This window comes from Mesoplodon bidens (assembly GCF_964165515.1).
Source record: "Mesoplodon bidens genome assembly, chromosome: 8".
NCBI classification, from domain to species: domain Eukaryota; kingdom Metazoa; phylum Chordata; class Mammalia; order Artiodactyla; family Ziphiidae; genus Mesoplodon; species Mesoplodon bidens.
Window position 1 is genome coordinate 79,834,931 of NC_138165.1, and position 288,358 is coordinate 80,123,288.

The 288,358-nt window shown below is 42.8% G+C and overlaps 4 protein-coding genes across 6 annotated transcripts; 3 read left to right on the forward strand and 1 right to left on the reverse strand.

The window, feature by feature from the left end:
• The first annotated feature begins 35,338 nt into the window (after positions 1-35,338).
• On the forward strand, positions 35,339-41,061 carry FZD7 (frizzled class receptor 7). The gene has a single exon (XM_081243027.1). The coding sequence runs from the start codon at positions 37,218-37,220 to the stop codon at positions 38,940-38,942; it is 1,725 nt and encodes a 574-aa protein (XP_081099153.1). The 5' UTR covers positions 35,339-37,217; the 3' UTR covers positions 38,943-41,061.
• A 31,822-nt stretch (positions 41,062-72,883) lies between these two features.
• On the forward strand, positions 72,884-197,439 carry KIAA2012 (the record flags this gene model as incomplete). The annotated part of the gene is given in 25 exon segments (XM_081241611.1): positions 72,884-73,046; positions 73,050-73,103; positions 74,290-74,574; positions 87,296-87,455; positions 90,221-90,376; positions 94,127-94,269; positions 95,468-95,651; positions 96,255-96,397; positions 99,171-99,339; positions 102,853-103,002; positions 106,404-106,574; positions 109,375-109,475; positions 109,479-109,485; positions 121,124-121,192; positions 134,979-135,055; positions 149,409-149,546; positions 158,378-158,450; positions 177,131-177,221; positions 179,871-180,036; positions 189,541-189,655; positions 191,160-191,497; positions 193,374-193,555; positions 194,190-194,359; positions 195,182-195,401; positions 197,301-197,439. Coding segments are annotated over 25 exon segments (3,528 nt in total). The 5' UTR covers positions 72,884-73,019.
• A 2,695-nt stretch (positions 197,440-200,134) lies between these two features.
• On the reverse strand, positions 200,135-227,983 carry SUMO1 (small ubiquitin like modifier 1). Its single transcript, XM_081242112.1, has 5 exons — positions 227,827-227,983; positions 213,522-213,596; positions 208,892-208,969; positions 206,330-206,401; positions 200,135-200,969 (listed from the first exon to the last, which is right to left on the reverse strand). The coding sequence occupies exons 1-5, from the start codon at positions 227,836-227,838 to the stop codon at positions 200,901-200,903; spliced, it is 306 nt and encodes a 101-aa protein (XP_081098238.1). The 5' UTR covers positions 227,839-227,983; the 3' UTR covers positions 200,135-200,900.
• Positions 227,984-257,317: 29,334 nt separating this feature from the next.
• On the forward strand, positions 257,318-284,870 carry NOP58 (NOP58 ribonucleoprotein). Of its 3 annotated transcripts, none has more exons than XM_081242109.1 (15): positions 257,318-257,575; positions 263,037-263,113; positions 264,908-264,960; positions 268,354-268,475; positions 270,565-270,701; positions 272,374-272,438; positions 273,407-273,541; positions 274,696-274,841; positions 275,457-275,583; positions 277,239-277,402; positions 278,273-278,407; positions 278,660-278,721; positions 280,861-280,994; positions 284,016-284,176; positions 284,566-284,870. In XM_081242109.1, exons 1-15 carry the CDS (start codon positions 257,531-257,533, stop codon positions 284,614-284,616), a joined length of 1,614 nt encoding a protein of 537 aa, XP_081098235.1. In that variant the 5' UTR covers positions 257,318-257,530; the 3' UTR covers positions 284,617-284,870. The 3 variants fall into 3 exon arrangements, with proteins under 3 accessions (XP_081098235.1, XP_081098236.1, XP_081098237.1); XM_081242110.1 differs by lacking the exon at positions 257,318-257,575 and adding an exon at positions 258,338-258,436; XM_081242111.1 differs by lacking the exons at positions 257,318-257,575; positions 263,037-263,113; positions 264,908-264,960 and adding an exon at positions 265,015-265,282.
• Positions 284,871-288,358: the final 3,488 nt, after the last annotated feature.

A 288,358-nucleotide genomic window follows, 5' to 3' on the forward strand; every position in this document is an offset into this window, starting at 1 on the left:
CCACTCCCGGGTATAAATCCCAAATACATTTTCTAGTGTATAATGCTGATTGCAGCACTATTCATGGCGATGGGAAATTGGAAGCAATCTGAGTGTCCATTCTGGGAGAGTAGATACATAAGACTGGTAAACACACACCATAGCATAATATGCAGCACTTGAAAACCTGATGCTAAGTAAAAAATAAAATAAAAGTCAAAATGAGATGTGTAGTAATATTACTTATATAAACCAAAAATAGATGCTCAGAAAATTTAACACTGCCATTTGCCCAACCCCGCTAGTCACCAGTCCTGATACCCCTCTTCTGGATTATTTTTTTCCATAGCACTTACCGCCTTCTAACATACTGATAATTTTTTTATTTTTATGCTTATAGATTATTATCTTTCATTCCCTGTTAGCATGTATATTCCATAAGGGCAGGGATCCCTGATGGGTTTCTTCACTAATGCATCCCCAAATGCCTGGTAGGTACTCTACAAATACCTGTTTGAGTGAATCAATGAATAAGACGACGATATTTATTTTGCAAGGATGCATAGAAACCAAAAGATCCACTTGAAACAAATGAGAATAGTGTGTAAATAAGAGCTTGGCCAAGTGGGGTATGAAGGGTGAGACGGAGGCTGAAGGGGCCATGCTACACAGAATGTCCTGCCCTAAGAAGCATGTCCCTGGTTTCCTAGCTCCACTCTCTCCTACCTCCCAACGGCTGGCCTGGACCTGCGATCAGCCATGCCTGACTTTTCCAAGATACCAGGTCTTGAAAACATAAGTCTGAGATGCTACAAGTCCTCATCCAGGGAGACCAGAAGTCTGAGGGAGGCCAGGTGAGTGGCTCTCTCCAAACCCATTTTAGGGACACATTTTTAGCTGGGGGAGTCTGCCCTGGCCCCTTAGAAGTCTGGCCAGTTTTTGGATTTGGAATCCCCAACTGGTTCATATGCATTAGGAGGTTTAAAACAAAACAAAGACTGTATTCATGCTAGAAGGTACCTTACAAGTCATAAGTTTCCTCACCAGTAGCATGAGAAATATCTGGGGAGCTTTGGAAACACAAATTCTCAAGCCTAATCCCGATGGAGATTTGGATTCAAAAGATCTTAGGGGGGCCAAGAATGTGTTTTGTTTTGTTTTCACTCCTCAGGGGATTGTGGCCCATCCAGGACCAGAGCCTGAGCACCGGGCAGTCAGAATCCCAGTCTGTCCCCCACAGCCAACCTGGCCCTCCCCAGGGAGGCAAGAATTCTGTGCTTATCCTCCATCCCCACCCCCCGGAATGCTCCAAGGGGTTTCAAGAGGGAAGCAGTAGGAACTCTGGGTGGAGGTGGGTGGACAATGGCCCAAAACACCCCCAGCCCAGCTCTAGTATCAGCATTCCAGGCCCACCCACCTGGGCCCTTGGTCACCAGGAGACCTCACGCGTACACACAGGCCCTAACCTGCCCTGATTCCAGATCCGGCGCTTTGCAAGCAGCTCTGTCAGCCTGATTTGAACAAAGGAGATTGTTCTCCCAGGACCGTTCTGCCGGAGATGTCTGTCCATCCTTTTCCTCTCTCCCCATCCCTCCCGTCTCTGCTCCTGCCTTTAATCCTTAAGAGGGAAGGTATTCTAAATGTGATCGCTCTCGGCTACTTTTTCCTCTCCAACTTGAACATCACATGCTCTAGTGTGTGGTTATTTGTGCAGGAAGCCCTCCCCGCAAGCGAACACCCTCCAGCAGCTGGAGGTACGTTTTCCACACCGGAGGCTGAGATGTGGGCAGATGAGGGATTTTTTTCAATACACATTCGGAGTTGCAGACCTTCCTGTGGGAATCATCCTCTTTTAGTTAAAGGATAGATTGTACCTGTCCCTGCCCCCATCTGATGCAGCAGTAAATTGTAACAAGAGAATCTGGCTAAACGAGTTTCCGATTCAAACGTTATCTTGTGGACAAAGAACTCTTTGAATACGGTTTCTGCGTTTGGCTTCTTGGGTTGGAGAGGAAAGTTATGTTTTCACCGTTGCTGGAATTCTTTCTCCCTTCAGCAGTGACGGTGGCCACTCGCAGAGAAGGCAGCCTTGGGCCTTCGGGGCAGCAGGAGGCCACGTGGCTGGGAGAGCTGTGACCAGGCCATATCCTGCTGATGAACACGTGGACCTTGATAACATTTCTCTCTAGGAAGCTGCCGCTGATAAGGTGGCCCATCCCCTTTGGTCATCATGCAGCATCGATAGGCAGAGAGCCCCTTTCTTAAAGAGCCCATAATCCAAACACGCTTGGGGCGGGTGATTGATAGAAAGCTCCCATTTTAAAAGGATTCCAAATCTAAACAGAATGCGTCTGGTTACTGACAAAATTAAATTACCCTCTGCTGGAGGAACTTCCCCTTCCAGTGAAAACAGAGTTATAGTTACAGATTAAAATAGAAACTTGGGCATACATTCTTAGCGGCTTCTGAGAGCAAGCGTGATTTTGAAATTTATGGGCTTAATTTTATTTTATGTTTGTCCCACTTTGTTATACTCCATAAATGAGAAGGGAAGGCACGAAAAACCTTATATTTTTTTTTTGGTAGTATTTGGAAGGTCAAAAGTCCAATAGACTCTGTGGCTCTGTGGTTGAAAGCACCTGGAGGCCTGGATTTTACTGAACTTTCTTCTTTTGGCTGCTCTGGGAAGCATCTCCCTAGAAACACAATAACCAGTCTGCCCAGGAGAGAAGGAAAAGGCAGAAACTTCTCCTGTTCTGCTGCTTCTCTTTCTTGGGGAAAGATTACATTCAACACCCTGCCTTCGCAGACATTTCTTGTCAGACTTTCTCCTCACCTTTCCTTGCTTCCAGAAATGAGGCCAGTATAACAAAACAGGAAGCAGCCTGTAGGGATTTCAGTTTTCAAACTGGCCAACAAGAGAGCCGTTCCAGTCAATTATTTCATTTATTGGATGGGTCTTTGTTGAGTTTCTGCTTCAGGCCGCCACAGTTCTGGGCTCTGAGAGGGATAAAGGAGTCTTCAAGGGAACTAATGTTTGCAAAGTACATTCCCATTTACGAGATGCTTTCACCTGCCTGCAGTGACTCAGACAGATGCCAAGTGAGAGGGAAAATGGCCTCTGGATTTAAAATGCTTAGAGCCTGGCGAGGAAGGTCAGATTGCAGAAGAAAGAAACCTCAAGAGAATGGAACAAGGCCTCGCTTAATACAGGCCTAAACTGTGAGAGACGTATCAGAAGTGTCGCAGCCCAGAGAGGAGAGATCAGTAAGACCCGGGCCCCCAGGTGCTCTCAACCAAAGAGTCTAGAATTTCCAATTCTGTGGGTTTGGTTTGTTAAGTGTTTCAGCTGGAAAGACGTCTTCCTCTGAGACCCAAACTTCAACAATAACGCCCCTCTCTTTCCTTTGAAGTCGGTTTCCAATCTCTTCCCTGACAGAGAAACTTTATCTCCTATATCCTCTGCATCCTTCTGGGTTACATCCATGGATGTGGGGCTGGCGAGTCCACGTCCAGCTGGACCCAGACACAGCCCTGTTCTGAAGAGAGATATGTCATCCACAAGGGCTTACGGTTGGGGGGAGGTTTGCTTTTATTTTGCTTTTGATTAATGTGCTAAGATGTTACATTAGGAAAGGCGTCCTCAATTCCCTTCCATCCGTGAGCCCCACCGGGCCGAGTGGGCTCTCAGGCGAGCAGCTGAGGCAGATGAGTGTTCCCGGAGCTTGGCAGGGCTGCGCGGCTGTGAGGCGACGGCTCTTCCATCGCACCGTCATCGCGCTGCAGAAAACAGCCCGAGTGGCCCAGCTGCAGCGCTGCCAGCGGCGCAGAGCTGACCAAGGGGGCAGGGCACCCGGTCGACCCCTCCTGTCCTTAGCAGCTTCCCTCCGATGCCTGTGGTAGGTGGTAGGTGCTTCGCTGGCCATGAGACCACTGACCCATCCCTGGGCCGGGCAGGGTATTCAGCCGCTATGCTGAACAGTCTTGTGAGGACTTTGCTGCACCCAGAGTTCCCATCATTACCATTTACTACCACTGTTACCAAAGCCACCCATCCCTAAATATGCTCCAAGACAGTCACCTAGTGCCCCTGTCAACCAGACTGCTGTTCCTCAGCCCCCTCCTGGGGAGAAACTGTGGAGCCCTGACTGTGGCAGTGGCAGTGGCTTTAACATTCAATTCAGAACAAATTTAATGAGCACCTATTATCTCCATTTCACATGGATTCATCTCCCAGGTGCCTGCCAACCAGAATACAACAGTGAATGAACCTGGCCTTCAAAGTTTATTGGAGGAACATTAGGGATAGTGCTGGTCATCTGTTCTCCAATCTTCCTGAGAAATTCCCAGATGCCCTCTCCCCATGTATTTGGCTCTCCCTTCACCCCCACCATGAGAAATAGCCATCGCAGTTGGCTAGAGTATTAGAAACAAGAGTACGAGGGCTTCCCTGATGACGCAGTGGTTATGAATCCGCCTGCCAATACAGGAGACACGGGTTTGAGCCCTGGCCTGGGAAGATCCCACATGCTGCGGAGCAATGAAGCCCGTGTGCCACAACTACTGAGCCTGAGCTCTAGAGCCCACAAGCCACAGTTACTGAGCCCACGTGCCACAACTACTGAAGCCCGCACACCTAGAGCCCACGCTCCGTAACAAGAGAAGCCACTGCAATGGGACGCCCGTGCACCGCAATGAAGAGTAGCCCCGGCTCACCGCAACTAGAGAAAGCCCGTGCACAGCAACGAAGACCCAACGCAGCCAAAAGTAAATAAATAAAATAAATAAATAAATTTATTTTTTAAAAAAAGAAAACAAGAGTACGAAAGAGTGTGTTTAAAGTCAGACATGGGTTTAAATTGCTGCTCTGCTACTTCCTTATTATGAGACGTTAAGCTACTTAACATCTCTGAGCTCAGTTTCCTTGTTTGTAAAAATGGTGATAATAAACCCAATCTGCTAACTGCTAACAAGTACAGATGTTAATTTTGGTGCCAGGCACTTGGTAGTAGACCCTGTCACATGGCGGCTGCTATTGTTGTGGTGGTTACATGTTACTATTATCAGTATTGCTATGACTGTGTCATTAACAGGTTTGTGCTTAGTGAGGGAGAGGAGGCTTTTAGCGACAAGTAATATGGGGAAAACTTGGGAGAACACCCCTTCGAGGAAGCGACATATCTAAGACTCCAGTGGGGACATGTCACATTGTATCAATTTGGGTTTTTCATTGGAGGTGGCATTTTTCAGTGACAAAAGCAAATGTCCTATCTTTCTGGAGGAAACACCTCACTGAGTTGATTTTCTTTTACTTATATATGATTTCCATTGATTCTTCCACACCTGGGGCTCCATTGTCTTCAAAAAAATTAAGGTCCTCTCCGCCAAATCTGTCAAGAAGGGTGAATGAAAGATGCTGGGTCGGAGTTCTACGCTGAGGTTCCAGAGGGACGAAGGGAGGCGCCACAAACACCTACATTACCTTAGTTTTCTTTTAAAGGGTTGGCACATCATGATTTTAAAAATTATCATCATTTAAAATGCTTTACATGCGAACAAGTATTTTTTGTTTGTTTGCTTGTTTTTGTCTTTCCTCTTTTTAGCTTGAGACAGACAGTGCTACAAGAGAGAATTACAATTTGAGGTCTCCTTTCTTTATCACCTTAGACAAGGAGAAAAACTAAAGAACTTTCTTAATTCACCCAGGAATCAGTCCATTCAGACCAGATCAATAGTTTATAGCTGAGCTTACAGTGGTCAGCAAGCAAAAATATAGAAAAACTTACATGTTGATTTTGGCTTTTATTGTACAGAAAGAACTTTCATTCGTAAAGATAATCTCTAGTTTTGGTTTATAAGGCCCAAGAAGATAAACTAGACATATACCTCCCCACCCAAGCATAAAATAAATGTCTTTCATAAAGTGGTTTTCATGACATTCGTTTTCAGGTTTTCATTTTGAGCCCCATTCACAATTTGAGTACAGTTTTCCTCTTTTTATTGCCAATACATTGAACATATATATTTCTCACTGTTTAAATCAGAGGAAGAAGTTTCATCCAGGATTATTTATTTTCACTCTTTAATTTTAATTCATGTGCCTCTGGAGAATGTATCTTTTGTTTGATTTCATTTCTAAAAACCAAAGGAGAACAGAAGATGAGATACTATTGGTTAGTTCCTTTAAAATGTTGTTTGGAGGGGTCTCTCCTGAACTTTTTTTTTTGGTAAGTCATATTTCAAGTCTTTGATCTTGACAGCCCTGAAATACTACCTTACAATTACATAACTATGAAATGATTTTTGTTGGCTAGTGGAATGACTTTTCCAAAAGTTTCCACCAAATACACAAATATTATAGTGAAAGGATGTCAGAGTATTCCAAATGATTAGTGATGGTGTTAAAATTGCCCGTATTGCTATATATTGTACCCCTAAGAACTTTAGAATATGTGATGGCATATTTATGGCAAGGCCTTCATCTAAGTAGTCTGACTGGGGTTTTTTTTTTTTTTTTTTTTTTTTTTCCTTTTTAAAGAGATTGGTGGGGCTTCCCTGGTGGCGCAGTGGTTGGGCGTCTGCCCGCCAATGCAGGGCACACGGGTTCGTGCCCCGGACCAGGAGGATCCCACATGCCGCAGAGCGGCTGGGCCCGTGAGCCATGGTCGCTGAGCCTGCGCGTCCGGAGCCTGTGCTCCGCAACGGGAGGGGCCGCAAGAGTGAGAAGCCCGCGTACCACAAAAAAAAAAAAAAAAAAGATTGGTAATTTCTTCTTTTAGTCTTTTGCACACGCTTTGCTCTTTCTAAAAGACATTTAAACCGTTAATTTTTTTCAGTGGGGAAAAATAATCTATAGTCAAACAAGAGTTAGAGCAACTGAACCAAATAACTACTACCGTCTCAAATATTTGTTAATTCAATGAGTATTTACTCTACGGTCATAACATATCATATAATACAAATTCAACTATGCGCACTGGCCTGTCTCTCCCCCACCAAAAAGAAAGAGAAAGAAAAATAATACTTCCAACAGTGTGGATGTTCCAACCACTCACTCACTCAAGGACAGACCCCAGATTCAGTGAGATGAGGGGACGGGCCTGCTGTTGGCTGGGCTGGTTTTACTTCCCTTGTACCTCTTAGAGGCAAGGCTGAGTGTAAGGCTAGGGTTTGAAAGTTAAGTGTTTTGGGGGTACATCAGGACCTCTAAATAAGAGCCAGCTGATTCATCTGGTTTCCAAGCAAAAACAGACAAACAAAACAAAACAGCAGGGCTTCCCTGGTGGCACAGTGGTTGAGAGTCCGCCTGCCGATGCAGGGGACACGGCTTCATGCCCCGGTCCGGGAAGATCCCACATGCTGCGGAGCAGCTGGGCCCATGAGCCATGGCCGCTGAGCCTGCGCGTCCGGAGCCTGTGCTCCGCAACGGGAGAGGCCACAACAGTGAGAGGCCCGCGTACCGTAAAACAAAACAAAACAAAACAGCAATCTGATCCATTGTTGGAAAAAAACACAGTGAGCACTGTCCCTGTACTCTATTTCATAAGCCAATGAAGAGCTTTTTAGAGGATAATATTAACTCCAAGGCTCATTTGCCCAACCCCTTATGGTAGATGCTCAGTACAATGCAGTTAAGTAAGATTCACCTGCTGTATACAAGGCTCTGTTCTGAAATTACAGGGAAAATTAAGGGGAAAATTCCTGGATTACTTAGTGAACTTGAGAATGAGTCACATTTTTTTGTGTAGAGTGGGCAATCTTTTTTTTAAATAATAATGGCCAATTTTTAAAAATCAATTAATTTATTTTTGGCTGTGTTGGGACTTCGTTGCTGCACGCCGGCTTTCTTTAGTTGAGGTGAGCGGGGGCTACTCTTCATTGCTGTGCGCGAGCTTCTCATTGCAGTGGTTTCTCTTGTTGCGGAGCACGGGCTCTAGGCATGCAGGCTTCAATAGTTGTGGCACGCGGGCTCAGTAGTTGTGGCTCACAGGCTCTAGAGCGCAGGCTCAGTAGTTGTGGCGCACAGGCTTAGTTGCTCCGTGGCATGTGGGATCTTCCCGGACCAGGGCTCGAACTTGTGTCCCCTGTATTGGCAGGTGGATTCTTAACCATCGCGCCACCAGGGAAGTCCCGAGTGGGCCAATCTTGACATGTCCTTTTCTAACCTAATAAATTAATCTTTACTTTCCTTATTAGGAACTGTGAGCATGTCAATGATATACATTTAAAAGGTGAGATAATAAGACAGATTGTTTTGTTTTGTTTTTTGCGGTACGTGGGCCTCTCACTGTTGTGGCCTCTCCCGTTGTGGAGCACAGGCTCCGGACGCACAGGCTCAGCGGCCATGGCTCACGGGCCCAGCCGCTCCGTGGCATGTGGGATCTTCCTGGACCGGGGCACGAACCCGTGTCCCCTGCATCAGCAGGCGGACTCTCAACCACTGCGCCACCAGGGAAGCCCCAGATATTTGTTTTTAAACTTCTGTTTTTAGAAATAATTATTGATAGAGTCGGAGATTTTATTATCAGTGGTGGTGGTGGTAGTGCTTTAGAACAAGCTAGTAATTTAGAAACAGAAGTGTAAACACAGAGAGTTTATTTATTTGCAGATCACTGAGACACAGTAGCCAGTGGATGGCTTTATTGGTAACATGTACAGTATGTCCGCGTTGTATACACATGGGCCATAACATCAAAGTTAACTGATACGTACACAGGTTCAGTGAATTACCTCCCTGTTTCCAGTCTCACTTGCACCAAATCTGAAATGCATCATGCCAAGCCTTTCCCCCTAATTGTTTTAATGAAGGATATTTTCAAGAAAGCCCAATCCACCTGTTTTTAATTCTGTTACAGATTATTCTCTTAAGATGTTGCCTTGCCTGAGCTATCTCTATCCAAAAAACACACACAAAAATCTTTTTACTCTTTAAGGTTTCTTTGCAAACAGGTGGTTCTTCAAACAGCTGAGGGCATCTCCAGCCCTCAACTCATGTTTGATTCAAGCTCAGAATAAGCCTTGTTTAATCAGTTGGTCTCCCCAAGGGGTTGGAAGATATAACACCCCATGATCAGGAGGAGAGAGCCGAGAAGAAAGCATTGAATTTTCTCACAACTCAAACCTAATCCACCCCCCCACCTCCCTCCTTATAGGATCAAATGGAAATTGCAAATGTTTCATGCAATATCTCATTCAAGCTGACCTTTTCCATTCAAAAGGAACAGGGGTGATAAGGATGGGGAATGTGACTTTCAGACAGAGGGCCATCCTGTCTGGGGGCAGCACCATAATTTGGGATTACGTCAACAGGTCTTGGTAGCTTTACTTTATAACTAGAAAGAATGGCAGGAAGAGCAAAGAACATCCTCATTAAAGCTGATTTACTGGAGAGGCTCAAAATCCTCCTTTCCTTTTTGGTATCACCCAAGTTACTCATGTCAATTTGTGAAGCTGCACATCATTATTTTAATTGTCTGCAGTGCTTGGGTGAGTTTTAATAATCTCACTGGTCTGGCTACAAGCAGGGCTCTGGACACTACAGTTAAGAGTTTTCACACAGATTACAGCATAGAGAATATGGTCAATAACATTGTAATAATTTTGTACGGGGACATATGGTTACTAGACTTATCAGAGTGGTCATTTCATGATGTATGCAAATACCAAATCACTATGTTATACACTTGAAACTAACATGATATTGTAAGTCAACTGTATTTCGGTTTTTAAAAGATTTTTAAGAGTTTTCACAGAGATATTTGGTGGCCATCAATTCGGTGGAACTGAAGGAACATAGTCATTGACAAACTTTGGAACAAGATTTGTTTTGTTTTGTTTTGTTTTTCCTTCTCTTATAACATAGAAGCTGATTATCTTCTGATGTAACAAAGATAAATTGGAATCAGGCTCTGGCAAGGTTTTTATTTGATCAACAAAACACAGCATAAAGAATAGTCCTGCTCACAGACATAGAAAACAAACTCATAGTTACCAAAGGGGAAACGGGGGAAGGGATAAATTAGGAGTTTGGGATTAGCAGACACAAACTACTATATATAAAACAGATAAACAACAAGATCCTACTGTATAGCCCAGGGAACTATATTCAATATCTTGTAATAACCTATAATGGAAAAGAATCTGACATATATAGATATCAGATATATATATCTGAATCATTTTGCTATAAACCAGAAACTAACACAACCTTGTAAATCAACTATAATTTCATTAAAAAAAAAAAAAGTGTTGCATGTCTCTGCTTTCCATAACTCTCTATTCTGTAGGTTCATCCCTGCTGAAAATTTTCCCTTTTCTCCAACCCTCCTCACAACTTTCCTAGAGGAAAAAACCCTAAACAAAATCTCCCATTAAACAGAATCTTGGGCTTCCCTGGTGGCACAGTGGTTGAGAGTCCGCCTGCCGATGCAGGGGACACGGGTTTGTGCCCCGGTCCGGGAAGATCCCACATGCCGCGGAGCGGCTGGGCCCGTGAGCCATGGCCGCTGAGCCTGCGTGTCCGGAGCCTGTGCTCCGCAACGGGAGAGGCCACAGCAGTGAGAGGCCCACGTACCGCAAAAAAACAAAACAAAACAGAATGTTAGTTATCAGACAATGGAGTGTCAGTGGGCTCAACTTCAGAGAAAGAAATATCCAGCCTAGAGAAAGGGAAATCAGTCTGTCCTGTGCTGGAATCAGCTACATATATGCCCTTTCTATCGTTATTCCTTTCTCCTTCATTTACCTTTCGCCCTGGAGAACCCTCAGGCCCGTATTTCAAACCCCACTCCGAAGCGCTCAGCTAGAGAGTTAATGAACCCCCAGCTCTGGCTGCAGATTCCACCCACAGTCTTGGGTGTGTCCTGCCTGAACTTCTGCTCTTTACTCAAAGCCACTTGATGAATGGAAACTTTAAACATTCCTTGGATGTTCCTGGTGTTTGAATCACTGTCTAAAATGGGTTTGACATTTAAAAATTTGGAAACTTACTGGAGAGAGAAAGGGGAAAAGGTGAGGGAAAATGTGGGAACTATCTGTCTAAAAAATAGGTGATCCTGTGTTATCTCAGAACAGATCCACACCTTAAAGCAAACAGCGGTCTCCGGAGGGCAAGTGTGAGTGGCATCTGGACAGCCCATCAGGGACCATGAAGACTGTTGACATTGCTGCCACCCTTCTGTCTGGACCTTTCTTGTCACACCCTTCAGCCTCATTCTCGATTTGTGTGATTCTAAGTCTCTGTGGCTACAAGAAGAAAACTGAAGTCCAACGGAAGTAGAAGTAAAATTATTTTTCTTGTAGTTTGTTTTTGAGTGAGTATTAGAAAACCAAGAAGTTGAGGAGGTAAGCTGGGACCTCTGGAGGATCTTTTGGATTTTTTCTTTTTTTTTTTTTTTGCGGTACTCGGGCCTCTCACTGCTGTGGCCTTTCCCGTTGCGGAGCACAGGCTCCGGACGTGCAGGCCCAGCGGCCATGGCTCATGGGCGCAGCTGCTCTGCGGCATGTGGGATCTTCCCGGACCGGGGCACGAACCCACATCCCCTGTGTCGGCAGGCGGACTCTCAACCACTGCGCCACCAGGGAAGCCCTAGGATCTCTTGGATTTTAAGGGAGGTGTAGCTAAGGGTGGCCCATCCGAAGGTTCTCTGAAGTAACCCACTGGAGGTGCCAGGGAAACTGGCATGGAGGAAGTCAGCCCAAATAGGCCTTATTAATAAATACCTCAGATTCACTGTCACACACAAGGCGGGGGGATGGATGGGACACGACAATGGAAATGGAAAATGGGGTGAAGGCAAAGCGGGGGTGAAATAACCAGGGTTACATGGATACAGTGAGACAAGGAGAGTGGAGCAAGTGTAAAGGGCTGGTTGATGCTGAGATTCAGAAAAAAAATCTTTCTTTAAACAAATCAACACCATACTTGTGCCTCTTACAGAGGTAAGAAAAGTGGGGGTGAAGCAGCCCCAAATAATCTCCAAGAGCACCAGCCTTTTTGGAGATATGACAATCTATAAAGCCTCTGATCTCCCAACACTCTCCCTTCTGCAGGGCAGAGTGACGTCGATTTATGAAGCATAAGTGTACGAGGTTAATTTAGCTTTGAGGATTTCTCAACAGGCTTCTGCTAATTGGAGACAGTCTAGGTTGTTGTGAAGCTGAAGCTGGAAGTTCCTGCCATCCCACAAATCTGGGCCTAGAGAAACAGACTCACTGCCTCAGGGAGAAAAGAAAGAAAAAGGAGTAACCAAAACCCCCCTTTTCAGGTAACTAACCAGAAAAAGAAGAGGCAATTGTATTTAATATATGATTTTGTGGCCTCAGAGATCCGCCCTTCTGAGATCCAGCCGTGGGGTTGGTACTGCTGAGCTCTGGTCCTGGAGAAGGGACCTGCCGAGGCCGAGGGCAATGTGGAACTCAAGACAGCTGGGTAGAGGCCTAGACAGGAGCCTCTGAAGGTGAATCATGCTGGTTAGTGAGTTTCCTCAAACAAAGAGCACACACGCGCCCATGTACTAGATGGAGGACAACTTTCTAAAAACATTTCCTTCTGAGCTAAGCTCGAGGCACAGGCCAGCTTTTTCCCATAGAAAAGGAGAGAGCTGAATGGAGATCCCTACACTCACAGGTTTTCTTGATGAGGTCCTAATTTTTCATTATTTGCCGCAAGTAATTTATACACGTTGAGATGGATGAGCCACCTAACGCGGACACGGCCGAGCTTACGGCTCAGCCTCCTGTTGGAAAAAGTCTCTGAAATCCTTTAGCTCTAAAATAAGTCCTCCTTCCTACACTCCCAACCAAGCTTTTGTTAACAGCAGCCAGAGCTGTTTTCAATACTCTTCAGCTCAAGGCTGCATCTAAAGCGGAGACAGGCTCAGCAACCTCTATGGAGGCTGTAAGGCAGATGCTTACTGAATATCTGCCTTCTGCGTGTCCGGTGTCACGAGAGGCCCCAGGGGGTCACAGAGGAACAGGACCCAGTAGTTCCTGCCCTTGAGAAGTTCAGGGTTTAGCGGGGGAGCCAGGCTCCAAGGCTCCTCACATGGTAGCAGCTCCTGAATGGGGGCCATGGTTGCTAGGCAGAGGGTTCAGAACAGTTACTCAAGTTGGGAAGTCAAGTCCTGCTTTTAGCTCTTCCCCTTGACATGTGAGGTAAGTCACTTGTCTGGGGATCCTGTGCCTACCGTGTAATACATACAATTAGAGAATTACTTAACATCTCTCCTATAATGAGCTGCAGTTGCATATGCCTGGATATATTTTAATGATTAAAATTAAAAGGGAATATAATTTTGTTCCCAGATCATCGTGAGTAAAATCCAAGCACCTTTTCTCACCAGTCCCGCAGATTATTACTATATTTCTTTGGTGTCCTCCAAAACGCCATTCACAAATTCAATAAGTATTTGCTAAGAGAATGAGCAAAGGACTCATGCTACCATTTTGATTTCTTTGAATCATTTGTTGGCTCCTCATGCTACAATGTTTAGCATTTAGACACCTCTGCCCTTCACTCTATCATGGACCTCTGCCCTGTATCCATTTCCTCTTTTTCTAGTATATAATACCCCCTCGTTTGGCTTTAGGGACAATCCCTCCTTAGAGGAGACAATCATGATGGTTCTTTTATACAAACCTAAGCTAGGCTAGAAACATAACATCAGAATTTCAGTCTGGAATGTTCTTGAGAATGATCAGAGTTCAACTGTGACTACAGTATTCTGAAGAGATTATTCCTTAGTTCCTGCTGCCAGGACCCCAGCATCTGGCTCCTGTCCTCTTCGAACCTGTGTTTTCTGCTTTCCCTTTAGTTCTGTGACCTACCTTCATATCCTCAATAAATATCTTTTGTGCTTAAATGAATTGCAGTTGGTTTCTTTTGCTTGCAGTTGAAGTAGTCTACCTGCTACACACACCTTCAGGTTATTACACTAGGATTCCAAAGTAGAAAAAGAGAACTTTCAGAGTTAAAGAAGTCTTCAAAATCTAGTCCAACCCTTTTGTTTTGCAGATGATCAGATCCAGAGGAGTTAAGTGACTTGACCAAAATCCTAACATTGGTTGGTGAGAGTCAAGCCTAGAACCCAAGAGACCTGGCTTCCTGTCTAGGTGCCTTTCCAATTTTTCACTGTTTCCTGTCCTTAGGTCTCCTAAAGTTATTGCATATGGCTGCTTTCACACTACAATGTCAGAGTTGAATAGTTACGATAGAGGACATATCATTCCCAAAGTCTCAAATATTTACTTGCTGGCCCTTTACAGAAAAAGTTTGCCAATACCTGCTGCACACAATTCATAAATGAATGAGTGTGTCTGTGTTCCAATATAACTTTATTCATAGACATTGAAAAGCGAATTTCATATAATTTTCAAGTTTCTCCTAATATTCTTCTTTTGTTTTGTTCCCAAACATTTAAAAATGTAAAAGCCATTCTTAGCTCACGGACTGTACAAAAACAGACAGAAGTCTAGGTCTGACCTAGTCCACCAATCCCAGGCTTAAGCCAGTTTGAATTAGGGTTTTTGCTACTTTCAGTGAAATACAACCTAACTGATACAATAAAATTATCATACATTTATTGATCAACTACCATGTGTTAGGCGTGCAGTGAGAAATGACATACAGTCTCTTCGGAACCCACAGACCTCACAATGTAGTTAGGGACTCAAAGCCTTCCACAATCATAGCCACCATTTACTGAGCATTTATGACAATGTGCTAACCCCCTTGCCTTTAGATGAATTATCTCAATCTTCATTAACAATGCTACAAGACCGTTTATATTATTATTCCTACTTTACAGGTGAGGAAAGTGAGGCTCAGAGAGATCAAGCGCCTTGCCTAAGGTCACCTAGCTAGGAGGTAGCAGAGTGAAGACCTCTAACCAGGTTGTATGACTCTGAAGCCTGAGGACCCAACCACTGTGCTAGGTGAACCCTCCATAGTGTGGCTCACGCCCACACTTTGATTCCCACTGTCCATCATCTGCGCCCTCCTGCCCCACCCTCACAGACTGGAGGGCTCACTGTGCACCACGCCTGTCCCTCATAGCGTTCCCTGCAATGCTGCTCAGCCCTCTATCCCAGTTCTTTGAACATCCTAACCACCAACTCAGTAACTACTCCTTCTGAATACCCACAGCATCCGATGTCTTGATGACTCATCTTGAGCTTATAGAGGGTTTTGATTGCCATTTAACTTTTTCTGTTTGTTCTCTTTATACTACTGGTGTCAGGGTGGGAACTGCTTCTTGGGTAAACTTTAGGGACAGGCGTACAGTGAGCTTAAATTTGGGAAAAAACTCGGCTAAAGAATGAGATAAAAGGAGAGGTTGAGCAGCTAAAGGAACAATTAAGAACTAAAACAACAGCACCTTCTATAAATAAGAAAAAGAAAAGCACAAAAGAGACCACCCCCTCCCCCCAAATGAAACAAATACACCTGGGAAATACTTGAGGTAGTAAAAGTTAAAACAGGGAGACAAGATAAAGGTTAAAGCAACAATAAAGAAAGGAATAGAAATGGAGGATAAATTGGTGTCTATATCTGAAACAGAAGCCTCCTCCCCACCCCAAAAAAGATAACTGGAAAAATATTTGAGGACATGACACAGAAAAATTTCTCCAAACTCAAGGAACATTTGAATCTGCAGATTTAAAAGTGTTGGGCTTCCCTGGTGGCGCAGTGGTTGAGAGTCCGCCTGCTGATGCAGGGTACACGGGTTCGTGCCCCGGTCCGGGAAGATCCCACATACCGCGGAGCAGCTGGGCCCGTGAGCCATGGCCGCTGGGCCTGCGCGTCCGGAGCCTGTGCTCCGCAACGGGAGAGGCCACAACAGTGAGAGGCCCACGTACCATAAAAAAATAATAATAATAAAAAAATAAATAAAAGTGTTCACTCTAAACTAGGAAAATTTGATATAGAACCATCAATAAGACTCCAAAAATAAAGAATTCTTCAAGCATCCTACAAGGGGAAAATGATGAACTTGGCTTCATCCTTCTAAATAGCAACACTTGATGCCAGAAAGTAATGGAAGAATGCCCACAAGTTCTAAAGGAAAGCAAAGGTGACCCAAGGATATTACTCTCAGCAATCAGTCCTTTGCATACAGAGAGGGTAAGAGTCAGACATTCTCAACTATGGAGCAACTGGGCCCATGCGCCACAACTGCTGAGCCCACATGCCTCAACTACTGAAGCCCGCGCTCCTAGAGCCCCTGTTGGGCAACAGGAGAAGCCACCACAGTGAGAAGCCTGTGCACCACAGCAAAGAGTAGCCCCCGCTCGCCGCAACTAGAGAAAGTCTGTGCTCAGCAACAAAGACCCAACACAGCCAAAAATTTAAAAAACAAATTAAATAAATAAAAAAACAAAACAAAACAAAACTGCTTGACAATGAAATACAGCCATCGAGAAACTGATCAAATTAGAGGATTAGTAATGTGAAAGTTTGAAAAGAGGACTAGCAATAAACATTGAATCCAGAGAACTAAACCTCTGGAGAAATAAGTGAATGCGGAATCATTCAGAATGTAGGTGCTGATACATAATCAGAATGTAGGTGCTATAAACCCAAACAAATTAAAAATAATAGAGGGCTTCCCTGGTGGCGCAGTGATTGAGAGTCTGCCTGCCGATGCAGGGGACACGGGTTCGTGCCCTGGTCCGGGAGGATCCCACATGCCGCGGAGCGGCTGGGCCCGTGAGCCATGGCCACTGAGTCTGTGCATCCGGAGCCTGTGCTCCGCAACGGGAGAGGCCACAACAGTAAGAGGCCCGCGTACCGCAAAAATAAATAAATAAATAAATAATAGAAGCATCAAAAATTGGGAGACAGGAAGAAGCATGAGAGCACTAAAACATCTAATCACCTGGTGGGAAGTCAATCAAAACTACCCACCCAGGGCTTCCCTGGTGGCGCAGTGGTTGGGAGTCCGCCTGCCAATGCAGGGGACACGGGTTCGTGCCCTGGTCCGGGAAGATCCCACATGCCGTGGAGCGGCTGGGCCCGTGAGGCATGGCCACTGAGCCTGCGCGTCCGGAGCCTGTGATCCACAACGGGAAAGGCCACAACAGTGAGAGGCCCGCGTACCACAAAAAAAAAAAACACTACACACCCAAACTTTCAGTTGATTTTCATCATCTAATTTTTTTTCTTAACCTTGGACTGATCTTTTAGGAACGAATATATCTTGTCATTCAGGAACTAATAATATTTGAAGTTCAAGTTCACCTGAGTAGTCTGGAATATACTTACTACGTGTTATGCATTATTTTTGGATGGTAATAGTAGCAATAGGTAATTCTTGTTATGTGTTATCTTTACTACACTATGTGTCATGCACTATCTTAAGTGATTTAATACATCTGCATATTTAATACTCATAAGATTCCTAAAGTGTAGATACTATCATCACCCCCATTTTACAGATGAGGAAACAAGCATAGGGATGCTTCCTATGGTGGCACAGGTAGTAACTGGGAAAGCTAAGAGTCAAACCCAGGGCTTCAGGCTCCAAAGTCTGTGCTCTTAACTCTCACCCTATATTGCTTGTCCACAAGTAGGTAGGTAGGTCATTTTTGGCTGTCCTTGTACTTTGAATTTTTAATTGATGATTATGTATCATTTTTTAAGTCATTACTGAACTGTGAAAGAGCTTATACTTGGAAAACAGGATGAATACTCCCAGGTATTACACAGGCCAACTGAGCAGAGCCTAAAATAGCCCCTCACACACATCCTGCTCTCCTGACTACTAATCTAGGCAAGTTCTCCTCAGAGGGAGAGGCGGGTGTTCAGAGGATTAACTCCTTAACAAACTAGTACTGGGCTTTGGACCAATAGGTGGTCTGAGACTTTAATGATAATCATTGCAAAAGGGTCGAATCGAAATTCAAAACAGCATACCTGTGTGTTATTGGCTTTGGACAGATTAGCTGGAGGAAATAAGCATCCTTAAGGGATCACCTCAGTGAGAGAAGAAAATGTGTAATAAACCAAAGGTCGAAGAAGTCCCTGGTGTATGCGGTCACGCGTCCAGGTTACTGTATCTCTGAACAATTTGCTGGACAGCTTCCTTTCAAATGACATAACAACCAGCATGATGCATTCTGCCATCCAAGCGCTATGTAATAAGGGTGGTAATGGGCGGCAGTCCCGGGAGGGCGGAGGAACAGCTGTTCGTGTCACCTGGGAGTGGCGTCCACATACAAACCTCATCTCTCGGACAACAGTTCTAAAGTCCTCCATCACTGCCACTCACCCGCAAAACTAATGACTAAAGGGGAGAAGGAGAGGAAATGCCTTAGCCCCTGAAACAGAGAGAAAGACTGGGAGAGGGACAGAGCCAGTTAATAAATAAAACAAGAGCCTGAAGGGAAGAGCTGCTTTGTCAGAATATAAATATTTCCCTACCCCTTTTATCTTTAATGTAGTGTGAGAAGCTTATTAAAGGGAAATGCATCTCTGTCCCCGGAGCCCTCGCACAAGCCTTGCAGGGAGATGCCTGCAGAACGGGCTCGCCTAGCCCCATGCTTATACACTCTTCCCCGCGTAACGTGCAGAGCAATAAAGAAGGGCCGAGGGAAGAAAGGGAAGCCATTGTGGCCATTAGGATCCTTATCTTGATGGTCTGGTGGCATGTTATGTTAATCATTGGGAGATGCTGAGAGACTGAGGGTGAGAAATGCCTATCTGCTTAAAGGCTTGGCTTGAGATTCCAAGGGAAGCTAGCATTGCTACACTTTTACTCCACTCCATTAGAGAGAACAATATCCAAATTTAGACAAAGGGGAATTTGTCTTCAAGAGTAAGACAGACATAGGGCTTCCCTGGCGGCGCAGTGGTTGAGAGTCCGCCTGCCGATGCAGGGGACACGGGTTCGTGCCCCGGTCCGGGAAGATCCCACATGCCACGGAGCGGCTGGGCCCGTGAGCCATGGCCACTGAGCCTGCCCGTCCGGAGCCTGTGCTCCGCAACGGGAGAGGCCACAACACTGAGAGGCCCGCGTACCACAAAAAAAAAAAAAAAAGAGCAAGACAGACATAAAAGCTGATGAGCATCCTGTGAGTATTCCTCCTCCAAGGAGCTCTCCATGGCTGCAGACCTCACATCTCCGAGAAGACAGCCAGGCTGGGCAGTCCCTGTGTCCAGACTTCTTGCTCCCAGAAACATCATTATTCCAACAGTGCAGAAGATTTTCACCATCCATGTCTTCTTCCCGAAAGCCCTAAAAGGAGGATTGGACTTTCACAGCCTGCAAAGCAACTCAGGCTAGCACAGAGCCTTGTACTCATTGGATACCCAGGAAGCTTGAATGGTATGACCATAGCAGGGACTGTGCTGGCCCCGTTTATCACTGTATGTGTAGAGCCAAGCACGGCACCTAGTACACATGCTTTTGGATGGAAGAATTGAGCACATGCATTTGGACACAATGAAGGTGTCTTTTTAGTTGGCTATCTTTTCGGCCTCTTCAAAGGATCTCAGTTCGGATCAGGATTGGGGTTCTGCCAAGCCCTGGTACTATCACACCTTTGCTGACCATTTAGAGATATTCAGCCATGTGATTACACAAGAAAAAGCCATCCGTTCATCAGGTACCATAGTCTAGCCTAAGGCCGGACGGGGGTGTGGTTTGGAGACAGCTAAAATAGGCTGCCAAAAAGTGCTTCTCCTTCCTCTGGACCGAGCTTGCCCAGGGGAGCTGGCCCCAGTTGCTTTATACTATATACTATACCTACCCCATAGCATACACATGCATTTGTATTTCTACAGTGTAATTAATGGAGGGGACAGAAATTTTTTTCATCAGCATTTCTGGCTCTCTTGCCAGGGTATTCATATATCCCTTGCACTTAGCGAGGGTTTACTGCCATTTCAAACCCAACAGGCATCACGCAATCATTCCTGCTGCAGAACCTACTTTGCATCCCCATTCAGGCCCCTCCCCATTATGATGTCTTTTTTTGGTCTCATCCTCCCTAATTTTGTGCGTCTGGTTCCCTTTCCCACTGAACCTCATCTAGGCTGGAATAAAGACTCAGCTACAAATCAGAGGGCTCGAGTCATTGCTATTCCACTGCGCTCACCACTTTCAGGACCAATTACATCTTATGGCAATGTCTGTGTTACAGGGAAGTATATAATTCAGGGATGATGAGCCATCCTTAGCCGGTTCCTAGGGAATTCCCTGCCCACTATTCTAAACACTGACTAAGAACTATTTACAGTACCTGATTTAACATTCCGCCTCCTACATAAGCCCTGTCCAGCCTCCCCTCAGCCTCAGCCGCTTTGGGGGCCTGGAATCTTGAGAGGGCCTATTTCCAGTGTTCCCACAAACAGTCCAGAGGAGGAGGAGGTGTGGGGGAAGGGTGGCACACACATATCTGAGGGGCAGTTGTGTGGAAGAGGGATTATATTTATACTGTGAAGATCAATGGAAGCCTTGGAGAGGCAGATTTCAGTTCAATAGAATGAAGGACTTTTTAACAATTAAAGCTGTCGGAAAAATGGAACAGGAACCCTTTAAAGAGACCCCTCTCTCCCTGGAGTTCAGGCAGGGGTGAGATCTCTCCAGCCAGAGCTGCCCGATTGTCAGCAACACACACACTTCATAGTTGTGTACTCAAGCAGTGCCTCCAGTTCCTGAGCCAGACTACCTGGGTTCACATCCTGCCCTAAAACTTACTAGGTCTATGATCTTGGGCAAGCTATTTAGCCTTTCTAAAAAACGCAGATAAAAACACATTAGACTTTCAGGGAAATTGTGAGGGTTTCTTTTCTTTCTTTCTCTCTTTTAAATGTTTATCAAAAGAATCTTTACACAGTAAGATAGTGTTCTAAGCCTTTGGGTTCTCAAAGTTCTTGCTGGTTTAATAGAAGTCATAAAAGAGAGGCCACCATTTTTCACTAGCTACAACATAAAACAGCATTTTGTAATTAATTGTTATTTTACATACCTACATATGTAACACAAACCTTACTGTTTAAGCTTTCGGAAATTGTGATGAGGAAAACTCTTTTAAACCAACAAATTGAATTGCGGAGGGTAAAGAAAGGTAGAAAACAACAACTCATTTATTCAACCAATATTTATTAAGCATCCACATTGTGCAAAGCTTCTTGGGAAATACACATATGGCCGAGATGCAGATGTGCCTGCCTGGGGCTTGCCTTGTAGCAAGTAACTGTTTCTGACCCTTCCATTTGCAAAAATGGGCAGTGTTCCACAGGTTCTGTAAATTTTAAAATGCTCGGTAGGGCGTTTTCAATTGGTTTGTATTCTAAAAGAAATGGACAAGACAATAATATAAAGCATGGTAAAAAAACATACCACTTAAATTTTCTCCCCGTTTTCCATTAAAAGGTTAGCTTCTCTAAAGATTGTGATCATGTTAATAAACTATGTACATATTGCCTAGGAATGAAAAATAACTTTTTTTCTTTCATTTGTACTTAGCACAGTTCTTGGTTCTGAAAGCCCTCTGCCTAAAAAGGACATGGGTTGAAATAAACATGCAGTGCCCAAAATATCTTTTTTCTATGGGTTGTAGGCATCCAGATTTGGAAGAGAAAGCTTTCTCTTCGGTAGCTCCTGTGCTCTGCAGGAACTTTCAAATATCCAGCTCTTCAGCTTATTAATTCATTGGAAACACTCAATTGGAAACAAGACTTTCCCTTGGCCCTGCCATTTCTACAGTATTTTCATTCTCAACTGAGCATAGAGGATGCTGGTGGCCTTCTGAGAAACCAGGAACTTTAGCCCCCATCTGCCTCAGCTCTTTAAAAACATTAAAGAACAATAATAATTACCCTTTATTGAGCATTTACAACATGCCAAATACTAAGTTCATTGTATTATCGCATTTGATCTTCATAATCCTGTGTGGCAGGTGTTAGTACTATCACCATTTTACAGATGAGGAAACTGAGGCCCAGGGCAGTTAAGCAGATTGTCCAAAGCCACATAACCAACAAGCTGCTGAACAAGGATTTAAATCTACAAAACCTCTGCTCTCAACATTACTCTCAAACTGCATCTCCAAAGAAAGAGGATAGGAGTCCCAACTATACCAAAAATGAAAACATTCAAAATAGATAATGGAAAGGACTCCCCCGGGGGTCCAGTGGTTAAGACTCCACCTTCCAATGCCGGGGCACGTGTTCGATCCCTAGTCAGGGAACTAAGATCCCACATGCCGCAAAGAGAAAAAAAAAAAAAGTTAATGGGAAAACTACTTTATCACTCCCCCTAGCAGAGTGAAAAATGTAATATGGCTCCTGGGGGATGCCCGGCATCCTATACACCTCACAGTGAACCAGCATCCCATGAATGTCCTGGTCTTGTGATGTCCTCTTGGACAGCTGGCTACAAAAGAGGAAGATAGAAACACGTCCTCAAGGAGGCTTCCACAGAATACACATGTTCACCCTGTCTGTTTGCTCTCTAGGGCTTTCTCCAGGCCAGACATACTTAGGTGTTTAGGTGGCTCACACTCCTAGGAGCAGACTCAGCTTCTTCCCTATACTTCTTTCCTTCCCACCAGTTTTTTGTTTCAAAGCAAGAACTGGGTTCAAAGTCCTGTTCTTTTACCCACTATCTGTGTGATTTTAGACCTCTCTTTACTTTGGTTTCCCCATCTATAAAATGGGTCCAATAAATAGTCGCCACCTCAAAGGGCTGCTGTGAGGATAAAGATTCAAGGAGAGAGTGATGGTTAAGGGTTTAGCGCAGTACCTAACCATGGTAAGCCCTCAATAAGCATTAACTGTTAATAAAAATAGTAATGATAAGACTAATAGCAGACACCAGAGTCTGTCAGCTGGCTTTCTCTTAACCGTTCAACTGGAATTTAAGTCAGGGTATCATCAACCCTGGGTGCTAAGACACAGCAGGACCAGTATGGTCCTCAGAACTAAGGCTTTAAAAATAACGAGTCATCTCTGGGAGCGGTGGACTAGCTTTATAAATTTTAGGCCAGGGGAAGAGGAGGAGTGAAGTTTCACAGGTAAACCAAAGCCCCTTTTGCTAGAGTGAGGAGTCTGTCGCCTCTTTTGTTTATTTCTTCTCTAAATGTTTCCTCTCCCGCCTCCTGGGCTGTTTTCAAAACTCCTCCGTTTTGGTAGCAGCTCTTCACAAGTCTGCTGGAGGCCACAGGAACAGGCCAACAACCCCTCCCCAGCTCAAACAGCCAGCAGGAACTGCCCCAAGGCCCTCCCCTGGCTCGGGTCTGGCTGCCCCACAGTGGTTTCTGCAGCCCCCCTTCCGGCGCCTTCCCGACAAAGCACAGCTGAAGGGGCTCAGCTCAGAGCAGCCACGCCACCAGGGCTCTGTGCATCTCCCTGCACAAGCCAACCTGGGGCCCCTTACTTAACCTCTGATCTTTCACTCTGGAGCTCACGCAAGTCATTTCCAGTGTGAGGAGAATAGGAAGCAGAGATAGATAGGTAGATAGATAGATAGATAGATAGATGATAGATAGATAGATAGATAGATAAAGTCAGGCTATTACATGCAAAGCTCTTGGATTAAAGTACAGGCCCAGGAACCCAAAAATGTGAATACTAGTTCCATCATTCTGTGATCCCTTGGACAGTTCAGTCCACCATCTTGGGCTTCAGTTTTCTCATCTATAATATGAAAGGGAAGAATTACTGAACTCTGATGTCCTTTCTGAAAAATAAATCCCCAAACCATTCTCCAACTCGGCCCGTCCTTTTTTTTTTTTTTTTTTTTTTTGCGGTACGCGGGCCTCTCACTGTTGTGGCCTCTCCCGTTGTGGAGCACAGGCTCCGGATGCGCAGGTTCAGCGGCCATGGCTCACGGGCTTAGCCGCTCTGCGGCATGTGGGATCTTCCCGGACCGGGGCACGAACCCGTGTCCCCTGCATCGGCAGGCGGACTCTCAACCACTGCGTCACCAGGGAAGCCCTGGCCCCTCCTTTTTAATCACAGGATGTGCTGGCTCCTAGCCCAGTGCCAAACTCCCCTTATAATTTTGATACAAACTCAATGTCATCACCAGATTCATTTGTTCATCAGGATTATTAATTCCAAAGAACTAAATAGACATTTCTCCAAAGAAGACATACAGATGGCCAAGAGGCACATGAAATGATGCTCAACATCTCTAATTATTAAAGAAATGCAAATCAGAACTACAAATGAGGTACCACCTCACACTGGTCAGAATGGCCATCATTAAAAAGTTTACAAGGTGTGGAGAAAAAGGGACAAACCCTCCTACACTGTTGGTGGGAATGTAAGATGGTGTAGCCACTATGGAAAACAGTATGGAGGTTCCTCAAAAAGCTAAAAATAGAGTTGCCATATGATCCAGCAATCCCACCCCTGGACGTATATCCAGACAAAACTATAATTCAAAAAGATACATGCACAGCAGCACTATTCACAATAGCCAAGACATGAAAACAACCTAAATGTCCATCGACAGATGAATGGATAAAGAAGATGTGGTAATATATACAATGGAATACTACTCAGCCATAAAAGAAAAGAAATAATGCCATTTGCAGCAACATGGATGCAACTAGAGATTATCATACTAAGTGAAGTAAGTCAGAAATAGAAAGACAAATACCATATGATATCACTTATATATGGAATCTAAAATATGACACAAATGAACTTATCTACGAAACAAAAACGGACTCACAGACATAGAGAACAGACTTGGTTCTGTGGGGGAGGGATGGATTGGGGGTTTGGGGTTAGTAGGTGCAAACTATTATATAGGGAATGGATAACAACAAGGTCTTACTGTATAGCACAGGGAACTATACTCAATATCCTGTAATAAACTATAATGGAAAAGAATATTTTAAAAAAGAATGTAGGGCTTCCCTGGTGGCGCAGTGGTTGAGAGTCCGGCTTCCGATGCAGGGGACACGGGTCCGTGCCCCAGTCCGGGAAGATCCCACATGCCACGGAGCGGCTGGGCCCGTGAGCCATGGCTGCTGAGCCTGCGCATCCGGAGCCTGTGCTCCGCAATGGGAGAGGCCACAACAGTGAGAGGCCCACATACCGCAAAAAAAAAAAAGAATGTATATATATGTATAACTAAGTCACCTTGCTGTAAGCAGAAATTAACACATTGTAAATCAACTATACTTCAATTTTTAAAAAATTATTAATTCCTTGATGGCAGGGATACATTATATTCCCAGCAGTGCCTAGCACACTGTAATCTGTAAACATACATTTTTTAAAATAAATGAAGGCCATGGGATTTTATTTCATCCTTTTCAACTTAAGATGTGCCTTACTCATTCATTCAATCAATCCCTTATTGAGCACCGCTATGTGCCTAGTGAGGTATCCCACTGCAATGTAACTACCCAAGACTTGAATAAACTTCTGTGACTACTTAAAATCAAAGTAACTGGGGACTGAGGAGGGGAATTACAAGCACGGAGGGATTCCTCAACAGATGAATAAGAGAGTTAGCTAAGAAATAAAGAGTTTCTCTGTTCCCCTCCCAGAGACTTCTGATAGCCAGCATTCTGATAAAAGTTGCTTTTACCAGCTTCACAGTTTCAAAGCCAAAATTAACACCATACAACGGAAGGCCCCACATAAATTCAGAAGGTAAGACCCGAGCCAGGGAGGGAGTCTGATTTGCAAATGAAAAAGAAACCTCAAAGCCCTCTCTAGTCTCAACCAAGCTCCCTCCGCCCTCTCTTAACCACCTCTCTCCAACCTGCCACCTTCCTTTAGGGTCCCTGCCAGGTTGCTCGGACCCAGCCACGCCTCGGCTTTTCCCGCAGGTGAAGGTATTCTCAAATTAAATCACAAAGAGGGGCAGCCAGTCTGCAAGGATCTGTGTTTATTTAGTAAATAGGTTGATGGCCCTCATTTGTGGAGATTAAGAGTTAATTTCTCAACGCAAAGTGAGCCATCTCTCGAAGGGCAGCCCCAGATAATTAACAGGAAAAAACAAAATTCAAATGCCTTCCCCCACCCTCCTGGCCCCTTGCCAACCAGGTTCGGCCTTTTGGTGGCCTCTCCTGCAAGGTAGCCATAGGCCCCGGCTTCAGAGAGGTTCTGACAGAGAAGAGAGGGGATTTGGTAAACAAAGGCTTAGGAATTCTTCAGGCCCCTTTAAACTGACATCTGGCAAATTCGAGATCCCCTAACAGTTCCTCTCTCTCCCCCCCGCCCCAGCTTTGAAAGGCAAATGTTTTGAGGTTTGTGTTCTATCCCATTCACAGCGTTTTTAATCAAGCGGAGTCAAACCACTTTGTCTACACCTTAGTTGAAGAGCCTGGCTCTAGAGCTTAAAGTACTATTTTACAATAGGAGGGGGGAGCCAGGGAGGGGGAGAAGGAACTAAGTGGAAATGTGTACGAGAAGAAAAGCGATGGGTAAGTGGCCCTCGAGGACGCTCTCAGGGGGCTGTGTGCTTGCCTTCTGGGCACACGTCGGGCACAGACGGCCAGCAAAGGGGCTGCTCTGTGCCAGTCATCAGGAGCTGGGAAGAGACTGGCTCAGCTTTGTGGGTAACTCCCACAGAACATTCGACAAAGCCCCTACTGTGGGAAGTCCTGGCCCAGGGGAGGAACCCCCAAATAAGCCAAAGGCTCTCCTTGGGCCAGATCACAAAGCCCAGCTTCCTGGCCTTACTGATGAAGAAACAGGCCCACAGAGGTTAACCGATTCACCCAAGGCCAAGGGGTTAGTGGCTGGATCAAGACCCCAAGAATTCTTCTCATTTCCTTAGCTGTAACTGAAGCCTTTCCTCTGTTTGATCCTCTGGAGAAAGAAATGCACCACATCCACCTTAAAACAAATTTCCCTTACTCGGGAAGACAGTTAAATGACTTCCTATATTTTTCCAAGTGAAACAACCAAATATTTTCACCTTGTCTTTTCATCAGCTGTTTGGGATCCTGGCTGCACATTCGATGCACATGGTGAGATTTTAAGCAGATTTTCTTGGGTAGGACCCAGGAACTAGTTTTGTTTGTTTGTTTTTTTGTTTTTTTCTTAAGTAGATTTTTTAAAATAAATTTATTTATTTTTTGCTGCGTTGGGTCTTCACTGCTGCGTGCGCGGGCTTTCTCTAGTTGCAGTGAGCGGGGGCTACTCTTCGTTGTGGCGAGCGGACTTCTCATTGCGGTGGCTTCTCTTGTTGTGGAGCACAGGCTCTAGGCATGTGGGCTCAGTAGTTGTGGCTCGTGGGCTCTAGAGCACAGGCTCAGTAGTTGTGGTGCACGGGCTTAGTTGCTCTGCGGCATGTGGGATCTTCCTGGACCAGGGCTCGAACCCATGTCCCCTGCAATGGCAGGCGGATTCTAAACAACTGCGCCATCAGGGAAGTCCTTAAGTAGATTTTTTTATTATTAAATTTCTCCACCATTACCCCCACCTCCCCTTTGAGGATCACCTTTTTTTAAAATTAATTTTTAGCGGAGTATAGTTGCTGTACAATGTTGTGTTAAGTTTCTGCTGCACAGCAAAGTGAATCAGCCGTACATATACACAATCCACTCTTTTTCAGATTTCCTTCCCATTTAGGTCACCACACATCATTGAGTAGGGTTCCCTGTGCTAAAAAGCAGGTCCTCATTACTTATCCACTTCATACACAGTAGTGTATCTATGTCAATCCTAATCTCCCAATTCGTCCCACCCCCTCTCCCCACCCTGGAAACCATAAGCTTGTTCTCTACATCCGTGACTATACCTCTGCTTTGCCAATAAGTTTGTACCATCCTTCCAGATTCCACATAGAAGCGATACCATACAACACCTGTTTTTCTCCTTCTGACCTTCTTCACTCCACATGACACTCTCTAGGTCCATCCACATCTCTGCAAGTGGCACCATTTCATTCCCTTTCATGGCTGAGTAATATTCCATTGTATATATGTACAACAGAGGATCACTTTTTAATTTATTTGGGTTAGTCACTCTTCCTACTGGTACCTTCATGCCACTTAATTTGGTTCATGTATCCCAAAGCATGTTCAATTGAAAACATTTCACAGTCAACCCACATTTAGCTTGTGGTCTATCCTGATTCCCAGATCTCGTCCTTAGCTAGTCTTTCACCATTCTGTATTTCTGTAATTTTTAGGTTTTTAAATTTTTTTCCCTGAACTTCATCTGAATTGTTCAATTTGATTCAACAAATGGAAACTTGTGAAAGGCAAAGGAGAAAAATAAGACACCGTTCCTATTCTCAAGGACCTTTGAGATGAATAGGTGTGATAAGGTAGGCACTAAAATAGAAGAGAGAATAGAAGTCATATCATAAGAGCTATAGCACCTTCAAAGAAAGATGGTGAAGAAAACTGACATTTGATGAGTACCTACTATGTGCCAGGCCCCATGAGACAAATTAGGATTAGGCTTGGCTGAGAGGCATAAGAAAACCTAAAATAACGTTGGCTTAAACAAGGCATAAGTTTACTTTTATCTCATATTGGAGAAATCCAGAGGGAGTCCATCACAGGCTGGTATGGTGCACCACAGTGCTAGGGACCCAGGCTCCTCCTATCTCTTTCTCTTTTCCAAGGTTACCTCATGGTTCACAGCAGCCTCCAGACTTCCAGCCATCGGGGGGGAGGGAGGCGGGGAGCACATCTACGCCCTTTGTGTTGAACACAACAACATAGCTGATGCTCCACTGGCCAGAACTTAACGATGAACACATGGAAGGCTTTTATATGGAGTCTTTATTCCAAGTGGTCATATGTCTGGCTAAAAACTGGGGGCTCCACTACCATGAAAGAAGGGGAAAACATATATTGAGGGGCAATTTGCAGCCTCTGCACCTTGCTAAGGACTTTATATATGCTTTAGAGCATTTATTTCTCTTTCTTATAACAGCTCAGAAGAAAGAGTTCTCCTGGGTCTCTACAGATAATTCCTATCTTGCAACACGTTTGCAATCATTCAATTGAGTCAACTCAGTGTCAACTGCAGTCCTAGGAAGTATCTTCTCAAATGCTTTATCCAGGCCATTGAGCAAGATGAAGGTGACTGCAAGACAGCCTTGTTAGTCAACCCTGAATGGATGCCTCTCCTGGGCTGGCGCTGATCCTCGGAGGTCAGCCTTCCACAGCTGTGGGCCCATGCCCCAGGAGAAAGCCAGAAGACACCTGTGTTTTCACCCTTTTGCAGACCCCAGCACTATGGTTAGTGAGGTTCTCTCTAGTTGCTAGAGCAGACAGGCAGGCAGGTGACTTCATTAATGGGGATAGTGGGATTCCAAGGGAAGGAGCTAGGAAACAGCTCTTGTGACGTGGTCTTCTCGTCTTCTCCTTTTAAAACAGGTGTTCCTTCTCCTCTTCCATCCATCCTTTATTCCTTCCTTCCCTCCTTTCTTTTTCCCTTTCTCCTTTCCTTCCTTCCATCCATCCTCTCTTCCTTCCTCCCCTTCTCCCATAGTATTCCACTGTGAAAGGTCTTTACTCTCCTGTCTTTCCATCCGCGCTCCTGTTACCACCATCTAATTGTTCTCCCTACTCACCTCACTACATCATGGCTCTTGCTTCCCCCAGGCTTCTACTCCTCCCTGGTTTCTGCTTGCTCCTTTCTCATTGAATGTTTCTCAGCTTTTCTTGTCAATGTATTTTACACTCAGACTCCCCACATGAAAGGATCTGATTGGGTGGCCACTGTATATCCAGTGGGCACACATGTTGGACACAGGTCTGATGCCAGACAACCTCATGGTTGGGTCAGATGCTTGCCTATTCCTGGCTCGATCATCTGGGGTCAGGGTTCATAGAGTACAGGGGGCAAGGATGGCAACATCAGTCTGAGGAAATGCTGTGAATGAACTGTAGGAGTAGCAGCTGTTACCTTTTAGAATAGCCACTGTGAACTCACTGAGCTTCATAAATAAAAGTCTCAGACCTAACATCACACCCTGCAACCAGACATTCATCCAACCACCCCCCTTTCCCTCTCTTATCCTCTCTCTTTTTTTTTTTTTTTTTGTGGTACGTGGGCCTCTCACTGTTGTGGCCTCTCCCATTGCGGAGCACAGGCTCCGGACACGCAGGCTCAGCGGCCATGGCTCACGGGCCCAGCCGCTCCGCGGCATGTGGGATCTTCCCAGACCGGGGCACGAACCCGTGTCCCCTGCATCGGCAGGCGGACTCTCAACCACTGCGCCACCAGGGAAGCCCTCTTATCCTCTCTTACACATACACACAGCACGCACATACACACATGCACACACACACACACACGCACACACCCCTCACACACCTCATCCTCCTTTATGGTTCTCATTATTCCATCCTTCAGTTCAAAACCTAATCAAGTAGAGTGAGGACTTTATGCAAGACCAGAGACCTTTTATGAGGCATCAGCGACACAATACAGTTTTTTAATACGAGTCTGGGTCAGCAGTTCTCAAACCTGACTAATTCAAAAGAATCACCCGGTGAGCTTTTAAAAATTAAATCCCCAAGTCCAACGCCAGAGATTCTGACTCAACATGTCTGACGTGGGGCCCAAACTTCTGAAAAAACTCCTTAGGTGATGCTGATGACCAATCAGGTTTGAGATCCACTGCTCTAGCTCCCATGTTCACTCTTCTAGAAGGTTCTGGGGGATTTTATTACTACTTTGAGTCTTCTTCCTGCAGCTTTTCCTAGCTCTCTGCTGACTGTCCTGGCCTGCCAAGGTGGGGAGGGCCTGGTACCCTGCCAAATTTCCCATCTGCCCTAGTGGGCTGTAGCAGAGCGCCCACATTTCCTAATTTAGAACTCACTGGTGCAGTTTCAGTAATGGGAATTAACTTGTTCCTTGGAAAATTAGAAAAAAAATAGTGGTCATTACCGAGTGGGTTTGAAACCTATATAATATTCAGGACAATATTCAGAAGGTCATCGCCAATCTAGGCTTGATAGCCCAAGCCTAGAAAGTCTGGGACTTCTCTAAATTTTAGAATGGCTTTTGATCTGACATATAAAAGGACCAAAATTAGTGATATTTACCATGAAGACATCAAGTAGCAGTGCAGTGTGAAGTGAAAAATATTATATAGATCAGGTTTTAGTCCAGGCTTTGCTACTATAAAAAGGAGCTTATACCTGGAACCTTGAAGGATTGTTATAAAATTAGAGTTAGTGTACCTACAGCACCTGGTACCTTATAAATGGTAGTCATTCTATTAAAAATATAACTGTTTTTGATGCTCTTAGTCATCTGAAAAGAGTAAGTCCTTATAAATCCAGTGGTGTGCTAGAATCAGCCCTTAGGGGCTTGTGAGAGCTGATTATGTGCATCTTTTCCAAACCCCAAGTTCAGTAACATCATGTGGCTGGAAATCAGCCATGGTATCAATATTCACACCATGGAAATTGGCAAATGTATAGATCAGGGCTTATTTCCTGGAGAGTTAGTTATTAAACATTTACCAGCATACCACTGTAAAAAATCATAACCTCAGCAAAGAGCCAACACCATAAAACACGTACCTAACTTGGTCTTTTATTTATCACTATGATTTGCATCAATATAACCAAACCAGGATTCTGCCCTCATGATATTTTGCCCGCAGATCGCGAAGCATTTTGTAAATATTATCTCATTAATTCCCACAACACCCTGGAGAGCTAGAGATGTTAAGTGACTTGCCTGAGGCAGGACAGGAAATCAATGGTGAAAAGCAGAACTAAACCAGTCTGTACTAACACCTCTGCCACACTTCCTACACATCATTACTGTCCAGACTGGCCTAAAGCCACGGGTAGTGATTACCAATGATGCTTCTACTTCATAACCCAAGTAGCCAATAGTCAAAGACTTGGTCCAAATGCTTGGTCCTTTGAGTACAAATCTGACTCCCAAGAACGGCTTCCTTCTGCACTTGGAGGTTTTTCCCCTGGGTTGCTGATGGTCTTGTGTTAATCAACTTTCCCACATTCTTTCTCCCTCTAGTCCAATGACATGTGTTTGAAAAAGACAGTGGCCAGAGAGGGTTAGGGTTTTGTTCTGACTCCAGTAGATGCAAGTGGCATTATAACCAACCAACATGGGTTGTTATTTGTGACCCTTTCTCTGGACACTGCAAGGGCAGAGACCCAAGAGTTGTGTCTCTCTGAGGCCTTATCTCCATAATACTTTGGGAAGGAATAAGTAACTCTTGTGGTGAACCACCTCTACAGGGGCTCACCCTCCAATGGGTTTTCACACTCTAGAGTAACCCTGCTGCCCCTTGATTCTGGGTAGACTTAGTTTCTTGCTTCTAATGAATAAAGTAAGGCATGTCACTTCCAAGATTACAAAAAGACCATGACTTCTATCTCTCGGGAGCAAGGTGCCATGCTATAAGTGGCCTCATAAGAGGTGCACATAGCAAGGAACAGATGTCTCTGGCCAACAGCTAGCAAGAAACTTTGGCCTGCCAAAAGCTACGTTATGAGCTTGGAAATGGATCCTCCTCCAATCGAGCCTTGAGGTAACTGCAGCCCTGACCAACACCCTGATTGCTGTCTTGTGGGAGACCCCAAGCTAGAAGAACAAGCTAAGCACACGCAGATTCCTAACACACAGAAACTATGAGATATTAAATATTTGTTGTTTTAACCTGCTGTGTTTGGGGGTAATCTGTTACACAGCCATAGATAACTAATATAATCCTCAGCCAACAAGGAAAATGGTCAAATAGACTCAGTCACCGGATCTACCACACAAGCCACCTCTACATGGGAGGGCCTAGCATACCCGACAGGACTTCAGCATGGCCCTCCTCTAACTCCTCTCAATCTAGACATCTCTAACTTTCATAACACTTAGGGATAAAAATGTTCCCATTTTTTGAATGATCCAACACCCCAAACTAAAATGAAAAGAAGTCAATGGCAACCTGCAACTGGAAATTCCAAGTCCTCAATGTTATAAAGTCACAAACTGTCTGGTAAAAGAGAGGCCAGAAAGGAAAGTATATGCTAAAAGCTGCCCTTTTGGGGCTTGCATTAGTAATTCTTGCAGCTGGAGTTTCACTACAACCACAGGATTGTGGCACCACGAAGGTGGCCATTTTCAAATCTGGCCTGACATCAGAATGTAATTCAACTAGATAAACCTGGGACTTGGCCAAGATAAGTAACATTTAAATAATTGGAGCCAATGAATAGCACCACTTTTCTATGGAACCATATGACTATGATGTGAAGAAATAAAGGCCTTTGTTGTTTTAAAGGGCAGGGACAATTGGAAGTTTTGCAGCAGACGGTTACAAAATTTTCCACCCTTAGCTCTCCAAAGAAGATACCAGTTAATGGCTTTGGGAGTTGGGTGTGGAAGTTGTTACTTGGAAAAGACAATTAAATTGATTCTGAACAGATGTGAACCAATGTTACTACATTTATCATAGAGCCTAAAACAGACTATTTAGGCCCCTACACTGTGAGCTTACTTTTCTGAACTGCTCCCTTTTATTACTTAGCTCCTTGAAATCAGCATTCTATATCAGGCAAGGCATAGAAAGCTACCACACCCCTCTCACAAACAGCAAATTCTTATTTTTCAGAATAATTTTGGAGTGGTTTTTTAAAAATCATCCTAAAAAACACTACACTCTCCACAAAATTGGCTTTGCTTCTCTGTTTTTTGCACTTGTCTGCCTGGGTCAGAGAAAGAGGACTCCCATCTGTGATACATTTCATCTAGATAAATGGGGCTGTGTTTTCTTCACTTTACATGTAGATTGTTTTAAAAATATCTTATTTGTCCCTCGTATTTTTTAAATAGATTTATTTTATTTATTTATTTATTTTTGGCTGAGTTGGGTCTTCGTTGCTGCGCGTGGGCTTTCTCTAGTTGCGGCGAGCAGGGGCTACTCTTCGTTGCCGAGCCAGGGCTTCTCATTGCGGTGGCTTCTCTTGCTGCGGAGCACGGGCTCTAGGCGCGTGGGCTTCAGTGGTTGTGGCTCACGGGCTCTAGAGCGCAGGCTCAGAAGTTGTGGCGCACGGGCTTAGTTGCTCCGCGGCATGTGGGATCTTCCCGGACCAGGGCTCGAACCCGTGTCCCCTGCACTGGCAGGCGGATTCTTAACCACTGCGCCACCAGGGAAGCCCCTGTCCCTCGAATTTTTTAAGGGCTCTCTTTTTCCCCCCCTCTTTTTAAAAAATGGTTCCTATTACCTCATCAGGGAGTTGTCTGGGGCTATAATATGAGGAGAAGAAGCTCATAACTAAACTGGTTTTAGTGGTATTTAAGACAGTATTTTATCCTGTCAGTTTTCATTTTATTAGATGACAGTGCTTGTAATTTCTCCCTCAATAAGCAAAGATGACTTAGATCAGTGGCCTGATGAATAAGCACGAACATTTGATTTAGAAAAGGAGACCATCCTGGAGCTCACAGAGAGAAAAAAAGATTTCCAACCCCCCACCACACACACTTTAAATGACAAAGCAAAGAAGCAGCACCGTCTTTAAACAACATCTTTCAAGGCAATCAATATCAAGGCTCCCCAGGGTTAGGTGATAAGAATAATAATTTAGAAAGAAAATGAGGAGCCCTTAAAATATATAAGGAGGCAATGAAACATTTTTAAAGAAAATATTATTAATCCTTCCTATTACCTTGAGGCAGACACTCCAAAAGAAAGAAAGAAAAAAAAAAGTCCTGGGTGTGAAGGGAAAATTGATGCTTTGGAAGAAAAAGATGAGGACTCCCGTTGAGGGCCGGACGGAGAATGGGAGCAGTCTGACACCCTACCTTGGCCTAAATGATTCAGCCCTCCAGACCCATTAACAAGAGTGGAGAAGGACAAAGAACTGTGAAGTGGAAGGACAGATTCCCCTTAAACCAGTAATAGAAAAGAAAGAAAAGAAAAACAGAGGAAGCCAAAGTCTCCCATAGAAGGGAACCCAATTAATTGTCTTCGATTTCAGGATCAGTTTTTTTTTTTGCTGGAGAAGAGGCTCACCGGGGGCAGCAGAGGCAGCAACTTCTGCAAACATGCATCCTGATCAGAAATCCCCCAGGGCTCTAACGCCTGGAACTGAGCTCTCAGGAGTGAGGGCTCAGCCAGGAGTTAACACTTTTTAAGGCATAGGATTGCTGTGCGTGTGCGTGTGTGTGTGACAGAGAAGCAGATTTTTCCTTTCTCAACATGTCACTTTCCTGCATAGGAATTCATGATATTCCTCGCAGTCCAGCCAGAGAGGAGAAACACCCCCCCACCCCCCCGCCCCCGTAACTTCTGATCTCGCCGGGAGTAACCAGAGAGAGCGCGCCCGCGCCCAGTGCCTTCAGCCGGGCGAAGATTTGACCAGGAACAAAAGGACGCTTGCCAATCAGAAAACGCTACCCGAGAACAAGGATAACCACTCTTTGTGTTTGGAAAACTCTTTAATTAGCAAATGCCCTTGGTTTCTAGTACGCATGAAAACTTTTCTACGGAAATTCTAAGGATCAAAACCATTGCTTCTGCGACGAAGGTGGGACCCCGAAGGGCCACGCGTCGCAGAACTAAGGAAAACAAGGCAATCAAATACTCGCTTTAAACCGTACAGTGTTCCTGGACACTCGGCCGCAGGTTTTTTTTACAGTAATTTCCCCCAACACTGTCTTAGTTTTCTAATGACTTCACTAAAGCTATACCAGATCCCTAGACTCTGGGCCGTGCGCGCGGTCAAGGTGGGCTGGGGCCTGGGTCCCCCGCGCCCGCCGCTCCCCGGCTCTCTCCCCTCAGAGGGGTCTGCACTTCCTCCTGCCTTAAGCCGGCCCCCTCCGCCCGACTCCGATTTCTCCTCGGACGCGGCCCCTCCTCCTTTTTACCGCGGGGAGAGGGGGTGAGAGGGGATTGTGGCCTCACGTGGTCTGAGTCCCGGGAGAGAAAAGCAATCTGCGAGGCGCACCCCTTTCTTGCCCCATACCGAACCCCACATTTAGGATCCCGCTACCTAAAAGCGCCCAGCCAAACCCAGCATTTTCACCCCGGGGAGAGCTAAAGTGACTCCGGATCACGTCTCTCTCCGCTGAGGCGCTGCTCTATTCTCAGCTTCTCCTTGCAAAAGCCTTGCCCGGTGTGCGCCCTTCTGTTTAGGAATGTGTATTTTAGTGTATCCGGAAGAGGAACAAATCTTTCAAGCAAATTCCCTTTCTGGTGCTCTCCCCCCCCCCTCCCCCGGCGAGCGAATTCAGGGTAAAAGTTTTTCTTAACTTTTCCCTCCCAGCCCCCTGCCCCTCCCCTCAGGAATCCGCCCAGAGCGCTGCGGACAGTGCCTCTCCGGTTCCCTAGCCCGCCCCTTCCGACTTCCACCCAATCCAAAGGCGGCCACACAGAAAACAAAGGCTGCCATTGGGCCGCACTGGAGCTCGAGAGCCCGCCCCCGGAGTGGTTTGTGAATGGGGGGAGGGGAGGGGGAGGGGAGGGGGCGGGGCGGCCCGGAACCCTGCGAGCCCGACGCTTCTTCTGGCGAGTTGAGCGGCTCCGAGGCGTTACTCTGCGCTCCCTCCCGGTGGGCGGCGGCGGCTGCGGGCGCCGGGACTCACCGGCCAGGGTTGCGCGGGGCTGGAGAGGCCAGGCCCAGGCCGCGGGCACCGGGATCTCGCAGCTTCGGACGCAGTGTGACTGGATTTCTTGAAAGAACTGGCTGAGCTCTTGGCTCCAAGACGCCGATCGGACTCAGCGAGAATCCGCCGTTTGGTTGAAACTTGGGGCCAAGCTTTTGGGGCTGAAGAAGGAGCGGGGAGTGGAGAAGGAGGCGAAGGAGGAGGAGGCGGCGGCGAGCGGAGCCTCGAGGCGAGGAGGCGGAGCAGCACCGTAGAGGCGGCGGCTTTGGCTAGCAAGCGGCGGCGCCCGGCTCTCGCCTGCTCGGGGGCCGGACTTGTTGTGGGGGGCGCGCGCGTTACTGTGCGCTGTGAGTCAAGAGACTTGGGCAAACTTTGAAGGGTAACCGGAGACGCTTGTTGCTCCTCGCCGCAGAAAAAGCCTCACCGTTACGTCGCGGCGAGCGGAGAAGGCGGCCCCCGCCGGCGCCCCCGGCCCAGGCAGACGAGTTTGGGACCCCGGCTGCTGCGCGAGTGCCGGGCGGAGGTGGCGGCGGCGCCCCCGCGGCGCGAGCACCCCTGCTGCAGCGCCCTCGGCTGCGCACCGCCCACGGCCCAGCCCCGGCGCCGCGAGGACTCTCATGCGCCCGGCGCGGCGGCGCCTCCCCGGATCCCAGCCTCTCCCGGCTGCCTTGTCAAGATTCTCGGGCTGAGAACGCCGCTGCACCCGCGGCCGGCGATGCTGGGCCCCCGCGCGGCACCGTCGCGCTCGCCTCTGGGCCTGTGTACTCTGGTGATTGCGCTGCTGGGCGCACTGCCCGCGGGCGCCGGGGCGCAGCAGTATCACGGCGAGAAGGGCATCTCAGTGCCGGACCACGGCTTCTGCCAGCCCATCTCCATCCCGCTGTGCACGGACATCGCCTACAACCAGACCATTCTGCCCAACCTGCTGGGTCACACGAACCAAGAGGATGCGGGCCTCGAGGTGCACCAGTTCTACCCGCTGGTGAAGGTGCAGTGTTCTCCCGAGCTGCGCTTCTTCCTGTGCTCCATGTACGCACCCGTGTGTACCGTGCTCGATAAGGCCATCCCGCCGTGCCGCTCCCTGTGCGAGCGTGCCCGCCAGGGCTGTGAGGCGCTCATGAACAAGTTCGGCTTCCAGTGGCCTGAGCGGCTGCGTTGCGAGAACTTCCCCGTGCACGGCGCCGGAGAGATCTGCGTGGGCCAGAACACTTCGGACGGCTCCGGCAGCGCGGGCGGCGGCCCCACCGCCTATCCCACCGCGCCCTACATGCCCGACCTGCCCTTCACCGCGCTACCTCCGGGGGCCGCTGACGGCAGGGCCCGCTCCGCCTTCCCCTTCTCGTGCCCACGCCAGCTCAAGGTACCCCCCTACCTCGGCTACCGTTTCCTGGGCGAGCGCGACTGCGGCGCCCCTTGCGAGCCGGGCCGCGCCAACGGCCTCATGTACTTTAAGGAGGAGGAGAGGCGCTTCGCCCGCCTCTGGGTGGGCGTGTGGTCAGTGCTGTGCTGCGCCTCGACGCTCTTCACCGTGCTTACCTACCTAGTGGACATGCGGCGCTTCAGCTACCCGGAGCGGCCTATCATCTTCCTATCGGGCTGCTATTTCATGGTGGCCGTGGCGCACGTGGCCGGCTTCCTGTTGGAGGACCGCGCGGTGTGCGTGGAGCGCTTCTCAGACGACGGCTACCGCACGGTGGCGCAGGGCACCAAGAAGGAGGGCTGCACCATCCTCTTCATGGTGCTGTACTTCTTCGGCATGGCCAGTTCCATCTGGTGGGTCATCCTGTCGCTCACCTGGTTCCTGGCGGCCGGCATGAAGTGGGGCCACGAGGCCATCGAGGCCAACTCGCAGTACTTCCACCTGGCCGCGTGGGCGGTGCCCGCTGTCAAGACCATCACCATTCTGGCCATGGGCCAGGTGGACGGGGACCTGCTCAGCGGGGTGTGCTACGTGGGCCTGTCCAGCGTGGACGCGCTGCGGGGCTTCGTGCTGGCGCCCCTGTTCGTCTACCTCTTCATCGGCACGTCCTTCCTGCTGGCCGGCTTCGTGTCGCTGTTCCGCATCCGCACCATCATGAAGCACGACGGCACCAAGACCGAGAAGCTGGAGAAACTCATGGTGCGCATCGGCGTCTTCAGCGTGCTCTACACCGTGCCGGCCACCATCGTTCTGGCCTGCTACTTCTACGAGCAGGCCTTCCGCGAACACTGGGAGCGCACCTGGCTCCTGCAGACGTGCAAGAGCTACGCGGTGCCCTGTCCGCCCGGCCACTTCCCGCCCATGAGCCCCGACTTCACCGTCTTCATGATCAAGTACCTGATGACCATGATCGTAGGCATCACCACTGGCTTCTGGATCTGGTCCGGCAAGACGCTGCAGTCGTGGCGCCGCTTCTACCACAGACTCAGCCACAGCAGCAAGGGGGAGACTGCGGTATGAGCCCCGGCCCCTCCCCCACCCTTCCTTCTCCCACCCCCCAGCAGGGGGAAAGGCGCGGTAGGGGGAGAACGGCGGGGTAGGGGGGGGGCTTGTTTCTGTCACCTCCTTACGCTCCAGTGAGAAGTGACCTGGAAGTGAGAAGATACATGTAGAGATATACGTGGGTTTGGAAAAGAGGCCTGAGTGGAAAGACGGTTTGGATGAAAAGACTTCTGGCAAAGACTTGCAGGATGATGATGACAGTGATCGTGTTAATCCTGTACGGTACGGACCGACCGGGGCCAATCGAAAAGACTGAGATCAGAAGGTTGCTGTGAGTTCTTCCCGGCTCTGGGGCCGAACTGGGACTGTGAGCCATTCCCCTGCTGCAAGACAAGTGGCCTGTCCTCACTCCTGTGAGGCCCGGGAGAAAGGCACAGCTCTGTCTGCGGCGGCCGCTTTGTTGGGAAAAGGGAGGACTCCCTGCAGAGTCCTTGTTAAGCGGTGGTCAAACCGTAATCTCTTTTCACTGGGGCCATACTGGAGCCCAGATGGGTTAATTTCCAGGGTCAGACATTACAGTCTCTCCTCCCCTGCCTCCTCCCGCCTGCCTTTCCTCCTTTACTCCTTTCAAGTCCTGTAAAGTAAGCATTTTGAAGTCTTGGGAGGCCTGCCTCCTAGAATCCTGATGTGAGGATGCAAAAGAAATGAAGCGAACATTTTGCAACAAGGGAAAGACAGCGAGTAGTAGGTATTTCTACTACTTTTTTCCTTTTCTGGGGAAGGCAGGAGGAAGAAAGAAGGGTGTTTTATTCGGTTTAATACCCTGAAAAGAAGTGATGACTTGTTGCTTTTCAAAACAGGAATGCATTTTTCCCCCTGTCTTTGTTGTAAGAGACAAAAGAGGAAACAAGTGTCTCCCTGTGGAAAGGAACAACTGTGAAGACAGCAACTTTTATAGGCAAAGCAGCGCAAATCTGAAGTTTCCCTTTGAATGTTAATTTGGTTGCGATAAACATTCCTTTTTAAGGAAAAGTGAAAGGCAGTGTGCTTCCATACCCCTTTCCGTCGGAGGTTCTGACTTGGCTAAAGGAAATGCAAGGGGTCTTGTTGTGTTTGTTTTAAGTAAATTTAATTCAGAACACAGGATCTAACAGGCTCTGTTAAAACGTTCAGGGAAATCTCCCCCTTCATTTTTTGTCTTCCCATAAACCTGCATTTAGGGTTTTTTTTTTCTATTTTTTCACTCCAATTTGAATCCTTCAAGATTAAAGGAGAAGCCTAATGCCTTTAGCCTCATAATAAAGGAACGTTAAATTTTTTAAAAAGTAAAAAAGCATTTTGTCCTGTTTCCTTTGTTCCATAAATCCGTTTATAAAATATCATGTGTATGCTGACCCTGTCTTTGTGTGGCCGGGTGGGAAGGTGACCTCCAGAAATGACAGTGAGTGAAGCGGACAGTTCAAACCATGGGCCCCATTTTTAAGGAAAGTCATTAAAAGAAGGTAAACTTCAAAGTAATTCTGGAGTTCTTTGAAATGTGCTGGATGACTTAAATTTATTAATCTTAAATCATGTACTTTTTTTTCTATACTAGAACTCCAATTCTTTTGCGTAATGGGCTAAAGCTGAGCAGAGAATCATGGGAGCTAACCTTTACTCCACCTTTGACACCACCCTCCAATCTGGCAACACTATCCTATTTATCAAAACAGTCTTTAAATGCTGTTTTAAATAGTTTTTAAATCATAGAGGGTACTGTCAGGAATACAAGTTGCTTTATATATGTAATGTTAGGTTGAGTGGAGCTGCTTTTTATATTAAAGTTAACATTGACCTTGTGTTCCTTAAACCTCCAAAACTGTCTGATTTGTCAGATTTTTAAAAGTCCCACTACGCAGTTTTTGGCATCTTTTGTGTTGTATCTCTTGCATGTGAAATTTGTAAAATAGAGACAAGTGCAGTATGTATATTTTGTAAATCTCCCATTTTTGTAAGAAAATATATATTGTATTTATACATTTTTACTTTGGATTTTTGTTTTGTTTTGCCTTTAAAAATCTACAAGGAAGCCCCACTTTATCACTTGTACAGATCACAAATAAATTTTTTTTAAATACAAAGTGAACGTATATTTAGTTTATGGTTCCTATGTAAGCCAAAGAACAGAATGTTGTATTATGGAAAGATGGTATGGAGGGATGCCACTGTATGTGTCCCTCACAGAGGAAGATGTTACATATATTAAGGTCTTTTTTTCTTGCATTTTAAAACACAGAGTGTGATGAATGCCTTAACTGTCCTTTATTTTTTTTCTGTTGTTGTTGCTTCCGGCCTCTCTCCACACCTCCCTACCACACACACCACTAAGCTTTTTCACATCCTGCTCTGGATAAATTACTGAAGGTACAGAATAAGCATCTCTTTTAGAGGGGTGTTATGTGATCCATGTTTTTACTACCCTTCAGGCATAGAGTCCATATTTGAAAGAGGACTAGATATTTTTGGTCCACTTTTCTGGTGATGTTTTCCTTGGGAAGAATTCTGTGATTTTTTTTTTTTTTAATCACTGATTGGTGTTTTTGTATTCTAAGGCCCCTTATCTAAAGTGTTGGGACTTAAATCCTTTGGGTTCAGGTGGCTGGCAAAGTCTGTAGTTGATTCCAGAGATCATAACAGGGACATTGCATGTGGAGCCTTGCCAGCTGTAGGCTTCACTCTACCTTGTAGGTCAATTGAGCCAGAGGTCAAGTGATTCCCCAAGATGGCAGTGACTCAGCAGCTCCGGCAGGAATAGACTCCACGCCTGACCCCAGGATGGCCTCAGAAGCCACTGAAGCTATTCTCTCCTCTTGTCAGAGAGGCTAACTTTGGAATCAGATTAGACCGAGAAGCCTTCGCTAGCCAGGCACTTCGATATTAAACAGTCCCTCAGGGAAATAATAAAGGCATTCTAAATACTTCCAATACAAGCCTCCCTAGCTTTTTTTTTTCTTTTTTTTTTTTTTCCTTTCCACTTTAATTCAGGTGTCTATTTGCTGGCTTTTCATAATAGAGTCCCCTCATTCTCTGGCAGCCATCACAGCAGCAGACAGGACGCTGCTGTTTGTCCTTCCCTGCTTTGGCTCTAAGTTTCTGTACTTCTAAAGCTCAACAGAAACAGTTCTGTTTTTGTTTTAATTAATAGGCTCACACACATGGCTGGTGTGTTTTACAAACACATGGAATGAAAACCAGTGACAGTCCTCACCAAGAGGCGGAAGGCTTGCGGCTGCACTGTGTGCAAAGCGGCTTTAAGATCCTCCTGGGTTTTGAACATCACAATGGGCGGGAGGTCATCTTAAGCTGTGAAGATTTTGGCATCGAGGACGGAGCGACTTCAAGTCTCTTAAGGTTTATCCCGTTTTTGCTCATAAAATGACACCTTTTAGGTTAAAGCATGCCTCTTTTAACACCACAGTAATACTGCCTGTTAAGAATGTTTGCTTTTGGAGTAGGTGGAAGGCTCCCAATGGGGTTTTTTGCTCGCAAATTAACTGCTGAAGGCACTTAGACCCTTCTGTGGGAGAGCTCTGTGACTGCTCCTGTAAACGTGTCCCCTTCCTCTTATCAGTGCTGGGCGCTCACAGATTGCAGAGTGCTTGTCTTTAGCGAGGGAACAAAGACTGTATGAATAAATTACTAGCTGCTTTTTTGCGAGCAGAGATAAAACTGTTCAGTTTAATTCCTTTCACAATGTGGTACGTCCTAACGTCGTGGATTCTTACCTAAGAATTTTAGAGGCTCGGGGATCCTTAAGGAGGTGCATCGTTGCAGAAAACAGGTGAGAGAGAGGGTGCTTGTGAAAGGGCATGTGTGGAGTTTAGGAAAAACATTGGCAGGAGTTTGGTGTTAATCCCTAGTTAAGGAGCAGAAACACTTGGGAACATTTTCTTCAGTTTATAAAACAAAATTAGTCTATACAATAACCCTATGCAACACCTAATCTTTTAAAGTAGGTTTGTGAGAAATCTTGGTGAGAAACAAATAAATGTCCTCTTGACAACATCTCACCATTAAAGAAAAAGTAGATTTTTTTAATGTGCTTGATAGAAAATAGTGATATCAGAAATTTATCTGGGTAGAACTATAGAAGTATAACAGCTGTAGGTTTGAGCTCTGTAATTATACTGGGAAATTCTCTTCTAACTCTCCCATCTTTAATTTCACTGAAAAGGCAGGTGGCTATTTATAGATGGTATATTTTTATATATGCATATGTGGATGGTGAATAACAGTCTACAGGGCTCCAGGAAATTCTAGTAGAGACCGAAGCACGCCAATGTGGACTTAAATATTTCATAGATCTGTTCTATTTTTCTCTTATTTCACTGTCAGTGATATTAAAGTGATTTCATAAAACTTGGTTTTTCAACTCTTACTTTCCCATTTGTGATATTTCTTACCTCTGAATCTGTATTCCTCACATTTCATAGAAAAGTGAACTAGTTAAAAAGGTACCATTAAAACATCAGGTCTTTGGTAAATACACATTGTGCCTCTTACTCTCTGGTTGGAAAAAAAAAAAAAAAGTTCTAATTGGAATTTTCTCAGTTAGTACCACAGCGGTGGAAAAAGGGAAGTTTAGTCAAGACAATAGTTTATTATGAGTGATCTAGTCCAAGAAGCACTGATCAAGCAACCACTACAGAAAAGGTAGTATGACAGGTACTAAAGGGATTACAGGATTACAGATAAAAGCAAGAAAGACACATTCCACCTAAAGTAACTTGCAGCATAGTTCAGGGTGAAGGAGGACAGCATCCCCCATGGAGGAATAAGCAACTAATTATCTTTCTAGGAAGAACTTGACAAGCATCATCACAGAGGCCCAAATGCTATTTAGAATAATATTACTTGACATCTGGTGGCATTTACTGTTTTAAAGGCTGTTTTCACATTCACTATTTGACTTTATCCTCAAAATTATTGTAACAATCATGTAACATGGAATAATTCCTATTTTAAAAATGAAGAAGCTGAGAGGCTTAGTGAGTTGAAGTGACACAGGAAGAGGAAAAGAATCATCTCCCGTCCTCAGATTCTGAGCTCAGTGCACTCCCTGTAACATGCCACACAGCCTCCCTCTAAAAGTACTAGGAAGTTCAGTCGTGGGAATAACCCATCGAATTGCAGAGGGTGGGTATCCAGCAAGAATACATTTCCTAAGAACTCAGATTATGTGATTCACCATAACTTTCATGCTCTTAGATCAATTCCTTCATCTCCGTGGGCCTTGCTTTCCTCAACTGGTGAAGTTGACGTCTGAGACCAAGGCCCTCCTCCAGCATCCTGCGATTCCAAGCGGCTGGTATGAAGTACAAATATGGCTCATCCATTTGTGGACCATCCGCGGCTATTCTGAAATCCCTGACTGGTTGTTTTTTCCTCCTGTAGGCCAGTGTGTCCCACCTCTCAGCAAACCAAGCCAGTGTGTGCTCAGTGAAGGAAAATGAACTTTCCGTCGGCCTTTATAAGCGTAATTCAAAAAGTAAAATCATGAGTGTATTACTGTACACTGAAGCCAAAATATGAGTGTGGGAGGCTGTCTACCTGTCTACTAGCTACCATCTTCTCCTCACTCCTCTTCATAAGCAATTGCTTTCTGCCACTGGGAGTCTGCCTTCCTCAATACCAAGGGGGGTTATTGCATCAGATCTTCTTGGTTTCTCTCAAAGACCACGTCCATATCACAACCAGGTTGGCTGCAGTCTCCTTATCCTGGAATTCTCATTGCTGGGTACTTCAAAGCCAAATCAACGTCTTATGTGGCTGAAATAATAGGACAAAGGTTTTTGGTTCTGAACAGTTATACCAGCCAAAATTTTAAATGCTTCTCTAGGTCATTGTCCTTAAAGCCTCTTTCAGAAGACTTCAAACTAACAAAAGAATATTGAAACTACTATGAGTGATTCCAGTGTGCTTTGGCTGGGGCTCTACTTCACTTTGGGAGGACCTTTTGGGGAGCTCAAGGCCACTTCTTTTGCTGTTGAGCTTCCTTTAAAATGCTTCACACCTGCAAATCTGTTTATGTGGCATAGCCTTAACATCAGTTCAGCTTCGAGTTCAAGAAGTGGTCTCCGAGAGATGGGCATATCAGAATAGAAGCAAGAAAGGGCATTTAGGAGGCAAAAACAAAGGGAGGAAAAGTGAAGAGATAAAGTGCCATATAGTCCATAAATGAAAACAAGCTGCTCAATTGATTTAGGTAAGACAACCACCTAATACCACCTAATTCCACCTACCCTTAGAAAATGTGATCCCCAAACTTCAGCGTGGCCTTGCAGATTCTGGAGGACAATTCATTCAAAAGGAAAAGCATCTTGGGGAGAGTTTGGTGAGACAGTGGATAGGAAATGTAGTAACCAACAATGAAACTTGTGTGGCATAACCTAGCACCAGTTATAGTTTTTAATTTCCAAAGGAAAACAAATGGCATGTAGCATTTAGTTCCAGTTTCCAAATCTGGGTTAGCTGGAAGGAGGGATGCATGGCAGCTGGTCCCTGAGTTGCTTTTTGTAGCAGATGATGTACAGAATAAGCCCTTGAGCTAAAAATCATGAATTATCTTCAGTGCCAACAAATTGTTTCTTGAGGACCTAGGACATGCCAGGTGCTGTGCCAGGCACTGGGTTTAGCAGACTGACTTCTGGAAATTGTTATCCTGAGTCTTAGCCAGAGCTAAGCACACACTTCTCACCTCACTTATTTCCCACACCAGCCTCTCAAGTGGGGAGTGGGCCAGAAATACCTTCACTGGTGTTTACAAACTATCTTTCTCACCACTGTCCTAAAGTACAATAAGTGGTTAACGGTATCTTGATCACATTCTGAAGATGGGGAAACTAGTGAGGCTAAAAGCAGCTTGTTCAGTGTCTCGAGTAATCATGGGCCAGGCCATAATGAAGGATACACTCAGGATTCCCAAAGACCCTGAATCTGAGCTTCAAGATGGGGTGTGGCCAGAAGGAGAGGGACATAAGGTGGACAGGGGAGTGACGGGTGATTTGGACCAGCGTTGGGAAAGGGAGCATGATTGCACAAACACTTTGCCAAGGGCAGTGAAGACTGGCTCTTTGTACTTTGCTGATATTTTCATTATCTTTTTTTTTTTTTTTTTGCAGTACGCGGGCCTCTCACTGCTGTGGCCTCTCCCGTTGCGGAGCACAGGCTCCGGACGCGCAGGCCCAGCAACCATGGCTCAAGGGCCCAGCCGCTCCGCGGCATGTGGGATCCTCCCGGACCGGGGCACGAACCCGCGTCCCCTGCATCGGCAGGCGGACTCTCAACCACTACGCCACCAGGGAAGCCCTGTCATTATGTTTATAATTGCTAACATGTATTGAATATTGGCCATATGCTAAGCCCTAGGTACAACCTGGTATAGCAGTTAAGATAATCCACACAAAGCCCGAACCATAGTACTTGACATCTAATAAGTGATCGATAAATGTCAGCATTATTATTATTAATATATAATTATCTCATTTATTCTTCACAACAACTCTATGAGGTAGGTATCATCATTCCCCCTCCTCGGTTTACATGTGAGGAAACTCAGGCTCTGAAAGGTGAGCTACAGAGCAGCAAAACTGACTATCGCCTGTGTCCCTAATCACCCAGCTACAAATATTGATTGAGGTCTCACTGTCTTCTGTCCTCTATTATTCTTTTTACTTTAATCCAGGATTGAAGAGAGGGTAAGTGAGGAAAATAAGTTACATCAGGACAGAATGGAATCGAGGAGGACATTTGCAGTGCTAGTCCCAGGAAGTTTTTGTTTGTTTGCTTTGTTTTATTTTTTTGTGAGAAGCAGACTCATAAGTGCTGTTTAAATTCTAAGGGCTGAGGACTTCCCTGGTGGTCCAGTGGTTAAAACTCCACGCTCCCTATGCAGGGCGCCCAGTTTGATCCCTGGTCACGGAACTAGATCCCACATGCCGCAACTAAGAGTTCTCATGCTGCAACTAAATATCCAGCATGCCGCAACTAAGACCTGACACAGCCATATAAATAAATAAATATTTTTTTAAAAATTCTAAGGGCTGGATGCTCCCTGTTCTTGCATGTTTCTACACTGGGGTCGAAGGGCCTGTTAGCAAGAATGAGCTTGTGGAAGTGCTTCCCAGAACCACCCAGATGGAGCCCCTCGGAGGGTTGCTTTGAGTGCCTCCAGAGGTTTCCTCCATTGCTATGGCCTCCTTCCCTGCCCATTCCAGCCTCAGAGTTGGGACAGGGGCTTAAAAGGAAAACTCATGCTCCTTGCTAACCAGGAGTCGGTGACTGGGAGCATGAGGAAGACAGCCCTAGCATGGCAGAGACCCCCTTCCTAAAACCCTGTTGAGAGAATCACAGGAACCATCACAGTACCAGTATCACATATATGATATCAGTGTTATCGTAATGAAATGCTAATATGATAGCTTACTCTGTGCAGGTTCTGTGTTAAGCACCTAACATTAACTCATTTCATCTATACAACAACATTACGAGTTGGAAATTATTCTTGTTCTCATTTTATATGCTCTCAATATGGAATTCTGGAATCTTACTGAGCGCTAGAGAGAGCTTAGGTAAGCATCCTACCCTAAAAGCCCTTTTTTTGTCCCCAGTTTACAGAAGGGACAATTGAAGCACAGAGAATTGATCTGGGCCTTAAGGATATCGAAGGAGGAATATTTTAGGTCAATTCCCCCCGGAGTGCTCTTTAACAAAAAGGAAATGATTTGCTGGAAAGAGTAAAAACAATTCCAGAGAATGGAGTTAAATCCTCTTCCTCCCACCCCTGGCTCCAGAAAGTGTGACGAAGTGGGAGAGAAGCTCTCTCCCGATGCTGAACGCTCTGGTGGAACCCTGAGCCCACTACACCTCCCCTGCCACATTTCTGCAGGCTTGCGGCATTGCCGGCAAGATAACTGGATTTCCAACCGGGGAAGGGTCCAGTCATAGAGGACTTCATAGCAGAAACGGGTAAATGAGAAACTCAAAAGGTTTTGCCCAGTACAACTGTCTGCTAATCTGCTAATCAAAGCCTGCTAGTTAGATGGAAGGGGAATCTAGAGCCCATTCATTAGTTTATGGGTCTAGGTAAGCTTTAGGTTGCTTAGAAATTATAGAGAGTCTGTTGCTTAGAAATTATAGAGAGCCTCACAGAAAATCAAGTCATGCATAGAAGAAATGACAGATTGTTGGTGGGATGTGTGTGTGTGCAGACTATCATAAATAAAGGAAGCTTGCACGTGAGAGTGAGTTCAAAATGAACTTTGAGGCTCTAACGGGAGGCAGATTTGAGGGAAAAATCTAAATCTTAAGGTTAGATCTTTTTAATTTAACTTGTTATCAAAAGACTGTTATACATATCCCACCGCGCCCCCCGCCCCCCGCCTTTCTGTCTCTTTCTCGATCCTTTGTGATTAACACTGAAATACTGTAGTTATAGCTGCATTTCTCCACGTCAACTTCTGGGTCTCATTCCACGAGGGTTGACGTGGATGTCAAATGGATGTCATTTGACACCCTTGCACAAAGACACATACCAGCCTAGAAGGAAACAATTTAACTTTTAGCAGAAAAGAATCCATCCTAAGGATGATTTGTTGCCATTTTCATCACCAGTTGTACTTAGCATTTCCATGGAATTAAATTACTAAATAGCATACTTTCTTTAGGAAAAAGTCAATGCCATATTAACTTGCCACCAGTACTTAGGGCTTCCAGCAGAGCACACATTTGCCAGTGCTTCTTACAGCTTTCTTTTTTTTTTTTCTTACAGCTTTCTTAAAAAAAAAGCCAAAAGGCTTGATAAAGTCAGAAGAGCCCCAGAAAATGAGAACAAGTGTTCAAACCAAATCATTCTCTCAAGCCCTAAAGATGTTTTATTTTACTGCTAGCACAAGTAGCTGACAAAAAGGAAGGCTAAAAATTAAGCTTTCAAGTTCTCCGTTCAGGGTTCACTTAGGGGAACTCCCTCTACAAAAGTGAATTCATATTTCTTTTAAGGTGGGAATCTATTTCACTGTAAGAGTTAAGTGAAACAGCAAGGAAATTCAGTTAGTTCATCTCTGATGAGAGGAAGGTGACATACAATTCTTCCATTCACCAAGTCGTTTTTGGTCTACAGGTTATACAAAATGTTTACTCCAGATAACTAAGTCCCCTTTCAGCACACACACCACTATTATGCATTTATAACTGCACTGTGCTCGTCTCTCAGCATTGCCCAAATCTGTCTGATCAGTTGAAGTGGAGGCTGAAAAAATCTAAATTCGATCTCTACTATCCAATCAGAATCTACCTAAATTGCCTTTTCTTATTTTTAAGTCATAAAACAATTTTCTGCTAGTCAGAACACCAGGTTTGGACTCTGCTTACAAACAGAAATACTCAATGGGTTCCACCTCCAAGACAGGTACTGCATGTGTAGGGTAAGCATTATGGTATCTTTTAATCGTGGCTATTCGATTTAAAAAATGAAAGAACTTAACCCAAGTTTAGCCTTCTGCATAGGATCAGCCTTCAAGAAAAAGCAGAATGGAGTTAGCCTCATTTTCCTCAGGGACACTTCTTTTACCCTAGAGATCTTTCTTACCTGTTACTGTGAACCAAGAAAAAGGAAACACAAAGATGGAATAAGTTAAAAAAAAAAAATCAAAAGGAAAACCCAGGAAGGAGAGAGAGCAAGACAGCAAGAGAAAATTCTGAACACAGCCCTGTTTCTGAGCCACTGACACCTCGATTCAATCATTCCTTTGACAACTATTAGTTGAAATAGTTGAGAGATCATTACTGTCATTCCCTGTGCCCCAGAGTTATGATGAATGGTAACATTAATTGAGGGTTTTGATGCACCAGGCGCATATGCAGAGTATACTAAGCACATCTTATCTCACTTGATTCTCTCAACAACTCTCTGAGATAGATACTATTATCCCAATTTAAAGATAGGGAAAGCTGAGTCACCAAGAGGTTAAGTTACTTGCCCAAGACCCCTTGATTCCTATGCTGTACTGCATTCCTCTTTCTGCTTTTTTTCCTACCCTGACTACTGAATTGTTGGTAGCCATAGAATAGGCTCTGTTTCTCTGAAATAACTCTAAAACTGTGATTAGCTTTTCTTCGGATTGTGAAATATATCTATTCCGAGTCATGTGTTACTTGTTAGCAGGGTATTAGACACTGTTTTTCTGTTATCTATGCTTAATGACTTTACCCCACATGGCAGGGTATCACAGGAGGATCATGGCCACCAGTGGGGGAGCTGGTGACTGGTGGAGCCAAAGTGGATTTGGATTGAGCTCATCTCATTGTGTTGTTACATAAAAGGGGTTGCAGGGGAGCTCAATAAGAGCCCCCCTTGGGCAAAGTGACTCCAGAAGATCAACATCCAAATCTACATGACGACTGCGTGTGGTCCCCAAGTGTTCACTCTGAGTCCAGTCTCCAAACTCCCCATGAAGATGAGGATTTGAGAAATAATGACAGGTTCCCTAAGGAGTTTGGGAGTTGTTTGGGAAAATGAGTTAATGGCTCCCTCTAAGCATTAAAAAAAATCCACTGCTGTTATTCAGTTTGGGGAAATAACTTCAGCTCATTTGTTGAGTGCATGGTGCTAAGATGGTCAAAGGACAAAAGAATGTCTCAAAGCCAACCTAGGCTCTGCCACTCCGCAGCCTGAGATGTCCCCTTTCTCTACCAGAGGCATCCTGGGTAAGAGAGCACTGTTGGCAGAATAAAGGCAAGCAGGTATCTCTCTACCGGAGAACTAGTTATTGTAACTCCTCTATGGGACTTGCCTCAGGGGAGAGAAGGTGGTTACAAGGAAAATCACGCTCCCCCTATGGTTGTCGGAGGCTGGCTTTCTCCACTGTCTTCCCCTGCAGACCTGCAGGCTCTTGGTGTGTAAGAGGCATTGTGGCCCGCCATGACAAAGTCAATAGTTTACTCTGCCAGCAACTGCAATTTATCCTTGGCTCTGACCTCTCCCTTAACCCCTACAATCAGCCAACCAACTTGGATTCCAGTTTCCCCACGACCACCATCTCTTGCTTAGATCACTGTAATGTCCCCCTAACTGGGCTCCCTGCCCTCATTGTGGCCCCTCTTCCAAGTCATCCCCACTCCATGCCAGAGGGAAACATGGTAAATGCAGCTATAACTATGTCTCTTCCTTGTTGAAAACTAAGCACAGCATACAAGGCCTTCCATGGTCTCTGCCTAACTCTCCAGCCTCATCTCCCACCATTCATGCTCTGCAGAGAGTACTCTGGTAATGCTGATCTGTTTAGAGTTGCCCTACATACTCATGGTTCACTCAAATTCCTTTTTATTTTCATTACTGAAGTATGGTGATTCACAATATTGTGTTAGTTTCAGGTGTACAGCAAAGTGATTCGGTTATATTTTTTCAGGTTATATTCTATTATGGATTATTACAAGATATTGAATATAATTCCCTGTGCTATGCAGTAAATCCTTGTTGCTTATCTATTACAAATTCATGTTTTGATGAAAGGGAGAATTTGTAGCTATTTTGACTGCTGAAAGTGAATCATGCCCCTCATTGGATGCACTCCAGCTCTCTTGCTCCCTACAAAAATGGACAGGAATGTAGATACAGAAGAAAATCAAAGTGGAGACCTAAATACCTCCATCATCACCCTGGGACACTCCTACATCACGCCAGGACAACTAAAAGAATTCCAAGAAGAAAGGGCACTGCTGGTCAAAAAAAAAAAAAAAAAAGTTAAACAAGGTCATTAAGTAGTATTAGTACCTAGGCAGAGATTTGTCTTATATTTAGTTTCTGGTGCCCAGTGTGATATCCAATACATAGAGATGCTCAGTGTACTCGGTTGGATAGTGTCCCTCCAAAATTCATGTCCTTTCTGGAACATCAGAATGTGACCTTATTTGGAAATAGGGTCATTGCAGATGTAGTTAACTGAGTTAAGATGAGGTCATACTGCAGTAGGGTGGACCCTTAATCCAATAAGACTATTGTCCTTCAAAGAAGAGGAAGAGAGACACACACGGAGAGAACGTCATGTGATAACAAAAGCAGAGATTGGAGTGATGTGTCTACAAGGCAAGGAATGCCAAGAATTGCTGGCAACCACCAGAAGCTAGAAGAAGCAAGGAAGATTCCTCCCCTGGAGGCTTCAGAGAGAGTGTGGTCTTGTTGACATCTTATTTCAGACTTCTAACCTCCAGAACTGTGAGAGAATAAATGTCTGTTGTTTTAAGCCACCTAGTCTGTGGTAATTTGTTACAGCAGCCCAGGAAATTAGTACACTCAGTGAATGTCTGTTGGATAACTAAATAAAAGAATGAATGATTGAATCATATGTGGAAAATTATTTGGAGCCAAATAAAGTATTAGCACCCTTAGAAATATGATTTAGAGGTTATCAGGCAAAATCATTCTCTCCTGCCCCATGACCCCATAACTAGATTAGAGCTGAACGTATAGTTGGAACTCTAAGTACTAGTTTTGCTATAGACTGGCTACAATACCTCACTACAGCTAGAGAACAAAACTAAGAACTCAGAGGTTCTTTTCAAGGAATCATAGATCATTTTGAAAATCTGATGGAAACTACTGGCTCAGTCCTCAGAAAAATGCATATATGGTCATAGGCATATATGACCAAGACTGCAGACAATTTCCTCCTACCTCCCAAAACCCACTGAACCAAGATTAAGGACCCCTGAATCAGAAAATACAGGTAGAATATTTAGGATTTTTCACCGATTCTTTGGACACACCGAAAACAGAGAATGGTAGCAGAGTTTTTTCTCCTTTTTAAAAGGCCTTGCCAAAGCACAATGCCCCCATCATTTGAATGGGCTTCAGTGGCTCATCGAAGAGTGAAGACAGGCTACAGGAGAGCAACCCAGTCTGGAAATGTAGAGACCTGAATTCTAAATCCAGCTTTGCCATTTAATTATTTTGTTCTTCCTCTCTTCTGTTCACACCAAGCCCCAGTAAAATGTGAATGCTTTTGGGGTCAGAGGACAGGTTAATGAGATAATGCTGGTAAAGCACTTTGCCCCAGGGAAAAGTTCCTATGTAAACATGAGATATTATTAGACATTATCAAACTTCAGCCTTGCCAGCATTGACCCAGCCAGTGGTGAGTCCACTTTCTTATCTACTGTTTGGTCAAACTGGGTTCTTTCTCTAAGGCAGAGAGTGTAGGAGGTCTCCTATGGCTGGTGTTGGGAACTCTGATAAGTGGACCCTATCACCTCCCCTTGAGCAATGCAAACAGCTCATTTGACCACGTTCAATTAAAGGCTCCATCTTTTACTAACAGTTAGCCCTAAATCTCTTTGTGCATACATATTAAAGCAATAATCTTTAGGGAATTCTTCCTTTCCTGTGTGTGTTAACTTCAATGCAAATTATTCAAATATATCAACAGGAAAATAAATGTTATTTCATATTTGGTGATTGCGATTTTTTTTTATCACCTGTGAGGAATGATTACATAGAATTTCCCCTTTATTTCTGCTGTTCTTGGACAATTTGAAAAAAGGAGAAAAACACGATGACCACTGGTTTAGGGAACATTAGTTTTAGACCTTATGAAACATAACAAAAAGAAAAGAGTAATTTCTACAATTAGTAAATTGTGGTTAAACTCAAATGTTTCACACTAACACTTTTTTACACTCCAAAAAACTAACACTTTTTTATACTCCAAAGAAAAGGAAAAAAAATAAGCAATCACTGAGTTCTATGGGAATTTGTTTTAAAAAAAATCTCAAGGGAGCTTTTTTCCTCATCAGAATTGACAAGGACATAGTGAACTAAGAGAAACCTAAAACGACAGCAGTAATTTTCATCAACATGAAGATAACATGGAATCTTCATTCAGACCCTTAAGAAATCCCACTACAAAGGGAAAAGTGTTCCCCGACAATTACCCACTCCTCATGCCACATACTAAGGGTACCTGACACATGACATTAGCCAGTACTCTGCATTTGGTCAAAATACATTTCACCAAATTTCACCAGTCATGCATTTCAATCAGAAGAATGATCTTTCAAAGAGATTACTGAATCCTAACAATGTAGAATATGAGCATCTTTCCTCCATCCTTCCTTCCTTCTTCCCTCCCTCCCTCCCTCCCTCCATCTATCCCTACTTCCTATTATGTACCAGGCACTGTGCTAAACAAAGGTGAATGACATACATTCTACTCCTATAAGATCAGTATTTAAACCACTGGGATGGCAGGTCTCACAAACTTGGATAGACAGAGATGCACTTTGGGATGAGGAAACTGTCTTATATGTGTGTGGGGGGAAGGGCAGGGAGTTGCAGGAGCAGAAGAGGGATAATGGATAAGAATGATTGCCCTTGGGAAGCCTATTTCAGACAAGTTTGAAAGGCATAGTTATGATCTACTGCTAATATTCCTGCCATTTTACTTCCTCTCCTTCCCCTCCAGTGTATCAAATATTTAACTCAAAAATTAAATGACCCCCCCAAAAAAACCTATGTATATGTGTTTGTACCTAGGACACATGTATTTATATCCCAGGCTCAATTATGAAGACATGGTGTTCTCCTCATTTCCTCCCTGCCTAGGAAACATTCATGCCTAGGAACATTCATGCCTCATCAAAAAGGAAAGAGGATGAATGAAAAGGAACCCGAGAAGGTTTTAGAAGAGGTATACATTGAAGTTGTTCAAATACATATTTAACATTTACTACAAATAGCTCTGATTGCAGGAGAAAATTAATTAAAGCAGACAAAAAGCTACTAATCAGATTTATGCTATCTGATCGTGCAATTAGACCTGGCTTTTAGGCCATCCTAACAAGTTGATCTGAAAAGGAAGAGAGATCATTGTTTACTGGAATGGCAATAATTTTTAAAATTTTATTTAATTTACTTATTTACCTGTTTTATAAATTTATTTATTTATTTATTTATTTTTGGCTGCCTTGGGTCTTCATTGCTGCGTGTGGGCTTTCTCTAGTTGCAGTGAGCTGGGCCTTCTCTTCATTGCGGTGTGAGTGCTTCTCACTGCAGTGGCTTCTCTTGTTGCAGAGCACAGGCTCTAGGCACACGGGCTTCAGTAGTTGTGGCACGTAGTCTCAGTAGTTGTGTCTCGTGGGCTCTAGAGCGCAGGCTCAGTAGTTGTGGCACATGGGCTTAGTTGCTCCGTGGCATGTGGGATCTTCCCAAGACCAGGGCTCGAACCCATGTCCCCTGCATTGGCAGGCAGATTCCTAACCACGGCGCCACCAGGGAAGTCCCCAGGAATGGCAATAATTTGGGTTTCTTTAATTGACTCCTGGTGTGAATACCTTGATATCTGCTGTTCTCTAAGAGGCAGCATGGAAAGTTTCCAGGAAAAGTTCATATTCCAGGACAGCTTTGGAATCTACTTACCACTGCAACCCAAGTCTGCCACTGGGGCTTGAGTTCTTCCCAAGGAAACACCAGTTTTCACGGGTAGCCTCACCAGGTGGCAGTCACTGCAGCTGTGCCAGGGGCTGGACAAGGAGCTCAGCATTGAGCAGGGACATCAAGGTAATGGAGGGCATTTCTGAAATCTCACCTTCCCCATGTCCAAAGCACTAAGGGCGCCAGAGGCTGTGATTTCAGGAGACAACAGTGAGGATTTGGAGACAGCATTAACATCCTAACATTAAGTCAGCCCAATGGAGCTGCAATGAAGTGCGGGAGGAGCGCACCAGATCTTTCTCCTCCCACTGCTCCCAAATGCCCAAAAACAGTGTGGCCAGGTGCCTGCTAAACATGAGTACATTCCATAGGAATTTAATAAAGTGCAAAATAAAAATAATCCATAACCTACTTGAAGGCAGAGGCATGTTTTGAAGTCCCTCACTGCCCGAAGCTCTAGTAAACTGACGTTTTCTTTTTTTTTTTTTACATCTTTATTAGAGTATAATTGCTTTACAATGGTGTGTTAGTTTCTGCTTTATAACAAAGTGAATCAGTTATACATATACATATGTCCGCATATCTCTTCCCTCTTGCGTCTCCCTCCCTCCCACCCTCCCTATCCCACCCCTCCAGGTGGTCACAAAGCACCGAACTGATCTCCCTGTGCTATGCGGCTGCTTCCCGCTATCTATCTACCTTACGTTTGGTAGTGTATATATGTCCATGCCTCTCTTTCGCTTTGTCACAGCTTACCCTTCCCCCTCCCCATATCCTCAAGTCCATTCTCAAGTAGGTCTGTGTCTTTATTCCTGTTTTACCCCTAGATTCCTCATGACATTGTTTTTTCTTAAATTCCATATATATGTGTTAGCATACGGTATTTGTCTTTCTCTTTCTGACTTACTTCACTCTGTATGACAGACTCTAGGTCTATCCACCTCATTACAAATAGCTCAATTTTGTTTCTTTTTATGGCTGAGTAATATTCCATTGTATATATTTGCCACATCTTCTTTATCCATTCATCCGACGATGGACACTTAGGTTGTTTCCATCTCCAGGCTATTGTGAATAGAGCTGCAATGAACATTTTGGTACATGTCTCTTTTTGAATTATGGTTTTCTCAGGGTATATGCCTAGTAGTGGGATTGCTGGGTCATATGGTAGTTCTATTTTTAGTTTTTTAAGGAACCTCCATACTGTTCTCCATAGTGGCTGTATCAATTCACATTCCCACCAGCAGTGCAAGTGTTCCCTTTTCTCCACACCCTCTCCAGCATTTATTGTTTGTAGATTTTTTGATGATGGCCATTCTGACTGGTGTGAGATGATATCTCATTGTAGTTTTGATTTGCATTTCTCTAATGATTAATGATGTTGAGGATTCTTTCATGTGTTTGTTGGCAGTCTGTATATCTTCTTTGGAGAAATGTCTATTTAGGTCTTCTGCCCATTTTTGGATTGGGTTGTTTATTTTTTTGTTATTGAGCTGCATGAGCTGCTTGTAAATTTTGGAGATTAATCCTTTGTCAGTTGCTTCATTTGCAAATATTTTCTCCCATTCTGAGGGGTGTCTTTTGGTCTTGTTTATGGTTTCCTTTGCTGTGCAAAAGCTTTGAAGTTTCATTAGGTCCCATTTGTTTATTTTTGTTTTTATTTCCATTTCTCTAGAAGGTGGGTCAAAAAGGATCTTGCTGTGATTTATGTCATTGAGTGTTCTGCCTATGTTTTCCTCTAAGAGTTTGATAGTGTCTGGCCTTACATTTAGGTGTTTAATCCATTTTGAGTTTATTTTTGTGTATGGTGTTAGGGAGTGTTCTAATTTCATACTTTTACATGTAGCTGTCCAGTTTTCCCAGCACCACTTATTGAAGAGGTTGTCTTTTCTCCACTGTATATTCTTGCCTCCTTTATCAAAGATAAGGTGACCATATGTGAGTGGGTTTATCTCTGGGCTCTCTATCCTGTTCCATTGATCTCTATTTCTGTTTTTGTGCCAGTACCATACTGTCTTGATAACTGTAGCTTTGTAGTATAGTGTGAAGTCAGGGAGCCTGATTCCTCCAGCTCCATTTTTCGTTCTCAAGATTGCTTTGGTTATTCAGGGTCTTTTGTGCTTCCATACAAATTGTGGAATTTTTTGTTCTAGTTCTGTGAAAAATGCCAGTGGTAGTTTCATAGGGATTGCATCGAATCTGTAGATTGCTTTGGGTAGTAGAGTCATTTTCACAATGTTGATTCTTCCAATCCAAGAACATGGCATATCTCTCCATCTATTTGTGTCATCTTTAATTTCTTTCATCAGTGTCTTATAATTTTCTGCATACAGGTCTTTTGTCTTCTTAGGTAGGTTTATTCCTAGATATTTTATTCTTTTTGTTGCAGTGGTAAATGGGAGTATTTTCTTAATTTCACTTTCAGATTTTTCATCATTAGTGTATAGGAATGCCAGAGATTTCTGTGCATTAATTTTGTATCCTGCTACTTTACCAAATTCATTGATTAGCTCTAGTAGTTTTCTGGTAGCACCAGAACCACCTTTTAAAGCACAAATTGCAAGCCACTCTGAGGCTTCAAACCTTCAATGGCTTCCCATCCCAAACACTTTAATGTGGGCTCACAAGGCCCTGCTTGATCTGGCCTCTACCTCCCTTACTCTGGTCCTTTACTACCCTCCCCCTTGCCCACTGCTCCCCCCCGACCCCCACCATACTCCTTTCCATTGGTCGGACCCAAGAAACAGTCTTACCGTGAGGCTCTTGGTGTGGGAATGCTGTGTCACCCTTAGCCCAGCAGGCTCCTTTCCTCTCTAAGGGCCTCAGCTGAAATGTCCTTCGAGAGGATTTCACCAACTCCACTACCTAATTAGGTACCTCCCCACCCCATCATTCTCCATCCACATTCCCTGTTTAATTCTTTTTTTGGAACTTATTACAACAACTTGTAATTGTATATTTTTTGTTTCTTTGTATACTTATTGTCTGTCACCTCATCTGGGCTCCTAGCACCTGGCACATATTAGATGTCCAAAAAAATATTTGTTAAATGAACAAATGTGCTAGCTCCAAAAACTGTTTTATTATTCTTGACAGAATGGCTATAAAACACAAAACATTATATCCAATATATTTTTTCAAGTAGAACTGGAAGACGCCATTTCCTGCAGAAATGCCAATATGTGATTACAGAAAAGAAAAAACTCGTGATACGGGCAAGAAAGAAGAACTTAGCTATAGAAATATCCTCATTCATGATCAAGCATTATCATGTAATTTTTTTTTTTTTTTTTTGCGGTATGCGGACCTCTCACTGTTGTGGCCTCTCCCATTGCGGAGCACAGGCTCCGGACGCGCAGGCTCAGCGGCCATGGCTCACGGGTCCAGCGGCTCCGCGGCATGTGGGATCTTCCCGCACCAGGGCACGAACCCGTATCCCCTGCATGGGCAGGCGGACTCTCAACCACTGAGCCACCAGGGAAGCCCTATCATGTAATATTTTAATTATCTGTGTATGTGTCTGCTACCCCAGTAGACACCAAGTTCTCCAAGAGCTGGGACTGGGTTTTGTTTTTATGTCCAAATCATAGTGCCTGGTATATACCAATTGTTCAATAAATGTGTTAGGAGGGAAACAAGGAAGGAAGGGAGGGAGGAAGCCAGTTAGTCAGTTAGTTATTTTCAAGTGAGAGGGTAGTGCTAAGCATAAGAAGTGCCCAACAGATTTTTAACAGATTGAAAATGTATTGAATCATAGGATCTTTGAGTTGGGAGTCACCTTCACTTGTCTGAATCCCCAACTGAAGAAGTTTCAGTGCAGAGACTAAGTGGCACATAGCTGGTTAAAGGCATAATCAAGATAAGGCCTCCTGACTCTAAACCTAAGGCTCTTTAGCTCTGTTATAAAGATTCCTTCTGGTCAGAGAAATAAGAGGCACTTGAAAGGAGAGCTCTGCAAATCTGATGATTTGGGGAGGCTAGGAGAGGGTTTCTAGTAACTTTGAGGTTGCAGTCCCTAGTGGAGCTGATAACGTCCAAGAGCTGTGTGCCCTGACACGGGTTCATTCCCTGCTCAGGTCTCCTCCTGAGAGGTTGTCAAGCTCTCCGCAGAAGAGTGAGGTCTCAGTGCTTATGCATGGCTGAGCAGCGGTAAAGAAACATACATTGCCAACATATTCTGTGTAGTGGGACTGTGATTTTGTCTTCTCAGCAACCTTCCTTCCTTCTTCTGAGAACATCCAACATGCACATAGTAACCATGAACCCCACATTGTTGGTATAACATGGACCAGTCACGGCCTCTTCCCTGACCCAGTCTCCATGAGCACAGTTGATCGTGGTGAGGGTACGCATCTGACAAGCTAGGCCAAGTTGAGCTTTCCCCTGGGAATCAGAACTGGCATTGAAAAGGGGAAATCAGTCTCTCTTTGGGTCCCTGGGTTGTAGGATATAAAGTCCAAAAGCCATTAGTGGCCATCTCACGGGCCTCAGAAATGAGAGGTAGCAATAGCATCCTAATGCCATTCCGGTCTCAGATTCTGCTTGTTCTTGCGATGAAGGAACTCAGCATCATCATCATCATAATAGTTCACCATTTTGCTTAGTCTAGTTTGCATTGAGTTCCTGTCATTTGTAACCAAAAGAGTCCCGACTAACAAAACAAACCTTTCTTTAAGAAACAAACTATAGGGCTTCCCTGGTGGCGCAGTGGTTGAGAGTCCGCCTGCCGATGCAGGGGACACAGGTTCGTGCCCCGGTCCGGGAAGATCCCACATGCCATGGAGCGGCTGGGCCCGTGAGCCACGGCCGCTGGGCCTGCGTGTCCGGAGCCTATGCTCTGCAGCAGGAGAGGCCACAGCAGTGAGAGGCCCGTGTACCGCAAAAAAAAAACCCAACAACAACAACAACAACAAAAAACTATATTTAAAGAAATAATTAGCATAATAAGAAAAAATTAGGATGTCTTTCTCATCATCCTTTTCTCCGGGAGACTTTGCTATATGCACTTCTTACTACCTAAAATACATCTCACCCTGGAGAGTAACCAATGATGCCAACTTCTAAAACACAGTGGTAACTGGGGAAAAAAAGGTGAGAATAATAAAGCAAATGCAACAGCAGATTTGGAATGCATTGAAGACACCCACCTGGCACCTCCACAAAGACTGGGTGTCTGTCCAGGTCCTCCAAGAAGCAGACACCAAGACAGGATTAGGTGTGCAAGGGATTTATTATGAAAAACACCTGTAAGGGAAAATGGGAAGGGAGCCAGGAGAACTACCAGGGACAGGTCTGACCACATGAAGAAGAGAGAAGAAAGTTTGGATTGGAAGCATCTTAGACTCTGTGCAGTTCTAAAGAAGCAAGTCTACCAGGGGTCCTTGAGCCAAAGTCACTCCTGAGGAGCCCCCATTGGCAGTGCCTCCTGAGAGCATACCTGCCTGTGGTAGCACCTCTCTCATTCTCAGTCCTCTGCTGGGAGCAGCCTGCGGGAAGCTTGGCCTCAGCGCAAACGCAGTGATGGATTTCAGAGAGCACAAGTGGGCCCTCGGCCAGTTATGCTTCTCAAAGTTGGAGATCTGAGAAGCGTTGGTTTTTTTTTTGACCTCGCCACCTGCATGTGGGATCTCAGTTCCCCGACCAGGGGTGGAACCCATGCCCCCTGCAGTGGAAGCACAGAGTCAATCACTGGACAGCCAGGGAGGTCCCGAGAGGTGCTTCTTCATGGCCACCACAAGCTGCCTCTTCTCTCCACATAACCCCATCCAGTACATATTTCTTCAATGTCCACTTGAATATCACCTCCTCCTCTGCCCTGATTTATACAAGCAGAGGTACTCTATCCCCCTGAATTCCCATAGCATTTTCTCCATTCCTCTCTTACACAACTTAAAAGTTTCTATCTTGTTTTACTTTCTTGTGATACTTTCTATTTTGTATTGTGTGTGTTATATGCAGCACACCCGGATACAACTAACCCCTGAAAGACACGATTCTGTAAGGGGACTGCGGAGTGGGAGGAAGCTGCTTATCTTAGTTGCTAACTCTGGGCACTGGAATCTTGAGCTAAATGCTGAGAGTTTACCTCATTTAGATATCCTCTGTATTCCCTTCATTCTCAGACTCTTATTTGTTCACATCTTATCAATTCCAAAATTGGGATGCTGCTTATATCATGTCCAAAGAAATTTGCCACCTGCTGGCAGGAGAGTGAGTGGAGACAGAGTTATTTTCTACCCATGGGAGAGCTTAGCAAAGCATATTTACAATAAGTGAAGCAAATATTTATTGCTGAAGGCATGACTACACTTTCATGTTTTCTTGCAAAACAACAGTCAAGCACTTCAGAGGACACAGGAAGGGGATTGCCAGTCTACACAATGGGCACTGTAATTACATACAATAAAAATCGACAGATCTCTCAGGAGAAATAGAATTTTTTAAGTTAAAGGAGGTGGGAATGATCAACTCATTCATTTCAAAGTCACCTGCAAGTGCCAAAGAGTTTTCTGAACCTTCTGGATGACTTTCAAGACAAGCTGTTTACCTTCCAGAAAGGAATAATTTAATTAAGGGTAGGACAAAACTATGAGTTTAGCCAAATAGGAAATACAGATGAAGCCCTGGTAGTCTTCAGTATGACTAACAGACTGCCTAGCCTACATTTGCTAAGGAGGTCAAGATCTCTAGGCCAGGTGATAAAAAGCAGAGAATCCCCATAATGCTATGTCCAGCTGCCAATGGTCAAAAATGATTCAGGAAAAATCATTAGGCTGAATTTGAAAGAGATTTATTCTCATCAGTTGAGTGAAGTACTGAAAAAAAAATGTCGGGATAAACGTTACCTTTAGTGTTCATATTTATGGTAGGTTTTTATCCTTAAAACCTGTTATTAAATTAGCAATATATCTTAAAATATATGACGTCTTGGAATTGAGGAAATGGGTTTAACATACTAATAAGTAGAATTGTTCTTTAACTTTTTATTTTACATTAACACCAAGAGGATTTGTTAAGAATAATTAAATCCACACCCTGTAATGACAGTTTACAACAACAGTTGTAACATTGAATTGGCAAAGCTCAGTATATGTATCACAATTCACTCTTCCTCCCTTGCCTATGGAAGACATAACAATCAACTATGGAACTCTGTTTTGCTAGGCTAGGATCCTGCAGAATTATTCTCAATCAAGTGTTCTAGGGAGCCACCACCAACTGATTCTACTTGGTACATAACAGTAAACCTATATGCCATCCCTGTGCTATGTTCTTTTATGGAATTAACTCCAAAGAATATACAAGGGGTTCTAACCCCAGTCTCTTCTTTCCCCATCCTAAAGAATTAGTGATGGGAACTCCCTGGCGATTCAGTGGTTAGGACTCCATGCTTCCATTGCAGGGGGCACAGGTTTGATCCCTGGTTGGGGAACTAAGACCCCACAAGGCTCGTGGCATAGCCAAAAAAAAAAAAAAAAAAAAATTAGTGAAAACTCACAATAGTGTGGCTAAAAGAACCATTTGCGGATCAGCTTGGAATCTTCTTGCAGGTTCTGGAATCTCTAGACCTTGTGCCCCACGTTGCTGTGGCTGCCCCCGCCTTGTTAGTAACCACAAAAAGTTGTCTTTGTTTACATATTTACTCTTATAGAGCCTTTAACACCAAGCATCTTTCAACTGATGCATATGAAAGATTTTCTTCCTTAAACTATGCCCTACAAATGCTTGCTTGCTGTCTATTCTGCTAACTAATGAAAATGGCAGTGTAGTATTTCATAAAGTCAAGCGCTCTAACCAAGGTTTCTGTTTCTTTATTCTCTTGGTCTTTAATCAGAGTGTGCTATCCTTTGTTAGGAAGTATAAGAATCACCTCCTGCTTAGAATGCAAGCTGAAAATGTGTTCCCCACTTCAGAATGTCTTGAAACTTCCTGTGTCACACCATCAAGCTTCCCCCAAGGAAAAACAGCTCAGAGTCTTGTTACTTAATCATGCCCAGCCCAGTAACATACAGGCTCACTGTAGCACGTCTTCTTTTCCATTGCTAGGCTGTGAGCTCCCTGAACCCAGGGACTATATATTTATCTATTTATCCCTATTACACTATCTTTTATCGAAACCTTCATGTAGATGCTCAAAAATTTTTTTCCTTTTTTTTTAATGTAAAAACTATTTGACTAAGACCTATCCGGAAAGGGCTCAAAGACAGAGAATGAAAATGCTTCCACTGCCCCAGGCTACACCTCCGTTCCAATCTGTTGTAACTCCTGGATCTGAAGAAAGAGTTTAGGAATTTTGCTTCCATTATTACCTCCTCTTCATCTCCATCCCCAAGAATCCCTGATGTTCAAGGAATTCCTCAGCCTAAAAAATAAATAACCAAAGAGAGCCTTCCGTCTGCTGCATCTGTGGTTCTCAACACTGGCTCAATATTAGAATCACCTGGGGAGCACCTAAAAATGATTAGCGTCAGGGCCCTACTTCAGAATAATTTAATCAGAATCTATGGGGGTGGCACATTGTTTCTCCTAGTCCTTGCCATAGCCCCACATGATAAATGCTATCATCCCCATTTTCCAGATGAGGAAACTGAGGCTCAGAGAGGTGAAGAATTTTTCCATCACACATCTAATAAGAGATGGAACAAGCCTAGTCCCCAAATAACTCTCAAATGTGTGTTGTTTCTGTTAAGTGCCCTCAATAACATATTTTAACAGCTTGTGAGGTAGCACTACCCAGAGCCCTTACCCTGCTAAGCTGCAGACAGGCTGGCATCAGACACAGAGAGCCTTTCATCCACACACACAGCTGCAGGAGAGGACCTTCGCTTGCCAAGCAGAGCAGCCACAAACCCTGCCTCTGAACTGTCAACTGTCCCATTACATTTTGGCACCACGACCAGGATGGCTGTTTTCTCTTGAGGAACCAGAGGTTAGGGCAGCACAAATACTAGGATGGATGGCCAGGCCAAAAGTCAACACCTTTTGTAGATACTACTGTGAAGCTTGAACACTTTAATTCCTGAGTGATGCTATGTGTTTAGATTTCAGTGAGTATAATAAGTACATGGGATGAAATTTGACTTTAGAAAAAGATAAAATGAATTGAATGGATCGGTATGGGTGAACCAAAAGTGAGAACAGCTTGTCTTTGTCCTCATCTCTACTTTATTGCTTTCATTTTATCCATTCCCTAGACAAAACAAGAAAACTCAAAGCGATTCTCCATAAGGTTAAAGAATTCCCCTAAAAATGCCCATCTTTATTAGAGAATCTCATCAACTTTTTTTCCCCCCAAATGCTGCACGAAGAGCTACTTTTTCCTGCTATTCTTAGCAAATCTGGAGCTGCTGAGACTTCTTGGGGCGGGTGGAGCAGCCGCCAGACTCCCCGGGTTCTATTGGAGGCAGACTTCTTCCCCCAGCTTGTGGCTGACTGGGGACAAGCCTTCCACAATATGGATTTCGTTGTCTGAACTCCCTCAGCTCAGCAACGCCCCTTGTCAGAGCACAGAGCCCGCAGTTATAACACAGATCAGCCCAGGAAACAGCTAGTCATGAATCACAGAGGCTCATGGGTTTCTGCAGAACAAAGAAAGCCAGCTCTGGGAAACTTTCTGGCCCAGGCTTTCTCTCTGTCCCAGCGGAAAAGCAGGTAATTTCCAACTGGTCCTATAGAAAAGCAGTACAAGGATCACGCAAGGCAGGTGTATCCAACCCAGTCCATTGCTTTATCTTCTCACATCCACAAATAACTATTTTTCATACCAGCTGCATCCTAAGCCCTGAGTTAAGATGGTGATTAGTGGTGGTGGTGGGCGTCTCAGTAGGAGCTTTCTTAAGAAGAAAGGGCTTTGATTGAGCCAATGAAAGCTGTTGCCAGGGAACCAGATGCCATGAACAGGCCACTCCAGCAGCGTAAGAATACAAGCCGGGAGTGCTGGACTGAGCATTAAGTGTACTTGGCAGGCGAGTCCTACGAGACCTGTTAACCCTTTGTGCACCTAACTACGTCTAGACAGCGAATCAAGAGGAGGATTATGGTAAAATCTGAAAAGCTGACCCTGCTATCAGCCTATCTCATTGGAATGTACCCTTTCAAAGATGTTCTCCCTGCTTGACTAATAACTGGCCCGGACACCTGCTGTAGAGCAGGTTGGCATCCGAGGTGGGCATGAACAAGGGCTGGCTAGGAGCACGAGGTTCTGCAAAGGGTGCTGCCCATATCTGATCACACTTGTTTTAACACTAGTGAGTAGAGTTATATCTGGTCTTTGGCCTCTGAGAAGGGACTCTCCTGCCCCAGGTGGGTCTGCTCTGCGAGATAAGAAGGAAATGCTCCCCTCCTTCCTTAAACATATACTTAGAGAACTTCCTGGGGCAAGCCCGAGGTTAGCAACCCCTGCCCCGTTTTAAGATTGTTGCCTGGAGGAGCATGGGCACAGGCTGGCTCTCTGGGAAAATGGGGAAACGGGCAAAGCCTCTGTGGACGGGCCTTCTGACCTACATCCCAAGGGAAACCATCCTCCATCTTGCCCCACCTCTTCCTCTCCCTCATTTCTCCCCCATCAATCCCAAACCCAGGGATGCACTCTGCGTCCCATTCCTGCACAGCATGGTTAATTCAATCTCTGCACTGGGACTTGCCTCTTAACTCAGTTCTCGGGAAGATGTGAATGCTTTCCCAGAGGAAACTATAAAGGTTGAGTGACAGGCAATCAGTTTACCTGTGGACTCGGGGCTCCGGGGTTCACAAAGTGAACTCCAGCAATGTGGGCCTTGAGGGGAAAGTTCTCCCAGAACCCAGGCTCCCTGATGCCCCTTCCTCTTCCTCCGATTGTCAGCTCCAGCTCCCTGGCTGCTCCCCTCCTAGGCTGAGAGTGAGGACTTTGATTTGTACATCAAAACCTCACTAATGTGGGCAAATAGTGGGGAGGTATTTGTGTACCTTGCGTTATGCAATACAATGTCCCTGAAAAGATACATGTTATCAAATTAACATTTCTCTAAAATGATTAGCAGACAGCTCACAATTTTTACTCTGTAGTAGTTAGAAAGTGTACAAACCATTCTCATCATAGAGTTTAGAGTGAACTAGAAGCCAGATGGCAAAGAAGTATCTAGTTGTACAACCCAGCGACTTACTGTCTACTACAGATGAGATTCCCTAGTGTGAGAAAATGGCTTTCAGAGCATCATTTTGCACAACAAAACTTCACTACTGTGTGCTAATAGCAGGGAGAGAATTCATGTGTATTCTCAATTTTGTGATGCAAGTACGTCTGTCATACAGAGTTACGTAAGTCAGAAAGAAAAAAATATTATATATTAATGCACATACGTGGAATCTAGAAAAATGGTACAGATGAACCTATTTGCAGGGCAGGAATAGAGACGCAGACGTAGAGAACGGACATGTGGACACAGCGGGGAAGGGGAGGGTGGAACGAACTGGGAGATTAGGATTGACATATATACACTATCATGTGTAAAATACATAGCTAGTGAGAACCTGCTGTATAGCACAGGGAGCTCAGCTCGGTGCTCTGTGATGACCTAGAGGGGTGGAATGGGTTGGGGGGGGGTCCAAGAGGGAGGGGACATATGTATACATAGAGCTGATTCACTTCACGGTACAGCAGAAACTAGCACTACATTGTAAAGCAGTTATACTCCAATAAAAAAATATATATATATATTTTTCTATTTATTGAGTACATACTATGGGCCAGGCATTACACTCAGTGCCTTACATAAATCATCTTATTTGTTAATTAAATAAGCATCACTGTACCAATATTTAACAAAAATCAAAAGAAAAAATTTATCCACCACCATACAAACCTCATAAGTAAAGCATTTTACCTTCTTACGCTAATAGTCAATGGTTCTAAGTTATCACAAGTTGGCTCCTATGAAGGTCTGTTACATTTGCCCCTAGTGACTGAGCCGCTAGCCAAAATAATGATTGATTTCCCCCATGTTACGAAAGAACGAAGAATGTGTGATTTTTATTTCTTCTCTAAACTTACTATCTCTCCACCATAAATTTAAAAGCTTGAAATTACTGTGAGCACTCCTACTAATAAAATGAAGCCCTGAGCAAAAGCATAACTAAATACTTTAGACTCCCAAAGCAAACTCTTCAGAAAGATCTAAAGTAAATAGATCCCCAGCCCTCTCACTACTCAACTAGGCGGACCACGTGGTCCTAATTTTTCCATAAGGAGAGGAAGGGAGCAGTCATCGCTGACACTTTCTCCCCTGCTATGATTCTAGAGTATTCTTGATTGCCTTTTGCATTTTCTTCTTTCAAACCTGAGCTGGGCTACATGAGAAATTAACCCTAGCCTCTGAACAAGCCAAGGAACTTATCCTCAGCAAGTCTGTGCTCCTTCCAACAAGCTGAGAGCTCTGTGTCTTCCACACTGATTCTCCTGGTGCCCTTCAGCCTCTAAATACCAAGTTTTTGTTGGTCAGTGACTCTGACCTAGGACTCTGAGCTTTGTACTACAGGCAAACTACTAATCACTGAAACAGGCTTTGACCTAATTCTCTTCTTTGCATATACCGCTCATACTGGCTCAAGATCATTACACATCTCACATGTTAAAAGCAAGCAACAAATACTTATTCAGTTGTTCCTATATGTAAGGGGTGCTATGGGAAGTATTAAGGATTATAAGATGTGGTCCCTTCCTTCTAAAGACTTACAGTCTAGTTGGGAGTATAAAACACAAGCAAATGGAAAGAGCTTTAATAATGCAAGGCCATGCGGACTGTCATATACACAGCCCATGTTTTAAAAAATCCTTTGTTTGGACTTTTTCATACAACTCGTCTTTGGTGCTTATGGCAGATAACCGCAGACGGCTCTACCAACCTTCATTCCACCTTTCCTCCAGTGTAGGAGGCTGGAAAGCTTAAACTGTGATTTCCTAGATTCCCCTGCAACTAGATTTGCAAACTAAAGTGAGGAGAAACAAGGTTGGGGAGATATGAGTGTTCTGAGGTGGTCACAGTGGCTGGACACAGATCCAGGGTCCAGTCACCAGCTTCATGGCAGAAGAGGGCACTGTGATGGCCTCAGTCAGCAGCTTCCTGACGGGTGGATGTTAGCCATGATGTAATGTAGCTACTTATGAATAGCTGCTGCTCTGTTGCAGAAGTGGGATGAACAGTAGGCTTGGATTAGGACCACATATGGACAAGGTCTCGTTTCACCTCTGTTTCATCCGTGGATGATGAATCATTTGCACTTGTGCAAATCGTTTCATTTCTCTGTGCCCTGATCCTTCCTCTTGGAGTAACAAAGACAACAGCAACGGCTCCTCTTGCAGGCTGCCCATGCAGGTGACTCCAGTTCCTACACCACACTCTCACACTGCCCTTTAAAGGGAGATGAGGACCCTGGCACCATCCCACAGGCTACTTCCCCAACGTGGCATCCATTTACCCCAAAGCACTTTGGAGCAAGGGACAAATTCCTGGATGCTCTGGGGACATGGCCATTGAATAACATCTCTTTCCTTTGTTTCATGTGGTTTCTATTTATTTACAGAGTACCATGGTTATTCGTGATGCTTTACAAACCATAAAAACAAGGTCTCCACCCTAGAGAATTTACAGAGTAGTTTAAACAGACATGCTGCATGGGCTGACAGGTCAGGCATGCCAGGAGATGGTGTTGGTGTTATATAACATGGGTGTAGAGGGTTTCTTCTTGAGTTATAAATACTTTCCAGTTACAAGGGCCTTTCATCTGGGATCCCCTACCACTTTAGAATAGCAATAACTTCGATTGCTTTCTAAATGCACTTTCCATAAACTGCTGTGGGGATGGAGTAAATGCTTTTAAATGTCTATTAATTGATCTGTACATCTGTTCATTGTCCATATTAAACAGCATGGATGTAAACACGACAGTTTAGGAGAGGCCCACTTGGGGCTCTGGTCTGGCTGCTCCCAGACTACAACCCCAGAGGGGCCTAGCAGCCTTGCTATGCAGCATTGAGAGGGCCAGATGGGCACCTGGCTATTTTCCCAGGTGAGATGCTCATTCAACCTAGACTCAGAAAGATCACTTCGTGGGGACTTACTTCACCATTTATAGATGAGTTAACATTTCCAAGTCAGGTGAGCTCAGAGGAAGAATTTCCGATGGAAAAATTTGGAGTTATTCCTTGGATGACAACAATGGCTCTCATTCCTGTCCCAGTCACTCCATCACTTTTCTCTTATGCTACCTTACTTCTCTTCCCTGAGCAATGGCATTTTCAAAATGGCAACATTTATATTTCATTGCAGTTGGTATGGAGTTTCCCCTTCTATGTCTCTCTCAAAGGCCATTTAGCAAGTGACTATTCCTGGGCTATTTGACAAATTCATTCACACCCAAGGGAAGGTTGGCCGGGGATGCAAGGTCCTAAAAGTTCACTTTTATGAAATAAGCTAACATCCCTCATTCTATCCATCCTTTATACTGTTCTCAGAGTTATCTTTCTAAAATCCAGGTGGAATCACATCACCCCCCATTTTAAAAACTCTACCTGAAGAATAAAGTCCAAGGTGCCTTCGCAGGGACATGTGGTCTTCATGGCCTTGGCCAGCTGGCCTGTCTCTCCAGCTTCATCTCTGTCCACGGTACCCGAGGCTGTGGCTACACCAAAGTAGTTGTCCCTTCCCCAGAGATCTTAGACTTTCCTTTCCATGCCTCCTGCAATATGCTCTCATCTTCCCTCCTCACCATCCACTACTGTCCATTAAAGCCCACCTCTAATATCCCTCATCTTCGTGACCTTCTACAAGGCCCACCACCATGCATCATCCCACCACCACTCCCTCTTCTTTCCTAGGGCACCTACTCATTTCCACCTCCATATCACCTTGTCACATCATCTTTCAGATACTGGCTCACATGCACCTGTCTTCTCACCCTGCTGGGAGCTTCTTGAGGGCAGAGACCACATCTCACATATAGTAATCTCCCAGTAGAGCTTTGTTGAAGGGTCCTTTTGGCACTTTGAAGGGATGGAGAAGGGGATGGGAGAGAGCAGCTGTAGCTTAAGACCCGGGAAACTATTTGGAACCCTCATTTTGTTGAATTTTGTCTCATCTGTTGTGAGGAATTCACCCTACAATTATGCTGACCAATTGGCTTTCACATTATAAAGTGCTAAATTCAGTTTTTCGTTTTCTTTGCTCTACATTATTTTTAGATTTTAACTCAAAATCTAAAATATGCATAACATAAAATTTATCATTTTAATAATTTTAAAATGTACCATTCATTGGCATTAAGTACTTTTACATTGTTGTACAATTATCACCATCGCCTATCTCCAGAAATTTTTCATCTTCCAAAACTGAAACTCTGTACCCATTCAACACTAACTTTCCATTCCCTTTTACCACATCCCCTGGGAAACACCACTCTACTTTGTCTCTATGAATTCGACTACTCAAAGTATCTCATATAATTGGAATCATACAATATCAATATTTGTCCCTTTGTGACTGGCTTATTTCATTCAGCATAATGTCTTCAAGGTTCATCCATATTGTAGCATGTATCCAAATTCTTTCCATTTCAAGGCTGAATAATATTCCTTTGTATATGTTTGTTACATTTTGCTTTGCCATTCATCTATCATCTGTCAAGTGGACACCTGGGCACTTCCCTGAAGGTCCAGTGGTTAAGACTCCATGCTTCCACTGTGGGGGGGCTCGGGTTGGATCCCTGGTCGGGGATCTAAGAGCCCACATGCCATGCAGCATGGAAAAAAAAAAAAAAGTGGACACCTGAATTTTTTCCACATTTTGGCTATTGTGAATAACGGTGCTATAAACATGGGTGCTCAAATATCTGCTTGAGTCCTTGCTTTCACCTCTTTGGGGTCATATACCCAAAAGTGGAATCGCTGGACCGTATGGTAATTCTATGTTTAATTTTTTGTGGATCTGCCATACTGGTTTTTGTTGTTCTTGTTGTTGTTGTTCTAGGCTGGGCCACGCAGCTTATGGGATGTTAGTTCCCCTACCAGGGATTGAACCAGGGCCCTTGGCAATGAAAGCTCAGAGTCCTAACCACTGGACTGCCAGGGAATTCCTGCCATACTATTTTCCATAGCTGTTGCACCACTTGATATTCCCACTAACAGTGCACAAGGATCCCAATTTCTCCACGTCTTCAGCAACAATTGTTATTTTCTGGGCTTTTTGTGCTTGTTTTTATTTTTTTTAGTAGTCAATTCTAATGGGTGTTGAAGTGGTATCCACTGTGGTTTTGACTAAATTCTGTTTTGAGCCTCTGCATTCACTGACTTGATTCCCCCATGACAAGCCCAATCTAATTATATACACGATGACCTCTATTTCTTCCTCATGAGACTTGAGCCTGCCTCCGAGAAAAGTGACAGCCACAGGGGGAGATCTAAAGGTAAGTGGGCCTGGGGCCAGCTGCACTTCTTCAGGTCAGCAGGGGGCGCTCCCATGGGACTGCCCTGAAGGCTCTGATGACAGATGACAAGGCAGGTCGCTTTTCCATACCAAAGCAGAGTCCTAGATAAGCAAAAATGTCTCTTTGTTCCCTGACCCTCTCCCCCCAGTTCTGTCCTCCTCACAGTGTCAGTACCAAGGAGAACCAAGCAGCCTAGGCCACAGCAGTGGTCCTCAAAGAGGATGCCATTGACATTCGGAGTGAGACTATTCTTCATTATGCAGGACAGCGGACAGTCACTGTGACAACAAAAATGTCCCCACCCGCATCTCCCAAGTACCCCCTCCCTCTAGAGATGGGAGGTGCCCAAGTGAGATCCAGGTATGCAAAGGAATCTGGAGATTCCCAGTGTCCTGCACTCACTCCTGCAAAGCAGTGACCACCAGAAAGAGGACTCCTGTCCAGCTGAGGAGACCCTGGAACTCAGCCAAGGAAAACATCACAGGTCGCTTTAGGTGACCTAGACGATTCCTCTGAGTCTGTTAATGATCACTTGACAGTGAAAGGCTCGCCTATCAGGAGAAGGGGGAAACGCTACCTAAAAGCAAGACCAATACTATAACAGAAAAAATATCCCAACATACCCACCCTCCCAATCCCGAAATCAGGACTTGAAATCTGAGCCTGGTCTCTTCGATGTCCATTTGACCCTCCCTCCCCGCAGGGTGTGAACCCTGTGCTCCGCAGTCCCTTGCCTTGCCTAGTCCGGCTTAAGGGACTTCACTTCCCTGTGCTGCCATAGCAACCAGGAAACAACCTCCGCTCACAATGAGAAGGATGGTGCTGGGGCCCAGATCGGCCGAGGCGCACGGCCGGTAACAGAGCAACAGGACCAGGGGACAACAAGGGCACAGGCGAAGGGGAGAGAGAGGTTGCCCAGAGAATAGACAATCCAGGGCTTGAGGAGTCTGGGTTTGCGGTTTATTTTTTCTCCCGACAAAGACACACACTGTCTAAACTGTGTGACTGGTTGTTATTAAGAAGCTGCTGTATGAGGGGAAAATGTATTTAATAAAAGGCCCAGTGTTTGTGGTCTTCTTGGGCTCCCTGCTGAGCTCAGGAAATCTTGAGGTGTGACCAGTTTTCAGCCTTCAAAACCAAGATGAACTGCCCTTGAGAAGGGTGGTCAGAGAGAAAATATGTTCACCGTCTCTCTCCTGAGCCGGTGACACGGGAAGTTGGTCCAGAACAAACAGAAGTTAGAAGTCTATTTTGAACCAGAGGTGAGTCTTACAGCTGAATAAAAGCATATTTGGGGGGTGGAGGAGGAATGTTTTATTTTTTCGTTTGGGGCTGAGCCCTGTGTGTTTTGGTTTGTTTTGTTGGTCCAGCGGTGGGGGTCACTGGAAGATTGTCCCTCCTCCTTTTCTTAAATTCGAGAAAATAAGATAGATTGCTTGACACACAGAGATTGCCACTGGGGCCCTCGTCCTCCCCCTCACACACTGACTTACAGCCTCATTTGCTTTAGACTGGAGGAGATTCCAGATTGTCTAGAATTTGGGCGGTTTGGTACAAGACCAGAATTTCCACCTGTGTTCTAGGCAAGCTGATGGCTGTTTGGTTTTTAGACGTCATGCTCTGTGGTTGAAATGCTGAAATATTCCTGCCAATTCAATGGCTTCCTTGAACCTTCTGGAATTCAACCCCCAGGACTCACATTTAATATAGGCAAAAAATTTTTCAGTTTAGAAGATTTTAAAGAGGTAGCAAAATTCCCTTGTTGTACTGGAATTTTATTTCATTGAATCCTGCCAGGAATAAGAAATCCACTGGGGGTACTTTGAAAAATTTTGGATCACACAGAGATTTCCTTTGTTGTTGTAGTTTGTCATGATATTTGACTTTCACTGTATTAAAAGACATATAAATTTTCAAAGGACCTCTGTGGCCAATGGCATTTACTTACTTACAAGATATGTAACTACTTTATAGGCTCTTAAACAGCCAAATTAGGTAATGTTACATAGCATCCAGAATGTATGGAAATTCTCCCTGTGTACAGCTGAAGTGATGGGCTGGAATGGTTTTCTCCTATTTAAACTGCCAGCTGGTCCAGGTCTAATTTCAAAGTTATCTGCTGCCCTTGGTAATTCTGACTACTTACTTGCATACCAGGAAATTTTAACTGTCCTGGAAGCTACACTCTACCCTATTTAAGCCTCCAGGCATAAATGGCTCTCCTGAAAGTTATATAGGGTAAAATAGAATCGTGCCCTAGGTTCTACTAACTCTGAGAGGCAGAGAACAAAAACAGTTGCTAAGAAGCGTGAATGTATTCTGTGACACCATGTGAGCAATTCAGAGAAAACCAGTCACTAGAAACACGTCAAACACCTGCCCAAGCAGTATTTCCTATAAAAGGGCCTTCCACTGTGGACCAGTCAAGGAGGTTTCTTTCCACTGCAGGATTACTTGAACTGGAAGTCCCCAGAAGATTATATCCTGGTCAGCAGACTGCAGGATGAGGGCAATGCCGACCAGCACATGTGGAGCCTCTTTCTTCCTAAAACATTCAGCACTAGAAAGGGAGCCCTGATCCTCTACTCGGAAGGCTTAGCCATATCAGCATGGACCCCCAAAGAGAGGAGTAAAGACCCCTACTGCCCCAAAGGCCACAGAAAGAGGCTGGATCTTGAACTGCGCACACTTCAGGACCTCAAAGAAGCCATCCTGGCGTACGGAAGGAGACAGGTAGGCAGGGCACTGTCCAGGGTTCAGGGAAGGCCCTGGTCTGTGTCTCTAGAAATCCAGTTGCAGCTTTGGATATAACTTCTTTGCAGACCCTAGGAAGGTATGCAACCCTCAGACTTCCATTTCTTCATCTCTAAACTGGGACTGTACTCACAGTACACAATTGTCATGAGGCTTAAATGAAATAATCTATGTGAAAGGGCTCTGAAAAGCATAAAGGGCTCTATTATTATCATTTTGTGTTTTCCTTTCCATTAGAATGACACAAAGTCCTTTTCAGCATTCAGACAGATCTGGGCTAGCACACATTTCATCAGAATCCTTGAAGTTCTGTCTCATAGCCACGAGCATCATCATCACACCTCTGATGTTCTTGGCTTTGTGGAAATGAGGAGAACATTTAAAATATTTACCTTGAGCCCTTCAGCATCTGCAGGATAAGTTAATGACTTTTTCCACTCTGAATTTAATATTAAGGGGAAACCCCTGTGCTCATTTCTCTGATTCATAGTCTCTAATGTCTTATGAGATGTGTACATGGCCCCTGCTTTATATAATGACATGCATCATCCCTATGGTTGAGGCCATGAGAGAGCTGGGACAATGTGTTACTTCATGAAATTCTAGCTTATAGATGGTGGGTGACTCCCTAGTTTAAAAGTCTCTGCTGGCTTCTCATTCCCCACAGGATAGAGTCGTTAACTTCTTGTACCAAGCGCTTCAAGCACTGGCTTTCTCTTCCATTTCTAGCTGTATCTGCAACTTGTTCTAACCACCGCCATGACTATGGACCCCTCAAGGCCCCACTCATGTGAAGAGCTTACCGTGCCACTAACACCCCATGCCCTTTTGTGACTCTACACTTTTGTACATGCTTCTACATCTGGAAAACTCCTATTCATCCTTCAAAACACAACTCCAATGTCATCGCCCACTGAAGCTTCTCCCACTTCCCTAGACAGAGCTATCCCATCACTCCCTCCTCTGTGAGCATTCCCATACCATCATGCATTGCAATTCATCTCTTTGTACAATGGTTACCATCTCCTTGAGGGCAGGAACCACATCTAAATCTTAGTTTCCAGAAAAAAGTGAGTACCCATAAATGTTTGTGAAATGAATGAATCGATCATGCACGATACCGTCAATGTTTTTTAGATCATCCCCCAGTATCATTATTGAGCAATTTATCACCTACCCCACCAAGGCAGAGTTTCCAAAAGGAAGGTTCCTCTGGTCCTTTTCCTTCTTTCAAAATACAAAGAAGCTTAATGACCTTGACCAAATGCCCAATTGCCCTTTGTATTAAAAATCATAAATTCTTGGATGAAAGGAAACCAATTGTTGTTGAATGCTTAGTATTATATTACAGCTATTATTTCATTAAATCTTCACAATGACCTATGAGATATGGTTTTTCTTGCCCCCTTTTGTAGATGAGGAAAATGAGGCTCAGAGGAGTTAAGTGACTTGCCCAAGGTCTCAGAGCTAGTTAATGACAGAGCCAGTATTCAAACCCAAGACTGCCTACTCTCCAGGGCCAGCATGCTTTGCACTCCACCCTATTGTCCGTGGGCTTGGAAGGCCTCCAGGAGTCTCTGTGCCAGGCCTTGGCGTGTTTGCCCTCGCATCCACCCCTCACCCTTACCTCACTCTACTCTGCATCACAGTGGGGTTGACCACAGGCTGCATATAAGTCCACAAACATCTGTGTCAACTGGCTTCTAATTGAATTTGCCACTGGAAGACATTGGAAGGAGATTGGAGAGGGAGAAGAAAAAGCCCGGGTATTTCTCCCCTCCCATTCCACCTGTAGTGGTGAGAAGCACCTGCATCACCTCTGTGGCCCAGCTCCCAACAGACAAGCAGGGCCGTTGTAGCTCTAGGTTCCTCCAGGTGACCCTGCCAGCTCCTCCTTCTGCCCTTTCACCTAGGGGTCGACTGGCTTCCTGATGTTACTAATCTCAGTGTTGCCTCAACATCTTTTTGGCTTCTGAGCTCTCTATTCACTTGTGTAACTGATTACCTGAATTAAATTCCTTCTATGCTTAAATATTTAGAGTGGTTTCTGTTTTCCTGGCTGGACACTGATATGTAGGCTGACTTACTGCCCAGAGCAAGAATACCCTCCACAGCTTTCAGATGCTTGTCTATAGGGCTTAAATATTCCAGACAACAGTGATCTTATTACTTTATAAAGTAGATGAGTCTGTTTGGGGATGGCTTCAATTTTAGTTAGACTTGGGCTCCGTGAAAAAAAAGTTCCTGTCTTCCTGAGGTATCCATCTACCAGATTTACAACATGTAACTGTACAAACAGAACACTGTAGTCTCACTCCAAATGAATAGAAGGGAAATGGTGTGAGGAAATCAGAAAGGAAGGAAAAAGTTTGGAATAGTAATAAGGCAGGAATTTAAGATTAGAGGACATGGTATATTAAAATAGGAGGGAAAAAACTCAAGAGGGATTTGGAATTAAGTACAATGAACACGGGCTTCCCTGGTGGCACAGTGGTTAAGAATCTGCCTGCCAATGCAGGGGACATGGGTTCGAGCCCTGGTCTGGGAAGATCCCACATGCCGCGGAGCAGCTAAGCCTGTGCACCACAACTACTGAGCCTGCGCTCTAGAGCCCGTGAGCCACAACTACTGAGCCTGCGTGCCACAACTACTGAAGCCCATGCGCCTAGGGCCCGTGCTCCACAACAAGAGAAGCCACTACAATGAGAAGCCCGCACACCACAACAGAGTAGCCCCCGCTCACCGCAACTAGAAAAAGCCCGCACACAGCAATGAAGACCCAACACAGCCAAAAATAATAAATAAATAAATTTATAAAAAAGAGATAATGAACACCTCAGAAGGGGAGAGCTTTGGAAACTACAGAGCACCATCTGATTATGAAAACTATAGCCTGGCAAGAAACTTTAAAAATCATAATATCCAGTGCTGGGACAGCTATGGGGAAATGAGATGTCTCATACATTAGGAGTACAAATTCACGTGACATTTCTGGAGGGCATTTTGGCAAAAACCTAAAAAGGGCTAATACTCTTTGATTTAGCATTCTACTTTTAGGAAGTTGCCTTAGGAAATAATCAGAGATGTGGCCAAAGATTTACACAAAAGAATGTGTACTACAGGGTTATTTATTACCATACAAAACATTGAAAATAATAAAAGTCCGACAATGGGACAGTGATTAAATAAAGTACAGTCATACAATGGATTTGGGGTCAGGCAATAAAATCATGTATTACTCATGAATAACATGAGAAAATACAATGTATTTTTTAAAAGAAGGTTATAAAATAGTATTCATATTAAAAATAGCGAAGTTCATTAACATTTTTTGAGTATTTACTATGTTCCTGCCACTGTTCTAAGTGCTTTCCATTACACAACTCAATATTCTTTCTATCAATTGTAGGGGTAGGTACTATTATTATTCCATTTTAAAGGTCAGGAAATTAAAGCACGGAGAGTTCAAGTAATTCACTCAAGATTTATACAGCCACATAGATAATTACACCAGCATTCGAAACTAGACAGTGTACAAAACATCGCCTCTCGAATATAATCCCAATTTTTAAAAATTAGTTATACAAGAAGGAAGATACACATCAAAATTTAACCATGGGTGGTGGGACTATAAGTCATATTTTTATTCATACATATCCTTTCACCAAACATTATTTTTTTTAAGTCATGGAATTTTTAAAATAAAAAAATTGTCTAAGTGACATACCCACCAGCACCATGACAGTTCTGAGGCTGACCATCAAAGATCAAAAAGTGGGTGGTGGCCCCATTCCTAGAAATCTCCGCCCCTTCCCCAAAATATTGATAGTTGAAGTAATCCTTCCCCTCATTAGCCTATGAAATTACCCAGCCCATAAAAACTAACCATGCCATATTTCCGTGCCTCTCGCCTTCTGAGATGGCCCGTACTCTGTCTATGGAGTGTTTCTCTCTAAGTAAATCCACTTCTTACCTATCAAAAAAAACCCAAAAAACAAAACAAAACTATGATTTTGAAGGAGGTAGACAATGAAAGGGAAGGCCAGGTTAACCCTAGAGAGCCAGGTGGGAAACAGAATAGAAACAGTGCTGTAAACTGAGCCCCGCAATAACCACACCATCTGTTCCTCGGGATCAGTATTTCTTCGTCCAAATAGTATAGTCCAAGAGTTAAAAACACCACACTCAAAGTAAAAGAGCCAAAGTGGGGAGGGGAATAAAAGGGAGGTTGGGTAACGAATAGAGTAGCGCTGCTCACAGAAGGATCTCTCCTGCCTAAACTGTGAATCAGGAAACCTACACAACGCAGGCTCCACTCAGACCTGTGACAATCAAGGCTGTCACAGGAAGGTGAATTAAATTTTTAAAACATCTCACACCATCTCCAGTTCTACATATGGATCTAATGACATGCATGTGGCAATCCATCTGGGTTTCATTTTATAGCTCAATACACACCTACTCTTTAACTTTCTTGATGGCCCAACTTCCTAATGAGCAAAGATAAATGCGCTAAATCAAGAGATTAGATGTCAGAGTTCTTACACTTCTAGATACACGCAGATGTGTTGCTTGTTTGGGTTTTTTTTAAAACAGAAGGAAATACGGTACAAACATTCCCAAAATTAAAACCATTCTTCTTGAGGCCTCCAATTCGTCCAGCTTCCCATCACATATTTAAAAATCAAATAGCTATGAAATCGAAATAAACATAATTTGGGGTAGTATCTAAATGATACTCATAATGATGCTTTTGAAGCATAGCAGAAACCTCAAGTACCTCTCAAATCATTGGAAATTTTAAACAATTCTCACATTGTTTTCGTATTTCTTATTCTTATATTTTTAAAATTTTGCAAATCTGGCAATATTTTTTACATGTCCAACATGGTACATTGATTAAATAATGTATTAGAAATAATATGTTTTAAAAATTCAGTTCACAGACCATCCCATTTCTTTATCCCATTGAAGCATGCACAGGATTCAGTTTACTATAGCTGGTTTCAACCAAGATTGTATTGCGTCTGCCATCTCCCTTATAAGTGTGATTACATTTAAGAGTATTGTCAACCTTGTTCCACTGATTCCATACTGCCTAATCTCCCCCACATCTCAGTACTCAAGGTGCTTAACTCTTTAGTTGGTGTTTTCAGTCAATATACAACCCATGAAGGCACTTTCAGACTACTATTTTATCAAGTAATATTGTGATAAGTTATGTTTTTGGAATGAAGTTCATTTTTCCACTCTAATCATAACATCAGCTCATTATACAAAATAGAAAGATGTAGAAAAATAGGAAGAATAATAAATTATCCTTTCAGCCAAAGATCAGGAAGACAAAGTTCCCTTTGCAAGTCCTAATCAATTACCTGCTGCTGGTTTGATGGTGTCCCTAAGAAGTGCTCTGATGGCTGTCAGCAAGGTTCTAGGAGGTACCAACGCAGCAAGGGGAGAAAGAGTGGCTTGACTGCACTCATTCTGCCAAGTGTGCTCCATTTGAGCAGCTCCTGAGCAGTTGTACTTAGAGCCTTTAATAAACCTGGAAGTAGGAAAGATCAGGAGAGAATCATGGGTCATCCGTAATGATGAGGTCAAAGGTATTGTCAGTAATAGCTAACACTTGTTGAGTGCTTGGTGTAGGCCAGGCATTTAATCTCTATAACCACACCCAATCTGCACAAGCTAATGAGCTGTGTGCCACCATTACTTCCATTTTGTAGTAGGAAAAATGGGGGTTTGAAATTAACTTCCCCCAAATTATACATCTAAGTGGTGGAGCTAGAATTAGAGCCTGGACAATTGAGTCCAAAGCCCCACTTTTAGTCCCTAGAGGGCCTAATTTTGAAGATCCCACATGCTCCAGGGAAAAGAAACATCCCTCCTGCTTTAACAGTATTTTTTTAAAGGGATCTTGGTCTTCCAACACATCCCTTAACATCCTTTCTTACACAAATCAGAACACAAATCAGACTTTCATTAAAACCAATCTGGGTCATTAGGTAACATGTTCAAGTAAGCCATATATATGATCCAGTAGGCTTGGCTTTATGTATTTCATCCATTGGTTCCCTTGTATAACCACTAGATAGAGAATATTTATAATAACGGCTAACACTTAAGTAATAGGCTAACACTTAAGTAATACTATTGTACCCATCACCATTCTAAGCACTTTATACTTATTATCTCATTTAATCCTCAAAACAACTTTATGTGTACTTTTTATTGTTGTAAAATATACATAAAATTTACCATTTTAATCAATTTTAAGTATACAGTTGAGTGGCAGTAAGTACATTCACATTGTTATACAACCATTACCACCATCCATCCCCAAAACTTTTTTATCTAGCAAAACTGAAACTCTCTACACATTAAACAGTAATTCCCTATTTTCCATCATTCTACTTTTTGTGTCTATGAATTTGACCACTGTAAGTACCTCATATGAGTGAAATAATACATAGTTATCCTTTTAGTATTTTGTGATTGGTTTATTTCATTTAGCATAATGTCTTCAAGGTTCGTTCATACTGTAGCATGTATCAGAATTTCCTTTCTTTTTAAAGTTGAATAATGATTCACTACGTGTATATACCACATTTTGTTTATTCATTCATCAGTTGATGGACACAAATTGCTCCCACATTTTGGCTATTGTGAATAATGCTGCTATAAACCTGGATGTACAAATACCTGTCAATGTCCCTGCTTTTAATTCTTTTGAGTATATACCCAAAGTAGAATTGCTGGATCATATGTAATTCTATTTTTTGTTTTTTGAGGAAGCGCCATACTGTTTTCCATAGTCGTTGAATCATTTGACATTCCCATTAGCAATGCCCAAGGGTTTCAATTTCTACAAATCTTCAACAACACTTGTTATTCTATGTGGTTTTTTTTTTTTTTTTTTTTTTTTTTTTGCGGTACGTGGGCCTCTCACTGTTGTGGCCTCTCCCGTTGCGGAGCACAGGCTCCGGACACGCAGGCTCAGCGGCCATGGCTCACGGGCCCAGCCGCTCCGCGGCATGTGGGATCCTCCCGGCCCGGGGCACGAACCCGTGTCCCCTGCATCGGCAGGCGGACTCTAAACCACTGCGCCACCAGGGAAGCCCCTATGTGTTTTTTTTAAATAATAGCTATCTTAATGGGTGTGAAGCGGTATCTCATTGTGGTTTTGATTTGCGTACCTTAGTAACAAGTAATATTTAGCATCTTTTCATGTGCTTATTGGCCATTTGTGTCTCTTCTTTGGAAAATTGTCTGAGTCCTTTGCCCATTTTAAAATCAGGTTGTTTGCTTTTTTGTTTTTGAGTTGTAAGGGTTCTTTATACATTCTGCATATTAATCCCTTATCAGATATATATGATTTGCAAATAATTTCTCCCATTCTGTGGGTTGCCTTTTCACTCCTGCTAGTGTCCTTTGATGCACAAAAGTTTTACATTTTCTTTTCTTTTTTTTTTTTTTTGGCCACGTGGCATGCAGGATCTTACTTCCCCCACCAGAGACTGAATCCGTGCCCGCTGCAGTGGAAGCATGGAGTCTTAACCGCTGACTGCCAGGGAAGTCCCAAGCTTTACATTTTCATGAAGTCCAACTTATCTATTTTCTCTCCTGTTGCCTATTCTTTTGGTGTCATATCCAAGAAGTCATCACCAAATCCAATGTTTTGAAGCTTTTCCCCTACGTTTTCTTTTAAGAGTTTTATAGTTTTAGCTCTTAAGTCTATCCTACTTTGAGTTAACTTTTGTCTATGATGCAAGGTAAGGATCCAACTTCATTTATTTTTGCATGCAGGGTATGTACTTTTATCATCCTTATTTGACAGATAAAGAAACTGAGGCACAGATGGGTCAAGTAATTTCCCCAAAGCCACACAGCTAGTAAGCAATGGAGCCAGGATTCAGACTGAAGCAGACTGAGCTCTTAAAGAAACTGAAGCTTAATTTTTTCTGTTTTCATTTCTAGTTGTTGTATCTTCTTTGCTTTTGTGACATGGCTGGTCAAATCCTTGATGCTAAACAGTTTGGTTGAGAATCAAACCCTGTTACAACATTGCAACTATGGGAAAATTTAGACCACTTTGATTCTCTTCTTAATGGCTTGATACTCAGGAACATATGGCCACCAAAGATATGTGGGAGAGATAGTATCATTTGTACAGACTCTCAGAAATTAAACCTGCAGAGAAAAGAGCTAGCTGAAAGTGGCAGTGTTTACACGAGGCTAATTAAAGTCAGGCTGGGGCTGAGAAGACTTTTCAGGCACAGCTGCAAGTGGACACACATCTCTCCCCTCCCACCTCACCCTCACCTCAACTCTGGTTGTACTCACCTGGCAGCCCCAAGTCTGGCTCCAGGCACACCTGCACAGGTGCAACAACAATGGTGGTTACCCTCTGTTCTAATAAGGCTTGGCCTTTGCCAGGGCACACTAACTCCGGCAAGTCTGACCAAGGGGCAGGAGACACCAGCTATGCTCCTCTAGAGAGAAGGACTTCTGACTGGAGTGGGCAGCTCGAGGTACAGGTGGTCAGCAGGAAAGTACAGACATTTGGGGGATTTCTATTCCATTGAGCTAACATGTTGAATAGTTATTAAATAGTCAGTGCCTTGAACATTGCCTGACACATGGCAAATTCTCAACAGATAGCTGTTAGATGAACATATTAGTTGCCAGGGTGTGGCGGTGGGAGGTCATAACCTCTACCCAGCAGGGCTGGGTGTACAATATGGTCAGGTAGGCAGATTTGTGCTCCTGTGATACCTGATACAAGGCAGCCCATGAGAGGAACTAGACTATAATTTATTAATATGCTGTCAAAGTATAAAGATGGTAGAGACTGAGATTGCTTCCTACTAGGAAAATCTAGAGTGGTGTTGTGGAGGAGGTAGAATCCGAGCTGAGTCTTGTGGTAAAAAATAAACGGAGAGCGACCCTCTAGGCATAGGTCAGTGAAAGCTCAGAGGGGAGAGTAGGCAAAGTCAGAGTAATTAGACAGGTGTGGCTCTTACCTGGAGAAGTGGGTGGGGCCAAACTACGGAGGGCTTTGCCTGCCAGCCCTGGGAGAGCTGGATTTCTCTCTTTACCTCTCTGTTGACTCCTACACACAAAGGGCGCCCACCCTCTGTGGTACGATGACAGCTGGCGATCTGGGCATTTCTTGTCTTCCTGGGGACACTGGCACCCTGCCACCGCATATCTGCTGGGCGGGAGCACTGCACACATGGGCTCCTTCCATCTTCTGAAAACCCTTGCCTGCCAGGACCCAGGTGGGGTGGCCATGACAGCCAGTGTGGGGCTGCGGACAGATGCACGGGCGCCCCTTTGCCCCTCTGCACATGGAGGCCGGGGGAGCACCAGGAAGTTGGCGGGCCAGAGCAAGTCCCTCGTTAGAGGAAGCACTCCCAGTGGAGTGTGGATAAGAGACCCCTCTGTGCACACTAATTACTCATTTCAGAAGAACCAAAAGCTGGGGTTGATTAGCAAAGTCAAGGCAGGCCTGAGAAGCCTGGAACCATCGGCAGCCAACCTCCTGCTATCGTTTATTTCCCTGTTCCAGAAACTCCCTTCCTGGCTCCCTTCTGCCTCCTTTTATGTTTTAGAGTAATTTTGGTGGTTAGAGGTTCAGGATAATGTTGGAGAAGGAATAGAAAAATATGGAGAATGTATGCAAGGGCGGTGGGTACAATAAAATACATTAATTTTTAATGTGTTTTCCATTTATAATATAATCTATTTTACTGAAATTTTGATTCCATAAAAAAAGAGAAGAAAAAACTATCTGTAATCTTATGCCCAACACCCTAATACTGTTGTTATTAGAATTTTAATGTATTTTCTTCCAGTCTTTCCACCATGATTATACATTTATAAAATAAACTTTAATGGGATTGGAGTTGTACTATACTTTCTCTCTAATACCTTGCTTTTGTCCACTTAACTTATTATTCTCCATGTTGGAAATGAGTGAATAGATTTAACCCTGAGTGAGCTTTTTGGTAACCTAAGCAGGCCTGTGGCCTCCCGCAGTCCTTCAGTTAATCCAATGAGATGTGAAATTTATGAACCAACTTCACAGGCATAAGTTGAGAAATTACAAACAGGAACCAGAAAACTAGAAAAAAAAACTTAAAGAAGCTGTGGTAGGCAGAATAATGGCCCCCCAAAGATGTCTACAACCTAATTGCTAGAACTTATGAATATACTAGGTTATATGGCAAAGGGAAATTAAGGTTGCAGATGGAATTAAGATTACTAACCAGATGGCCTTAAAACAAGGCGGTTATCCTGGATTATCAGGGCAGGCCCAGTATAATCGCAGGGATCCTTAAAAGGGGAAGAAGAAATCAAAAGGGAGAACCAGAGAGATGGCAGCATGAGAAGGACTCAGCCCAATGTTGCTGGCTTTGAAGATGGAGGAAGGGGTCACAGGCCAAGGAATGCAGGCAGCCTCTAGAAACCGGAAAAAGCAAAGGAACAGATTCTTCCCTAGAGCCTCCAGAATGTCCTGTAACACCTTGATTTTAGCCCCGTGAGACCCATTTCAAACTTCTGACCTCCAGCACTGTAAAATAACAAATTTGTATCATTTAAAGCCACTAAGGGCACTTCCCTGGTGGCGCAGTGGTTAAGAATCCACCTGCCAATGCAGGGGGCATGGGTTCAAGCCCCAGTCTGGGAAGATCCCACATGCCACGGAGCAACAAACCCCGTGCCACAATTACTGAGCCTGCACTCTAGAGCCCACAAGCCACAACTACTGAAGCCCGCATGCCTGAAGCCTGTGCTCCACAAAAAGAGAAGCCACCACAATGAGAAGCCCGCACACCGCAACAAAGAGTAGCCCCCCCCTTTGCTGCAACTAGAGAAAGCCCGTGCACGGCAACAAAGACCCAACGCAGCCAAAAATTAATTAATTAATTAATTAATTTTTTTAAAAAATCCACTAAGGGGGGAATTCTCTGGTGGTCCAGTGGTTAGGACTCAGTGCTTTCACTCCAGGGGCCCAGGTTCAATCCCTGGTCGGGGAACTAATATCCCGCAAGCCACGCAGCGTGGCCAAAAAATAATAATAATAATAAAAAGCCACTAAGTGTATGGTAATCTGTTAAACAGCAATAAGAAACTAATACAGAGGCCAAGATCAGCTTTCAAACTCAAGGCAAAAATGTATCTAGATGTGCCAAATTCCAGGAGAAGGGATTCCCTAATCCTTCTCGGCAACTCCCTGCCACGTTGAGCAAGTGGCCGAGTAAAGCTACAGAACCAAGCAGGTGCTTCAGAAATGCCCCCTACTGAAAAACAAGGGGCTCTTATCCAGATCAGACAGGGCATCATGCCATCTGCACCAGGGCCACAGCATCTCAGAGGAGGCTTGGTTTTATCACATTTAGAGGGAAGTCATTGGAAGCAAAGATTTACAGGAGGAAATGAAGTTCCAGTTCATCCAGAAAAAGCCTTGGATCTAGTGGCTCCATAGACCAGGGCTTAACACAGTGCCTGGCACGTAGAAGGTGCTCAACAAATTTTTATTGCATGACCAAATGAAAAAATGGAGTGAGTGAAAGAACTGAAGTCATTTTGTGTCCACTGCCCTCCCTACAACTCCCTCTCCATGTCCTCTGGAAAAAGCCTCAAGATTTATGTGGGGCTGAGTTTTTCAGGCTCTTTTGGTACTTGAAGTACTTGCCACATAAACTGTCCAGACATCAAGGACCAGGTGATGCTCTGTGCTTGGATTCCAAGCATTCACTGAATTAACAGATTCTGAGAGAGTAGAGCCAATTGAATAATAAGCCATGCTTTCTTTTTTTTACCTTTAGTCAATTTATATAGTAGTTATCAATCTGCCTTATTTGTCGCTTTTTCTCCAGAGAAAAAGCAAAGACTCAGATCACAATCAGTTCTTCAGTCAAGAGTGCTGTGATTGATTGGTGATGTCTGACATGGACAACAGGGATGAGGAGAGATGTCAAGACAAGGACCACGTGTTTGCTATTCTTGTGCTTAACTGATTATCCTTAGAGAATTTCTGCCTCATTTAAAGTGGTTATGATATTAACTCGTCCACCTTAAAGGATTATAATGAGTATAATTATTTGTATAAGATAAAGCCCTAGCCAAGTGTAAGATGTTATTATTCACATTTATTTCCCATGATGTCTTGCATAGTGACTTTGGCAGGTAGATTCCCAGAAACTTCTCCCTGGCTGAAACGAAATGCAGGAGAGCCAGATGTTTTCAAAAGGCCATGCTCCTCGTGAACACGGACAGAGTTTGTCTGTCCCATTATTCATATTGCAAACACTGAATGCTGATGCTGATTTGTCGACCTGGCTTTCTCATACAGGGCCACTTTTTAAGATACTAAAATGATTTCCACAGGCTGAACTAAATGATGTGTTTTCTTTTGAGGCTCTTTATCCTTTTCTGGTTTTCTATCTCAAGATGGGATCTGGTATTTCTCATTTCTCCTTCTCCTTCCAACTGCAAATCCACAGGGGCCTTTCAGAGCTTTGCTTGGTGGGCTCTTGTTTTATGTCTGTTGGCCGAGGCATCTGTTTCTGGTGCCTTCCAGCACCTTCCGGGAGTCTCACAGATTACTGATGAGGATTGTGCTAGCCAGCCTGTATCACTGGGAGGCTCCCAGCTCAGCAGCCATGCTGTTTCCTGACTGGTGTCCCCACAGAGAGAGCAGGACAGAGCCTGGCAGCCGTACCTCCACTTCCGAAGCCAGCCAGAGAGCCAGGGCCTACGGCGGATCCAGCCTGGGTATTCAGCCAAGAGATACCTCCGCGGCCTCCTGTGGATGTGGCCCCCTGACACCATGTACAGGCTCCAATGTGCAGGTCAGTGGGGACATGGGAGGAGGTGCACCTTGAGCAGCCCCACCTCGCATTCTGGTGTGAGAGTGTGTTTTCCATCAAGGTTTGAAACAGCAGAATTTCAGGCCCAATTCTGTGTTAATTGTGCCGTCGCACCTTTCGCCCGTCAGCTTCCCCCACGTGTGCGGAGGGAGTGCAGCCTGAAGTCTTGCCTTCCCTCTACTGCCTCTCAACAGTCTCACGCTCTGCATCCCAAGCAGAACGTGCTTCCCAAGCTTCTCCATGCAGAGACTCCAGATCCTCCAGTGCAATCCCAATCTTTTCCAAGAGAAGGAAAAAGAGGCCCAGAGGGGCAAAGTAATTTGTCCAAGGTCATTCAGCCAAAAGCAAAGCTGAGACCAGAAGCCAGATCCTCCCCACACCCCAGGTGCCACCCTCTTCCCAACATCCCCTACTTCCCCTTCAGAGGGACCTCAGATCCCCCAGGACGTAGAAATGTTAGGCCTTCTCTTCAAAGAAGGTGGCTCTTCAGCACAGCCCACCCAGGAGTGAGATGGACACTCTGCTGCTGAATAGAGACCCCAAACACACTCGGTAATGGCTTAAAAATAAAAACAGGCAATGGCTGGGAATTAGAGTTGCCAGATTTAGCGCCTACACACGTGCACATGCACACAGAGGCACGCACAAAAAACTTACACTTGTAATATTTGGTACATATTCCTACTAAAAAAGTATTCACTGTTTATCTGAAATTCAATTTTAACTGGACATCCCGCATTTTATTTGGCAAACCTACTGGGGAAGAGAGGGGAGAGCAGTAGGATTTGCCAGTGCCTACTCAGCTAGCTGCCACCTCTTCAGCACCAACGAACAGACGGGACCAGAGGAAAACTGGCTTTCTTCTTGCTTTACAGGTTTACTTCGGGAAAGGAGAGAAAACAACTCTCTCCCCAATAAGTGATGACTTGAAGGAAAATGAGAGATGTGGGTTTGTCCAGTAATTGGTTTACCCTTCACGGCGGACCCACGGTCCCAGGCAGTTCCATTTATCTAACACTTGTGAGAAAGAGCCTCTTAACCAGAGATATGTTTATCGTTGGGTGGGGCGGAGGGCAGAGCAGGCCACTGCCCCATGGCCCAAGCCCAACGTCTTCAAGGAGGAGAGCCCCTCTTAACATCAAAAAATGTCTCAGAGGGCCTCCCTGGTGGCGCAGTGGTTGAGAGTCCGCCTGCCGATGCAGGGGATACGGGTTCGTGCCCCGGTCCGGGAGGATCCCATATGCCACGGAGCGGCTGGGCCCGTGAGCCATGGCCGCTGAGCCTGCGCGTCCGGAGCCTGTGCTCCGCAACGGGAGAGGCCACAACAGTGAGAGGCCCGCATACCGCAAAAAAAAAAAAAAAAAAAAAAAAAAATGTCTCAGACACTTCTGTGAAAGTCATGTAGCTATAATGCGTGGTTTAAGGAAAGGTCTATGTGTACGTGCATTCTTGGGCCTCTTGCCATAATTCCTCACCAAGGGCCTTCTTGAGGGTGAGACTCTCAAGCTGGAGGAGCAAAGACAATACTGGGATATGAGGTCATTGGCCCAGTGGACTCTGCCACCCCCTTCCTGCACATCTCAGAGCTCACCACCTTTGTGATGCTGGTATGTTCCCATCTTCCCACTCCTATGATAAATCCTCACCACCCTCCAGGCACACATCTTCTACAAAGTCTTCTCCGACAAATCCAGCCAATGTTGAGGTCCTCATTTTCTGGCCTTATATAACACTGACCCTTGGGACCACACACGTAGAACAGAGGAGAGCTTTGTCTCTCCAACAGACTATTCGTGCCTTTAAAAAGGACCCATGTCTGGTTTTGCTGTATCCACCCTACTGCCCAGTAGAGAGGTGGGACCATTGATAAGCCCTCAATAAATACTTATAGAATGGATTGAAAATCATGGGGGTTGCAGAAGCAAGCAGGATATATCCAGGAGAAACCTTTAGATTTCCTCCCGAGGCAGGAGGTGCCTTTTACCCAACCCCAAAGAAGCAGCCATGTTTCTTCCACGAGGGGGACCCAATTCCTGGGAATGGTGGAGAGGAAGAAGTATATATGTGGCACAGGACCAGAGGCACCCAAGACGCTAGACAGAGAACCCTCTACGGCTTCTATCTGATTTTATAAATCTTTTTAAAATTTATTTATTTATGGCTGTGTTGGGTCTTCGTTTCTGTGCAAGGGCTTTCTCTAGTTGTGGCAAGCGGGGGCCACTTTTCATCGCACATGCAGGCTCAGTAATTGTGGCTCACGGGCCCAGTTGCTCCACAGCATGTGGGATCTTCCCAGACCAGGGCTCGAACCGTGTCCCCTGCATTGGCAGGCAGATTCTCAACCACTGCGCCACCAGGGAAGCCCTCTATCTGATTTTTTTTTTTTTTTTTCTTTTTGTGGTATGCGGGCCTCTCACTGTTGTGGCCTCTCCCGTTGCGGAGCACAGGCTCCGGACGCGCAGGCCCAGCGGCCACGGCTCACGGGCCCAGCCGCTACGCGGCATATGGGATCCTCCCAGACCAGGGCACGAACCCGTATCCCCTGCATCGGCAGGCGGACTCTCAACCACTGCGCCACCAGGGAGGCCCCTATCTGATTTTTTAATCTCTTGCATCTTCTAATTGTCTTCCTTAATGGGCAATGTCCAAAACTAAGACTAATGCAAGTGGGGAACCTTGTAGTTATCACCAAGACCTCTAGACTGGCAACCATTATTTCTACCGATAACTCCTGACTTACTCTTCAGGATACATCAAGGATTCTGTGCTGCTCCAGGAAAGTCAACCTAATGTACCAAAGAATCTCAGGCCACAACAGGATCTTTCAGGTGTACCCCCCAAATACCATCTCCTGCCTGTCTTCCCTCCATTTTGGATTCAACCAGGAAAATCTTTTGAACAAGGTACGTGTTGATTTTATCAAACCAGACTTCAAACACTTGGATTTTTAACAGCTTAAAATGAAGTTTTCCAAAATAAGATCTAGGGATTCTGGGTTTCATTGTCCTCATCTGTACAATGAGGGAGTTAGTCTAGACCAGCACCATCCAATAGTACTTTCTGCAATGATGGAATGCTTTATACATATATATATATATTTTTATACATATATATGTGTATATATATACATGTATGTATATGTATATATACATGTATATATGTGTATATATATATGTATATGCTGTCCAATTCCAATATAGTAGCCATCAGCCACATGTGGCTATTGAGCACTTGAAATGTAGGTAGTGTGACTGTGAAAATGAGTTTTAAAATTCTATTTACTTTTAATTAATTGACATCTAAATAGCCACATGTGGCTAGTGGCTACTGTATTGGACAGTGCATATCTAGAGTCTAGATTTTAGATGATTTCTTATATCTTTTTCACTCTAACACTCTTTAACCTGTGGTTTTGTGGCAATATCATAAGAAAAAATACAGGCTTTGGAGCCAGAAATCTGGCTGTTCTGCAATGGCTGTTCTTTCTCTTACTAGAGGTAAGATCTTGAGCAAATCACTCAACCTCTTTGAGCTTGTTTGCTTATCTCTGTAATGGACATAATAAGGCCTACCTCGTTACTGCACAGAAAATTATTGTGAGCTGTCTGTAAGCTGTTCAGTACTATGGAGGTTCTACCTGTCAATATTATTCTTGGGAACTTGAAGCATTAAAAGAGCCAGATTTGCTTTGCTAAGGGAGATGGGGAAAGATGACTGGATAAAGATGACTGGGCAAAGAATAGGGTCTTGACTAGTACCAGGGTTTTTGAGAAACAAGAAGGAAAGGACAAGAGCCTAACATAATAAAAAGTTAATTTTTCTGAAATGACAAAGGAATTTTCCAGAAACAATAGTCGTGCCTAACCAAGCCCTGTACTTGCAAAAGGATCTAGTCAGGATAAGTAGAGAATCTGATCTATCAAATGGAGTGGAGAAGAACATGGCAGATTCTCAGAGCCTGGTGCCATAAACATGCCTACCATATACCTCCCTTGAGTCTAGACTCCATTATCAAGGAATTTTGGTCATAACCTTTTCCAATAGTTAATCTATGGGAAACATGCTGGTCAGGCAATTGTATTTCTCTTTGTAATTATACCCCGGTCTATACATCAGTCTCTATGCACTTTGCTAATGTGGGTCAACATCCCTGAGACCAGTTGATTCTGAGGCACTGATGAGATCAAGTTTCTGGGCCATCCATGTCCTAAGAGCAGGGAACTCACCCAGTAATCCTCCTGTGCTGGAACCTTCTGCCCTTCCCCAGATGGCACCCCACCTTGCCATTGCCTAATGCCTTCTTGCTTCAAAAATTCTACTGTCTCCAGTTAATATCCTTAGACTTTGATGCCCTAAGATCTAAAAATACTGGACTGTGGACTACAGTACTTCCATTTGAGGGTGGATCAACACTGCACACCTAAGGAATCAAGTGACTTCCCTAATTGATGCCATATATGGAGGAGTTGTCACAATCAGGCAGGAACAGAGAGGCAATATTAAATAGTGATTAAACACGTGCCCATTAGCACCAGATTCTAAGCCATGTGACCTCTCTGGGCCTCAGTTTCCTCATTTATAAACTGAAGATGACCATACCCACCTATACCTCACAGGATTGGATGTGGGACTTAAACGGGATAATGCAGTATCTGGCTCATAGCAAGTGCTCAATAAATGTTAGTTATAGACCTCCCTACCTTGTGTTTTTTAAGCATAATTGTAATGCCCAATTGCCCATGATCACAGGGACCAAAAATCAACTTGTAAGGAAGGAAAAATAGCTCAGAGACTATAGCCTGAACCCTGAGAGATGGTTTGTTTTCACTTTATCTCCCCTTGGTCTCCCTCTCCCTGCCAGACACTGTACTGGAGAAAGTAGCAAAAGTCCTGGCTGCAAATCTCAGATCCCCCAACAATGTGATGTTGGCTAAGTCACTTATGCTTTGTGCATCCTTAGTTTGCTCATCTGTAAAATGGTAGTAGTGGTGTCTGCGTTCCACTCTCTCTGGGTTGTTGTAAAAAACCATAGGAGAAGACACAGGTGAAAAAGCTCTCCAAGAGCTCTAAATTACTACCCCCATGCACACTATTTGGGTAATCTGAACCCATATTTGAGATAGAGAGAGACCAAGTAGTGTGGTCTCCTTTCAACAACTGAAACTTCCAATACCTTGCTTGCAAACCTATTTCTGTTAAGCATAGATAAATGAGCCAGAGATGGTGTTTACTGAGAAGAATCTTGGTTTCCCTCACATAGATTGAGTCATATATTCAATATCACCCAGGATACAGCCAAAGGGAAGAATGCCTCTCTATATCCTCCTGCCCCAGAGCACCCTGCTCCAACTTAGCCAGTCGGCCATATAATACCATTCAGCAGGTGAGTGGCCATTTGGCCAGAGTTTCACTTCCTCTACCCTCAGAAATGCATTCGGCTCCCTGGTGAATCTGACCAGGAAGGATGGCCCTGAAGTCCATCTTGACCCCAAAGGATCATTCTAGAACACACAGAAAGGTCTTTAGTGCTACATCCTATATGAAGTTGAGGCTTTCTTGGGAGCAGGCCTAACGTGGCCCTGGGCCACCCGAGATTCAGGGATTCCCTGGGTCACTAAAACCTGAGCAGTCCCCCTGAACCTACGCCTGAGTCTGCATCTGCCCCACCAACACTCTCAGCATCAGCTCAGACCCAAAGTAGCCTTCAGGAGCCAATGGGCAGAGGAAGGGGAGCTGCGGGGAGGGAGAAGTCCCACAGAGAAGCACTTGGCTCTTGACCCAATGACACCAAGGATGAGAATGATGTAAGGAATGACAAGGGTTGGGGAGTATGGGGGACAGTGAGGCTGGCTGGGAGCCTCCAGAAGCCCAACGCTCCAACATACACAGAGCCCCTGAGGGCTTCAAGCGCCTCTGGTTGAAAGACAGCCCCGCATGGAGCTGCAAGCAGAGAGTGGAGGTGTTGCTAAAGCGGCTCCAAACAAGGAAAGTTTGCCAGACTGTTTCAGCAATAAATCTACCTTGAGTAAGTGATGAAAATAGCTGCAGGACCCTTTAAACCATCGATGAAAGATTTGTTAACTATGCTGGAGTCATCTGTTGACTCAGATCCTTCCTGAGGGTTACACAGACAGGGTAAGTGCAGATTGCTAAGCAGTGCATTTGCCTGAGTTTTTCTACAAGTAAATGAACAGCAGACATCCCAGGAAATCAAGCGCTTCAGACTGAGCATCTCAGTGACAATAGAGCAGGGCTGCAGGTCACCCCGCCATCATCACACCTCTGTTATCCCCTAGTCCCTCACAGTTTACAAAGGGGTGTCATATTCATGATCTTATTTGAGCCCCAGACTACTCTGCAAGGAAGCAAGAGCAAGAAATTAGTATCCCCATTTTACAGATGAGGAAACTGAGTCCATGAAACAAAGACTCAACCTTGAGCCTCCTGACTCTTAAAGCAGTTCTGTTCCACTGACCTGGCTGCCACTTCCGTGGAGGCACTAGCAGAAATACAGTAATAAGGAGGGAGGAGGAACGAGGGCCTTGATCGACACTTTTGCTCAGAAAAGCAAGAAGGAAGGCAGTTTGGAAGCAGCTAAGAGCATCATACCCATCTCTGGGCTTGTGAACTTGACCCACTGTTCACCTTTGCAGGTCAGCAGGGCCTGGATGAAGGGGAAGCTGGGGCTGGTGGACACGTGGACCAGGGCTCTGTAGCCAAGAACCACGGCAGCCAGGGGACTCGCTTGCCACCACTCAAGAAGCAGCCCTGGCAGGAAGATGAAACCCAGGCAGAGGTACCATTTCTAATGGGGTCCCCTCTGTCACTATTCTTCTTGACTTTAGAGATAACGCTCCCTCCCTTCACCATTTCTTGGGGTCCTCCAGAGAAGAGAAGAGTACTTTGAGCCTACTGACCCGTTTCCCAAAGTGTCACCTGTGGAACCCTAGCATTGCCAGATGCTCCATGCAAAAAAAAGGGTTTCTTGGCCAAATACATTTGGGAAATGCAGCACACCATGTCCTCCTCCCAGAGAGTCACAGTGCACAGCTGACCATGGACCATAGGTAGTTCTATAGGTAAAGTGGCTGGTTTAGCTTTAACTCATGGTTTTCCAATCTTACTTAACCACAGATCCTCCCTACACTCTTCACCCCATCTAGGCAGCTCTAGTCTTCTCTAGAAAAAAAGAGCTTTTTTGGCCTTAGAGTTGGAAAAGCCTTGTTTTGAGTCCTGCATCTTGCTAGCTGTGGTGACTAACTTAACTAACTTTGAACCTGAATGACCTCTTTTGTAAAATGGAGCTGTTATCATACACACCTCCCAAGGTTGCTATGAGGATTAAATAAGTTAAAATGTAAAAATGCTTTCTAAACTCTAAGGCCTGTGTGTGTGTGTGTGTGTGTGTGTGTGTGTACAAGGCGACAGTGGTTCAAAGAAACGTAGACAACACGTGCTCCTATCTTGAATAAACATGTATGACTTACAAGCAGGTCACACGCCAATGAAACAGGAAAGGGGGAGAAGAGAAGTACCACCTAGTGGGAGAGAAGAGACATTTTATGATGGACAAAGACAATGATACTAGCGTGAATATACTTAATGCAGAACTATACACTTAAAAATGGTTAAAATGATAAATTTTATGTTATGTCTATTTTACTACAATAAAAAAAAGTTTGCCAAAAAGAAAAGACAGTGATACTAATGCTTGATTTTTAATTTTTTGATTTTGATTTTTAAATTTTTTGCAAGAAAGCACTATATGTCAGGCATGGTTAAATGTCATTCTCTCTATGACCAATAACAAAATGTTTTATTATAATAAACATAATGAAACATCTTGCCATTATAACCATGTTTTTCGTCCCAGGCTGCTAAGGAGATTTCCTCCTTGGAACCACCAGTCTAGCCACAAGGTCTGACTGTCATAGGAACCTGCTCTGTTCCATTACAAAACCTGTTTTCAGGGATGCGTATCTGTCGTTCCCTAGGACACGTCAAAAGGGAATCACCGTTGTATCCACGCTTCAAAGGAAAGCCACCATGAGAAAACACAGCAGACCTCCAGGGGGGCCCTTGCGCATGCCCGCATCCATCATTCTGCGCTCCTGCGTGACAAATCCCACACGACATTCTACGGAGGCGCCTTCCCCAACAGGAAGGCAGATCTCAGAGGTAAGAAGCCAAATATCTTGTTGATCTCGGTGAAACCTGATCCTGCAGAGAGCACTGAGGCAGGCTGAGTGTCACTTCCTCATGCCACTCACCTTAGAAAATAACTGCCAAAGTACAGCTGGAGGTAGGAATGAGACCAGTCCTCAACCGCACACATTCCGCAGTCGGACTGCCTGCCCTCAAATTACCCCCACTTACTAACTGTGACCTTGGGCAAGTTCTTCAATCTTACCGAGGCTCCGTTTCCTCATCTGTAGAATGGGAATAATAATAATACCTCCATAAGGCTCTTATGGGGATTCAGTTAATGCATATAAAATACTTTGCATGATTCTTGTCCCATAGTTAACACTTAATACATAGTAACTATTATTATGATCGTTATTATTCTCCCCATCACCTGACTCAGCCAACAAGAACCCAACCCAGATAATGAGATCAGGGCTCCCTGAAGCTGCCTCAGCCAAAGCCATGGCTGGCTGAGTGCCTCGGCACTCTCTTTGCCTCTCTTCCCATTAACGCAAAAGAGATAAAAGTTGAAAGTCAACTGTCCATCCCCACACCGGCAACTAATAAGTTCTTGTTCCCATCCTGTTTCTACAGACAAACAAGGGAATATGAAACTCCACCAGGGCAGAAGCAGCCACTTGTTCCAGGAGCCTCCTGCTGAAAGATGTCTTTTCCCTCCTGTAGCATCTGCCACTGGCTCAGAAAAAAAAACATCTGGAGAAGTGAGGAGGAAAAAGGTTGTTTGTGTGTGTGTGTGTGTGTGTGTGTGTGCGCGCATGTGCTTTTAAGCATGCGCGCACTTAAAAGATTAATCTCAATCTAGGAATGAGGTGACTCAAAGGGATGTCTCAGAGAACAGGCCTTACTGGCTTCTGAGCTCACCGGGTGGAGCTGGACTAAAGCTGTAGTAATTTACTAAATGTTGGAAATAGTGAAGTACAGGAAATTTCAGCTGCCGCCGATTAAAGCATTACGGTGTTAACCAAACTTTCTGGTGCCAACAGAATCCTTTTTTCTGTTAAGGGGCTGAGGTTTCTCTGTAAGCATGTAAGGATAGAATTTGAGTTTGTAAGCAGCTGACCCACTTCAAACTCAAAATGCTGGAACCCAGAAACGGTTTTGCTTAATTTGAGGGTCTGTGGGCTTCCCTGGTGGTGCAGTGGTTGAGAGTCCGCCTGCCGTTGCAGGGGACACGGGTTCGTGCCCCGGTCCGGGAAGATCCCACATGCCGCAGAGCGGCTGGGCCTGTGAGCCATGGCCGCTGAGCCTGCGCGTCCGGAGCCTGTGCTCCGCAACGGGAGAGGCCACAACAGTGAGAGGCCCGCGTACCACCAAAAAAAAAAAAAAAAAAAAAAAAAATTGAGGGTCTGTCACCTTTGAAAATGTAGGATAAATTTTGCAGGTTTATCAACCCCCTTCAGAAGTCAGGTACACCTTCCTTAAAGATGTCCTTTGCTGTCTCTGGCCTGGTCCTGCCTTGAAATTCTGTGTGGGTCTTCAGTTTGGTTGGGAGGCACCTGTGCTGAGTGGGAATGAGCAGGGACTCTGGAATGATCTGCCCGTGGCAGCTGTGTTACTTGAGCCAGTGGCTCACCACTCTGAGCTATAGTGACCTCCTCTGTGCACACAGATAATAATGCCAGCCTCACAGGGCTGATGGAAGGATGAAAGGAGATGAAGCATTTATGTGAAAGTAGCTTGTATCCAACTGGAAACAACAGCAGCGTTCGTTCATGGTGGGGACTCATGCCATCTGAAGTAGTTCTGAGGAGCCATGGGCACACCAGGTGGTCCCGGTGCCAGTGAGGGAGGTCGTTTTCAGCCTGTTCAGGATTTTCTCAGATTTCCCATGTCTAAACTGATCTAAACCTTTCCATTCATACCAGAAGGGCATCTGTCTTCCCAGGTTCCTTTGAACCAGGAGTAAACAGCAGGCCTGACCTGCCAGGGTCACTCAGGCCTAAGGAAAGCCCTCAGTCTCACACCCAGTTCAGCCCAGAACTGAGCCATGCTCAGAGGACAGGAGTCCCTTCCCTCAACCCATGTATATGATTTAGCAGAGGAAAGCAATATTTTCCACTATATTAAAACTCTGTAAATTTTTAATTACAATAGAGAAATTAAGGCTTGGCTTATCAGCCATAACTCGCACAAACCATTTGAGTTTCCACATAGATTTCCCAATGCAAACCTTGTCAAACAAAATACACAAGGTCAGTATTCAGAAGAGGGCAGTTGGTGGGCAGCTGGCACCTGAACAGTGGAGGGCTCCAGGGACATAAATATGCTACGTGCATGTGTTGGGTTAATCATTTTCTTAATGTCTCACAATTCTACATATTACCCTGAATATACTTGGGTGAATTTCCTTCCTCATTCAACTCTAAACACGTTAGGATACTTGTGTGTGTTTCTGATCTTTTTTTCTTTTTGAACACTAAAAAAGTGAGAGACGTTTTTATTTTTCCTCCTGTGAAATTGAAGTCCCTGAACCCAGCACACATATACATTTCATAGAGCCAAGTTCATATGTTAAAAGCTGCAAACTAAAAGGAGAAATTTTCAGCAACTTCTGAATAATTGGAAACAGGAGACTCTAAGTACTGCCCGCAGCTCCTTTCTCTCTCTCTCTCTCTCTCTCTCTCTCTCTCTCTCTCTCTCTCTCTCTCCATATACATATACACATACACCACACACACACATATGTTTTGGGGTTTTTTGGACATAAAAAAACTGGGTTACAGTTGTGGCTGATTCTGACACACAGTGATTTTTTTTCTAGCTATGTTCATATTACAGACGTGTGGAGACACCTAGGTATTCTGCTAGTGGCAAGGTTAGGTATTAAACCCTAATGAAAGAAGAGTCTTCTCTCAAAGAAATATCATAGAAAAAAGCCTAGTTCCAAACACTGTTGTAACTACATATAATTAACTCATTTAATCCTCATGGCAACTTATGAGGTGGGCAGTATGATTACCCCCATTTTACAGAGGAAGAAATTGAGGCTTAGAGAGATGACATGAGGAAAGCAAACACAAATGTGTATTCCTATTTTCTGCCCTTTCTTACCTACAGGTTTGCACAGTCCACAATCTGAGCCATACTTTTATCTCTTGACGACACAAGCCAAGATTTCTCCTTCTCCGGACACGGAAATCTCAGCTCTATCATTTTAATCTGGCTCAGTTTCCCGACTGCAAAAGAAAGACTGTATTTCCTCACAAAGGCTCTTGAATTTACCACATTTATACTTCTCAGAGCAATCAGAGGCTGGGTTAACGGGTGCATAACCAAGTTCCCATGAAGCAAAGCAGCCCTACTCTAGTGAGTTGACCAGTTTTCAGGTCTGTCAGCTTTATCTCCCAGCCCTGGGTACAGAAGCGACATTACACTCAGCAGCTTCTGATGCTGGAGATTCAATAAGATACAATGTCATTTATCCCTTGCAGGCAGCAGGATTTAGATACCTGCCAGATGGGGGTGTGTTTGTTTTTACATTTTCTCCAGGCACCAAAGGCTTTGAAATCACCTCCTATCTCAGAGGAATCACCCAGAGTCCTGGACCCCCTGAGGAGTCAACTTAAAGCCAATAAGCCCCCAGCAGAGGTCTTCATCTTCCCCGTGGAGATTCATTTCCATACCCAACACCCCCCAAAAGGAAAGGCACAAAGAAGAGGTAGGTCCCTGTGACTGGGTCTCCTGAGGGAACCCGGCAGGCCAGGAAGGATTGGGGTGTGGGTCCCGCTGACGCAGCCCTCTCCTAAATCGTGGCTGACACTCTTAAGGGTCACCCCCTTGAGAGAACGTTTTTTAAAGAAAGAAAAAGGATAAGTCTACAAGTAGTTCTCTTCTGGTCATATTCAACTCAATTTTTAAAATATTTATTGAGTCCTCATCAGGCAGAGCATTTTGCTAAACTGTGGAAGAAAATGGAAGTCAGCCATACACATAAATTAAGTCCAATGCACCGTAGATGTTATAAAGGTGCAAGAATTTTCAGGCAGCTTACAACAAATAAATGCAATATATTAAGAAGGACAAATAAAATTGAAATTGAAAAAATAAAACACCTGGTTAAAAAGAGTAGAGAAATAGATGTTATCGGACATCTTGGGATGAATTCATTGCTTTTGGTAAGCACTGGATTTAGATGAGTTACCTGGCAGCCAAGATAAAGAGGATATTTGGATCTTTGGACCTTTGCTTTATAAAAGAAAGATAAAAGTTTGTCTGAAGAGCCATTTTCCTGATTTTTTGTAATTTATTTTATTGAGGTATAGTTGATTTACATTGTTGTGTTTATTTCTACTGTACAGCAAAGTGATTCAGTTATACACATATATACATTCTTTTTCATATTCTTTTCCATTACGGTTTATCACAGGATATTGACTATAGTTCTCTGTGCTGTATAGTTCTCTGTGCTGTTCTCTGGACCTTGTTGTTTATCCATCCTGTATATCATAGTTTACACCTGCTCATTCCAAACTCCCCGTCCTTCCTTTCCCCACTGCCCTCCCCCTTGGCAACCGCAAGTCAGTTCTCTATGTCTGTGAGTCTATTCCATTTTCCTGATTTTGAATTAGGTACCATTATTATGTAACGTTAGATGATTTCTACAGTCCTTGTCAGGGAAGAGATTTTGAGCTTCTAAGCAAAGTGCTAAGAGAGTACAGGTAAGGGAGAGAGCAATTCCAACTGGGACTTAGAAAGGCTTTTGAAAGAGGCTTCTGAGTGACTGCTCAGCTCACCCGGCACCCTGCACAAGGAGAAATTCTTTCTGACCTTCCCAAGCCATTCCACATTCTTGCCCCTGGGACTTTTCTGGGCAAGCTGAGGCAAAAGGCAACTCTCTAAACAGCTGACTCCAATTTTGAAGAAGTCCTAATTCTGAGCTTTCTAGAAACTTCAGCAAAAACGGCCACTGATTTCTCAGTTTTTGCTCTACGGCTGTTTGGAATTCTCACTATGAAAAAGGATGTCTGTTAATCTTAAAAGACCAGTCAATGGAAGGGGTCATAAGGGAACTTTCTGAAGTGATGAAAATGTTCTAAATCTTGGTTGGTTGCATGGATATATACATTTGTCAAAACTCATTGAACTGTACACTTAAGATCTGCACATTTCACTCCGTAGATATTAACTTTCAAAAAAAAATTACTTAGCTCCTTAAAAAAACACATAGTATTACAGTATTTTTAAATGTAGGTTTTTCTTATTATTCAGGTAGGATGAGGCCAGTAGAGATCAGGAGACAACTGCCAGTGAAAAGACAGTCTGTTACAGTTCGCAAGAGGAGAGGGCATGCCATGCCCCTCGAGGCCACATGGAGAAGAACCAGGGTCAGCTAGGAAGCAGAAGGGCTGGCGGGGGTGGGGGGGGCGTGTGGGATGGGCAAGAGTCTTTTTTTTTTTTTTTTTTTTTTTGCGGTATGTGGGCCTCTCACTGTTGTGGCCTCTCCCGTTGCAAAGCACAGGCTCCGGACGCGCAGGCTCAGCGGCTCACGGGCCCAGCCGCTCCGCGGCATGTGGGATCTTCCCGGACCGGGGCACGAACCCGTGTCCCCTGCATCGGCAGGCGGACTCTCAACCACTGCGCCACCAGGGAAGCCCTGGGCAAGAGTCTTTATTGCATTTTTGGCAGGAAGGCACGGGCGAGGCAGGGCAAGCAGGCTGAGCCGGTTTGGGATTGGCTAGTTTGAAAGGTCTGGGCAGGCTCCGTGCATCAGGGCTGTCCTGGTTGTCTGGTACCTGGCCCTGGGGTCATGAAGGCAGGGGGATAGTGGCCTGGAAGTGTTAAGGAGGTCATGGCTGGGGAGGGGGGGAGGGGCTCTAGATTGGTTGGTTTCCATATGAAATGTGCACTTGCAGGTGGTCCTTTACTGTCTCTAGGAACTGGCTAGTCCTGGGAGGGACAGCCTCCCCAGGGTGAGTAAGGTCCCAGATGTCAAAACACTAGAATAAAAAGATATGCTTACTGATTCACTTTGCTGTACACCTGAAACTAACACAACATTGTAAATCAACTATACTCCAATTTTAAAAAAAAAGACATGCTTAATATACAAAAAGACAGGACTATTTCAGGATTTGGTTAAATCCTGATTATCTCCCATGATGACCCTGGAAGGAAGGTCACCGGGCCATCATGGACCAGATTCTTAAACCTATTAGATCCACTGAGCTTGCCAACACACTGACAAATGAAAAATAGGAATAAAATATACAGAAAGTGAATCCATTGAGTTCTTCCTTCTTTTGTATGTCAGTGAGGACTCCTTCAGTAACAAGTGTTAGAAGCCTAACTCAAACTCTCTTAAGCAAAAAAAGAAATGTATTCACTCATGTAATTGGATAGTGCAAGGATCAGCCAACTCCAGGCTCAGCTGGATCCAGGCCTCAGAAAATGTCCTCTGGGCACTATTTGTCTGAGTCTCTCAGCTCTGTTAGCCTTTCCTCTCAAGCACGTTGTCCCCATGTGGTGGTAAAGATGGCCTCCTGCAATTCCATGACAACTTGTTAACCCCGGTAGAAAGGATATGCCTCTTGGACTTCCCTGGTGGCACAGTGGTTAAGAATCCGCCTGACAGTGCAGGGGACACAGGTTCGAGTCCTGGTGCGGGAAGATCCCACATGCCGTGGAGCAACCAAGCCCGTATGCCACAACTACTGAGCCTGCGCTCTAGAGCCCGCTAGCCACAACTACTGAGCCCACACACCACAATTACTGAAGCCCCCGCACCTAGAGCCCATGCTCCGCAACAAGAGAAGCCACAGCAATAAGAAGCCCACGCACAGCAAGGAAAGTAGCCCCCACCCGCTACAACTAGAGAAAGCCTGTGCTCAGCAACAAAGACCCAATGCAGCCAAAAATAAATAAATGAATAAATAAATTTATTTTAAAAAAGGAAGGATATGCCTCTTAAAAGCTCTTGCAAAAAGTACCAAAATTGCCTGTGATTGGACAGGCTTGGGCTGTGTGCCCACCCCGGACCCAGTCACCGTGGCTAAAGCAATGAGGTGCTCTCATTAGCCAGGCTGCAGTCACTTGCCCATCCCTGGAGTCAGGGAACGGACCACCCAAACCACATAATCCGTTGAGTGAGAGAAAGATGGGTCCCCAAAAAGAAGAGACAGCTGGCAAAAACCACAGATGTCTACTACAACTTGGCTTTCTCTTTGTCTCCTAGGTGCTCCACACCCTGAGTCAGCACCAGAAACAGAAGAAGAGTCCAGGCCTTTATGGAGGCCTCCCCTGAAGCAGGTGCCCCTGAAAAGGCCAAGGGAATTAACAGTACATCTCCCAGTAGACACAGGGAGGGACCCACTCTCGCCTCAAGGTAGCTATTCCTTCCCTCCAGCATCCCACAGGGATCTCACTCCAAAGGAGAGCAAGGCAAGACACATCAGGGTCCTCAGCCATAAAAAGCAGGCTAGAGGGACTTCCCTGGTGAAGCAGTGGTTAAGAGTCCGCCTGCCAATGCAGGGGACACGAGTTCAAGCCCTGATCTAGAAAGATCCCACATGCCGCGGAGCAACTAAGCCCGTGCACCACAAGTACCGAGCCTGTGCTGTACAGCCCGCGAGCCACAACTGTGGAGCCGTGCTCCTAGAGCCTGTGCTCCGCAACAAGAGAAGCCACTGCGATGAGAAGCCCGTGCACCACAACTCACCCCAACTAGAGAAAGCCCGCGCTCAGCAACGAAGACCCAACGCAGCCAAAAATTAATTAATTAATTAATTTTTTAAAAAAAAGAGGCTAGAAGGGAGGCCACTCCTCCCCGGCCACTTGAAGATGGCTTCTGCTCAGGCAGCTGCTGCCTTCACCAAAGTGCTGCAGTGAAACCAACTTCCTGTCTAGCTCACAAGTTACTTACTCACTAAATCAAACCCCCTACTAATATTTCCTGGTTGCAGATGTAAAACAGCACCAAACTTACTACGTATTTGCTGCATGCTCTATAGTTTCTCCCATGTTTTTAACCAATGGAATTTCATTTCTAATCTATTTGGGACTATTCACGAGAAGTTCATAATATCAACAAAAGGCATTACTCCAATTTTTCAGAACATCACGTGGACATCTGAAATTATACACATGAGTGCATCAAAGTGTATATTTTTATGTGTTGATAGGTTGGAAACAATGGGCCCTATTTAGAAAGCTCTACATTTTCACAAAACTGAAGCTCCTTCCCCAAGGGCAACATGACAGTATCACAAGTGCTAGGGGACCTCTGAGTGGAGGTAATCAGAAGTAGAAGGATGAACATTCACACTTAAGGAGTTCTTCCTCAGTGCCAGGCACTGGCCTCAGGTTTTAACACTCACAACAGTCCTACCCTCATTTCACAGATCAGAAATCTGAAGCCCTGGGAGATCAGTGACTTGTTCGAGGTCACACAATTGTAAGTGGCCTCGCTGGGCTTGGAGCTGAGGCCTTCCAGTGCCAGGATCTGTGCTCTTATTCATTATACTGCACTGCCTCTCAGAATTAAAAAGAAAAAAAAATGAACCCAGGTCAGGATGTTCTTGAGACATTTCCGTTTTGAGAACGTCCTTTGATTATTGAGGCAGGGGCTTGTTTACCGTCTCTCTTAAGTGAGAGTTAATCATCCTAAAGACTTCGAAGTATTTTTTTAAAATCCACATATGGGGACTTCCCTGGTGGTCCATTGGTTAAGAATGTGCCTTCCAATGCAGGGGACGCGGGTTAGATCCCTAGTCAGGGGACTAAGATCCCACGTGACGTGGGGCAACTAAGCCTGCGCGCTCTAAAGCCCGCGTGCCACAACTAGAGAGAAGCCCGTGCCACAATGAAGATCCCGCGTGCTGCAACTAAGGCCCAATGCAACCAAATAAATAACAAATAAATCATTTTTTTTAAAAATCCTCATATGGCAAGGGTCACTCTGTGTGCAGACAGGTAAGAAAGCAGCTTTGCCCCTGTGCACCACAACGTCAGGGGCACAGCCTGAGCCACCAGGAGGGATGGGCAACACCAGGGAATTTCATCTTTGGGGCTGCTCACCTCACACTGCCCTCCACTTGTTTTGAGCTGCCATGTCCACTGGGGACCCAGTACCTAGAGCTTGTCCATCCTCTGCTACCCTGACAGGAGGAAGCTGGGCTAAGAAGTCCCTGGTACCTTGGTTAGTTCAGTACGTTAGTTCAGTGTGTGACTCAACTGGGTAGTAGATGCATGAAAAAAAAGAAAAAAAGGTCTAAAGAGGCAAGATTTTCATGGCAATCTTTCTCACACAGGCGTCCCTGGAGGAAGGGTGTTTAGAACTAGTCAGTGGGACTCTCATTGCTCCAGAGGTTGCACAGACCCATTTACGTGCTTAGCCCTGGATTGTTTCACTTCTCGTATCATAAAAATGAAGGCAGATTTTTTATACGCACATACACACATACATATTTTATTTTATTGCTGAACCATCCGAGACTACACTGCAGACTTTGTACATTTCATCCCTTATCGGCGCGTACCTCCCAAGAGCAAGGCTATTCTCCTTGTAACCACAGTACAATTATCACATTCAAGAAAACTAACATTGATGTAATACTATTTTCTAATATATAGTCCACATTCGACTTCCTCTAATTACACCAGCCATATGCCGTACAGTTGCTGTTCCCCCGATCAACCCAGGATTCCACTCAGGATCATACACGGTACTGAATTGCCACATCTCTTTCGGATCTTTTCATCCGGAACTCTTCCCCGGTCTCAGGTTTCAGGACACTGACATTTGTGAAGAGCTTAGGCTAGTTGCTTTACAGAATTATCCTCAGTTTAGGTTTGTTTCCCCATGATTCGATTCAGATCAAACACTTTTGGCAGGAATGGCACGTTGGTGACGTGTGCTTCTCGGTGCATCACATCAAGGGACACAGAATATCCCTGTATATTAATTCCGTTTGTTATAAGTTGTTCCATGATAAGCGATGTTAAATTGCATTATTTGGTTAAAGAGATGTCTTCCTCCGTTGTAAAGACACCTCTTCCCTTTGTAAATAAGTAGCTTGGGATACTTGGAGACTGTGTGTGAAGCCAGCCTTTAAACACAAACACCAAGAGTGTGTTGAACATGAAATAAAGACCACTCTCTCTGAGATTAAGACAAGGTCCCAATCACTTTTAGATTACTGGGTTTTCCCTCCCTAGAGCAGAGCCAGTTTTGGGAAGGAGTGAGAGAAAGAACAGGGATGGAGGCCAAGACGTGCTTTGTGGAGTTTATCATCCATCCTGTTACCCTCTAACTACCATCTAGAAGGGGCTACTTTGTACTTTATGACCTGGAGGAGTCATGAGATCACTGGTTCTGCTTAGAAGAATTGCTTTGTGGTTGGAACTCTGTAGCCAACAGTCCCATGAGCTTTAACGCTGGGGTCTCCCCAGTTAGGGAAGGACCTTGCAGCCTCCCTAGCCTTTCTCCCATCTCAGGAGCCCATCAATAGGATGAGGATGACAGCAACCACTGGTCAGTTCCTCCCAGTTCTTGGAGGTTCCCCAACAGTAGGGCTGCTATTCTAGCCAAGAGTAATCCCACCTTGGCTGTGGGAGATACCTGGCGTCTGCTCCTTAGCAGGGCTGGAAAAGAGAGACAAACTTGAGAATGAGGGGAATAAGTGATCCTAGACCCTAGGAGCCATCAACAGAATTAGAAAAGAGGTTCCTTCTCCTTCTTGCTGATCCAAATTCTCACTCATACTTTTTCTCCTTTTGCTTTTGAAGACGATGATGCTCCATCGCAGGATGGCACCCCACCACTGTCCCTGACGGAAGGAAGAAAAAGTCCAGAGAGCCAGAGGAGCCTGGACAGCCCCAGGACATCAGGCCACAGCAGCCCCGTGGGCCCCCTCCATGTGAGACGGGCCGGCGGGGCACTCCCAGCAGAAGGACAAGGTAATCACTCCCAGGGTGCATGGATGCACCCTCTTGGCTTGTCTGTGGCTCTGGGCTCATTTTAACCATCTTCCAGGGCCACAAGTAAGCTGTCTGAAAGCCACCCCATTGAAAAAGGGAAATCAGCAGTGTTTCCAACGCTGTCAGTGGGATTAACGGTCACCACGCATATTCCTCAAAAGTCAGTACATGTTTTAAGGGTTTTCTGCACCAACATGCGCTGCCAAGCTGTTCTGTGCTTTCCTCGCTCCTGGCAGCAGCGTGTGATGACACAGCTCCCTGCGCTCATCAGGGAGACTCGCTACTGGGTTTACCAGGCATTCTCAACACCGAGCCATAACCCTGCACGGGGCAAGGGAGCCTGGGGACCCTGCCAACAGGAAGAGTCCCCGGGGAGGAGTCACCCTCCGGCCCTGGGCAGAGCCTGAGGCCTGTGCACAGAGAGAAAAGGACTCTGGATTTCTACTGAAGGATGAGGCAGGCAGGGCCACACCCTCTATGACTTAGCCCCACTCAGAGTTCTTATCCTTAAGGGCCGACAGTCCAGGAGGAAACTAAGACAGTGCAATAACAGCTTCCATGGGGGCTTTGATCTAAATGCAGCACATAAAGCAAAAGTTGCTTAGGGTCCAAATTACCCCTGAAAATCCTTTAGGGATGGGCTTCCCTGGCGGCGCAGTGGTTGAGAGTCCGCCTGCCGATGCAGGGGACATGGGTTCGTGCCCCAGTCCGGGAGGATCCCGCATGCCGCGGAGCAGCTGGGCCCATGAGCCATGGCCGCTGGGCCTGCGCGTCCGGAGTCTGAGGCCCGCGTACCGCAAAAAAAAAAAAAAAATCCCTTAGGGAGGGGCCATGCTGGAGACCAACAAACCATTTTCTAGAAAGTGCAGCCCAATCAGCTGTTCCTCCCTCATCGGAGGATGGGCAGGCAGCTTTCTCTGACTGAGCACCAGATGAAGGAGATGGTGTGTGTTTGGGTGCCAGACAATGTGAACAAAGTATCTCTGTTAACAGCAGAATCACACTCAGGGCCTAGAGAAGCTCACACTCGAGAGGAATGTGGCAACTGAGAGCTACCAAGAAGACAACAGATACCACAGCTTTCATCCCATCCAGGCTCGCTCAGAGACAGATGCCTCACTATTTAAATCCTGCTCGCTTGCACTCCCCCTGCCCCGACCCAAGCATTCATTTATATTGGAAGCCTTGTGAGCATAAATTCAATACGTGGATCAATAATTCCATTAGGGCTTCCCTGGTGTCGCAGTGGTTGAGAGTCCGCCTGCCGATGCAGGGGACACGGGTTCGTGCCCCGGTCCGGGAGGATCCCACATGCCGCGGAGCGGCTGGGCCCGTGAGCCATGGCCGCTGAGCCTGCGCGTCCGGAGCCTGTGCTCCGCAATGGGAGAGGCCACAACAGTGAGAGGCCCGTGTACCGCAAAAGAAAAAAGAAAAAAGAAAAATAAAAAAAATAATAATAATTCCATTATGTGCTTTGCAGCTCCTCTGTTTAAGGCTGGAATTGGTCAAAGTCAAATTCTCTCTCTCTCACCAAAGAAACTTACAAACTATTTCCAGATGGAGCCTTTCTCTTACAACCTCCTCCCTTTTATATTTGCATGGCAATCATGCTCTCTTAACTTTGAGCTAATGAACTGAACTTTAGGTACAGTAGTGTCACCACCAAGGGTATTCCTAGGAGGTTGCATTGCCCAGAACAAATCACACCAAACACACACACACACACACACACCGAATTAGACACCCTTACAAAAGGAGAACCTGATTAGAATGAATGCCAGGGCTGTGACTATGACGAGTGCAGCCTGAAGCCCCAAGTGTGTAGGCTGAGTGTGTGTAAATGAATGTGTGCATGGTGGCACATGTGTGTCTTAGGGTATGTGTGTGCTTATATAGCTATGGGAGTACATGTGTATACTTGTGTGCTCATGTATGTATGTGTGATTGTGCAGGCATGCAGGCCTGCCTGCGAACAAGTACACATGTGTTGCTGTGTGTCCTTCATGTGTGATACACGTGTGTCCTTGCAGGCACACCTGCATATGTGTGCGTGCCTTGTGAGTGTGTATATATGTACGTGTGAGTGCACACCTTGGTGTGTGTTTCCGTGTGTGTGTGTGATGCCTCTGTGTATATGTGTGTTTTCACACTTGTAAGCATCCACTGTGGCTGATGGCCAGCTCTACCCCTGACCCTTTTGCCTTGGAAATGGGGAAGGTAAAGTCATAGAAACACCCTCAATCTTTCTAAGCAACTGAAATAGAGCTTCCTTCTCCTCCTTGGCCTGAGCCCCTTGGAGTCACTAAGCAGTCCCAGCATTTGATCCACAGGGCACAGCTGTGCCACTGAGTACTGCACAAAGGCATGTGACACAGCAGGAAGCAGAGGCTGGAACTACCGAGCCCTGTGCCCAGGAGCTGGGCTGCACACACTTGGAGGATGGGGCTCCCTTTCCTGCACACAAGGTGCCCCCTCCAGGCTCACCTTGTCCCTGGAGGGCTGCCTGAAACCAGAGGATTCCCCCTTTTCTAGACCTTCACAGAAGGCACGACGTAGGCTATGGCAGCCCCGCCCTGTTCATCCCACACTGACTCCAGATGATGGGGCGTGAACGCTGGCCCTGCTCTGCCGAATCCCAGGAGTGGGGCTGGCCTGCACCCTGGCAAGCACCTGAGCACACCGGCATCTGCCCGCTGGGGACTCAGGGAGCACGGTCCAGGTTCAGCCTCCCTCCCCTGCACTGGTGCTAACACTGCCCATGCTTGTGCTTATTTTCAAGAAAAATCCAGAGACCCCACACTGGGGCACTTCTTGCTGGGTCCAAATGGAGAAAACATCTGCCTGTCCCTCCCAAGGCCTACCCAAACCGAGGAGCTTCTGTAGGGTGAAGGTAAGATGATACATCCCAGGTCAGCCTCGCTTTCCTGGGGGAAGATTTTACCTGCAGCTTCCAAAACTCCCCAGCAGGAGAGACATCATTAAAAACAGACGCAAGTCAGCCAGTTTCTCCCCTCTCGCTGAACACAGGGATGCTTCTGTAGCTCAGACACAATAACCCAATGTCTGCATAACAAGTTGGCTCTTGCTAGAGCATCTGGAGAGAGACGTTCCCATGGAATGGCCTGGAGGAGGCCTAATGTGCCGTGCTGATGCCTTGATGAGGATGATAAAGCCCTCTTGGTATTTGCCCAAACTAAACACTGCCTTTTCTCTTCTTTCCAACCACCCTCCAGAGGTGGAGGTGGCTAATTGGTAATCCAATCAGTTATCCTTGTTATGTGTATTGGTTCCTTGCTGCGAATCATCTGGCTCCTGACAGATATCAAGGCAGTTTCCAAAAACCCTTCTGGCATGTTCACTTTTTGGAAAAGGGATGCTGGCTCTGGGCAATAACCATCTTGCAAAGGAAAAAAAAAAAATGAAGTCAGAGGGTGATGAGTGTCAACCACCCAGGAACCATCACGATGTGTATGCATGAGTCGTACAGCCAGCCAGCAGGCCTCTTAATGAGGGAGATTAAAATCTGCACTCGTTTGGTGGGTGATGTCATGACTGCCTCAACAAAAAGAGCATGGAATCAGAGCCAGGAGATTTGAGTAGCCCTGGCTTGTCCTCTATGTTGTCAGATGACTTTGGGTCAACCCTTCCTTGTGTCCAAGGCTCCTCTTCTCATTCGAAATAAGGGGATCGACTCCACCACCGGCAGCTATTGACTATTGCTGCATTTTATGTGTTGTGTCTGGTGCTGTGGAAGTAGCCACTTAGTACATGGATTTCCAGAAACCAGAATGCATTCGGTTCCAAATCCAGCATTAAAGAACTTCCATCACCACTTGGGCTGTCCCATGATATGAGTATAAAAATAACTTGGTTCTGAACTGGCGGAAGCAGGAGTGAGACAGGTGGAGGCCACTGTCACTGTGACACAGCTGGTACAACAGCTGGAACGCAAACACGATTCTGTTCACCTGCTGCACATTTGTCCACTCTCTTCCAAGAGAAATAGCTCCCCTTTGGGCAAAGCAAAAGCCAGAAGCAGAAAAGGAAATATTTAAGTTCCATGTTTAAGTCTGTTGTCATCTCGTCAGTATCATGTTTCGGTCATTTCGGCATCCTCAGCACTTAGCACAGTCCCTGACGCAAACAGAGCGGGATCACAATAAACGTTCATTGAAAATCTTTCAATAATTTCCCCACGAAAGAAGGAAAGAGAGAAATGAAATTTATGCTGAATAAATCGAGACTTGCCTGCCATCTTGTCTTAGGCCCATGAACAATGTATTTAATCCTACTTGCCTCTCAAACCTAAAGGCATTCACTGTGAGCTTGTTGAATAAATGAACAAATGAATCATCCGTCCTCCATATACAGCTGGTGGACCTCCAGCCTCGACAGTGATTGCATAGGGCTCTGGGAGGCAGGCAGAACCTTAACCCACATCTCCCTACAAGCGCCCATAGAACAGGCCCAGCTTTCTCAGAGTCTCTGTTAATGGGAAAGCCCTGTTTTGTTTTGCTCTGGGAAGCAGGATACTGAAAAACATTTTCAACTCCTGCAAAGGATTTGCTCCACCCACACCAAATTCTTTGCAGCTGTTTGTTCAAATGCATCTTGATCACCATCCCCACCCTACTCTTCCAGTCTCATCTCCCACTATATTCAGGCCCACCCTTTTCTCATCTGTCTGATGGCCCAAACATTCAGTCTTCCTTCTCTTATCTCCCAGCCTTTGCCCAAGTTGCCCTCAAATATTTAGAATCATTTTAAGTTCCAGGGGAAGGTTCATCTATTCTGGGATATTTTCCTCAATAAATCCACTTCATCTCACTGAACTGCTACGATGTAGCTTTCACCCATTTCTCTCTCTCAATCCCACTTTTGTGATTACTGTATTTATATGCATCCGCTTGTTGTTTAGCTCCCAAATATATTAGAAGAGTCCTAGAGATCCTCTTATCTTTATCATATGTCCAAGAAATGCGTGGACAGAATACCCCAGATGCCATAAAGGAAAGTCTGGGGGGGGGGATCATAGTTCTTTTTTAATTTAAAAAAATCTTGGGTTAAAGTGGAAATATGATCTGTCTGATCATTCTGAGACTTTCAGACTCTGCCAACATCTACTTGGAAATAAATTCTTAAGCAATTAGATCATGATATCTTGCTTTCAGATAGCATAGAAGAATGAGTATAAACCTGCAGAATAAAAAAAAAAAAAGATGTGAAGACTTGAGCTGGAATTCGACCCTCTTGGTCATGTTGGGATATTGCAACACTTAGAAAATTCAAAGGCTTAAGAAAGGAAAATTTAACTTGGAAGGATACGAGTCAAAACATTGGAACATTGGAGTTGCTTATCCTTGATTCAAATCCTTCATCTATTCTCCTAGTCACAGTGGCAGCAACAGAAGTTTTCTTTCAGAAGTTCTTTTATTCAGAAGTTCTTTATTGCAAGAAGCTCAAGAATGTCTGTGCCAGTGGTTCGGTTTGGGACTCCAGGTCCCATGCAAATTTAAATTCTTCATCTCTTTCACAGTTTCCAGTTGACACCTGCTCTTGTCCTAAAAGGATTTTTACCCCCAAAACTTGCCTTGTTTTTTGGTCATTTAATTAGCAACCTTCTCTCTTGCAACTCTTTCTTGGTATGGTGGTTTTAAAATATGTCTACAGGGCTTCCCTGGTGGTGCAGTGGTTGAGAGTCCGCCTGCCGATGCAGGGGACACAGGTTCGTGCCCCGGTCCGGGAGGATCCCACGTGCCGCGGAGCGGCTGGGCCCGTGAGCCATGGCCGCTGAGCCTGCGCGTCCGGAGCCTGTGCTCCGCAGTGGGAGAGGCCACAACAGTGAGAGGCCCGCGTACTGAAAAAAAAAAAAAAAAAAGTCTACAAATTCTTTGACACTTGTTCTTTCAAAAGGGGGAGCCCTTGGGGCTTCCCTGGTGGCACAGTGGCCCTTGGGGCTTCCCTGGTGGCACAGTGGTTGATAGTCCGCCTGCCGATGCAGGGGATACGGGTTCGTGCCCTGGTCCGGGAGGATCCCACATGCCGCGGAGCGGCTGGGCCCGTGAGCCATGGCCGCTGAGCCTGCGCGTCCGGAGCCTGTGCTGCGCAACGGGAGAGGCCACAACAGTGAGAGGCCCGCGTACCACAAAAAAAAAGGGGGGAGCCCAATTCTCCTCCCCTTGAGTGTGCGCTGGACATAGTGGCTCACCTCTGATAAATATAGAATATGACAGAAGTGACAGTGTGTGACTTCTGAGATGGTCCAACCCCAGGGAAATCCCCAGATGACTGCATCCCTGATTGGCAGTGTGACGGCAGCCTCACAAGAGACTGCACCGCAATCACAGGCCTAAGCCCCTCCCAGATTCCCATAGAAACTATGTGAGATATAGTAAGGTTTATTGCTTTAAGTCACTAGATTTGGGCATAATTTGTTTTCATAATAGATAATATACTGGTGTCATTTCCTGAGGGTCTACTTGGTAAACAGAAAAATGAAGGGTCCAAGAATATCCCAGCTGGTCTCAAAACACTGATTATTTGGGGGCAAACATATGCTAAGTGGTTGACTTTCTCTGTGTTCTCCCCATTTGTCATTTGTGATAATGTTGGTTGTGGGGACTCGTGGGTAAAAGGATCCTTCCATGTTGGTGGGATATTTGACAAAGTATGATTTTCCTTGAGTAGCCTTTCTCTTAGCAGCTTTTGCTTTAGTGAAGATGCCTAGAGATTTAAAAGTGAAGAAGCCCGGGGCTTCCCTGGTGGCGCAGTGATCAAGAATCCACCTGCCAATGCAGGGGACAGGGGTTCGAGCCCTGGTCTGGGAAGATCCCACATGCCATGGAGCAACTAAGCCCGTGAGCCACAACTACTGAGCCTGCGCTCTAGAGCCCACGAGCCACAACTACTGAGCCCGTGTGCCACAACTACTGAAGCCCACACGCCTAGAGCCCATGCTCCCAAGAAGAGAAGCCACCGCAATGAGAAGCATGTGCACCGCAACGAAGAGTAGCCCCTGCTCGCCGCAACTAGAGAATGCCCGCGTGCAGCAACAAGACCCAACGCAGCCAAAAATAAAATAAAATTAATTAATTTTTTAAAAAAGTGAAGAAGTCCATTAGATGAGACAGTGTGAGGAAGAAGAAAGAACTTTGGACTAAATATCCAAAGTCTTGGGTTTTCTTCTCAGCTCTACCACCCTGATTTCTGTGATCATTGGCAAATAAATCTACTGCTTTGGAGCTCAGCTTCTCCATATGGAGAAAGAGGAACTGGGATGAGATCCAATCCTCCCAGTGTATATCCCATAGAACTCCAAGTCCTCAGAAGGTTACCAGGCATTCTGTTAAAAAAAAAAAAAAAAAAAGTTCTGAGGCCAAATAAGTTGGAAATCAGTAGGCTAAAGCAAAGCAGAATCCTTACTGCAGGAGCCTCTACTGTGTTAATATGGATTATGGTTCCTCAAGATGAGGATATGCAATGTTTCCCAAACTTATTTGACCACTGAATTCTTTCTTGTTTTTAGTAAAGCATCATGTGCATCTAACTAGTTTTTGGAACACACTTTGGAAAATACTAAACATTATTTCTAAGGTTCTTTCCAGCTGTAATGCTGCATGTTACTAAATAACCCCCTTTCCCAAGGAGACTCTCTCCGTAGAGCAGTTCTGTTGTCTAGGTCCTGAAGCAGGATCTCAGTCATTCAATAATTCATGACTGTTCTTGCTTTCATTTTCCAAACATCAGTTCTGAATCACTGAGTCCACAATCCCTCCATCTCCAGGTAAAAAGAAGTAGAGGAAGGTAGGAGGAAGCCTGGGTGGCAATAAGGCCCTTTTGCCCAATCAGTGTTTGTTAATAATCCATAAGCAATCATGTTGGTGGATTTACCAGTTCTCAGATGTTGAAATAAAGAAAAACATGGCTGGATACGGTCGCTTGGTACCCAGCATTTCCTTCCAGTGCCCTCCTGTACTGCAAAGGCTGGAAGGCTAAAAACCACATTTCCCAGATAACCTTTGCAGTTAGGGGGTGGGATGCAGATGTGGTTCTGCCAAATAGATGCACTTGCATGAGATCTGAAGGGCAGAAGTGAGGCGGAGGCACTTTGGCTACTTACACCAGCAAGCGAGCTCGTGAAGACTGTCAAGAGGCAGCTGCTGCAGCAACTTCGTAAACACCAAGTGCTCTATAGTAGCTCCATTTCTTCTTAAAATACCTTGGTGGTTTCTGTTCTCCCCTGAGTCCTGACCCATATACTCTCCTCCCCTTGCAGAAGTTATGGGGGATTCCCATGAGGCTCGGCATGGGGCTAATTTGGGTCTGTCACATGGACCACAGGGCAGGGAAGCTGTGTTTGTCAGGACTTCAGAGGGAAGCGGGGTTCTTTCTCTCACAGCAGCGAACCCAGCACCGCATCAGCAGCCCACACTGGAAGGTGTTCTGATGGCCACCTGCAGAGAACCACTAAAAACCACTGGGGAGTCTTCTTTCCTTTGACAGAAACCTCTCATGATTCCTATAAGTACAAAGACTCCCCTCCCTCGTATTTGGCTGAAAATGTGATGTTATTGCCACTTTATGCCTTCCAAAGAAGAAAAATGTCAAAAAGAATAGTTCTCTTTGAGTCTGCTGAAAATTCTTTTTTTTAAGAAAAAAGTCAATATGAAGTGTTGAAGAATATTTAATTCCTCTTTATTTTTTGCATATGTACTTATACTGTTTCTTACAGAGCCTGTAAAGCTGTAAATTCTACCTCCCTCGCATTTTTTCTGTTTCAGAGAACCTTAGAGTTGAGATGGAATGTAGGCATCACCTTCATCAGCATTTAAGCAGGGGAAGCATTTTATCAAACAGACTTTCTGAGGACACCTATAGATAAAATGGATAAAAGCAGAGCTGCCTGGTTAAAGTAGGGATGGCCTGTGTCCCCCAACAACTTCTTCAGAGCCCAGCTAATTCTTTCCCTCCTGAAATGATTCCCGGCTGTGGGGTCTATGCAGAGTCACTAGAACTATGAGACCACAGTTTGAAAACTCTCATTTTATGGATAAGAAAACTGAGGCCCAGAGAGGTACGGTGACTTACTCAAAGTCACACAGCTTCTATGCGGCAAATCTAAGGCTCAAACCCAGATCTTCCTGCACCTACTTAAGCCAAAGCTCTTCTCACTAGAATTTACTGCCTCTAGGCCCTCTTGTCCAGGTTTCTAGGCTTCAAGGACTAGATGCAGTCCCACCTTCATTGTACCACCTCACCTGACCACCTCAGCCCACACTGATTGCTACTATCTTAGGTCAGCAGTAATTCTTACTACCTGGGTCTCTCACCAGGCACTCCCTACTTCCGCTATTTTTTTTACTCTTTTTCTTCATCCTCCTCCAAGATAGATCCCCCTCCTCTACTTCTGAATATCCCAGAGAACATCATAGGTACTCGCAGAACGTTGCCCATAAATATTGATTGAAACTGTCAGTAGCAAAGACTTACTTGTTCCCCAATATCCATTTTTCCATTACTCCTGTTATTAGCAGAATCCCCTACCATGAAGTTTAGTTGAACACAAGGCTACTTGGCTAGAAATTATATTTCCCAGCCTTCCTTGCAGCCAGGTATGGTCATATAACTGATGTGGCTGATGAAATGTGAACAGAAGTAACTTGTGCGACTGACTTCCAGGTCATTTCCTTAAAAGGAAATCACTGGGGACTTCCTTGGTGGCACAGTGGATAAGAATCCGCCTGCCCATGCAGGGGACACAGGTTCGATCCCTGGTCCGGGAAGACCCCACATGCCGCGGAGCAACTAAGCCCGGGAAGATCCCACATGCCACAACTACTGAGCCTGCGTGCCAGGCTCTGCAACAAGAGAAGCCACCGCAGTGAGAAGCCCGTGCACCACAACGAAGAGTAGCCCCCGCTTGCCACAACTAGAGAAAGCCTGCGCGCAGCAACAAAGACCCAACGCAGCCAAAAAAAAAAAAAATTTTTTTTTTAATTTTAAAAAGAGGAAACCATTGCCTTCTTCCTTTTCCCCTTGGACTTGGTTGCCGTGGTGAAGTAGCTTCAACCACGTGGAAGAGGGCAATACTCTAGGGGATGATGAAGCCATAAGATATAAGGGAGCACAGAGCCCAGATACCTTCAGGGAGCAGACCTACCCTGGGCTACCCCCTCCCTCTAGACTCTTACCTGAAACAGAAACACGTGTTTATCTTTCTGAGTCTCTTTGTTACAGCATATAATGCAACTATATATTCTTTCTTAATCTGGACAAAGCAAACCTAACAGATTTTTCTGATGAGCATGTGTTTGAATCCTCTATTGTGCTCCATTCTATCACACGTGCATTTTTCATGTTAAACTGCAATTACTTAAACTCTTCCCCTATCCTTCTAAATTAATTTTCCAAAGTTGGAGTGTAGTCTTTTCCCCCTTAGGCTATGCACTAATTGAGGCTTTCTTTTCACCATACTTTGTGATGTCTAGTGTACAGTATTTCTACTTCCCACATCTTTGCTCTGCACAGTCACCTTGCCCTTCCTCCTACCACCTAAGAAGGAAAGATGGTCAGACTAACAGGTGAAGTCTACAAGGTGTCTGTGTGTTCTGTGTAGCTTCAGAGTTAGATTGAAATTATCAGGCACAGATTTAGTCTTGTCATTTTGTTTACACATTGGGGAAAAAGAATTCAGTTTATTAAACGTTTCGTGTAACTGCACCCAAGTTTTGCCAAGCTGGGAACTTGGACCTTTTCTGTGTAGGGACATTTTAATTCTAGTTTTCATAACCTGGAGATCAGACTGTTGCTTTTGCATGATGTACATAGTGTCTCGTGACTAGAGTTTGCTTTGTTTTATAGTATCTGTACTCGTATTTTTCAAGAGCTATTTTGTAAACAGATGATGTACTTCTCCCTTGAAAACACAATAAAAAGAAAAAAGCACCAAAAGAAAAAAAATGCATCTATAATAATACCTCCCATCCTAGATGGCATTGCTTCGTGACAACCAAACCAGATCATACTTGCAGTATATAATAAAGTATTAAGTAAAATTCCAATATAAAATATCATTGGACCTAAAAGAGAGAAGACCCATAATATTGTGTCCGACTCTTTTGATCAAATGGGCAGAACGCCTACCATGTTCAAGGGAAAGAGAAGGATGTTGATATCAAGAGCAAACATGCTCAGGCACACATCATCTCATTCTATCATCCAATCATCCTTTGAAGGGAGTATCTTCATTCACATACCACAGGTGAGGAAACTGAAACACAGGAGGTTAACCCCCTTGTGCACATTGATCACACCTGGTGAGCAGCTGCGCTTATTCATTCCCAGGCCCGCCTATCCCAGATACTGTGCTCTTTTCTTCCCGCTTCCCAGGGCTCAACCCCAGGCCCTGTGGCTGCTGCCCCCAAGAACCTCACAGCCCCTGTGAGAAAAAATTCACAAGCAACTGACTCTTCTGCAAGGCAGAATGAGATGAGTGCTGTAACAGAAGTCTCAACAACACGATGCAGGGGCCTCCAAGGAAGGAGCGATGAATTCTAACCTGGGGGATGAGGACGGATTTTTGCAGAGGAATCTCTATTTGTACTGACTTTAAAGAAACTGGTAGGGAATTCCCTGGTGGTCCAGTGGTTAGGACTTGGTGCTTTCACTGCTGGGGCCTGGGTTCGATCCCTGGTTGGGGAACTAAAATCCCAACAGCCTCGAGGCACAGCCAAAATTTTTTTTTAAACAAATATAAACAAAATTCTATTAAAAAAAAAAGAAAAGAGGGACTTTCCTGGTGGTCCAGTGGGTAAGACTCTGTGTTCCCAATGCAGGGGGCCTGGGTTTGATCCCTGGTTGGGGAACTAGATCCTGCATGCATGGTGCAACTAAGAAATCTCATGCTGCAACTAAAAGATCCCACATGCCGCAACTAAGACCCGGTGCAGCCAAAAGTAAAAAAATTAAAAAAAGAAGGAAACTGGTAGAAGTGGATAAACAGAGAAGAGAGAAAGACATGACCAGCTGAGGGACCAGCATGAACAAAGGCAAAGAGATAAGAAAGCAGAATCCATGCGGGAAATGATGAGTAACCTGTAAGAATGCCCTGTGGAGGGGCTTCATGGGGGGAGATGGGGCTGAAAGGCAGGCCAGGACCAGGCCAGGGAAGGCCTTGTGTGCCAGGATAGAGCTGAAATGCCGCTTTTTAGGCAACAAGAAATCACAGGTGCTTGAGGAAGGATGTCACGCAACCCACCCTGTGTGCCAGGAATAGGCAAGAGAAAAGGCCGAGTGCTCAGGCTACTGTAGAATCATCCAGACAGCAGCTGACCAGGGCCTGGATGGAAGGCAGTGGGCAGACGTAGGAGACGCAGCAAAGGGATAATCCCCAGGGCCGCCGACTGGATGTGGGGAGCCCACCCAGCACTCTGAGCAACCAGTGACAAACCTGTTTATAGTGTCTCTACAAAATTGGCTACAATTCTCATCTCCAATTTTCTACTCAAACTACCATTTTTCTGTTTTCACTTTCAGCTAAGAGGATGACTTTTGGGGTGTCTTGTGTACAATAATTAAGATAAAACAACAGTCAAGGCCTTGGAGCCCGAGTCACCCCACGGCGGCACACAAAGGACCACAGCCCTCTCCCATGTGGCACTCAGCTCCAGTACCTCCTTTTATTTAAAGTCAAACTCCCACCGACACACATAAAAAATAAATTCCAGTGCTGAGCGCCTCTCAGCTTGTCATGCACTGTGGCTGTTTTCAGGCTCATGTGCTCTTGGGGAAGTGGCTGAGCTTCCCAGCAGTATTTACCCACAACTGTGGTAAATAATACGAGTTCTAAGGAAAACCCTGATAGCAAATTCCTTGGGAGCTGTGAGTAAGGAAGAGGCAAAGCAGTAAGCAGTGATGGAGAGTGTTTGTATAACCCTCCTGCACCCTCTCACCCTGACACACATTGAGCTTTCTCTTTCATGATTGTTTTAGCCTCTTTTTCCCTTCCAACCACCGACCACTCAATTCTTTGAGGGAAAATTAACATTCATTATGCAATTTCTCTCTCTCTTTTTAATCCAGAGTGTCTGTCTCCAAGGTCCCTACTCAATAATTAATGTTTGTTCTCCTTTCCCATTCTCCAGAGCATCTATTCTTGAACTGTAAGGTCAACAGTTAACACTAATTATGGCTTTTTCTCTCTCCAGTGTTGGTTCTCAGAATCCCAAGTTGCCCTGCTCAGCCTAAGTTACGTGTGTGCACGTGGCTGCTTGCGTGCATATCCGAAGGTGGGAAGGCACCAAGAAGCAGGCTTCTCCAAGCCCCCCACTTTAGCGAATCAGTAAAACCAAACATTCTTTTTTGGCAATGTCTCTAGTATATGTATTATCAGTAATGAGACGATGAAGCATACACACACATACACACATGTATTTGGAAATGAGCTGGGGGGGTAGTTAGATCTCAAAATCTTTTTCAGATATATTTGATTCCCTCTGACCTTTTTCCTCCCTATTTCTATCTCCTTGATCTCTCATACCTCTGTCTCTCTGACATACACATGCAAACACACACACACACACACCAAATTTCTCATTAAAAGCCATTCCTCCATTTCAGATTCACTCAGCTGATCTCCTTGCTATCTATGACCTCTCCCCTAACTACCTTTCTCTGGTCTGTCATCCTAATTCTCCTCAGCCATTAAAACAGCATTACTGGGCTTCCCTGGTGGCGCAGTGGTTGAGAGTCTGCCTGCCGATGCAGAGACACGGGTTCGTGCCCCGGTCTTGGAGGATCCCACGTGCCGCGGAGCGGCTGGGCCCGTGAGCCGTGGCCGCGGGGCCTGCGCGTCCGGAGCCTGTGCTCCGCAACGGGAGAGGCCACAGCGGTGAGAGGCCCGCGTACCGCAAAAAAAGAGCATTATTTTAACTACTGTTCCTTTTGACGGTCAAGGACAGTTAGGAGAATGATTCTCATCCAAAGTGACTCTAAGAGATTGCAAAAAAAATTCATCAGGGCTGTGCAAAAGCCTATCTTTCTGGCTAGAATCAGATGGGCTAGAATCCCTTCTGTCTCCCTGGTCCAACCCTTGAATTTGCGCTACAGCTGGAAGCAGGGGCTCCTCACGTTTGTCTGTCATCCCCCCCATCGCTGCACGCACTGGGGTCCCGCAGCACAGCTGCTGTTCCAATCTGGACATCTCCTCAGAGCGGGTATCAGGCATTAACTCTTTCATGCTCTTGTTCTGTCAAAAGTTCTCCTCTCAGAACTTAAGCATCACAGTACCTGCAGGGTTTCACCCTTAAACATCTTATAATAAATAAAAATATTATTTTCTTCAATGTTTTTTAAATCCTAGATCAATCTTCCCTGCATGATAGCATCTAAGTGTTTTCAAAACTATCTAATTCATTATGAGGCTTAGGCATCAAGCCACCCACTTTGTTTTCCCCTGTCTTGGGGTAAGGAAAATAGCTCTTTTTCAAGACTTTTCCACACTCTCAGGTAAAACCCTTATTGTTTTTCAGCCTGTGAATCTGTCAGTTCAAATACCAGCCGTGGAGAGGAGGAGTCTAGTATTCAACACCTTCTGAAAGGTAAGATTCTCCCCGGGCTTTCCCGGTGGCGCAGTGGTTGGGAGTCCGCGTGCCGATGCAGGGGATGCGGGTTCGTGCCCCGGTCCGGGAAGATCCCATATGCCGCGGAGCGGCTGGGCCCGTGAGCCATGGCCGCTGAGCCTGCGCGTCCGGAGCCTGTGCTCCGCAACGGGAGAGGCCACAACAGTGAGAGGCCCGCGCACCGCCAAAAAAAAAAAAAAAAGATTCTCCCCAACAGAGTCACCTCTACTTCTCCTCTATGTTATTTGACTCACATACATATTATTTCATACCCAGACCTCCAGAAACACACAATTTCTCCCCAAATATACTAATAAGTAGGAAAGAAGATTCATTTCTTGGAGAGCCTGAGAAATGGAGTATCCTCAAGAGTTACTCATGGGCAGCCCTGTGTGCTGTGGTCTGAGAGAGAAGAAAAGTCGACCCAAATGCCTGTGCTGAGCTGGCCCCGGAAGGAGAACTTGCAGAGGTGTCCTGTGGGTTTCTCAGATCATACGGTGCATAACTCACATTGTAATGAAGTGGGCATTGCCTCCCAGAGTTGTGTACAGTTCAAACTGCACATCCACAAACTAGAAAGCTATCAGGAAAAGACTCTCAGGCTTGTATTCTAAATGGAAGACTGAGGCCAGTTCTGCCTCGTCCAAGCTTCCTTTGCTATTTCATTTCCCCCGTGGAGAAATAAGCAAAAGCTGAGAGTGTAGCTCATCCTCCACCCACTGCCACTGCTGCTTCTGCTTCAAACCAGGGGTAAAGGACGAATTATGCAAAGACTTTCTCTCACTCCTAAAAATAGTCTTTGATTAATAGAGAAATGTGTGTGGTCTTCCTCACTGCTTATTTTGGGGCAGGCAATGATGAATCCTTCATGAGAGACCTGCTATAGCAACAGGAAACAAGGTCATAGATCGAGGACTGGAGCCAGAGCTGGGTGGAGGGCACTGGTTTTGCTACAGACTGCAAAACTAGAAGGAGAAAGGGCACCATCAAATGCTTGCCAATCTCAAAATCTGCAAGCAGAGAAATACTTGGGAGCCCAGCATTCTGCGTTACCCCTCTCATCATTCCCCTTGGGTGGACATCCTGACCGTGGTGCAAAGAGTTTCAGGGTCCGTTCTGTTCATTCTCACTTGTTGGCTGGAACTGGGCCAGAGCAGCTCTTAATAGGGGCCTACCAGCGAAGGATATGACGATGATGATGAAGATGGTAACTATCACTGCTAGCTATCTTTATGCCAAACACTGTGCTGAGTGTTTTACATTCATTAATTCACTTCATCCTCATTGCAATGATATGAGGTAAATTCTATTGTTATCCTCACTTTTCATCTAGGATACTGTGGCTCAGAGAGGTTAAGGAACTAGCCCAAGGTCACACAACTAAGTGGTGAAGCTGGGATTTGAACTGTAGAAACCTATATTTTTACCACTATGCATGGTGACATCAATCTAAACAGGGACGTTTCCCAGACTCACAGATACAGAGAACAGGCCTGTGATTGCCAAGGGATGGTGGGGTTGGGGGTGGAGGTTTGGGAGTTTGGGATTAGCAGATGCAAACTATTATATACAGGATGGATAAACAACAAGGTCCTACTGTATAGCACAGGGAACTATATTCGATATCCTGTGATAAACCATAATGGAAAAGAATATGAAAAAGAATATATATATATATATATATATATATATATATATATAACCGAATCACTTTCCTGTACAGCAGAAATTAACACAACATTGTAAATCAACTATACTTCAATGAAATCAAAAAGTAATAAAATAAACAGGCACATTTCCATCTGACAATATGTGAGACTTTAGGAAGTTCCTGATTTCATAATGACTCATACTCATAAATGACTTCTGTTGCACATCCTTTTTTCCCTCCAATTCCCCTTACTTAGCCTCAGACACCCTTTTGTGGGTAACACTGAAAATGATTTGCAACTTTTAGAGATATGGGGAGAAGCTGAAACCCAGTAGAAACAGTTTGGAAGAACCAAACTCCTAAGACAGATTATCAAGCCAGATAGGCCTGTTTACAGGGTAGCTCTCCAGACCAAAAATATCCTTCCTAATATGGCTGAAAATGTTACAGTTTCACTTCATTCTCCTATTAAAGTCTCACTAATAATAGATTCACTTTGAATTCTGAAGTAGTCTCTTAAAAAGCTGATACTTCTGAGAAGCTAACAATCATTCACACTTCAGTAAAAATGTATTGAATCAGATGGCTGTCCTCTTGCAACCTAGCTGAAAACAGCTGCTCTGAGGGACTAAAAATTCTGATGGGATGGGAACAGAGGTGGATAATTCGGGAGTAAGTAGAGTCTTAAGGGTGGAAACATACCTGCCTGTTGGGGTACCCTGGAGGGCTTGTATGAACAGAAGAATATTAGCTATATGGAAAAAGAGGCACACAGAGAAAAGAACATAAAGGGAAATGGCAAAGTGACAAAGACAAACTTGAGCTATTTCAGAATTGCCCCATGGCAAGCTTTATATCCAGGAAAGGGAGAGAAAACTTTTATTCCTTGTCTTCTCTACTCCTAGTAACTAAATGGCCTTAGGCTAATGCAAATCTCTTTCTCATTTCCAAGTTTTTGAACACACAGTTCCCTTTGCCTGGAGCACAATTCCTTATCTCCTATCCCCTAACATCTTCTTTTTTAATTGTGGTAAAATACACATAACATAAAATTTGCCATCTTAACAATTTTTAAGTGTATGGTTCAGTAGTGTTCAGTAGATTCATGTTGCTGTGTAACCAGTCTCCAGAACTCTTTCATCTTGCAAAACTGAAAAACGATATCCGTTAAATAACTCCCCATTGCAATGGGACTACCCATATAAGCACAGAATACCTGCTTCAGGGCTTAGAATAGAGGAAACTTATCTGTTCCCTTGATTGGCTCAAAGACCTCAACAAAAAATTCTTACATCTCTTTGAGCTTAACACTCCCCATTTGTTTGTAAGAAAATGGATATAACACTACTCTGAAAATACCAGATACCCCCTGGAATTGAGTTCAAAGAGCAATTTATTTTTTATTTATTTATTTTTTTAATTTAGATATTTAGAAGACCCTCAAACAAGCACATGCACACAAACACATGCACACACACAAACACACAAGACAGAGAGAATAGGAGAGATTCTTCCAACAGTCTTCCAGGGGATCACAACTCAACACCTCTCTAAACTTCACTTTCCCCTTGGATTTTTTTTTAATTTTTAAATTTAATTTTATTTGTTTTTTTATACAGCAGGTTCTTACTAGTCATCAGTTTTATACACATCAGTGTATATATGTCAATCCCAATCGCCGAATTCATCACACCACCACCACCACCCCCCAACGCTTTCCCCCTTTGGTGTCCATACGTTTGTTCTCTACATCTGTGTCTCAATTGCTGCCCTGCAAACCGGTTCATCTGTACCATCTTTCTAGGTTCCACATATATATGTTAATATATGATATTTGTTTTTCTCTTTCTGACTTATTTCACTCTGTATGACAGTCTCTAGATCCATCCACATCTCAACAAATGACCCAGTTTAGTTCCTTTTTATGGCTGAGTAATATTCCCTTGTATACATGTACCACTTCTTCTTTATCCGTTCGTCTGTCGGTGGGCATTTAGGTTGCTTCCATGACCTGGCTATTGTAAATAGTGCTGCAATGAACATTGCGGTGCATGTCTTTTTGAATTATGGTTTTCTCTGGGTATATGCCCAGTAGTGGGATTGCTGGGTCATGTGGTAATTCTGTTTTTAGTTTTTTAAGGAACCTCCATACTGTTCTCCATAGTGGCTGTATCAATTTGCATTCCCACCAACAGTGCAAGAGGGTTCCCTTTTCTCCACACCCTCTCCAGCATTTGTTGTTTGTAGATTTTCTGATGATGGCCATTCTAACTGGTGTGAGGTGATACCTCATTGTAGTTTTGATTTGCATTTCTCTAATAATTAGTGATGTTGAGCAGCTTTTCATGTGCTTCATGGCTATCTGTATGTCTTCTTTGGAGAAATGTCTATTTAGGTCTTCTGCCCATTTTTGGATTGGGTTGTTTGTTTTTTTAATATTGAGCTTCATGAGCTGTTTATATATTTTGGAGATTAATCTTTTGTCTGTTGATTCATTTGCAAATACTTTCTCCCATTCTGAGGGTTGTCTTTTCATCTTGTTTATGGTTTCCTTTACTGTGCAAAAGCTTTTAAGTTTCATTAGGTCCTCCTTGTCTCGTTCCTGATCTTAGAGGAAATTCTTTCAGTTTTTCAGCATTCAGAATGATGTTTGCGGTGGGCTTGTTGTATATGGCCTTTAGTATGTTGAGGTAGGTTCCCTCTATGCCCACTTTCTGGAAAGTTTTTATCATAAATGGGTGTTGAATTTCATCAAAAGCTTTTTCTGCATCTATTGAGATGATTATATGGTTTTTCTTCTTCAATTTGTTAAGATGGTGTATCACATTGATTGATTTGCATATACTGAAGAATCCTTGCGTCCCTGGGATAAATCCCACTTGGTCATGATGTATGATCCTTTTAATGTGTTGTTGGATTCTGTTTGCTAGTATTTTGTTGAGGATTTTTGCATCTATATTCATCAGTGATATTGGTCTGTAATTTTCTTTTTTTGTAGTATCTTTGTCTGGTTTTGTTATCAGGGTGATGGTGGCCTCATAGAATGAGTTTGGGAGTGTTCCTTCCTCTGCAATTTTTTGGAAGAGTTTGAGAAGGATGGGTGTCAGCTCTTCTCTAAATGTTTGATAGAATGCACCTGTGAAGCCATCTGGTGCTGGACTTTGTTGGAAGATTTTTAATCACAGTTTCAATTTCATTACTTGTGATTGGTCTGTTCATATTTTCTATTTCTTCCTGGTTCAGTCTTGGAAGGTTATACCTTTCTAAGAATTTGTCCATTTCTTCCAGGTTGTCCATTTTATTGGCATAGAGTTGCTTGTAGTAGTCTCTTAGGATGCTTTGTATTTCTGCAGTGTCTGCTGTAACTTCTCCTTTCTCATTTCTAATTTTATTGATTTGAGTCCTCTCCCTCTTTTTCTTGATGAGTCTGGCTAACGATATATCAATTTTGTTTATCTTCTCAAAGAACCAGCTTTTAGTTTTATTGATCTTTGCTATTGTTTTCTTTGTTTCTATTTCATTTATTTCTGCTCTGATCTTTATGATTTCTTTCCTTCTGCTAACTTTGGGTTTTGTTTGTTCTTCTTTCGCTAGTTCCTTTAGGTGTAAGGTTAGATTGTTTACTTGAGATTTTTCTTGTTTCTTGAGGTTGGCTTGTATAGCTATAAACTTCCCTCTTAGAACTGCATTTGCTGCATCCCATAGGTTTTGGATCTTTATGTTTTCATTGTCATTTGTCTCTAGGTATTTTTTGATTTCCTCCTTGATTTCTTCAGTGATCTCTCGGTTATTTAGTAACGTATTGTTTAGCCTCCATGTGTTTGTGTTTTTACTTTTTTTTCCCTGTAATTGATTTCTAATCTCATAGCGTTGTGGTCAGAAAAGATGCTTGATATGATTTCAATTTTCTTAAATTTATTGAGGCTTGATTTGTGACCCAAGATGTGATCTATCCTGGAGAATGTTCTGTGCGCACTTGAGAAGAAAGTGTAATCTGCTGTTTTTGGATGGAATGTCCTATAAATATCAATTAAATCTATCTGGTCTATTGTGTCATTTAAAGCTTCTGTTTCCTTATTTATTTTCATTTTGGATGATCTGTCCATTGGTGTAAGTGAGGTGTTAAAGTCCCCCACTATTATTGTGTTACTGTCGATTTCCTCTTTTATAGCTGTTAGCAGTTGCCTTATGTATTGAGGTACTCCTATGTTGGGTGCATATATAATTGTTATATCTTCTTCTTGGATTGATCCTTTGATCATTATGTAGTGTCCTTCCTTGTCTCTTGTAACATTCTTTATTTTAAAGTCTATTTTATCTGATATGAGTATTGCTACTCCAGCTTTCTTTTGATTTCCATTTGCATGGAATATCTTTTTCCATCCTCTCACTTTCAGTCTGTACGTGTCCCTAGGTCTGAAGTGGGTCTCTTGGAGACAGCATATATATGGGTCTTGTTGTTGTATCCATTCAGCAAGCCTGTGTCCTTTGGTTGGAGCATTTAATCCATTCACGTTTAAGGTAATTATCCATATGTATGTTCCTATGACCATTTTCTTAATTGTTTTGGGTTTCCTTTTTTTTTTTTTTTTTTTTTTTTTTTTTTTTTTTTTTGTGGTACGCGGGCCTCTCACTGTTGTGGCCTCTCCCGTTGCAGAGCACAGGCTCCGGATGCGCAGGCTCAGCGGCCATGGCTCATGGGCCCAGCTGCTCCGCGGCATGTGGGATCTTCCCGGACCGGGGCACGAACCCGCGCCCCCTGCATCGGCAGGTGGACTCTCAACCACTGCGCCACCAGGGAAGCCCTTGGGTTTCCTTTTGTAGGTCCTTTTCTTCTCTTGTGTTTCCCACTTAGAGAAGTTCCTTTAGCATTTGTTGTAGAGCTGGTTTGGTGGTGCTGAATTCTCTTAGCTTTTGCTTGTCTGTAAAGCTTTTGATGTCTCCATCAAATCTGAATGAGATCCTTGTCGGGTAGAGTAATCTTGGTTGTAGGTTCTTCCCTTTCATCATTTTAAGTATATCATGCCACTCCCTTCTGGCTTTTAGAATTTCTGCTGAGAAATCAGCTGTTAACCTTATGGGAGTTACCTTGTATGTCATTTGTTGTTTTCTCCTTGCTGCTTTCAATAATTTTTCTGTCTTTAATTTTTGCCAATTTGATTATTATGTGTCTCGGCGTGTTTCTCCTTGGGTTTATACTGTATGGGACTCTCTGCGCTTCCTGGACTTGGGTGGCTATTTCCTTTCCCATGTTAGGGAAGTTTTCGACTATAATCTCCTCAAATATTTTCTCGGGTCCTTTCTCTCTTCTCCTTCTGGGACCCCTATAACGCAAATGTTGTTGTGTTTAGTGTTGTCCCAGAGGTCTCTTAGGCTGTCTTCATTTCTTTTCATTCTTTTTTCTTTATTCTGTTCCGTAGCAGTGAATTCCACCATTCTGTCTTCCAGGTCACTTATCTATTCTTCTGCCTCAGTTATTCTGCTGTTGATTCCTTCTAGTGTAGTTTTCATTTCAGTTATTGTATTGTTCATCTCTGTTTGTTTGTTCTTTAATTCTTCTAGGTCTTTGTTAAACATTTCTTGCATCTTCTCGATCTTTGCCTCCATTCTTTTTCCGAGGTCCTGTATCATCTTCACTATCATTATTTTGAATTCTTTTTCTGGAAGGTTGCCTATCTCCACTTCATTTAGTTGTTTTTCTGGGGTTTTATCTTGTTCCTTCATCTGGTACATAGCCCTCTGCCTTTTCATCTTGTCTATCTTCCTGTGAATGTGGTTTTTGTTCTACAGGCTGCAGGATTGTAGTTCTTCTTCAAAGAGCAGTTTAAAACATCTCTTCGGGCTTCCCTGGTGGCGCAGTGGTTGAGAGTCCGCCTGCCGATGAAAGGGACACGGGTTCGTTCCACAGTCTGGGAAGATCCCGCATGCCGTGGAGCGGATAGGCCCATGAGCCATGGCTACTAAGGCCTGCGTGTCTGGAGCCTGCGGGAGAGGCCACATCAGTGAGAGGCCCGCATACCACAAAAAAACAAAACAAACAAAAAAATCTCTTCATTGGAATCTATACAGCTTTTACAACTTTTTGTTTTCTTTTTGGTCTTTTGTTCTTAAGGAATATTTTCAGTAGGTGGTCTGTGAGAATTGTTTCACATTAGATGTATTTTTGATGTATTTGTGGGAGGAGGTAAGCTCCATGTCCTTCTATTCTGCCATCTTGATCTCTGCCCCAAGGAATATTTTCAGATAAAAATGATAGAATTTTTAAAAATTATATAGATGGCAGACTTTGGGTGGACTTGAAAGCCAGTTTTGACTATTTGCAAATGACTTCAGAAGTCAGAGACACATACAGTTTGTCATTTTACAGAGGCAGGAAGTCAAATCATAGATATGGCGAGGCTGGGAGACAGAAGACCATCACTAAGCTAGTGAATACACCCAGCCAACCTCAGCGTTGTGGTCTGTATTCACTGTAACATGTGCAAGAGCTCTTGTGAAGTTATTTTTTAAAAAGAAGAACATTGATTTTTTAAAATTTTTTATTGGAGTATAGTTGATTTACAATGTTGTGTTAGTTTCATGTATACAGCAAAGTGAATCAGTTATACATATACATCCATCCACTTTTTTTTTAGATTCTTTTCCCATGTAGGCCATTACAAAGTATTGAGTAGAGTTCCCTATGCTATACAGTAGGTTCTTATTAGTTATCTATTTTACATATAGTAGTGTGTATATGTCAATCCCAACCTCCCAATTTATCTCTTCCCCTCCCCCATGTCCTGGTAACCATTACATTTGTTTCCACATCTATGACTCTACTTCTGTTTTTGTTTTTTGTTTTTTTAAGACTTTTTTCCCATGTAGGCAATTATAGAGTACTGAGTTTCCTGTGCTATAGAGCAGGTTATTGTCAGTTATCTATTTTATATATAGTAGTATGTATATGTCAGCCCCAGTCCCACAATTTATCCCTCCTCCCCACCCCCATCCCCTGGTTCTTTTATAATGGCCCTATAAAGTAGGCCAATTGCTGGGACTGGTGATGGAACTAAGAGAAAATGAAGTGGTCTAACAATTTGATGATTCTCTGCCAAAAAATAGTTTTATAAATCACTCTAATCCTTTATCTATCAACTCATTAAGAGTCTGAAGAACTCCCCCTCCTTTTTCATTTCTACTTTAGTTTTACTGGTCATATGAATACACACTAGGGGTATTCACAAATCTAAGGACTCTTGAAACTCTCAGGATGTGTCCCTCCTAAAGCCAGGATCCACTGTCCATTTAGTGTATGATATGCATGAGGGATCAGGACCTTGCTGAAGTAGTGAAGTCGTGCTTAGCACAATGCTTTTTTTTTTTGTGGTACGCGGGCCTCTCACTGTCGCGGCCTCTCCCGTTGCGGAGCACAGGCTCCGGACGCGCAGGCTCAGTGGCCATGGCTCACGGGCCCAGCCGCTCCACGGCATGTGGGATCTTCCTGGACCGGGGCACGAACCCACGTCCCCTGCAACAGCAGGCAGACTCTCAACCACTGCATCACCAGGGAAGTCCAGCACAATGCATTTTAAAGCTGGTATGGATTTCAAGATGTCTGTGTGTGTATATATCAGCTATATTTCTCAACTATAATAAAGCTGAGAATATTAAGTTTTGTTCTGTCAGAGTGATCAAAAAATAACTTTTATTAACTAGTAATCCATAAATACTGTCTTCTGTTTCATCACTCTTCAGACATTTGTGTTATCTTTTCATCAAAAAGACCATAAAGAAGCATGAGGCTTTTCTTAAGGATACTTTTCCTCCTGCTTTCTCTCTTGCTTCTTTCACACATCTCCCTGTGGCCTAAGGATTTACATTTGCTGTTGTCTTCATTCCTAGCAATTACTCATTTGAAAATTAATGAAGACACCAGCATCAGAACATGTCCAATAGAAAGAATTAGTGTGTCTGTTTTACAGAGCACATAAAAATTGCTCATTCATTCATTCAGCAAACACTAGTTGACCATCTACTAATGCCAAATAATGTGCTGGGCATAAGGATACAGTTGAGAGATAAAGTCCATGCCTTAAAGTCATCCACAGTAGTGGAGTGTGCTGAGAGCTATGGATGAGCACAGGCTAACTCAGCCTAGAGTTTAGGAAGGCTTTTGGAAGGAGAGGACACCTAAGCTGAGTTTCTAAGGATATATGTAGGAACTAGCCAAGTAGAAAAGAGGAAAGAATGCTCCAGGGAAAAGGACCATATGAAGGTTAGAGAACATGGTGGCATGGGAGAAATGTAAGCAGCCTGTAATGCCTGGACCCCAACGTACATGTAGGGGAGGAAGTAGTGAGAAATACAGCTGATGGGGTAGGCAGTAGCCAGATCATGAAGGCCCATAAGCAGCAACTAAGAAATTTATCCTAAAGAATGTGAGATCCTGTTTACACAGAAATTGACATAACCAGATTTTTATTTTAGAGAAATGACTCTCCCGGCTATGTAGAGAATGGATTGAAGGGGGTAAGACCAGAGGCTGGGAGACCAAATATCTATACTCATTTGAGAGCAAGTGACCAAGAACAATATTTTCTGCAGAATATTGAATTGAATTGATTGGCTGCTTTACATGTAGCTCTACCTTCAGCCTCTTTTTTGAATTCCCTTCTTCCATACCATCTTCCACCACAGGTAACCTTATTAATCCTATGATGTACATCAATTGGAGGGTTTCTCGTGTAGTTGATATTTTATTGCTACACAACTCGAATTTCAATTCCGTCATCTAGCTTTCCTTCCATTTGGGGCTTGGTAAACTGCCATGTACCTTTGGACCTCTCCATAAAAAATAATTTACGAACTTTTGAGAGAAGTTGGTGTTCCCAAAGCTAGACTCTTGAGACTGAGCAAGCCTTGGTCTAAGAAGATATAAGTAAGTAAAAGAAGTTATTCTAAATTGGAAGAAAAATATTGTCCTTTTATTTACTAGGCATTTCCATATTTAAATTCAGACTGACTCATATCTTCTAGATCTACTTGGCTCCTTTAATAGAGCTCCCTGGGGTATGTCTTTAGGCTGGAGACTTTCTCAGGTCTTAAGCAACTGTTTGATATGCCCATCTCACCCTCCTCCTCAACCAGGAAGATTTAAAGTGAAAATGTGTAGCATAAATAAGGTCTTAAATCTTGTTCCAATAATTTGATGATGACAATACCAAAAGGCCATCTTGGGTCTTGATCTCCTGCATTAAACAAACAGGCTCAAGATTTATTATAACATGATGAAAGCTCTACAGGTCATGGGCATCTTGAGTCTTATTATATAAAGTAAAGAAGGAAAGATCAGCAGGGCTATGTAAAGGGACCAGAATTATCCTTCCTTTTATGGTTATTTTCTACTGGGAAGAATTTTTTTTTAACAATCTGGAATTTGCATTTTCCATTCTTGACCAAAAATACAAAACCACGAAGGTACAGAGGCTAACTTTTAGGCCTCCTCCCATTGGCTTCTGCTGCAAGTGCACATGCAAAGCTGTGAGAAAGCAAAGTTACTTTCTGAGATCTGTTTGGCAATGGATACATCCCCTCCTCAATGATGAACTACTGCAAGTTATGGGGGGGGAGTTCCATGAGTGCACACTAGTGGTCAAAAGGTATCCATGGCTCAGAAATGGTATGTGTGGAAAAGGACCCTACACATAATTTAGAGGCTCCTGCCAGCACTTTTGATAGCTCCTGCCCTTGTACCTACCAAATGTTTGGCCACTTTGGAGCCTGCAGGTCTGATGTTCTCTCACAAGCCCTGACACGCATCTAGGAAGGAATCAGGTGGTCCACTGTGCCTGATAAGGTGACTTTCTGGAGTTCAGTCTCTATTTTGATATCAGATGAGCGTCCTATACCAAGGGAAATAAATATTCTGAAACAATGGGAATAAATATGTCTATGTTTCATTTTTATTTAAAACAATAAACAACTTGGGAATTAAACACGACCGACATAGGCTGAAATAGAAGGAAATTTTAAGGCACCCATATTCCATGCTAGCATCAGATGCTCTTTCCTGCTTTTCAAGTTTTGAGTGTTTGCTGAAGGATCCCATGATTTGAAGAAGGCAGAAGAGGTTTGGGATGAGACCCCATCTAGTAAGGGTCATCTCTGAAACCGCCTGATTATCTGGTGGGAATGCTATCTCCTTGCTAAAAGCCTGTGGCTAGATTAATGCTAGCGTTTGAAAATCTACTCAGGCCTGATGGTGGGCGGCCAGGGAAAGAATGTGTTTTCTGTTTATCTCTTTCGTGGCAGAAATGTTCATCACAGAAAGACTCTGAGCTCCCAGTTTCAGGCAGGCCTGGAAGTTGTGCTGTCTGTAGTCTGTGAATGTACACACCAGCTCCGGAATAATGGGAAAGAACTAGGCCTGTGTTCACAGCCAGTTGCCTGCATTGGTTGATGATGGGTCAGTTTCTTCAACTTGATAAGAGGGGTAGATTCTGCCACATGGTTCAGGGAGAAAGTTTTACCACCCCCATTGCTTTATCTCCCAGGAATGCAGTTTGAGTTGTGTCTCCTCCTTGACAGCTCGGACCTCCGTAAATTACCAGGGTCTTGACCCAAGAAATGGAGAAGTCTTAAGCAATTTTTCAGTCTCCTATCTAAAAATGTGTTTACATTTCTTGAACTCTGGCTGACTGATTCATTCTCCTGGTGTTGCAAGAACTTTCCTTATGCATTAGAATTTATAAGTTTCATTTCTAAGAGACCCATGGTTCCTTCCAAGCCACAGTGAAGTGAACCTCATCGCAACACAATTCTGTTAGGCTGGATTTGTGCAGAGGATGGATCCGGGCCAAGCAGCTGTGATGTGGCAAGACCAAGTGAGGTTAACAGGAGGCAGTGTGAGGTGGAGGGGAGGGTAGGAGAGGCTAAGTCAGGAGGTCTGGGTTCAGGTTCTGGGCTTGTGCTCTTTCAAGGTATGGCCTTGAGTCAGTCACATGAAATCACTCTCTGGGCCTCAGTTTCCCCAGCTGTCTTAAATAAGAAATGTTTTAAATCTGTGCAGAAGCCATTTTCAAACAAGATAGATGAGAACAGCTGAGACACAACAGAAAAGGGAAGGTCAGCCCACAAGGAATGAGTAGAGGCTTTAGGTCAAAGAGGCAAAGATACAGCATCACATATGGCCAGGCTCTTAACAGAGCTACTTAGGAGTAGCAAGCATGTAAAGAACTTTTTGTTGGACACTGGTCCCACACAAGAGACTAAAATCCTTGTCAGGGGAGCCATGCACTTAGCTAAATCTGTCCCTCAAATAAACATTCCTTTATAAACATTAAATTTACTTTCTTAGGGGAAAAAAAGGAAAACAAAATCAATCCTATCCCTTTGCAGCATGAGGTTTGAGTGAGGCAGTCTTGGACTCAAATCCTTACTCAAAACCTCACTAGTTGTACATCCTTGGGTGGGTTACTTTATCTTTCGAGCCTCAGCTTCCACACCTATAGAGAGTATGATAACACAACCATGGAGGAGAGTCGTGCAGATTACACGCCAACCACATATCGGTGTCTGTGTAGTGCCTGCTTCAGGGTGAGCGCTATGATTTCCATTAGTCCCCTCCCATCAGCCCCCTTTTGGCCTCCGTCTTTGTTTGCTTCATGTTTCACTTCTCCTGTTGCCCTTCCACAACATGAGGGAAAAGGGAAGTCTCTGATCTCTCTATCTGGAAGGTTGCAGAAGCATTTTCCTACCTCAGTGAAGTAGGATCATACAAAATTTATATTCAACAGGATCAGCAGATTTTTTTCCATCAATATTTCCTTCTTAATTTCAGCTTTATCTGAATTTTAGTAGCACAAAGAATGTACTTTGTTCTTTTAAAGAGCAACCAAAACAAGAAAAAAGAAATTTGAATATAAAGTTTCAACACTATATTTAACGTGGCACTTAGACTGTGCCTGTAGAGGTTACATGTGTTATTTGGTGAGTAAATATGAATGCCATAGGCATGTGTATGTTTCCAATCTTACACATATGAGCTAGGTATGTACAGGTATGGTATATATAAAAATTCATGAGACCTAGGTCTGACAACCTTGACCCTTTTCTCTCTGATTTTCATCATAGCAAACACTGAATCCAGAACTGATCTTCACATGAATCTTAATGAAACCTCACCTTTGACCCAAAAGCCAGAGAAGCAGGTACAGTACTGACTCTGCATGAGCATGATACTGGACTTTGGGGTTGTTGTCCCTACTTGCTGTGTGACCTTGGGTGAGATTCTTCACCTCTCTGGGCCTCATTTGCCTCATCAATTAAATGAGACAAGTAGACTATAAAATCACAAATGTTCCTTAACTCATAGACTTGGAATGTCTTAACTCAACTTGGACTGTTTTGTCTGGCTCTTTGTGTGCGCAAATAAGCTGAATAGGCCCTTCCCCGACTTCTGCAAAGTCAAAAAGGGAACAAGGAAACACAGAAAGGCATCCTCCATCGAGGCAGTAGGCACTAAGACTTTGTGCCAATGGGCCCATTTTTCTACTCCAATTCTCATTCCTAATAGGGAGGAAAAAATAGCAATCAAGAAAAAAATGCAAGGGCACTGTGAAGAAAGGGAAAAAATGCTTTATCTGAATAGATTAAGAATACCGGGCTTTCCTGATGGCGCAGTGGTTGAGAATCTGCCTGCTAATGCAGGGGACACGGATTCGAGCCCTGGTCTGGGAAGATCCCACATGCCGCGGAGCAACGAGGCCCGTGAGCCACAACTACTGAGCCTGCGCATCTGGAGCCTGTGCTCCGCCACAAGAGAGGCCGCGATAGTGAGAGGCCCGCGCATCGCGATGAAGAGTGGCCCCCGCTCGCCACAACTAGGGAAAACCCTCGCACAGAAACGAAGACCCAACACAGCCAAAAATAAATAAATTAATTTTTTTAAAAAAATATGTAACAAAGTTGATTTAACATTTGCCCATGTCAGATACGTAAAAGGAGCCCAATTTAAAAAAAAAAGAGAGAGAGAATATCCATTAGTGGTTAAAGGACATAAGTTCGCAAATATTTATAAATTTGTTCCTTCAGTTGAAGCTTTGAGGCTGGCACTGTCCTCAGATTCACTCTAGAGAGACAACTCAGGGGAATTCCTAGAGCTTCCCGGGTCTCGGAGAAGCTGGGGCGGAAGCCCCACAGCCCAGGGCTCTCTCAGGTCTCCCCCTGCTGGGCGACAGCAGGGTGGTGGGACTGGGGGTGGCACCCGCATAGTCTCTGTTTCTCCCTTATCTCCAACTTCCTGACTTGCTCCTCTTCCCTCACACTCATTAAAAAAACAGTAATAATAAAGGTAGCTTTGTTTTCCTGTGTGTGCCTAGCCAGTTCTGAGGAAGAACCTGAGCTCTCCCTGTTAGGACCCTGGGCCCGGGTCAGGCCTCCCCTGCACTGAAACACAACCCAGTCGACCCTTACCGCTACTGAGGAACCACAGAACCAACATTTGCATGTTTTTGTTTTTGTTTTACGTGCCTGCTTTGAAGACACCCTTTATAAGGGATCTAGAAGGTTTTCTTTTTCAAGAGAGTCTGTGACTGAGGAAAATGTGCTGACGTTCGATAATTCCACAACTGCAAAGGCCTTTCAAATACCTCATATACCCTAAACTCTCCAAATTCACACAGCCCCGTGGTTGCATTCCAGGAGACCTCATATCACCTGCAATAAAAAAGTGGCTCAGGGCTTCCCTGGTGGCGCAGTGGTTGAGAGTCCGCCTGCCGATGCAGGGGACACGGGTTCGTGCTCTGGTCCTGAAAAATCCCGCATGCCGCGGAGCGGCTGGGCCCATGAGCCATGGCCGCTGAGCCTGCGCGTCCGGAGCCCGTGCTCCGCAACGGGAGAGGCCACAACAGTGAGAGGCTCGCGTACCCCAAAATGCAGCCGTGGCAAACCAGCTCCCTTGGGTCATTGCCTGTGCCTCCCTCGTGAAAGGAGGAGGGCTGTTCCCACCAGTTGGTTTATTCAAGTCGCAGTAGTCTTATTTCCTTTTGTAGTAGCCCCCAAAGCAAAGCCATCTGAGGAAACGTATAGGAAGCCCCACCAGCCCCCAAACACAGAGAAAGGGGGGTGGGGTCGGGGAGGGGTCGGTGTCCCCCCTGCCTCCCCCTCCCCCTTACTTCTTGAGGCTAACGGCTCTTCACTAGATTAATCACTGACTTCAGTTTTCCCTACTTCCTCAACCTATTCCACGTAAATGACTAATTTCATGTTTACTGTAAATCATCTGGAAGGATTCAGAAACAAATTTCTGCCCAGCAGATTTCGTTTACGTACCCTGATGGGCCACTGGCACACTCAGTGGATTCCTTCCACTGTGGCCCTCCAACTCTGAAGCAGGCTAGGATATCACACAAAATTGATCTTTATCAGCATCAGCAGTTTCTGCTCTTTTTTCCTTTCCATTAATGCCCCCCGCCACCCCCGACTCACCCCCTCCCTCCCTTCACTGGGGTCTGACCATATTAGGAGTTCGGTCACACAAAATACCTTTACTTTTTTATCAGTGTGCTAGCTGCGAGGGAAAAAACAAAAACAAAAAACCCAAAGGTGGGATATGTTGTTATCATCATGCTTTATCGAGAAGTCACATACCTCGATTTGGAAACCCATTTCTGACGGGCGGGTGAGAAAGAAAGCCAGACAGCGCTTTGCAGACGTGACTGGCTTCCGGGATTTACTGGGTTCTGGAGGCCGCCTCTGGTGCCCGCTACTGGTTGGATTTTAAAACCTCCGCTGTGCGTTTCCGAAGCGGAGGTCGGCGCTGCGGGCGTGAGCAGGGAGGAGGAGGAGGGCTCCCGCCCCCCGACACAGGATGGCAGACCGTGGGACTCGCGCCTGAGGCACCTCTTCCGCACCTGGCCGAGAATCAGGGCCTCAGCGGTAAATCCATAAATAGAAATGCGTAGTCACTGACATCAACAACTTCCTAGGAGTTGGAGGAGGGGGAAGAAACCTACAAGGGGAAATGTGGAGATGAAAAGAGAAATAAAAAAAAAAAAAAGAAAACGAGGGCTTCCCTGGTGGCGCAGTGGTGGAGAGTCCGCCTGCCGATGCAGGGGACACAGGTTCGTGCCCCGGTCCGGGAGGATCCCACATGCTGCAGAGCGGCTGGGCCCGTGAGCCATGGCCGCTGAGCCTGCGCGTCCGGAGCCTGTGCTCCGCAACGGGAAAGGCCACAGCAGTGAGAGGCCCGCGTACCGCAAAAAAAAAAAAAAAAAAAAAAAAAGAAGACAAGCAGACATGTCTCAACTCCAAGCTCCCATTTCCTCTTTCAAATGAACTGCCTCCCCACTGTGAACAGAATCAAGTATTTATGAAGGCATTTTTTGCATATTAATAGCAGTATGTGGAGCATTGCCAGTTCTGAACTCCTAAAGGTATGGTGCCCTTCTTTTTTTTTTAACGCAGGTCCTTCAAACTCCTCACAGAATTTGGTATTCTCCTTCACATATATTTTCTTTTCTGCCCTGTGGCTCCTCTTAAGGAGTTTCATTTGATTAAGGGAAATTAGTTCCGGGGATACAGTCAGAGACCGAGCACTGCTCTTAACCTCGGTGGCTGACATCAATCACTAGAGAAGCCTTTCCTTTTCCCCAGGGCCTCTCTATGTAGATAGAGGTGAAAGGTTGGGTGAAGTGACCAGCACCTCAAAAGAGTATTAAAATTGTAAATGAAAAGTCTAGCAGGAAGTGTTAACATATCTATTCTGAGTGGGGGAGGGAGGAGGTAAACTTAAAAAAAAAGAAAAATAATTATAATTGAATTAACTACAGCAGCATTACTATCTACACTTGGTAAAGATCCCATTAAATTTTAAAAGAAAAACATTGAAACCAGTTAGAAAAATAAGCAAAAGACATAAACAATTCATATCAAAAATAATAGTAATAGAAAACAAATGTGGAAACAATATTCATCCTGAGTAGCAATTTAAATTCAAACTGAGGCGAACTGGAGGTACCATTTTATATTTGAGATGTGTGCCTCCTCTCACCTTTTTTTCATGGTAACACCCAGAACTGATGAGTTTTTGGTAAAACTGGTACACTTATACACTTCTGGTGGGTTGTAATTTGGTTCAATCTGCTTGTAAAGCAAAATGGCAATATGACTTGCAAAACATGAAAAAATATTCATACCCATTGATTCAGTATTTCTGACTTCTGGGAATTTATCCTAAGGAAATAATTCAGCAGAAAAAAAGTGAGTGAAGATGTCCATTGCAGCAGTATCTATAATAGAGAAAAACTGGAAACAGCCAGAGAAATGACTAAATTGTGAGGGGGTTAATTCAGGCATTAAAAAATGATGCCTGTTCATCCTAGATACTGTGATTTAATACAAAAGGTTTAACACATGGTTTCTCGCCTTCAGCACCATTGCCGTCTTGAGCCAGATAGTCTTTGTTGTGGGGAGCTTTCCTGTGCATTGTATCAATAGGATGTTGAGCAGCATCACTAGCCTCTACCCACTAGATGCCAGTAGCACAACCCCCCGATTGGTGACAGTCAGAAATGTCTCCAGAGGGCTTCCCTGGTGGCGCAGTGGTTGAGAGTCCGCCTGCCGATGCAGGGGACACGGGTTCGTGCCCCGGGCCGGGAAGATCCCACATGCCACGGAGCGGCTGAGCCCGTGAGCCATGGCCGCTGAGCCTGCCCGTCCGGAGCCTGTGCCGCGCAGCGGGAGAGGCCACAACAGTGAGAGGCCCGCGTACTGCAAAAAAAAAAAAAAAAATGTCTCCAGTCCTTGCCAAATGTCCCCTGGAAGGCGAAAATCACACACACCCCAGCCCAACCCCACATTGCAAACTACCGATTTCATTTTAAAAGTAGAAATCAAAGTGATGTCAGTTATGACTGCAACTATGTACAAAAAATACTGTATCTATAAAGACTTGCAAATAATGCTTGCAAAAAAGTGCAGTCATGCTCGTTTGAAATTGTCATGCTCGTTTGAAATTATGACTATGTTGGGTTGAGTCTTTTGTTTTTATTTTGTCTTCCTGGTTTGTCATTGTTTTTCTTTTTTTTTTTTTCAAAATTCTCCCTGTAAGGAGGAAAAATCAATCATGAGGAGAGCTGGTTTTATTCAAGTCTAGCTTAAAATGATAAGGAGTCACAGTAAACAACAAGTATACAGCAAGCGAAACAAGGGTCAACACCATAGTGCCATTATTTTTTAACTACTGTTAGTTGAAATTATTTAACATTAATTAGGTTTTTATTAGATTATTGGGTAAGACCATCAGAATGCTCCTCCTAAGGATCTCAACCCCTTTTCAGCATTTTATCCCTCTGATCCTAGACTTTGGTGGGGGTGGGAGGCAACAAATTAACCTGTTTTTCTGAAAAGTCTGGATCTCAAAGTATGAAACTCTCTAATCCATTCAGATCCATCTATGTAAGCTTGGGACAAGACTGGCCCTGAGCCCACTGGTTGATGGAGTTGTCAGGGCAGAGAGGTTGCCAGTAAAGAGTATCAGAGTAGAAGCTCACACTTCAATTAGATTCCCCAAGAATCATTGCATCTCTTTGTTTAAAATAAGAAACCGTCTCAGGAGTTTTGAGTTTTGACATTGTCGGTTTTCTCCCTTTGTTAGGGAAAGCAAACATCCTTTCTCACTTGCTTTATCTTGGGTTTTGTTTTTTTTGCTTTGTGGGGATTAGAACTTTGGTAGTGTCCTAAAAATCCTGTTAAACAAAAATTATGTCCCCTTTTCCCATTTCACAAAGCCACTTCTCTTTCAACCTATACTGTCTCTTGAGTTCAGGTTTCATGAGTTTATGACAGTATAAATTCATATTTGATCTTATGTGTCCTAAATTTACCTCTTTTGGACTTCAAAGAGTAGCCTGTAATTCTAGTGCACTAAGGATTTAGGTTGAATAAACCTGTGTTTACCCCATCTGTTTCTTTGGTGGTTTCACAGATGGTGTTCATCTCCCCTTTCAGCCTTCTTCTTTCAGGAGAAAAACAGAACACCTGTAGACACACTAAGTTTTTGTGCAAGGTACAAAGGAAGCCTTTTGTTTCAGTGTCCTTCTGAACCATACCCTGCCTTTTGTTGAACTTTTTTGCTGTTTTCTAAGAGAAGCTACTACTCTTTAAAGACAGACTTTTTTTTTCTTATTCTGCTTTATTCACCCTAGCATCTCACATGTTTAGGACAGTTCTTGGCACACGGTAGCTCCTCAAAAAAAGAAAATTTGACAAATAAATCTCTTATTGACATTAAGGTCCATGTCCTGGATGGGAAAAAGCCTCTAAGTAGGATTTGGAGATTGCACTTCTTTTCTTTCCAGTGAAATGATACAGAAGTTCAGCTGCCGTTTCTCTAACACCTCACACCATCTCAGAATACTTCCTGCTGTTGGTTGCCATGATTTGGTGTTTCAGTATCTGAGAAGCTTTGGGTCTTGTGCAGACTGGATGTGTCACTAGGCATCCTGCTTGGAGATCTTTTCGGAGGCTGATAAGTGGGACTGGGCCTAGCAGGGATGCCTGGGAGAATTAACCATCTGCATCTCCTCACCTGGAGAAGTTCCCTTTCCTCCCCACCTTCTATCCTCCTGTTTCTCATTTCTAAAGGCATGGCACAGCATGTCCCCAGCTCCATGCTCTCCCCCCTCAGCCCGCCCCTCCATCACCCCACCCACTGCTCTCCCTGGTTTTGTAAATAGCTTTGGTTGGGGAACTTGATTCAAAGGTTTTTTTGAAGATCTAAGCAAACTTCATCTTCTGGCTCAATCTTACCCACAGGATTACTTTGTCAAACCAAAAACTCCATTGACCATTTAAGGATAACTTACTGAGAGGGACTTGTTTTTAATTACAAAGTCGAGACTTTTATTTGTTGAATTTTCACTGCAACTATTATTTATTCCAGTAAGTCTGTATTTATTGATCTGTTGGCTACTAGATCCAACCAGACACATGATATGTGCCTGATTTTCTTTTTTATTTTTATTATGGAAAATTTCAAATACATGCAAAAGTAGAGAGAATAGTATAATGAACCTCCATGTACCTATCATAAGCTTCAATAATTATCCCTCCATTATCAAGAGGGTCTTTTTAAATGGTCATAACAGCCAATGTTTTTGAGGTTTTCTATGTACAGGATTTAGAATTATCTCCCTTAATCCTTAAAACAGCCCTATGAGGTAGGTACAGTTATTGTCATTTACAGATGAGGAAACAGATGTCATGACAGACAGGGCCCCATTTAACATGCTACCTGCACTTGCCAAAAGGCCTACTGGTTTGGGAATCCCACAAAGTTGCTTTTAGATCCCAGCTTCTTCCATACTGACTGTGTGGTTTCAGGCAGGTTACTTAACCTCTCTGAGGCTCAATTTCCTCACCTACAAAGGACAATGATATCTTCCTCATGGGGTCATGACAATGATAAGATGAAACAACATATGGAAGAGGATTAGCACAATGTTGTCACTAGGCAATCCTGATAAATTACAGTAGGAATTACTATTCTCTCCCCTCGCCCTCTGCTTGAAAGCTATTATAAAACAGAATTCGGAGCTTGTATACAATCTAAGGGTGCAGATGTAGAAGAGGAGAAGCTTGAATGGCAGGAATAACTTAAAGGGCTACAAGTCAATCTACCTACCGTTTCCCCCCTCCTCCACTCCGCCCACCCTCAACCCCCAAGCCCAGGCACCTCAAATATCCTCCATGCGGTCTGGAATTTTGTTTCACTACTTTATGTAATTCTACCTATTGCAGATTCCTTTGGGTTTCTCATATCTCATTGTGGATTGTTTTTTAATTGTTCTCCCTACCCCTAAGGGAACACAGCTGAAGGCTGAGGGGAGGGGGAGGGGCGGGGGTGAAGCAGAGAATTTCGTAGTGAGGACCCCGTCTCCAGCAGCGCCCCAACTCCCCCAGCACATGGCTGCCCAGGAACAGTGAGAGGTCAGAGGACAGGCGGGCAATGGAAGGGAAGGGGGCAGAAAAGAAAAGGATATCTTTCTCTTCTTCCAGCCCTCTGCTATTCCAGCATTACCAGGACTAGTTCAGCTCCTTAGCCCAGCTAAATCATGGGTTAGATCAGTTTTTATGGGCCCATGTGGGAATCAAAGCACCACAGGTAACATTTCTTTTTCTAGTGAAAATTTCATTTTTTTTTACAATGAAATCAGTTTGCAAGTTGAGATTCCCTGTCTCTCAGTTGTCAGATTGGAAAAGTCACACCAGAGCCAACGTAACAAGGAAGTCACACAGTTTGGGGTTAAAGTTTGGGGTTAGAAGGAGCTGGGGACTTGTTCAGATTTCCCACCCTGCACCCCACCACCTCCCATCTCCCCATCTAAGTCTAAAATACGATGTGTCATCTCTCAAATACAGGCAGAGTTCCGGCCTGAATGTAGCCAGACACCCCCTCACAGAAAAAGCTCGTTTCTATCTCCCCTGGGGCAGAAGAGGTCACTATTTTGGCTTAAATTTTTTCTCCTCCAGCTTCTGCTAAGCCAGATAAACAATGATTCTGTTGTGTCAACAAAGCACTTAATTAAACTGAGGACAATATCAGTTAGAACAATGTCAATTAGATAAGATTTACTTCCGGATAGTTGGAGCCTTGGAATTAAAGTCTAAGTCTCCTGGGTTTCATTATTCAAAAGTTCCCTGAAGAAAACACTGAGGTAGTGAGGTAGGGCTTCCCTGGTGGCGCAGTGGTTGAGAATCTGCCTGCCAATGCAGGGGACACAGGTTCGAGCCCTGGTCTGGGAAGATCCCACATGCCGCGGAGCAACTAGGCCCGTGAGCCACAACTACTGAGCCTGCGCACCTGGAGCCTGTGCTCTGCAACAAGAGAGGCCACGATAGTGAGAGGCCCACACACCACGATGAAGAGTGGCCCCCCGCTTGCCACAACTAGAGAAAGCCCTCTCACAGAAACGAAGACCCAAGACAGCCAAAAAAATAAATAAATAAACAAATGTGGGGTTTTAAAAAAAAAGAAAAGAATTTAAAAAAAAAAACACTGAGGTAGAGAAACTGAGGCACAGAAAGCTTAACGAGTTGACAAAAGTCACCACATGAGCCTCTCATAGAAGTTAAGACTAGAGATTGCTGTGTTTCTCTTCCTGGTCCACTGTTTGCTAGCTTTTGGGCTAATGTGTAAATGTTTAGGAGGATGTAAAAATCTCCTCCCATAGAGTTGAGGATGAAGTGGATGAAGACTAAAATTCGTGACAGGAGGGGAACAAAAAAGCTCTTCTCTGGTTTCCAACAAAACTGTACCTCCACCACGCATCCTTGTGGAGCCCTCCTAAAACTGTCCACTCGGCCCATTTCACCAGCACCAAATTGCCTTGAGAACATAAAAAGTGGACCAGGATGTCAGGTGGCCAAGATGAGCAGGATGAACGCAGGAGACAGGCACATGGACCACTGGGCAGACTTGCGGTGGATGGAACCACGCTGTGGTTTGGGGTCCCGTCTGCTCCTCAGAAAGAGGCTGTGCAGGCAGACCAGGTTGTTGAATTGAGATCCTGATGTTCCATCTGGCCTTCTGAAGACTAAAGTTCTCCTGCTTCTCCAGGCCAGGGAAACCTAAACAGAGAGAAGTTCTCAGAGTGGGACTGGGGGTGGCCAGGTGGCTGGCCTTGCACGTGCTGGGTCCCCTCCATATCAACCTGAGCTGAGAGTGTATACAGAGCCCCTGGCCCACTCAGATCCCTCCCCAGTAAGCCCAGTCGTAGGGAGTCCAGCAGAGTTCCATGCCCCACTCAGCCCCACCTATGTCCCCATTCCTACTGCCCACTTTTAGTTCCACAGACTGCCAAGAGCAAGAAATAACAGGGCCTGGGAAGGCCAAGCGCAGGGGAACTTGCCAGACCCCTGAGCTCCTAGCGCCAGGCAGGAGTGACCTTCTCTAGGATTTGGTCCCCACCCTCAGTGACTTCTACATCCCCACCGGGATCCAGAGCCACCCGGAGCCTCACCTTCCGGGAAAGTGGAAGGACAGACTCTCGCCAAGGAGGGGGGCCCGGTGGTCCAAAGAACTGTCTGACTCTTTTCCTTTGGTTTGCTCACAGGAGGGGACAAACACCCTGTGTGCGTAGAGGTTTGATGTGACAACTTGATGGACCACATGAGGGTTTCAGCAAAGGCCTCCCGACCCCACTCTCCATGCATTAAGATAATGGTGGGGTGTGTAGTGTATTTCAGGTCTTGGCTACAGAGGCCCTCCTTCCTTCCGTTTTCCTCCTCCAGCTCAGCTTGCCCACAGGTTCCCAGAGACTCTTGGCAGCTTGCTCTCAGGCAGAATGAAGCTGTGAGCTGTGTGGGAGACAGACAGCGAGAGTGTTGCAGCCTCCTTAATGAGGGACCATAGCTCTTCTTGGAACCACGAAGCCGCAGCTACCGGGATGGGGAACCCCAATTAGAAAGGAGTGGGAGAAGTAAAGAGCTGCCTGCGACAGATCTGTGTCTGTGGTGGCTCTGTGGGACCCGTAGGTGGAGATCTAGCTGCTTGGATTTAGAATCTCCTTTCCTTCTTAAAGTAAGACGTTCGTTCCAGTGACTTCAGAGCCAACCCATGCTGGTGACCCTTCAAACTACACAACTTGAAAGGCGGAGGAAAAGTTATTGGAGAGAGGGTTTCTCCTTGAGTTTGTAGCTCAGATAGTGTAATCCAAGAATAAGAAAGGAAATGATATGTATTTTGTTTAATGGGCGTCCTCTGTTAGTTTTACTACGTTATATATGTGTGTGCAAATGGATATTAGTAAACAGCCGATAGCTCTCTTTTCTTCTGGCTTTCAAGTGAATCACATTATGTTTACAGCAAGATAGTAAACCTGGAGGTCCCATGGCTCAGTCTGTCGGAGCGTAAGATTAGCTCTTAAATTCGTTAACAGTCATCTCCTTTTAAATGTCAGGTAACTTTTAAAATGCCAAGCACTTACACAACTGGCTTCTGTGCAATTCAAATCAGATTTGCCAAATTAATCTTTATTGTTTCATTCCCTGAAGAGAAAGGCTTCCAGGTGTTTTTAGCAGAACATAATAATATTAAAGTATTTACAATACAATGTAGGTGAAGGAATGGGTTTTGATTTTCTGCTAAGCATTTCACCCTTCCATCAGTTTCGTAATCATTCCCACTGAAGCGTACACAGAAAAAAACGAAACAGCTTCAGGCGTCTCCACTTTCTTCTACTTGCCCTGGTTTCCTTCCCTTTCTTGGTGTTTTCTTCTCCCCTCTGCTCCCTGAGGCCTTAACTCCCTCTTACTATTTATCCTGCCATCTTTAAGGCTACAAGAGTTGATTATGATGGCTCTACCATCTAGAAAACAGAGGGGTACCTCACAGGGTCCGGGATGGGGTCAGAAGACTGGGGCAGAACAGGTCTAGATATCAGGAATTCTGCTTTCCTTTTCAAAGAACCCCTCCGAATAATCAGATACAGGCTACACTGACTGCTAAAGATAGATCCTTCCAGGACTGGCCCCTTCTTGTCACCCAGCTCTCTGCTCAAATGTCACTTCCCTAGCGAGGTCTTCCCTGATCACCCAAAGGCAAACCCCATCCCCTCCCGCACCAAACTCCATCCTGTCACCATTTCATTGTCTTCATAGATTTATCACCATCTAAAATCATTCTGCTTATTCATGTGTTTGTTTGTATGACACACACAGTAGCACTCAATAAATATCAGTTAAATGAATAAAGTGAAATGAAAAACCACCCCAATGCATAGCTTTCTTTCCTGCTTTCAACTTTCTTTCTCTCCTCTTACCACTACCTCCCAGAAACCTCTTTAAGTATTTAATCTTCTTTCCTCCCATCTCCCAAACCCCCTTTCACTATCATGTGTTTGTTAGAATACTTGATCATAATAAGCAAAAACAGTACTGCACATTCCAGTGACTATAGAGCCTTCATTGGAAACATTCCATCAAGCCAGAATTGATGGCCCCTTAATGTTAGGGAGATGAGCCATATAATCAAGAGAATTGTTTTATCAAGCGATTTATAGGTCAAGTGATTTGGAGAGACTTTTCTCAAAGCCTCTCAACTCTCCACTCTTTAATCTGAGCCCCACATAAGGAGTTAAAGTAATTCCAGCCATTGGAACTAGTCTTGGCTGTGCCTTTTGTCCTCCGACCTAACACAAAATCTTCTCTTAGAGATAATAGAGAAATTTCCCTCAAATCAGTATTGTCTGATTTCTATTACTCCACCCAGTGATTCATGCGTGGTTTCGGAAGCTAGAAAGCTTGAAATACTTTGTCTGATTCTTGTTTGGACCAAACGCTTTCATTTGATCTAGAAACAGGGAGGGGAGGTCTCACTCTGAGAAGCGAATCAGATATGTAGCTGAGATGACAAAAACTTGGATATGTATTTGTCCAGAAGAATCTTTATCTCTAGCCACATTTCAAAACAAAGGAAAAGGGTGTGGGTGTTCATCGGAATGATGGCTGCTTGTGGGGACCCACGAACTGTTAATCCATCATTAACACTTAAAAGTAATATAAATGTGATGGGAAGGAGAGTTATGCCCAGAGAGACAGCCATCCGTGAGTTAGTCTCCTGAAAATATGGAAATGATCAAATCCACACCCAGGGTGATCTCATGGCACACTAATGTATGTGACCCCAGGAAATCAGCCCTGACAAATAACAAGTAACTTTCCTCTTTGGGAATGAGGAGCCAGTGCTATGCAGAGGACAGGCCTCTGGAGGTCAGCACATGCTTCCTGGAAAGCTGTCTTTCATGCCCTCATTTTTTTTTTTAATTTTTTTCTATTTCTTTTTTTCTTTCTTTCTCTCTCTCTCTCTCTATTTCTCTGTGCCGGGTCTTAGTTGCGGCACACGGGATCTTCCTTGCCGCGTGCAGAATCTTGCCCTCCCTATTTTAACTAAGTTGGGCCATAACATGTAGCTTGCCAGTAATGTTATCATTCCTCTTGTTCTGAAAGTATGTACCAAGTGTGTATTCATTTCCAGACTCTGTGCTGGGTACTGCAGCTACTTGGAAACAGCATAGTTGTGGTTCCTGCCCTCATGGAGCTTACAGTCTAGTGCAGAGGAGAGGTGGCTGTACAAGCATGAGTGTCACTCTGGGCAGCGGTGGGAAGGGCTCAGTTCTCTGGGTTGTCATGGGAAGCACAGATGAGCCAGGCCTGAAGGATGCAGAGGAGTTAGAAGGGAGGGGTGTGTTTCCTGGGGAGGGAAGGGCACGCGGGCAGCCTTGCTCCAGGAACTGAAGCAAGGGTCAGTGTTGATGTCAGCCCTCTGAACTTGCTGTTCCCACAGCGAGGTCAAAACTTCCTGCAGAGAGCCCCACAGAAACTTCCCTCGCCTTCTTGCGGGCTCTGTGCTAACACTGCTCTCTTGCCAGGGCAGGTGGGAAGAGGGGCCCTTGACTGATTAAAATTGCCGCCTCCACCCACCCTCGCCAGCTACTCCTCACTCCACTCTCTGCTTTATTTTTCTCTACATCATGAATCACCTTCAGACATTACTAATGTTCCACCCGTTCGCTTATTATCTCTTCCCCCTCAGTAGGATGTATGTGCAGTTTTCTTGAGAGTGAAGACTTCTGTCTGCTTCTTACACTGCCATATCCTCTCTCCTGGGCATAGAACAAGCATTCAATAAATCTTTGTTGAATGACGGAATGAGATAGGAAAGATAGTCCAGGGCCAGGCAGGAAGGGTCTTATAAGCCTTTTAAGAAGGTTGGCCTTCATCCTGAGGGTAAGGACCTTTGAAGAATGATGTGGTCCAGTTTGCATCCAGAAAGATCACCTAGGTTGCAGTATGGGGCATGGGCTGGAAAGCAAGTTCAGATTATACTTTGTCGTGCTCTGAGGCATGACACCATTTGCATGTTGTGGCGACAGGAGATGGGAGAGCCCCCAGGGCCTCCCAGACTCCTCCAACGGCCCACTCTTCCTTCCTTCTCTGCTAGATTTGTTCAAATCACCCTTTCTAACACATCAAATACATTTTAAATTTGGAAATAAACTGGAATCTTGATATAACTTTATTTGCTGCAAGGCAGGTGTGATAACTATTCATAGAAGCTGTAGATGTATCAAAAAAGACCTCATTAAAACAGGAGTTTCAGGCAGTCCATGATTCCGGCTCTACCGTTTAACAGCTGTATGGCTTTGGGCAAGTGACTTAACCTCCCAGAGCCTCCAGCTCCTCATCTGCAAAATGGGAATAACAATACGTGCCTCACAGGGTTGTTGAGAGGATTAAATAAAATGAGTACTACCCTCGAACATAATAAGGTCCCTTTTCCCACTTTCCCACTACACCGACCCCAGGTATGAATTATTAACCAAACTCGGGTTATTCTCTATACATATGGATCCCCTGTGTCTTCCATGGTAAAAATAGGTGTTACAATGAGTGTTCCAACGATGAAGAATTGCTTTCTATAAATATTTGGGGATTCGGACTAGCTCTTGTCACACTGTGTATCATTCCTATGAACGTTGGGCTTTCTGCTTCTCTTCGCAGGGAGCCCAGCAGTCCTTGGAGGCAGCAGCTCAGAAGACAGGAGAGCCTCCAAGTCGTATAAATAAAGGGCTGATGTGTTCAGACAGAAGAGAATTTCACACGCGTAAGCTGCACATCGACATGACGCCGTTCCTGAAGGTGATCTCACACTGAGAAGACTAGGGGTTTTATAGACACACACACACACAGGAATTCCAGTTAATGCACTTCTGCATGGTACAAAAACAGCTTCAGAAGTCCCTCGGAGATCTTGCTTTATCAGAAGGGACAGAAAAGAGGCAGTTTGTAGCAGATGAAGAGAGAACAAATTAGGACAGTAATCGCAGGCAGCCATCGGGGACAAATCAGTTGGGTGTCTGGTTTGGTTGGGGGAGGACAGGGAACAGAGAGGAGAAAGGATAACCTTGAACCACTCATAAAACAGGCAAATATCGTTCATTTTATCTTGACAGTAGCTAAAATAACTGTTACTGTTTTACCACCGTCGCTTGGTAGAGCTGATATTCCTACTACGGGGAAGACTAATTCTTGAGTTAACCATTTAGAAGGCAACTGCCAATCCTCTTCTGGATGCCTGACCCTGTTTTCTGCTCTCTAGGAGTTCATTACTCTCCCAAGCTCAGCTTTGTATCCAGCTTAGGGTACTGAGAGTTTCTGTGGTGGGGATGGCATGTGTCCATCTTTGCAATATGCCTTCCTGCCCCAGCATCTAACAGCACCTGGCACATGGAAGACACTTCCTAAATGATCCACAGATTGACCCCCTTTTCATCCCACAGCTCTCTGACTTAAAACCTTCTTCCTCCCCATTCTTTGCCCCCTCGGAGGTGAATGAACAGGAAATATATGACCTTGGAATATATGAAACTGATCAGGAACAAAGCGAGTCTTGGCATGGAAGGATCTCAGATCCTTCATCCTACCCTCGAGGACAACATCCCAGGCCCTTGATAAGAAGTGACTGAGAAAGACAGGAACAGAGGAGAAGAAACCAAATACTCATAGGGCTCTTGATGGTGGCACTATCCAGTGCTATAGACTGGCAGGGACTTCCAAGGTCGTGAGGGTCACCCTCCTAAACTCACTGATCCGAAGTTCTTAGGTTACATCTTCTTTGGACGACCCCAATCCCAGCTCTGCAAGGTGGGGCTTTGTTTAAGAGTCATGTATTTGCCCCAAATCTGTCTCTCTCCATGGCTGGGCTCTGCTTTCCTGTTTCCTCTTAGATAGGCTCTTTCCCCATGGTTGCAAGATAGCCATGAGCTTCTGTTTTCTAAATCGTTGGCCCAACTTGGGTCACATGCCCATATGCAAATGAATCGCCATGGCCAGGGGAATGGAATACTCTGATTTTCCCCAGCCTGGAGCCACAGGAACTCATAGGAGGGAAGGGAGGAGTGTCTCAAAAAGGAAAAAAAGAAAACCTAAAAGTTGAATAAGAGAATGATTCTGGGGAGCAAAACAAAAGATTTTTGCTACAAGTATTCAAAATAATTACCTTGATTCATTACTCATTGTATTAGCTTGCTAGGGTCACCACAACAATGTACCACAGATGGACGGCTTAAACAACAGAAATTTATTTTCTCACAATTCTGGAGGCTCGAAGTCCAAGTTGAAGGTGTCAGCAGAGTTGAATTCTTCCGAGGCCTTTCTCATTGCTTGTGTCAATAGATAGCCATCTTCTCTATGTGTCTTCACATGGTCCTCCCTCTACACGCAGTCTGTGTCCTAATCTCCTCTCCTTATAAGGACACCAGTCATATTGGATTACAGCCCACCCTAACGACCTCATTTTACCCCTTTAAAGATCCTGTCTCCAAACACGGTCACATTCTGGGGTACTGAGGGTAGACTTCAACATATGAATTTTGGAGGAACACAGTTCATCCCAAAACACTTATATTAATGAAACTATCCTTTTCGTTTACTTAGCAACAGTTGAGTTCTTCCCTCAGGGCTTGAAGAATTATGGTTGGTACTTCCTGGGATGAGATATCATCATTACCACTATTCCATTCATTCAACCCATAATGAGCATCTACTACCTAATATGTGTCTGGCACTTTCTGGGCATTTGAGATACAACAGCATATATGTTGCTCCAGGCAACATATATAGTAAATTGATAATTGCTATGGAAATAAGAAAATATTTATGGAGCCTCTAGAAGCTGCAAGTGAGGAATTTTACAATAATTTTTTGTGTATTTAGTGTCCACAGTGCTTTTGTGTTACACTTTTTCATCCAGCAATTTTGGCATCCTTTTCCTTATAGAAGGAAAGGCATTGTTATCCCTAAGGCCCGCTTTCCAGTCCACCCTTTTCAAGACTCACAGAAATTGTAACTTAGCCTGCTTCTACATGAGACTCACGGGGACACGCTAGACTTTCTGACTCCCAGACCAGTCCTTGCCCCAAAGACTATATCTTTTCTTGCAAATGTTCAGTGTTAACAGCTCCCCCTAGATAGACCTTCTCCTTGTTGACACGGTAGCTCCCAGATTCTTAAGGAGTGCCTTGTAGAGAGGCACAAATCTCAGGATTGTACAGCAAAGGATGGAGAGTTCAAATCAAGAAAGGCATACAGGCTGTCTAATTCAGTCTACACATTTCATTTGTGCGTTTCCTGCCTAGTCACAGGACATTTCATTCATTTTTGCCTGGTGCGTGTTGGAAGCAGTACACATTTCAGGGGATGAGGGTAAGAAATAAAAATATTGAGGCAGAAAAGGAAAATGGAAAGAGATGTAAGTAATCACAATTGCTAACATAAATGAACACTTACTCCGTGCCAGGCTTTGTTCTAAGTTTTACAGACAAGAACTCATTTAACTCAAAAAACTAATCTAAGAAGTAGATAGCGTTATCCCATTTTACAGATGAGAAAATTAAGGTCTTGAGAGCTGAAGTAACTTCTCAAATGACATACAGTTGGAATATGGCAGAAACAAGATTCAAAGTCAGGCAGCCCTGCTCCGGATCCCATGTTTTCAACACTGCAGACCCCAACTGAGTCCTATCCAATCAAAAGCACTACCTACCACATTAGCTAAGCATCCAGCACAGCTCCTTCTAGAAAATTCCATCCCTGTGCACTCATCCAGTCTGCTGCAGGAATATTTTCTGACTCTCCAGGACTCTGCCCTTCCCCTCACTCCCACCTGCATTCTGTGGACCCAACATAAAGCTTTCTCTCCCAATGATCATCCACTTTCCTTCAGACAACATATATTGAGCATCCATTGTATATCAGACACTGTGCTAGGCACTGAGAATACAGAGATGAATCATCTCCATCCCTGGCCTTCCAAGGAGCCTATAATCTAAGAGGAAGATAAACAAAGAAGCAGATAATATCAGCACAGTGTTGTGGCAGAGGCAGGCGCAGGTTGCTATAGGAGAGACTCATTCATTTCTCAGTTATTACACGTGGAATCCTCCTCAAATTTAAAAACCTCTTGATAACACTGAAGGCAATGCTATTAGCCCATTTTATAGGATAATCTGTATCATGCTTAGACTTGGGGAAACACGATTGATCCAGAGTACATCTGGGTTCACGTAAAAATTGAACCATGTTTTTAAAAAATCTATTTTTGAAAAAGAAATGGTAATTGATGAATAAATTAAGGTAGAGATTTTTTTTCCCCAGGAATTTTAATAAATTATCAGGGTTAGTTCGTGGTAGTGGGGAAGAAAATAGCAATAATGCCAATTAATGCTAGATACAGAATTGAATATGCTTATACTCAACATTGACATCAAAGAGTGTGTATGTTATGCCCAGAAGATGTGAAGAATGAGAAATAAGTTCCACCTCACAGCATTCACACAGGCAGTTATCACTTGGTACCCTCAAATCAAGGCAGAGGAGCCTGCCTGAAATCAGGTACTTCGAGCAGTCCCCTGCCCCTGGTTTGGGGCCAGCCCTGTGTTTTACTTATGCAGGCAGGTGTGGGCACATGCCACCAAGCAGAGGATGGCTGTCACTGCCACTGAATCCTGTGGTCATGTGGGGAAAGGACAGCATGGATTTCAGTGAGAAGAAGTAACAGCAAAACAATGTTGGGCTCAAGATGTTGTCCTAAGATGGAGCAGGCCCCTCAGGAGGCAAGTTCTAGTGCCTAGAGCCCTTGAAACCAGCTTTGTTGACCACCGGCAGGAGAGCTGCAAAGGGATCACAAGCTGGTTTCGAGATGCAATGATTCAAGGACACCTGAATAATAATTTCGCCAGGAAAAATTTTCAGGGCATTGAGTCTGTTACAGTTCCCAAAGAAAGAAGCCCAGGATTAAGTAGACTATTATCAGTATTAAAGTATCTGACCAGCAGTTGGGAAGCCCTGGGTTTTCTCTGACTCTGAGTAACCTTGTAATGCACCTGGGATTCCGCTGCCTCTTTAGTAAAATGGAGATAATAATGCTGGGACCTCCATACCTGCCTCTCAGCAGTGAGGTGAGAATTACATGAAATAATAATTTTCAAAGAATGTTCACATCTATAAAGGGTTCAGTTCACAAAGAGAAAGAAAGAAACATTCACTGGTCCCTGCTGAGAGCCAGGCCTCTCACATATTAAACCTTATTTAATTTCCCCAACCCCCTTCCTGTTAAGTGTGCAGTTCGCCACCATGCAAATGAGGAAACTGAGGATTGGCGAGATGAGAGGACCAAGGGTGACGTGGCTGGCAGCAGAGGGAACTAGGATTCAAAGCCACCAAACCCACAATTCCTGATATTGATGAGGCCTATCTGTTCTGTTCCTGAGAAGAATTTAATTGTACTTCTTTGTTCTGGCTTCAGAACCTGGGAGAGGAGAAGAGACAATATTTTAATAACACAAGGTACCTTATGACTTTCATAAATCCGTTTTCTCTATTAAAGAATAGGTGTGGGATCTTTTTAATACACAAGAGAAGTTGTACAACCTTAAAGCTGACACTCACAAATGAGACACTGATTTCCTTCCAGCATTAAGAAGGCATTGAAATTAGTCATTTAGATGCATGTGTTACGTATGTTACACAGAATGTCCAAATGTATTTTCCTAATTTAGCTTTTCAAGAACTCGTACAAAATTTATCATTACCCCCATTTCACAGATGGAGAGGCTGAGGTTCAATGATAGGTCATACAGCACATACAGGCCCCTGGAGCCCCGCCTCTGGCTCCTGTATTCCCCATCCTCCCAGCCGTTCCTTCCCGAAGCCTCTGTGAACCTAGAAGTACCATGCTCAGATAGGGCGCTGTGTGTGAGGGGTGAGGGCAGGACCAATGGAAGGTTCTCCAAGGACAGATGAGAACTTCAGGCCACCTGGCCCAGCCCCTGTCAGTTGAAGAAACTGAGGTTCAAGGATTAAGTACCTTGCGTGACCTGTAAGTCATGAAGTACAGGATCAGGGCTTCAGGGCAGGCAGTCTGACTCCAGGATCTGCACCACAACCACTCAGGCAACGGTCTCTCTTGTCTGGTTTCAGTGCTACAGTTTGTGTTTACAAAGTGTTTGTTACTATCCCCATGCACCCCACCCCGCCCCAGACCTATAACACCACCCTGTTGCCAGCGCTCTTTCTAAATACAGCTCAGTCATACCACTGGTTTGCTTGAAATTCCCTACCACGTCCCCGTTGGCCTTCCGGTTAATTCTGGCATCAAACATGTATTTCTTTTATAAATAGAAAAATAGAACAAATGAATGTCTTTTTAAAACTCCAGACTGCGACTTGGAAGATCTGGCCCGTGTCTGATTCCCACCGTCCGGGCCCTGCAGCCACACCAGAATGTGCCCCCCAGCCAGCACATGCTCCTTCCTCTGCGGGAACTGCCCTAACCTCCCCTTCTCTGCAAGACTTCGCACCATGTCCACTGGTAAACCAACCTTCCCAGCCTAACTTAGCTTCACCTCCCGCGAGGTCCTGCAGAAACCTGTCATAATCTGTCACAGCTTTTATCACACTGCATGGCGACAGTGAGATGTCCTGTTTCTCTACAAGTCACTGAGCTTCTTACAAATAGATCTTTCAGCTTTGTGCCCCCGGCGCCCGGCACAGTACCTGGCACGCAACAGACACCCAATAAATATTCATAAGCCAAATGTAGAGATGAAGAGCAAATGACTTGGCCAGAATAACAGAGCTGGGATTTGACTTTTCAGTCCTTCAGCTTGATTTGTTCACTCACCAAGTATTACTGCCTGTGTTTCAGTCACTACCTCTGTAACTCATTACAAGTGACAGGCTGCTGCCACGGTTTAGTTTTAGTTTTTTCAATTCAAATCTTGAATCCGAAACATACTCAGGAAGTTTAAACAATTTAAGTATAAAAGGGTATGTCTCCCAGCTGGGTTCCCTCCCCCTTGGACACCACTGTTGCTAGTTTCCTGGGTACCCTTCCTGAGTTGTAGTAAGCATACACAGGCCAATACAGGTAGAAAAAGAGACAGAGATATTTTATACATGTTTTTATATATTATACACATTGCTCACAGTCTTACTTTTTTTTACTTAATATATCTTGGAGTTCTGTTAATTCATTAAGAGATGCTTCTTAATGGCTGCATTGTATTCCATTGTGTAAATTACCATAATTCATTTTGTGGGGGTTTTTTTGGTTTTTTTTTTTTGCGGTACGAGGGCCTCTCACTGTTGTGGCCTCTCCCGTTGCGGAGCACAGGCTCCAGACGCGCAGGCTCAGCGGCCATGGCTCACGGGTCCAGCCGCTCCGCGGCACGTGGGATCCTCCCGGACAGGGGCACGAACCCGTGTCCCCTGCATCGGCAGGTGGACTCTCAACCACTGCGCCACCAGGGAAGCCCTGACCATAATTTATTTAACACATCCCCCATTGATGGGATATGTAGGTTGTTTCCAATCTGTTGCAACGAATGACCTTAGGTATAAGTCTTTTCACGTGTGCTTGTATATGTAAAAAAATTAGTTTTTTGACACTTTTCTAAGCAACAGGCAGAATGTTGTGTTTTTTTAAGACCTCGCAGCATGGTTTGTGGGATCATAGTTCCCTGACTAGGGATTGAACCCAGGTACCCAGCAGTGGAAGGGCAGAGTCCTAACCACTGGACCACCGGGGAATTCCCCAGACTTTCAAATTAAGACTACTGTATTTCTTTTTCTAACAGGAACTCATCAAAAGATTCTTCCCAAATCCCCAACTCTCTCTGCCTCCGTCTCCCCATCTGTGAAATGAGAAGAATATTTCTTGTCCCTGAAGGCCCATAGCTGCATGTTGTTAAGACTCAAGTTTTATTCTTCTGAGCTTTGAAATTCTTCCAAAAGAGGAAGCTTGTTTCTCCCTTTTAATCCAATTTCCTGTTAGACTAGAAGGATTTATAAACAGAATTTTTAAAAATTTATCTCTTTTCTAGTCTTCTAACTTTGCACTTTACCGGACTGAGGCAGGTTTTTCCTGCAATCATTTTTTTAAAACATTTCCATTTATTCAGAGATGATTTTTTTTTTTTTACTGCATCAGGCCAAATGTGCTTTGTCTCCAAAGAGATAAATGCAAAAGAAAGAAAATTACTTAGCTGCCTTAGGTTTTTTTACGTTACGTCAGAATATCTCATCAGCTGCAAACACTAAGCTAACAAGTGAGAAACACACGGGGTAAAAAGCCATCAAGCAAGAAGAGAATGTCAAACAAATTAGCAGATAACTGTGTCTTTCCAAAGCAGCTGGGGTATTTGATAATAAAGAGGAAAACTGTCAACTAAAGGGTGAGGAACTTTAGTCCCAGGAGAGGCTTCTAGGGTCCTCAGATTCCTTCTCCACAGCTGAAATGAAGCTGTGGATTAAGCAGAGATCCAGGTGACAAAGGCCAAGAGCTGGCCTCATCAAACACTGAGGGCTTTACTTGAGTCACTGACTCTACCTGCCACGTTTCCTTGACAACTGAAGAGCTGTTCTTCCAATCCTCTAGAGAAAACCCATGGTTCTCAATCCTGGCTGCATGACGGAATCACCCAAGAAGCCTTAAAAATGCCTCAGCTCCAGAAAGTCTGACTTTAACATTTGGGGTTAGGTCCTAGGAATCTTTTTTTTTTTTTTTTAAGCTTCACAAATAATTCTAAGATGCAGCCAGGGTTGAAGACCATCATTATAGAGATTTCTGGGTGCTGGGATTGCAAGCAGCTTGTGTGACTCAGAGAAAGAAGGAAGAGGGGATTCCATGTGATAAGAAACCTAATCTGGGGACTTCCCTGGTTGGCACAGTGGTTTAGAATCTGCCTGCCAATGCAGGGGACACAGGTTCGACCCCTGCTCTGGGAAGATCCCACATGCCGTGGAGCAACTAAGCCCCTGCGCCACAACTACTGACCCCATGTGCCACAACTACTGAAGCCTGCACACAGCAACAAAGACCCACCGCAGCCAAAAGTAAATAAATAAATTTATTTTTAAAAAAAGGAACCTTATCCGTGGTAATCCTGGAAACTCTACAAAAGGCCAGTCTGATCCTTCTGCTGCCCTGCTTTAAACCCTCAGTGCCTTCCATTTGTTTTCAAGGTAAAGGCCAAAATCCTTAAACTACCTCCAAAGCCCTGAGGGTCTGAGTCCTCCCCACCCTTCCCACTTCACCCCATCTCTGCTCTGGTCACACTGAACCTCCTTCAAGTCCCTAGAGGTACCCTGTTGCCTTCTGCCAGTTGGCCTTTGCCTGTGACATTCTTTTTCCCACATATGCCAGGCATGGAGCACTGCTCTGATGGGTGGGACAAGCCTCCCACAGAGGAGGACAGATAAGGACAGTGCTCAAGGCCACTGCTAAGCCCACCTGGCTCTTCAGGGCCCTTTGCGCTGGCAGCAGAATTCTTGGACACAAGTTAAAACAGATAGACAAAGAAGAAGAGACAACTAAGAAAACTGGACCCGCTTTTACTAAAGGGCATGGACCCTAGGAGTGCTGGCACTTATTTTGTCTTATGTATTTATTGTTGTTGTTAACCTAACAGGAAAGTGGAGATGAACTGGACTATCATGAAGAACCTGAAGGACCCCTCAGAGAAAATCATCCAGAACCTCAAGGTAGAAACAGCTGGGTTGGGTTTTATAGTCTGATTGCAATAATTGTGGGATGAACTTCGCAGTGTTCAAAGACGTTAATGAGGAATGACCCTTCCATTTCCTCTCAGGTCATGGGTTGGAAGTCAGAATACAGACTCTGATGTTCTCTTAATGTATCACAAGCCAGCTGATAATAACATGCTTTTATGTCCTTGGACTTATTGAAAGATTTATTTCCTGCCAGCAGCTGCAGATTGATAGAAGAGAATGGAGACTTTGGGGCATTACAAAAAAGATCCCACAGGCACCTCTACCTCTGGCTTCTCCTGCTTTCATAGGCTCTTGGATATGCAAGTGAGGGAGCTGAGGTTCTCTGCCTGGAGGGTTAACATTCCACAGAGGGGGGGGACCAGCATCTTTAGAGACCCAGCCCGTGTCACCCACAGCTCTGGGTGGCCAGAGCTGCCTGAGTGTGACTTCCTCCAAAAATGATGCTGCATTTGATAATGATGATGATTCTTGGAAAGACAGGGCCCACAACTGGGCTTTTTGGCATAGTTCATAGTTTGATACCCTGAACTAGGCTCTAAGCTCTTCCCTGGGGGCACCTGGGCATGCTACAGGATGCTGCAGTTAGCTAGTCCCAGGTAGCAGAGCTGGTCTTTATCCCTATTGCTTCTCGCAGGAGTCGAAACAGATGTGTGAGAGATGTATTCTCAAGGAGTGGATGCAGGGCCTGCCAGCCAGTTGCGCTTGTCGTTTGCTGTACAAAGGCGTCCAGCAGAGGGAGCGAGAGGGGCTGAAATCCAGCCTGTGCTGCGCAGCCTGAGCCACGCGCTCCAGCACTGGGTGCATCCACCCAAAGGAGGCTCCGTTCCCTACTTGGCCCTTCTACTGGAATGCCTTTCTCTAAGTCATATGAGGTGCTCTATATAGGCTAGCAGCAGCGGATCTGGGCAGCCGAGTAGAGAGCCTGGGCTCTGGAATAGGACTACCTCTGCCTTCACATCCCCGCCTCAGTGTCCTCAACTGAGGTTGAAAACAGTACTGCCCTCATAACGTTGCATGAGGAATAAATGAAGTAATTCATGCACCACAGCCCTTTAGTGCATGTTAATCTCAGCTTGGCCATCACAATGAATAAGTATCTACCCTCTCATGGTCACAGTTTACCAGTCTATGAAATGACACTATGATTCTTCCTATCTCATCTGGACCCCCACGGGGTGAGAGAGACCATAGAGCTCACTGGAGATAAATGTGCAAAGTCATGGATTGGGGATTTCACCCTAACCTGATCTTTTTCTGTTTATATCTTTTACTATTTCTTTCAGTTGACACTCCAAAAAAATTAATTTTTATACTCATTACAATTAATTTTTACACTCATTTTAAAAGATTTCACTGTTTCTGGATATCAGACAGTAAACTATTATGGTAGCCTGATCCCTGTGTTCGGTCAAACTTTTAAGCAAGGTTTCTGCTGACATAGGTCTCTCGCCACCTCCATTTCCAAAGCTGAGTGACAATAGCCAGGGAAATGTGTTCCAGTCTTCAGATCTTCCATATCGTAAATCACATATCTAGATTGTGAACACCGAAGAGGCCCCAGGGTCTTGGCCAAGTGCAGTGGAGGTTTTAGGCAGCGTAGAACACGGCCAAATCTAAGCAACGACGAAGTCAGTCAAAACAGATTTCCTGTCTCCTGACAGAGAGAGAGAGTCCCAGCTGAGTTCCATAAAGGTTATTCAGACAGTCTTTAACGCAGTGAAATATCACCACAGAAAATTAAAGAAGGCATTTGCCTGTCCCGAATGATAAATGCTAATGTTTAAAAAGAATTTCAAATCTTTGAAGGGAAAAAAAGGCGGGAGTGCCAAGGAATTTTTTTTTTTAACTATTTAAGGATCAGTTTTCCCTTCATAGATCTTACGACTGATTGTCAGGATTTTTTTCCTACTCTAAATTAAGTAGTGATCTATAAGATTAATTATAAGCAGTGAGCCGGGGCCACATCCAATGAGAAAAGCATGAGTCTTGGACTTGGTGAGAATACAGTATGCAAGTTTTCACAAGACAGGTCAAATCAGCAACCTCCAAATCAGAGAGGGTTTGGGAAATTGCTCATTTTAAATACAAAACTTTTCTTTCTCCCTCTCTTTCCCACCCCCAAAGTCCAAGGAAAGAACATAATTTCCATTCTTGTTTCAGTTCTTGTTTATTTACTAGGCCAACGGTTCTCAGACTTCCGTGTGCCTCAGAACCACCTGGAAGGCTTATAAAAATAAAGATATCTGGGCCCTGCCTCCAGAGTTTCTGATTCACTAGATCTGGGCTGAGGTCATAGAATTTGCAATTTTATTAAGTTCCTCAGTGATTCTGAGGCTAGTGGTCCAAGGACCACACTTTGAGAACCACTGCCCTGAGCATTGCTTCCAGAATTTAGTTCTCTGAATTTGGCAGTGACTCAATTTAATCTGTTCTTTTAAACGTAATGGGAGTAGGAGGATGGGAGGACACTGTTTAGGCAGCATCACAGTGATCAAGAGCATCTATTATCAAGTCTGAGTCCCGGGGCTCAAATCCTGGTTCCACTACTTACTCACTGTGTGGCCTTGAGTAAGTTACCAAACTTCTCTGGGCAACTTTTTTCTACATCTGTAAAATGGAGATACTAATAGTATTTATCTTGTGGGGTGGTTGTGACATAAAGGAGTTAATACATGCAATGTGCTTATAAGAATGCCTGGCACACAGTAAGTGCTCACTAAAGGTTAGGTATTAGTCTGTTTCTTAAAAACCTTAATTTTAGTAGCCTTATCAGGAGAGACTTGTTCTAAGTTGATAACATGATGTAACATGATGCCTTATTTACTTTCCAAGTCGGTCTCAATTGCAGGGAGTGGAGGTGGGATTGCTTGCTCCTGGGGCACTGACTAAGTCCTCTGCGTAAGTCCTCCTCTTACTTAAGTCCAGGGGTGGGCAACAGACCCAATCTGAATGAGGTTATGTTGCGGTAGTGACATAACCCCTTGGAATGTGGCAGAGCTTAAGATATTATCAATAGCTTTGAGAGATTTGGGGAGCCCTGCATGAGTGCAGAGGACGCCTAATGAGTAGCCTGAAACAATGGGGGGTGGGGGACAAAAGGCAAGTCTCACAGAAAACCTTAGAAACCAATGAGCCATTTCTATTCTACCAGGGAAAAAAAGGCTCCGGGCGTCATTGCTTTATTCAAGAGACAGACATGTAGCAGTTAGGACGTTGGTTCTAACAAAGACCAAAATAAAGTGACTGCAAACAAGGCGGAAGTTTTACTTCTGTCTCGTGGAAGAGTCCAAGCTGGCAGGCAGGCGGTAGGACAGCTCCGCTCCACAGGGCTGTCCAGGGACCCAGGCTCTTTCTCTCTTATCATCTCTCTGCCACCCCCTTTGCTATCACCCTTGTCTGCATGGTCAAAGCTGGCTCAGCTTTTCCCTCACCCTGCAGGGCAGGAGAGGAAAAGGCACAGCTGACTTTTAAGGACCTAATTCTGGACTTACACCTCTTCCACCTCTGCTCATGTCCGCTGGCCTCTTACAAGTGAGGCTGGGGAATAAAGTCTCTTGCTGGGCGTTCACGTGCCAAGCTAAAGCTTGAGGGGAGTGAACATTAGGTGGCAGTTAGCATCTCTGCCACGTGTGGGTAGACGGCTCTGTCTTGCAGATGCTACCACTTTCCTACCTCGTGGACTCAGAGTCACCATGGTGGGTCATTTCTCTGTTTGCTGCAGACACCATGCGTGTTTTAGGCGCCCCCTCTGTGACTTGCCTGAGCATCCCTGTTTCCTCCATCGGTCTTTACAGCGTCAAAGGGAGAGCTAAAACTTATAACGCATTTGTGAGTTTGCCCGATCACTTTGAAAAGTGCAGAGACTCCTGTGAGGCTTCGGTGCTGTCATTTCCACTGACACTAGTGGGAGCTGCCTAAGGATCCAGACACCCTTCTTTGACAACAAGCCCCGTATGAGGAAGTGGCCAATACCAGCTGTTCTCCATTGCCCTCTCTATCACTTGACGACACTGCCACTTCCCCCAGAGCACCGAAGCGTAATTCAATTTCACACATGCTTATTGGGCAACCACTAAGTACCACTTTATAGCCCATGTGTTATGTACGTTTCTTGAGGACAAGGACTGCGCCTTAGGTAGCCAGGCCTAGCAATGTTCCATAGATGAATGAATCCAATGAATGGAGGAATGAATGAGTATTCAAGAGGTTCAGAGATGACAAAACCAAGGTTCCTACCCTCAAGAGCTTGCAGTGAACACTCAGCTTTGGGCCTGGCACGCGCCCTGTGAAGAAACAGTGCCTGCAAGGCTTAGTAAGGTCCAAGTCCTCCAAAAGGGGTGCCCTCACAGACCCAGAGCCACCAGCCAGGACCTGCATCTCCACCAAAGACACAGAAGCAGCCAACAGGGGTCGTGAATGAATAACACTGCTGGGGAAGGACGAGCAGGTAAGGAGGGTGCTGGCCCCCCTGGCTTCTAGGTGAAGGGCCCACTAGCTGCCATGCCTTCATTAACCCGACAGGACTGGTCTCATCAGCGGCTAGTGCACTAAGTAGTTACATCATAGTAGAGCTAGAAGGTGAGACTCACTGGTCTAGACCCTTTCTAGCTAGAACCTGGGGGCTTGTTAGAAATGTAGAATCTGGGGTCTCACCCAGACCTACCTGTGCTTTAACAAGACCTTCAAGGGACTCATGTGTCCATTATTATTTGGGAAACCCTGAAATAGACTCACTGAGGACCCTGGGTTTCAGATTCGACAGATATCAGTTCAGTCACCAGCTCTGCCCATAGTCTAGGACACATAACTTCTCTGGGCTGTGGATTCCTTTTCCATAAACCATGGCAGTGGGTTGGATAATCTCTCAGTCCCCATCCCACCCTCATGCTCTTTGCATCTATGACTCACCGGGGTTGCACAGTGATAAGCGATAAGCAGCAGAGCCAGGACTGGGGCTGGGCCTTCTTCCCAAGCTCCTTCCACTACACCCGCTCCCAGAGAAAGCCAGCCACCATTTCAGTGTGTCGCACATAAAGCTCTGCCACCCCAGTCACCCTTGGGTGGGCCCTGACCAAGAAAGTCTGGAAAGAGACCAGCAGTCCCCATGCTGCACGGGGGCCCAGGCTCAGCCACAGTGGCCAGTGAGAGCCCAGCGGGTCAAGAATGAGAACACAGTCTTCACCACGGTCCTCCTGTAAGGGCATGAGGCCGCAAGAGACCTGCTGGCCTCTCTAGGCTTCCACTTCCTCATCAGAAAATAACAAAACTGATCTTCCAATCTCTTCGTCTCATTTCCTATGACTCAGTGACCTTGGGATTGTTTCTGTTAAGGGGAAGAGTGGAAGTCTCAGTGTTAGCGCTGAGACAGCTCCAGGGTTCAGACCCCAGGTTTGAGCCTTCTTAGGTCTTTAACCGCTCGCTGCATGAATGGAAATTGCCTTCATTTACTTAGGGACCATTTGCTGATCCCCTACTGAGTGCCAGGCCCTCTGTGGTTGGATGAGACACACTCCTTATGAAGCTCCCACTCTAATAGAGGAGCCAGACCTGGGCAGGCATGGTTAGAACCATCTCTGTATTCAATGTGTTTAGTGCTCCCAGAGAACACAAGAAGGACAACTGATCCAGACCAGCATGGGAGAGACGGGGAAAAGTCAGGGAGGGCTCCCTGGAGGAGGTGATGCTGGATATGATGGAAGGAGTTTAGTGAACCCAGAGTGCATTTGCAGTGAAGCCATTAAGACAGGGGTAGCAGTTCACACTCACTGTGTGCCAGGCATCAGGCTAAGCATTTTCTATAAATTGTTTCATTTAATTTATAACAATCCTGTAAAGAAGGAGCTCTTATTATCTGCATTTGCCAGATGAGAACACTGAGGCACAGTGAGGTTAAGGAACATGTCCTTGGCCACAGAGCTGGGCAGAGGCGAGGCTCCAGATCTGACTGACCTCCCAGACTCCATCTGTAGAGATCAAGTCTGGCTGTTAACAGTTACCAAAAGAAGCGTTTGCGGATGCTGGAGTTCTGGTAGGTAAAGGGCGAGAAAGCAAAAAGGTCAAGGAGAAATAGAGAAGAAATGCTTCACACACATATAAAGTGGAGAAATCGGAATGAAGAGAACCTTCAGGCAGGTTTTTCAAAAAGAAAAAAAAAAAAAAGTGTGGCAAATCGGGGGAGCGAGGAGAGGACGAAAGGTCCCAGCAGGCGGCGGCGGGGCGCGCCTTCCATCGTCTCCCGCCCCCCACCGGCGGCTCCAGGGGCCGGCGGCGCCCGCTCTCCCGCCGGTGCCCGCCCGGCGCCGCCGCTCCGCCAGCGCGAGGCCGTCTCCACCTGTCGCCTCTGACCTCCTTGCAAACGGAGCTCCTTGCAGCGAGCTCGGGACTCCAGGCTCGGCTTGCCCCAAAGGGTCGGCCCTCCGGGCCGCATCTGTTAGTCTTTTCTTCTCCTCTCTGCGGTAGCTTGTGATGTCGCTACCCGCTGGCACCTCCTGCGGATCCCAGGCCTGGGTGGAGACTCACAGAGCTAGACAGCCTCAAAATCTGCCAAACAGGCCAACTTAGTCTCTAGGGAGAAGGTGGGAGGCAGGCAAACGGGAAACACCCTGAAGTGCCAGACAAACTATTTAAACTTTTAAATTTATAAAGCTTATCTTTTGGCTAGTTTTCCACACATCGTCACCTGGGTGGAGAAAAGGGAAGGAATTTTTGGCACTTACTCTGCAGAAAGACACTTTGCTAGGTACTTTCTTTTTTGTACTTTTATTTTATCCTCACCACAACCTTATGAGATAAAGTACATTATCCATATTTCACGGATGAGGCAAATGAGGCTCAGAGAGGTTAGGTAAATAGCCCAAGGTCACACAGCCAGTAAGTGAAGGAGCTGAGATATGAACCCAGGTTTCTATGATTCCAAGCCCTGGCTCTTTAAGAGTTGTAAAGCCATCCATGTGTTTCTGATTAGGAAATAGTTACAAGGTTGAAGAAATACCACAAAATAATGGCAGCATTTTTTGAAAGCCAGCATGAAACTTGGAGATTATTTCGAATCTCTAGAAGTTCTTTTATATTGTAGATAAAGGAAACTGAGGTCTAGAAGCCAGGAGAATTATGCAAAATCGTGGCTAATTATTAAAACCAAGGTAACCCAAGTCTCTCTCAACTCAGTGTCTGTAGGTGTTTAGTTTAGTTCAATTTAGTTTGGTTTTGAAAGCGTTTCCTCAGGGGCAGTTCCTGACTCCAGGAATAAACAGCTCCAAACGGAGCAAGTGGGGACTTCCCTGGTGGTCCAGTGGTTAAGAATCCGCCTTCCAGGGGACACGGGTTCTATCCCTGGTCGGGGAACTAAGATCCCACATGCTGATGAGCAACTAAGCCCACTCACCACAACTACTGAGCACGCAAGCCACAACTAGAGAGCCCGAGTGCCGCAACTACTGAGCCTGCATGCCACAACTAGAGAGAAGCCTGCACACCACAATGAAGAGCCCGCAGGCCACAACGAAAGATCCCGCATGCCGCACCAAAGATCCCACAGGCTGCAACAAAGACCCAACGCAGTCAAAAATAAAATAAATAAATATTTTTTTAAAAAGGAGCAAGTATAATGACTGCCCAATCTGTGCCAAGAAGTGAAGCAGCCCGTGATGCAAAAATTTCTCTTAACGCTGGGGAGAAAATAGGGAGACAAGAAATATGTGCCCAGAAGTTGAGGCATTGCCATTACGTCAGAATCCACAGCCTGGAAGATGGCACTACTGCAAAGGGCCACCTCACAACATGGGTTGGGGCTCCTCACTTCCTCTCTGCGTGAGGGCTGCACAGTCACCCTACACTGCCAGGCTCTGCTATCTGGAGCCCTGGTACTGGCTTCAGCATAGTCCGCTAGTTCTTATCAGCCTAGATCAGGGGTCCCCAACCCCTGGGCCACGGACCAGTAGCAGTCGGTGGCCTGTTAGGAACTGAGCGGCACAGCACGAGGTGAGCGGCAGGTGAGCGAGCGAAGCTTCCTCTGTATTTACAGTCACTCCCCATCGCTCGCATAACCGCCTGAGCTCCTCCTCCTGTCAGATCAGTGGCGGCATTAGATTCTCACAGGAGGGCGAACCCTACTGTGAACTGCGCATGTGAGGGATGTAGGTTGCGCGCTCCTTATGAGAATCTAATGCCTGATGATCTGAGGTGGAGCTGAGGTGGTGAAGCTAGCGCTGGCGAGTGGCTGCAAATACAGATTATCATTAGCAGAGAGGTTTGACTGCACAGTGACCATAATAAATCAGTTGCTTGCAGACTCATATCAAAACCCTACCAGTGAGTGGCAAGTGAAGACAAACTCAGGGCTCCCACTGATTCTGCATTATGGTGAGTTGTAGAATTAGTTCATTATCTACTACAGTGTAATAATAATAGAAATAAAGTGCACAATAAATGTAATGTGCTTGAAGCATCCCGAAACCATCCCTGCCCCCAATCCATGGAAAAATTGTCTTCCACGAAACCGATCCCTGGTGCCAAAAAGGTTGGGGACCGCTGGCCTAGATGACCTACATCCTCTAGTATTACTCCTTTATTTCTCCTTCTGGAAAGTATTTTCAAAGTTCTCCTCTGTAGTGGGAAGTGACACATCCTTAAGACTGTTTCTGGCTCACTCCACTCAGCCCAGGATGGAAACCCCAGGAGAGACCCCAGAATCCCAGAATACAGCTGTTGCCCCTTGATCCTGAAAATTCTCTTCACCTTCCAGGAAGTAAAGCTCATTTCTAACTTGAGACCTAGATTCATCAAAACCAAAAAGCAGTTGAAACTAGAGACAAGAACAGCATAAGAAGAAAATTTATACACCAATCTCACTTATGATCAAAGATGCAAAACTCCTCAATGAAATATTAGCCAATCAAATCATTACACACACACACACACACACACACACACACACACATATCTATATACCATGACTGAATTCAGTTTACCGCAGAATTAAAAATGGTCTAACATTTGAAAATCTGTTTCTGTACTTAGGGTCATCTCAATACATGCAAAAGGAAAAATCAATTTATAAAATTCACCCATTCATGATTTAAAATTATCAAACTAGGAATAGAAGAGGACTTCCTGATTTTGATAAAGAGTACCTACCAAGGGGCTTCCCTGGTGGCGCAGTGGTTAAGAATCTGCCTGCCAATGCAGGGGACACGGGTTTGAGCCCTGGTCCGGGAAGATCCCACATGTCGCGGAGCAATGAAGCCCATGCACCACAACTACTGAGCCTGCGCTCTAGGGCCCGTGCCACAACTACTGAAGCCCCCGCGCCTAGAGCCTGTGCTGCACAACAAGAGAAGCCACCACAGTGAGAAGCCTGTGCAGCGCAACGAAGAGTAGCCCCTGCTCGCCGCAACTAGAGGAAGCCCGCACACAGCCACGAAGACCTAACACAGCCAAAAATAAATAAATAAATAAATATTTTTAAAAAAGAGTACCTACCGAAACCTGCAGTAAACATCACACTTTAATGGTAGAACTTCAGAAGCAGTCTCTTTAGAGGCAGGACTAGGATAAGGACGCCCTCTATCATTGCTTCTTATTCAACATTGTACCAGTACAGTAGGGAAGGCAAAATAAAGGAAAAGGAAGAGGATAGAAAGGAGGAAATGACACTGTCATTATTCTCAGACAATAGTATTACCTATGTGAAAAATCTGAGGGCTTCTATAGGCCCTCAACTTCGGCTATCCATTTCTTCAGGGTTTTTATGATTCTGAAGTTTTCGGAGTTTAGCCATTTGCTCCTCTAGCTTTTGGCAATGTTCGACCAGCTGGGCACAGAGTTTCTTCCATCGGCCCTCAATATCTTCAAATTGTGACGGATATTTCCTGCTAATATTAGAGGGCGCTTTCCTTGACATCTCTTTCACAGTGGTGCTGAGATAGTTTAGGCCATTTTGTTGTTCTTGTAGAGAGCTTTGTAAAGCCTGTAACTCCCCGAGTCTCTGCTCCATGATCTCATATTCAGTGACAGTAACCAGAGAGTTTGGTTTCTGACTGCTGGATCCACATGAGGATGGTACTCATGGTCTCCTGATAGCGCATGGGTGGCAAAGTGTCCAAAATTGTCTGTAGCTCTTTCTCTCTGGCCTGCATATCAGCAAAGACTTGGTTAAAATGATTTGCAAAGGCCACAAAGTCTGCATCCAGGAACATTAGCCCTTGTCCTTTCTCTTTCAGGGCTATGCTTTGAATTTTTTTTTTTTTTTTTTTTTTTTTTTTTTTTTTTTTTTTGCTGTATGCGGGCCTCTCACTGTTGTGGCCTCTCCCGTTGCGGAGCACAGGCTCCGGACGCACAGGCCCAACGGCCATGGCTCACGGGCCCAACCGCTCCGCGGCATGTGGGATCCTCCCAGACCGGGGCACGAACCCGTGTCCCCTGCATCGGCAGGCGGACTCTCAACCACTGCGCCACCAGGGAAGCCCTATGCTTTGAATTTTTAATCGCTCAATTTGAGGCTGAAGAACTGACAGCCGGTTGACTTCATCCTTACAGTTTTCTAACTGGCTTTTAATTGCTGTTGGCTCTGATGTGGTAGTGGGTTGGGTTTTCAACCAGTTTTCCGCAGTAGTTGTCATCTGTTCCAATTGTTGTGGAAGATTATAGAAAGTGATGATGTTGTTCTGATACTCCAGCTAGTTAAGTCTCTCACTTAGCAACTGGCAGAACTCGATCCACCGGCTGTTCAGTTAAAAGACAAGCCATTAAAAGACAAACAAAAAAATTCAGCAAGATTACTAAATATACATCAATAACAAAAATCAGTTGTGGAAAAAAATAGTATTTGCAAACATAAAGTACAATTTATAATGCAATTTAAAAATAATTCTTATTGTGGAAAACCCCAAACATGCACAAGGGTGGACAGAACAGCACCTATGAGTTTCACGTACCCATCTCCTGGCCAATGTTGTTCACCTATATCCCCAATTCCTTCCTGCCTTCTATGTATTTTGAAACAAATTTGAAACAAATTCCAGGCTCATATCATTTTACCCATATACACTTGAGTATATATCTTTAAAAGACAAGAAAAGACTCTTGACATAACTGTAATACCACGATTGTACCTAAAAATTAGAACAATTCTTTAATATAATTGAATATCCAATCAGTTTTTTCAACATTCTAATTGTCTCAAAATTATTGTAATTGTTTTAGAGTTTGTTTGCAATCGGTTGATATGGCTTTTTTTTTTTTAATTTATTTTTGGCTGTGTTGGGTATTCGTTACTCTGCCCGGGCTTTCTCTCGTTGCGGCGAGCAGGGGCTACTCTTCATTGCGGTGTGTGGGCTTCTCATTGCGACGGGCTCTAAGAGTGCAGGCTCAGTAGTCATGACGCACGGGCTTAGTTGCTCCGCGGCATGTGGGATCTTCCCAGACCAGGGCTCAAACCGGTGTCCCCTGCATTGGCAGGCGGATTCTTAACCACTGCGCCACCAGGGTAGTCCCAATATATGGCTTTTAAGGGTCCTTTAATTTATCGAGTCTTCTCATTTCTATTTTCTTTCCCCTCACTTAGTTTATTTTTAGGAAACTGGGTGACTTTTACTGTAGAGTTTTCCACAATCTAGATTTCGCTGATTGAATCTTCAAGGTATAGTTTAACATGTTTCTCTGTCTTCTGTATTTTCTGTAAGTTAGAACTTGGATCTAGAGACTTGAGCAGATTCAGGATTGGCTTTCACAAGACCACTGCATGGAGGGCACTGTGTTCTTCCATCAGGACTAGTAATGTTTGCCAGTCTCTTCACGATGCCACCAGCTACAGATCCATTCATTCATTAAAGGTTATGAATTACTTGGGAAACTCCTACCAAAAAAAATTTTTTTTCTCTTCTACTATTTAGTTATCTAGTGGTACATATTATATAGGAAGGCAGAATAAATGTAATTTTAAAACATATATATATCAATAAATTTTAAAAGCAATAAACCAATAAATCTAAAAAGATGTTAGACGTTCATGAAGAAATTATAAAATCTTATTAAATTAACTAAAAGTAGGCCTGAATAAATATAACATTCTATATAGTGCTATATATAATGTTCAAAGATTTGAAGGTGACAGTTCTCCCTAAATTAATCTATAAATTCAATGCAACTCTATTTTTTAAAATCCCCAGTAGGGTCTTTGGTGGAACATGATAAGTTGATCGCAAAATGCATAAAGAAGTGTCAAAAATAGCCAATACAATTTTTTTTTAAAGTGTGGGGTCCCTACCAATGAATGGGTCTCCCTGGAGTAGTTAGTTAGTTAGTTAGTTAGTTGTTTATTTATTTATTTATTTTGGCTGCACCGGGTCTTAGTTGCAGCATGTGGACTTCTCAGTTGCGGCATGCAAACTCCTAATTTCAGCCTGCATGTGGGATCTAGTTCCCCGACCAGGGATAGAACCCAGGACCCCTGCATTGGGGGGTCACCCACTGGACCACCAGGGAAGTCCTGCCAATAAAATTTTGAAGAAAAACAAAGAGGAAGAGTTTACCCAGCCACATATCAAAAATTACTTTAAGGCTATGATATTGACTTAGGGACAGACAGAAGGGAGAATCCAGAAATAAATGCACCCATATACAGAAATGAAATGTGACAAGAGTGGTATTAGAAAACAGTGGGGAGAGAATGAGCTATTATTCCCTATATAATTTTCAGATAACTGGTTATCCAATTTTTAAATCCTTACCTCACAAAATAACGGATGTATTCAGGATATAAATGTGAAAAAGCAAAATTCTTAATCTTTTAGAAGAAAATATACAAGAATATCTTTATGAATTTGAGAAAGGGAAAATTTTCTCACCCATGATTCAAAACACAAACCATAAAGAAAATTATTGACAAACCCAACTATATTAGAATTAAAGTTTCTGATATGTTAAACAGAGTTAAAAGACAAATACAGATTAGAAGACAACATCTGTAGTGCATATAACCAACAAAGTATTAGTATCCCAAATGCACCAAAAACTGCTACAAATAGAGAAGGCAAAAGACAATCAACCCCGGGCTTCCCTGGTGGTGCAGTGGTTGGGAGTCTGCCTGCCCATGCAGGGGACATGGGTTCGAGCCCTAGTCGGGGAAGATTCCACATGACACGAAGCAACTAAACCCATGTGCCACAACTACTGAGCCTGTGCTCAGGAGCCCGCAAGCCACAACTACTGAGCCCGCGTGCCACAACTACTGAAGCCCACACACCTAGAGCCTGTGCTCCACAACAAGAGAAGCCACTGCAATGAGAAGCCCGTGCACCGCAACGAAGAGTAGCCCCCGCTCGCCGCAGCTAGAGAAAGCCCACGTGCAGCAACGAAGACCCAACACAGCCAAAAATTAATTAATTAATTAATTAATTAATTATTTAAAAAGACAATCAACCCAAATGAAAAATGGGTGAAAGATACTAATAGGTAATTAACAGAAGAGGAAACCTAAATAAATGACCATTTATTTCTTAGTCAAACTTGCTAATCAGGAAAATTCAAATTAAAAGAAAAAGATATTTCATATATACAAGATTAGCAAAAAATTTTGTCTGTACACACTCATTATTAATGAGGATATGGAGTTTTAGAAACTCAGAGCAATTTGGAAATACCCAATAAATTGAAGATGCATATACCCTGCAACTGAACAAGTCCATTCCCAGGTATACCTTAGAGAAACTCTTTCATGTATGAACAGTGACTCACTCAAGAAGGTTCATTGCAGCATTGTTTGTAATCACAAAAAACTGGAAATAAAAAAGCCATCAATAGCAAAATTGATAAATAAATTGTGGTAAGTTTATATGACGGTATAATAAGGTACAAGATCTTAAAATAAGTGAATGGAAACTATATGTATTAACAGGGGTTAATCTCAAAAACAAGATTTTAAGCAAAATAAAGCAAGTTGCAAAAGTGACATAAATGATATTACTGGTACGAAGTTTTAATATGTAAAATAATATTATATGTTGTTTAGAAGTGCTTTATATGTGGTAAAGATATAAAAATATACATGAGGACAGTGTAGGAGAGAAAAAACTTTTCTTCTACTCTCTTAGAGGCCCTGCCTGGGCTGGAAAATTAAACTGACAAAGACAAACTAACAGGAGAAAAGCACACAAATGTATTTAATGTAAGCTTTATGTGATGCAGGAGGATTCATAAGGAAGTAGTTAAGCCTGAGCATTTTTATACTTGGTTTGATAAAGAGTGGACAATGTGATAGTACAAAAGGTAAGCGCAAAGGGTAATAAACTGGGGGAAACAGAGTAAGGCCTGTTTGTTTGGGTTCCTCTCAGAATCTCTCTGTCTTCAGGGATAAGGGCACCCCTTTCCTCCAAGTAGAACCTACCTCTCACATGAGTAGCCGTCTCATAACCTACACTGCCCTTTCTCAAATTCCTTCAGCTTAAAATACTCAGTATGCCAAGGTGCCATGTTTGGGGATAGCATATTCTGAACCCAGTCAATTGATAAATACCAAATTTAAGAGAATGTTTACCTCTGGGGGGAGAGTGAGGGAAATAGGATTATATGTGATACAATAAAGTCTTAGACTATATCTTAAATGTTTTCTTTAGAAAAAAAATGTGAATCAAATATGGCACAATGTTAAGATTTCACAAAGGTAGGTGGTAAGTTCCTGGGTAATCATTATACGGTCATTTTTCTATACTCTGCATTCCTAAAATATTTTACAGATTTTTTTAAGGCAGTTAAAAGTTGTAGGTTATTATTCAAAGTACTGACTTAGTTTATTCCAATTCTCCCTAAATATAAGGTTATTTTACTAGAGAAACAAAACAAAACACCCTGCTATGGTCCACGTCCCAGCGACAGGATTTCAATTCTAATCAAAGTGGTGAAATCACACCAATTGTAGAACCCCATCTTTTGGTCAATACAAACGCGCCCTCTGCTGGTCATATGGTGCCCTGTCCCAAAGTTCAAAATAGTGGTGAAGCGCAGTGAAACTTGTTCAATGAGACAGCTTTTACCAAGCCAGCCAAGTTAGGGAAAGAAACTCTCACAGAATTCCTCTCAATCACAAAAATACTTAAATCAGCTCCCACTCTCTATTACTATTACATATGATCCAAGACAAAACAAATTCCAGGGTACCACCGCAATCAACCTTTCCAGTTCCCTCAACCACCGTGTACATGAACAATTCTGTCCCTACTCCAAAGTCTGGAGGTTGATGTATGAGATAGTAGATGCCACCCTTAACATTTGGGAATGGCAGAAGAGAACCCAAGTTCCTCTGGGTGGTGGTGCAGACACCACTGAACACTGAAAAATGGATAAACTAGGATTAAGGGAATAATGCTGGTGGGATGACAGGTAAATTTTTTCTTTTCAAATCTTTCTTTAAAGTTATAAAACCTTTAAACAAATTTGAGGAAAAATCAATTAATTCATGCAAGAATCTACTGCTCAAAGAGAGAAGTGAGGATTGAATATTGAGTCTTCCTTTCAAAAAAACATTTTTAAAAATTATTTCGTTTTGCTTTGTTTTGCTTTGTGCTAATATCCATCTTCCCCACTAAAATTTAAGCTTCCTGAGACCAATGTGTGAATCCGTCCTACTCACCACTATATTCCCAGCACCTAACACAACGACCATCAGGTAGTAGGTATCTAATAAACATGTGATAAATAAAGGAATGAATGACCATTTCCTTGGAGTGTAAATTGGTACAAATTTTCTGGGGAGCAATTCAGCAGCAGACATTGTGCCTTTAAGACTGTACATTCTTCAGTAATCATAGATGTGGACAACGAGTAAGTCCTTTAATAATCAGAAACATTCCTTTCAGGGATATGCTATGCAAAGTTCATTTTAGTTATAAAAAAAATTCAAAACAACCTGAATTTTAAAAGTTACATGTTTGGTTAAATCTATTATGGTATATCCATATGATGAAATGCTATGTTGTTATTAAAATCTTTTTTTTTTTTTTTTTTTTTGCGGTACGCGGGCCTCTCACTGTCGTGGCCTCTCCCGTTGCGGAGCACAGGCTCCGGACGTGCAGGCTCTGCGGCCATGGCGCACAGGCCCAGCCGCTCCGCGGCACGCGGGATCCTCCTGGACCGGGGCACGAACCTGTGCCCCCTGCATCAGCAGGCGGACTCTCAACCACTGTGCCACCAGGGAAGCCCTATTAAAATCATTTTTAAGAATATTTAATGATATGGGAAATTCTAATAACATAAAAATAGATTAAAATTATATATACATTATTTTATCAACTCTATATATTTATTATATATGCATGAAAGTATACACACCAAAGTATTTTATTGTAGTTGTATATGAGTAGAGGGATCATGAGTCAGGGGTTTTTTGTTTGTTTGTTTGTTTGTTTTTGGTTCTTGTTTTTAACAGGTGCCAGCACTGTTTTAGACACTTTATTTGTATTAATATATCTTTAAGTTTTTTAAGCAGCTTTATCATGAGATAATTGCCTTATAATAAATTACACCTATTTAAATTGTACAATTAGATAAGTTTTCTTTAAGTGTTAAATATTACTTTTTCTATAAAGATTTTAATGCAATCAACTTCACTTTTCCTTAGATTTTAATTAGGTATAATTATTTGGTAGAATATAAAATTATTCAACCAACAATTTTCTTCTATTGAAACATTAAATATTGTTATGGTTTGTAGGGGGAGGTTCTAGATTTCTTGAGATTGATATATAACGTTGTATTAGTTTAAGGTGTACAACATGGTGACTTTATATTGCAAAATGGTTACCACAATAAGCTTAGTTAATGTCAATCAGCACACATAGTTACAATTTTTTTTCTTGTGATGAGAACTTTTAAAATCTACTAGGTAAGTTCTGATACTGTATATGTCGACACCCATGAAACTATCACCACAATCAAGATAAAACATTTCAGGGGACTTCCCTGTTGGTCCAGTGTCTAAGAAACAGCACTCCCAACGCAGGGGGCCTGGGTTCGATCCCTGGTCAGGCAACTAAATCCCACATGCCACAGCTAAGACTTCCATGCCGCAACTAAGAGTTCACATGCTGCAACTAAAGATCCTGCATGCCACAACTAAAAGGTCCCACATGCCGCAACAAAGATTGAAGATCCCTCGTGCTGCAACTAAGACCTGGTGCGGCCAAATAAATAAATTTTTTTTTAATTTCATCTTTCCCAAATGTTTCCTCATGCCTCCCCCAACTCCAGTCCTATCATTTCCAGACAAACACCGATCTGCTTTCTGTCACTATAGACTGGTTTGCAGTTTCCAGAATTTTATATAAATGGAAGCATACCATGTATAACGTTTCTTTGTCTGGTTGCTTTTACTCCCCATAATTCTTTTGAGATTCATCCATGTTGTTGAGTTTAACAATGCTTCATTTCTACTTACTACTGAATAGTATTGCATTGTATGTATATACTAGCCTGTTTATCCACTCACCTGTGGATGGGCATTTCGGCTATTTCAAGTTTTTGACTATTGCAAATAAAGCTGCTATGACCATTTGCGTATAAGTCCTTTTATGGACATATGCTTTCATTCCCCTTGTGTAAAACACGTAGGAGAATAATGGTTGAATGCTATGGTACATCCAATATTTAATTTTTTAAGAAATTGTCAAGCTATTTTCCTAAGTGGTTGTACCATTTTACATTCTAACCAGCAGTGAATGAGTCCCAGTTCCCCTGCATCTGTGTCAACTCTTGATATAGTCAGTCTTTTTAGTCATTCTAATAATTATATGTTGATTGGCAAGGAGGGTTCTTCTTTATGCTTGTGTTTTCCAAATTTTCTGCAATGAAATATATGTTTCATAATTAAAAATTGCTTACAGTATCTAAAATAAAAAGTAGCCTAATCTAATATGAGGTCAGTCTGGAGACTTCTCATTCTGAAAACTACTCAATATGGTCTTCAGAGCACCCAGCAATAGCTGTGCAGCCGGCATAAGCCTTCCTCAGAATATAACTTTTTTTTTTTCATCAGTTTTCTTTTCAATGATATAACCACACTGGGGTTTTAAGAAAAAGTTTAAACACATAAACCTCTTTATCTAGCATGTTATTTCCTTTTTCTGTTTTCTCTTCCAGCTTTTACAGTTTTAATACACAATTCTATAGTTTACTATTTTTACTTGTCATTATATCATATTTTCCATATCATATTTTCCATGCTGATTTATCTTTTCAACCATAATTCTAAATGTCAAATTAATGCATCATAAATTCCCCATTGTTTGGCTGTTTCTAATTTTTTATTATTAATGATAATGTTGTAATAAATAACTTTGTACAAAAAGCTTGTTTCTTTTTTTAAATTATTTCCTTATGAAAATACACAGGAGTGAGATTCCTGATCAAAGACAAGATCGTTTTTCTAGGTCTTGATACGTACTGTCCCACCACTTTCCCAGAGGGGCTTTTACTGATTTTAATGTCACTTGCCATGTGTCAGCACTAGTTTCTGCAGCATTTGCCAGTTTCCTAGGTATAACATACTTTGTCGTGCTAATCTGCATGCCGTTGACTGCTCACCAGAGGAGACGTTTTCTCATGTGTGGGATCACTGCCTGCTGTCCTTTGCTAATTAAGGATGCTCTTTGTCTTCACAGACCCAGAGCTGAGGAGTATGACCCTTGACCCTCTTAGTGCTTCCCTGGCTGAGCACACCCAGACCCCTGAGGCAGATACTGTCCAAAAGGCGTAAGTATTCAAAGTCATAATGACATGGACTTCTCTCCTTTTGTTTTTCTTTCCTTTTCATTCATTTCATTTCCGTTTTTTTCTAAGAGGCATGAAGATTCTCAGCTAACCAGCCCCATGCTCTACCAGCCAGAATTAAACTATTGTCTAAGAAACAAAGATTCTTGGGGAGGATTATACTGTGATGTGTTTCCTACTTAAACATATTCTTTGGCTGGGTGGGTGAAGAGCAAAGTTGAACTCTAACTACGTGGAAGCAGCTTTCTCCATTTTTCCACATATCTGAGCTCTGCAGACATGCCTCGAAAGCAGAGGTCTCTCAGCTCAACCATGGTTTCTCCTCTCAGCATTCACTCAGCTCTGGGTAAAATCAATAATACCAATAATACTAATACAAATTGCTAACGTGTATTAAGTGATTCCTGTGTGCTCACCATGTGCTTACTATGAGCTCGGCCGGTCAGGCCCAGTCACTTTACTCAAGCCCCGGTTGGCAGTGGCAAGCTGGACCGATAGCCTCTGTGACCTCCCATGAGCCTTGGTGACTTTAGAACCTGCCCTCACCTGCCTCAGGGTATAAGGATTCCCTCCTGGGTCAGAAAGGCTGGGTGATCTCTAGGAACAAAAAAGGGAACGGGCACTTGAGTATTGAGGCAGCTCTCGGAAGAACTCCACGTTTTAACTTTTGTATCTCATCTTCTCCAAAATGGATTTAAACTGCTTACAATAACAACCCCCTATCCACCAAAAAAGAAAGATGAGATAATCAAAAAGAATTTATTTTTAATCTGGAGGAAAAGAACAAAGAAAACCAACACTCCCCAAAAGTCATTATAGTCATTGTGACCAAAGTTCAGACTTTCAGACTGAATGTGAAAGCAAAAAAAAAAACAGGGGGCGGGGGGGGCAACACGATCGGGTTTTGTGGTTCTCATTTGCAGCATGCCGGTTTCTCAGGGGAAATAAAGGTTTTCCTAGCACTAAATTCTAAAGTATTCTTCTATAGGTTTTATAGAGTGACACTGAATGATTTAAGGACTCATATATTTACGGGAAATTCCATTTACCTCATTTGATAACTATTTCTCAAGTTTCTCTAGTAAGGCTCTGTGCTAGCCCAACTCAGTAAATATAATACTGATTTAGCTAAAAAATAAAATATCCAAGACCAGGCCTGGCACACAGTAGCTGCTGCTGCAGCTGTTACTCAATCCGTATGGCTCTTTCTCAGTGACCTTTTTACCCAGAGAACATAAGTCAGTTATCCTCCAGACACATGGTCAGCGGCAGCAGTTCTACAAGGGATCACACTAACACAGTACGTGACATTTTGGTATCTGAATTCCATCAAGAATAGAATTCAGAGGGCATAAAGAAATGGATATATAGGCGCATGTTTCTGTGACAACCTTTCTTAAAGGTCACTTTTTTTTCAGCTAAGCCTTCGATAGAAGAAATTTCAGTTAGGTAATCCTATTTCATTTTGTTAAAGTCATAAATATGCAACCCCAGAGAGGCAAACTATTCCTTCTTCGAGGGTGTGGAGAAAAGGGAACCCTCCTGCACTGTTGGTAGGAATGTAAACTGATACAGCCACTATGGAGAACAGTACAGAGGTTCCTTAAAAAACTAAAAATAGAACTACCATATGACACAGCAATCCCACTACTGGGCATATACCCAGAGAAAACCATAATTCAAAAATACAGATGTACCCCAGTGTTCATTGCAGCACTATTTACAATAGCCAGGTCATGGAAGCAACCTAAATGCCCATCAACAGACAAATAGATAAAGAAGAAGTGGTACATATTTACAATGGAATATTACTCAGCCATAAAAAGGAATGAAATTGGGTCATTTGTAGAGATGGGGATGGACCTAGAGACTGTCATACAGAGTGAAGTAAGTCAGAAAGAGAAAAACAAATATTGTATATTAATGTATATATGTGGAATCTGGGAAAACGGTACAGATGAACCAGTTTGCAAGGCAGAAGTAGAGACACAGATATAGGGAACAAACGTATGGACACCAAGGGGGAAAAGCAGGGGGTGGTGATGGTGGGATGAACTGGGAGATTGGGATTGACATGTATACACTAATATGTATAAAATAGATAACTAATAAGAACCTGTTGTATAAAAAATAAATTAAATTAAATTAAAAAAACAAAAAACTATTTCTCCTTCTCCCTAAGGTTTAGAACTTAGCCTGAGAGAACCCCAAAAGTGAAGACTAACTTTCTAATTTCCTTTATTCAGGAATGTGTTGAGAAAAAGAGGGCTGACCAAGTGTGTAAAATGCCCACCACAGTGCAGTTCCTGGCAGAAAACAGATGCTCAATTAATGTTTGTTCATTTTCCCTCTTCTGTGTCCACGAGTTTTTCTTTTTTCTTTTTCTTTTTCGTTTTATTTGAAGTATAGTTGATTTACAATATTGTGTTTCAGGTGTACTGCCATGTGATTCAGTTATACAATACATATCTTTTTTTTTCCAGTTCTTTTCCATTATAGGCTATTACAAGATACTGAATATAGTTCCCTGTGCTATACAGCAAATCCTTCTTGTTTATCTGTTTTACATATAGTGTTGTATACATCAGAGTTCTTCTTTAGTTTGGTCCTGTTGTTTTGCTTTTTTCAAAGGGGCAGAGATTATAATGTGCACCATCAACACAGAGGACTCCCAGGACATGGGCCTGACTCCCCAGAGGGGTTGGATCCTATAGATATATCTCTTCTTCCAAGAGGAAAAGAAGGGAAGACTGAACCAAGACTGTTCAACCAGCAGACACCAACCAACATCAGTCATGTGAGTGTAAACACCTAGGTAGGAGCTTGGTCCAGAACCCTACCTGGAAGGTGCTCCCATCAGGGCTGCCATGTACAGTTGTATAGATTGCTTACTATACAAGGGCACCTGCAAAGGGGGAAAGTGGGAGCTGAAATCCACTCTGTGGTCCACTCACCATGCCTTGCACCCCAGTATTGGGTTGCATTCTTCTGAAGGATGGGGTACCCATTTCTAATTTCTACTAAGGTACTAAAAGGAAACTCAGTTTTCCTATACTCACATCACTTCTGACACCACATGTGTGAAGGATTTTCCCACATCAACCAATTCTCCAGCTCTCTAGACACCAACCAGGTGTCCTACAATTCAACTCTGACACTAGCTACCCAGAGTTAGCACAGACCCCACAGGTTAAGGGCTCAGTCCCACGTGCCTGCTCCACTTAAGACACCAGTCACAAGTCCCAGGTTGTCACCTGTACTTCTGACCAACAATCTATAAAATAAGGGGTTCCTAAGACCCATCCTCATGTTCAATAATTTGCTAGAACAGCTCACAAAAATTAGGAAACACTTACTTACTAGTTTAGATTTATTACGAAGGATATTTTAAAGGATACATATGAACAGCCAGATGAAGAGATACACAGGGCAAGGCCCAGAAGGGTCCCAAGCACAGGAGTTCCTGTCCCCATGGAGTTTGGGGTGTGCCACCCTCCTACTACATAGATGTGTTCACCAACCCTGAAGCAATCTGAACTCCTTGGTTAGGGCTTTTATGGAGGCTTCATGACATAAGCATGATTGATTAAATCACTGGCAAATGGTGATTAATGCAACTTCTAGCCCTTCTCCCCTCCTCTGAGGTGGTCCAACCCTCTAATCCCCTGGTTGGTTCCCCCTCTTTAGAGGCTTTCCAAAATAGCCCCATTAACATAAGCTCAGGTGTGGTTGAAAGGGGCTTGTTAATGAACAACAAAAGACACTCCTTTCCTGTTTATGCTCCAGAAATTAGAGGCATACCTCTCATTTTATTATGTTTCACCTTGTTGCACTTCTCAGATAAATGTGTTTTTACAAATTGAAGGTCTGTGGCAGCCTGCTTCAAGCAAGTCTCTCAGCACCACTTTTCCAATAGCATTGGCTCACTTTGTGCCTCTGTGTCACATTTTGGTAATTCTCACAACATTTCAAGTTTTTTCATTATTATCATATTTGTTATGGTGATCTGTGATCAGTGATCTTTGATGTTACCATTTTAATTGTTTTGGAGCACCATGAACCATGCCCATATGAGATGGTGAGCCTAAGCAATAAATATGTGTTCTGACTGCTCCACGGATCAGCCATTCCCTCTCTTCCTTTCCTCAAGCCTCCCTATTCCCTGAGACACAACAATATTGAAATCAGGCCAGTTAGTAACCCTACAATGGCCTCTAAGTGTTCAAGTAAAAGGAAATGTTTCACGTCTCTCACTTTAAATCAAAAACTAGAAATGATTAAGCTTAGTGAGGAAGGCACGTGGAAAGCTGAGAGAGACCGAAAAGCTAGGCCTTTTGCACCAAACGGTTAGCCAGGTTGTGAATGCAAAGGAAAGGTTTTTGAAGGAAGTTAAAACTGCTACTCCAGTGAACACATGAATGGTAAGAAAACAAAACAGGCTTATTGCTGATATGGAGAAAGTTTGAGTAGTCTTGATGGAAGATCAAACCAGCCACAACATTCCCTTAAGCCAAAACCTAATCCAGAGCAAGGCCCTAACTCTCTTCAATTCTATGAAGCGTGAGAGAAGTGAGGAAGCTGCAGAAGAATTTGAAGCGAGCAGAGGTTAGTTCATGAGGTTTAAGGCATGAAGCCGTCTCCATAACAAAAGTGCAAGGTGAAGCAGCAGGTGCTGAGGCAGAAGCCTGCAGCAAGTTATCCAGGAGATCTAGCTACGATAATTAACCAAGGTGGCCACACCAAACAACAGATTTTCAATGTAGATGAAATAGCCTTATGCTGAAAGAACATGACATCCAGGACTTTCAGAGCTAGAGAGAAGTCAACGCCTGGCTTCAAAGAACAGGCTGAATGTTAGGGGCTAATGCAGCTGGTGACTTGAAGTTGAGGCCAATGCTCATTTACCATTCCAAAAATCCTAGGGCCCTTAAGAATTATGCTAAATCTATTCTGCCTGTGCTCTGTATATGGAACAACAAAGCCTGGATGACAGCATATCTGTTAACAACATGGTTTACTGAGTATTTTAAGCCCACTGTGGAGATCTACTGCTCAGAAAAGAAATTCCTTTCAAAATATTACTGCTCATTGACAATGCACCTGGTCACCCAAGAGCTCTGATGGAGATGTACAAAATTAAGGTTGTTTTCATGTCTGCTAACACAACATTCTGAAGCCCACATGTCATTTGTGGGGAGCTTCCCTGGTGGCGCAGTGGTTGAGAGTCCACCTGCCAATGCAGGGGATGCGGGTTCGTGCCCCGGTCCGGGAAGATCCCACATGCCGCGGAGCGGCTGGGCCCGTGAGCCATGGCCGCTGAGCCTGCGCGTCCGGAGCCTGTGCTCCGCAACGGGAGAGGCCACAACAGTGAGAGGCCTGTGTACCACAAAAAAAAAAAAAGAACATTTGTGGGGAATTCTCTGATGGTCCAGTGGTTAGGACTCAGCGCTTTCACTGCTGTGGTCCAGGTTCAATCCCTGGTTGGGGAACTAAGATCCTGCAAGCTGCAAGGCACAGCCAAAAAACAAAGGAACATTTGTGAGTCATGGAAAGAAGTCAAAACATCAATATTAACAGGAGCTTGGAAGAAGCTGACTGCAACCCTCACAGGTGACTTTAAGGGGTTCAAGACATCAGTGGAGGAAGTAACTACAGATGTGGTCAAAATAGCAAGAGAACTAGAATTAGAAGTAGAGCCTGAAGATGTGACTGAATTGCTGCAATCTCATGATAGAACTTGTATGGATGAGGAGTTGCTTCTTATGGAGGAGCAAAAACACTGGTTTCTTGAGTTGAAATCTACTCCTGGTGAAGATGCTGTGAAGATTGTTGAAATGACAAAGGATTTAGAATGTTACATAAATCTAGTTGATCAAGCAGCAGCAGGGTTTGAGAGGATTGACTCCAATTTTGAAAGTTCTACTGTGGGTAAAATGCTATCAAACACCATTGCATGCTACAGAGAAATTGTTCATGAAAGAAAATGTCAATCAATGCGGCAAACATCATTGTCTTATTTTAAGAAATTTCTACAGCCACTGCAACCTTCAGCAACGAACATCGTGATCAGTCAGCGGTCATCAAGGCAAGACCCTCCACCGTAAAAAGATTACGACCCACTGAGGGCTCAGATGATTTTTTTAACAGTAAAGTATTTTTAAATTCAGGTATGTACATTGTTTTTTTAGATATAACACTATGGCACACTTAATAGACTACATAAGTAAATAAAACTTTCATAGGCCCTGGGAAACAAAAATACTCATGTGACTTGCTATATTCCAGTATTCACATTATTGGAGTTGTCTGCAACCAAACCCACAATATCTCTGAGGTATGCCTGTACAAGAATTTTAGGAGTTCTGTGTCAGAGGCTAGCGACGAAGACCAAATATATATTTCTTATTATGTCACAACATCACAGGTACTGAGTGGGTAGTCGTGGCCATCCTCTCTTAGGAAGAAACTCTATATTGTTCCAGCCCATGGGGACAGGTGAAGACTGGCATGGCTGTGGTCATATGCTTGAAGTTTCCCAAAAGTTAGGAAATGATGCAGCAGTGAATAGAGCTGGCTTTGATTTGATTTAAACTAGTTAACCATTAATTGTGGCAACAGCAATCTATCAAAGGTGAAAACTGCTTCACTTTGATCCAGCTCTGTAGATGATGGTTTAGCATCAAAAAAGGGAGCAGGGAATTCCCTGGTGGTCCAGTGGTTAAGACTCGTGCTTTCACTGCTGTGGATCTGGGTTCAATCCCTGGTCAGGGAACTAAAATCCCACAAGCTGTGAGGTGCAGCCAAAAAAGGAAAAAGAAAACAAAATAGGGGGCAGATCATAAAGTATATTCTATTCCTCTTTCTTTTTATGAAATTATAACTGAAATTATATCAAAGGCTGAACCTTAGGATCTCCCTACAAGCTCCACATTCTCTAAATATCACTCTTGGGACTTCCCTGGTGGCGCAGTGGTTAAGAATCCGCCTGCCAATGCAGGGGACACGGGTTCGAGCACTGGTCAGGGAAGATCCCACATACCGTGGAGCAACTAAGCCCGTGTGCCACAACTACTGAGCCTGTGCTGTAGAGCCCATGTGCCACAACTACTGAGCCCGCACGCCTAGAGCCCGTGCTCCACAACATGAGAAACCACCACAATGAGAAGCCCGCTCCCGCTTGCCGCAACTAGAGAAAGCCCACATGCAGCAAAGAAGACCCAACACAGAACACCTACTGAATGCTGGCAGAAGACCCCAGACCTCCCAAAAGGCAAGAAACTCCCCACATACCTGGGTAGGGCAAAGCGGAGAGATTCCCGCACAGAGGATCGGTGCCGAGCGGCACTCACCCGCCCGAGAGGCTTGTCTGCTCGCCCGCCGGGGAAGGCGGCGCTGGAAGCTGAGGCTCGGGCTTCGGTCAGAGCGCAGGGAAAGGACTGGGGCTGGCGGCGAGAACTCAGCCTGAAGGGGGCTAATGTGCCACAGCTAGCCGGCAGGGAGTCCGGGAAAACTCTGGAGCTGCCGAAGAGGCAAGAGACTTTTTCTTCCCTCTTGGTTTCCTGGTGCGCGAGGAGAGGGGATTAAGAGCGCTGCTTGAAGGGGCTCCACAGACGGGCGCGAGTCACGACTGAAAGCGCGGAGCCCAGTGACGGGCGTGGGACGCTGGGGCTGCTGCTGCCGCCGCCAAGAAGCCTGTGTGCGAGCGCAGGTCACTGTCCACACCGCCCTTCCGGGAGCCTGTGCAGCCCGCCACTGCCGGGGTCCCGGGATCCAGGGGCGGCTTCCCTGGGAGAACGCACGGCGCGCCTCGGGCTGGTGCAACGTCACGCCGACCTCTGCCGCTGCAGGCTCGCCCCGCACTCCGTGCCCCTCCCTCCCGCCCGGCCTGAGTGAGCCAGAGTCCCCGAAGAGGCTGCTCCTTTAACCCTGTCCTGTCTGAGCGAAGAACAGACGCCCTCCGGCGACCTACACGCAGAGGCGGGGCCAAATCCAAAGCTGAGACCCAAGAGCTGTGAGAACAAAGAAGAGAAAGGGAAACCTCTCCCAGCAGCCTCAGAAGCAGCGGATTAAAGCTCCACAATCAACTTGATGTACCCTGCATCTGTGGAATACATGAATAGACAACAAATCATCCCAAATTGAGGAGCCAGGAGTCAGTGCTGTGCCTCTGAGGTGGGAGAGCCAACTTCAGGACACTGGTCCACAAGAGACCTCCCAGCTCCACATAATATCAAACGGCGAAAATCTTCCAGAGATCTCCATCTCAACACCAGCACCCAGCTTCACTCAACGACCAGCAAGCTACAGTGCTGGACACCCTATGCCAAACAACTAGCAAGACAGAAACACAACGCCACCCATTAGCAGAGAGGTGGCCTAAAATCATAAAAAGTCCTCAGACACCCCAAAACACACCACCAGACGTGGACCTGCCCACCAGAAAGACAAGATCCAGCCTCATCCACCAGAATACAGGCACTAGTACCTTCCACCAGGAAGCCTACACAACCCACTAAACCAACCTTAGCCACTGGGGACAGACACCAAAAACAACGGGAACTACGAACCTGCAGCCAGCAAAAAGGAGACCCCAAACACAGTAACATAAGCAAAATGAGAAGACAGAAAAACACACAGCAGGAGAAGGAACAAGATAAAAACCCACCAGACCTAACAAATGAAGACGTAATAGGCAGTCTACCTGAAAAAGAATTCAGAATAATGATGGTAAAGATGATCCAAGATTCTATTTCCCAGATCCAAAATCTTGGAAATAGAATAGACAAAATGCAAGAAACAGTTAACAAGGACCTAGAAGAACTAAAGATGAATCAAGCATCGATTAAAAACACAATACATGAAATAAAAAGTACTCTAGATGGGATCAATAGCAGAATAACTGAGGCAGAAGAACGGATAAGTGAGGTGGAAGATAAAATAGTGGAAATAACAGCTGCAGAGCAAAATAAAGAAAAAAGAATGAAAAGAACAGAGGACAGTCTCAGAGACCTCTGAGACAACATTAAACGCACCAACATTCGAATTCTAGGGGTTCCAGAAGAAGAAGAGAAAAAGAAAGGGACTGAGAAAATATTTGAAGAGATTATAGTTGAAAACTTCCCTAATATGGGAAAGGAAATAGTTAATCAAGTCCAGGAAGCACAGAGAGTCCCATACAGAATAAATCCAAGGAGAAATACGCCAAGACACATATTAATCAAACTGTCAAAAATTAAACACAAAGAAATCATATTAAAAGCAGCAAGGCAAAAACAACAAATAACACACAAGGGAATCCCCATCAGGATAACAGCTGATCTCTCAGCAGAAACTCTACAAGCCAGAAGGGAGTGGCAGGACATAATTAAAGTGATGAAGGAGAAAAACCTGCAACCAAGATTACTCTACCCAGCAAGGATCTCATTCAGATTTGATGGAGAAATTAAAACGTTTACAGACAAGCAAAAGCTGAGAGAGTTCAGCACCACCAAACCAGCTTTACAACAAATGCTAAAGGAACTTCTCTAGGCAAGAAACACAACAGAAGGAATATACCTACAATAACGAACCCAAAACAATTAAGAAAATGGGAATAGGAACATACATATCGATAATTACCTTAAATGTAAATGGACTAAATGCTCCCACCAAAAGACACAGATTGGCTGAATGGATACAAAAACAAGACCCATATATATGCTGTCTACAAGAGACCCACTTCAGACCTAGAGACGCATACAGACTGAAAGTAAGGGGATGGAAAAAGATATTCCATGCAAATGGAAACCAAAAGAAAGCTGGAGTAGCAATTCTCATATCAGACAAAATAGACTTTAAAATAAAGACTACTAGAAGAGACAAAGAAGGACACTACATAATGATCAAGGGATCGATCCAAGAAGAAGATATAACAATTGTAAATATTTATGCACCCAACATAGGAGCACCTCAATACATAAGGGAAATACTAACAGCCATAAAAGGAGAAATCGACAGTAACACAATCATAGTAGGGGACTTTAACACCCCACTTTCACCAATGGACAGATCTTCCAAAATGAAAATAAATAAGGAAACACAAGCTTTAAATGATACATTAAACAAGATGGACTTAATTGATATTTATAGGACATTCCATCCAAAAAAAACAGAATACACATTTTTCTCAAGTGCTCATGGAACATTCTCCAGGATAGATCATATCTTGGGTCACAAATCAAGCCTTGGTAAATTTAAGAAAATTGAAACTGTATCAAGTGTCTTTTCTGACCACAATGCTATGAGACTAGATATCAATTACAGGAAAAGAGCTGTAAAAAATACAAACACATGGAGGCTAAACAATACACTACTTAATAACGAAGTGATCACTGAAGAAATCAAAGAGGAAATTAAAAAATACCTAGAAACAAATGACAATGGAGACACGACGACCCAAAACCTATGGGATGCAGCAAAAGCAGTTCTAAGAGGGAAGTTTATAGCAATACAATCCCACCTTAAGAAACAGGAAACATCTCGAATAAACAACCTAACCTTGCACCTAAAGCAATTAGAGAAAGAAGAACAAAAACACCCCAAAGTTAGCAGAAGGAAAGAAATCATAAAAATCAGATCAGAAATAAATGAAAAAGAAATGAAGGAAACGATAGCCAAGATCAATAAAACTAAAAGCTGGTTCTTTGAGAAGATAAACAAAATTGATAAACCATTAGCCAGACTCATCAAGAAAAGAAGGGAGAAGACTCAAATCAATAGAATTAGAAATGAAAAAGGAAAAGTAACAACTCACACTGCAGAAATACAAAAGATCATGAGAGATTACTACAAGCAACTCTATGCCCATAAAATGGACAACCTGGAAGAGATGGACAAATTCTTAGAAATGCACAACCTGCCAAGACTGAATCAGGAAGAAATAGAAAATATGAATAGACCAATCACAAGCACTGAAATTGAAACTGTGATTAAAAATCTTCCATCAAACAAAAGCCCAGGACCAGATGGCTTCACAGGCGAATTCTATCAAACATTTAGAGAAGAGCTAACACCCATCCTTCTCAAACTCTTCCAAACAATATCAGAGGAAGGAACACTCCCAAACTCATTCTACGAGGCCACCATCACCTTGATACCAAAACCAGGCAAGGATGTCACAAAGAAAGAAAACTACAGGCCAATATCACTGATGAACATAGATGCAAAAATCCTCAACAAAATACTAGCAAACAGAATCCAACAGCACATTAAAAGGATCATACACCATGATCAAGTGGGGTTTATTCCAGGAATGCAAGGATTCTTCAATAAAAAAAAAAAGAAGACCCAACGCAGCCAAAAATAAATACATAATAAATAAATAAATAAATAAATAAATTTAAAATAAATAAATAAATATCACTCTTCTGCTTCATATGGAACCCACATGAATTCCATTCTCAGCCATTCTGTCTTGTTCAACATAATATCCCTTTTCTTTTGTTTTTTGTTTCTGTTTGTTTGTTTTATAAACTTATTTATTTATTTATTTATTTTTGGCTGCGTTGGGTCTTCATTGCTGCACATGGACTTTTCTCTAGTTGTGGCGAGTGGGGGCTACTCTTTGTTGCAGTACGTGGACTTCTCATTGCTGTGCCTTCTCTTGTTGTGGAGCACAGGCTCTAGGCGCACGGGCTTCAGTAGTTGTGGCACATGGGCTCAGTAGTTGTGGCTTGCGGGCTCTAGAGCGCAGGTTCAGTACTTGTGGCGCACGGGCTTAGTTGCTCCACGGCACGTCGGATCTTCCCAGACCGAGGATCGAACCCATGTCCCCTGCATTGGCAGGCAGATTCTTTTTTTCTTTCTTTTTTTTTTTTTTTTTTTTTGCGGTACACGGGCCTCTCACTGCTGCGGCCTCTCCCGCTGCGGAGCACAGGCTCCGGACGCACAGGCCCAGCGGCCATGGCTCACAGGACCAGCCGCTCCACGGCATGCGGGATCCTCCCGGACCGGGGCATGAACCTGCGTCCCCTCCATCGGCAGGGACTCTCAACCACTGCGCCACCAGGGAAACCCGGCAGGCGGATTCTTAACCACTGAGCCACCAGGGAAGTCCTGTTTGTTTGTTTTTTGGCCATGCCACAGGGCTTGAGGGATCTTAGTTCCCCGACCAGGGATTGAACCCAGGCCCCGGCAGTGAAAACGCCGAGCCCTAACCACTAGACTGCCAGGGAATTGCCAACATAATCTCCCTTTGATGGGTTTTTTTTTTCCTTGCTTTCTACATATATCATGTTCCCTTTCCTTAATTTTTCACCTTTAGGAGATGGAGTTGATTGACAAAGCCAAGAGAAAGAGAAGAACCAAGACAGATAAGTCCAAGGCACCCAAGAGGGAGAGAGAAGGAAAGCTCCGTGGGGAAGCAGAGGCTGCTGTTGGTAAGGGACCATCCAGGAGAACACACCTAATGGTAGCCAGGAGGTGCCATGGAGAATCAGCATGGATCCTATGGGACAAACTATCTGTGTTGAGTCTCCTTGACTACCACAGCTGAGGTGTTGTTGAAGCCTTACTTCATGTCAATATCTTGGGAGATAAGGATAGAGGAAACCAGGGGACCCTAGGGACCTGTAATCAGCAAGAGAGAAAATTACAATAATAACACTAACACCTATTAAATGAATACCCACTGAATTAGGAGCTCTGCATTTATGACGTCATGAAATCCCCACCACAGCTCCATAAAGTAAGCGCTATTATTATATCATGTGGAGAGGTTGGGTGACTTGCGTAACATCAAAGAGATCAAACGGTAAATTGGTGGACCCAGGGTCTGGACCTGTCATTTGATTCCAAACTCATAACTCTCAAACACTGCCTCTGTGAATAATAAATATGTCATAATCTGAGAATTGGTCCGTGAGAGCATTTGGGAAGGGGAAAGTTGCAACATGCTCTGAATGGTTACTCCAGCTGTCATTTTTCTTCTTGGTTCCTTGTGTTGCACCTCACAAGGAATTCAGGTTCCTATGCTTCTGGGGACTTTCTTTCCTTTTTTCTTTTTAATTAATTTTTATTGGAGTTGAGTTGATTTACAATGTTGTGTTCTAAGGACCTTCTTTAACCTAAAACCTACACTCATGCTTTCCCCGCCATATGAAGACCCTTGAAACAAATCAAGGGCTGTCAAAAAGGATGACACTGGATAGTTTCCTGGGTCAGATCTTTTCTTTTTTTTAAAATCCAAGTGTAGTTGATTTACAATGCTGTGCCAATCTCTGCTGTATAGCAAAGTGACTCAGTTCTACACATACATTCTTTTTTTATATTCTTTTCCATTATGGTTTATCCCAGGATGTTGAATATAGTTCCCTCTGCTCTACAGTAGGACCTTGTTGTTCATCCAGATCTATTTTTGAGATTTGCTTTTTAAAGTCTTGCTGAATTTACATCATTGTAGCCCGTAACTTGAGTAGCATTGGCAGGACTGGGAAAGGAAATACTTGTGGCCCCAGAGGAGAATTGAGGAAGAGGCCTTAGAGTATGGAAGGTTTAAACTTTACCAGGTTACAAAGCTGCAACCTCAAGCTAGACTCCTGAGGCATGACTTTCCAGCTGTACCTATAGGTCTTCCCTCCAGAGAGTCTTACCCCCACCATAGGTCAGGGTGTATCAGAAGTTCTTTAGTAGCAAGACTGCTGAATTACAGTTGATCCAAGTAGGATAAGACAGTTTCTCAAAGGGTAGTCTATGGACTACCCTTCTCAAAACGCTTGGAGTGGTTGTTAAAATGCAGATTCCTACAGAATCAGACTCTAGGGGTGTGGCTCAGGAATCTGCACCCAGGTGATTCCATTGCACACGGAAGTTTTAAAGTTACTGAAAAGGACGCAGAGATCACGTTGATTAGCTATGTCTCTATCCCCCATCACTCTCTCCCAGGAAAGTCAAAGGAATCAAAGGCTGAAAAGAAATCAGAGCTAATTCCCAAAGAAAAAAAACCTGGAGTCAAAGGGAAAAAGACACAGAAGGAAAGGAATCTGGAAATAGTAGCAGAGCTGAGTGGGCCTGATGTCATTAACTCTAAGAAAACTAAAGACACCTCAGATGGAGGTTTCTTTCCTTCAGGCTCTGTTGTAGAGGACCCTTGGCTTTCTTCCAAATTTAATGCCCCTGAGAGACAAGTTTCTATAGATGGAAGATCATCGCCCACCCAGACTGCAACTGTCCCTGGGAACATGGAATCTGAAGAAGAGGGAAGCCATAAGGACCCTTCCAAGGTAGGGTCCAATATTTTCACCTTGGCCAGAGGGATTTCAGTCCTCACTGGTGCAACTGCAGAGGTGGGAAAAACTGCCCTGAATTACATTGCAGTTACTGAAACAGCTCTACTACATAGTGGCTTTATTTGTTCTACTTTGGTACCTTCTGACCCTTTAAGAAGCCAGATCTGATCAAAGACACAGGGTGGCAAAGCCCCTCTGAAATGATGTATTCTGTGAGGCTCTCAAACTACTAGGGCAGGTACCCACCCATAAAGAGCAGAAAGTTGGCACAGCACCCAGTTGTGAGAGGTACAGGCCTCACAGTTACAAGGAAAGGTGAATTCAGGCCTCAGAGCCAAGTACATATTCTTGACTTGGCCTGGAGTTCATGTATTGCTTGTCTCTCAAAAGCTGCAGAAATTCCTCCATTCCTAATCTGCTTTTCTGCGGCACACATCTGGGCCATGGGTAACTTATACACACACACATCTATCTCCCTCTTCTTTAAACACTGCAAACGTACCCACAGCTAAACCACTATGGTTAAACTCTCATAAGTTACATGCAAATATGGTACAACTCTGCTGAATTTCATTTAATCTTTACAGACACACTTGTGACCCAGGTATGATTCATCCCATTTTACAGACCTAGAAGCTGAGGCTTAAAAGAGTTAGATGTTTGTTGCCAGAAGTTACACAACCATCAAGTGGTAGAGCCAAGACTTAGATCTTTCGACTCCAAAATCAGAGCTCTTGTCACTATTTTAAATTATTGTGTATTTATTTATTTTACAGCCTGTGGTCTTCCAAAAAGGATTTCAGAAAGATTTTTCCCTTCTAGTTCTCAATCTTCCTAGCTGCCTAGACTATAGGATTCTGCTTTATACAGCAGATGAAAATTTTAAGCTGTGGGCAGAACTTTTCTGAGCCTGCTATAGACTCAGAATTTCTAGATTTAGCCTCAGCAAAGGCTAAAAAGCAAGGAAGTATCCACCCCAAGTTGGATACACAGAGTGCCCATGGAAGAGTTGCCATTCAAGGTTCCCCTCATGAGGATATTTCTGACTGAGGAGGAGGCATCAGGAAGAAAAAGGAAGCTAAGACGCTCTTCACAGAAACTAAGAGAACGTTTCATTGGAAAAGTGGATTTGCATAGGATTAAATATGAGTCTGACACATCTACACCTAAGTCTGCCCCTAAAACAGCCTTTTTCTAGAACCTGTGGTTCTGAGCCTTGGTTTCACGTTAGAATCACCGGAATATGCTTTTTTTAACCATCAAGAAAAAAGTATATTAAAAAAAAAAAAAAAAAGGAGTTCCCTGGCGGTCCAGTGGTTAGGACTCCGAGCTTCTACTGCCGGGTCTGGGTTCGATCCCTGGTGGGTGAACTAAGATCCCACAAGCCCTGTGGCGTGGCCAAAACAATTAAATTAAACTTTTGAAAACCCATCAAGGCCTCCCACCTAGGTATTCTCATTTAATTGGTCTGGGTGGGGCTTTTGGCCTCAAGTACTTTTTAAAAGCTCCTTGGGTGATTATAACGTGCATCTAGACAAACGATGTACCAGACATTATGTTGTCTCTTTCATTATTTCAGTTAATTCTGGTAACAGCCAGCTAAAAGGAAGACAATATCTGAGAAATTAAGTTGTTATCCCCAAATTCTGAAGCAAGTAAGAGAGAGACTTAGATCCAGGTCGAGCAGATCCCAGAGCCCAGGCCAGTGGTGGCAGAGTTTATAGAGTTTATACGGCTGTGGTCAGAGTGTGGAAACCACCTAATCTCTAATTAGAGGCAACATCCCGTGGGTGGAGGATGGCTCGTTGCCGAGACAAGGTCCCCGTGATTAGCGTACGTCCCTTGCACTAAGAACACTCTGGTTCCTTAGGCCCTCCTCGCTAAGAGGGAGCCAGAGAAAGTTTCCTGGGCCAGGCTGCGAGCAGAGAGGGCCGAGATGAGACGGCTGGAGGTGGAGAGGAAGAGAAGGCAGCAGGAGCAGCTGGAGAGGGCAGAGATGACGGAGGAGCTGGAGCTGGAGCTAGAGCCGCAGAGCCACACGCAGGAGATCCGGTGGGTAGGGCGGCCACGGCGGCCACGGCCACGATAGGAAGCAGAAGATAAGGCAAGGGTTGACTTCCACTAGGGGTAAAGCTGGTTCTGAGGTTCATGCCCTGAAGTAAAACAGCACGTCTCATTTTTCACTATCCTGGTTATCTCAGGGACAATCTGGACCAAAGATAAGATGTGGTGTCTTGAACCATTAGGGTTACTCCAGATAGATGTTCACGGGATCTTCCCGGGAGGGCTTTGAGATCCGGTCCAGCAAACATTTGTTGCGCCTCTTGCCACATGTGTGTGCATTGTGTTCGGCTCTTCCATAGGCCTCTAGGCTCACTGAATCTTCACAACGCTGTGAGACAGGAATTTCAAAATCCATTTGATAAGAATGGAAAATGAGGCTCTGGGAACTTAGGCCCCCCGTGCCAGAGCACAGAGCTGCGTTGAAACTTCCAGGCTTCTAGTTCCAGGCCTGTTGTGTATCTTGCTTCTGCTCTTCAGTTAGGCTTCCCTTAGAAAACGAGTCTCCTCTGAATGGGACGCTCCGTGTGGCCTGCAGCCTGCAAAGCCTCCATCAGAGGCACGGCTTGTCCTACAAGGACAGTGTTTTCTGCCATTTCCCTGACCAATTTGTGGGTTTTCTCAGCTTGAGCAAACAGAAACTCGAGGAAAAACAGCAGAGGCAGGAGAAGGAGGAGAAAGAGCAGTGGCTCCAGTTGCAAATGGTCCAGGAGAGAGCTCGGCAGCAGCAGGAGTTCGGGAGGAAGCTGCAGGAACTGCAGAGAAAGCAGCAGCGGGAGGAAGCCAAGAAGGCTGGTGAGGGGGACTCAGCTGTCTGCCACGCCCATCTATCTGGGACAGAAGTATATTTATCCCACTGTGGGTGTCCATTTGACTCTCCCCAGTTATTCCTATCCTAGGTCTCAGTGTGAAGCACTCTAAATGGATAAGCTGATTTTTTTCAAAGTGATTAATATGTGTGACTCTAGTGAGTTGAGATATTAGATCAAAATAAGAAAGACTCGCTTGTGGAAATGACTTTTGGGTCCCACTCCCAATTCAGTAATCTCCTGAAGTGGGACCCTGCCCCTTTCATTGCCCTTCCAGCATTGCTCAGAATCTGCCTAAATTGGAGACATAGCCCTGCTCCTTGCTTCCTTCCCTAGCAGATGGAAACAGTCAAACATCTGGATAACTTCAGGGCAGCCTTTCAGGTGATGTGTGGAATCTCTACGGCCTCACGTTTGAGGAGTAGGAAAGCACTTTAGCAGATGACACTCTGTAGACTGGTCAGTCCAGCTGAGTAAGCACCAAGTTTCTCCAGACCCTGCTGTGACACCTGTTCCCAACCCATCTGCATACCACCCATGAATGTACCAGGCTCTGGAAACTTCTTCCCCAAGGTTTTGTATTCATTGCACACAGTGCACTGCACATAGTAGGTGCTTGATAAAGGACTCTTAAGTTAGTAAATTAACCCAAGGTAATCCCCACAGAGGATCTGGCAACCTGCTGTCAGGTAAGCTACAGAATATCTCATTGGGAGTCCCTGGGAATCACAGACTTGAGAGTCAGATCAGAGTTGTTTTCCCCAATAATGAGACCCCTGCTGAGCCTACCTGCCTTTCTATTCTGCAGAGGCAGAGAAGCAAAGGCAGAAGGAATTGGAAATGCAGTTAGCAGAAGAACAAAAGCGCCTGATGGAAATGGTTGAAGAAGAACGGCTGGAGTATCAGCAGTGGAAACAGGAAGCAGAAGAGAAGGCTCGGCTGGAAGCAGAGGACAGACGGCGAAAGGAAGAGGAAGCAGCAAGGCTGGCTCTGGAGGAAGCCATGAAACAAGTCCAGGAACAAGCCAGGTATTTGCTATTTGGGCAACAGTTGCAGTAGTGGGATTGTTCAAAGGCTTGACTGCCTGCTACTAGTACTAGCTTTGCACTGCCTTTGGGCGCGTGAAGTTCTCCCACTTCCCATAGCATGGTTTGGAAGAACTAAAAAATAGAGATTCTCCTGCTGCAAAGGTCACAGAATTTCTTGATGGCTTAAAGAACTCGTACGGAAGCTAGAAGGGAGTTTACAGATCATCTATCTCAGCCCTCTGGTTCACAGATGAGAAAACCAAGTCCCAAAGAGAAGGACCTTGATTAGGGCTAACAGTGACTTAGGGGCAGTACCAGGACCAGATCTAAGACCCCCTGGTCCTGAACCAGTACCTTTCTCAGTAAGTATTTATTGGGTACCTATTATGGGCCAAACACTATTCTGGACACTGGGAATTCAGGGGTAAACAAGACAGATGTCTCTTCTCCCACAGCATTTACATTCTAGGGGTGGGGGTGGGGAGACAGACTCTAAACAAAGATTTTTTAAGCTGGCAATAAATGCTATTCAGAAATTCTTTAAAGATGTGATAGGATTGCAGGAGGTTTAGTTCAGATGGATCGGCCAGGGTAACACCTTAGAAGAGGTGATACATAAGGTGAAACCTGAATGATGAGTTAGCCACATAAACATCTGGAAGAAAAATATTCCAGTAGGTAAACAGCAAATGCAAAAGTTCAAAGAAAGGAATGAGGCTGGCATGGTGGAAGAATAAAAGAAAGCATGGCTGGAATGAAGTGAACAAGGCACAAAGAATACTTCCAGATGAGGTCAGAGAGGTAGGACTTGTGAGGAGAAATAGCCCAGAATCAGCCATCAGGGGACAACAGCATTTCCCCCTTAGTTCTCTTGCAATAGTTATGATCACTGCATCATTCTGCTAAAAGAATCTCTTGAGTAAAGTGGTTTCAATTGACTCTTTAAAAACCAGGTCCTCCGTAGTGGTTATATCATAAATTTCCCCTTAGTGAAGGCAACAGTCATCCCCCTTTCGAACCATTAAAAGTGAAGGGTAAAGAAGCCCAACACAGAAAACCACAATTCCAATCTTAACTGTAAACAATTTACCCCTTGAAAGTTATTTTCTACAACTTAAGCTTAATCTAAGCTAATAAATACTCTTTAGGGGACCAAAAAAAGCTAATAAATACTCTTTAGGGGACCAGAAAAAAAGCCAGAACAACTCTATTTCAAGGTATTCCACCTAACCTTGAGTTGTTCCTCTCCTGAAACATTCCTCAGCTGTTATGCGAATTACAAAACAGATCATTAGGGAAGACTTGATTCAATTTCAAAATTATGTGTTCCATGTATCATAGCAGTAGGGTTGGGTTCATAAGTATTGAAACCAAAAGCAAGCTACTGGAGTTGCAGTTTTCCACGAAAAGAAAACTGCCAAGTAGTACGAGGGGAAGTTGAGCAATTTTTCAACACTAATCCAAGTAGCTGAAAGCAAAAAACCAAGTAATTGAAGGGTTATGTGAGGGGTGTGGAAGAGCCTCATTCCAGCAAGGGTTAGGAGAACTTGATGCCAACTAGCTTGATTTCGTCTTCACTTGTGTGACATTGGCCCAGGTACACTTAACTTCTCTGGCCTGTTTCTTCATCCCCAAAACAAGGGAGTCCCTTCCAGCAATACAAATTTAAGAACTGTTACACCTTTCCTTTTACTCTCCTAGTAGGAGGATCATGATACTCTAAACCTCACATGTAAAGTCACTAAATGAACAGAGTATGATCTTCCACTAAAATGCAAGATCAGTAGCCGCAAGTCTAACTGATGATGACTGAAATCCAAAATTCTTCCACGAGCTTATAAGGACAATTTCTAGGATGCTTAATCAGTATTGTGGTTGCGGGTGGGGTTGTTTCCTTAGGCAAAAAGCTGCTTTGAAGAAACATCTTCATTTCCACCAAGAACTCCGTAAGGAAGCCAATGGCCTACAGTGGACACAGAACATTTCCAGACCATGGGTCTACTCTTACTTCCAGTTCCTACAAGTACCAAGACCTTAAAACTAGAAGAAAACTAAAAAGTTAGGAGGTGGTGACAGAAAACGAGTAACTTCCTTCTGTAATGAAGTTCCATCCTGAGCTCAGTTAGCTCCGTTTCATCTGGTTCACCTCACCTCACCCCACACTTCACTTCACTCTAGGCCCTCCCTCCCCACCACCCAAACCTTACTCAACCCAAACTTGTCACACACCTAAATCCTTTATGTTCTCTGGAACCACGTAAATCCAGAAGCTTTGGTGCCTAAAATTAGCCAATAATTTCATAATTTGTTTGAATTTCAGTAAATTTCAGCTTAATTTCAGTAAGACATTAACATAATCTTAGGGTAGCTGAAGTATTTCATTTCAGTGTCTCTGAAAGAGCTGTAGGTAAATGGAAATTCTATAATGCAATAATTCTGAATTAGCAAAGAGGAGCTAATTCATGTATTTACATATTAAGAATTTTATTATAATTTATAAAGCAAAACCACATCCATTTCCTCCTAAGGATCTAAAGTTTAATTTCTACTTAAAACAAGGTAATCACTTGATAAATATTCATTTGAGCAAAATGAGCTGTTCTGTGAGGGCATTCTCACACCCTCAAAGTACAGATTAAGAGCTGCACTATCCAAATAAGTAGCCACAGGTAGCTATTTAAATGTAAGTTAAAACATTCACACTAGCCACATTTCAGATGCTCAATAACCAGATGTGGCTACTGGCTACTGTAATAGAACATTTTCATCCTCACAGAAAGTTCTATTGGACAACATTGTATTCTAGAGCCCAGAAAATTAACCGATCTTGAGGTTTTGCTCCTGTCTTGAAAAACCAGCCACTCACATAATTTCCCCATTTATAAAATCACACTGATCCTATAAGCGTCTTGATTAGATAATGTGTCTTTAACATCTCCTTAATATCAGTAAGTATCTGATAAGTATCTATCATAGATTGATCATTAAAGGGGATGAAGGACCTTTAGCAAATAAGATTATGTAATAAGATGTTAAAGCAAGCAGTATCTGAACCTGAATTTTCCCACGAATTTCCTTTGGCCCTATTCTATACTTCACTGTCTACAGCTAAAAAAACTTAGTATTTGCAGATGATTCCCTCAAGTCTCCCACTAATGCTTGTAAGGTGCTTTCTACAGGAACTGCGCTCCCACAATCCAGAAGTCAAGCTTAATTTTGAGTCTGTATTGCTGTGTTATTGGACTTGCATAGATTTGATGCTTATTTTCAAACACTTGCTTTATATAAAATAGAAATAAAATGGCCAAAACACTGGCTATCACAGTGAATTTAAATATGCCACTTAAAACTTCTTCTCAAACTTGTCGATCCTACTTGCACATTCATTCATTCATTCAATTCATTCAATAATACTTAGGTGAGAAAGGAGCATCTCAAATAATTCAACCAAGAAGAAAGAACACTCAAGGAAAACATCCTTGCAGGGGAAATTACCATTACTGATTTTATTTTCTCCCTTCTTTTACAAATTTAGGATGTTGCAGTCAAGCACCAGGTAGAGAGGCTACACTAAATGGTATTCGAGGTCCCTTCCAAATCTGATATTCTATTAATCGCTGCTGTGAAAAGCCTATTTTATCAGCACTACTAACCAGATAAGCACATTTTTCAGTTAACCATAGCAGACTGCAAAGCATTTAGAAGAATCCAATAAACTAAAATCAAGAAAATTATATCCCCCAGATTATATTATAGTTAAGCTCCACCACCTAAATGCTGAGAGCCCTCAGAAAGAGATGTAAACAAAGCTAAGATACCAAACTACATATTCACGCATTCTGGATAGCTCAAATAGCCTATGAGGTTTGCTACTCAGGCCTGACAGAAATGTGCAACTCAATGAGGACTTTCTAGAAATGGGTCTGACTCCTAGTTACTATTTAATATAATGATAAATGCCAGGTAATGGTCTAAAAGCTCTAATTTAGCTAGACTATATATGTACAATACAAATAATTTTTCAGTTAGGGTCAAATATAAGAATTTATAAGGCGAGCCAATTATTTTTCAATAGGGGACTTGAGAAGGGATTCAAACTATAACAGGTTATAAAATGCATTAGAGATAGGTCTTATTCGCTCTTCTAATGTAGTTAGATGACATTCTATTTGGAATAATATGAAATAGGATTATGTATATGCACAGATATACTGAATTCTGTGATTCATTAAGGATTTAAAAGAAAAAGTTAAGCCCTCTAATTTAGGAACTAATTTGGTATTTTAATTTTATACAGTTTAAAGAGAGGATATAAAGAAATAAAAGAAAATATAAACAAAATATACCAAACCTTAACTAAGCAGAGAACATTTTGTAAATTGTTAAGGGAAAAACTGAAATTATCAGTATCAATTAAGAATTTTTGGCGTGCCCATTTATTCAACATATTGGGTAATTGTATCATATATATGCACCATACAGGAATATCAAGTTTTTTAAAAAAACAACACTGGGTATTTAAAAAGGTATTGTGGCCTTAATTAAATCCTCAATTCAGAAGGCACTTCAGTAACTTTCAGGGCTTCAAAGTCATGATCGTCATCACTGCACAGTACTAAAGAAAACATGTGTACCACGTACAAACAATAATTTCCAGTATTATGCAAGAAAACCTTATGTTTTAAGCATTTTCTTTTTTCCTTCTGTACAATTAAAAATAAAATGAACATTGGTACGGTTTTTACAAATATTTTGTTTATTTTAATGAAGCTGGTACAGACAACGTCCATTTAAAACCCATATCCCAGGCCAAAAAGTACAAATAAAGTCAAAAAGAGCAGCGTTCTGCTGTATACACTTCTGCATGAATAATTTTAACTGCTAATGAAAATTAGAACTTTTCTGGGATCTTCTGACAAGATTTTTCTTTCATCTTAAAATGCTTTCTCTTCAGTGAAGCCATCTTTGGAGTTAGTCATTATTTTCACCACCTCTGTCACCTTGACTCCAACCTGATATTCCTCTTCTTTTGGTCCAGACCCTCAGATTTTAAAAGTAGCTTCAAGTTAAGGAAAGGTCATTTTTCCACAGTTCAGTTCTCTGAAAAACTTCCATCTCCCACTGAAAGTCATAGTCCAGGAGTGAAGCGATCACATGCTAGAACTTCAGGGCCAATTGGAAAGTCACTATGAACACTCGCATTAGTCAATCTTATTTATCACAAGCCTGTAAATGCACAGTCTTGGAAAAGGCGGCCTCTCTGTGCACACATGTAATTTTTAAAAAGGAGAGGGCGATATGAATGGGGCTGAGGTTTGATCACCAAAAATCAGCACAATGAAAACAAACAATAATGAATAATGGGCACTAGAATTCAAATTACCAGATGTTCTAAAGAGATGGGGTGCCAGTTTTCAATTCTGTTTTGAACACCACATTACAAAAGAACTATTTTTAAAAATAAAAAAGGATTAAGGGAAAAGAAAAAAATAAAAATATCTAAATTGTTGAACGACCCCCTGTTTGTTCCTGATAAACTTCAATCACATCTTCTTCCTCCATTCCCAACTGTAAGAGAAAAGAAAAGTGTTAGTAGTACAATATAAAAGTACTATTTTTGTTAATTGGCTGCAATTATGTGGCCACTGTTTTAAAGTGCAAAAGGATACAAAAGTAATCCATAGTTATCCTGTTCTAAGAATACTGTTTCCGGGCTTCCCTGGTGGTACAGTGGTTAAGAATCTGCCTGCCAATGCAGGGGACACGGGTTTGAGCCCTGGTCTGGGAAAATCCCACATGCCACAGAGCAACTAAGCCCATGCGCCATGACTACTGAGCCTGTGCTCTAGAGGCCGTGAGCCACAACTACTGAGACCACGCACCACAACTACTGAAGCCCGCACGCCTAGAGCCCATGCTCCGCAACAAGAGAAGCCACTGCAATGAGAAGCCCGTGCACCGCAAGGAACCCACTCGCCGCAATTAGAGGAAGCCCGCACACGGCAACGAAGACCGAACGCAGCCATAAATAAATAAATGAATTTATTGAAAAAAAAAAAGAATACTGTCTCCTTTCATCTAAAGAACAGAGAGGGGGACTTCCCTGGTGGTCCAGTGGTTAAGACTCTGTGCTTCCAATGAAGGGGCATGGGTTCAATCCCTGGTCAGGGAACTAAGATCCCATATGCTGCATGGCGCAGCCAAAACAAAACAAACAAACAACCAAGTTTTTTTTTTTTTTGCGGTATGCGGCCCTCTCACTGTTGTGGCCTCTCCCGTTGCAGAGCACAGGTTCTGGACGCGCAGGCCCAGCAGTGATGGCTCACGGGCCCAGCAGCGATGGCTCACGGGCCCAGCCGCTCAGCGGCATGTGGGATCTTCCCGGACCGGGGCACGAACCCATGTCCCCTGCATCGGCAGGCAGACTCTCAACCACTGCGCCACCAGGGAAGCCCAAAACAACCAAGTTTTAAAGAACAGAGAGGTATAACTTTTCCTCTGATACTATGTCTATGAAGTCATTCATGTTATTTTGCTGAGCCAAGTTCACGTCCCAGTTTATTCACCATATAAAATTTAAGTGTTTCTGAAAAGTACCTTAAGGGAGTTTTAAGTCTAATGAAACATGTATATAATCGTTTAAATAATAGTTTGATGGCATATTTTCTAAAACGCATTTTACTTCTAGATGTAATTACCTGATAGAATCTCTTTCAAAAAAACCTGATCTCACTTTGAAATATATGTGGTTTTAGTTAGAAAAATACTGCCTAAGGATTAATTTCTAAGTGGTTTGCTTTGTCATCTACGATTCCTTCTGGCATATAACTATTATTTTCTTTGATAGTAACCACTCAATGTTAAGAAAACTTACTATACTTCTACTCTTATTTGACACCTCCAATTGTATAAGCTAGATTTTTCAGACCAACCCTTCTCAACTCTTACAGAAAAGGAAAGGAAAAGAAGAAGAAAAAAGACCCTTTAAAATGCCTTATACAGAACATTAAGCAAAGTATAGGCAATTAAGTTTTTTTTTTTTTTTTTTACTGTGCTTTATATGCATTGAAATATTCTGGAATTTTTTTCTAAAAGACATTATTAATAATGGTTGCCTCTGAGAAATGGGAATGCAGAGATATCTAAAGTGTATTTTCCATTTTATATACTTTGGTAGTTTGGTTTTCTAATACTTGTATTTATTTTTAACACAAGTATTCCTTATTTAAAAAATAAAGGGGCTTCCCTGGTGGCGCAGTGGTTGAGAGTCCGCCTGCCGATGCAGGGGACACGGGTTCGTGCCCCGGTCTGGGAAGGTCCCACATGCCGCAGAGCGGCTAGGCCCGTGAGCCATGGCTGCTGAGCCTGCGCATCCGGAGCCTGTGCTCTGCAAGGGGAGAGGCCACAACAGTGAGAGGCCCGCCTACCGCAAAAAAAAAAAAAATAATAAAATAAAAATAAAAATAAAAATAAAAATAAAAAATAAAAAATAAAGAAGTACATAAGGGGGCTTGGTGTGGCATAGAAACCCAGGTGTTACACTCAGTGAGGCTTGTAAAGGACTGTAAATCTGTTGATTCTGATGTGCAGACAGGGTTAAGGAGCACTGTAATAGACAGACTGAAAACAAAAACTATCACTGTTTCCAATGAACTATAGTGGATCACAAAAGAAATGAAAAATAACATTTCAAAGTTAAGTCCAAGATCAGTATTTTATAGGTGACAATATTGTGAATTACAAAATATGAAAATGAAAATATGCTAAGAAATCTAAAAATAAAACATAGACTTAAGTGGATTTAGAATTTTTTAAAAGTGATTAACTGGCTCTAGTATTATGGATATCTTGATTGTGATAGACATATGAATATTAAAATAATTATTAATTAAAGAGGCTATTAACTTTTAATTTTAATTGCACATATAGCCTGGTAAATACTGCAAGGACTAAAATTCCAAACATTACAAGGAACCTTTAAATCAGGAAGGCACCACATGTCCTCAAACTATGGAGAATATGAAGCCATCAGCTTTAAGGAGTACATTAGCAGAGGGACTTCCCTGGTGGCACAGGGGTTAAGAATCTGCCTGCCAATGCGGGGGACATGGGTTCAATCCCTGGTCCGGGAAGATCCCACATGCTGCAGAGCAACTAAGCCCGTGCGCCACAACTACTGCACCTGTGCTCTAGAGCCCGCAAGCCACAACTACTGAGCCTGCATGCCACAACTACTGAAGCCTGCATGCCTAGAGTCCATGCTCCACAACAAAGATGAGCCACCGCAATGAGAAACCCATGCACCGCAACGAAGAGTAGCCCCCGCTCGCCACAACTAAAGACCGTGTGCAGCAACGAAGACCCAACACAGCCAAAAATAAATAAATTAATTTTTTAAAAAAGTAGTACATTAGCAGAGATGAGTAAACAACAGTACAAAGAGGTCACTCCCTAAATACCTACTCTCTCCCACTGCCCCATTATTATTCTTCTAAGAAGATAATTCTCTTAATGATAGTGAGGGAGGTGTCACTAAAATGTATTAAATATCTTCTGTGTTGCAGAGATTATGCCAAGCTAGGACAGGGAAAATACAACATGAGTTTGGAATATCTTGTGCCAGACAGTAAGGAAGTACTTAAGAAAGTGGGTAGATACTAAACCTACAGGGAAAAGTTTGATGAGAAAAAGGATAGTCACATAGTTTCAAAGTATGTGCCCACAAATTACTCAATTAAAACAGGAAAAATAGTAACTACACAGTAAAGGAAAAAGACAACTGTTAAACTCAATGATAAGGGACTTCAGATACTCCAGATATTACGCCCTGAGAAAGACACATCACCATTTATGTAGTATTCCAGCCAAAAATACATAATCCGAATCTGGTCATGAGGAAACAGAACAGCCCAAATTGAGAGACTTTTTAGAAAATACCTGGTTTGTATTCTTCAAAAATGTAAATGTCATGAAGACAAAGATAGGCTGAAGAACTGTTCCAAATTAAAGATAATTAAAGAGACCCCTAAATAAAACATGCAGATACTAAACTGGATCCTGTGACGAGGGAGAAAATTTATTATAAAAGGCATAATTGGGACAGATGACAAAATTAGGTTGAAGACTAAAGTTTTCTAACAGTGTTAAGTGTCCTGAATTTTATTAACAGTACTGTGGTTATGTAAAAGAATATACTTATTCTTAAGAAATACACACTAAAATATTTAGTAAATGGCATGGTGTATGCAACCTACTCCCAAGTGGTTTGGATGATATATACATATATATACACACGCATATATTATATATGAGGGGAGGGGAATAATGAAGCATAGGTAGCAAAATGTTAAAAACTGGTGAATCTAAGTGGAAGAGAGTACAGTTTTTGGGACTATTCTTGCAACTTTTCTGTAAATTGAAAATTATTTCAAAATAAAAACTTTCTAAAGAGATGGAGAGGTGTCAAAAAGGAAAGACGCCAAATTGAAGGGGTCCCCACTGGCCAATATCTAAAGAACGTCATTATTCACACAGTTTCAAAGTATCTCCCCACAAATTACTTATTAGTTACAAATGAAAATGATAACTTTACAATGGATTAAAAATCTGGCAGTTACCATCTTAACTACATGACCAAAGTTAATATTACCCATAGCAGGACAAATGGACATCATATAACTCCTGATATGATGCACTCGGAATTTCACAGCTTCACTCTGTGCTACTCCTACCAAAAATGCAAAACTGAATCTAATCATGAGGAAACAACAGACAAACCCAAACTGAAGGACATTCTATAATATAGCTGGCCTGAATTCTTTTTAAAAATGTCAGTGTGATGAAAAACGAAGACTGAGTAACTGTTCCACATTAAAGCTAAGAGGCATGATAACTAGTTAGAATGCATATCCTGGATGAGATCCCGGGTCAAGTTAAAAAAAAAAAAAAAAGGGAGGGAGCTATAAAGGACCTTACTGAGACAGATGGCAAAATCAGACTATTTTGATTATATACTCAATTACAGTATTGTATCAAGGTTAATATCACTTAAATTAGATAATTTAACTGTGGCTCTTAGGAGAACAATAACACTGAAATATTTAGGGGTAAAGGGCCAATATCAAATGGCCCACCAATAATGATAATCTGTATATACAGAGAGAACAAAAAAGCAAACATAGCACAATGTTAATAACTGGTGCATCTAGGAAAAATGTTATAAAGGAGAATATTATACTAGTCTCATAATTCTGTAAGTTTGAAATGTTTTTAAACCAAAAAACTAATAATAACCATACACTGTTCCCACTATCAGAAATATCAAAAGTGTTATTTTGTATTTGGAGGGGGGGAATCTGTATAAATATAAATACACACATTCTCTCTCTCACACGTTATTACTTTCAGATGCCTGGGGGGTGGCGGTGGGGATGGGAATAGAGAGGGTGGAGTATATAAACAGAGAAAACAGTCCATACATACAACAAAACAAATAAAGGCACAGAAGCATTAAAAAATGTAAACCAAGATGACAGAGCCAAATATATTAATATACACTAAGCTTCTATATTAAGTTCTCAAAATGGGTCAAAAGTCAAAATTGAACCGTGAAGGTCACCATCATCATGAAAATGTACCAGAAATCTGCCAAATTTGAGGACCATCTGTCCATCCTCAAAAAGACGTAGTATGTGCCTTATGACAATTTCAGTACTCATTTTCTACTTTCTTCCTCTCTTTTTACAGGCACTTTTTGAAGGCAATACAAGGGAAGTTCAACCCAAAAGATTATTTTTCTCTTTGACAAATGATATACCAGTTAAATCAGAGAATATTCAAGAAAAGGACAGATTAATGGTACCAGTGAACCAAATCATTCAATGCAGAATTAAAAATATGCCTTGAATCAGAGAAGAAATTATACTCACTTCTTTTGGAGTGTGATTATCAGCAATTCTCTGACCTTCAAAGAGAAACCTGAGTGAATTCATGGGAACTCCCTAAAAAGGTAGAAAACATACAAATATACAAATCTTAGAAGAGATAACAGGTACTTTGATGCACAAAAAGCAAGTATGAAAGCTTCACCAGAATATGTAGAACATAATAAAACTAGAGAGCTAATTCTATCGTAATTATCATTTACTGAGTACCAACTATTTGCTAGGCACTCCCTGTACCAAGTATTTTATAAACATAATCATAAATTTTCATCACAACAGCCCTGGAAGGTAGGTATTATCACGTTATCTTCATTTTACAGCTAGGGAATCTAAGGTATGGAGAAGGCACACAAGCTAGCCAAGAACTGAAGGCTAAATCTGCTCCTAAGCCTGTGCATTCTTAACCACTATTCTATATAGTTTCCTCTCAAATCTGTAGGCTAACATAAAGATAAAGTCAGATATTGGATGAGCAGCCTCACTAGCTTCCAACTGTACAAGCAAAATTGGTTTTTAAACAGATTAAATCATAGAAATTCGGTAAAGCACAGTAGCAAGCCAGATAAACTACAGTAAACCTGTGAGGCCATTTACAGCACTATAAATATCACAAAAGGTATTAAAATATATTTTTCTAATCACTTATTCCACAAAAATAGCTAAAAGAGAATAGGTGCCTCATTTAAAGAGAAATAACTTCACTAATAAGTACAAATCAATAATCATTTAGTCCAAAAGTATTAGAAAGTTCTGCTCAATAACTAATGTGTTAAGATTTTCACTGTTTAAATACAATACTATCCCAAAAACATCCAAAAAAATTCAAACTATCTTCCAATATGTACTATACTTAAATATGAGACCTTGCAAACTTACCCTGTATTTGGTTTTAAACTATTTTTTGTGTTTTCTTTGGCCACGCTTCTGCGATCTTAGTTCCCCGACCAGGGATTGAACCTGGGAGCAGTGAAAGAGCCAAGTCGTAACCACTGGACCGCCAGGAAATACCCTGGTTTTAAATTATTTCCAGGGTTGGAACTTCCCTGGTGGTGCAGTGGTTAAGAATCCACCTGCCAATGCAGGGGACACGGGTTCAATCCCTGGTCCAGGAGGATCCCACACGATGTGGAACAACTAAGCCCGTGCACCACAACTACTGAGCCTGCATTCCGGAGCCCACAAGCCACAACTACTGAAGCCTGCAAGCCTAGAGCCTGTGCTCCACAACAAGAGGAGCCACCGCAAAGAGAAGCCTGCACACCGCAATGAAGAGTAGCCCCTGCTTGCCACAACTAGAGAGAGCCCACATGCAGCATCGAAGACCCAAAGCAGCCATACATATACATACATACATACATACATACATACATAAATAAATAAATAAAAATTATTTCCAGGGTTATATTAAAAATAAACATGACTGGGCTTCCCTGGTGGCGCAGTGGTTGAGAGTCCGCCTGCCGATGCAGGGGACACGGGTTCGTGCCCCGGTCTGGGAAGATCCCACATGCCGCGGAGCAGCTAGGCCCGTGAGCCATGGCCGCTGAGCCTGCGCGTCCGGAGCCTGTGCTCCGCAACGGGAGAGGCCACAACAGTGAGAGGCCCGCTTACCGCAAAAAAATAATAATAATAAAAAAATAAACATGACTGACAAGGGTGGAATATTCTTTGATTTTAATTGCAGGATCTTTCAAAAAAGAAATATCTTATGTTGGAGTCAAAAAAGTTTCTATAGAAACCAGTCTATAAAATCAAAATGGAAAGATGATTCAGTCTCTCTCTATTGGGTAAGTATTCCATACTTCAGATATACTGAGTGTCCCATTCCTTGTATATCAGCAAATATAAGAAAAAAATTATCAAGCCTCTGTGAACTGAGTATAGAAACTTCTAAAGACTGTAGACTCTGAAGCATAAAAAAGAAAGGTAGAAATTATACTAACTTGATGTTATATTATCTCCCCAAACCTAGTACCTTCAATTCTGGATCAGTTTAGTTTTCACTTTTGCACTGTTTTTTCTCAATAATCAACTCCCTCATTTACAGATGAGGTAAAAAGACCATATAATTTTCTTCAGAGTTGTTGTCAACAGTAATTGACAATGTATCCAAGTACCTACTAGCATATTGCACTTAATACATGTTCGTTTCCAATTTTAGCTCCCATCACATAACAAATGTGAGCTAGTTGAACCTCAATTAAAAGACTTTACTGAGCATAACAATTAATATCAAAAACAGAAACAGGGAATTCCCTGGCAGTCCAGTGGTTAGGACTCTGCGCTTTCACTGCCAAGGGCGCGGGTTCGATCCCTGGTTGGAGAAGTAGGATCCCACAGTTCATGCAGAGTGGCCAAAAAAAAAAAAAAAAAACAGAAACAAATGTTTATTGTTTTACTTATCTTAACACCTAGATGATCTCTTTCTTCTCGCAAAGTCCTAACCATTAGACCGCCAGAGAAGTCCCAAAGGATTACTTTTCTTTTGACAAGAAAGAAAAATTAATGATATATAAAGCACTGAATTTAATATTATAACATACAAACCTGTCTTTGACAGTATGATTCTTTGAGTTTCTTGAGATGTGTTGTCATTTTCACTTTGAAGTGAATCTCACTGCTGTCCTATGGAGATATGAGGGAAAAAAGTCACTCTCTGTGTAAGCTATTTGCTTTGCTTGAAACAAAATTACTTAATTACACATATACTACAAATAGAAATGTATACCTTGTCTCCTATATTTTCCCACCAAAATATTCTTTTTAGCATTCCTAACAGGTTTATTAAAATACTCTAATCATCCTCAAAGTTGCTATATACCCATTTCAAAATAAATTTAATAAAACGAACATAAAGATAATCTGTTTGGGGTGTTATAATTAGCAGCATAAGTGAAAGTATGTATGTGAAAGAATGCATTCCTTCAGAACTGCATGCCTATTCTGTTTTCAAAATGAAAATGTGAACTGTCACAAACTTCCAAAGGCAACTCAAAACAAAAAGTACCCCCACAACTGAAGTGTGACTGAAGATGGTAAAACCTACAAAAGGGACGTTGACCACAAAATAACAGACACTTACTCCTGCCATAAAAAGTCACCACACAGAGTCTGGCTTCTCTTGCATGAGTAAAATGAGTCAGTCAAATTGATATATGGGATCACAGATAATTTTTTTCTACCCAGACTGTCAAGTAAACTACCAGGCAACCATCAGAAAAAAATACTGGCACTTGCATACTGTAAAAATTTCAAAGCCAATCCTAATGATTACATATCACATTCAAAAATACATGTTAGTGTAAGTTGCATGTTTTGTTTGTAACTATAATTTTTTAATTATTTATTTGTTTGTTTATTTTTGACTGTATTGGGTCTTTGTTACTGCGTGCAGGCTTCCTCTAGTTGCGGCGAGCGGGAGCTACTCTTCGTTGCGGTGCGCGGGCTTCTCATCGCGGTGGCTTCTCTTTGCTGTGGAGCACCGGCTCTAGGCACATGGGCTTCAGTAGTTGTGACACGTGGGCTCAGTAGTTGTGGCTCGTGGGCTCTAGAGCACAGGCTCAGTAGTTGTGGCGCCCGGGCTTAGTTGCTCTGCAGCATGTGGGATCTTCCTGGACCAGGGCTTGAACCCGTGTCCCCTGGATTGGCAGGCGAATTCTTATCCACTGCACCACCAGGGAAGTCCTGTAACTATAATTATTTAAAAAAAAAACGGAATTCCCTAGCAGTCCAGTGGTTACGACTCAGCGCTTTCACTGCAGGGGCTGGGTTCAACCCCTGGTCAGGGAACTAAGATCCCGTATGCTGTGAGGTGTGGCCAATTTTTTTTTTTATTTATAAATAAATAAATACAAATTCTTGTCCTATGTATAATTTCACAAACAGACAAAATTTCTAGAGCAATACCTCACACCATAAGCTAAAATCAGTTCCAGATGAATTAAAGAGCTAACATTAAAAAAAATTTTTTTAATATTTTCTGTTCTTCTTAGGGAGACTTTTTCCCTAATCTTGACACTGGGAAATCCTTATTTTAAAGCAAGATTTTAACTCAGAAACCACTAAAAAAAAAAAAAAAAAAGGAGATTGATAAATGTGACTTAATAAAAACATAAACCATCTATACAGTAAGAAGCACCACAAAAGTTAAGAGACCCTGAAGAAAATATTCACAACATATATAACAGACAAGAAAAATCAAGAAAATATAAAGCATTCCTACAAATCAGTAATTGTTAAAAAGGTAATCCATGGCATAGGACAAACATACACAGGCGTACCTCATTTTATTGCACTCTGCTTTATTGCATTTTGCAGATACTGTGTTTTTTTTACAAACTGAAGCTCTGTGACAAACCTGAGTTGAGCAGGTCTACTGGCACCATTTTTCCAATAGCATTTGCTCATTTCAGGTCTCTGTGTCACATTTTGGTAATTCTCTAAATATTTCAAACCCTACCCCTGCAAAAAAAAGGCTCACTGAAGGCTCAGATGATGGTTAGCACTTTTCAGCAATAAAGCTTTTTTTTTTTTTTTTTTTTTTTTTTTTTGCGGTACGCGGGCCTCTCACTGTTGTGGCCTCTCCCGTCGCGGAGCACAGGCTCCGGACGTGCAGGCTCAGCGGCCATGGCTCACGGGCCCAGCCGCTCTGCGGCATGTGGGATATTCCCGGAATGGGGCACGAACCCGCGTTCCCTCCATCGGCAGGCGGACTCCCAACCACTGCGCTACCAGGCAAGCCCTAAAGCATTTTTTAACTAAGGTATGTACATTGGTTTTTTTAGACAAAATGCTATTGCACACTAAAACTACATTATAGTGTAAACATAACTTTCATATGCAATGGGAAACAAAAAATCCATGTGATTCGCTTTATTGCAGTGGTTTGGAACCAAACCCGCATGTCTCTGAGGTATGCCTGTAAATCAGTGGAATAAAATTGACAGCCCAGAAGTAAACCCATATATATCTATGGTCAATTGATTTTGACAAAGATGTCAAGCAATTCAATGCGAAAAGGACAGACTTTTCAATCAATGGTCTGGGACAAATAGATAGCCACATGCAAAAGAAAGAAGTTAGACTCTCCTTCAAACTCATACAAAAATCATTCATAAAGTACTCAAAATGATCAAAAACTTAATGTAGGGATTCCCTGGTGGCGCAGTGGTTGAGAGTCCGCCTGCCGATGCAGGGGGCGCGGGTTCGTGCCCCGGTCCGGGAGGGTCCCGCGTGCCGTGGAGCGGCTGGGCCCGTGGGCCATGGCCGCTGGGCCTGCGCGTCCGGAGCCTGTGCCCCACAGCGAGAGAGGCCGAAGCGGTGAGAGGGCCGCGTACCGCAAAAAAAAAAAAAAACTTAATGTAAGAGCTAAAACCATAAAAACCTTAGAAGACTCTATAGGTATAAATTTTTGCAACCCTGGATGGGGTAATAGTTCCTTAGATATGACACTAAAATCATAGCTACAAAAGAAAAAATAAATTCAATTCATCGAAATTAAAAACTGTTTCTGCAAAGGACATAACCCAGAAAGTGAAAAAGACAACCCAAAGATGGGAGAAAACATGTGCAAACCATCTATCTGATAAGGATCTAATATCTTAAATATATATGACGACTTATTACAACTCAAAAATAAAGACAAGTAATCCAATCTAAAAATGGACAAAAGATCGGAATAGACATTTCTCCAAAGAAGATGTACAAATGGGCAATAAGAACAGGAAAAGATACTCATCATTAACCATCAGGGAAATGCAAATCAAAAACACAAGATACCACTTCACACTCACTAGGATGACTATTAAAAAAAGACAACAGCAAGTATTAACTAGAATGTAAAATAACAAACCTTCATACATTGTTGGTGGGAATGTAAAATGGTGCGGCCACCACTGAAAACAGTTTGGAGGCTCCTCAAAAAGTTTTAAAAAGTTACTACTATATTAGACCCAACAACTCCACTCCTAGATATATAGAGAACTGCAAACATATCCACACAAAACTTACAATGAATGTTAATAGCAATATTATTCATAATAGCCAAAATACGAAAACAACCCAAATGTCCATTAACTGATGAATGGATAACAAACTCGGTATATCGTACAGTGAAATGTTATTCAGCCATAAAAAGGAGTGGAATACTGAAACATGCTACAATTTGAATGAACCTTGAAAATATTATACTAAAGAAAAGAAGCCAGACACAAAAAGGTCACAAATCATGTAATTCCATTTACATGAAATGTCCAAAATAGGCAAATCCATAAACGCAGAAAGTAAAGTAAATTAGCGGTTACTAGAGGCTGGGGGGAAAGGAAGATGGGGAGTTACTGCTATTGAATACACCGTGTCTTTTTTGGGGTGATGAAAATGTTCTGGAATCAAATAATGGTAATGGTTGTACAGCCTTGTGAATATACTAAAGCACCTAAATTATACATTTTAAATGATGAATTTATGGTATCTGAATTATATCTTAATAAAAATTTTCAAAATAAGATGATCACAGAAAATAGGAAAAGGATATGAACACACGATTAATATAAACTTAACAGACAAAAAAATTATACCTCATTGATAATCAGAGAAATGCAAAATAAAAGGTCTAGCTATTACACTGGCCCAAAACTGAAAGACTGGTAATATCCCATGTTTCAGAGAATGTGGGGAAATGGTACTCTCATACTTCCATGGTGAGTAGAGTCTACTAGTTCTTTCTTTTGTCCCTTAAAAAAAAAAACAACTAGGAAGATGCATTCCTCCAATAATTTTCAGCTAACCTTAATTATCTGTTAACATCTCAAAAAGAGTCAATAAGATACAGGCCAGAGTCTGTAGAAATAAGGTGCCAAGAAAGAGAAAGGGGTCAAGAAAAGGCCTGAGAGGCCCTTTGGTTTAAGGGCCCTAGCATTATCACTCAAGAGTAGTCGCTACATTTGCCACCGAAGCACGCTAACCAAGAAAAAAGTTTTATTCGAAGAAATAAGGTGATCTAAATCTGCCTAGCAGAGCAACTAAGAAAACAGTATCACCCTCTTCTGCCTCCAACAGAGGCATATGTAGTAAATGAATCGCCATTTTTAAATAACTTGCCTTAGTTAAATCATTTTCTCTGTGTGTCAGAAATCATTCACACATTCCAGGGTCAAAGGAGAAAAATAATGAAACTCACCTGTCCAATGACTTTGAGTTTAATATATTCTCCTTCCTTCTTATCCCCCAAGTCCTCAGTTGAAGGTTTTGCCTCCTGAAAGAAAAGTACATATAAAGATAAAAGTTCCTATATGCTATTTTAATTATTCACCCATTACTTTGACTTAAGGTACGAAATTTGCACCTGAAAATAGAGCGAGCATTTCTGTGCTCTGCCAGCCAATTAAGCAAAAAAGGTCCTAAGTCAATTACTCTCTCAAACACCAGTTCTAAAGATCACTAAAAATCAAGAAAGAAGTCTCTTTTACTATAATAATCCTATAGTAATGGTTCTAAAACTTCACTGAGCATCAGAATCACCTAAAGTACTTGTTAAAAGACTGCTGGGCCTCACACCCTGTTTTTTATTCAGTAGGTCTGGGGTAGGGCTGTAATATACATTTCTAACTAATTACCAGGTGGTGCTATTGCTGCTACACAAAGGAACAACCTGGAAACCATTATCTTCAGTCAACTCCTATTAGTCATAGGAAGCTCTTCTCCATGAATCCTTAACCAAACATGTTGAATCCAAGATTATTTTCTCACAACCTACTGGGAGAAGTTAACTACTCCAATTACAAAACTGTACTAAGGAAACATAAATTAATCATATTAACATAAGCAAAGTCTACTTAGAAAGGAAAATCAAATAGCAAAGTATTGGCCTAATGTAGTCTTGAGTCAAAACAAATCAGTTTTATATCAGCTATTATTTTAGACTATCTGAAGCAGTATATCCGATTTTAAAAGATTAGGCTTGGCTGAAAAAAAAAATTAGGAGACTTAAACTGGAATAAGAAAAAAGCCCAAACAGAGTAAGCAGTAAAAGGAAAGAGGAGACAAAATTGGAAGACAGAAGAGTATAATCCTCTTATAAATTATATCAGAAATAAGATAATTTCAAATGAAGGCATACTGAAAAGAAAATGAAGTTAGAATAAACTAGTTAAAACAACTTTGCCATGAAGTATTTAAGAAAAGTAAGCCATTTTTAGTAAAGGCGTAGCTTGGTAAATTTCAGTCAATGGTGTGATAAAAGTGGCTTTGCCGGGACTTCCCTGGTGGCGCAGTGGTTAAGAATTTGCTTGCCAACACAGGGGACACGGGTTTGATCCTTGGTCCGGGAATATCCCACATGCCACAGAGCAACTAAGCCCCTGCGCCACAACTACTGCGCCTGCACTCTAGAGCCCGTGAGCCACAACTACTGAAGCCCATGCGCCTAGAGCCCATGCTCCGCAACAAGAGAAGCCACCGCAATGAAAAGCCCGCGCACCACAACGAAGAGTAGTCCCCGCTCACCGCAACTAGAGAAAGCCCATGCGCAGCAATGAAGACCCAATGCAGCCAAAAATTAATTAATTAATTAAAACAACAACAACAACAAAAAGTAGCTTTCCCATGCACTTTACCTTAGTTTGGCCACCATATTAGTCACTTATTTAAATATATGCTTTTTTATGATTCACAGCAATTTTGAGCTGTTAATCCATGCTCGATAAGAATATAACTAACTATACTGTATTTCAGAAGTAAAGTAACAAGGCCATTACCTGTTTATCTCATGCCAGTAAGTGAAAACTAACAAACTCTTTAACATTCAAATTTTATTGAATATATTAAACTAGAAGTAGCTTTTAAATTTAAGATACAGGCTAGAGTCGTGGGAAATGCTTAGATAACAGAACTGACTTCATTAGTGTGAAACCTTGCCTGTTTACCATTCTGCAGTACTTTCAACATTTGCTGACTACCGCATATTATGGCAGCGGGCCAAATTAACCTTCTTTAGTGAGACAGTATTTCACCTGAAAACTAGAAGACTGTCTTCAAACATAGTCTCACAACCACATTTCTAGGAATTTATATTCAGAGTAAACAGTTCCTTCTTCCTTTACATATCTAGAGAGGACAAGGACAGCTTACTCCACGCAGTGAAGGGCAACAAAGAGCAAAGAAGCCCTGAGTCCTCTTTAACTAAGAGAAGGGGCGTTAAGAAGCTTTACAGGAGTTACCACAACGAGAAAAACATCCCCAGGCAACCGGAGCAGCAATACATCAGCATAATGGAAGTGATTTTGCTCCAGTGTTTCCTAGACAGGGTAGCTACAGAGGCTACTCAGAACAAAAGAGTTCTTCCCCCTTCTCCAATCCATTGTCCACACTGCTTCAGAACTCCTTCTAAAGCACAGCTTCTCTGACTGTAATAACTACCCCTAACAAAAAGGTGCTTTAAGGCCTAGAACCAAACTCCTCAGCGCCTCATTCAGTTCCTCCATTACCAAGCTCAATTCTCATTTTTCTCTCTCCACTTCCTTTACAAACCACGGATTTGGTTAAATTGGACTATTTGCTATTCCCTGAACATGTCTATAAACATTCTTCCACCTTCAGCCCTTTGCTGTTCTTGTGTCCTTTACCTGTAATACATATCCTCTCTCAACCTCTCTTGAAATCATCTCACAAAAATCCATCCCACACATCACCTGAAGTCCAGTATTTAAAAAAAACTCTTCCAGGAACCACGGCACCCCTCAACCTTCCAACTGGGATTAATATTTTCCTTTAACGCTCCCACTGGCAATTTATTCATATCCTTTATGGCATTTATTCTCAATTTAAAAACACTCCCCCTTTACTGTCTTCTCGAGGAGTCAGCCTCATCTTTTTCTTCAAACTTATGAGAATACTCAGCATTTGCTGTTTCCACTTTTACTCTCAACCCACTGAACTCTGGTTTATACCCCACCATTCCACTTGACACTTCTCTCACCAAGGTTACCAGTTCAACTCCTTATTGCTAAACCCAGTGGACAATTTCAAGTCTCATCTTTAACCAACAGATACTTATGACTTCTTCCTTGAAAACTCTCTACCTTTGGCCTCCAACATTCCATTGTCTCCTCATCTTGACCACTTCCTTAAATGCTGGTGCTCCTCTAGGTTCCATGTCTTTAATCCTCTTTTTCTTCTTCTTTCTGGGTGATCCATAACTCCAACTACCTCTCAAATACTAATGACTCACAACCATCCTCACCAACCTGACAACTTTTCTGAGTTTCACTCATTTTTTCAAGTGCTTGAACATCTATCTCCACTTTGGATGTCCCCATAGGTACCTCAATTTAAGTGTCCAAAACTGAATGCATTATCTCTAACTCCTCTGTTAGCTTTAACTCCTCTTTCTGAAAACCAAAATAAAAAAAACCTACAATTCCTCCTGGATTCCCAATTACAATAAATGGTTACCATACACTCAGCTGCCCACAACAGAAATTTAGTAGTCATCTTTGGCTACTCTTCCTCTCTTAAATCTCACACTTAATCATTCATCATTCTGACAATTATATCTCTTAGTGACTCTCATTCTCCATTCCACTGCCTTAGTTCAGGCACTCACTGTTGCTCATTAGCATTACTGCAATAGCATAACAAATGTCCCAAGTCTAGCTCCCCTCAATTAATTCTTCCCAACTACAACCAGAGACATTTCTCTAAAATGCAATCTGATCTGCCGAGAATCTTCAGCATTAAGTTCAAACTCCTTAGCCAACATACACTGGTCTTCCGTGGGCTGGTCCCTGCGTAGCAATCCAGCCTTGTTCTCCTACTTCTCCTGCTAATAATATCTTTTGCTCCAGCCACAATGATCTACAATTCCTTAAACACGGCACCCTCTACCTTATCTCCACTATCTCAGTACATATTAATCACCTCTGCTTGGTATGCCCTTTCCTACCCTATTCGCCTTTCAAGACCACTCAAGCATCACTTCCTACGAAATGATTTCCCTCATCACCCTCTTAAATGTTCCCATACTGCTTACTTTAATCTTATTATAACATGTTTGCATATCTGCGTCTCCCACCAGATTGAGTTCCTTATTGGCATGCCTTACTCTTCTCTGTGTTTCTGGTCAAGCACAGTGTTTAGTATATATTTTGAAGATACTCAATACGCTTGTTAAATTAACATTTTCTGTGACAGTTTTGTATGTCTTGACTTCCCTTACAAGGGTCCAAGTTTTTCATCTTTATAATCTCTGTAGTGTCAGGCAAATACCAGGCAATTATTTAATGCTGGCTGAATTAAGCTGACGGCACTATTTTCTGTATCATACCACAAAATCTTACTAACGCTTCATACTTCTACTGTACACAATAGTCAATACAAACAAAATCCTTTCAGCATTTTATATTCACAGTTGGGAATAAGAAATAATTCACTTCAATTTCATAAGAACATGTGAATATTAGGATTTGAAATTTCCAAAAATAAACTGCCACTTTCCCTAGTCACTCCATTTTGGTGATCTCTTCCCAACTCTCAAGCACTAGAGCAATGTCATCTACACCCACTTGTTTGATAGCCTCATGCTTGCCTAATGCAGTCATCCAACTTTTCATGTGCTATCTTTTTTTTCTTTTCCTTTGACAAGCTAGTCTGGAAAATGAGAAGATCTTGGACAAAAAAGGCCAAAGTTTGTCTCCAGTGATCTTAGTGTCTTTTGTATGCCTACTTTCCTTCTCTCCCCTGTAAAAAAGCAGTCAATACAGAATGGTATGGCACACTAGTCACCAAACAGTGAAAGCATTCAGCACTGGGTGTGGGACAGTAGGTCATCAGAGAAAAGAGAATCCCAGAGAGGGCTGGTTGATTTGGCTGGAAAGGTTACACAGCCCCAGAGCAGAAGAAACTGGTAATGTAAAGAAAAGTAAACGTATGTACAAGATCAAAGACAGGAACTGGAAACCTCTAAATTCTCTCCTCTGTGTCATCTAGAGATTAAATCATGGTAACTGGAACAGTAAAAGGAATTTATCAGACACCAGGCACTACCAACTCTTCTTTCCAAGATATAAATTAAACAGCTTAGAAATAGAAGATAGCTGGATCTGAAAAGAAGAACTGGACAGGAAAGGACAGAGAACACAACAATCCTCATTTACAAAGGTACAGAATTCAACAGAAGGATTTTGTTGTGCCATTTCAAAGTCAAAAGAACAAGAACTTTGCTAAAAATCACTATGGCCATCAGTATGTTGACAATTCAATCACAGGAAAACAGCACCACACTTAACTACCCCCAGTCAGTCACTGACCCTTCCAGTTGTACAAGGATTGTCCATTCTTCTGAAAGAGGGGAGATTCTGGGGAAAACTAAAAATAAAGAATACATTTACTCTTATTTGATGACATTAACAAACCTGTTCAATTTTAAAGGTCGGACAACAGTATCCTGGTTTTTGTTAAAAGAAAAAGTCCTTCTCTTTTAGAGATATACATTGAAATATTTGCAGATGAAAAGACACAATGTCTGGGTTGGTTTCAAAATAATGTTATGAAGTGGAGTGGGGTCATGCAAATGAAATACGATAGGCCAAGAGATGGGTATATGCGTTCAATTATATATAAATTTTTCCATAATAAAACACTTCATTAAAAATACATTCAGGGCTTCCCTGCTGGCACAGTGGTTGAGAGTCCGCCTGCCGATGCAGGGGACACGGGTTCGTGCCCCGGTCCGGGAAGATCCCACATGCCGCGGAGCGGCTACGCCCGTGAGCCATGGCCGCTGAGCCTGCCTGTCTGGAGCCTGTGCTCCGCAACGGGTGAGACCACAGCAGTGACAAGCCCGCGTACCGCCAAAAAAAAAAAAAAAAAAAAAATGTGGATGATTCTAATAACTGTATCCATTATTTAAAGATACAGACCCCCAAATTACAATAAAATCATCTTCCTCATACTTCAATGGATTTACCACAATTCTAAAAATACACACACACATATTTTTTCAGTGCATGCTGCCTATGTTCAAATTTAATGAGACAGTACTAGACATTTGGAATAAAACTGACCAGACTTAGCTCCATAACTTGAAGGTTTAAGTCAAGCTGTCAAGACACTGGGACTTCCGTAAATTTACATTCAACCCTAGAATTGCAGTTAAACACTAAACAAAGGCAACTTCTCAGGAACTAAAAATTATAATTGAAAATCCCACTGGTTGGACTTCCCTGGTGGTGCAGTGGTTAAGAATCTGCCTGCCAATGCAGGGGACTCGGGTTCAATCCCTGGTCTGGGAAGATCCCACATGCCGCAGAGCAACTAAGCCGTGCACCACAACTACTGAGCCTGCACTCTAGAGCCTGTGAGCCACAACTCCTGAGCCTGCGTGCCACAACTACTGAAGCCCGTGCGCCTAGAGCCCATGCTCTGCAACAGGAGAAGCCACCGCAATGAGAAGCCCGCACGCAACGAAGAGTAGCCCCCGCTCGCCACAACTAGAGAAAGCCCACGCACAGCAACGAAGACCCAACACAGCCAAAAATAAATGTTTTAAAGTTAAAATATATATATATATATACTTATATTAAAAAAAAAGAAAAGGAAATCCTGCTGGTTATATAAACCCTACTCTCTGCAGCTAGACTACAGACCTATGCAAAGCCTAGAACAAACTGGCTTCACTGTATCCAAAAGTACTAGCAGGCAGATTTAGAGGTATGGCAGACATTGTTAATTACCTATCCAAGATCCATTTCCCCCTCTTCCTTACAAAGGGAAGCCTAAATTTGCCAGCCAAAAAAAAAAAGAAAGAAAAAAAATTCTAATCTTCTCTTATGGCCACATGATGCAGTGCTGGCCAAGCAGATAGAAGGTGACATAATTTTTGCTGGTACATACTTTTTGGCATACTTTTATCCTTTGCTCCATCCCTTTCTCCTGCCTGGAACAAGACACAAAGTAACCTTCCCGGCAAGGAGACAAGCATCAGAGTGAAGACACCTGCTAAGGACAGAGGGGAAAGAAGTATGAAGGCATGGTGGAGCTGCCTTACCATCCCTGAACTACTTATGTCCGAATTTCTTGTTTCATTAGAAAAATAAACTGCAAACTTGTTTAACCTACTATATATCAGATTTTCTGTTATTTAGTCCAAAAGCAATCCAAATTGACATAGGAGGTGCTCTAAATAGGTAGCATTTGGCTTATATTAAAAAACAGCTCTTAGAAAACCAGCTCAGTGTGCATCAAAAACAGAATAGTTAAGTAAATTGTGGTATAGTCATACAATGGAATGCAATGTAGCAATGGGATTTAACAACATACAACTATACACAATAATATAGACAAATCTCCAAACAATGCTGAGCAAAAGAAGCCATACACTGAAATATATACACACTGTATGATTCCACTTATAAAAAGTTATAATGTATAAAAGCAGGCAAAACTAATCTATGTTAGTAGTCAGGACAGTCATTCTTCTTTTTTTAAAAAATAAATTTACTTATTTTTTTAATTATTATTATTATTTTTGGCTGCGTTGGGTCTTCATTGCCGCGTGCGAGCTTTCTCTAGTTGCAGTGAGCGGAGGCTACTCTTCGTTGTGGTGCACGGGCTTCTCACTGCAGTGGCTTCTCTTGTTGCGGAGCACAGGCTCTAGGTGCACAGGCTTCAGTAGTTGTGGAATGTGGGTTCAGTAGCTGTGGCACACATGCTCAGTAGTTGCGGCTCACGGGCTCTAGAGCACAGGCTCAGTAGTTGTGGCGCACGGGCTTAGTTGCTCTGCAGCATGTGGGATCTTCCCGGACCAGGGCTCGAACCCGTGTCCCCTGCATTGGCAGGTGGATTCTTAACCACTGCGCCACCAGGGAAGCCCTGGACAGTCGTTCTTAATCTGGGTGCTGGCTGCATGGATGTGACCAGTTTGTGAAAATTCAGCAAACTGTACATTTATGTACACTCTTTCATATATATATATTTATCTTCAGTAAAACCTTTAAAAATATCTGACCCTGGCTACTGAGAACAGCAGGTCCAGCAAATAGAACTCCACCCTTTCTTCCTTCAGGTCTTTTCCTTCAGATTCTCAATAGCTCAGTAAAAGCAATCAAATGCAAAAAGAATGGTCAAAATATAAAAGTATAACAAATACAACATATCTTTAAATAAACTTAAGTCATGTTGCAGGAATTCCAAATTTTAAACCATAAGACTAAGGTACTCAATAATAGGATCTGTGTGGCCTTACCCACATGACTTTTTAAAAGTAGAATATCAGAGAATAATCTACAAAACACACACACACACACACACACACACACACACAATTTTAATACATTCCAAAATGGGATACCAAACATGACTTAGAGAAAATGGGAATTCCCTGGTGGTCCAGTGGTTAGGACTCAGTGCTTTCACTGCCTGGGCCCAGGTTCAATCCCTGGTCGGGGAACTGAACTAAGATCCCACAAGCAGCACAGGATTATTATTATCCATAGCAATGGATAATATCCCAATGTCCTGGAAGAAGCAAATGATTCAATTTTGGAGATAAAGTTCCTAGGTCTATTGCTAATAGAACTAAAGATGGAGAAGGTATGCAAACACATCGTAAAAGGAAAACTACTGCATGACAACCAAGCCTTCCTCAATAACAAAACATCATGGGAATTGAAAGAGGAGGAGAAAGATACCTGCTGCTTCACGTTTTTGAGGCAACCTTTCAATTCTAGGGCCTAGAATGCTGCCTGGAACATCAATAAATACTTGTTAAGTGAATGAATCTGACCACTCATTCCTTTTAAAACTTTCACTAAGTATTCAGTCACTCTGCTAGGCACTTCAGAAAAAAAGGGTGAATAAAGCCTGATTCCTGACCCTGGAAAGCAAACAGTAAAATGGAGAAAGGCACTTAAATAAATGATTACAACACTAAATATATAACCTATAATAGAAACATTCTAACTGGTATGGGGGGCTAATGAGTGTCAATACATATTTGACAACTGCTTTACAGTTTTGAAATCTGAACTACTCCACTAACCCTCATGAGTACTTTTTTTTAAAATTAATTTATTTAATTTATTTATTTTTGGCCGCGTTGGTCTTCGTTGCTGTGCGCAGGCTTTCTCTAGTTGCGGCGAGCGGGGGCTACTCTTTGTTGTGGTGCGCGGGCTTCTCTAGGCGCCCGTGCTCCGCAACAAGTAGTTGTAGCACACGGGCTCAGTTGTTGTGGCGTGCAGGCTCTAGAGCGCAGGCTCGTTAGTTGTGGCGCACGGGCTTAGTTGCTCCACAGCATGTGGGATCTTCCCGGACCAGGGCTCAAACCTGTGTCTCCTGCATTGGCAGGTGGATTCTTAACCACTGCGCCACCAGGGAAGCCCCCCTCATGAGTACTCTAACATAATAATCATACTCAGTTTTTAAAATACTATTAAATAATATTCAGGTAACATTTTATTTGAAATGTTTTATTATAATCAACATTTACTAGCAGCACTTCATAGATCTGTCAGAGAGAAGACAGAATCCATCATTCCTCTCCTGGGGCATGGAATGTTTAATGTATGTATCACTAACTAAATGCTCAAGTCATAGCTACAGTATGCGGCTATGTATGTTAATACTTATTCTTAACATACTTATAAGTATGCTAATACTTATTCTATGACATAAATAGTATACGTAATTATGAACTTTAATATACACCTAGTTTATCATATTCTTCTGCTATCTCAAGCTAACAGAAAGATCAGCAAACAACAACAACAGAGAGATATAAAGAATGCTGCAGGGAATAACGCTATCCTAACAAAAGAAATACAATTAATGTGGTAGATTAAGGATAACTGCAAATTCTTTGTTACTCTTCCTATTAAGAAATGGAGTTTAGGGCTTCCCTGGTGGCGCAGTGGTTGAGAGTCTGCCTGCCGATGCAAGGGACACGGGTTCGTGCCCCGGTCCGGGAAGATCCCACATGCTGCGGAGCGGCTGGGCCCGTGAGCCATGGCCGCTGAGCCTGCGCATCCGGAGCCTGTGCTCCGCAAGGGGAGAGGCCACAACAAAGAGAGGCCCGTGTACCGCAAAAAAAAAAAAAAGGAAATGGAGTTTAGATGCCTTTCCCTTGGTGACCATAGTTAATAATACTGTATTGTATATTTGAAAGTTGCTGACAGTAGATCTTAAAAGTTCTTATCACAAGAAAAATTTGTAACTGGGAGATTGGGATTGACAATATATACACTAATATGTCTAAATAGATAACTAATAAGAACCTGCTGTATAAAAAATTAAATAAAATTCAAAATCAAACAAAAAAAGAACATTTGTAACCATTGTGGTGATGGATGTTAACTAGACCTATTGTGGTGATCATTTCACAATATATACAAATACTGAATCACTATGTTGTACACCTGAAACTAATATGTTATATGTCACGTATATCTCAATAAAAATAAATGCCTTTCCCCTAATTTGGGCTGGACTTAGTGATTTGCCTGACCAACAGAATGCAGAAGTGGCTTCCAAAGTTAGGTTCTAGGAGGCTTGGGGTTTCCACCCAAGGTTCTCTAGAACACTCTCTTGTGAGCCCTGAGCTGCGGTAAGTCTGAATATCCTGGGGTCCCCATGCTCAAGAGAATACATGATGAGGGCACTCACAGAGGCCTTGAGACTATATGAAGAACCCATCTGTTACAGCCCACAGTCATGTGAGTAATCCCAGCAGAGGCCCCACACATCAAGGAGCAGTGATGAGCCCAACCCACAGAGCCCTGCCCAAATTGCAGATTTATGGGCAAAACAAGACTGTTGCTTTAAGCCATTACATTTTGAAGTAGTCTGTCAGGTACCAACAGATAACCAGAATTACATAATGCTTCAAAATCCTTGGCTAAAGATAAAAGGAGATCATTCAATCAATATCTCTATCTCTCTCCCTCTCTGCCAGCCCTCTCTCTGAGGTGGGGATGGACCGAGTAAAACTACTACAACAGATTCAGTCAGCATTTGAAGCAAATCAGTCATCCAATTATTACAAATTAACAGACCTGAATTGAAGAGGTGAAGTCCATGCTGCCTTTCATGATTCTAATATGAAAAAGAAACACTATAAATGTGAATGTAAGGAAGGAGGAAGGAAAAATATTTGTACAAATTACCCTTACCAGTTTGATATTAAACTTCTTGTTCTACATAAGTGCTCAGTTTTGCTGCAACGTGAAATTAGGCTAAAAGTGAGCACCCAATCAGGTCTCTATTATTGGTTAAAGGCTAGTCCTTCACCTTTTTTGAGGGATCACGTACCCCTTATGAAAGCTATGGATCCTTTCTCCCTAAAAAAATACACATGCACAAATATAACTTCATACAATTTCCATACAATTTCAGTGGATTTTCAGCCCTTAGGATTCATGATCCTCAGGTTTAGAACCTGTATTAGAGGATTATTCAATAATGGTACACTGGATAATGATGGCATTGTTAGAATTATAAGAAATGATTTCATTCAAATTCCAAAAATAATCATTTTTCATTAGTCAATGGAGAACCCAGCAATTCAAGTCTTGTGTGACTTTAATGTCCACCTATTTTAACTTGAAATTATTACTCAATTCCAATATCTTAGCACAGACAATAACCTTCTGAGAGATGCCTTAGAAAATACATCGTTCCAAAACAACCTGGTTTATATTGTCTTTTGGGGACAGTGGTTCAGTCTCATGCTGCTGATATGGCACAGCAGTAACTTGGGATTCTTACTCTCACTCATAAGCCTCATCAGGGTAAGAGTTCAGCTTCTTATCTCTTTAAATCCTTAGCATCCCAACACTAAAATTATACTGGGTCCCGATTATTATTAACAATGATGTTGGTCAATCAGCCTAGAGCAACAGTGCTCATACTTTATGGTCACAGGACTCTTTTACACTCTTAAAAATTATTTAGAACCCCATAAAGCTTTTGTTAGGTTGGTTATATCTATTGAGGTTTGCAGTATTAGACACTGAAACTGAGAAAGGTTTTATATACATATTAATTCATTTTAAGATAATAAACCCAATATATATTAGCAAATAATGTACTTTTATTAAAAATATTTTTCATGTTGCTATTTATGAAAAAAAACTTTTTTTTTTTGGCTGCGTTTTGTCTTCGTTGCTGCGCATGGGCTTTCTCTAGTTGCGGCGAGCAGGGCTTACTCTTGGTTGCAGTGCACGGGCTTCTCACTGCAGTGGCTTCTCTTGTGGCGGAGCATGGGCTCCAGGCACGTGGGTTTCAGTAGTTGTGGCACACAGGCTCAGGAGTTGTGGCTCGCGGGCTCTAGAGCACAGGCTCAGTAGTTGTGGCACACAGGCTAAGTTGCTCCATGGCATGTGGGATCTTCCTAGACCAGGGATTGAACCCATGTCCCCTGCACTGTCAGGCAGATTCTCAACCACTGCACCACCAGGGAAGTCCCGAAAAATATTCTATTTTTTGGAATATGAAACACTGGTAAGGATATGATGATACCCTCATTAAATGGTACTGTGTATATAAATCACAATTTCTTGAAAGTAGCAATGAAGCATCAATCTTAAAAAATACATATTTTTCAAAACAAAACTAGTAAGAAAAGTGGCACTTTTTTGCATTTTTGCAAATCTCTTCAGTGTCTGGCTTAACAGCAGCTGGATTTCCACATCTGCTTCTACTGATACATTTCAATCTGTTGTGATATACCAGGTCATGTCAATCTCTAGAAAACTCCACTGAACACTCATGAAAGAATGACAGTGGAAAAGACAATGTCCTAGTATTATCGTGAAAACTGTTTTGGCCTCAAGGACCCCCTGAAAAGAATCTAAACAACCTCTGGCCTAGAGGCACCTGTTAGTGGCCTAGGTCCTTTATTTCTTCCTTCAAGTCTCTTTTAAATGACTGGAATTCAAACTGGAGCAATAAATTCTACAATTTACTGTATAATCCCTTCTGTACACTGCTCTTTTATCAGACTATAGTAAATTTCAACAGGCTTCCTAGCCACTTCTGAGCATCAAAATAAAAGGCTGATGAAATTAAGCATTTACACCTGTTCTTTCCTCCCTGGTAACCAAGTAAACAACTATCTAGGGAGACAGTTATAATGCCATTCCCATACCAATTTGGGAATTAATCTAGACTGTTAGTAAGAAGATCCACCCAAAACGAATCTAGATTATGGTTTAACCTTAAAAATATAAATGTACATTTTGCGCAACAGTACAAATCCACAAAAGCCTCACTTGCTCTCACCAAGTGGTACAAAACTGAACTGGGTTAAAAGCCAAGGGAATAAGTGTGTTAAATTTAAAAGTTCAAGTACATTATGGGGTTGAATGAGAAACAGTTTTCTAGATAACTATCACTAAACAAGCAAAAGGTCCAAAAATACTTTAAAAAGTCAAAGTCGTCTGAGCAAACAAAACAAAGTCCAGACAAAAAACCTATAAAGTAAAAAACTAGCCATAAACATGGTTAACTAGAAAAGGAGGAAAAAAAGCTTACCACGTAGAATCGAACACTCCTGATTGAGTGCAAATCCCAAGTAAATTCTTGACATTAACATTCAGATGCAGCACTCTGCTATAACTAGAAGCTTTCTGCAAATGTTCTGCTTCTGCTCTACATACACGAAGTTTTCCTATCCTTTTCCTCAAAGGTATCAGTCATCTTCATGTTAACGCCCAGATGAAACGCTTTCTGTTGCTCTAGCAGTTTTGTTCTACTTTGTTTCTTGATTATTCTGAGTTCTCTCTTACAACTGGAGAGCTACTGAACCAATCCCGAGTAAGAAATGGGAAAGTACAAGAAAGAGGCGACAGCTCTGCACACCCACACGGAAAAGGACTCAGAGCAGAGCAGAGCAGAGGCAGCCCGGCCCCAGCTGCAATCCGAACGGAAGGCAGAGCTTTCCAGGCTCCCAGCAACACCAGACAATGTCTCCCTCCCCCCCGCCCCCACGTCCCCACTCCAAGACTATCTAAAGACTAAGAACCCAAAAGTGGAGTCCACCCGCTTTTCAGGGCCACGGAGGCTCCGGGGCAGGTATTCTCTCCCGTTACATAACTGGGGCCTAGGGCCCTGCTTCTGCAATGGGTCCTCTGAAGAGGCAGGCACACGGGTTCCCCACGGACCCTCTCGGGAAAGTAGAAGCTGGGCTCTGCACCTGGTCGGCCCCGCAGAAAGAAGGGAGACGACTTGAGGCCGCGACCAGAGGCGCTGGGGCATAGGGGGTGATGAGCCAGCCAGGAGAGGGGCAGGGCGGCTCCCGAAGGCCCGCGGCAGGCCCGGGCGTCTCCGGTTCTACTCCACTCCCCTCCCTCGCCAGCCCAGTCCCCACCGGCCGCCCCCTCCCCCATTCCGCGCTCCCCTCCCCCGCGCCTCCATCCCGGGCCCCAGCCGAGTGGCTGGCGGACGTGCAGAGTAAGGCCTCGGCCACCGCCATCGGATGGCTCCCAGGCCAGTACCTGGTCAGACATGGTGACGGTGGTCTCCCCCGGGGTCTCCGCACAGCAGCGGCCTCGGGTAGGCAGTACCTCGCTCCGGGGTTTACAAATCCGTCTCCCTTCCCCACAGCACAACACCGCGGCTGGAGGGACTTCCGGTACGCCTGGCGTCACTTCCGCTACGCGCTAAGAGGACGGGGAAGGAAAAGAGGAAAGGCGAGGCGGGAAAACCAGTCGGGGGTCTGCCCGGAGGCGGGAGGGTCGAGCGGCTTTAGTGGTGGTCGCGCGAGTGAATAAACGACAGTCCCCTCAGCTGCACCTAGACTAGGCCTTGTGCCTGGGTCCCGAGCCCATCCCCCTGGGGAAAAGTTCCGGGTGCCTAGTCTCGATGTTTGGAAGCGTACTGACAGCACAGACCCCTCCCTCCGATACCTTGCGCGTTTCTGAAGGCTGAGCCAAGATACTTCTATTGTCTCCTCCTGGCCTTGCTCATCGATCTCGCTGAATAAATTGGACTGTATACCTAGTGTATACAGTAGTGTATACTGTATACCTAGCACTTTAGTGCTTCTTACACTAGAGCTAGAATTTTTGGTTAACCAACCCTGGCCAAACACATGAACTTAATTGAAACAAAACAAAACATGATCCCATTGGGCAGGATTTTGATGGCTACTGATGAAAAAGATGCTCCTGAAAGTTCTAAACTGGTGGGGAGAAGAAGCTGATTCCGATCCTTGACTTCACTGCTTTGAATTAAAGAATGGTCCTTCTGTGAGTTCTTTAAAATATAGTGGCCCTACTGACAAAAGCATAGAGCATAAGGATATGGAAAAACGGAACAGAATTGAGATTCCAGAATAAATCAGTAAATCCTCACACATCAATTAATTTTGGACAAAAATGCCAAGACAATTCAATGGTGAAATAAGTCTTTTAACAAAACTTACTGGGACAACTGGACATCCATATGCAAAAGAATGAATTTGGATCACTATCTCACAATATTTGAAAAATTAACTTAAAGTGGATCAAAGGCCTGAATGTAAGAGCTAAAACTATAAAACTCTTAGGAGAAAACATACGTATAAATCTTCTTGATCTTAGATTAGGCAATGGCTTCTTAGATATGACACCAAAATCACAAGTAACCAAAGAAAAATAAATAATATAGACTTCATCAAAATTAAAACTTTTGTCTTTTATGTTAGAAAGACAACCTAAGAAATAGAAGAAAATATTTGCAAATAATATATCTGATAAAGGTCTAATATTCAGAATACATGAACCATTATAATTCAACAATTAAAAGACAAGTAATCCAATTTAAAAGTGGACAAAATATCTGAATAGAAATTTCTCCAAAGAAGATATACAAATGGACATGAAAAGATGCTCAACATCATTAGCTATCAGGGAAATGCAAATTAAAGCCACTATGAGATACCATTTCAGACCCATTAGGATATTGTCTATAAATGAAAAGAAAAATAATAAGTGCTGAAAAAGATATGGAGAAATTGGAACCCTCATACTCTACTTAGTGGGAACGTAAAACGCTTTGGAAAACACTTCATTTGAAAAACATTCTGGCAGTTCCTCAAACTGTTAAACATAAAGTTACCATGACCCAGGAATTCTACTCCTAGGTATACACCCAAGAGAACTGACGATGTATGTTCACACAAAAACATGTACACAGATGTTCACAGCAGCCATATTCATAATTCATAATGAATTCATAATTCATTCATATTTTTGCTATTCATAATAACAACAAAAAAGAAAACAACCCAAATGTCCATCAACTGACTAATGGATAAAGGAAAGTGGTATAGCCATATAAAGGAACATTATTAAGCCATAAAAAGGAATGAAGTCTTCATATGATGTGGATGAAACTTGAAAACATTATGCTAAGTGAAAGGAGCCAGTTGCAAAGTATGATTCTGTTTATATGACATACACAGAATAGGCAAGTCTATAGAAACAGAAAATAGATTAGTGGGCTACTGCTCCAGCATTCTACTAGGGCTGGAGGATTAGTGGGGAAATGGGGAGTAACTATTAAAGAGCAGAGTTTCTTTGAGCGGTGATGAAAATGCTATAAAATTGCTTGAATGATGACTGTACAGCTCTGTAAATACACTGAAAAACTAAAAATTGTACACTTTAAATAGGTGAGCTCACAGGGAATTACATTCCAGATTTAAAGAAATGAATGGAAAGGATACAAAACATTAAAGTGTAGCAGGTTATTGTTCATACGTGTAAAGCACCTTATATGATTGAGAAAATAAAGAACAGTGCCTTAAAAGACAGACTAAAAGGTAGACTGTAACTTAAAATGTTGGTGATTTGTTCTTTCACATTAATGAAGGGAAAGGTTGGTCTGAGGATGTAACTGTTGATGTGAGCAGTAGTAAACCAACTTTTAGATACCATACTGTTAGTATTTAATTGAAAACTTACCTACTTTATTTCAAGCCTGAGTAACTTAAAGGATGTTATACAAAGTCAAAACCCTTCATCTATTGAATCTCCCAACATTTTGCTTATGGCTGTTAAAAAGTATAGAGATAAAGTTGATTTAATTATATTTTCCTTTGTACTTCAAAAAATTATCTTAACACTGTTGTACCTTAAAAGGATTTCCACGAAGCTTTCTGGAAAAGTAACTTCTGTAAGGCAAGAAAGAAAGAAGTTGTTTTAGAATCATTTATTAACTCTTTAAATGAGACGATCATTTTAAGTTTTGAGACAGCAAACGTGAGCAGTATAATTTCAGAAAAAATTTTAGTTGATCAGATTACTGTAGATTTTTAATGATGATTGCCCTGGATAAACAGGTTGTACTTTTTCTTTCTCCTTTTCCATCCTTTCTTCTTCTCAGTTTCAATTGCTGTAGTATAATAAGCATGCATACTTTTATTTCTTTAGCTTCCTTATGAAGCACTAGTTTTTTCAGGTTTAGAGGGATACTTCTTCCCTGTCTTTGACACATTGGATTAGTTCAGAGGCTTAAATCAGTTTAAAATGAGCTTTTGCTTTTCTAGGTCATTAAGGTTTTTTGTTTTAGTTTCTTTAGCCTATAGTGGCTGTGTTTAGCACTTGGTTTTCAATATTTTATGGGAAGAAATGACAAGTTGCTTTGGTCCATTTCATAAGCCAAAATTCCTTACATTTAGATAATTAAAGGTTCTTAAAATGAAGATTTACTGTTTCTTCTTTACTTGCTGGTACAGCTAAAGTTTGTTTTACTTGCACATTGGTACATATACCTAAGTTTTCAAGTGCCTTAATTGTTTAAAATCTCTGGCTTCAAAGGTTTTGGGGGAAAGGTAGGCTTACCTCACATTTTTGTTTCCCTCAGTAGTAATATTTTACGTACCTCACAAAAAATTTTATTATGGTGCCATGGCTATTAGTTTTTAGTGAGTGCTTTAAGATACAAGATTCAGTTGAAAATATACAGAATTTCCATTCTCCCAAAGTGGTAAAAATTAGCTACAATGGTATAATTGTCATTTACCTAGATAGGAATACCTTGCCACACATTAATGTTAACACTATAGCTATTTTTGTGAAAATATAGCTGATGAAGCCTCTCATCTTCTATAATTTTGAATACTGCTCTAACAGACTCATAATATGGAATTAGATTTTACAAAAAGAGCTCTTACAACAGAACTCACAGGCTTTCCCCCTCTTCCTTTAGCAGTTTAGTATCTTGGGCCATTAATAATTTGGGGGTTCTTTTTAATCCGGAAGGTATATAGAAACCTTTTCAGATTTTTCATCTGATTTGTTCATGCAGATTGTAGTTCTATTAAAATCCCTTATTTTACCTTACAGATATTTGTTGCACAGACACTGCTGTATTTAGAAATTTATATTTCAGTTCATTAAAAACTGCAAAACCAGAGGGAGGGAGACGCAAGAGGGAAGAGATATGGGAACATATGTATATGTATAACTGATTCACTTTGTTATAAAGCAGAAACTAACACACCATTGTAAAGCAATTATACTCCAATAAAGATGTAAAAAACAAAACAAAACAAAACAAAACAAAAAAAACTGCAAAACCAATCTGTATCATGTACCAAACTGATTTAAAATAAATCTACGTTTGTTGGATTAAAAAATAATAATAATAAAAATAAATAAATAGGTGAGCTGTATGATGTTAATTATATGTCAATAAAACTATTGTTATATAAAACAAAAACAAAAATATAATGCTAATAAGTGTAGAGCTGCTAATAAGTGAAGTATAGTGTATTATTAAGGGAGTATATAGAACCTTCACATCCAACCAGGATGGTCGTGAAAAGCATGCAAAAAAATAAATAAAATCTAAATTGAAATCCAAAGGGGAAGTTGAAATAGGCTAGAGCAGCAGTTTCAAAACATTTTGGTCACAGGACTCCTTTAAACTTTTAAATTTATTGAAGACCCCAAAGAGCTTTTGTTTATGTGTGTTATATCTATTGATATTTACCATATTAAAAATTAAAACTGAGAAAATTTTAAAGTATGTATTAACTCACTGAAAAATAATAATGTCTTTTTTATACAAGCCCACATTTTTATTATTAGATTCAGCAAATGTAAGATTACATTTCAATAATATAATCAGAAAAAACACAATAAGGATGACCAAAACTACACACTGTTCATTGAAATTATGGATATAGGTGATTAATAAGAGCATTGCACTTGTACCTTTTTAAACTTTTGCAGTTTTAATTAAACAAAACATTATTAATGAAATAGTGATTTCCCCGTTTTCAAAATCTCTACATACATTTTGAACATAACTGTGGGTATCTATGTATATCTTTTTTTTTACCAAAAAACTTCCCACCATTTTATTGACACCATGAAATCTCATATGTAATCTTTTTTTTCTTTTTTTTAAACATCTTTATTGGAGTATAATTGCTTTACAATGGTGTGTTAGTTTCTGCTTTATAACAAAGTGAAGCAGCTATACATATACATATATCCCCATATCCTCCCTCTTGTGTCTCCCTCCCTCCCACCCTCCCTATCCCACCCCTCTAGGTGGTCACAAAGCACCGAGCTGATCTCCCTGTGCTATGCGGCTGCTTCCCACTAGCTATCTATTTTACATTTGGTAGTATATATAAGTCCATGCCATTCTCTCACTTTGCCCCAGCTTACCCTTAATAATAAGTCTTTGGGGACTTCCCTGGTGGCGCAGTGGTTAAGAATCCACCTGCCAATGCAGGAGACATGGGTTCGATCCCTGGTCCGAGAAGATCCCACATGCCGTGGAGCAACTAAGCCCGTGCACCACAACTACTGAGCCTGCACTCTAGAGCCTGCGAGCCACAACTACTGAGCCTGTGCACCACAACTACTGAAGCCCGTGTTCCTAGATCCCGTGCTCCACAACAAAAGAAGCCACTGCAATGAGAAGCCCACACACCGCAATGAAGAGTAGCCCCTGCTCGCCGCATCTAGAGAAAGCCCATGCGCAGCAGCAAAGACCCAACACAGCCAAAAAAATAAGTAAAAAAATTTTTAAGTAAAAATAATAAATAAATAATAAGTCCTTTACGTGTTAGCATAAATAACATATTTGTATGAAAAATGACCATGTTTTCCAAATACAAAAAAAGCTAGTGAGTAGACTGGCAGTGATTTTGAGTTTTGCAAATGTCTTTAACTTCCTTAATGCCTACTTGGTAGAAGACAGCAGGATAGTTATAACTACTTCATCCAATTGTTGCCATATTGGTTGCAGTTGGTCGAAATATGTAAAGAAAATCCAGCCTCATACAGACATGTAATTGGGAGAGGGGAGGAGGACTATATTAATAGCCTTTGCTGATAAATGTAAATATTTTCTTTCATAGCACACCCAAACTTGACGAGTATAGCTTCTTAATTGAAATGTGGAATTTGAAACCGTATCAATGAACTTTTTGTGCTCTGTTACATTAAAAATCCATTGGTCTGTCTTGCACTTCAGAGAGGTCTTTCACCCATGCATAATTCTGTAACATGATGGATTGGTCATTTAGAAAACACTGATTCACTGAGTTATACAGATCTCCTAAATGTTGACGCATTTCATTATACGGTATCTAAAAATAACATTCATTGTTTTCACAGACTTAACAGAAAAAGTCTTTAAATACTGGGAAACTGTCAAATTCACAATGATCAGTACAATTTTTCCAAAATGCTAATTTTTGTGTGAAAGGTCAAATTTTGTCATTGACAACAAATATTGTCACTTGTTTTCTTTAAGTGTTAGGCTCATCTGTTCATTTTTTGAGAAAATGTCTGCTATATTTCCAAGTCTGAATAACCATTATTGACCTGTCATTCATTCTGTCACATAAAAATACTGTTCCTTTTTTTAAGGGCTAAACAAGCCTATAACTCAATCTCTTGTGAGCTTTTCCTAGAGATAGCAATCTTTTTTTAATAAATTTATTTATTTTTTATTTATTTATTTTTGGCTGCGTTGGGTCTTCATTGCTGTGCGCGGGCTTTCTCTAGTTGTGGTGAGCGGGGGCTACTCTACTTTGTGGTGCACAGGCTTCTCACTGTGGTGGCTTCTCTTGTGGCGGAGCACGGGCTCTAGGTGCGTGGGCTTCAGTAGTTGTGGCACACAGGCTCAGTAGTTGTGGTACACGGGCCCAGTTGCTCCACGACATGTGGGATCTTCCTGGACCAGGGATCGAACCTGTTTCCCCTGCATTGGCAGGTGGATTCTTTTTTTTTTTTTATCATTTAAATTTTATTTTATTTATTTTTTTATACAGCAGGTTCTTATTAGTTATCTATTTTATACATATTAGTGTATATATGTCAATCCCAATTTCCCAATTCATCCCACCACCACCACCCTCCCCGCCACTTTCCCCCATTGGTGTCCATACGTTTGTTCTGTACATCTGTGTCTCTATTTCTGCCCTGCAAACCGGTTCATCTGTACCATTCTTCTAGTTTCCACATATATGCAAGAATATATGACATTTGTTTTTCTCTTTCTGACTTACTTCACTCTGTATGACAGTGTCTAGATCCATCCACGTCTCTACAAATGACCCAATTTAGTTCCTTTTTATGGCTGAGTAATATTCCATTGTATATATGTACCACTTCTTCTTTATCCATTCGTCTGTCAATGGGCACTTAGGTTGCTTCCATGACCTGGCTATTGTAAATAGTGCTGCAATGAACATTGGGGTGCATGCGTCTTTTTGAATTATGGTCTTCTCTGGGTATATGCCCAGTAGTGGGATTGCTGGGTCATATGGTAGTTCTATTTTTAGTTTTTTAAGGAATCTCCGTACTGTTCTCTATAGTGGCTGTATCAATGTACATTCCCACCAACAGTGCAAGAGGGTTCCCTTTTCTCCACACCCTCTCCAGCATTTGTTGTTTGTGGATTTTCTGATGACGTCCATTCTAAGTGGTGTGAGGTGATACCTCATTGTAGTTTTGATTTGCATTTCTCTAATGATTAGTGATGCTGAGCAGATTTTCATGTGCTTCTTGGCCATCTGTATGTCTTTTTTGGAGAAATGTCTATTTAGGTCTTCTGGCAGGCAGATTCTTAACCACTGCGCCACCAGGGAAGTCCCAAGATAGCAATCTTATGGAGAAGAAATGACTGCTTTTCTTCACATAGAATATTTTTTAAAAGTTACTCAAGCATTAAAACTTAGCAAAATTAGTGTTTTAGTTTCCTATTGCTGCTATAACAAATTACCACAAACTTCATGGCTTACAACAACACAAATTTATTATCTTACAGTTCTGGAAGTCAGAAATCCTAAAATCAAGACATTGCTGGGCCAAGTTGCTTCTGGAGGCTCTAGGGGAGATTTTTTTTTTTTTTTTTTTTTGGTCAGGCTGCACTGCTTGTGGGATCTTAGTTCCCCCACCAGGGATCGAACCCGTGCCCCCTGCAGTGTAAGCTCAGAATCCTAACTGCTGGACCACCAGAGAATTACTGGGGAGAATTTATTTTCTTACTTCTCCAGCTTCTAGAGACCACCTGCATTCTTTGGTTCGCGGCCCCTTCCTCCATCGTCAGGGCCTGCTGGATCTTTAATAACTCCCCTCCTCCCCTCCCACCTTCCCTCTCTCCCTTTCTCCCTCTCCGTCTCCTTAGCTTCTGTGGTCACATCTCCTCTGACTCTGACCCTTTTGTCTCCCTCTTATAAGAACGCTTGTGATTACATTGAACTACCCGGGTAATCCAGGATAACCACCGCATCTCAAAATCCTTAACTTAAATCAAATTAGCAGGAGGGAGTCAAGATGGCGGAGTAGGCAGACGCAGAGTTCGCATCTCCTTACAACTAGGGCACCTACCAGGCACTGGTGGGGAACCTAGGACACCTAAGGGGATGAGAGGAACCCCCGTGCGACTGGGTAGGACATGAGGGGGAGCGAGGGGGGGAAGGAGCAGTGGAGGCGGGACGGGACTGGTGCCCCTGAGGGGCAGCTGGGGGAGGGGAGGGGTTCCCACGCTCAGGAGGGGCCCACCCACTGTGAGGGGGTCAGCAGGGATGGGGAGGGACCCTCGGAGGACCGAGGATCGGAAGGGACATGTGGACACGGCGGAGGGGGGGAAGGGGATGGTAGGATGAATTGTGAGATTAGGATTCACAAATCTACACTACCATGGGTAAAACAGAGAGCTAGTGGGAACCTGCTGTATAGCACAGGGAGCTCAGCTCGGTGCGCTATGATGACCTAGATGGGTGGAATAGGGGGCGGGGTGGGAGGGAGGCCCAAGAGGGAGGGGATATATGTATACATAGAGCTGATTCACTTCGTTGTACAGCAGAAACTGACACAACATTGTAAAGCAATTATACTCCAATTTTAAAAAAATCACATTAGCAAAATCCTTTTTGCCAAGTGAAGTAACATATTCACAGGTTTCAGGGATTAGGAAGTGGACGTCTTTGGGAGGCCATTCATTAGCCTACCATAATTAATTTTTTACTGTTTCATCAAGGATATTCTCAGGTGAAACCTTTTTTTCAAGTGCATCACAGTATGGAATACAATGAATACTAGTACATTTGGTGTCTCTCTCGATTCATGCTAAAATGACAGCAGTTTTACAAACCATTGGTTTTGCATTATCAGTGCCAATGTCCACACAGTGAAAAAAAACAAATAATGTCTTATTATGAAAATAGTCTTGAACTTGCAGACCCCCTGAAAAAGTCCCACGTCCTCTAGTAGTCCAAAGACCATATTTTGAGGTAGAGGAAGGGAAGTGAAAGCTTTTCCTGGCCTAGACAATTGACAAGAGGTAAAGAAGCAAGCATGACAAGCTCTGTATAGTAGGAGCATGGTTTGGAAAGTAGGAGCTAGAAGAAATTGCCAGAAAGGAAAGTAAGGGCCCATTCACAGAAAGTCTAGTAAACCATATTAAGAAATTTGGGCTTAATCCTGAAAGGCATAAGGATGGCAGTGAAGGGGTGTAGGAGGCATAAAGAGTTTCTAATCAGGGGAAGTGATAATACCAGCCTGCAATGTGAAGAAGCAAGACAAAAAAAAGAGGGAAATAAGTTAGGAGGCTGCAACAGTAGTCCAGAAGAAAAAAGAGAATGACAAGAAATTAGATCAATGGTAGTAAAGATGGAAATGGAGACGATACAATCAACAGGTTTTGGAAACTGATTAGATTCTGACTTGGGTAACTTGACGTGATGTTATCATTTTAAGATTTGATAGAAAACCTTGGAGAAGAGGAACAGATTTGCAAAGGAAAAAAAAGGATAAGATTTAGATGTAAGTATGCAGTGCCCAGAGTCACCCAGGGAAACATGTCTAGCAGGCAGTTGATGTGATTTGGAGCACTGAGAAATCCAGGCTGAAGATAAGAGATTTGGAAATCATTGGCATAAAAATGTTGTTGATGATGATCATTCTTAACATTTATTAAGCTGCAGACCCTCTTCCAAGTACTGTACATTTATTATTTCACTTGATCCTATAAAGTATGAATAAGTGATAATGCTATCCTCACAGGTGCAAAAGCAGAGGCAAGAGAGATTGAACTCACCCAGATAAGTGATAGAGTCAGTATTTGAACCCAGGAGATCTTTACTGCAGTTCCTTCAGTGATTTATAACAGGTAGAAAAGGCAGGAGAAATGCTACCTGTAGAATGCTCATCAAAATCACCCGTGAGGGGCTTCCCTGGTGGCGCAGTGGTTGAGAGTCCGCCTGCCGATGCAGGGGACACGGGTTCATGTCCCGGTCCGGGAAGATCCCACATGCCGCGGAGCGGCTGGGCCCGTGGGCCATGGCCGCTGAGCCTGAGCGTCCAGAGCCTGTGCTCCACAACGGGAGAGGCCACAACAGTGAGAGGCCCGCGTACAGCAAAAAAAAAAAAAAAAAAAAAAAAAAAAAAATCACCCGTGAGGGTTTTCAAATTAAGCAAACCTCTGAGATTCAGATGAATGCCCTTAGCAGTTCATTCCTTTCCTCCTCACTCCTCACCTTGAGAATCACAGTCAAGGTAGACCACAATTATTGCTGGGAGGTCTTACATTCCTCAGGTGTGTTATGGCAATAAGAGTGTGGCTTGAATTTAATATTTCAGAGGTGAGAAATTCTTGGTGATAACGGAGTAGGGTGAGGGCTCTGAAGTGAGTGGCTAAAGTGTCCTGAGAAATGAGGAGATAGGGCAATATAAGATTAGGGTGTTGGATGGGTTATAAGATAGAGCAATATAAGATTAGGGTGTTGGATGGGTTATAACATAAAAACTGAAGTTACTGTAGATGACAGTGTAGCTTGGGAGTGTAGGGAAGACAGGGTCCAGTGAATGAGTTTAGTGTATGGCAGTAAGAGGAAGAACAAGTTTTTAAATTAAACAGAAGAATGCTGGTCTGAAAGTAATATTGGAGAGGCTGGGAAACAAGAAGAACTTTGACCAGTCTTCTAGTGTTTCTCAAACAAAATTCTTGGAGAAATTAAACATTACCTGCAAATCTGTTCTTCCTCCATGCCCTGGGCCATTCTTTGGTCAATCAGCTCTTTGTCTCTTCTCTCCTTCCCTTCCCCAAAAAAGAATCACAACAGTTTTTTCGTACACTAGCAGGACACTATGGGTGAAGCAGAATTCCACAGCTATGTTAATTAATGGGCAAACGAGCCAAGAATAAATTCCTGAGTTGAGGGATAAACAACTTCTTTGCCATCTGAGGGAGTTAAGCCCCGTGTGTGGAAGCCATTGGTAGTTGGAACATTCTTAAGGGCTGGAAAAGGTATAAAACGTAAAAGTAAGGAATGGTGGGAAAATGGTAGAGAGTTACCTTTGTTAGGATGTGGTACCTTTTGCCTCAGGTGCAAAAGCAAAGTAACAAAAAGTGGAAGCATTTCCCATCCATTGGCAGATCATCCAACAGGCTTAGAAAAACTTCAACTATTCCTATTTTTCTAATAATTTCCCTATTATAATATCAGTAGCTCTGAAGAAGAGGCCTTTTCAATAAGACTACATGTGCAATCGACATATTGTCTTCTATGAATAGAAACAGTGCATAAAATTAGAAACTGGTGAAGCCTGCAATTCCCACACTCATATTTTCTCATTGGGGAAAGAAAAGAAGTCAGAGATAGAGAAGAAGTTTTTAATCAAAAAAAAAAAAAAGGAAGAAAAACCGAGTCAAAGGGGAAAATACATAGAATGAAAAATTTGAGGGCTTCCCTGGTGGTGCAGTGGTTGAGGGTCCGCCTGCCAATGCAGGGGACACGGGTTCGTGCCCTGGTCCGGGAAGATCCCACATGCCGCGGAGCGGCTGGGTCCATGAGCCATGGCCGCTGAGCCTGTGCGTCCGGAGCCTGTGCTGTGCAACGGGAGAAGCCACAACAGTGAGAGGCCCACGTACCGCAAAAAAAAAAATTTGACTTTTTTCCAACTTGATTTTTAGAGTCAAAATATGACTTAGTCGCTCTTTGGAATGATTTTGGAACCTAATCTATTTTTTTGTTTCTGATTTCAACATTTTAAGTATATTGTATTTGTTTCAACAAATCCATTGTATTTGTCTCAACAAATCCATTTTTTAAAAACTGTGTTAAAGGGCCTCCCTGGTGGCGCAGTGGTTGAGAGTCCGCCTGCCGATGCAGGGGATACGGGTTCGTGCCCCGGTCTGGGAGGATCCCACATGCCGCGGAGCTGCTGGGCCCGTGAGCCATGGCCGCTGGGCCTGCGCATCCGGAGCCTGTGCTCTGCAGCGGGGGAGGCCACAGCAGTGAGAGGCCCGCGTACCGCAAAAAAAAAAAAAAAAAAAAAAAAAAAACTGTGTTAAATATTGACTAACATCAGAGTAATTTTTTTTGAAAATCAAAAGGAAATAGCCCACTCAGATAAAAAGAACAGATGAACTTAAGAGGAAACATTACTAAACAAAATATTTTACCTAAGTCACCATATCTCATAAAATTTACAAAACTGGGACATAGTGAGAGTAACATATCTTATTTTTTCCTCTTTAAAAAAAACCAGTTCAGGGCTTCCCTGGTGGCACAGTGGTTAAGAGTCTGCCTGCCAATGCAGGGGGCATGGGTTCAAGCCCTGGTCCGGGAAGATCCCACATGCTGCAGAGCACCTAAGCCCGTGCACCACAACTACTGAGCCTGCGCTCTAGAGCCTGTGAGCCACAACTACTGAGCCCGCATGCCACAACTACTGAAGCCCACATGCTCTAGAGCCTGTGTTTGGCAACAAGAGAAGCCCATGCACTGCAACGAAGAGTAGCCCCTGCTCGCCGCAACTAGAGAAAGACTGCGCACAGCAACGAAGACCCAAGACAGCCAAAAATAATAAATAAAAATAAATTTATATATTAAAAAAAAAACAGTTCAGGGGGACTTCCCTGGTGGCGCAATGGATAAGACTCTGTGCTCCCAATTCAGGGGGCCCAGGTTTGACCCCTGGTCAGGGAACTAAATCCCACATGGATGCCGCAACTAAGGAGCCCATGTGCCACAACTAAGGAGACAATGAGCCACAACTAAGACTCAGCGCAACCACATAAATAAATAAATAAATAAAACAAAACCAGTTCAACCCAAAGTGTGTGTGAAATTAATGATCTAACCATTAGTGAAGAATTATTTCAAGGGCAGTAATTTGATCGTACATAGCAAACGGGATATATTCTAGGAACAAAAAGAACAGATTTTTTTTTTTTAAAGCACAAATCTTGGGGCTTCCATGGTGGTGTGGTGGTTAAGAATCCACCTGCCAATACAGGGGACACAGTTTCAAGCCCTGATCAGGGAAGATCCCATATGCCACAGAGCAACTAAGCCCGTGCGCCACAGCTACTGAGCCTGTGTGCCACAACTACAGAAGCCCACGCACTTAGAGCCTGTGATCTGCAACAAAAGAAGCCACCGCAATGAGAAGCCCACACTCAGCAATGAAGACCCAATGCAGCCAAAAATCAATAATTTTTTTTAAAAAAAAGCACAAATCTTAAGTGAGTTAATATTAATAACAATGTTAGCAGTGTTATTCTGAAACTTTCTATATCAAGTATGAAGTATATAAATATTTTGCTATCTTTTTAATGTCTGTAGAATCAGAAGATGCCCCCCTTTTTATTCCTGATATTGCTTGTTTATACCTTCTCTAATTTTTCTTGTACGTTCTCATTAGAGTTGTATTAATTTTATCAGTCATTTCAGAAAATAACTTTTGGCTTTCTTGGTTCTCTATATTGTAGGTTTATTGCTATTTTATTTCTGCTTTTATCTTATTTCCTTCCTTCTTCTTTCTTTGGGTTTAATTTGCTCTTCTTTTTCTAGCTTCTTGAGATTAATACTGAGGTCACTGATTTTTTTTTTAATTTTATTTTTTTATTATTTTACTACTTTTTTTTTTTTTTTTTTTGGCTGCGCTGGGTCTTCATTGCTATGTGCGGGCTTTCTTTAGCTGTGGTGAGTGGGGGCTACTCTTGGTTGCAGTGTGTGGGCTTCTGATCGCGGTGGCTTCTCTCTTGTGGAGCATGGTCTCCAGGCATGCAGGCTTCAGTAGTTGCAGCATACGGGCCCTAGAGCACAAGCTCAGTAGTTGCGGCATGCGAGCCCTGGAGCACAGGCTCAGTAGTTGTGGCACATGGGCTCAGTTGCTCTGTGGCATGTGGGATCTTCCCAGACGAGGGATTGAACCTGTGTCCCCTGCATTGGCAGGCGGATTCTTAACCACTGCGCCACCAGGGAAGTCCCCGTCACTGATTTTTAAATTCTTCTTCTTTACCATCTATAAATGGTAAATATTTCATTGTAAATGCAGCTTCAGCTTCCTCCCACAAAATTTGACATATAGTGTTGATATTTTCATTACTATTTAACTCAAAATATTTTATAATGTTCACTGTAATTTCTTCTTTAACTCATGGATTGTTTAGAAGTGTATTCCTTAATTTCAAAATGTATAGGAATTTTCTACATGTCTTTTTGTTATTAATATCTAGCTTAATTTCACTGTGGTCAGAGAATATACCATATACAACTTCAACTTCAGTGCTTTGCAATTTGTTGAGACTTGCTTTAAGGCCTAGCATATGGTTAGTTTTAGTAAGTGATACACATGTGCTTGGAAAAAAATGTGTATTATCCAATTGAACTCCAGTTTTTGTGGCCCCCACTCCAAAGCTCTGTTTAGTTTCTCCATCTCTCAGCCACTGCTTTCTGTTCAGTTTCCCATTCCCCTAGTCATCACCTTTGGGTTAGCAAATTCCACAAAGTGAGAAGTGGCACCAAAGTAGGGGCTCACTTCTCTGGACTTCTCTCTTCTGACATCTTTTCCTTGAAAATCCTCACTGCCTTAGTAAGCCTCACATACCTTCAAATAAGTGTATATTTTTCTTTTTCTTCCTTTTTTCTTTTCTTTTTTTTTATTGCTTTGGTGTCGGTTGAAAATTAAGTTAACTGATAAGTGTCAGACCATCTGATATCTTCTTTTTTTTTTTTTTTTTTTTTTGTGGTACACGGGCCTCTCACTGTTGTGGCCACTCCCGTTGCGGAGCACAGGCTTCGGACACGCAGGCTCAGCAGCCATGGCTCACGGGCCCAGCCACTCCACAGCATGTGGGATCTTTCTAGACTGGGGCACGAACCCATGTCCCCTGCATCGGCAGGCGGACTCTCAACCACTGCGCCACCAGGGAAGCCCTATCTGATATCTTGAAATCAGATAGTGTAAGTCCTTGAACTTTGTTCTTCATTTTATTTAATTAATTTATTTATTTATTTTTTGTGGTACGTGGGTGTCTCACTGTTGTGGCCTCTCCCGTTGCGGAGCACAGGCTCCAGACACACAGGCTCAACGGCCATGGCTCACGGGCCTAGCCGCTCCACGGCATGTGGGATCTTCCCGGACCAGGGCACGAACCCCTGTCCCCTGCATCGGCAGGCGGACTCTCAACCACTGCGCCACCAGGGAAGCCCACTACTTCCTTTTTTTTAAAAATATATATATATTTAGTTAGTTAGTTAGTTAATTATTTGGTTGTGCCGGGTCTTAGTTGTGGCAGGCGGGCTCCTTAGTTGTGGCACGTGGGCTCCTTAGTTGCGGCCTCAGGGCTCCTTAGTTGTAGCATGAGAACTCTTAGTTGCAGCATGCATGTGGGATCTAGTTCCCTGACCAGAGATCGAACCCAGGCCCCCTGCATTGGGAGCCTGGAGTCTTATCCACTGTGCCACCAGGGAAGTCCCTATGCTACATTCTTAAAATAGAATTATATGCCATCATTTTTAAAAATGAGATTAATCTATAGAGACTGACATGGGAAAGATATCCAAGCTATACTTACTGTAAAAAAACAAAAAAACAAAAACAACAACAAGCAAAAAAACCCCATGTATGTTTATTATGATTTCCATTTCTGTGAAGGAAAAGAAACTGTTACAAAAGTAGTATTATTACTAATAACAGCAAACAGTTACCGTTTGTAAGACACTGCCCTAAGCAAAGTATAAATTATTTCATTTAATCTTCAGAATGACCCTATGAGATAACACTATTTCCAGATGAGCAAAATGGGGAAGAAATAGGTTACGTAACTTGCCCAAGATCTCATAGACAAAAAACTGGAGTTTGAACCCAGGCAGTCTGGCTCTGGAGTCCATCATCTTAACCCACTATACCAAGTCACCTAATGTATGTATGTAAGCATATACACACACAGTTTACAATAACATACATCAAACTCTTAACAATGGTTCTTTACCAAGGAGGGATTACAGGAACTTTCAAATTCTGTTACATTTTTTGGATAATAGTTAGATTGTTTGTTACACCATGAATGTACTACTTTTGTAAACGAATAATTATTTAGTTCCTGCCATGAGCCAGATACTGGGGAGAGCAGTATTTTAGTAACAAGGTAACTAGCTACTAACAAGTAACTCAAAGATCTCAATGTCTTAACAAAATTAAGCTTTATTTTTCATTCACATCACAGCCTGAATTGGGTGTTCAGCAGGCAGCATTTTATATTTTGATTCAAGGATTCTGTCTCCAATCAACTTGTGGTGGCCCCATCTTCTCAAGCAGAGATCTGCAAATATTTTCTATTAAGGGACAGATAGCAAATATTTTAAGTTTTGTGGGACATATTGTCAGAACTACTCAGTGCTACCATTGTGGCATGAAAGCAGCCCTAGACAATATGTAAATGAATGGGCATAGGTATGTTCCAATAAACCTTTATTTACAAAAACATTTGGTGGGGGCCTCCCTGGTGGCGCAGTGGTTGAGAGTCCGCCTGCCGATGCAGGGGATACGGGTTCGTGCCCCGGTCCGGGAGGATCCCATATGCCGCGGAGCGGCTGGGCCCGTGGGCCATGGCCGCTGGGCCTGCGCGTCCGGAGCCTGTGCTCCGCAGCGGGAGAGGCCACAACAGTGAGAGGCCCGCATACCGCAAAAAAAAAAAAAAAAAAAAAAAAAAAAAAAAAAAAACATTTGGTGGGCTAGATTTGACCCATGGGCCATAGTTTACTAATCCCTGTTCCAGGATCTTCTCAGAGTCCTGAATTGGATCCTCTCTGCATTCAAGTGGTCAAGAGAAAGAATGAGGCAGGCCTAGAAATGGGACATGACTTCAACCCATATCCTACTGGCCAGAATCTAGTCACATGGCCTCAACCAGATGAGTCTAGGATATGTACCTTTCTTGTGACTCAATGAAAGGAAAAGACATTGCTGACCCGCTGCCAGGCTGTGGCACAGTCAGCTCTTTTTGTCACCGTATATTGTTTACTATTTTTCCTTTGTATAGATAATGTTTTCTCCATCACCAAGGGGATGGCCCAAAGTTCCACCCAGTAAATACATCCAGCTCAAAGTCCAGGCTCTCCAGGTAATGTCCAGTTTTCTTCATCAGGCTCAGATATGACTTTTTATGGTCTGGTGACCTAGGAACTAAAAAGACTAGTAATCTGCCAAGACACAGCCACACCCATTAGTAATGCAAGGAAGACTGCAAAAAACATTCTTATTCAGAACAAGGAAGAACTGAAGATACACAGTATTCACTGGGCCAGAGCAGTTCTGAAATCCCACTGGTAAATACTGTGAAGGTCTCTTTCTCTGGGAGTAAGTCAACCCCTTTGGTGTTCTGATACCTCACACCAGCCTGCTACCCCACAGGGATGCCCTCACTCCACTCAAGCTCTAATATCCTATGCTGGACAGCCATCCACATGAACGTCTCCCTCCCCCACCCAAGTTCTGACACCGCTTGCTAAGCCTCCCCTCCGCAGGACACCCTTCTCACCCCAGGCTGTGCACTCCTATTCAGGTGACACCAGGTCATTAGTTAATGACTCTACTTAATGACTTGGGGTAGAATAATTCAGGAAGGAAAAGAGAGAAAAAAGAAGAGAAAATGAAGGGAAAAGAGCTGAAGAGGAAAAGAAAAATCTCAAAGACTATTTTATCTCTTACTATTGAGGTCTAGAAGCAGCCAGAGTTTTTACCTGCAAGGCCCCAACTTTTAGACTCTATTCCCTTCTATTTCTTACAATCCCATGAGGAAATTCTTTCCTGATCTCATCTCTTTCTTATAATATCTTGCCACACACTGCTAAAAATAACCTCTGTTAAGTTTCTATTTTCTATTCCAGTCCCCTAGGACTCAGTAGACACATGGTCTGCTGCTCAAGTAATCTCAGGCAACAATTTTGCCAAATGTTTTGCCACTGCATCTCATGGCTAACCATCTTTTCAGCCACTAATACTAGGTTCATTGCAGCCCACCACCACCCTGCTCTGTAAATGCCACACAGGTATTTGTTTTACAGTAGTGTTCCACTTCAAGCAGTGAACAAAACAAATAAAGTGTCTACTCTCCCTGAGCTTACATTCTATAGTATTCTTCTAACTCCTGATACGTGTTTATTTTGGGAAGGGCATGCTTGTTTTAAAATGTGCTCAGGGAATTCCCTGGTGGTCCAATGGTTAAGAATTCATGCTCCCAGTGCAGGGGGCATGGATTCCATCCCTGGTCTGGGAACTAAGATCCCACATGTCCCCCCACCCAAAAAATAAAATAAAATAAAATAAAATAAAATAAAACGTGCTCAGGATTTGTTTTAATCAAGTATGATAAGACATGCAGATATGGAAATGACTGCCATAAAGGAAAAAGATTTTATATTCACAGATCTCTGGAAGCAGGAGGCATGGCACGCCACACAGGACCACACGCGGAAGCACCGCGAGGCACAGGGAGTGAGAGGAAAGCATGGTTAAAATCCTTTATTGTGGGCTTCCCTGGTGGCGCAGTGGTTGAGAGTCCACCTGCCGATGCAGGGGACACGGGTTTGTGCCCCGGCCTGGGAATATCCCACATGCCACGGAGCGGCTGGGCCCGTGAGCCATGGAAGCTGAGCCTGCGTGTCCGGAGCCCGTGCTCCAAAACGGGAGAGGCCACAGCAGTGAGAGGTCCACGTACCGCAAAAAAAAAAAAAAAAAAAAAAAAAAAAAAAAAAAAAAATCCTTTATTGTGGTTTTCACAGGAAGGAAAGGATGAGGCAGAGTCAGCAAGCTGAGCAGGTTAGGACTCGACAGTTTGAGTTGAGTGGAGAGCTGTACGGTTGGTCCCTGGATGTCCAGCGTCTGGCCCTGGGGCTATTTTAGGGTAGAAGGACAGCATCCTGAACTACAACAGCCTGGTAGAAGGAGCTGGGTGGGGTGTGGACTCAGGATTGATTGGCTTGCCTGTTCCCAGGCAAGTCCTTTACTATCTCTGGGAATTAACAGGGAGGGACAGTCCCTCCCTAGGTCCTTAAGGTCATCATAAAATATGGAGGGACTTCCCTGGTGGTGCAGTGGTTGGGAATCCGCCTGCCAATTCAGGGGACACGGGTTCGACCCCTGGTCTGGGAGGATTCCACATGCCACAGAGCAGCTGGGCCTGTGCGCCACAACTGCTGAGCCTGTGCTCTGGAGCTCGAGGGCCACAACTGCTGGGGCCTGCGCGCCTAGAGCCCGTGCTCTGCAACGGGACAGGCCACTGCAATGAGGGGCCCACGCACTGCGGTGAGGAGTGGCTCCCGCTTGCTGCACCTGGAGAAAGCCCGCAAGCAGAAACAAACACCCAACGCAGCCAAAAATGGGTAAATAAAAAATAAATTAAAACAACAAAAAAAGGAACATTTAAAAAACTTATTAATACAATACTGCTCTCTCTGACTAGAAGAGAATCCTATCCCCTTCCTAGTTCACTTCACTCGGATCATTCCTATCTATTTAGTAGAACCCAAAGAGTATCTCCATCAGCCACCTTTTCTCTTGCCCAAACATCCAGATTCAAAAATCATTAAGATTTTGCACAGTTCCTGACTCTCTGTCTCTCACCATCTCTCTCTCTCTCCTGAGTTCTCTTAAGGCAACCCAGACATGTCATTTCACCCCTACATACTTTAGAATGCATTGCTCAAAAAAATTAATATTTTCTTAAATTACATATTATTTCTAGATACGTAGAAATAAAATCACTCTTCTTTTAAAAAAGAGTAACCAATCTGTTGACAGTTCTGATGTCTGTCTGTGGTAGCAGAATAATGCCCCCCTCCCAAATGTCCATTTCTAACCCCCAGAACCTGTGAATATGTCACCAAACAGAGCAAAAGGGACTTAGCAGATTCAATTAAGTTAAGAACCTTGAGAATGGGAAGTTATCTTGCATTTTCCAGGTGGGTCCAATCCTATCACAACAATCCTTGTAAATAAAAGAGGGAGGCAAGAGAGTCAGAGTCTGAGAGGACATGTGAAAACTGTAGTAGGGCCATGAATGTGGGAAACCTTTAAAAGCTGGAAAGGGCAATGAAACAGATTCTTCCCTGGAGTCTCCAAACTCTAGATGCCCTACTGAGACACTGATTTTAGCCCATTTTGGACTTCTGATATCTAGAACTATGAGAAATAAATTTGCGTTGGTGTTGTTTTTGTTTTTGTTTTTAATTTATTTATTTGGTTGCACCGGGTCTTAGTTGTGGCAGGCAGGCTCCTTAGTTGCAGCACGTGAGCTCCTTAGTTGTGGCTCGTGGGCTCCCTAGTTGTGGCATGAGAACTCTTAGTTGCGGCATGCATGTGAGATCTGGTTCCCTGACCAGGGATGGAACCCAGGCCCCTGCAATGGGAGCACGGAGTCTTATCCACTGTGCCACCAGGGAAGTCCCAAGTCTGTGTTGTTTTAAGCCACTAAATTTGTGGTAATTTGTTACAGCAACAATAGGAAACTAATACAGTTTCTTCATATGTGAACATGAGTGTGTTTCTAGCCAACCTGAAAAGTACACAGTTACTGAAGCATACTCATATCAATAATTGATATCATTTTGATTCTATATAATTAACTTACAGAAGTTTTTTCTTTTTTTTTGCTGTATGCGGGCCTCTCACTGTTGTGGCCTCTCCCATTGTGGAGCACAGGCTCCGGATGCGCAGGCTCAGCGGCCATGGCTCATGAGCCCAGCCACTCCACAGCATATGGGATCCTCCCGGACCGGGGGCACGAACCCACGTCCCCTGCATCGGCAGGCGGACTCTCAATCACTGCACCACCAGGGAAGCCCCAAGTTTTCTTTTTTATTTAGCAGTTCTTCTCAAATTTTGAGCTTGAGAAACAAGAGAACTTTCATAGTAGTGTTGAAATAATTAAATATCCAGAGAATGCCAAGCATATTTAATTATAATCAGCATCATCTCCTTTGTATCAGGTGAAAAAGAACTTCCTTGTTGTCTACTGCTGTCTAGGAGACTCCAAATAAAGTTTAGGTGTAAAAGTCATCTGGACAGTTTTATTATTTTGAATTTGGGGTTTGAATTGCAGAAGGACTGTAATTAAAAGACTTATCAGAAGGAGACAAGATATGAACATAAGTGACATAAGTAACTATTAATCTCTATAAGCCAAACAAATAGGAGCTCTGTTAAACTTAAGATAATTTTTAGGGAATTCCTTGGCGGTCCAATGGTTAGGACTCAGCGCTTTCACTGGCCCAGGTGCAGTCCCTGGCCAGGAAACTATCAATAAGTTCCTGCAATCAGCATGGCGAGGCCAAAAAAAAATTATGTATATATATATATATATATAATTTTTATTACTTTTTTTCTGGAGATAGGCAAAAGTATACTAACATATTTACTCAAAATATATCACATTCACACAATAGTAGAATCTTATTTAAATCTCAGGCAAGCTAGGGTTTTCTGAAGAATTTTCTTTCTTTTTTTAATTAATTAATTAATTAATTTTTGGCTGCGTTGGGTCTTCGCTGCTGTGCGCGGGCTTTCTCTAGTTGCAGCAAGTAGGGGCTACTCTTCCTTGCGGTGCATGGGCTTCTGATGGCAGTGGCTTCTGTTGTTGCAGAGCACGGGCTCTAGGCCCTCAGGCTTCAGTAGTTGTGGCTCACAGGCTCTAGAGCACAGGCTCGGTAGCTGTGATGCACGGGCTTAGTTGCTCCACGGTATGTGGGATCTTCCTGGACCAGGGATTGAACCCATGTCCCCTGCATTGGCAGGCAGATTCTTAACTACTGCACCAGGGAAGTTGCTTCTGAAGAATTTTCTAATTGGAACTCTCCCTGAGCCATCATGCACTGTGTTGTATAATATTTGTTCAGTCAGATTATGAATTAATCTAGGGGCACAACTTTAGGATTTGTTAATATTGAGTTGGCCAAAAAGTTCGTTTGGGTTCTTCCATGAGATGTTACAGAAAAACTTGAACGAACTTTTTGGCCAGCCCAATACTTTGTTTATATATGGAGCTTTCTGTCACACCTTGACTTAGTTCATTTGTATATTTCTATGGGACTTTCCTATGTCCCTATAAGAAAGGGGAGAGAGGGCTTCCCTGGTGGCGCAGTGGTTGAGGGTCTGCCTGCCGATGCAGGGGACACGGGTTTGTGCCCCGGTCCGGGAAGATCCCACATGCCGCGGAGCGGCTAGGCCCGTGAGCCATGGCCGCTGAGCCTGCGCGTCCGGAGCCTGTGCTCCGCAATGGGAGCGGCCACAACAGTGAGAGGCCCGCGTACTGCAAAAAAAAAAAGGGGGAGAGAAAAAGTCATGCCTCCAGAACGCTTTAGATTTCTTAGGAGATTATGAAGCTCCAGACAAGTCATAAACAGTAAGTCCTACTTTATTTAGAATTCCATTCTATCACACATTCAGGCTCATTCATATAGTTGTTATATAAAACAACTGAATCCATTTTAAAGTTCTCTTTTCTTTGTTCTAAATCCATATGCCTGGAGTTAGCCAAAGTGAAGAGTTTAGAGCCATCTGTCCTGTTTAGAGAACACACAAGTCTTCCACAAGACTGCCCTCACCTTGGACACTAACTGCAAGTTGAGAGGGTTCCCAAAACCACTCTCAGGTTAGACAATTCACTAGAAGGACTCACAGGATTTACTGAAAGCTGTTATGTTATATTCATGGTTACAGTTTATTACAGGGAAAGGATACAGGCCAAAATCAGCCAAGGTAAGAAGCACACAGGGAAAAATCTGGGAGAGTTCCAAACATAAAGTTTCCAGAGTTCTTTCCCACAGAATTAGGATGCTTTTATCCTCCAGCATCCATGTGTGACAATATTCAGGGGTATCACCAACCAGGGAAGCTCACTTGAGGTTTCAGGTCCAGAATTTTTATTGAGGCTTTATCATACAGGCATGATTGATTGATTGATTGATTGATGATCCATATGGTTGAACTCAGTCTCCAGGTTGGTCACATGGTTGGCCTTTCTGGCATGGCCAAGGCCAACCCCCACTTTAAAGGAACACACTCCTATCAGGTGTGACACAGATTACCTCCCAGAAGCCAAGGGCAAAGGCCAGACCTGTCTTTGAGCAAGGTCAAATTATTTACCATACATCATATGAAAAGAATTCCAATTTTTTCTTTTCTTTTTAAAAATATTATTATTATTTATTTTGGCCATGCTGCGTGTCTTGCAGAATCTTAGTTCCCTGACCAGGGATCAAACCCTCGCCCTCGTTAGTGAAAGTGCAGAGTCCTAACCAGTGGACTGCGAAGGAATTCCCCCAGTTTTTTCTTTCATTGTATACATTTTCTCCCCTTTGATGGTGATTTTTCTGATTGCATACAAATGACAGATTTTTATGACCAATTAATCTCTAATAGTTTTCAGAGAGAGGGTAGACAGCTAAAGATACAGAAATATAAATTAACCATTATTAAGGCTAGCTACCTTTCTTTTGCAGGGAAGGAAAAGGCTTTTTTTCATTCATACACAAACAGCAAACCAGTAGCCATAGTTCTCCAACTTCAGCCAAGGGTTGAAAGGAAACACAGAACATAATACTCACCAGTTGGTTATAGCAGTTCCAGACCTCAAAAAGCTGTTTTCTGTTCACGGACACATAAAATATTTTTAGTTCTTTAACTCATAATGACCTACAGACAAGACAAACAACATAGACTGCCAGGTCAAACAAACAGAAAGACAAACCAACAAAAAAATTTTAAAATACAAACATAGAAAGACAGATACTCTGACTTCTGCTACACAGTCATGACCAGATTCCCTCTGTCTGCCATCTGGTGTAGACAAAAAGGTTACATCATAAACAAACAAACAAATAAACGCCAGATTCCATGTTTCTGCCACCAGCAGTTGTGCACAAATCAAAACCAGAACTATATCCAGACTTGGCCATTAACTTGAAACATAGAACCAGAAACCCAGAAAGAGATTTGGTCAAAGTCTATTGCCACATGAGAGTGAACTCAGGAATCAGCAAGATTATGTCTAGGTGAAAATAGCCCACTGGTTCCCTTCTCTGGCAATGGAGTGTACTCAGATCTGATAGGGAAAATCCACATGGAATTCTCAGTGGAATCTGAAACTGCCAAAAGAAGACTAAGGAGGCCAATAAATTAAGAAGGCCAGTATTTAAAAGGCTTGCTCACCACCAAACAAAGCAGAATAACTGAACAAACATCTTCTAAAAGGAAAATACCCACAAAGTACCAAGATTATCAAATTAAGTCTGTTAATAAAGGACAAATAGCAATTTTCTCACATGATTATCTTATCCATAAAGCTTCCCCCCATATCTTCAGATATTAGCATGGCGAAAGTCAGAAATAGAATTGTTTTTGTTTGAGAGTCAGCAATTTACAGGAAGGCTCAAGGTTTCATTTAATTTGGGATCCAGAACTAGACCCTGGTTTTGTTGTGTTTTGTTTTTGTTTTTTCAGTGTGCAAAGTGTTGTGCATGCGTGTTTGTTTCCTACCTGTAGGATGTGATACGTATGCTTATCCCTAGTAGAAGCAGGCAGTGTCGATTTTGTTCCACATTTCTTTAGTTTCCTTCTTGATATCTCCCTCCCCTAGTCTATTTGAATTATTGTTTTAGTTTAATTTAATTGCATGATAACAAAGGCCATTTACTGAGCACTTAAGTTATGTCAAACGAAAATATTATCTTACTTAATAGTCACAATAACTCTATGAGGTAAATGTTACTCTTATTTTGCACACACACAAACACACACAAAAATGCCAAAGAAGCTAAATCATTTATCCAAGGACCCAAAGATCCATAAGTAGTAAGAGGCGAAACTGAGGTTTGGACTCCTGCTTACTTCCATTGTATTGTTGTCATGTTGTGCTAGTTTGCTTTCTCCACCAATCATAGACTCCTTGACAGCAGGGATTATGTATTGCATCTCTGAATGACCAAGACAAAATATATGGTGTAGTATGTAGTAGGCATATAAACAAATTAGCTATCCTTTAGAATTTTATAATTGTCTAACATGGATAGATCTAATTTTTTTAATATATATATATATATAAATTTCTTTATTTTTTGGCTGCATTGGGTTTTCATTGCTGGGCACGGGCTTTCTCTAATTGCGTCGATTGGGGGCTACTCTTCGTTGTGGTGCGTGGCCTTCTCATCGTGGTGGTTTCTCTTGTTGCACAGCACAGGCTCTAGGTGCACGGGCTTCAGTAGTTGTGGCACACGGGCTCAGTAGTTGTGGCTCGAGGGCTCTAGAGTGCAGGCTCAGTAGTTGTGGCGCACAGGCTTAGTTGCTCTGTGGCATGTGGGATCTTTCCGGACCAGGGCTGGAACCCGTGTCCCCTGCATTGGCAGGTGGATTCTTAACCACTGCGCCACCAGAGAAGTCCTAGATCTTATTTTCGAAAAAGATATTAAGCTCCCTGCAGGCAAGGAATGTTGAAGTTAAAGCAGAGATGGTAATGTCAAAGGTAGATACCAGCTAATGGTCTGCCTGGGCCCATACTATGATGTAGTGCAGGATATGGACCTCAGCTTTACAAGTAAGAAACTCAGTCTTGGGGAATTCCCTGGCAGTCCAGTCGTTAGGACTCTGCACTTCCACTGCAGGGGGCCTGGGCTCGATCAAACTAAGATCCCTCATGCCATGTGGCCAAAAAAATAAAAGAAACTCAATTTTGACCATGTATCCAGAGTTGATTAGTTTACAGGGATTACTCATTTTGTCCAAGCTCACAAGAAAGTGATGAATGGGCATAACTGTATTTTATCTGGTCAGAGATTAGACTTTCTTGGACAAGTTTGTCACTAGAACATAGATCACCTTTGTGTTCTCTGGATAGACTAGCCTCCAAAGTTTTAAGTTTCAATGTTCAGGAAACTCTAAAATGAGCATAGGAACTCAACTGAAACAAATGCTTTTGATTTACATAGGGCCCACAGGGTAAGATAAGGGGAAAACTTGGGTTACTTAACTTCTCTGAGAAGGAAAATGAGGGTAACAATAAGAGTACCTACTGCCGTTTCTTATGCGCACTGAAAACCAACAAATATATTAGTTGTTACACTGATAAAATTGTAACTCCTTTTTTTTTATAATTTATTTATTTTTGGCTGCGTTGGGTCTTCATTGCGGTACGCGGGTTTCTCATTGCGGTGGTTTCTCTTGTTGCAGAGCACGGGCCCTAGGCGCATGGGCTTCAGTAGTTGTGGTGCACAGGCTTAGTTGCTCTGCGGCATGTGGGATCTTCCCGGACCAGGGATTGAGGCCATGTCCCCTGCAATGGCAGGAGGTTTCTTAACCAATGCGCCTCCAGGGAAGTCCCTAAAATTGTAATTCTTTTTCTTGTTTGTTTGTTTTGCTTTTTTGTTTTTGTTTTTTTGGCCGCAAGGCTTACGGGATCTTAGTTCCTGACAATGGGCCCTCAGCTGTGAAAGCTCAGAGTCCTAACCACTGGACCGCCAGGGCATTCCCTGTAATTCATTATTTTTTTGTTTTTTTTTTTTGTGGTACGCGGGCCTCTCACTGTTGTGGCCTCTCCCATTGCAGAGCACAGGCTCCGGATGCACAGGCCCAGCGGCCATGGCTCACGGGCCCAGCCGCTCTGCGGCATGTGGGATCTTCCCGGACCAGGGCACGAACCCGTGTCCCCTGTATCGGCAGGCGGACTCTCAACCACTGAGCCACCAGGGAAGCCCTGTAATTCATTATTTTAAAATGGAGGTCATTTATAGTGACTCCAATACTGGTTCCACTGTTCTGAGAACATACCAGGCTCCCTCCTGCCATGATGTCTTTGAATACGGTGTTCTCTTTGCCTCTTTTCCTCTGTGTTATTTATTTATTTATTTATTTATTTATGGCCGTGGGATCCTAGTTCCCCAACCAGGGATCAACCCATGTCCCCTGCTGTGGAAGTGCAGAGTCTTAACCACTGGACCACCAGGGAAGTCCCTCTTTTCCTCTATATATCTTCATCTATTCAAATGTCATCTCCTCAATCAGGCCTTTCCTGATTATCCTAAAACATCTTATTTTTCTCTCCTGTTTTACTTTTCTCTGTAGCATCTATATAATCTAATACACTAGGTATTTTTGTGTTTTCTGTTTCCCCTTACTAGAATATAAGTTCCATTAAGTATGGAGGTTTTTCCATGTTGTGTTCACTGCTATGTTCTTAGTACCTGTAAGAATGCCTGGCAGAGAGTAGACACTCAAATATTTGTTGACTACATGAAAGATGTTCACTACATAAACTACGTGAAAGATCCAGAACATCCCCTTCCTGTTACAAGGCACACAGGAGGTCTCTGGGCAAAAGATAACTTTTGCTAATATCAGTAGGTCTCAAAAAGTACCTGGAAACCTCTGTTAGCACCTTGATATAATTGGATCCCATCATTCATTAATTCCAGTCATTCATTTACCCATTCACTATTCATACTCATGCAGTTCTTACTATATGCCAGATACTAGCTTAGTACTGGGGGTCCAACAATGAATTTTCATGGAACTTATTCTAGCTGGGACAAAGATGTGGTTGGGATGGGGAGAGAACAGAAGAACCATGTTTCTTATTTTTGTCACCTTGCTAAGCCACTAGTTAATTATAAGCCCCTTTTTTGGGATATCTATGGTCTCCCATATTCTCCTCCTCATACTTTGTGCTGTTTGCCCTTGACCTAGCAGTTTGTTTAATGAAGTATGGAATCTCTTGCTCTTCTCTTGTAACAGAGAATTTTCAGGCAATTACTGTATTTGGTCAAGATCCAAATCCAAAATCAGAGGCAGCTCTGAACCCCTGACTAACGCATCAATAGCTGATTATATAAATGGTAATGTGCAAAGACAACTTCTCGAAGATGCCACAGTAAAGATGTTTCTCGTTAATAAGTGGTTTCATTTCTCTTTGGGTAAAGGATGCAAGCTTTGGATGTAAGGAAAATAATTTTACTTCCCATTCACTCACTTAATGTTTAAGAATTACTTAATGAGATCTTACTTCATGCATAGCACAATACGATGCTCTATACGGATACAATAAGTGTAAGATATAGACTGCGCTCTCTGGCAGATGGCACTTCCATTAAGGAGACCAGACACAGACATAGTGTTTCCACTTCATCCACCCACCCACTCCCTCTCCACATCAAGCCATTTTGGTTTCTCTTGCCTCCCTGACCACATGGTATACTGTGGCTATACTCTTGTCTATATCCTAGATTCTCTCATGCCTTGACTTTTCCCCACTTTCACCTTTTCTGTTACTCAGTTCAAGATTTTCATTCCTTTTGATCCCAGGTTGCAGAGCTGCTCGAGAAAATCAAGTAACTTAGTATTACATAACTTTCAGCAGGTTGCAACTGAATGTTTACAAGCAGTCTGCATACAGGGCCTGGGAAGTGGGGAAGGAAATTTTACTCCTATTGGAAGCCAGACTTGTGGAATAACTGAGGTATTTAAATCAGTCATTGAGACTGAAAGGACCCAAATTACACTAAAACAAGGAAACAAAGTCTAAATGCAGACGAGAGTCCTTGAAGCAAAAACGGGAAAGGTCTACATATATTTGGACGACATCTATGGTAAAAATCAGTTTGGCCAGAGAGAAGGGAACGGCTACGAGTGTTCGCAAAAAAAGTGACAGTCATGGTGAGGTCATTCTGATGACTTCAAAGCAGGGCGATCGGGGGAGTAAAGTCTACCGGCTAGCATTTTCCAAATGCCAAATGCTTAAGGCAAACAGACGAGACAGCTTCGCATTTCTCTCAAGGTAAAATACATCATATATGGGAGTTTAAAAAACAATTTAAAAAACGCGACGGTTGGGCTTCCCTGGTGGCGCAGTGGTTGAGAGTCCGCCTGCCGATGCAGGGGTTCGTGCCCCGGTCCGCGAAGATCCCACATGCCGCGGAGCCGCTGGGCCTGTGAGCCATGGCCACTGAGTCTGCGCGTCCAGAGCCTGTGCTCCACAACGGGAGAGGCCACAATAGTGAGAGGCCCGCGTACCACACACACACAAAAAAGCGCGATGGTTTTCTCTTTCAGATTTCCGTGAGCCTAACCGTGTAGAGCTCACTTTCTTCCCTAAGAAATCTCGCGATATTTTCGTGGTCCTCTGTGGCGGGAACAAAACGGAAGCCAGGGCGCACTATGAGCACGTCATCTGGCGGAAGTGAGGTCATAACCTAGAAGCCTTGGAGAAGGAGAAGTGCGTTCACGGGTTCTGCTTGTAGTGGAGTGTGGAACGTTTAGGCAACGTGATCTGGTTTTTTGCGGGAAGGTGGGCGCCCTGGTGCTTGGCCAGCCGTGGCGTTGCGGGCCTTTGGGGGCCGCAGATTTGGTCTTTTTTCACTGATATAAGAGCTCGGCGGCGGGCCGCGCAGTGCCCTGACCCGTCGTCACCATGTTGGTGCTGTTTGAAACGTCCGTCGGCTACGCCATCTTTAAGGTAGGTGGGAGATTGAGCCGTTGGAGGGGGAAGGCAGGTGTTGGGCAGGAGAGGAGACGGAAAGACGTAAGGAGAGGACGATGGTGCTCAGGATCGCGTGGGCGCCTTTTCTGTCCCCCTGCTCTGAAAGGAAGGGGGAAGGCTTTGGGCCTGGGAGGCGCATGTTTCGGTGAACACGTGGCCGCGCCGTTTGGGGCGCTGGGTTCAGTAAGAGGATTTGGCCCAGTTAGAGAGGTGGACAGGAGCCGTATTCGAATTTTACAGGTTATGAGGAGTATGGGTTTTGTTCTGAGAGTTTTGAGGAATGATTGGAAGGTTTTAACAGAGGAGTGACCTCATCTAACTTTGTCTTTTAATGCACTTGTTTTGCTCTGTGCAGAATAGATTACGAGGGATGGGGTGCAAGAACGGAAGAAGGATATTTTTGCATTAATGTAGACGAGATGAAATTGCTTGGGTTAAGGCTGGCATGGAGGGAAAGAAATATCAGGAGAAAATTAGAAGGTAGAACTGACGAGATTGGCTGGTTGAAGAATGCGAGGTTTGGGTTTAAGTAAGTGGGTTTGTGGTGGTAGGGAAGGGAAGAGAAGGTTTAGGGATTTGGGGGCTGGGAATGGGGAGGATACTAAAGAGTTGCAGTTGGGCTGTGTGAAGCTTTAGATGTCTGTTAGACGTGGAAATACAGTGGTCATTTCAGATTTGAAGCCCAGGGGGGAAATCTGAGCTGGATATAACCAACCTGAGTTTTGGTTTTTTTAATAGGGAAAGTTTGAAATTAACTTCAAGTTCATCAGCAAGGAAATAACTGAGCAATGGGACGTTCATGTAATAGGGTGCTGTTGAGATGTTAGGAAGCATGAGGTAAATTGAGTTCTATCTACGTGTCGGACTCTTGGGTTCAACGAATATAGCAACGAAAAACAGATTTTTCATATGTACTGACAAGTCAAAAAATGCTAGGTAAACTATATACAGTGTGATTCTAGTTATAAATCAAAAACCTGTGTGGTACGGGTGCATAGCGTCTGGAAGGGTACATACCAACATGTTTATTTGGGAAAGTTTTTCATTTTATTTTCCAAGTTTCTCTTTGACATTTGAAAATATACTTCTATTTGCATGTTACATTAAATACTTGTTATTTTTAAGAAAACCAGTGAGATAATTAAAAACCGAAAGCTGATTTTGCCTCTTTTTCGTCTCGTTAGAGTTGTCTGAGATTGTAGTATTAGCAGTTTTAAGGGACTAAAAGGCTTTGGACCCTGGGAACGGGTCTATTAGACTTTCCCCAGCTTTTTGCAGTCTTTTCTAAATTATTATTATTATTTTAATATTTATTTGGTTGCAGCGGGTCTTAGTTACAGCAGGCACGCTCCTTAGTTGCGGCTCTCAGGCTCCTTAGTTGTGGCTCTCAGGCTCCTTAGTTGTGGCATGTGAACTCTTGGTTGCGGAATGCATGTGGGATCTAGTTCCCTGACCAGGGATTGGACCCCGGCCCCCTGCATTGGGAGTGCAGAGCCTTAACCACTGCACCACCAGGAAGGTCCCTCTAAATTCTTAGAGTTCTGCACATGCCCCCAAATTCTCTTAGCCAGAGTAGTCTGTCATATTTTGAATCAGCGTCTGTGGATGAATTTCATCCAAATTGATGTTACGGATACTGTCCTGACCTGGATGCTAAGCGGGGAGGGGTAACTTTGCACTGTCCAGTGGTTGCTTCTAACAATGGGGAGGAGTTGGGTTTAGCAATTGTATAGTTTCTAGACCTGGATCATAAAGTATAAAGTCATATGATTTATTGATTTCTACTAGTAAAGAGTATTCTCCATAAAAATAAGTCTTGAGTATTCTGTTGCAGTTTTTAATGTTGTTTATCTGCAAGCTACTGTTCAACATTGTTAAAAATTGTGGTTTATGTTTTATGTAACCTAATATTAGAGAAATAACTAAAGGCTTAAATATATTGAAATATTGCTTCATTTATAAATATTTGGAGTTAGTAGCTGTTATTGATTCTTTCTGAATAAAATAGGCATACAGAGTATTCCGGAATTTTGTGAAAATTACTAAAAAGTAAATTGTACACCTTAAAAGGGTGAATATCATAGTACGTGAAATATCTATGTGTGTGGAGATATGCAATACAAGGTTATTAGCTCCCTTTCCCATAATCTTTCAAAATGCTGGGGTATAAAATTACCTTGGTTGCAAAAATCCATGCTTGAATGAGAATGCTTTAAGAAAGTTTTTCAAACTTTTTTTTAATCTCAGTTCACAGTAAAGAATACATTTTATATCATGACCCAGTATATGCATATCCATATATACACAGTGATTCAAAAAGCATTTAAAACTTTCCAAAAAATGTTGCTTGTTAATAAAGTTATATATAAATGCAGAGACAATACCTAAAAGAACTATTATTATTATTTGTAGAATATTGCAGAAACTCAAGCCTGTGTCCCTTATGTCACATGGCACACAGAGTAAGACTAGACATTCTTCAGTCTTATTCATCCCGGACCTTTTGTAGCTGTGCTTCCCGGTATGGTAGCCACTAGCCACATACAGCTATTTAGCATTTGAAATGTAGCTAGTAAAGCTGTGGAGATGAATTTTAATTTTAAGTCATTTAAATTCTTAGTAGTCACATTGTACAGTGCTGCTGTGTAGCATAGTGTTGTGTGTTCCTTTATTTCTCAAGGGCTCGAGGAAGAGCTTTTTATGTGACTACCAAAGTTCCTATATAACATGATTACTATGCAATAAGCTTTTCCAGCTTTATTGGGTATAACTTACATACTATATAACTCACTTTTTGTAAATGTAAATAGGTACATATAGTACTTATTATAGTAAAACTAGCAAACAATATAACAGCAGTGCTAAAGATTTTAGTGGTGACAATAGCTAAATTATTCATTCCATCTTAAAACAAAATGATAAAACTTAAAATGGATTTTGCATATTAATATTTCAGATTTCCTTGTCTGAAAATGAATGATTAAAAATTTGAGATAGATGGGGCTTCCCTGGTGGAGCAGTGGTTGAGAGTCCGCCTGCCAATGCAGGGGACGCGGGTTTGTGCCCTGGTCCGGGAAGATCCCACATGCCGCGGAGTGGCTGGGCCCGTGAGCCATGGCCGCTGAGCCTGCGCGTCTGGAGCCTGTGCTCCGCAACAGGAGAGGCCACAGTGGTGGGAGGCCCGCGTACTGCAAAAAAAAAAAAAAAAAAAAATTGAGATAGATGTATAACAGAAAATGCAATAGTTATTTCTAATTCTGTTTTGTTCAGACTTTATTAGTAATGTTCTTTTCAGTCTGTTGTGCACGACTGGGAACATAAAGTAGCCAAGGTTTTGTTTGCCATAACAAAGTCCTTGGAGACCTTTCAGTGGTCATGAATTAACATGATTTCATTACATTTCCTTTGTTGTTTTAACTTGAAATAATATCTCTTTAATATACCAATTTTGTTATCCAAATTTTATCTTCAAATATACTTGCTTTTCAACTAGAAAAAAAAGTGAATTTTACTCATGAGTCATATCCCCTATTTGGTACGTATCCTGTCAACAGTCATTGAACTTTAGGTATGGTTAACCGCATACTGAGTAAACTACTACTAAAAATCACTACTATTCTGTGAATTTCCTCTAACAAAAAAACTTTGAATTAAAGTTTCAGTGCATTCATGAGATTTGATGGAATGTCTTTGTATTCTAAAGTTTTAATGATATACAAAACAGAACTGTTAGTGGTTTGTACTTTTTTAATATAAAACAGTGTGCTTTGCAGTTGTTCACTGCTTCATTACTGATTCCTGTTTTTCCAGTTCTGTAAATATGTTTGATTCAGCTGTGTGTGGGATTAAATTTAAACAACACAGTAAATCCTTAAAGTCATCTTGCCAGTCTCATCTGACAGAAAATAAAGGTGTTGTGCAATATCGTATTTCTTCATGTTTCATCATGGAAATATGTACTAGGCTATAACTGGGTAATAAGTCTTACTATGCAAATATTCTGTGGTACTGTGGATTTGGTGAAATGTGGCTTGTTGGTAAGGTATAATTTTTAGTTGAGCAGCAGCCTTTTCCCACAAGATATGTATAATATCTATAATACAATATTTCATCAAGTATAATACACTGTTATTTTACACTGCTAGTTAAACTGACTTGCCATCAATTGTAAGACATCCCAATTTCAAGGATGTTAAATATGGGGTGAAATGGATTTTAGGATTGATCCTACCCCAGCTTATACTTGGGCAGCTGACTTATCACACAGTATTGGTGAGGGTGTAGGAAAATAAGAACTTTTATTCACTCTTGATTTAAGTGAAAGTAATAGAAGTTTTTGAAGGCATTTTGATAATACATCTGTCAACATGCGTTTCTTATATGATCATTTAACTCCACTTCCAATAATTTGTCCTAAGAAATACAACATGTATACATACAAAAGTATATATATTTATCAATAAGGGCATAAACGATGGTATATTCATACAAGGCAATTCTTGTTAAAACCTAGAGTTACGTCCACAATATGTTAAGTGTTAACTGTATAGCACGATTCCTAAAAGTACGCATTAATAAAATGAAGCATAGACAGTCAAAAAGTCTTGAAGAATATATACCTAAATGTTAATGGCTGTGTTTCATAGATAAAAGTACCCCTTTTTTCCCTTGGCATGTTAAAATTTCTTACATAAGGATGTGTCTTAGAACTAATGGTATCTTAGTTTTAGAAAAATCCGTAGTTCTTGTCAGGATGTTCATAGCAATAAATAACAATTTTTTTAAATTATTTATTTATTTATTTTTGGCTACATGGGGTCTTCGTTGCTGGGCACAGGCCTTCTCTAGTTGCGGCAAGCGGGAGCTACTCTTCGTTGCGGTGCGCGGGCTTCTCATTGCAGTGGCTTCTTGTTGCGGAGCATGGGCTCTAGGCACACGGGCTTCAGTAGTTGTGGTGCGCGGGCTCTAGAGCGCAGTCTCAGTAGTTGTGGCGCACGGGCTTAGTTGTTCCACGGCATGTGGGATCTTCCTGGACCAGGGCTTGAACCCGTGTCCCCTGCATTGGCAGGCGGATTCTTAACCACTGCACCGCCAGGAGAGTCCCTAAAGAACAAATTTTATTCTGTAGAAAGTAGGCAAATAAATTCTTTTGATCTGTGAATATGACAGGCTTTGTGAAGGGGTTAGGGAGCTCCTTAAAAATAGAAAGTTTTAAACAAATACCCAGCTAGATCTCAATTCCATCCAGTTACTCATTGGGCTACTTGATTTATTAGTTTGACCAAAAATTTGTGCTGGGTAAGAAAACTGGTAATTTCAGAGAGAAAAATAGCTCCCACCACCCTCATTTTGCATGTACAATTGTACTTGAAGAGTATAGTTGTATATGCCTAAGCTGTGCGATTTAAAGAAAATTATTTAAAATATTTATTTACAGGTTTTGAATGAAAAGAAACTTCAAGAGGTTGATAGTTTGTGGAAAGAATTTGAAACTCCAGAGAAAGCAAATAAAATGTAAGTCATCTTGAAACTAAGAACTTAGCAGTTAACATTTAGAGGTTTTTGTTTTTGTTTTGTTTTGTGTGTTTGTGCCCCCCCTTCATGTAATATATCCATAACTTTTTGTTTTGAACTCTATGTCAGGAATAATATTGGTATGAGCTCAATTATTAGATTCCTTATTTGGAGCATAGGCTATCTCAGCTAATTTGTATTAATTGCAGATGAGATTGGACAGCACCCAAAAAAACACTGTTTTTGTAAGATATTTGAAAGCATAAATTGATTGTGAATTAAGTATAAATTTCTGTTTAAAGTAATAACTGTCAAAAGCATGGGCTGCTAATTGATTTAACTTATAATTTCTCTAAGTTAGTGATATTCAGGTGTTTTTGAACTTAATTCATAGTTTATTTATTCTTTATGACTAGTATTTCCTAACTCCCTGTGGCGTAGTAAAATAACTAGCTAGTAAATACTGGAAAGGCATACCTTTGTTCCCCAAGGTCTCTGGACAGGAATATAGAATATAACCTTGATGCCCATTCTAAGAAAGGAGTGGTGGGAGAGAGAGCTGGTTTTTCCTCAAGGCAGAGTCAAGAAGGCTGTTTCACCATCTGGGAATCACCCTGTGAAATATCCCATTTGGTGAGTGTGGTCCTAGGAAGGAGCCGACTGATCTCTTGATTATGTCCTTGGATGCCAAAGGGCATTTCATAATTCATCTGCTAGTGCTAATAAAAACTCACTAGAATAGAAGGAAACTACTCCAAGCTTGCTAAAGAGTGTTGAACCCAAAGAGATGTCATACTAAATAGTTAGGGAAACATGGTATACTGGAAAACCATGCTTCAGAGTAATGTGTATAACGTGATTGCATTTTGCAGGTGTTGCTGTACACCTATATATGCATTTATGCAAATTTACAGAGATATGAACAAATGCCACTTCAGTTGAGTGGAAATGGGGTTAGGTGGAATAAGGTGAAATAATTGCTTTTTTCTTACCTCTTTCTATTGTTAAGTGTGCATTTAAGGTACCACCAGGGTGTTCCCTGACGAGGTGAGAAAACCTTGCTTAAGATAACATTATTTTAGACAAAGTGGAAGACTAGTTTTCCTTTTTAAAGGGCTGTATGCTTTAGTTGTCTGAGTTAACTTGATTCATTGTTGTCGATGATGTATCCTTTTTGGACCTGAATTTACGTGATCTAACTCAAATATTCGTCACTACCACTGAGACAACAATGGATTAACTGTATGTATTTGTTTTGATATAAAATAATGTTACCCTGCACATAAGTGAGTAGGGAGGAAGGGGGTAAAGTAAGGGTAACAGGAATTAGATCTAACAATTAGTTATTTTTTAATGGAACCTGTACTGGATGCACAAATCAATGTCATGAGATTTCTGGCGTAAGAGGGACCCTTACACCTTTTCTTAAGCCACTTCTGTGCTGTATAGTAAAAGGCATTTGTGTCTAACTTTAAGCAGCAGAGGTTATGTTGAAGCTTCAACATCTTTCCTGTAGTTTAGATGTGGTAGCAAACCTCTTTTCTGTTGTTCCAAGTTTCCTTCAAAACCTACAACCTCTATAGTAGTTCAGACATTACTAGCCTGGCATTTAGAGAAATTGGTCATTTTATTGGTCATTTTAGAAGAATATCTAACTTTACACCAATACCCAATGGCAGGAAAATTTCTTATTGGTGTATGCTTTGGAAACAGTCCAATACCTCTTCTCCTAAATATGTGGCTTTTGCACAGTGTGCCCCCATAACGTTTTTTTTTTTTTCCCCTTAATTCTAGAGTAAAGCTGAAACATTTTGAGAAATTTCAGGATACAGCAGAGGCATTGGCAGGTAAAGTCAAAGACTGGCTTTTTTGGTTTTTTAGATATTGGTGATTTGTCATCCTCATTAAAAGATTGTTTGCTTCAGTTGCCTGCGTTAACCCTATTCAATGTTGTCAATGATGCATTCTTTTTGGAACTGAATTTAAGTGATCTAACTCAAATTCGTCACTACCACTGAGACAACATTGAGTTAGCTTTTTTCACTATAGGGCTGGTTTTTCCCCTACATGTGATGAGAGGTGAGAAGTGGTTAAGTTGATCTCCCTGTGGAAACCAACAGCATAATGCTGAAGCACAATTCAGTAAAAGCTGTTCTACAAGGGATCAAGGTAATGTGGTCAAGTACACTGCTCTCTGATCATTTCAATCCAAGGGTAAAGTTGAGAATAGCCAGGATTTAGAGTTGGAATAATAATAAAGCAGCTCTCCAGGTATATACATTTTTAGTTTCAAAAAGCACAGTATTATTAAAAGATTTAAGAAAACTAGTAGAGGGGTGTGTGTGTGTGTGGTGTTTTTGTTTGTTTGTTTTGTTTAATACACAAACTACAGAATTGCATAACAGTTTACCTGAAGGGGGCATGATTTTTTTATGATTTAGAAGAATGGAGGACTGTTATATCCTTCAGCTAGTCCTAGGGATGAGACAACAGACATGAGTAGGGTTTAATGACTAGGCTTGGCTTCAGTAGGCACTTGGTCTCAGTGTTCTTTTAATGCTAGGGAAAACAAGGTCAGATATAAAACTCTAATCATGAATTTTCAGTTGCTTAAATTCTGTATCCCAGATCAGCCAACTACTTAGTGGTATAATTTGAAAATGAAGGACCATAATGAAGAGTATGGCTTAAAATTAAGCCATAAGATTCATTTGACTGAACCAAGTAATTTTGTTCACCGCCACAGGAGAAGGGTATAGTTCTCTTATATAGTGAAAATTAAGAATCTTATTAAATATGTTGGAATATTAATGGGCCACCCCAACCTTGGCAGAGGGGTGAGCTGAAGGAGGAGCCAACGAGGCCAATTTTCAAATTTTTAAAAATAGTTCTAGGGCTGCACACATCCAGTAATTGAAGTCTTATAGAGCCATAAAGCATAAATGTGGTAATTTTTGCCTGGAAAATTTTAAAAAGATAGTTCTGTTCATCACAGCTTTAAAAATAAATATGGGGGGCTTCCCTGGTGGCGCAGTGGTTGAGAGTCCGCCTGCCGATGCAGGGGACACGGGTTCGTGCCCCTATCCCGGAAGATCCCACATGCCGCGGAGCGGCTGGGCCCGTGAGCCATGGCCGCGGAGCCTGTGTGTCCGGAGCCTGTGCTCCGCAACGGGAGAGGCCACAGCAGTGAGAGGCCCGCGTACAGCAAAAAAAAAAAAAAAAAAAAAAAAAAAAAAAAAAAAAAAAAAAATAAATATGGGTAGAATTTTGGTAATATCCCAGGCAAGATTGTGTTAGCTGTTCTCCAACTGTGGGGAGCATCATTCATATAGATTGATTTGAGTAGCTCCTCTTGGAGTTGTAAAGTGCTGCAGCTCTGATCTCAAGTGGCCCTTTTTTGGGGGGCAGGTATTCCTTAAAATAATGTAAGATAAATGGAGAAAATAGCATGCTGGGTAAAGTCAACCCCACACACTCTTCAGTCTAAATTCCATGAGGGCAGAGACTGTGTTGTTCACCGTCAAATCCCTAGCACAAAAATATTTTTGGGTAAATGAATGAAGGTAGTGAGCTCTGTCAGGAATCTAGTCATAGAAATCTACAATGCCTTTTCCCATCAGTTTTCACCAGAAAGTTGAACATCATCTTATTATTATTAAGAGAACAGAGTCCTTCCTGGGAATTAACTTCCCTCTCCCAGTTATAAGGCAGTTTTGACATGACAGAATTAGAACTAAGTGGTTGTAGATGTCAGGGAATACATTTAAAACCTGTAGCCTAAGAATGAGTCCAGTGTGTCAACTTATAGTGGTCTCAGCAGCTAAAATGTGCCATTTATTTGCATAGCAAGGTTTATTTTTACTCTTGGTTAGACTTGTAAGTTTCACATCTTACAAACAGCCACAGTAAAATTTGGAGCCAGCCTAAATTTGGATGAAGGGAGAAGACTGCTGAGGGATGCTGAATAGTGGCTAATAGAGAAGAGGAAAGATTGAGCTTCCCCTTATCCCTGTCACCATCTCTGTATACCATCTTTTAAAAATACATATAATGAAGAGTGATTAACAGGGAAGTTAAATGTTTGTGAATGTTAGAGTGGATCTAGAGTAGAAATTTTTTTACTTTTAAGAAATCTTAAAGGAGAACACTAGGTTAAAGTGTGAGTAAATGATAGGAAAGATTGAGAGCTAGAAGCAGGACATTGAATAAAATCTTTTAATTAGAAAAGATTAAACACTTGTAAGGAAAATACAATTATTAGAGAAATGTATATTAGAAAGGAGTCAATGTTTTACAATATGTAAATTGTTAGAACTCAACAAAAGTAGCTTGAATCTTAGCTTCCTAGAGTGTAGAGACCTCTGTAAGATCTGTGTGGGTTTTGTCCTCACCTTTCATCTTCCAGATAGCAGATAAAATGCACTTGAAATTCAAATGATTGGGAATTTGAATTCCCTAGGAGGAAAGAGCAAGTACCTGGCTGATTAAGCACAAACTGCTGCCTGACCTTAGAAATTGTGACAGACTTCCTGCCAGGCATACTTTAAATTCAGCCAAAACCCAGACAACTAGAGAGGTATTAGTATTAATTAGTCCATGTGGGTCTAAAGGATCTAAGTATAGGTCTAAAGAAGGGTGAGAGTTATTAAGTAGCACATTTAGAGCTTGCCAAAAATGAAAACAGCCTCCAACTCAAATTGGCTGCCTTCAGTAGTAAGTTCTCAATCGCTGGAGGTTTTAAGTTAGAGGCCTGTTGACACATCTGGATCAAGGATTAGCAAAAGTAAGACCTCCACTCGGACATACTTAAACTGTGGCAAAACCTTCAAAATGAATACACTCCTTTTTACAGGAGTGTAAACAGGGTTGACAGAGTTTTTATGGTATTTCACAATCAGGCCAGTCGGTCTATAGTGACACAGGAGAGTGAATCAATTTATCATTCCAAAACAGATTGTTTCTAACAACTTACAATTCTGAGTTCAGAAGGATTGTGTGACACAGAGAAAGGAATGCTGGGTCTGGTTTAACTCCTGGTTCTGGAGTGGAAATGAGAGTGGGAAGATCAGATGAGATTGTGAAATATGTAACGTTTATCATTTCACTTCAGAAGTAATATTAAATTCAGCTCTTCTGAAAAGAAGTGGGTTTTTTTTCTTTATTTATAAAATTTAAATAAAATCTTAAGCTCTTACAGTTAAAGTTTTGAGTTAACTGTTTTGTTTTTCTCCCTAAAAAAGCATTCACAGCTCTGATGGAGGGCAAAATCAATAAGCAGCTGAAGAAAGTTCTGAAGAAAATAGTTAAAGAAGCCCATGAACCCCTGGCTGTAGCCGATGCTAAACTAGGAGGCGTCATAAAGGTAGTTATAATATTCTTTTATGCCTGCTGATCAGAGCTCACCATACAGCATAAAGACTGCGCCTAGCCTTTGCAATGAGTTGTTTATCATAAGTTCTCAGATTTGAATACTTGATCTTTTTCCCCTACGCTACATAATAATTGGTTTCCAATATGATTATCAAAACTAAGGTTATATAAGTGATGCCCCAAATGATAATACTTTATGTATATCCTGGGATTTTTTTTTTTTTTTTTTTTTTTGCGGTACGCGGGCCTCTCACTGTTGTGGCCTCTCCCGTTGCGGAGCACAGGCTCCGGACGCGCAGGCTCAGCGGCCATGGCTCACGGGTCCAGCTGCTCCGCAGCATGTGGGATCTTCCCGGACCGGGGCGCGAACCCGTGTCCCCTGCACCGGCAGGCGGACTCTCAACCACTGCGCCACCAGGGAAGCCCATATCCTGGGATATTTTTGTTTAGTGACATTTTTTTCCCTTTCAACATAAATCACATTTCTTTTTTATTGTATGTGTTTATTGGAAAACTTTAGTAGGGAGTAGAATTGCTAAGGTTAAACATAAAGTGAGAATGGAAAGAAAGGCTGGATATATAGACTCCCAAACATGCAAGGCAGAAAATTTTAGAGGCCAGTTGCGATACTTTGTATGTATGTATGTATGTATGTATTTTTGGCTGCATTGGTTCTTTGTTGCTTCGAGCGGGAGCTACTCTTTGTTGCAGTACGTGGGCTTCTCATTGCGGTGGCTTCTCTTGTTGAGGAACACAGGCTCTAGGCGCGTGGGCTTTAGTAGTTGGAGCACACAGCCTCGGTAGTTGCGATGCACGGGCTTAGTTGCACTGTGACATGTGGGATCTTCCTGGACCAGGGCTCGAACCTGTGTCCCCTGCTTTCGCAGGCAGATTCTTAACCACTGCACCACCAGGGAAATCCCAGTTGCGATACTTTGATTTTCAATAGTTACAGTAGGTATTACAGTGCAAGTTCATGAACATACCTCTCATTCTTTTTATTTTTTTCTTTTTTTTTTTTAGTTGAAGTATAGTTGATTTACAGTTCTCTCATTCTTGAAGTAAGGATCAATTCTAGGCGTTTGGAGGTAGGAAAGTGCTGAAGAGATTAAGGGTTTTTTTTTTTTTTTGAGGTAGGATTGTGAATTAAATAAGTTCGTTTGGATAGATTATTTCTAATACCGTCAGGTAATGAAGTTTTCAGTGATACCAATCTATCTTCATCCTTTGAAGTGCCCAGAAGTCTTAGTTTATATTTTTCTGTTAAAAACATTAAATTTTAGCATAATAAACATACAGAAAGGCACATGGGACAGCAAGTTGCTGGCTGGTGGGATTATGAATATCTTTAATTTTTTCTTCTCAGTTTCCCCTTTTGCAAAACTTAAACACTGGTTGTCTCTTGTATGCATACTAAATATTTGTTTCTTTAAATGTGATGCAACATACACAATTTTGCATGCTTGTTGTTTGCATTTGATGCAATAGAACTGTAAATTTGTATGGAGTTAGCAAATACACTGCGAAGTGGAAAAAATGAAGGCGTCCAGAACAGATTCATCCTGTTTGCCTGGGGTGTGTAAAAACTTAAATTTTATAAAGATTTATGTATATGTATACACATATACGTTAACGTTAGTATAGATTTGGAAGTACTTCAGGGATCCTAACAGTAGGGAAAAGGCCTAAGGCCCAGAACTTGTGCTTTTCATTCAGTTCCCTTCTCTATAGTACTATTGATTAAAACCTTCTGTGTGTATTACCTTTATAATTTTTATAAGAGGCTAAATAATGTAAGGTAGTAAAAGATCCCTCAAACCACCAAAAAGAACAAAATTACTAGGTTAAATTGTATTTATCTATTTATGGCTTTGATTCGTGTAGACAGGCTGCCTTCCCGGAAGCTTATACCAATTTTGACCTCTGCCAATAGTATATTCAAGTGTTCCTCCCACAAACACGAGAAACTGCTTTTATGAAACTGAGAAATGTATACATTTAAATCAATGCTATTTTAGTATTTAAATAATTTTAGGAAAAGTTTAGTTCTTTATTTGATACAAGTGTTCTTGTTCTTATAGGAAAAGCTGAATCTCAGTTGTATCCATAGTCCTCTTGTTAACGAACTTATGAGAGGAATCCGTTCACAGATGGATGGATTAATCCCTGGGGTAGAACCACGTGAAATGGCAGCCATGTGTCTTGGGTTGGCACACAGGTGAGATTTACTGGAAAATAGTCTTATTATTTTTATTTAATAAACAATTATATAGCACAGTTCAAGGTATGTTACAAATACTATCTTAATTCTCAAGAATCTTATGAGGAAGGTAGTGATAGTATCCTCATTTAACAAATGAGGAAATTGATGCCCAAAGTCTGTATAGCTGGTAAGTGATGAAGCCATAATTTGAACCCAGGCAGTTTGGCTCCATTGTCTGGGCTCTGAACCTGATGATAGACATTCTCTGCCTCTCTGGTATTAGATGCCACAATTCTTGGGCTTTCTTTTCTCTTTTACATCTCCTAAATCATTTGCTACCATTCCATCTACTTGCCATCTCCCTGAGTTTTCTCATCTGCTAATGATCTTCTCTTCTGCTTTGTGTGTGTGGCTTGTTTTATTGAGTTTTTTCTTGAGTTTTTATGAGGCAAAGAAAAACATTAACTTGTCATGTTTAACCAGAGGTCCATTAGACCAGGAATTTCTGCTGTACTGTGATATATATAATCCCGAAAAACTTGGCATTCTTTGAAATTGCACTACAATAATAGGGTTTGTGAAATAAAAATAGGATTACGGGTAAACCACTCAAAACCTAAGTAACTTTGTAACCCTAAAAAAATTAACAGTTAAAAAGACATGTTAGGGACTTCCTGGTGGTCCAGTGGTAAAGAATCCATCCTGCAGGGCTTCCCTGGTGGCGCAGTGGTTGAGAGTCCGCCTGCCGATGCAGGGGACGTGGGTTCGTGCCCCGGTCCGGGAAGATCCCACATGCCGCAGAGCGGCTAGGCCCGTGAGCCATGGCCACTGAGCCTGCGTGTCTGGAGCCTGTGCTCTGCGACGGGAGAGGCCACAACAGTGAGAGGCCCATGTGCTGCTAAAAAAAAAAAAAAAAAAAGAATCCGTCCTGCAATGCAGGGGACTCGGGTTTGATCTGTGGTCAGGGAACTAAGATCCCACATGCCGCAGGGCAACTAAGTCCAGTGTGCCGCAACTAATACCCGGCGCAGCCAAAAAATAAAGGACATGTTAAATTTATATTACAGATATACTACAGTAAACAAAGGTCTGGACCTTTGAACAAATAAAATAAGATTAATTGGCATTGTGCACAGCAGTAGTTCTCAATCAAGGGCAATCAGATACCCCTCAGAAGACATTTGGCAATTGGGGTTGAGGCCAGGGATGTTGCTACATATCCGACAGTGCACAGAATAGACCCCACAACAGAGAATAATCAGGCCCACAGTGTTAATAGTGCCAAGATTAAGAAACCCTTATGTATAATATTGTTCCTACATGGCTTTCTTCTTTTCAGGTGTTACAGTGCTGTACTTTTTTTTTCCAGTGGCATAAAGCATTAAATATGCTGCAAAAATCATATGTGAACCAGTATGGTTTGAGCTGCACAGCATTATCCTATTTATCATTCATAAATTAATTCATGTTTCAGAAATGTAAGTTATAGCAGGACAGATGTACTTGTTTTCTTTTTAAATGTGTATTTTTAGAGCTTAAATATTGTATTCTTATTTAGCTAATTTTCCCATACAGGAAAAAGGTAAACAGTATAGCTCCAGGACAGGGATTCTGGTAAAAGTTTTTTTAAGATGTTAATTAAATGCTTTTTTTTTTAGTGATGTATATTTTTCCCCCTTCTCCCCAGCTTGTCCCGATACAGATTGAAATTTAGTGCTGACAAAGTGGATACAATGATTGTTCAGGCAATTTGTAAGTATAGTACATGTGAGGGCTAATCTGTTTGTCTCTTTGTTGTGGTTTTTTCCTACTGTTAAAACTATATCTTTTATAATTGTTGAGGAAGAAAAGGGAGATGAGCTAGAACTTTTAGTAAGTAAAGTAAATTGAAAAATGCAGAATAGAAGAAAGGAAAAACTAACTATAATTTGACTAGTTGGATAATATGGATTACACTATTAATGTAAACTGATTGATTTCTCTTTTTCCATGAAAAATGATAAAACCATAAGTGGGATCTGTGTTGTGTTTTATTTTGCTTTTTTCACTTGTAGTTGTATATAATAGGTCATTCTCCCATGTCATTGGGTGATTTTTGGACATCAAAGTCTTAACGATTTCCAATTTTAAAAATCCCTTTAAACAGCAATTGTATTTGTAGGTGTATATACCCAAAGAACTGAAAGCAGGTAATCAGATACTTATGCAGCTAATGTTCATAGTAGCATTATTCACAGTAGCCAAAAGGTGGAAACAACCCAAATACCCATTAACAGATGAATGGATAAACAAAATGTGATATATACATACAATGGAATATTATTCGTCCTTAAGAAGTTCTAATACATGCTACAACATAGATGAATTTTAAATGTTATGCTAGGTGAAATAAGCCACAGGCAAGAAGACAGATATTGTGTGATTCCACTTATGAGGTACTTAGAATAGGCAAATTCATAGAGACAGAGAGTAGAAGAGATTACCAGGGGCTGGGGAGGTGGGGACGAGGAGTTATTATTTCATGGGTACAGAGTTTCAGTTTGGGTTGATGGAATAGTTCTGTAAATGGATACTGGTGGTGGTTGCACAGCATTCTGAGTGAATGTGAGTCACTGAAATGTACACTTGACAATGGTTAAATGGTAAATCTATATTTCATCACAAGTTTTTTAAAAATCCGTTTAAGTTCCTATTTTCTTTTTCATTTTAATCTACTGCAGCCCTGTTAGATGACTTAGATAAAGAACTAAACAACTACATTATGCGATGTAGAGAATGGTATGGCTGGCATTTCCCTGAATTAGGAAAAATTATTTCGGATAATTTGACATACTGCAAGTGTTTACAGAAAGTTGGTAAGTAACTTGATCCTGTAAGGCATTGAAAATAGCCATTTATTTTTATTTATTTATTTCACTGTGACTCATTTAAAACACGAGTTACAGTGGGTTTTTTTCTTTTTCTTAAACTTCCAAGAGATTATTATGTCTTGCAGGTTTGGGGAGTGTAGCCATATTAATATCTGTTAGAGTTCAGGAAAAAATTCACTTTGACTTCGATGGCCTGTGCAGCAGAAAACATGGTTCTCTAATTTGGTTTTTCTTTTTTTAAAAAAAAACAATATATATTATTTATTTATTTATTTTTGGCTGCGTTGGGTTCTTGTTGCCGTGCACGGGCTTTCTTTTAGTTGCGCTGAGTGGGGGCTACTCTTTGTTGCAGTACGCGGGCTTCTCATTTCGGTGGCTTCTGTTGTTGCGAGCACAGGCTCTAGGCACATGGGCTTCAGTAGTTGTGGCACTCGGGCTCAGTAGTTGTGGCTTGCGGGCTCTAGAGTGCAGGCTTAGTAGTTGTGGCACACAGGCTTAGTTGCACCAAGGCATGTGGGATCTTCCGGACCAGGGCTCAAACCCGTGTCCCCTGCATTGGCAGGCAGACTCCTAACCACTCCGCCACCAGGGAGCTCCTAATTTGGTTTTTCTGGAAATGGCTTCTTATGGTTAATGTGTCTCAGTGAAATTACCATTAATAAGGACAACTGTGGACTGGGGGTATCCTGAAATATATTAATAATAATATTAAAAATAGTATTGCTGTCTATACTGTTAGTGTTAAATTGTATACTTTAGTACAGCAATATTAGTAGAAGAACGTGAGGATTGTTAATAAATATGAGTTACTTGGCTCATATTATCATATTACTACCCCTAAGAACTCATGGCCCTAGCTTCAGTATAACCTTAGCTACAAATTGTCTATCACAGTATTGTAAGTCCTGTTTCATGGTGTATTTTGGTTTTTTTGTTATCTATATTTTTTGGAGGGAGGTGGTGGGGAGAGAAATCAAGCCTTTATATGAGGAAAGTTACTAGGTGAAACTTGTTCGCTTTTTGTTTTGTTTAGGCATCCTTTTCATTGGCTTATCTCTACTTTTTTTTTGACTATTTGGTGGATTTTATATAATTTATTGAAGAGTGATTCTCCCTCATCCTCTGCAAACATTCCATAGGCGATAGGAAGAATTATGCCTCGGCCACACTTTCTGAATTACTGCCAGAAGAGGTTGAAGCAGAAGTGAAAGCAGCTGCAGAGATATCTATGGGAACAGAGGTTTCAGAAGAAGACATTTGCAACATTCTGCATCTCTGCACTCAGGTAAACTATACACATAGAGAAACTAGTTGTGGTGGTACCAGCTCTGTAATTTCTGATGGCAATGATGATTTTTAAATGTATTGTTCACCTGATAAATAAATATGAGGGTGTTCAGTCACTACCTCATCTGATGCCATCTTGATTTATACTTAGAGGGGGAAATATATACTAAAATGAAGTTACGAGTACTGTCTTATTTATATTGTTAGCATTATCTGAATAATAAATCCATTAAAAAGGCAGAGAAGTATAGCTTCAATTATTTAATTTTAACTTTTATGTTTATAGCCTGTATTTTTTCTCCCTTTCATTTGAAGATAGCTATACGAGAATCACAGGGGATGACAGAAATGTCTAGCCCCTGGAGTTTTTTAAAATAACAGTAATACTGATTAACATTATTTTTAGGCAGTGTATTAGCTTGTTTCCATACATTATCTTATAAGATCTTCACAACAGCCCTTTTATAGGAAACTGAGGTAAGAAATGGTTAATTTTCCCAGGGTTGTACAACTGCTCTATGATAATTTGGGACTCCGATGTTTTAGACATATGAATTTTACACTGTTTTTACTCTTGTCATTTATGACTTACTCATTTTGTTCCCTACACTAGGTGATTGAAATCTCCGAATATAGAACCCAGCTCTATGAATATCTGCAAAATAGAATGATGGCCATTGCACCCAACGTTACAGTCATGGTTGGTGAATTAGTTGGAGCACGGCTTATTGCCCATGCAGGTGAGGATTTTAATGTAATTTGTAAACATGGTTATTGAGAGTTCAGTTGTTTTCTAGGTAAGATATTTTTTTCTTTTATCTTTAAACTACACTTATTAAAGTAATTCTAGGTAATAAATAGAAGTAAATGGTATATTTGTGAGGACTAAGGCCAAAGTGTTCAATGATGATTTTTATTTGTATGCCTGATTTCCTTTCAGATAATGAAGGCATCTTTAGTCACTGTCTCTTCTGAGACACTTGTGGTCCTTTGTCAAAAGTTTGTTATGGTTAATTAGAACAACCAGATGAATGCAGGAGGATGAAATCAGTTAGGATAGGCTTACCTCGTTTTATTGCACTTCACAAATACTGCTTTTTTAAAAAATTCAAAGTTTGTGGCAGCCCTGTGTAGACCAAGTCCATTGGCATCATTTTTCCAACACCATTTGCTCACTTCATGTCTGTGTGCCACATTTTGGTGATTCCCACAATAATTCAAACTTTTCCATTCTTAAATTTGTTAACGTTGATCTTTGGTCAGTGATCTTTGATGTTACTACTACAACTTCCTGAAGGCGAGTGTATGTTTGTTGAATTTTAAACATGTAATTAGTGGTTGAGCAACTGCATGAATATTGATGTTTTCTGGGGAAGTCCTTGGCGGTCCAGTCGTTAGGACTCCACGCTTCCACTGCTGGGGGCCCGGGTTCAATCCCTGGTCGGGGGACTAAGATACCACAAGCCGCATGGCCAGGCCAAAAAAAAGAGAAAGAGATTTTTTTTCTTAATTGATGTTTTGTGACAGAAAATCAGTGCAGCACATCTAACAAAGCATCAACTTTAATAATTATTGTGCTTATATCTCCTCATCCATATCTTTTTTTTTTTTTTTTTTTTTTTTGGCTGCATTGGGTCTTCGTTGCTGCCCGCGGGCTTTCTCTAGTTGCGGCAAGCGGGGGCTACTCTTTGTTGCGGTGCGTGGGCTTCTCATTATGGTGGCTTTTCTTGTGGAGCACAGGCTCTAGGCGTGCGGGCTTCAGTAGTTGTGGCGCGCGGGCTTTGTTGCTCCGTGGCATGTGGGATCTTCCCAGACCAGGGCTTGAACCCGTGTCCCCTGCCTTGGCAGGTGGATTGTTAACCACTGTGCCACGAGGGAAATCCTCCTCATCCATATCTTAAACAAGGGGTAAATAAAGTGTAAGAAGTTTATCACATAGATCTACTGAGATGTCCTAATACTAAATTTTCACTTTAATTATCTGTATGTTTTTTCATATCTATAGTAGTAGGATATCTGGTCTCTAAAATAAATCTCAGAAAAATAGGGGTAGATTGGGTGGTGTCTGTGAATACGTGTGTTTTTATCTCTCCCACGGTATGCTAATGAAATGTGAAATAGTAATACCACCTCTTCAGGCAAATAAGTAAAATTGAACAAGTAACCTTCAATTTGTCATAGACATTCATCACAGACCTCTGCTTGTGGTGTTAATGGATGAATCACAAATGCTGAGGTATCAGGAATTTGGGGTAATTCCAGACTATAGAATCCTGTATTATATCAGATTTTTATTTACTCTGGTAGCTATAATATTAATATAGGTCTTTTTAATACATGGAACTTGCAAATACTTGCAAGTACATTCCTGGTAACTACTTCTTTTCTTTTGAAGGTTCTCTTTTGAATTTGGCCAAACATGCAGCTTCTACAGTTCAGATTCTTGGAGCAGAAAAGGCACTCTTCAGAGCCCTCAAGTCTAGACGAGATACCCCGAAGTATGGTCTCATTTATCATGCTTCACTTGTAGGCCAGACAAGTCCCAAACACAAAGGAAAGGTCAGTTACAGTTTTCCTGGAGTAGGCCTTTTTTTCCTCCAAACCATTTTCCTCCTACTGTTTCTTTTTCATCAAATAGAGAATGGTGAATTCTTTAAATAAACACTTATGTACACTGAAAGAAAAGGTTAGAAGAAAGGGTTACTGCTTGCTGTTACTATTTTTCTAGACTCCACCCATTGGTGGGGACAGGGATGGCACATCAGAAGTTTTCTGTGTGGCAGGAAACATTTAACATCAATATTTATGACCTATAAAAAATAATAGCACATACACTGTGCTAACACTTGATAGGACTTTGGTGAATTCTCTTAATAGCCCTATGAGTTGTAGGTGTCTATTTTACAGAGGAGGAAACTGAGGCTTAAAGTACTTGGAAGCTTTTTACAGGATACACAGTTTAATAGGAATTGAAATGTTATAAAATTCAGAGCAGAGTGATGAGAGAGATAAAGGGTTCAGTAAAATAAAATATTAGTTAAGCTTGCGGGGGCTGAGGGCTGTACTTAATCTGGATGATCTCATAGTGTAGGACTAATGTCACACAGTAGAAACTAAAGGAAGATGGAAGAATGGTTTGAGCTAGTTTTAGACATAAGCTACTACAATATCTTTTCATCCAACAGAATAATGGTGGTTGTGTATATAACCAGTTAGCCATCATACTGTGGCAAAGATTCAAATAGAAGATAAGTGGCTTGAGTTGTATGGTTTACAATACTTTTGTAATTCCTGATTTTTAAAAAGTCCTAGAGTGAATTCTAGAGTCAATGATTTATCTGTAGTGTTCTCATGAATAAATTGAGAGAATTTTTTACATCTCATCTTGGAGTATAGTTTGAATGCCTCTAACTTCAAGTTCTCTATTAGATTTCTCGGATGCTGGCAGCCAAAACTGTTTTGGCCATCCGGTATGATGCTTTTGGTGAAGATTCCAGTTCTGCGATGGGAGTTGAGAACAGAGCCAAATTAGAGGCCAGGTTGAGAACCTTGGAAGATAGAGGGGTAAGAATCACATCCTGCATATTGCAGAAGTGTTACCTGTCAAAAGTTAATAAACCACGAGTAGTTTATGTACTTTTTCATTTCATTTGCTAACCAGTTTTACTTTTATGATACATTTTAGTATGTCTAATATATTCTTTTTGTGCCTGCTGTTAACAGTTTACCTAATATATACAAAGAATTGACATACTTCCATATATATTATAAAGAGATTATGCCTTAGAAAACTATTAATAATTTTTCTTTTCTTAGATACGGAAAATAAGTGGAACAGGAAAGGCATTAGCAAAAGCGGAAAAATATGAACATAAAAGGTGAGTGAGTACATTTGGGAGAGCATGAATGAACAATTTTTGCTTATTTAAATGTTAATTGTTGACAGTTTTTTTGTTGTTTAAAACAACTAAGTATCCCCCTAGTTTATTTCTTTGCCATTTACAGTTTTCCATATTCACGTCTAGTTTTTAGTCATACACACATTTATACGTTGTGCAATAAGTACACATATTTGTTTTGGCCTTTTTCCTTAATATTTAATTTACTCATTTTCGATAATATTTTTCCTTCATAGTTCCTATATAGTATAACATATCAAAACCAAAGTCCATTCAGAGTTAAGCCACAGGGAAACCTGTTTTTTGTTTGTTTGTTTGTTTTGTTTTGGGGGGGGTTGTGGTATGCGGGCCTCTCACTGTTGTGGCCTCTCCCGTTGCGGAGCACAGGCTCCGGATGCGCAGGCTCAGCGGCCATGGCTCACAGGCCCAGCCGCTCCGTGGCACATGGGATCTTCCCGGACGGGGGCACGAACCCGCGTCCCCTGCATTGGCAGGCGGACTCTCAACCACTGCGCCACCAGGGAAGCCCGAAACCTGTTTTAAAAAAAAAAAAAAAAAAGTCAAAGAAAAAGTCTATAAGTGGCTAAGAGCCATGATAAGTATTCAGACCTCACTATGAAATTACAAAAGATACTTGTGGGGAGAGGTGTTTTTGTTACTATTTGAGATAATGTTCAATACTGATGAGGTTGTGATGATAGAAATAGAATGTTGAAAACAGATTGACGGTATGTGTCAAGAGCCTTAAAAACATTTCTAGTCATTAATCCATAAACTGTGCTTTTAGGGCTTCTTACAGTCCTTTAGTAAAATCTTATAAGTGGGCAGGGAAAGCAATATAGTAACATCTCATTATAAATATGTATTTAGATATATGTTTTAGTATATACATTCGTAAAAATTGTTTTCCTTGATTCTGAAAAGAAACCAAATGTATTCAGTTACAGGCATTAATTAACATTTACTTTTATATTGTGAATTTTCTAAGATCTCTACAATGACCATGTATTTTGTAATTTTTAAAGCCTAATTTGTTGTGTTTAGTTGAAAAAAATATGGATCTTTGTTTTGGGGCTTGGTTTTTGTTTTTCTTTTTCTTTTTTTTACAGAAAGTCAAAAGTTTAATAACACATATATCTGGGAGAGACCCAGGAGAATAGTCACTACTTTGTTTCTTAAATTATAAATGTTTTTAACCTATAAAAGTTAATAGCTGTGAGCCTGCAAGATAGCTTAATAGAACATTCCTTAGCTTGTTTGTTTTTTTTTGTTTTGTTTTGCGGTACTAGGGACTCCCACTGTCGCGGCCCCTCCCACTGCGGAGCACAGGCTGTGGACGCGCAGGCTCAGCGGCCATGGCTCACGAGCCCAGCCACTCCGCGGCATGTGGGATCTTCCCGGATCGGGGAACGAACCCGTGTCCCCCGCATCGGCAGGCAGACTCTCAACCACTGCGCCACCAGGGAAGCCCCCCTTAGCTTGTTTTGAACAATTTTTTAATGTTCCCATGCCATTATGCTTATGACTTTAAACACATGTGCTTAAAGCACCAATTATGAGGTTTAGTTCACATTTTTGGCACGCAGTACTTTAATTTTTCTTTCTACTTTGTTAGAACAAAAGCAAACATTTGGGTTTCAAGGGATCTTTATCCATATATATCCCTTCTTGTTCCTCTGCCACTTGGAATCTTGTGATGGAGTCTTCTGTATTAAATTTGATTTAGGGTTTTTGTTTTGTTTTTCATTGAATTGCCCAGTGTTCTAAAACTCGAATTGGTTCAGTTTTTACTTTCTAGTGTAATCATTTGGTATAAAGAGGTTTCCTCCATTTTTTCCCCTATGCTGATTGACTATTTTTCTATACTATAGTCACTACATTGATTACTAAATCAATTCATTTAGCTCACCACTTCTCTTGAAGTGTGAAGTGTGACTTACTGTTGACACCTCTTTACCTTTTGGAGACTTTTTCATAAACTGCCCTAAAGCCACTAAAATGAAACAGCATTGTATGCTTGTGTAAGTATTACCTAATGACGTTTCCTTTTAAATCTCTTTAGAATTATTTGATTACTGATATTTGTAGGGATTTTCTAAAATTCTATGGCTCTTTCAGTGAAGTGAAGACTTACGATCCTTCTGGTGACTCCACACTACCAACCTATTCTAAAAAACGCAAGATTGAACAGGTAGACAAAGAGGATGAAGTGGTTGAAAAGAAGGCCAAAAAAGCCAAGGTTAAAATTAAAGGTTAGTTTGAATTCTTTTTAATGTCATTTATACTCTTATTCCTTAAGAAGTACAGACTTCATAAATCTTGGGAAAGTACATACCATTGAACTTTATTGTGAAACCATCCATATTGAAAGCTAATGGTGTTTTTTTTTTTTTTTTTTTTTTCTTTTTGCGGTATGCGGGCCTCTCACTGTTGTGGCCTCTCCCGTTGCGGAGCACAGGCTCCGGACGCGCAGGCCCAGAGGCCATGGCTCACGGGCCCAGCCGCTCCGCGGCATATGGGATCCTCCCAGACCGGGGCACGAACCCGTATCCCCTGCATCGGCAGGCGGACTCTCAACCACTGCGCCACCAGGGAGGCCCTAATGGTGTTTTAATAAACCATCATGTTCTCTGGGAATAATTAGGATATTGTTAAATTTATCATGTTTCATAGAGGAATGTGAGAAGTGCCTCTTTGAATATGTAGGATTATACTAAGTGTACTAAAACTTTAGTTTCTACCATGTGAACTATTTTGAGAATCAGCTTAAAATAGAAAAAAAAAGGTATGTGGTTTCTAAATTAGTTTTTGAAATATTTCTGTTATAGTAGAGCATAGAATTGATGCAGCAGTACTTTTCGTCATTGTTTCTGTTACATGGAAAGGACTAGAGTAATAACTGGGTAGCCTGCCAACAGAGTGATAATATTTAATAGGTGCTCACCAGTGAATTGGGCTCTCTTGCAGAGTTGATAAGTGAGCTCCCCCATTTATTAGCTGCACCTGTGTTGAGTGCCTACCAGCTGGTCTAGCAAGAAAGGCATTAAAGCAATGACTGATATAATTTTGGGTTTCTAAATAGCTTAGTGGTCAAAAGTACTATCAGGGCTTCCCTGGTGGCTCAGTGGTTGAGAGTCCGCCTGCCGATGCAGGGGACACAGGTTCATGCCGCGGAGCGGCTGGGCCCGTGAGCCATGGCCGCTGAGCCTGCGCGTCTGGAGCCTGTGCTCCGCAACGGGAGAGGCCACAACAGTGAGAGGCCCACGTACCGCAAAAAAAAAAAAAAAAAAAAAAAAAGTACTATCAGCAAATGTGGTCTCCTGCTCTGGGTGAAGAAAACATAAACAAGTTATTTATTTAAGTGATTCTATTTCCTAACTGAACAACAATAAAGAGATCCCTAAACCCATCAGTAACATTTGAAACACCCAACTCCAGATTTGTATCTTTACTCATATATTCATTAAGCTTTTCAAACTTAACATTCCTGGACCCTTACCACTCCCGGTCTGTGGCTCCATAATATTCTCCATCTTATAAATGGCAACTCTAGTTGCTTTGGCCTTTAACACTAACTCTTTTTATAACCCAAGTCTATTCTGGCAGCAAATCCTCTTAATTCTATTTTTTTTATTATTATTTTTTTTTTGCGGTACGCGGGCCTCTCACTGTTGTGGCCTCTCCCGTTGCTGAGCACAGGCTCCGGACACGCAGGCTCAGCGGCCATGGCTCACGGGCCCAGCCGCTCTGTGGCACATGGAATCCTCCCGGACCGGGGCACGAACCCGCGTCCCCTGCATTGGCAGGCAGACTCTCAACCACTGCACCACCAGGGAAGCCCCAATTCTACTTTTTTAAAAGAAACAAAATTTTTTGTTTGGCTGCGCCAGGTCTTAGTTGCGGCAGGTGGGCTCCTTGGTTGTGGCATGCAAACACCTAGTTGCGGCACACATGTGGGATCTAGTTCCCCAACCAGGGATCAAACCCGAGCCCCTCTGCATTGGGAGCGCAGAGTCTTAACAACTGTGCCACCAGGGAAGTCCCTTAATTCTACTTCGGAAGTGTATCTAGAACTGAACCACTTATACCCATCTCTGCTGTTCTTAATGTAGTAGCTACAGTGGCACCCCCATTAGCTCTCTGATCTAATTCTACTCCTTGCTCACTCTGCTCCAGCCACACTGGATTCCTTGCTATTCCATGAACCTGCCAACCCCCCTTCTTTCCTAAAATAACCATAGCATTTGCTCTTCTCTTTACCTGAATGTTTTCCCTCAATATAGGTGCATAATTCACTCCCTTCCCTCTTTTATTTTATTTTTATTTCTTTTTAATTCCTTGGCCACATGGCATGTGGGATCCTAGTTTCTCGACCAGGGTTCGAACCCGTGCCCCCTGCAGTGGAAGCGTGGAGTCTTAACCACTGGACCGCCAGGGAAGTCCCCTCCCTTCCCTCTTTTAGGTATCTGCCTGACTATCCTGTCTAAGATGTCCACATGTATTGCCCTCCTCAGTGTTCCTCTTCTTTATCCTTAGGACTGTTTACTATGTAAAATATTTTATAGCATTTCTTTTTTTCTTTTTTTGGTCTCTCCATTCTCCTACTAAAGTAAAAGATTCATAAAAGCAGGAATTTTTGTCTGTGTTGTACCTTGCTGTATCTAGTTGTCTAGAACAAGCCCTGGCATATAGTAGGTACTAAGTAAGTATTTGATCAATGAATTTCTAATGATAGCAACCAGTTATTAAGTCCTCATTCTAATGTGCCAAGCATTCATGCTAAGCATTTTGCATAAATTTTCATGTGTTAAATCGTTAAATCCTAGAAATTGACCAGTGAGATAGACATTACTAAATTTTATAAGGATGAGGAAGTTGAGTTTATAAAGGTTATTAAATGACTTACTCAGGGTTTCAACAGGTTGGATAAACCCAAGTCTCCTAACTCCAAACTCTTATTAATCATTTCTAATATAATTGACTAGACTCCCCCCAAAAATGGGTTTGGTACAGATGATTTGTTTTAATCCTGATCTCTCTGTATAGCTACATGATCATGAGAATTTTACTTCTCTGAGCTTTCTATCATTTGTAAAGTTAGTAGTAGTATACTAGGTAGATATTTGAAGGACCTTTGCAATTGTAAAATTATGTAATAAACATTGGATAGTTGACCTGAATGACAGGAAAAAACTAAGACTCTCAGAGGGGTTTTGAGGGAGAGAAGTCTGATGCAATGTTAATTGTAGTATTTTACACTTAACCTTATTCAGTTGAAGAAGAGGAAGAAGTAGTAGAAGTAGAAGAAGATATAGTAGAAGTGGTGGAAGAACAGGAGACATCTGTGAAGAAAAAGAAGAAAAAGGACAAAAAGAAACACATTAAAGAAGAACCGCTTTCTGAAGAAGAACCATGCACCAGCACAGCAATTGCTGTATGTTTGTTTTTAATTACCAATACTTTATTGACATGGGCAGGGTTTCTATATTTTATTCTACTCTGTATATTAGAAATGAACAGGTAGTTTTTAAAAAATGGTTTCATTGATGAGGAAGTACAGCAACATTGTTGTGTTTATATTATAAAGGGCCATTTCCTAAACCTAGAACCTTATTGCAAAACGGGTTTTGTTAAGGGTGGAAGAGAATATCATTTGGTACAGATGATAAAGGTGGTTTTATATTTTTAGATTTTAGTCTTTGCTCCAAACTTGTTTTCCAGGGAAATAGAATAGACCTACTTTGCTTTTTATGAGGAAAAGTTATTTTTAATCACTCATACATTTACAGGTCTTTCAAAAGCATTCTTGTTGGTTATTTTCAGAGTCCAGAGAAAAAGAAGAAAAAGAAAAAAAAAAGAGTTAATGAGGACTAATGGAAGGAACCATTCTTTCAAAGATTTCTTAATTGAATCACCTGGATACATCATGCTTAAAATTCAGTCAGAAATACACCAGAGATGCTCTCTAAAATAATCAATGGGAGGTTGGATGAAGCAAAATGATTAATCATCAATAGCATTTCATACCTATTTGTGTCTCAACATCACATCAACTCTGTTAATTTTATTATATCATCATTTCTTAGAATATTTGTTATACAAATAAAAATATTTTCTTTGTATTTTAAGGCAGTTCTGTGGTTTCTCTGTTTTATGTAGAGAATTTTTGGCCATTTCTGTACGTTATTTAGCATTTGATGATTAGTATTTTGATAATTATACCTGAAAAGTGAGAGTTGTGAACCATTAATTTGAAACGTAGCCTTTTGGAAGGTAGCAATTAGATGGACCAGTTTAAGAATCCCACTCTAATAAGTTTCTCTTTCCTTTTTGGACTGTCTTTCATTTTTTTCCTGTCTTTAAGTAAAGCTGTGTTTTGTGTTCAAGGTTTTAAAATTAGGTGAGCAAAACTTTTCGGTGTCTCTTCAGGAAGAAAAAAATTGTTCCTAACTTTATTTGTTTGCATTTCTGAAAGGTACAAGAAAATCATTATTAATTTAGACACTTGATTTATTTTTAGAGTAATCTAAAGTGACTTAAAAAAGGATAATACAAGATTATTTATAGTAAAGAATGGGGTTGGTTATAAAGGGAAAACAAGATGAGCAAAAATAAAATGTCAGTAGGAGTGAGGTGTAAACCAGGACATAGAACACCGAAGAGAAATCTTTGTTTCTAAAAGATGGTGTATAATAAATGAATGGCAGCCATATAGTCATGACAGCTACAAGTTTCATGGACTTTTATGTCTTGCATCTTTGGGTATGCCACAGGCATGGTGCGAAAAAAACCAATTTAATAAAAGCATTAGCAGTGGAGGAGCTATAATGACTGTAAGCTTTTGAGTTCCACCTCTGCTTTTCTTGTAACCTTGGGCAAGTCAAGTCAACAGCTCGTAATTTTAATTTCTCACTTGCAAATCAGAGATAATGGTCAACTTTCCTCCTAACAATGGTTTGTAGAAAATGAAATAGTACAAATTTTCAGAGGTGGAAATATGTTTCTGATGTAGATGTTTTGATTGAAGTAAATGCTACATGAAGTACATGTAGCCATCTCTAGAAAATTTTATATAATAAAACTGGTTATTTTGCCTCCAGGAGAATATTGTCATTTTGGACCACCTACTCCAGACACATCCTTGATTTGGGACATAACAGACTTATTTTTAACAAATTTTGATGAAAGGGATCTGTTGATGTGTTAGGGGCTGTATAGTCCAGAAGCTTTATATCTGAAACAAGATAGACCTTGAAAATACTAATCAATAAGCTTCTACTCGTTGAGTGGTCTCCTGTAGGCCTGGAGGAAACCTAGATGAATCACAGACCTATCCACTTAAGTGCTAAAGCCCTAACTATTTAAAACACTAACCAAGGGAATTCCCTGGCAGTCCAGTGGTTAGGACTCGGCGCTTTCACTGCCCAGGCTGTGTTCAATCCCTGGTCGGGGAATGAAGATCCTGCAAGCCTCTCGGTGCGTCCAAAAGAAAAAGAAAAAAACACTAACCGAAAGGTAGGTTGTGGTTCTTTGTGCTAAAATAAAACACTTGTCCTATTGAAAAGCCTTGGGAACTTAGGCTGAAATGGGAAGCTCAAGTGAATTGTGTGTACCTAATTTTGATTAGCAAATTTGAAGAACTTCTGTGACAAGGCCACATAAAATAATCTATGCTTAAAAAGTTACTGATTGTCCATTGTCCTCCATCCCCTTCCCTTCAAAAATGCAAATTTATATTTTCTGGTTTAAACTACTTCTGTATCTCTCCAGTGTCTGCTGGGTCCTCAGTATGCTTACTTATCAAGACCTTGTCTGAGCTCTGTCCTCTCTCCAGAATTCCAACCTCAGCACTTTCTCCAGTTCTCTATCCTTGAATTCTCTTCAATCCATTTGTTGCCTTTCTAAGGTCGTCTTTTAAAACTTAGCTCTGGGGATTTCCCCGGTGGTCCAGTGGTTAAGAATCCACCTTCCAATGCTAGGGGACTTGGGTTCGATCCCTGGTTGGTGAACGAAGCTCCCACATGCCGTGGGGCAACTAAGCCTGCATACCACAACTAGAGAGAAGCCCGTGTGCTTCAACGAAGACCCAGTGTGGCCAAATGGCTGCATATTTCTCAGTCTTAGCTTTGGTTGACTATCAATTTAACATGCTAAATCAGTGTTCATACCAGCCTCACCATTTTTTCATATCAAAGTGTTTACTATTTAGTATTTTTCTTTTAAGTATTTAGAGTTCTTGTTCTTTGCTGGTTTCTTTTGCTGTTTTGCTGGTTATTACAGAGCTGCAGTGAATGTTTTTGTACATTTATCTTCATGTACTTGTGTTCCTGTAGGATAAATTTCTAGATGTAAAATTACTGCATCAAAGGGATCAAGTGTAAAATAGTGTCAGTTTGCCTCCAAAATATTGTAATTTATATGCCAACTAATAGTGGTAAGAGAAAGCTCCTGTTTCAGGAACGGTCATACTTTTTATTAGCATCTACCCCAACCTCTTACTTGTTAACACAGTTTTGCACATGGTAGTTTTTAAAAAAATACTAACTTGAATTAATTGGTTTTAAATTCGATAATTTTCCCTTTCTATTTTTTGAAATTCTGTAGTCAAAATGTACAAGAGGATTCCAGTTTATCAGTACAGAACTGAATCATATCCAAGATACACTCCCACCCAACCCTGTGCTACTACACCAAAGAGGGAATTTGAGTAGAAAAAGATAACTTTTCTTCAACACACTATACCACTAGGTGCCGGAAAATACAGATCAATGACTCCCACCCCAGGTTTGCGCAAAGAACAACTTGCACGGTTGTAAGCGTGGCGCTGCACGTCTGTGGTTCTTAATTATGGTCCACTATCATTTATTGGAAAGTAGGAAGTAGTAAGCCTAAAATGATAATTAACATTTACTGAGCACTTATTATGTGTCAGGTGCTGTTAACTTTTAGTCAAACAGCCCTTTCTAGCAAATACTATTATGCCCACTTTATATGTGAGATGCACGGAGAGGTTAAGGAACTTAGTCAGTGCCATTCCAATCATTAGGAATGCCTCTAATGCTAATGCTCTATGATTCTGAAAAGTGCAAGCTACTCTATGTTGAAACATTTTATTAATAGCGAAACATTTTCTTAATAGCCTGAAGATAATTCAAATCTTGTTGAAATATGTGGTGGTGGATATATGGATGTTCATCGTATTTTTTTCTGTATGCTTGAAAATAATCCTAATTAAAAGGTTTATTTACTTATTTATTTATTTTTTGCGGTATGCGGGCCTCTCACTGCTGTGGCCTCTCCCGTTGCGGAGCACAGGCTCCGCGGCCATGACTCAGGCTCAGCGGCCCCGCCGCTCCGCGGCATGTGGGATCTTCCCGGACCGGGGCGCGAACCTGTGTCCTCTGCATCGGCAAGCAGACGCTCAACCACTGCGCCACCAGGGAAGCCCCAAAGGTTTATTTTTTTAAAACAATAACATGCTATTTATTTTGCTTTAATTCTGTGTTCATCTCTGAAAACTTCTAAGATCCTTACAACGTTGTTTTTTTGTGTTTTTTTTTGCTGTACGTGAGCCTCTCACTGCTGTGGCCTCTTCCCGTTGCGGAGCACAGGCTCC

Bases quoted from the DNA above. Each gene is read 5' to 3' on its own strand.
- FZD7 (XM_081243027.1), top strand. From the start codon at position 37,218: ATGCTGGGCCCCCGCGCGGCACCGTCGCGCTCGCCTCTGGGCCTGTGT.
- NOP58 (XM_081242109.1), top strand. From the start codon at position 257,531: ATGTTGGTGCTGTTTGAAACGTCCGTCGGCTACGCCATCTTTAAG. The intron at 273,542-274,695 runs GTAAGTAACTTG...AACATTCCATAG, and splicing joins CAAGTGTTTACAGAAAGTTG to GCGATAGGAAGAATTATGCC. The intron at 275,584-277,238 runs GTGAGGATTTTA...TTTCTTTTGAAG, and splicing joins ACGGCTTATTGCCCATGCAG to GTTCTCTTTTGAATTTGGCC.
- SUMO1 (XM_081242112.1), bottom strand. The intron at 206,402-208,891 runs GTTTGTATGTTA...CTACCTTTTTAG, and splicing joins AATCATACTGTCAAAGACAG to GGAGTTCCCATGAATTCACT. The intron at 200,970-206,329 runs GTGAGTATAATT...TTTCTCTTACAG, and splicing joins ATAATCACACTCCAAAAGAA to TTGGGAATGGAGGAAGAAGA.